A 288,358-nucleotide genomic window follows, 5' to 3' on the forward strand; every position below is an offset into this window, starting at 1 on the left:
AAGAAGTGAAGAGCAAAGAAGAATTTCACAGAAAAGGAGATTTGAAATCTAATGTCATCAATTCATAGCAGAGCTCTGCTTTGGTAGTATATAATTTAGCGTCATCACCTACTTTCCCAGTCCTGCAATAGTCTGAAGGTATATTACTAACATCCAGAAACATGTGCTAAATTAATTTTTACTCACCAGTTTCCTATATATTTCACAACATATTGCCCAACAGAAGCAGGTGGGTTATCATGAGCTGTTTTTATTTTGATATATGGGGACCATAATCTCAGTGTTTGGCAGCATAATGTAATTTGATATGAGGCACAGGGAATCATTGGCCTTTTGGATGTCTGTTATCACCTCATACACAATTTGCTATCCACCATCACACAGGCTTTGTATGGCATTGCCATCTTCTAGGTAACTCTTGCCCTTTCAATGTGTGCTCCAGATTATTTTCTCCTCAGATGTATTGTATACATCATTTCCCTAAGTAGAATCTCATTTTATTATTTTCAATGACTATTTCTGTGTTCTCTATTTTGTTGGCACCAGATATTTGAAATACACAATAGTCAGTAATTGAACTCTGTGTGCCTGGAAGTGAAGAATCAGGACAATTACTTTATACCTTTGGCTCTAATTTAAATTTCAGTACAGCCTACCCTTGAATGACATAGGTTTGAACTATGGCAGATCCACTTAAGTGCAGATTATTTTTTGATACAGTGCAGTACTGTAAATGTATTTTTTCTCATGATTTTCTTAAAAATTTCTTTTCTCTGGTTTAGGTTATTGTTGGGATATAGTATATAATACATATAACATGCAAAGTATGTGTAATTGACTATGTTATTGGCAAGACTTCTGGTCAATCTTAGGCTACTGGTAGCTAAATTTTGGGGCTGTCTAAAGTTACATGTAGATTTTTTTACTGAACCCCTAACTCCCAGGTTGCTCAAGGGTCAACTGTAATTGGCAATTGCAATTTGAAGTTAGAAATTAAGGATAAGACCCCTAAAAATAAATACATTGCTCAAATGTGTCCATTTCTTTATAAGTTACTCTATCTGGCTCATAGGAAGTAATCAATACATGTTTTAATTCATTTATTTCCTTTTACTAAACATGTATTGACTGGCCATCATGAGCCAGAAAGTGAGCTTAGTGTTCAGATTTAATAATAAGCTCTTTGTCAGCATTGGGAAAAGATATTATTGGTATTCATTTGGATAAATGTTACTGGGATAAGTTATACAAAGAGATATATGTGGTTCTATGAAAACATAAGGGGCAGGGGATTTAACCAATCATTTTTAAAAAAATTTTTTTAATGTTTATATATTTTTGAGACAGAGAGAGAGCATGAACGGGGGAGGGTCAGAGAGAGGGAGACAGAATCTGAAACAGGCTCCAGGCTCTGAGCTGTCAGCACAGAGCCTGACGCGGGGCTCGAACTCACGGACCCCGAGATCATGACCTGAGCCGAAGTGGGCCGCTTAACCGACTGAGCCACCCAGGCACCCCTAACTGATCATTTTTAAGACAGGGTTCCCTGAAACATGTAGTTATCTGAGATTTGAAACAAGAGTAGGAAATCCCTAGGGGCTGGGATGTGCTATGGCCGAATATGAGGTAACAGAGGACACAGTGGAATATGCAGAAGACAGAACGTGTTATAGGGAAGGGAGCGTAGAATATTTATGGAATTGAAGAAAAAGGGGGTGGATAATAGGACCTGGAATTGGATTGGGAAGGTGGTTATAGTCCAGATGAGTCAGACATATACAGACCATCGCACATCTGAGTCTTTTATCTCAAAGGATTAGAAAGTCATGAAAGTGTTTCAATTACGTTGGTGGTGTTTCGGGGAGGATATGAGATTTAACTTTAGAAACCATCATTTGTCTACAGAATATACAAAAGACTAGAAAGGGGTCAGAATTGATATAAGACAAGCAAGAGGAAGCAGTAGCTTTTGGGACCGTGGCTCCTCTGAAGCTAAAGGCAAAACCAGATTGGAGAGATGACTGGGAGGTAAAATTCACGGTATTTGACGTCGGTTTGGTTGTTTAAATACACAAAATATAGAAGCAATATAGTGCAAAAAATTATGAATATACCAAAACTGGTACTCCTGTACTGGATCACACAAAGTAAGGCTAATATTTATACAATACTTATTAATTTAGCTACATATATTAACTCACACACTCCTCATAAAAATGCTAAGAGAAAAACCTTATTGTGCCCATTTTATAGATGATTACAAAGGCACTGAAAGGTTAAGTGAGTCATCCAATGTCTGAGAGCTAATAAAGGGTAAAAGCCTAGCTGGTAATTGACAGAGCTCTGATTCAAATAAGGAAGCAAGTTTCCAGGTTGAATGGTTGTGGTCTGCATTGCATTCCCTTTATAGCTGTTTCACACCTTGGCTCTGCCTGCCTGCCTGTCTTTCTGCCTTCCTGTTTTCATAAATACTGAGAATATTTTCTATGTCAAGCAATTTACTCAGTCCTCTGGCTACGAGAACTAATATGTGTCATTCAGTATTCTAGTTGTTATCTGAATGAGCCAAAGATGGCTTCTGTATATTGGCCCTATGTTTACTCTTCATAGCAGGCTGGGACCTGCTCATTCAAAAGCCTGCTGGTGCCAAACTCAAATTTTTATATATCCAATTATTTTAAAAATAGCCCAAAGAAGCGGGTTTTTAGCTTTCAGAGCCTGCCAGCTTTGCATACCCTGAGAAACCTCAGCCCACATCTGCTGGCCATTGATAAGGTAGAAACTTGTAGTTATAAGACACGAAACTGCTGCTGCCGTTCGGGGTTCTCTGACCCAAAGGCTCCCTACCAAGCTACTGAGTGACATCAGCTGGACACAAAAGCCCCTTTCCAATCCTTTTCTCCCTTGCCGTCCTCTCCTTCTTGGTGGTGGTCTCCAGAACTGTAGCCTCTGTGGGGTCTCATGGAGGACTCCTTCCACCTAGCCCCGAACCATGCAAACCTGTCAAAGTGTCACCCAAATCAAGTTCATTGTGTGCTGTTGTTGATGGTGGGCATATCTTTTCCCTTGAACAGCCCCCATACAATGGGCAAACAATCCTGAATGGCCTTGCATTGTTGGGGCTCAGAATTTGGAACACCCCACTGTTGCTTTGGAGTGGCATCTTGTTGCACGGCACTCCGTGCTTTTGTGATCTCCTGGTGTGCCTCATTAGCCAGGTCGAGGGAGCACACACCAGCGTTTGAGTGAACCTATGCCATTAGAAGTTGTCTTTGGGATCAGAAGTGCCAGCTGCCCAGGGAAGGCGGTGAGCATGCATGCTTGGGTGACCGTTAGGAGATACTGGACGTTTTAAGGCTTGTGGGCCTGAAAAGAAAAGGAAGAAAAGAGCAGACCTCTATACTGAGGGTGGGCTGCCCATCCACCAGAATGGCTATAGCAGGTGAGGTTCTCTGTGGCTAGCTGATGATTTGGGATACTCTGGGCCAAGAGGACATCTTCCTCTCTGGGGACCCTTTATCAGAAAAATGAGTCGATAAGGCAGAGGTATCAGGCCAAGGCTGGTCTCCTAAGCCCAGCTTGCAGGGAGACACCTTGGTAAAGAGCTGGTTTGCCTCTGCAGCGCTCACACTGGGATTGGTTGTTGTGGATGGTGTCATTCTGTCCCATTCCTGGAGTGATATCCAGAACCCAATCCTTGGGCTGTACCGTTAAGGCATTAATTGAAGTGGCTAAAGGCAAGGAGGTTTATATTCCTGCACCTCTCAGGACTCGTAAGGTGGTGGATGTCATACTCAACAGGTGCTTCAGAGGAGCTGCACAATGGGTCCTGCTTGCAGCTGCTTCTCACCAGGTGAACCCTGGGGCAGACCCAGGTGCTTAGACTGGGAGGGATAAAGGTGGAGAGACCCGAGTGGAGGACCCTCGGGAAGAGAACTGGTGCCCTCTAGTGGGCAAGTCGCACAATACTACCATGATAATCGTGAGGACAACTAACTCCTCTTTGCTAGTAACCACCTACAAATAAAAACAGAAAACGCAAAAGGGAAGGGTCAGAAAGAAAAGACCAATTTTCATTTGGAGCAGAAAAAGTATCCCCTCTTTCACTCTGAGGCCTAGCTTCTTTTTTAAGGACTGAACCCAGGAAACAAATATAAAAGGGTCTGCCTGCCTATGTAGAGTGTATCTGACAGGAAGCAAACTTTACATACCAGGGGCTGAAATTAAACTATTAGCTGTCTTAGTGAAGATCAAAAAAATGGTGAACCTACTGAAGGATCTCCATAATTAGTGTGAAAGATGGGAATGAACACCCAAACACCAAAGGAGGCTTTGGACCTCAGTACACATGTACCTTGTTAATGTGGGCTTTTTATGCCTTGGAGGGCTCCCGACCCTGCATTAGGCCTCATGAAGGCCCAGGCCAACTGTCAGTGGAGAGCATTAGACAAGGCCAGAGATCCCCTCCGTCAGCTATTGGAGTTGAGCTTATCAGGCAACAGACAGTGTGTTCGGCATGATGATTTACCAGTCTGGAGGAAGCTGAATTGAGTCCTGGTCCATCCAGTTGTTTCTCAGGGGAGCTCCTGACAAATGTAAGTCCTTTTTTTCCTGGCAGTTATGGCTAATGCTAAAGCCATTCAAAGGCCACAGCTGCCCTGGTTTAATGGAAACTCATGAAAGACAAACTCCAAATGAAGTGTTGCCTGTTAATGACAAACAGGACCTCATCTGGCCTAAATCAACAGGGAGAACATGCTCCCATCACAGGCCAAACAAACCACCTCAAACCATTTATGCATGAACTCTAAAATAACAAGAGCGGTTATATTAGACCCTAAGGTCATGGGGGGTCCCAAATTGAATGATCTCTGGTAAATCGGTGGAACGATTACCATTCTTAATGTGGTTGGATTATAGTCGGTGTCAGAGGTCTGCTTGGGAGGCAACCCTCCTCCCATTGTTGCCACCCTCATTAGCCAGTGGCAGGAACCAGCCTCCAAAGAGGGATCCAGCTGGCTCTTCCTTGCAGACAATCTCTTTTTTACCACACTAACTGTAGTTTGTACCCCCAAAATAAGTGACACTGGCTGGTTATATTGGACACTGGTGCCCAGATATTGCCAATCCCAGAAAGCCTTTATGCTTTAATGGGATCCAGCTCCTCCCTGCCCCCACCCCAGATCCAAGAGGTGCTGGCTTCTTGAGAAGACTAAAAGGATAATTACTCATTTGATTATTAAAATTGGACCAAGTTTGCTAAAGGGATGCTTCTGTCCTTGTTGTTCCCCACTGCCTCCCTCTGCCCCAGACTGTCCATTTTCTCATTATTGGAATGGACCTCCTCAGTCCTCAGGTAACTGATGAAATAAGCCTAAAGCTTTCATACTGCTGGTGAGTACTGGTTGGTAGGAACCTGTAAGCTTTCCCTTGCTGGTGTGGGTGACAGACATGCCATGGTATCACTGAGGCAAAGCACTGAAGGCTTACGATGTCTTAGCTCAGTTATAGAAGAGGTACTGAGGGGGTGCCTGGGTGGCTCAGTCAATCATCCGACTTCGGCTCAGGTCATGATCTCGCCATTCCCGAGTTCGAGCCTTGTGTCGGACTCTGTGCTGACAGCTCAGAGCCTGGATCCCGCCTCGGATTCTATGTCTCCCTCTCTCTCTCCATCCCTCCCCCACTCATGCTCTGTCTCACTCTGTCTCAAAAATAAATACATAGTTAAAAAATAATAAAGAGGCCTCTTCCCCCAGTCACTTGATCCTACCACCCCTCCAAAATAAAAAGAAGGGCTACTGATTCCTACCAGTTCATCTTTCAGTTCTCTCGTCTGGCCTGTGCTTAATGCCAACTACTAATGAGTGGAGGCTAAGAATACGTCATAAGGAATTAAACAAGGCTGTTCCCTCTCCCAAGTATAGTTACTTCAATGGATGATGGATGACATTCAAAATAACATGAATAAATGGTTAGGCATTGTATACTTGGCTAATGTGTTCTGAGATTAACTTTGAGGAGCTGTGACTGTTTACTTTGGGTAGCCAGAGTAGCAATTATTGTAGAGCCTGCTGCCATTGACTGTTAGGTAACACTTGCCTTTTTTTTTTTTTTTTTTTTTGATATACATACCATGTTGTATACATTGCCTTCCTTGTATAGAGTAATTGGCAGCCAGGGAGGAGATACATGGTAAAGTTCCCTTGGACACTTGGCTAGTGCAATTTCTTTCCACTTCAATAAATGGGGCTTCCACTGGAGAGGGAGAGAGATTATTACAATTAATAGAAAAAAAGGCCAATAGTTTTAAGGGTGTACATTGTTGGTAGGGGTTACATTTATCATCATCTCAGGGGTTAGTAAGAGCTATAATTTTATCTCTGTAATGCTGTAGACTCTGCTGGTATTGGTTCTGAATTATAGCATCTTTGATTTGATTGCACCAATCAAGAGCATCACGCTATTAGCTGAATGCAATCTCTGAGTGTTCTCTCAATGAGACTTGATAGGTAGTAGCCCATCACTCTGTTTATTTTATGGCACCAGTTAATAACAGGGTGTTTTCTTTTGCTAATTTGAAGTTAAACTTGGCCCATAGAGGCATCTTAGAGGGCATCTCTGAGTCACAAGAGATATTTAAAGCCTGGCTTAGCTGGAATCAGTGTTGTTAGTAGAAGTAGAATAGAAGAAGGAGTCCTAACCTAGGTGTTAATGTCTGTGGTCATGTTAGTATGTTTGATTGACTTGAATTGTCAACAGCATGGTTCCCATTGTTCTCAATCAGATTCGTGTTCCCTGTGATGTGCACGTGGCACATTGCTTCCAGACATATCTTGTCAGCGCAGAGGTAAATTGCCAAGGTTAGACAATATACCAAGGGGTGTGTAGGTGACACTGGCAAAGGTAGGAACTTCTCAGGAAAGGAAGGGGCACAGCAACACTGTAGAAGTTAAAGTTGGAGGTCATCTGCAGTCAGCAGTAGGGGATATGATCTTACTTTGAGTATAGCCCAGATGGTGTTCCCCAGTCTGAGAGCGATTAGTTCTACCTCTTGGTATTGGCAGCAGGTCCAAATTTGTCCCACAGTGCCTAGAGTGGAACAAAATAAGTGGGGGACAGGTGAGGAGTGTTTATTTCTTCAGATAGTGGTGGGTGGTTTACTTAACTTATGCTGCATCATGAGAGGACACAGGTTGAGGATGGTCCCAGAGTTAGTGTCCACAGTAAGGTCCTTTGCAGGATCAAATGTAAAGGTAGCTAGGCTCTAAATTTTCTAAGAGGGATGAGGAAAAAGTAAAAGTATGAGGTGGATCTACTTTGTTTGAAGTCAGCAATGTCAGGGCTTCTGGGAAAACTGGTTTGCATTTACCTGTGTAAACTGTTAATTGTGGTTGTGTTTGATATGGATATATATATATGTGTGTGTATATATATATATATGTATATATATGTATATATATGTGTATATATATATACACACACATATATATGTGTGTATATATATGTATGTGTATATATATATATATATATATACATATACACATACATATATATATTCTCTAAGTTCTCTCAACAGCTTTTGTTAGAAGTCCATATGTCTTTCTATCATATCTACTGCTATAGGATGATATGATAGGTAAAAAACTCAATGTTCATTTGTAAGAAACAATGTTCAAACTACCTAGAGAACCTGAGAAGTTTATCCCACATCCATGGCCCATGGAAACACATTGATGGCATTTATTATTCACCCAGAGACTCTGCTGTGTTGCTATGTGACAGCACTTGGACATGTATATCTCCTCTCTAGTCCCCTCCCTGGGAGTTTCCTTTCCCTCTGCCCCCTGTGTCATAGTCCCATAGTGTCAGGTAATGTGGTGTCATAGGCATAGTGTGTTTGGCATTATTGCTAATATCATCAAATTTTGGCCTATTTAAGACACATATATCTAATGTTTCTGAGCCATTCATATTAATAAATAATAGATAAAGATACCTTCTCCTCAGGATAGTTATTTGAACATGAGCGATGGAGTCTGTAATATGGATCAGGAACTGTCTGGCACACATTAGGTGCTCAATAAATGTTGGCGTTCTCAACTTTTTGTAAATGCTTGAGGATAGAGTCTGTGCTTGTTTCATATTTTTATCCATCATAGCTAAAATGTCATTTGGCAGTAATTCAGTAAATGTCACCTGAATTACACTTTCAATCAAAATAATCAGGATTGGGAACAATTGCAGAAAAAAACAATCCCAAAAAGTATAGGAAAAACAATACCCAGAATAGGTAAGAGTAGCAACAAGTAATGTCAAGTGTATTTTAGAGCAAAGACCATTTACAAAAGCTACTTTTACTCTTTTAGTTTGGCTAATTAGGATACTAGAAATTAGATTTTCATTGAAATCATGCTTTTCGTTATAATGTATTATTTGTTTGTTTGTTAGAAGTTTAATAAAGCTCTACTATTAAAAAGAGTATGTGAGAAAGAAAAATTGTGCTGCTAGAATTGAAAAACTGAAAGTTCATTCTTCAATTTCAAGTAATAAATTAAGAAGAGTTAAAAGGAAACAATCAGAGTAAATTCAACATTAGGGGATTATATAGTCCTACACTATTTATCTTTATTTTTTTATGTTTATTTATTTTTAAGAGACAGAGTGTGCACAGGCAGAGGAAGGGCAGAGAGACAGGGGGAGACACAGAATCCAAAGCAGGCTCTAGGCTCCAAGCTGTCAGCACAGAGCCCGACACGGGGCTCGAACTCATGAACCATGAGATCATGACCTGAGCTGAAATTGGATGCTTAACTGACTGAGCCACCCAGGTGCTCCTACACTATTTATCTTTAAATAAATTACTTCTTAAGAAATTATCCAATGCCATCACTTTTTTTTTTGAGAGAATAGAAAATATCATAGCAACAGATAATAAGATTAAAATTTTTTTTTCTTGTTTTGAGAGACAGAGAGAGAGAAAGAGAGAGAACGAGCAAGGGAGGGGCAGAGAGAGAGAGCAAGAGAGAGACTCTCAAGAAGGCTCCCCTCTGTCACATAGAACCCAACACGGGGGTCTATCTCACAAACATGAGCTGAAATCAAGAGTCCGCCGCTTAACTGAATGAGCCACTCAGGCATCCCAAGATAATAAGATTTTTAATTTCCTTATTTCTATGTGTTTCTGCTACAGATGATGAATCAATTTAACATCAGGTTTAAGGCTGACTTTTGACTTTCTGTCTGCAGGACACTAGCGATTTGTTATGTGATATAAAGAAAATATAGTAAAAACCATCTCTTCAGGGAAAGGGATTCTAACATAGTACCCAGAACAGAGCCTACTTCTAAATGACATTCATAATATTTTTGAAATTGAACTGTTCATTTGCAATCTTAGCTGTGCAGTTTTGATTAACAAAATAGAAAAACACTGAGAAAATTCTCAGCTAAATAAAATGTCTGAATTGAATAATTGTACTAATTGAGAGAAAAAGAAATGACCCATATTATGCTTTTGCTATAATAGCACACAAGTGCACAAAAAAGCAACTATTCAATTTGGTTAACAAAGATTTTATGTTGTTTATTTGGCTATGAATAAAGTTGAAACCTTGTATGTCATTATCTATGCAAAAGATAATATGGAACAAACCTTAATTTTTTAAAGGAAATATAAAATTAATGATGCATTTTGACATGGGGATATGTATTATTACAGTTATCTCTATTCCCCAAATCCTGTCTACTAAAGGCCCTTTTTAAAGATACTAAAATATATGCAATTACATTAATGTGAATATAATGTTTGGAACTTATGGGAAATTGATATTTGCTAGTGAGAACATCATGTTGATATAAAATCCATCAGAATATATACTAATTTCATTTCTGTTATAACTATGGTACATATTATGTACTTGAAACATCTAGGTTTGGATATGAATTTGGGTTTATATATCAATATAGATGTAGATACAAAGACTGATTTATTTACTCACAGATTATATTGATGTTTCTGACTTTTTAACCCAACAATAAAAGTCTCACCATTAAGTTGAGATGCAGAGTGACTGAAGGCAGGAGTAATGGAAGGATACATTGTAATGTCAACTAAAGGATAATTATCTGTGACTATTATTTGATTAATAATAATGACATTATCTACATAATACTTTTAAAAATAATTATACTTGTAGGGGAGCAAAATTTGCTACCCCAAATTGTGTTTCTTTGTTATGTGGATTATTTTTGGCTGATTGTTTTTAAGAAACAGAAGACTCAAGACATTTTTCTTTTTTACTTCCTTGTAAGTGTTCAAAAACTTTTAGATAGAGGACCTGTTTTGGGAAGGGAACTGTCACTCTAGATAACTGCAGTACAATATAATCCAGGTGTGGTAGACTGGAAGGAAACTAGCAAAGACTGTTGAAATTCTTCTCTGTGTCCCATTGTTTCTGTATGGCCCAGCAAACCTTTGTTTACCAAACGTCTACTCTTTCCTTTCTTCCTGCGAATAGCCTTCCTTCTCTTTTAAGCTCAATACCCCTACCCACTTCTCATCCAGAATGACACATATACCTCATTTTGCCTGTCTTTGGTATACTTCATGTTTATGTGGATTCCCCATTCATATGTAATTATAATTTTTTAACATTTATTTATTTTTGAGAGACAGAGAGACAGAGAGACAGAGAGACAGAGAGACAGAGAGACAGAGTGTGAGCGGGGGAAGGGCAGAGAGAGAAGGAGACAGAATCCTAAGCAGGCTCCAGGTTCCAGGTTCCAGGCTCCAGGCTCCAGGCTCGGAGTTGTTAGCACATAACCAGACGCAGGGCTCGAACTCAGAAACTGTGAGATCATGATCTGAGCCAAAGTCGGATGCTTAACCAACTGAGTCACCCAGGCCCCCCTTCCCAACATGGTATAGTATAGTATACCATAGTTTACGTGGTAGAGAAGTTAATCCATTAACAATTTTTCTCTTCCCTGATTTTCTTCCCTCATGACTTCCTTAGGAACTGAAACCATATTTAGAGTGAAATTTGACTGGTAGCTAATACTTCTAGGTAAGGAATTGAAACAAGAAGTCATTATTGAAACTATGGTAAAGAAACGATGAGGGCATCAATCTAGAACTATAACTATGATTTCAGAATCCCTTTCCCTACCAAAAGGGAAAAAACAAAAAGAATTTTTCATATATATAATCATAAGAAATGTGTGGTTAAAAAATAAATATCTCCTTATGATTTATATATAGTATTGTTAGAACATTACTTAGAACCTCAATCTGGGGACCCTGGGTGGCTCAGTTGGTTAAGCATCTGACTTTGGCTCAGATCATGATCTCATGGTTTGTGAGTTCCAGCCCCGTGTTGGGCTCTGTGCTGACAGCTCAGAGCCTGGAGCCTGCTTCACATTCTGTGTCTCCCTCTCTCTCTGCCCCTTCCCTGCTCACACTCTGTCTCACTCTCTCTCATAAATAAATAAACATTTCTTCCCTGCTCACACTCTGTCTCACTCTCTCTCATAAATAAATAAACATTAAAAAAAAAAAGAACATCAATCTGGTTATACTACAAACTGAGTAATAGTTTAGGTATAAAGTATTGAAAATAATATAGTTAAGTATGACTTCCAAAAGAGTCAAAATCATAAAATTAAAAATGACTTCTAATGCTAGAATCATAAACTTATTATTGCCTTTTCTCTAAAAGAAATACAATGTATGATTTATTATGTAGAATGAGGTACAGATACAGAGAAGTTAACTATTAGTACTTCTAAAGTCAGGTATAGGCAATAAATATGTATTATACATGTATATGTATGCAAAGTGTATATAATCTTTGTGTGTATGTATACATACATGTATCAAGCACATATAAACTCATATGTATTCATGCATATGTACACGTGTGTATGTCTCTCTATCTTTACCTAAATACCTGTTATACAGAATTTGCATGTCTCCTCAATCACAGTTTTTAGTGGTCATACTGATATGTTTATTACATTTATTTAAAATTATGTTTAGAATTATTGTTATTCAATTTCTCTCTCATGTGTTTGAAATACTAGTTCCTTCAGAGATTTTGACTAAAGGGTCTGAGGATGCAAAAGAAATGCAATGGGGCCACAACAATTGCCTCTCAGGTTTGGGAAGACATCCTTTCTAGAATGTAATGTGATGAGGATGTGATGATGTCACAATAATGGGGGATTCAATCTCTTCAGGAAAATTTGTCTTATTTGTAAAATGAGAATAATTAATAATTACTATCGTTCACAAAATTTTTAAATTAATATAAAAATAAATTGACATATTTAAGCCTTAGTAAAATAAATTTTTTAAAGTTTTTTTTAATGTTTATTTAGTTTTGAGAGAGAGAGGGAGAGAGACAGGGAGTGAGCAGGGGGGAAGAGAGAGATGGTGACAGATTCCGAAGTAGGCTCCAGGCTCTGAGCTGTCAGCACAGAGCCTGAGGTGGGGCTTGAACCCACAAACCATGAGATCATGACCTGAGTCAAAGTCAGATGGTTAACCGACTGAACCAACCAGGTGCACCAAAAATAAATTATTAAGAGCATATTTAACCTATATCCCCAGTGGCGTTTCACTGGTGCTTATAATTCTAATGGTAGAGATTTAGTTCCTACAAGCAAGTTAAGAAAAGGAAACAACAGTGCCGGGCATTGTATTAGTTTCTAGAGCTCTAAGAATAAAGACTTGGTTTCCTGCTCCCAATGAGCCAATATCTAATGAGGGGAGATGGACAAGTGACACAATAATAACAACAGTATGTGATACATGCTGTGATAGAATTTTGCAAATAATGTTACATTGTCACAGCTTGGGGACATTTTCTTGAGATCATGGAAAAAATACCTCTTAGCAAGGGCTACAAATCTGGAGACACATATTGTTAGCCAGGGGAAAAATAGAATATGCTTCATTTTTTAGAAAATCAATTTATTCCAAATACTTAGAACTTATCCTAAAGGTATAGATATAGTAGAAGAAGAATTTGGGGAAGTAAGTGCTGTATTTTTATCCAGAACATGAAGGATATTTTGTAATATAGAGGAATTTGAATTTTTGTTCTGAAGATCGTGGGAATTAGTAAAGGATTTTGAAGGAGAGCACTACAGATTCAGAATTGTACTTTTGAAAATTTGTGATACATTGTGAAAAATGGAGACTTCTCTATTATAAATTATTATTATTAAATGATAAACTACTAACCCAATGCAGTAGTAGCATGGGTGGCAAGGAAAGGAAAATAAATTATATCTTGTATATTCATTATACATAAGCAAGAAAGAAGAGCTACTTGGTATACCTCCCAGGCTTCTAGCTTAAGAAACTAGGTAATTATTGATGCCTTTTAAGGGCAGAGAACAGAGGACAAGTTTATTATGGGGAAAAGTAAGGCTATTTTTATCCATGATGCATATGGGACACTCAAGTATAAATAGAAGTTGAATATATGAGACAAATAAAACAAATAAAGGACTGAGCAGAGGATATTGATTGATTTGAAATAAATTAGCAGATGTCTGTGTCTTGTACGTGGAATAAATTTCCCAGAGAAAGGGGTTAGAGTAAGGAAAAATGACTGAGGACAAGATTCTGGGTTTCACTTGCCTTTAAGTACCAGACAAATGAAAGAACAAAACAGTTGTCACAAAGTTTAGAAAAATCCCTGAAGAAGATGGTTTTTCTTGGCTATGAAGGGGAAACTGAGAGTTATGTATTTAACATATGTTTATTGAGTATCAAACATATGCATCAATTCCAACAGATACTCAGTTAGATACCAGAGATAACATATAGAACAAGAATGCCAGTGTCTGTCCTCAAAGATCTTAAGCCTGGGGGGAAATGAAGTTAATTGTAAAAGGAATTAAAATATAAGTTATAAAATGAGAGATACACTTCTGTAGGGGGAACACTGGAGAAGGTACTAGTCTACATTTGGGGAGTCATAAAAAGCTTCCAAGAGGAAGCAGTATATAAATTGAAGTCAGGTATGAGGAATGATAGGATGCTGTGAAGAGAAAGGCAGAAGGAAAGACATCTCTGAAAGCTTGGAGGTCCAGGAGTGCACCAGATAATGAAAGCCAACTAAAGCAATTTAAATATAAAAAGAAAACAGAGTGTGGTAGAATAGGGTCATTAGTAGAGGTAAGGAAAAAGGCTGGAAAATTAAGAAACAAAACTATTGACCACATCATTTTCTTCAAACGCTCTTCTGTTTGCCTCCCCCGTGGCTAATTATGGTGGCAGTACCTGTGGTGGCCTTGGATTAAATTTGGTCCCAAGGAGAACATGTATTTTCTCTCAACCTAAGTAAAAATAAGGAGGACATCTCCAACCAGGTTCTCTGCTATTTACTATCTACATAATAATGGAAATACCACCTAACTTCTTTGAACTTCATTTTCATTATAAAAAAAAATGATGGCAATTTTAGTTCCGTGTATTTTAGGATAGAATTCTTACGGGAAAATGTTAATTTAAAAAACTGCATATGCAAAGGTGAGATTGATGCTAGAAATTTCCGCCAAGAGAGAGACTAATTTGTGTATTCCATATTAAGAAAATAATAATGGCTGAACTTTTCCAATAAAGAAAACATTTACTTGTATTCTCTTGTCTTATTCCCTTTACTTCTGTTCCACCAGAAAAGATGACAGTACTTTTGATTTACCACATTTTTAATTGGTCTCCTTGGTGACATGTTCCATATGTTTATTATTCATTTAGTGAAACTACTCTCTGAATTTAATACAATATTTGAATGCTAATTTTTCTACATCTTAGTCTTTAATATGAGTCTTCTTTCCAAACGCAAGCTACTATCACGAATCTCCTTTTATCATTTCAGAAACTCCTATCTCTATTTTTCATACTTGTTTGCAGAACAGTTTAGAAAGATTTCTCAAATAACAAATAAATGTGAGATCAACACCCTTAACCTGGGAAGAAGTAAATCATTCAGTTGTTCTTACACATTTGAAACCATTGTAGGAAGGTCTAAACAAATCCCTGAATCTACACTTGCTTAGTTTTGTGTCAAACTTAGTTTTGTGTCAAAAACTAGTACAACCTAGCATTGAATATCAATTTAACTTAGTTTTGTGGCAAGTATTAATTCATTTATTTTATTTTTATTGTATTGCAGTCTTTTTGAGTAAAATTATATAAAACATGTCCTTAGAAATATTGTACCTTTACAGTAGTGCTCATTTTTAATGTCTTCTTTTTTTAAAATGTTTATTTATTTTGAGAGGGAGAGAGAGAAAGAGAGAGAGAGAGCAAGGGAGAGGCAGAAAGAGAGAGAGGGAGAGTGAGAATCCCAAGCAGACTCCATGCTGTCAGCGCAGAGCCCAAGGTGGGGCTCAGATCCACTAAGAGTAAGATCATGACCTGACCCGAAATCACGAGTCGGACGCTCAACTGATGGAGCCACCAGGAGCCCCTCATTGTTTAATGTCTTCTGATTTTCTGGACATACTACGGACTACAGACAAAGCAGTAATTTGTATTACGTACAGTTAAAAATACTAAGTTATTAGACAACACAAACATAAACAAAGAACCTGTACTGATTCCAGGATGATATATTAGATAAATATCTCAGCCTCTGTCACTTAGAGGTAATTTTTTGTTTTTTTAGTTTTTTTTTTCAATTTTTTATTTAAGGTTTATACACTTAGTTTAAATTCAGATACTTCAGGATGGTAGTTGATGTCTTGGTTAGAGGGTAGAGGATGGTGTATATATGAAAATGTTTCAAATTAAAACTGTGCTGGGGCTCCTGGGGGCTCAGTTGGTTAAACATCGGACTTTTGATTTTGGCTCAGGTCATAATCTCACGGTTCATGAGTTTGAGCCTCTATGCTGTAAGCATGGAGTCCAGTTAGGATCCTTTCTCTTTCTCTTTCCTTGATCTCTCTGCTCCCGCCTCCCTCAAGATAAATAAATAAACTTAAAAGAAAAATTGTATTTGTACCATCCCAAATATCTTCCAACCAAGACATCAAGTGCTATCCTTAACTGCTACAGACATTGTGGTGATTTTTGCAGTCCTCTGTAAAACTCAAACACAGTAATTTCCTCAGCTAATGATACTTGGGATCATTATGGTTACACAGGTATTACCCCGGTGCTGGAGATTGTTACACTTTTGATTTCAAACACTAAGCAGGATTGGATTTACCTTCCAAAAGGGCTTTGATATCGATATTCCTCACACTCTAATCTCACTTCTATCTTCACAGCATCTAAAGCTCAGGTAGATGGACAGCCCTACACATTCACAGTCAGCATCTAGCCAGATACACTGAAAGAAAGCAATGTTATTTCTTTATTTTAACGGGGGAGAGTGAATCCCAAGCAGGCTCCATGCTCAGCGTGAGATCCTGAGCCGAAATCAAGAGTTGAACACTTAACGAACTGAGCCACCCAGGCGCCCTGCAAGGTTATTTCTGAAAGGCACAATGCTTATTGTAAAAGATTACACTTTAAACAAGGGCAAAAGCAATAGGCTAGCACACTTGGTTTAAAAAAAAGCAAATGTATTTGTAGGTCATGTTGAATAGGGCATAACCTATAGAGGGCACATCATGCAGGATCCGGATTAGACTGGAGTTATTTCAGGCACATGGGTGAAGAGTTTCATCCTATCCTTAGTGAGGAGGAAAAAGAGATTTGTAATTCACTGTGTGTTCATGTTCTCATTTCAGAGTATGAGTTCAGTTATTAAGAAAGTATTTTATTATCTTTGTAAAATTTTAAATAAAAGAATCTATGTAGATATTCTTACACGGCTATTTGCTGTCAAATCATCTGGAATACAAAACACGCACAGGTATGGTTACAGGGAAGATGCTCCTGTTCAGAGTGTAGATGAGGTCAGCTACCTTAGATCTGCACTTTGCTCATGCTCTATATGAAAACATGAACAAATATCAGGTGGAACTTTCAAATTTTAAAGCTGTCCATCAATAAAATGAACTCCTTAATAAAGTAGTGCATTCCCCACTGCTAGAATTGTTTAAGCAAAGACTATTAACCATGTTTCTGGGATATTACACAGGGACTTTCTGCATTAAGGCAAAAAACTTTTTTTCCATTCTAAGAATCTAGGTTTCTGTTACCTAAATTTCTTCTACATAAATTGATTGGCTTTTATGTTGTTATATTGTGGATTTTCTTTTTCTTAAAGATTTTCTTTTATTACTTAACATGAATATGTATAAAGTGTTTGACTAATAAAAGGGGGAAAGGAGATACAATTTACCTCCAAGTGAAAATCCTTATCAATGAGAAAATTAACAGAGTCATTTGACTTCTGGTATAACATTGAGACTATACAGAGAACTATAGGTAGATGATCCAAGATGCTATAATAAATTTGTGAAATGGAAGATAAATTGAACGATAAAAAGGAAGGTATGAATAGAAGAAAATTTGTCCATAACGGGACCAAGGATGTTTTTGAAGCTTATGGAAACAGATTGAGGAATTAATTGTACCTGAAATAGAGTGACAAAATGATGACTATAATTTGTGGAGGATCAGAAATATGACATAGATTATGATTCTGACAGATTAATTTTTTTAAATTAATGTTATGTTTTAGTATTTTGTTGGTGAATTCCATGTTTTGCTATGAAAAAAAATGTGTGTGCTACATCTCTTATTAGGAAGGCCCTCTCTTACTTGCTAAATTTGGAAGATGATATGAGTTGCATGAAGATTAATATTTATAATTATTTAGGTTGTCACTATGTGACTTCCACTGGTCCAACGAATGATTTTAATCGCTTTATTAAGAGATAGAAAATAGCTTTCTCATGTGTTCTGAACTCCTTAGTATGCCCTACAAACTGCCTCGTTTAATATGACAAGGTGTTTATTAAAAAAAAAAAATTATGTGCCATATATACAGACATCCTTCACTCCATAGGAAAGATGACTTTCTTGATATGTACCAGGCATTGGTGAAGCAAATTAAAAATGAATGATTCTCTGGATTTATGGTTAACTCTCATATTTTATGACCTTTTTAAAAACTAATTTTAGTGTAAATTATCCCAGAAATACTGCAGAGAAAATGTTTAGAAGCATAACAACTACATATAGTAAAACCCTAATAATAAATTATTAAACTATTTAAGCATTGGATGTTAGTACTAGGCCCAACTCTAAAATTATGGTTCCTCAAAATTTTCTATCTTCTAAAACAAACTCCAAGATGTAATACAGTCTTCTACTTCATATCAAAAGTATATAAACATAATAAGTGATCCTGAATAATATGCATCTAACAAAAGAAATATCCATTATTGTGGATATTTATTCTGTATTTATAATAATATTATATAGTATTTATTATACAGTGTTCTGATAAATTAATGTGACATATTGTTTCAAATTCAGACAAATGTTAAAATATCACGTAGCAAGCAACAAATGTGAAATACCGAACGGTCAACTGAGTGGCGGCTTTTGTTACTTTGTTCAACCACTTTCATCCACTAATAAAAATTTCAAAATTACATATCATATGCACAAATTACTCCATCTTTCAAGCTTATGATAATCTTTGGGTCCTCTCACATAAATAAACAAATACTTAAAATATGTTGATTTTTTCCCCCATATATCCCTGTACTCTGGTTTTAGTGCCCACTAAAATACAAAGTAAATTAGAATAACTTATTGATACTTGCACATAACAAAAGTACTGTGTACGTAAGAAACAATCATACAATTATATTTTAATACTTTCCATTACTCTTTTATATCATATCATATAGCTAAATAAATATATTATAGTATATATTTAATGTTTATAAATATATACCATATATATTTAAATATGATATTTACTTAACACTTATCAGATGTTTAATATCATAGGCCAGAAAATAGACACATAGCAGTGATACAGATGGACAAGTTACCTGACCTCAGAGAACTTTAGACTCCATCAAGACCTTTGTCACCAAGTGAGCTGGGCATAAGTTCAGGTTGCATTGTCTAAATTTGAGTTAAGCTGCCCTGTATTAGTGTCAACCGCCATGCAATACAGTTCACTGACATATGGACAGAATCATATAACTCATGGTCCCTTCATGTATTCAAAACAGCATATTTATGTGGATTTTAAATGAATTCTCTAACGAATGAATGCAAGTAGTAAATTGAATTAAGTGAAACATGCTATTTTTCCACCCAATTATAGTTCTTAAAGATCTAAAAGAGAAACATCTGTTTGAGCCAGTTATAGAGCGGGTTGCTGACTGAGAACGGCAGGAGGGCGTGCAGTTAATCATCTGTACTCCTACAAGGAGCCCGCTCACCAGTGTGAATTACTAAGGAGGGCTTCCTGAAGGATAAGACACTGCGCAGTCTCCGCGTAAAAAGCAGTAAAAGTCACAGCGGGGAGAAAAGGGAATTGGCACTTTAACAAAAGGAGGAGGAGTTTTTAACAGTTACATCGGTAGCTCAGAGGTTTGCATCAGCCCTTCTTTCCAAAACATGGAATAAAACCTGCTGTACAATAAGGTATTAGTCTTAAATATAGCAAATAAATTAGCAGATTTACTGTATCTTAACAAGGTGTTAACTTGAATAAACAGCATGTTGGATCAACCTTCTGTTTAATTTGTGTACATGCAGCAGAGAAGGAAGCCAAATTATCCAAGTTGGAAACAGATGTAGGCAAACAAGAAGGGGAGCAGAGCACATATATTTTATTCTCTATAGTAGAAATCACCTGTTTACTCAAAATTCAGTCTTTACCTTACTATGCAATATTAGTGATAACTGTAAACATTTATGATTTCTGAATTATACACATGAATTCTGAAAATAAAACCTCGAAACATCTTTATTGCCATTTTTGTTATGTATGGTATACTTCCAGTGCTGAGAATCTAGGCTTTTTCTTCTTCCTTTGTTCCTTTTCTTACTCATTAATTTATTTCTTCCTCCCTCCCTTCCTGCCTTCCTGCTTTCCTGACTTCTTTTTTTTTCCTTCTTTTAAATCCAGTGGAAAGGGAGTTTTTACATCCTTTTCAAAGCTTAGTCTTTTTTGTTTGTTTGTTTGTTTGTTTTCTTCCTTCTGGGCTAAATCAACATTTCTTTAGATTTTCTCCATCATCTAGATTTCCCAAACTGGCACTACATTTTATGGATTTTCATTTTCAGCTTTTTGTGTTCCATCTTGATATTTCACCTCTAGAAATCAGCATGAATTAATTTTACTGAAACTAATGAATTAGTAATATCAATATTTTCCATAATTTTTAACCAAAGAAATGATCACATAAATAGAATCATAGGCATATGTTACCACATGAACCACCAATGGAAGCATTGAAACGATTCAATCTTCAAAGAGTGGCGAATAGACATTTTAAATTCCCTGATAATGTATCTTTATAAATGTCTCCAAATCTGGTTTGAACTTCTGTTTGTTATTTAGGAATCAGAGTATACTTATACAACAGTAATTTGTCTTCAGGAAATCATTTCAACTACTCCAAAGATTGTAGGAATTAATGGAATTTGTGTGTCCCATTTATGAAGTAAACCAGTTTTGAGTCAGGCCCCAAATAAAAGAAGGCTCTGCAACAGGTCCGGTCTACTGTGTATTAATGTGCTTTGATCACAGACCATGTGGCCCAGCTCATCTAATGGTGCTTAAAGTGTTGGTGGCTGATAGTGATGCTGATAGGAACCTTGCACAGACCAATACAGGTCAATTATTATATAGACCATTAGAATTTTGGAGTGAGCCATGTGAATAACTAGTCTTTTGAGAAGCAGCTCTTGGCCTGCTGCTGGGCTTTAGTAGAGACTGAAAAGTGGACCATAAACCACCAGATTACCATGCAATATGAACTGCCCATCATGAATTGGGTATTGTCTGACCCACCAAGCCATGAAATTGGGTACACACAGTAGCATTTCATCATCAAACGGAAGTGGTCTGTATGACATGAGGCTTAACAGGCCCTGAAGGCACAAGGAAGATGCATAAGGAAATGACCCAAGCACCCATGGTTCCTCCTCCTGCTGTATTAATTTCTCTTTCTAGTGCACAGCTAGCATCTCACAGGAAGTTCCCTTCAGTCAATTGAATGAGAAAACAAAAAACTCAGGTTTGGTTAATCCATGATCCTGCATATATTTGGGGCACTTCTCAAAAGAGGACAGTGCAACACTATATCCCCACTTTGGGATAGCACTACAGGATAGGGAAGGGAAATATTCCCAGTGGCCAGAACTTGAAAAGTGCGCCTGGTATTCATTTTGCTTGGAAAGAGAAATAGCCAGAGGTACAGGTCTATATTGACATATGGGCTATGGACAATTGTTTGGTTGGATGATCAAGGTCTTGGAATGAGACTGAAAAACTGGTGACAAGATTCATGTGGAGATACCTCTCCAAATAGACACACAGTCTGAACATTTTTGTGTCCCAGGCAAAGGCTCACCAAGGGTAACTGCAATAAAAGAGGATTTTAATACTCGCCTAGATAGGATGACATGTGCTGTGGACCAGTGAACCATTTTCCCTAGCTACCCCTGTCAGTGGAAAATTGGTCATGATGATGGAGATGTAGGTTTGCATGGGCTTAGCTGTATGAACTTCCAGTCACCAAGGCACTGCTGATTACCCAATCTTCCCACAAGAATGCCTTCTGTGTAGTACAGATTGCCTTATCTATCATCATGCAGTTCTCCACAGCATCCTTATTAACCAAGACATTTATTTCACAGGAAACGAAAGGTGGCAGTGGGTCCAATCTTGAGGAGTTAACTGGTTTAACCATGATTTTCCTTATAGAACAGCTGATAGAATGGTGGAATGGCCTTATGAAGCCTTAGTTATGGTGCCAGCTAGATGGCAAGACCTTCCAGGGTTGCAGTAATATCTCCAGGATGCTCTATATGTTCAGCACACTACATGTGTAGTGTGATTTGTCCCACAGTCAGAGTTCATGGCCAAGGAAATCAAGGTAGGGAAATGGAGGAGGCTGCTCCATTGTTACTGCAAGTAAATCACTAACAAAATGTATGCTTCTTATCTCCCTGACCTTAAGTCTGGGGAGTCTTGAGATCTTAGTTCCAAAGAGAGTAATGCTTCTGACAAGGAACATGACAATGATAGCATTGAACTGGAAGTGGAGACTTTGACGAGCCTGATTAGGCTCCTGAATTAACAGAAAAAAAAATAGGGTTTCTGTACTCGTTGGAGTGATTTTTTGATCAGGGTAACATTGGGCTGACTCAACAATGCGGATTAAGGAGGGTATGCACAGAATGCAGATCCTCCAGGGTGCCCCTTAATATTCTTAGGCCCTGTCATTCAAGCCAGTGGAGACTCTCCTAACCCAGTTCAGGCTGGACTTCTAATGGCCCAGATCCTTCAGGAATGAAGGTTTGGGTAACTTCACCAGAAGAAACAGTGACCAACAGAAGTGCCTGCTTCTGGAATGTTAGTGGAAGAAGCTTGTTATACATACCAGTTATGATCATGTGACCTGTTGGAGACACACGGACTGTAACAGTTATGAGTATTTCTTCCTTATTTTGATGTGAATATGTTTTTGTGTATACATACTAACATCACACAACTTTTTGTCGTTTTTCTTTCCTTTCTCATCCTCTAATCATATAAAATAAGATTAAGGTTAATAGTGGTTAACTTTACATCTCTGTATTTAAGCTACAGGATATCAATGAGAGAGTATGAGTCAACAGGTAGAAAAATGATATCACCCAGAGACAAAAAAGAGACTCTGTATTCTTTTTGTGGAAAGCGTTAGTCAGCTTGCAGGTGCATCAGAGATAGTTGTGCCATGTTGAGTGGAAGCATGATTTTGTCGGTTTCCATATTTGGAGATTAGCATAGTTTAAGAGATATGTGTGGGTGCTGAGTTGACAAGCGGTAAACTGTGGTGGCTTTGTGATGTGTCTACGTGGCTAGGCTTAACTACATTTTCCAGAATTTCCTGTATAGTTCTGGTTAGGGTGAAGCACAACAGAATGTTTTATGGGAGATTGGAGGTAGGAAAGGAAGCAGCAGCCATTCTGTAGCTCACGCATATCGTCATTCATCTACTGGCTCCTCCCATTGGTGAGAGGCAGTGGCAAGCACTCTAATTCCTCCAGCTTCCACTGGATCTTCCTTCTGCTTCTACTCTTAGACTAATGTAGGTATGGAGTTCCATGATGAAAGGCCTTCACTTCTGCAGGACAACCACACAACTAAGGTCAGAGGCCCTAGGAATTAACATTGGTTTAGACTCTTCTTGTGGCCTCCAGCTTTTGTTTATGGCTCCTTGATTGTTCTTGCTGTATTTCATACATATCTTCTCTCTATCACTGCCTACTTTGTAACCTTCAAGCTCCAGCTTCAGACACAAATCATAGGGATTTGACTTTATGGGATTGTCTCGTTAAGACTATTGCTTTATGTCTAATATTGGAGTTTAGAGTCCATAGACAGGCAATCAGGGAGGGAAGATGGTATATAATCTCTTAGGGGTTCTGCCTCTTTGGTTGAACTTACACTGAAATATTTTCTTTGTATTCTGGAAATGAATACATTCTCTCTTAGAAATATAGAAGAAACAAATATGGTGTCACTAATTTATCCTTGATTTTCCTCAAGATCCATAATTACATCATGCTTTTTTCTCTGAAAGTCAGGAGTTGCATACTATCCTAAATATTGCTTATCTTTCTCCACTAGCAATAATTAATAGGAGAAAAAAGAGAAAATTTAGGAGTCAGGAGAAAAACAGGTCAGAAAATCCACAAGACAATTGTTAGCTCTTGAAAAAATCAGTTTTTCTCTTTAAAATTGTAATAACTTCCCACCACAGAGAGGTGCTCTCACACTTGGTTCTCCAATATTTGCAAACCACTATAGTTCTAAAAGGTTGTACAAAAGATTTTCAAACACAGTATTAAACATAGGGCATTTTTATTTAAAAATTATTATAATCCATGACATGAAAAAAATAATTCTGTAGTCTTTAAAAAACAACAGTTTGCCTGTGATCAAGTCATCCTTCCCCTACCTTTGAGCCATCGTGTCAAAGGAACAACAGCCTCTAATATGTTAAGTTCTTGATGTATTATGTTTTAAAATAATACTTTATGTGCTCACCATAACTGAGGTTTTTGCATTATCTTGGTATATTTTACGTGTGCAAAAACTATGTACACCTGTCTTTTTATATCTCTTCCTAAGCTACATAAAACATTGTAATTTTTACTTATTTATGTTAAATAATATCACCTTTTGTAAGCAACTGGTGATTTTGCCTGAAAAGCTGGCTGTTGATAGAAAACATTTTTCTTCTTTTATTTGGCTGAGTGTTTTGTAACAGAGGGAATATGGATCTGTGGTCAGGCATTGGGCTGCAGAGATAACTATGTATTTTAACAGAGTTAATGCTCTGCTCCTTGCCTGTCTTGCAACCAAGCACATGCCTCAACATCTCTGTGCCTTATTTCTTCCCACTGGTAAAATCGAGGTATAACAAAATGTCTACTTCCAATATTTTTTGTGCAACCTAAATAAGAAAATTCATGTAAAGTTCTTCAAATACTGCCTGGCATATGATAAATGCTCATTAAATGTTACCCATTATAATATTGTCTTCTGGCCTGCTAATAAACTACAAAAAAAACCCCATATGGATCTAAAGCACAAGATTTATAATTAACAAAAGGAAAAAAAAAGGAAAGATTTTAGTCAATAAAAGTAAAATAGTGTATCTTTTAAGTATAGGCCTCTCCAATATCTCCACAGAGATATTGATAAAATAATAAAAGTCAGACCAATAGAGGCACATAACCGTTTTATATCTAGCAGTTGGGTGCTTAACTCTACAGAACTTGGAAATGGAATCGTGAAATAGGACACATTTCCCTTTGCAGTTTCTCTAGATTCCCTGTGAATTTGTACAGGGCCAGTAGACATATCCAAGCACTGTTTGATAAAACACTACTTTTCAAAAAGTGGGAACAGCACATAATTACCTCTGCATGGTATTTCTTTGGTAATTGCAGATAAATTGATAAAAATATCTCTACTACTAGGCAAGCAGAGTATTGATTGCAATTTACTAGGCTATAAGAAAAAGTGATTTTTCTCTCAAGTTTTAATATAAGTACTTACTTGTTTTACTTTATGGCAAATACAAACCTCATATCAGCAGCTGAAAGTCTTCATGGAAAAATCTCGTGACTGCTAATCCTCAAGATTGACTCTATATTTTTTGCTAGTATTTACCTGCTTGTTATTTTCCTGTTGAGCAATTTCTAAAAATTACATTTCCTATAGCTGGGAGTTTTATTAGTTCTTTCTATCAATATATTTCTTAAATGCAGAACCTTCAGAACATCCTAACCATAATTCTTTTAGAAAGAAAAGCAGGGAGGTCTCAGATCTTTCTTTCTGCTTCAACATATCTTAACTACTCATGCATTCACACACACACATTTACTTTACATCTTACAGATTCATGGAAGAGCTCATTCCATTCTGTTTTCAAGTCTTGTTTATTTTTGCTTTTGTTGACATGCAGTCTCTTTCAAGGAAACCTAATTAACCCTTTATTCTGAAGGAAAGCTATGCACCGTATAGCTTTATACAGCTTTATACACTGTATAATTTTAATTGGGGTGTAATGTTTGGCCACCATATTGACTTTTGTCTAATTATTTACATGTTTTCATTTCTTCCCTGAATTGATCTCAAAGGAAATGTGTGTGCATTTATAGTTCATTTATCACTGATAGTTATCCCAAGTATAACAACATGCAGTCCACTTAGCTCTAATTATAACTTGTTTCACCCAACCCAAAATATGCTTTTGTACTGATTGTAGAGTTCTGGATTCATCATAGATTAAGAACCCATATCAAAGTGAGAAACTACAGTGGGACTTCGATTAATTTATAGAGAGGAGTGGGGGTCTTGTACGGAAATGATGTCAGTGATGACATTGGTTTATGACAATAAACATTGGTTTATGTCAGCTTGGCATTGGACACTCTGACATGTTACCCGTGATACACAATTCTTCAGCTCTTGGGAAGTAGTGTGAACACCTGGTTCAGCTGGTCAGCTGTGATTCCTCAGAACCACCCATTCCGCCTCTAAAATGCAGTGATGGTTCTTAGTTCCATGGCAGAATTAGGTCACCCTGGTTAGTTTTATGTATGTGAACAAAAGTATCACTGAGGACAGCAAAAACAAATTTTAATTTATCAAGGATCATTCATCTAGTGCAATATTTTATAAATAACTTATTTTATAATAAAATTAGTTGACAAAAATTTCTATAAATTAATTGGCACATTTGATAATTTCTTGGAGAAATATACAAGAACCTACTAATGCTAAGTAGTGAAAGTTTAGAGCTGTTGCAAGCAGAAAAGGTAATTAATAATATATATAAATAATAATAGTCAAACTTCTGCCTAATCTGCAATCCTTTCTTCAGTTACATTTTTTCTAAAATATGTTCTTTTAGGCCAAAGTCACTTAGAGACTGTTACAGAAGAACTCTAACCCAGAGAAAACCTACATGTAATAGATAGCTAGTGGAAGGCATATTGACTGACATTATTTAGCCAATCAGCTGATACATCATTTAAACTCTGAAATTCTGAACAACTGCAGGTAAAGTGTCCCGAAACATATGGAGCAGCTGGGTGTCTTCAGTTTCCCTAACTTACTTTATCTTTCTTTCTTTTTCTTGCTCTTACTGGAAAAGAACTTAACTCAGTAGTTATGCTGTGAAAGGTGAAGTACTAAAGTAAATGTTTGTTTTGAAGATGCTCCATTCTGAATAATCTGAATGAAGCATTTATTCCTATGGAGGTTTTGAATGTGCTTTCTATTCTATTCTGCCCAGAATCGAGCCAGGGATTAAGTTCTCCACGGCTCTACCCTGGCAGCATACTGCTAAAACCAAGTCATGCTCTTGGCGACATGGCAGGAGGGAGTAAAGATGACTAAAGAAAAAACAGGAGCCCAAGATATCCATGTGCAGCTGACTCTTTATGGACTGAAGGGCAAATCAAATATGTGACCTACATGACTAAGGTCCATAATGATGTGGGATCCTTTCAACTGAGGGAGACGCTAGGACGGTCATTACCTTTCCTCATGAGGAACTCTACCTGGGAGGAAACTCCCTCCAAAACTTCTGGTAACAACTGGGATGTAAATACAATTACTATTTTCTAGCATGACCAATAAGACCACTCTTAGGTCTAGGCAGTGCTTTCTCATCACAGCTTGTTTCCCACCAGAGGCAGGTCGCCGCTGCCACCGCCCTTTGCCTCCTGGGTGCAGGGCACCAGCTCTGCTCTTGCCAGAGCTCTGCCCAGGATAACTTGTATTTAAGGCAATCCTTTCTCCTGAGCCCTTCATGTGATAGGATGGGATCACAAGGTATCTGAAACTTCTCTGTTAATTGTGGCCCATATGAATTTTTTCACGGTCCAATTAAAAGGCTCGAGGATGCTGAAAGGGAAGCTACAAGGGACTTTTTATGGTAGCGTCATGTGGAGCTTGAGCATTTAACTAGGTTCCTGAGGTACTCGTGCTATTTGTCTGTGAGAAATTTGGAACAGGAATCATATTGAAAGAATGGGACTAATTGAGTACAAATATAAAGGAACCTTATTTTTATCCTCCTGTCCATCTCCAACCACCCCCACCCCTTGCCATGAGATTCATTTTGCCTTTGCTTCCCTTGGGCAAAAGTAGGGCATACCCCATGCCTGCCATGCTCACTTTTAGATAACAAAAATCCTCCAGTAACTTCCAATTTCCACACAGTCTCCATTCAGTAATTATTTTGTTCAATCCAGTGTATTAATTTAAACATTAGGAACTTCATTTTAAGTTGAAATACCCCTCCCTATCAGGAGAGAAGTTTGTGATCCACTCTGGGTGTTGCAGTGTGGAATGAAAGTTGGTACTTGGTTAATAATGTTGTGTGTGCCTGGTAGATATTTAAAGCTAACACTTTCACTCACGGTGTGTGAGTTTATCAGAGCCCACAGGGACTTTCTCACCCGGAGTTGCCTTAAGGAGAACCAAGAGCAACTCTATTCTGGCTGGTTACTTTGGGCCATTGCTTACATCTTGTCTTATGCAAATAGCCTGCCCATTCTGTTGCCAGGAATACCTATAGACCTTTGGTTTATATTGTGAGTTATTTATTTAAAAATAATTCAGTATCACAGGTGTGATTTTTATGTAATTTGTATTTGTAGGTACTTGGTAAACACTTGAAATACTTTAATCTGGAATACTCTAGGGGTAGTGTGTTAGCTTTTGAAAATTAAGAGCTTTTTCTATTTCTACTGAGAGAAATAAGGAATCCATAGAATTTTAAGTCAGAGGTTGATTTCAGTTAACCGTTGAACTATCATCATCTCGGTCTGTATTAGAGGATTTGTAAGTCAGCATTAAGGTATTTATATATGTATATTTGTTGAATGGGTAGTGATTGAGATATGTTTATTTACTAGTAAACTTGTGAGCTCTAGGGAGCTCTAACTAGCTAACTAGCTAACTAACTAACTAACTAACCAACATCTTCCCAGTGGGAGTTTTGGTCTATGCCTGTATTCAGTCCAATGTACTGCCATGTTATGAGGGAATCTGCTGTCTTACAAAATGATAACATACTAGATGTAGAACAGAATACTGCTACAATAATAGGTGACATGACTCTCTGGGGTCTGTTTGTAAATGACTTTTTCTATGAGTGTGGTAGAATTTGGTATAAGCCTGGCTTTCATTGCAACATATCACCTGGTTGGGAGACTTTCAGAGAGAACACTTATAGTGTTCATGTATGTCTATTTGAAGCCTCTGGTCTTACAAGTGGCAATGTGAAGAAATTAGGTATTATCAGTACTCAACAGGTGGCCAACTTCGGCTAAGACCTCTCTATCCTTGCTTTGCTCTGATAACAGTTAGTGATCCTAGCTTTTGTTCTTCAGGAGGAGATGGGTCAGAAAACAATATACTGTACTTCTCAAGCTCAAGGTGAGCCATATTAGGCTATCTGAGTGGTCTTTATAAACCCTCTATCTTTTCACATTATACGAAAAAGGAAGTACCTCCCACTTTTCCCTTTGGGATTCTGGTGGGAATCACAGCACATAAAGAACTCTCTCTAAAAGTCTTTTTTCTAATCTCTAAATTTTGACACTTTTATTGTCTTTATGTAGTCTTGTAGTCAAGAAACTTAAGAAGATTAAACAACAACAACAACAAAAGATCTTGCTTTCTATTCCATTTAGTTAATTAATTAATTAATTAATTAAACAAATAAATAAATAAAGGGCTCAATCTTATAAATTGTCAGATCATGACCTGAGTCCGAATCAAGAACTGGACGCTTAACCCACTGAGCCACCTAGCCGCCCCTCTATTCCATTTTAGATAGCAGACTAATAACTCAATTTGGAATATGGAAACAGTTTGCATCCATTGTGTTTGAGCCTCAGCCTAAACTGGGATGGAAAGTGAGAACTGAGATAGGTCAATTTTGATACCATACTATGCATGATAAAATATGACTGCTAAAGAATAATATATTCAGGTAAGCTATTTTATATTTTATCACATAATCTGGTTGTTTTCAGGCTACCACTGGACCATTTACAGTAAAACAGTGATTTAATCTAGTAAACCAATTGATTATGCCAAACTATAACTGGAAAAAAAATGTGTTACTCATATAAACATAAAATGAATGTATCTAAAAAATTATTTCATTACTGAGGGGACTAGAGAGATACTAAAACTAGTTCAAAGGAAATCTGAAGAACAGTTACAGGCATTTAAAAATAGTAAAATAAGAAATACAAAAAATACCAGGCTGTATATGACACTGGTTAATGTCCTATGGGTCAATGAAACCATGAAATTTGAGGTTACCTTTTTTCACTGATGAGAAATCTATAAGCTAAGATGTGACATTACAGTGTCCAGGTGCTAATCAAATAGTAAAGAGCAAAGTCTAACTCAGGTATATTCTCCTTGAGAATTAAGTAATTTATCCATGATTGTTTTAAACAATTTCCCTGCATAACACTGAAAGGACATACCACATCTTCTTTGCCTTCTCTACAAATGTTGGGAAATTTTCCCTAATAAATGACAACATATTTTTCATTTGAGTATATAAAGCAGTTTAACTATTTTAGATAATTAAATGAGAAAATAATGATGGATACTAAGCATACCATAGTATAAAAGATACACATTTCATATCCCTCAAATTCTTTGGGCCTCCATTTTACATACTAATAACAATAAATTTGGCATAGCTGCTTTCTGGGGTGCTATCTGATGCCATGAACAGTTAATTTATTTTTCTAACTGCTCAAACTATTAACAACTTTCAATTCTGTGCATCTCTTTTCATTTTTTCCTTTGTTTCTCTGTCAGCTCTCTGTTCTACTTTCCATTATAAGTATCTGGTTACATTTATCTTATTACTCTTCTTTGTACTATTTATAGTCTTTTTCTCATATTTTTCTTTGTCAGGGATTTAATTCTTTGCTAAATACTTACATCTTTTCTCCAGCTGTGAAATGTCAGAGCAATTAAGACCTGGTCCTAGACCACATTTTATTCACTCTACATTCTCTCTCCTGGTGATCTGATCCATGACTATTACTTTAAATGCCATCTGTAGAAAATAGTTTCTGAATCCATAGCACTAGTGAGACTCAGACATCAATACCAATTACTTAATCAGTATCTACGTATGAATAAATGAAAATCAGCTCAAAGTCAGCCAGTCCTAAACCAAACTCATCATCTCTCTTTCAATTTTTCTCCTTCACTGTTCCCATTTTAATGAATGACCCCATGGTGGAATCTGACTGTATAAGACAGATGTCCTAAATGCTTCCGCCCTCTCCCTCCCATATACAATACATAATTGAGATTTTACAAGTTCACTTCCTAAATATCCCTCAAATTCATCAATATTTTTCTACATCAATAACACTATGACTCTAAGCTAAACAACACCATCTCTTATCTGTATGAAAAAAGGTCCCTCCTACTTAGTCTCACTAATATGTACTTTCTGTTCTCCAATCAATTTCCCACACTATAAAGAAGATCGTCATTTTAGAAATCACATCTATTCCATTTGCCCTTTAAAACCCTTCAGTGGATTCTTATTTGTCTTAGGAGAAAGAGAAAATCGGTTTGAGCATGGCTGGCATAGTTATAAACAAGAGCTGTGGGGACACACTACCTGGGTTCAAATCTAACCTCTTTCACACTTCACCTGTAGGAGCTAGGAACTGAGTGCCTCAGTTCTCAGATAAGTCATTAGTAGTACCTACTTGATATCATTGTTTTCAAAATAGGGGCACCTGAGTGGCTCAGTTGGTTAAGCATCTGACTTCGACTCAGGTCATCATCTTGTGGTTCGTGAGTTCAAGCGCCAGGTCGGGCTCTGTGCTGACAGCTCAGAGCCTGGAGCCTGCTTCACATTCTGTGTCTCCCTGTCTCTTTGCCCCTCCCCCACTCGTGCTCTGTCTCTATCTGTCTCTCAAAAATGAATAAACATTAAAAAAATTAAAAATTGAATAAGCAAATACATATAAAGTTCTTTCAGCAGTGTCTTTCATTCAGACATCAATTTACCACAGTATTAGTATTACATTTTATTATCGTTTCATGATTATCTCCCTCTCAGTATCTGTAATTTAGCCATATATTGTTTCTTTTAGTTGTTCAAAAACTCATGCTTAGCCCCGCTCCTGCATTTACACATGCTACTTCCTTTACCTGGAATGGTCTCTTCCTCACCTTCACTTTTGGGGGGTCTCAACATTTATTGTGATATCCCTTAACTTTGGCTCCACTTCTTCAAGTTGTACCTTTATTAAATTATCTCCATTTGAACCAAGTGAGTTGAGTTCTATGTTCTGCTGGGAGCCTGACTGATACAGAAGCTCTGCCCATGGTAGACATGAGGAAGCCTAGGCTAATGGAGATTGATCTCAACACATGCTTCTGTGAGCCTCATGGAAGAAAAAGAGGGTGTAGTGATTAATTCACTAGCTCTTTACAGCTCCCTCCTGGAATGGACATATTTCTGCTCAAGTTTAACTGGACAAGATAAGTCATATGTCCACATCACTCTTCAAAGAAAGAAGAAAAGTATAGTTACCATTTTCTTGGAAAAGGTGAAGTAGGACACTTATGACTCCATTGACCCTTACGACTACCAAACTAAACATAAGCAAAGGCATGAGAACATGAGAATGTACAGATGGTTGGAGATTAATGACTATCCAGTGTGAGGGGAGCTTCACATGTATTCTAGGATTAGACGGAAACATCTGTGGGGTGAGGTCAGTGAGGGCTATCATGTCATGCAAAATTTGTGTAATACTTTTTTTCTTAGAATTGAAAGGAAGGCATAGAAAAAAATCTGAAAATGAGACAGGATCATGTCTATATTTTAGAATACTAAGATTCAACCATCATATTCTGAGTATAGATTATTTAATGAAGGGAGATTATAAAAAACTGTTTACATACAAACTTGGAAATATAACACACTAGGCTTATTATCTCAGCATCTGGAATGTATATTTGACTAAGACAATAAATTATATGCTTTTCTATATTGGGCAGAGATTTCTATTACATGAATCAAGGCAATTAATTAGACCGATTAAATCGTTAGTTTACTCAATTATCACTGACATAATCACAGTCTCAGAGGAAAAAAAAAAGATTGTTTGCAGTAGAAATATTTTTTAAAATATCCTTTAATCAGAATAATTATGTGGAAATATTCTATCAGAAATATATATGTAGGTGGCTCAGTTGGTTGAGGTCCAACTTCAGCTCAGGTCATGATCTCATGGTTTGTGAGTTCCAGCCCCGAGTCAAGCTCTGTGCTGATAGCTCAGTGCCTGGAGCCTGCTTCGGATTGTGTCTCCCTCTCTCTCTGCCTCCCCCCACCCCCCCTCCCCTGGTCCCCGTGCTCATGCTCTGTCTCTCTCTCTCAAAAATAAAATAAACATCAAAAAATTAAAAAAAAAGAAATGTATATGTAAAGCAGAATCACATATCAGGTTTGAAATTTTCCAGATAATTAATAGCTCATAAAATTTTTATGTAAATCAATGGATATAAAATTAGAGTGGCCAAACACTGAAGAATTCTGAGATAAGAACAATAAATATATGATGCAGAAATAAAATAGCACAAAATTTCTCTATGTTTTCAATGTAATATAATTTAATTATTGACTCTCACATACATAACTAGAATATCATCAATCACCATATATTATATTTTTTCTAAGTCACCAAAACTAATTATAGTCAATAATCTTTACTCACTGAGACTAATCACTATACTACATTAAAAATCAATCTATTATGTGGTGTCTTGAAGGTCTGTTGGGTGTAGTGATTTTTATGAACCTCAAAATGTTATGTTGATTTCCTGAATACTTTACACAGATGTATCAAATTGTCCAGCTTCTCTCTTGTAAGCAGTAAAAACACTGGTGATTTGTATTTCATCTTTGTGCTAAGTAAACAGCTCTGTATTGAAAAAATGTTTCATGAAAATTGCCATTCAGATAATTTTTAAATTAGAATACTGATAAAAGGGGAATAAACTGAATTACAACAGGAAAATGCTGGATGAACGCAGGAGTAGAGGGAAAGTGACTCATCTTTATTTCAAGGGCTTCTTTACCCTTCCCTAAGACGTGTTTCTATTCAAAGATACGATGCTAAACACTTTAAGTTTCCCTTAGTTGATGCTTCTCCTAGAACTTGTAAGAATCAATTAAAATCTAATATTTCATGATTTTAGAGATAAAAATACTCCGCAGATGACCTAACCCATTACCAATACAGAAGCTGAAAAGGACATTAAACAGCAAAGTTACATCATTAGTAGCAGAGTAGGATCTATGTTTCCTGTTTGACAGAAATCTTTCCACCAAATCTCAAGTAAAATGCAAATAAATATTTAATGTTTACTATTATATTTATAGTTGAAACAAATTTTATCTACCTAAAATAATAGCATATTTTTTAACTAATGATACCAGAACAAACTGAGCATCATATGCAAAAAACGAGCAAAAGCAAACAAAAAAAACATGCATCTGCTCACAGACCTTACAGTCTTTACAAAACTAACCCAAGGTGCGTCATAGACCTAAGTATGAAAGGCGAAACTACAAAACTTCTAGAATATAACATAGGAGAAAACCTGGATCGCCTTGGACATAGCAGTGACTTTTTAGATACAACACCAAAGGCACAATCCATGAAAAAAAAAATAACTGATAAGCTGAACATCATTAAAATTAAAAATTTCTGCAAAATTTTAGTGCCTTATAAAGCTTATGAAACAAAATTTAGTGTCTTATTAAATAAACATACTCTTATGATCCAACAGTTGTGCTCTTTGGTATTTACCCAGAGTAGTTGAAGACACTTGGTTGCAACCAAGATGTCCATCACTAGGTGGATGGATACATAAACTGTGATCCATCTAGACAATGGGATATTATTCACTGCTAAAAAGAAATGAACTATAAAGCCATAAAAAGACATGAAGGAACATAAATTCATTATTATTGACTGAAAGAAGCTGATCTGAAAAGACTACGTACTATTAGAAGTCCAGCTATATGACATTCTGAAAAGGCAAATCTATGGAGATAGTAAAAAGATCAGTGGTTGCCAGAAGTTAGGGAGCGGGGAGGAATGAATAGGCAGAGCACAAAGGATTTTTAAGGCATTGAAAATACCTGTGTGATACTATAATGACGGATCCATGCCATTATACATAGAATGTGCAACACCGAGAGTGAGTGGTAATGTATACTATGGACTTGAAATGGTGTGATGTGTCAATGTGTGGGTTCACTGATTGAAACAAATGAACCACTCTGGTGGGGGTTGATAATGGAGGAGGTTGTGCATGTGTTGGGGGAAAATCATGGGCACATGGAAAATCTCCACTCTTTCTGTTTAATTTTGCTGTGAACTTATAAGTGCTCTAAAAAAATATGGTCTTTAAAAAAAAGAATCGGTTAATAAACACCCATATATTCCTCCTTCAACTAGAATCACTAATTGTTGCCATTTGCCATATTTGCCTTTTTCTCTCTCTTTTATCTTTTCTCTCTCTTACTCCCTTTCCATCTCTCCTTTTCTCTCTCTCTCTCTTTTACACACACACCCCCGATTCCTTTACCGAACCATTTCAACCCAGCTGTTGCATCATGCATCTCCAAAGAACAAGGGTATTCACCTGCATGACTAGTTTACTTGTATCAGGCTCAAGAAATCTAAATTTTCTATCATAATATCATCTAACATACAGTCTATATTTCTATTTCTTCTATTGGCCCAATGATGTCTTCACTCTTTTAAATCCAGGAGCCAGTCAAAAATCACACATATGTTTATCAAGTCTCTTTAGCCTCATTGATTCACTTTATAGGTTTTAAAAAACTTTTCTTTATATTAAGAGGCCTGGATAGTTTGGTTTGTATAATTATCTTTGTCTTAATTTGTCTGATTGTTTCCTCCTAATTAGAATAATTTTCCTCAAGAACATTGCATAGATGATATTGTGTCCTTCTTAGTACAAACTCATTTTGTTTCATAATTGGTAATGCTAATATGTGATAACATTTTTAAGGGTGGTATGGTCCAGATTTCTCCATTGTAGAGGTTCTTTTTTCTTTTTGCAGTTATTAAGTAATTAGTACAGTGAGTATCTTGTTTCCTATATCTTTATATATAAACATATTACATATGTTTATATAATTATATAATATATTAAATATATGTGTTATATTTTGCAGTGTAATTTATCATTGACTGTATTATTTAATTTTAATAAACATCTCATAAATATTTATGTTTAGATCAATCTTAGAGATTTAAAGAACATTTTGTGTAAATGCACACAGTTAATAAACAATGAAATTGATGCTAGAATTTAGCTCTAGTTTTTCTTGTATTGTTCCCATTTTGGGATACACGGTCATGTTTGGACAGTGTCTAACAATGTATAGGCCAACCAAGATTTCAGAGTTTCTTAAAAACCAACAGTGACCATCTGAAATGAAGAGATCTAAGCATCTTATTCCATTTCCTTTGGCACTGGGCCCTTGGTGCATTTTGCTTAATGTGTTCGTTCTTCATTAACTTCCTTTTTATTCAGAGCTCGTTACAGTAAAAAACTCATCATATGGCATGGTGAGAAAGGTAGACTGGAGCTTCTTTGTGTGATATCACTGAAGAACACATTTTCCTTAAAGTGTAGAGAAAACAAAATAGCACAAATGACAATAACAAATTAGTGGTTTCTTCTTAGCGTAGAGCCAATGTAAAGTTTTCAATCTATGAGTCATTGTTTGGGTAGAATCCTTTCTAAATGAATTGCATCTAAAAATCTTGATTCTTTTGTGAGAGATGGTAGAAAGAGCTTGTCAGTCACCTGAATTTCAAATTCTGGTTCTTTCCAATATTGCCCATATGAACTTGGTCAAGTTAATGTCCTATTTTGTGGCCCCCGAATTGTACTTTCCAAAGCTATTGTGAGATTAAAATATTTAATAATTGTAAGGGTTTTTAAAAGGTGTCATGCACACAGTAAACATAAAAGGTGGATGAGAGACAGAATAGTGATCAAGAGTCAGGGCTCTGAAGCTAGAGAAAGTGGGATATGACTCATGGCCTCACCCTTACTACTGCAATGTAGATATTGAATTTTGAATATTAAAATACTGAGTTTTTAATGTTTATTTTTGAGAGAGAAAGAGAGACAGAGAGAGAGAGACAGATAGACAGACAGACAGAGCTCGAGAAGAAGAGAGGCAGAGAGAGAGGAAGACACAGAATCTGAAGCCAGCTCCAGGCTCTGAGCTGTCAGCACAGAGCCAGTTGCATGACTCAAACTCAGGAATGGTGAGATCATGACCTGAGTTGAAGTTGTACCACTTAACTGACTGAGCCACCCAGGTGCCCCTAAAATACTGATGTTTAATCACCCTGTTGTGTTTTTTGCAGCCTGCCTCATCAAAGTTTGAACCTGGACACTTTGTGACTCAAGGCAGTAAGAAGTCGGTTTTGGACTTTTTTGGGTAAGTAAATACATGGAAGTTGGGAGTCATGAAGAGAGAGGGGTTTTCTAAATGTATTTTGCCTCTCAGGAAGCAGGCATATCCTTGGTATTCTCAATCTACTGAAGCCTACTCTGGTGGTCTGGGTCACTCATACTCATTTCTACTGTAGGAACCCTGGGCAGAACGTAATTTGAACTGATGAGAAGTTGTATCTTTGTTTTTCACACTTATTTTTAATGTGTATATGTGTGTACAAACATACACGCACACAAGCACACAGAAATAATGTGTTTTGCTGGGAGTATTGCCTTAGATCCCATTGAAAGTATAATGAAATATACAGTATAAATACATGATTACCTTTCTAAAACCCCTGAAATCTGAATTCTGGAACACATCCGGCCCCATGCATTTTTTTTTTTTTTTTTGGGACAGAGAGAGACAGAGCATGAACGGGGGAGGGGCAGAGAGAGAGGGAGACACAGAATCGGAAACAGGCTCCAGGCTCCGAGCCATCAGCCCAGAGCCTGACGCGGGGCTCGAACTCGCGGACCGCGAGATCGTGACCTGGCTGAAGTTGGACGCTTAACCGACTGCGCCACCCAGGCGCTCCGGGCCCCATGCATTTTTAATGGAGGTGTGACTACAGGTGTTAAGGCTCCAGCATTTTCCATTTCCCCCTCGTGACAGTCTGGCGTATGGCTTGATAAACAGGCAAATATGAAGGAGACTTAAGGCAGATGTTTCCCATTTAAACTCTTTAAAGAGAAGACCTCATGAACTGACCTGGCTCTGTGACTCTTTCACCCAACACTGGTTAGCAGACAGAGATCTAGAATTTATCTACCAAGAGAGCTTCATGCTCTGGACTACAGACAGAAATCCATGTATTGTTTGAGGAGTGATTCAGTAGTGAGCCATAGATTCTGGCTGGTAAATGTGCCTGAGTGGGTCACTACAGAAAGAGGACAGATAGACCTGTAACATTCTGAGTCAGAGCCCTAATGAGGGTTATAGCCAAACTTCAAACCACAATGCCAGTTGAGTACTGCCAGAGCTCAAAGGGCAGATCTGTGCTCATTAATTGCAAATTCTATTATCAGATACCAGCAGAGCACTCAGGGACCAGGAGACCTAGGGACATAACCATGGAGATGGTAAAAACCAAAGGGCTCTATTTAGATATCTCAGCAACCCCTTCCTGTGACTGGGATGACTTTGAACATCAAGGGTATCTTAAACTCAGTGAACCACAAATTCTACTTTAAAGATATTTTAGCAAGATGGAATAGAAAAAACAACAACCTTGATTTCAAACAGTCATTTCATTTTTTTTTTTTTTTACTTTATATGGTTGTACTGTATAATCTGATAATACATTCATCCTATTATAGACATACATGTTAAAACACTTATAAATAAGCTCCCTTCCTATTTGGTTTTATATGTAAACTATTATAAGACAATTTTTAAAAATTAAATAACTTCTAGATATATGGAAACATACCTAAATAAAAATGTCTTTTATTTTCATAAAATAGTAATGAATTAAAATTTTAGTTTAAGATCATTTATAGTTTCAAAAGCCTTTACATTTTTCCAAAGAATTTAATATATTCCTACTGAACATTTCATTAAAAATGCCACAGACAGAATATGAGTTTTTCTAAGTATGACTTCTATCATTTTACTAAAATCAGTAAAAATAATTTTGTGCTTGGAAGGTTACTACATTTCATCTCCCTCTCTGTAGAAATAGAATGAGAAAAAAGCAATAATAAGAGATGATAGCTTCAAATGTTAAAAAATAAAAAGTCATTTCCAATTGCACACCCATTATCAGCCACAGAAAATGCGGGACTGAAGTAGGAGACATGGTGTGTAGCGCTCTGAAAGCACCATAATTTTAGAGATGGATCAATGAAAAAGAAAAAAAATACATCATTTGAAAATGCTGTAGCATTAAAAAGGCTTGGGGGAAAATGAGGTTGCAGTTTGAACAAAATTATACATTTACAAAAGAGGGAAGAAATTAGTTATTGTCTCAGCATCACCATAAAGAGTCCAGAAAAACTATACAAAACCCTTTTGTAACTAATAACTTGAAAATTAACGAGTCCTAGATCTTCAATTTACTTTTGATAAATAAACTTTATTTGAATTAAGAGAAGAAAGCATTTAAGTATAAGAAACAGAGAAACATTTTCAACAATTTTAGAACATACCTAGGTTATATTGTAAAGAAACAGCACCACCAACAAAATACTCCTAAAAGGATCTTTGGTAATAGTGTCTAGTTGGGAACCATTGTATCTTTACAGGAAATACCTGGGGCACTGGGTTGATTGGTGTGCCTACACACCATATTCATGTGCACTCAGCCTGTGAATGTGATCTTATATGGATATGGTTAGTTAAGTGACTATATAAGAGGAAAATTTGGGCAGAAAACACAGACACAGAGGGAAATAGGCAAGGTGACAACAGAGGCAGTGGTTGAAGGGATGCAGTGAGGGGTGTCAAGAATTGCCAGCAACTTCCAGAAGCTAGGAAGAGTCATAGGACAAATTTTCCTTAGAACCTTCAGAAGGAGCATGACCCTAAGAAATTAATATATTTATCCAAAACAACAACAATTTTTTATATAAATAATGAAATTGACACCTAACTAATGCATTTTCTGTCTTGCTCCCATCACTGATCCTTTATATATTTTTTTTATTTAAAAAAAATTTTTTTTTAACGTTTATTTATTTTTGAGACAGAGAGAGACAGAGCATGAACGGGGGAGGGTCACAGAGAGAGGGAGACACAGAATCTGAAACAGGCTCCAGGCTCTGAGCTGTCGGCACAGAGCCCGACGCGGGGCTCGAACTCACGGACCGCGAGATCGTGACCTGAGCCGAAGTCGGATGCTTAACCGACCAAGCCACCCAGGCGCCCCTATATATTTTTTAAGCTAACAGGTATTTGTTTGTTGTTTATACCTTCAAAAAAAATTTTTGATTTTGATGGCATGTTAGGTGAAATCTTTACTCATTTTTCTGGCACAGATTCATTTATTCATTACATCAAAATTCATTTACTGAGTATCTAATGTGTACTATATTCCAAACTCACTTTTGATTTCTCTGAAAGTCTGGACCTTCTCATTTGTGATAAAGCTTCAAAAATCACCTGGCTAAATCGATAGTGTATTAACTGTCCAAAGCATTTTCTTGAGTTCATTTTTTAAAAATTCTATTCCTCCATTTTAGAAGAGAACGACAAGGTTTTTCCAGGAACTTGTCATTTAATGCATAGAAAATATTCCAAATATTCTTCTGGATCACTTGCTGGCTTAGTTTCGTTGTACAGAGGTACCATATGATCACCATCTCGGATGACTAATATTGCCATTGTAAATGTCTGCTCCTGAGGTCCTATGGACCTGTGACTATTGTTCCAACTTATGGCCTAGATATGGGTATATTTGAAAAATAAACAACTGAGAACTTTTAGGAGTATCTAATGTTAGAACTGGGGTAGAAGTGCCTGTTTTGTCCTATAATAACATGTTACCCACTTTGTTCTCATATGCATTTGGACCCCTGCCTACAGCAATAATTGTGCCTGGATCCACTTATAAATGCTGAAATTAAAATGCTCTGCCACTTCCAACCATGTTTATTTGAAGCCAGTGTGACATTTGACTACAGACATGAAGAGGGAAACAAATTAAGATTTATTTTTTATCCATTAAATATTAGGGCTATATAGGCCATTTTGTGTTCCTTAATTTTTTCATAGCATATGTGAATTAGGTACTATTAGCTCTATTTCGCTGATGAGTTTGGGATTAAATTTGTATTCTAACATTAAAAATTACGTAGTGTTGTAGACTCTAAGTCTAAAGTTCTCTTTTGTCTAGCAAAGAGCGGATGCAGGATTAAAAAGAGAGATGGCTAATGTCTAGGAAAAAGACAAGAGCCCCGAATAAGGGTCCTTGCTCCGTATTTATTCAGATCAGAAGGCTTGCGAACGTGATGGGCATGTACAAAGAGACAAAGAAACTAGGAACATTAACTTGTGGATGTGAGACAGAAAGGGGATTTTGAAGATATACAGTGTTTGGGGTTTGGGTCAATATAAAACAAATTCCAGGTGCCGGGCAGGTGGGTGGATGGCAGACAGGAGATGCTGTGCCTGTTTATGTTTGCCAGCCTAGGGGATGAGACAGACAGGGCGAATAACCTCAGGGTTAACAAGACACCTTTTCTTTTGTTAACCATCTCTGCTTTGGGCTGCTTTGCCTACAGTGCAGCGTTCCAAAGTCCAATTCACCAATTTTTACCTGCCCTGGCCCTATTCTCCTATGAAAGCAGATTTCTGCTATAGTACTAAACTTGGGGTGCTTTCACCCTGAATATCTAATCTTGTTACTCCTATGTATTGGGCACCTTTGCACAAATTCTATTTCAGGCCTTTGCCTCTCTCTCTCTCTCTCTCTCTCTCTCTCTCTATTTTTTTGGGGTTCAGCACCCCCTCCTTATTTGGGGGTGCCTTTGCACCTCCCTATTCTTGGCACCTTTGTGCCTCCCAATTCTTGAAGTGCCAATCTGGTTACCCAAACTCGAGTGTGAGCATTTTATGACTTTGTGTTTCTTTGTGCCTTGTTAACCCATTGGTGTAGGCCCGGGCTTACACCTAAGCTTCCAAGATTCCCAAGCTTCTCTGCCACAAGGTAGCACTTCAGATTTGTATAAAACAGAATGCCTATTTCATGAGATCCTGGTTTCTCTAAATTAGTTCCCCAACCTGGTGAGGCATTGTTGTTCCATCTTTTTCAGTTTGCCATTTACACTATTTTTAATATTATTGCTAGCATCAATATAATAGACACTTCTTGAATACCTACTAAGTGTAATACATGGAAGAACAAGGATTCCTCACTACTGAGCCTTCATTCAAATCACAGTTTAAATGCCAAGCAACATAACAAACCAAACAATAAAGGCATATCAGTCCTTGTATTAGTTTTCTGTAGCTGCTGTAATTAAACCACCACAACCCTGGTTGTTTAAAGAACACATTATTTTCTTACAGTTCTGAAGATCAGGAGTCTGAAATTAGTTTCACTGGTCCAAGGCTTAGCATCGCACTGGAGGCTCTAGGGGAGAATCCATTCCCTTGCACTTTCTAGCATCTAGAGCTGCATTTGTTGACTTGTGGGACCCTTTCTTAACTTTTGAAGCCAGACTTTTAGCATCTTAGCATCTTGCCTTAGTCCACACACTGGATGCTTCTTTTGTGCCAAGTCTCCTCCAAATTCCTTTTATAAAAACACTTGTGATTTCACTTAGGGCCCATTAAGATAATCCAAGATAATCTCTTCATCTTCAGATCTTTATTTTAATCACGATTATGAAGTCTCTTTTGCCATATGAGGCAATATTCACAGTTTGGATGATTAGGATGTGGGTCTCTTCAGGGCCATTAATCAGTTTACCACAGTGCTGAAAGCCACAATCTAAATTTACCTGTTTAGTATTTTTCAGCTGCATGTGCTACTTTCCAGTACCATCTAGATGACCCAATCGGTCACTTTGAGTTCACATATTACTAAATATACTGGTACCAAATATTAGCAAATTAATATGCCACCTTTCCCAAGAAACATATCCATTTTATTAGTTGACTAGAGAACTTGATTCCTTACACCACTGATATGACTCTAAAAGCAAGAGTATCAGGAATCACATCCAGGTAATTGAGTCCTTGCTGTTATTTTCAAGCTGTGTTGTTCTTGGGCTATATGATTTTTAAAAAATAAACATATCTTCTTTTAGTGGAGAATGGCTAATGAAGTTATTTCCTAATATTCACTTAAATAGGCATAATCTTGAATCACTGAATGTTGCTGAGAATTCCAAGTTTGCAGTAGGGAAAATCATTGATAACTTGCTAAGATCTTTGATGACAGACAATAACAAAGTTTCAGGGTTTGCAAACCATCATACAAAGCATTATATCTGAGAAGATAAAACTATGGAACCTAAATATCCAGGAATAATGGAAATAAACAGATCATAAACAAGGAGAAAATGCTGAAAATTAAACATAAAATATGCTTTGTATATATTTAGAAATATTAGTAACTTTAATAAGATTGCCATTGAAACAGGGTGAAATTCAAACTAAATGGCTGATATAATCTCATGTTGAAGGACTTGGAATTTTAGCTTTTCCCTTTAGTTCTGACCAGTTCTTTTGATCACGTGTAAGCAGCATGTGCCCTAGGCTACTTCTGGAATTGTTTGAACTTGACCACCATGGATGCCACAGGGGCTGATGAGGAAGGGAAGCTCTTTAAAAATTTACAAGGTGACGTGAGTTGTAGCAGCTCTTTATTTAAGATGAATGGAAAATTTTAAATTTAATTGCTTTCTCAGGAAACTAACTTTTGAGATGGCAATTGCAGCAAATCAGAGGTTGGTGTTACTGGATGCCACTCAACCAGTGAAACTTCAATGTCGGTCCTCTTTTCACTGAAAGTTAAAAAACTGCTGGCAAATTTGTGTTTCAAGTATTTTGACAACTTTTTAAATGTTTGAAGTAACACAGGTGGCTTATGCAACAGAGGGATATCTGTGTTATTGTGGACATTCTTAATAAGCTTGAATATAAGAAGTTTATATTAGGTGATAGTTTCCTAAACTATCCTACATTTGGCCTGCATTTGTAAAAGCAACACCACCCTTCTTACAACATTATCATCTGAGAAATATTTTGGCTATCACAAATACTATCCTGAAAGTAATAATTCTACAAGCACTAACTGCTATGAAAATTTAGCAAGTAATCTGGAAATTATCATCCAATCACAAACTGCCACAATAAAAATATACTACGGGAAAAGTATAGAACAAAGTGAACAAAGTACTACCAAGGATTACCTTGTTGCAGGAGACAAAGGGGTGGTATTCATATATATATGTATATATATACACACATATATACATGTATATGTGAGTATATATATAATTTTATATATGTATATGCATATATATATATATAATTTTTAAAGAATTATTACAACTAGCATGTGGTTCTTTTGTCATTTAGAATATAGATTTAAGAAATTAGCAAAGTTCTCTTTTCAAAGAAAAGTTATTTTTTAAATCTAATTGTGAAAATTAGTAAAGGAAACCTCCTTAAAAATGGAGTTTGGAATTCAAGCCCCACGTTGGGCTCTGTGCTGACAGCTTGGAGCCTGGAGCCTCCTTCAGATTCTGTGTCTCCCTCTCTCTGCCCCTTCCCGCTCATGCTCTGTCTCTGTCTCTCAAATATGAAAAAATGTTAAAAAAAAAATTAAAAAAAAAATGGAGTTTGGAAGCCCTGAAGGGGGCACTCTCATGCACATACCATTGCTTGTAACCTAAATAACTAGCAGAAAGAAGACAAGAATTGTTTTGACAAGGAAGATCATTTTTTACACTGGAATTTTATCTCCTGCTTTTAAGAAAAAGAGGGAAGATCCCTCCCTACCCCAGCAACAACGCACTAACCACCACTTGCAGCCAGTGAGAAGCCCCCATCACTTCAATGAAGCCCCCACCACCTCCCCAATTTCCTCCTGAAGCCTAACAAAAGCTGACTTTTCCTCTGTATCTTTGGACTTGCCTGTGGTTTACCACAGTTTGCATGCCCCAAATTGTAATTCCTCTGCTATTCCAAAATAAACCCATTTTGCTGGTAAAATAACTGGCTGGTTTACTTTAAGGTCATCACTATGATTCCTTCTGTACTATCTCCTTTGATTTTTGATCCATGACAAGATTTTGAAACATTTAAGTAGGAAATTTAATAAACAGATTTTCAGGGGATAAACTTTCCTTATACTAACGGGGTTAAAATTCTTCAGTCACTTGGAAATGAAAGACTAATCACTTAGGACGTAGGTAAAGCTGGCTTTTCATTAATGGAGAGAGAAATAGTCTGAAATACAAAAACACCCACCATGAAGATCAAGAAATCATCTCTTAATAAAGAACTGTAAGGATAAAATAGAGTTTTTCTGAAGCAAAAACTGTTGACTTCATTATTTCTACTGCTGGTTACACAGTTTGAGAATAAAGTGTGTTCTTTTTGCCAATCAATATTAAAAAATAATAGCCTAGAAATGGTTATGCTACCAAAAGTAGAAACAGCAAGAAAAAATGTAGTGTTTTTCTCTGTGTCTTGCTTAGTTTTCATATCAGATGGGTAGATACACTAAGTCAAGTGGCGTGGCCAAGACCGGCAGCCATCAAAGGGCACTGCTAAGGCTTGAAACTTAGACCTGCCAGTATCTTATATTGCTTTTATAATAATCAAATATTCACATTTTATTTTAGGAATCCAACTTGGCAGTACAGTATAAATGAAACAATTCAATTCGCTATTTTCTTTAATAAATAAAAGGTGCCTCAGATTAATCCTCAAAGAATATGGCCAAAAAGGATTAAGGCTACTCCCTTCACAGTTATTATTGGTTGTATTTCTGTCTATGATAGAGAGAGCTCATAATCACATCTGCTACAACCCTAAGACTGTTCATTTTAAGGAATCTACAAACAAATTGCTCATATCTGTCACTTGGTAATTGGAAATGGATTCTTATAGAAGCTAATGCTTAAGTCACTGTATACAGATTATTACTGACATTAAATAGAGATTTTCATCTGCTTGTTCTCAGGGCTAAAAATGTCTAAGAAACATGTTCTTTCTATTTCTAAGGTGAAACTAGATAACCATATAGTATAACCATTATTAAATACAAATTCCAAAATGTGTAAGAACCTTTTTTTTTCTTTCGATATCACCTCTTCTTTTCTGGCAATTAACACCCAAATTAGACTGTTATCACATTTACCAAGTTACTGTCATGATAAAAGTTTATTTTTACCTGTTTTTATTTTTCTTCACTTTGTCTGCTTTTTAAAAACCTACCTTTGGCTAAAATATATTTGACATGATTTCAGAAGTCTGGACCAAGTACATATTGAAAATAAACATAAGAAAGAGAATAACCAGAAGTTTATAGTTATTAATTACAAATTACTAATATTTGCTTAACCACTTAAATTGGCCAAATTTAACAATGGCTATTACACAAATGGCTAAACTAGAAGGAAGAGAAGAGTAGCTACTTACTCATATTTACTGTTCCCCAAATATGTATCTGATACCTCACACATTGAGATATTATGGGGTGGTTAAGTATATAGATGCTAGATTTAAACTTCATGGGTCTTCTTTTCACCTCTGTCCTTTTCTATCTATGTGACTTTTGGCAAATTGCTCAAACTCTCTGTGTCTTGGTGTTCTTCGATAGAATCCATCTGTATTTTATCTGTAGATAAGCACATTATGTTCTTTATAGAGTTCTCATAAAGTTCATAAAGTATTTAGACCAGTGCTTGATATACAGTAAACACTCTTATCATTAGAGTATATTTGCTTCTCTAGTTTGAGCATTTGACACAGAGTTTCCAATAAAACACTTTGATATCACTCCTCTTTCTCATTCTATTCTTAGTTCCATAATAGCTTACATAGTCTTAAAAAGTTAATATATGTGTTATATATATCTATATCTATATACACATATATAGATATAGATATATATGCATATGTATTTTTAAATGAATCAAATAAACAGGAAAGAGAATAAGTAGCCTATCTGGTAGCCTTTGCCTGGTAGAATTACATGATCCGATGAATTTGTTATAGATTGATTCATTTAACAATTAATGTGGGCCTAGAATAACAACAGACTAGGTGGATGCATAGACAAATATGTTGGCTTTGCCCTTTAGAAAATTATAGTGGTGAGCTAGACATGAAGTTCATGATTTCTATGTGACAAGTGGTATTATAATTGTATCCCAAAGATGTTCCAGGAGGAGAAACTTCCCAATCCAGTTTTGCAGGCATGGGGGATGGAAGAAGAAAAGAAGATGATGTATGGGTTGAGCTCTGAAGGACGGTAGTCAGGTATTAAATAGTTCAAAATATACCAAGACTATGTGTGTAGCCCAGGAGATGAGAAAAAGATATGGCAAATTCAATATGACAGGAGTGTTGAGTGATTGGAGACAGAAGAGGCTGAGCATGTAAGGCAGCCACAGAGCACCTGGTATTAGGCTTACACTTTATCAGAAGGTGTTGGGGAGATTGATGTATTAGTCAGGATTCTGCAGAGAAACAGAAAATATAGATATGAATACTTATATCTATGTCTCTATACCTATTATCTCTATTATCTATCTATCTATCTATCTATCTATCTATAATGTATTATCTATGTACATATGTATGTATGTATGTATGTATGCATGCATGTATCTATTTATCCATCTATCTATCTAATCTATCAAAATAGAGATAAAGAGAAAGCTGAAAACTCATGCAGGCAAGGTCTCTATGTTTAAAGCTTGAAGAGAATTCCTTTTTCTTCGCAAAATCTTTCTTTTAAGGCCTTCAACCAACTGGATGAAGCCCACACACATTGCAGAAGGTAAAGTGCTTCACTCAAAATCTACTGATTTGAATGTTAATTACAACTTAAAAAATATTTTTACAGCAACATCTAGAGTATTATTTTATCAAACAACTGAGCACTGTAGCCAAGCCAAGTTGACCCATAAATTAACCATTATAGGCGACACTGAAGTTTTAGTCAGGAGAGAGAAGGTGAGTTTTTTGTTCCAGAAGTTAACTTTGAGGATGAACCCAGGGAAGAAAGAGCATATATGAAGATGGGAGGTATCTCCCTAGGAAGATGATGCATGAATACAGATGAGAGATGACACTGGATTGTTCCTGTTTTGATCAAGAGGACTATCTAGGAGTTTGAAGGATGTAAAGGAGGCAAGATTAACAAGAGTGGGTGAGGATTACATATTTGATGTAGAAGGTAACAAAAGGAAGGCATCAAGAATAACCACTATCCTTCCATAGTTAATTTGAGTTTAAAATGGAAGGCTTTCTATTCTTTCTTTGTCTTTAAAGCAAAGACAAACCACTGCTAATTTCCAATTATAATTATCCCCCCAGAAATCTTAATCTGCAATATTCATCCTCTTCTGAATAGCGTTCTTCTGAAGTCTCTTCATTTTAATTCATTTGTTTTTCTTGGTGAATTAAAAAATTTTTTTAATGTTTATTTATTTTTGAGAGAGAGAGAGACAGAGCATGAGCAGGGGAGGGGCAGAGAGAGGGAGACACAGAATGTGAAGCAGGCTCTAGGCTCTGAGCTGTCAGCATAGAGCCCAACATGGGGCTCGAACTCAGCAACCATGAGATCATGGCCTGAGCCCAAACCAGATGCTTAACTCACTGAGCCACTCAGGTGCCTCAAGGCACCTGATTCTTGATTTCAGGTCATGTCATGATCTCATGGTTCATGGTTCTGAGCCCTGTGTCAGGCTCTGTGCTCACAGTGCTGAGCACAGCTTGAGATTCTGTCTCTCTCGCTCTCTCTGTCTCTCCCCAGCTCATTCTCTCTCTCTCTCTCTCTCAAGATAAATAAAAAAACTTTAAAAAAGAGAGAGAGAGAGATAATTTTATCTTCTGTCAGGCAAAATATAATTTAACACCATAATGATACAACCTCCTCAGCGTCATTAGGCTACTTGATAGAGGATATGATTAATGCCTATGTAGACTCATTAATTACAGGACTCTACTCAAAACAGTAGGAACAAAATCCTGTTCACTAGTAAACAGAATTGTAGTAATGACCTATTAGTTTAAGAACAGTGAATAGATAGTTAGAAATGTGATTTCACTTGATCTAGAGTAATACGTGATAACTCACTGACAAATTCAGAATGCTATTAGGTCAGTTGATACTGTGGCTTGGAGTAGTCTCATAGGAACGATATATTTGTCAAAATATTCATTAAAATAACTATAATGAATGAAGCAAAAAACATATCTAAAGCTAACTTTTGGAATGTAACTAACTACAATAATGTTAAGCAAGTGTTTTCACAGTTTAATCATATTTGGAGACTAGAGAATTAGCATTTTCATTTTAAAACTGTAATCATGCTAAAATTCGAGGAGTGTAACATTTTACACCTTTTACTGATGTTTAATACTAAACAAAGAGAGGCAAAAATATCTCTTAAAGGTTAAAAATGAAGATTTAACCTATTCATAAAGACATACATGGAGATGAATAATTCATTTCAGATAGTCTGCTCTTTTCTTTTACTAATATTTAATAATACCAAGAATTGACATAAAGTCTCTTTAAAGATCTAAATAATTGAAATACGAATTTTTCATATTTGGGGTTCAGTATGGCCAAAACACTGTGACTTTAAAACTCTAGGGCATATGGATCCTGTGAGTTTAATCCTGAAAAATCAGTGTGCTTCTCCAACATTCGTTTCTAAATAAGAAAGTACAACTAAAGTATACTCTATACTCTAAATAAGAAATATAGAAATAAGAAATAGACTACAAATAAAAAAGTAAACCTTAGTGATTATTTTGAAAGTTTATTTATTTATTTTTGTTTATTTATTTTTAAGAGAGAGAATGAGCAGGGGAGCAGCAGAGAGAGGGAGAGAGAGAGAATCCCAAGCAGGCTCCAAACTGCTGATGCAGAGCCCAATGCGGGGCTTGAATTCATGAACCGTGAGATTATGACCTGAGCCGACACCACCAAGAGTAGGATGCTCAACCAACTGAGCCACCCAGGTGCCTCAGCCCTAGTGATTATTACCCAAGTGTTAAAATAAGCAACTGCTATCTATTTGAATAGGGAAAATCATTCAAGTGTCACAATGGCAAATAAGAGTCTCTGGTAGACTAATGTTGATTATTGTACAAAAACATTTGACATAGATATTTAATGTTTCTCACAGTAAACTTCTGGAATGGGATTTTAATTTTCATTTTACAGTGGAATAAAGCTTGAGTGGTAAGGCATCCTAACAGTGTCCCACCACTCAGTGTGAAGACAAAGAAAACCTTAGGATATTTTCTACCAAACTGCATTGACTTCATATTAAAGAGGAAATTTCAATAGAGTTGATTTTACACCCACAAAGAGCCAAGACATTTTTAGGCCAAATTTTAATTGTAGAAGAAGAGGTAGGGCACAGTGAGCCGCTCTAACAGGTGAGGCAGCAAGTTCAGTGAAAAAGAAAATGTAAGCATTGCCATTAATGGGAAAGAAAAGAAAGTTAAAAATACAAAAATTAGCTATGGAAATATTCCAATCATTTGTGCCTCTTCTTTCGAAATTAAAGACTTTAAGCCAGTAATTACAACCTCATTCAAATAATTCTAATCTTTGATAACCTACTCTTAAGTAAAATTTATGATGTTAAATGAATTCTCTTCTTTAAGAAGCATCTGAAATTACAGGAACTGATCTGCTAATAATGTTAGGATGTTTTAGTATAAACAAATGTTGAGAAAAACTTGTCCTGAGACAAAAGTCTAGATTTAGAAAAAAAGATTCTTCCCCACCTATTTACAATGAGTATTTTGAAAGAAGCTCCAGGAAAGAAAGAAATCTTTTCTTCGCATACTTCTCTTTTGTATTTTGAAGTTTCCTGCATGGGAATAGCTCAATTGTCAGGAATGGCTTAGGATAACACATGACATACTAGAGATAATCAAATCACCTTGAATTTTTTTCTTTAAATGTTTTTAACATTTATTCATTTCTGAGAGACAGAGCAAGCGGGGTGGGGCAGAGAGAGAGAGGGAGACACAGAATCTGAAGCAGGCTCCAGGCTTGGAGCTGTCAGCACAGAGCCCGATGCAGGGCCCGAACCCATGAACCTTGAGATCATGACCTGAACCAAAGTCGGACGCTTGACCAACTGAGACATCTAGGTGCCCCTTGAATTTAATATACTTTCTGTCTGTGTTCCTTGATCAAGTTATTGGTCACTCTGTACTACAGATTATTAATTTACAATATGGAGTTTGGGATACATACCCTGACAGGTTGTTCTGAGTACTAAAAATAGACGAAGGGTATAAAAAGTCTTGATATGAGATCTGACTCGTTCTAAGAGCTGAAAATGCAGAATGTGCTTTGGACTTGCCAAGAAAGTGGGAACATTAAAGTTGGCAGTCTGCCAGGACTGGGGTGGTCCTTTCAATTGCTGCTCTCCTTTTCAATGACTCTTACCCATTTTCTTCTTAGCAGATTCCTTATCTAAGAACCACATGCTTCAAAATCACCTGGACTGTCTCGGCCCCACCTCACATCTAAGTAATTAGACTCTCTGGATCAAGGAGAAAGAACACAAAACGTTAAAGCTGGATATCAGATTTTGGTACTCATTTATGTCACTTTCTCAGATTTTAGGAAAGTTAATTAAATATTCAGAATCACTCTCTCTACTCTTATATGTATTTTATCATTTCTAATGAGGGTTAACAAAGTATGTGATAGTGGTTGGTAAAGTATAAAATAATACAAAATTGAAATTCTCTTTATGGTTGAAAACTGCTATTATTGGTGTTAAACCAAAATGGAGGCTACTCTCAAGGGAACCACCTATAGTCACATAATCAAAAGTTAAACCATGCTGATTTCCCCTAAGGGCTAACTCTGAATTTAAACAAAATCTAAGCTTTCTTCATGTCCGTGGAATTTTGCAGCTTCCTCACCAATCAGCTACACATAAATAAGCTCAATCAGAGCTACTACCTTAATAGAAATGTAAGTATTTAGTAACCAATCACAATTGAAAACAATACACTTCCTCATTTGCTCTTTATAAACTGAGCTGTAACCTGCTGAGAGCCCAGCCTCTCATCACTTTCAGTTTTGAAGTCTCCCTATTCTTAGAAAGTTTGTTTCCCGCTCAATAAAATATTCTTTTCAGGTAAATCTCTCTCAATTTTCTTTTGACATTGGGAAATCGATGTCTTCTTGAGTTTGACATATTTTAGGTTTTACCATCTTGTCCTCTCTGCTTTCCAGAGTTTAAGAAAGTGAATTTTCTATTTTGAGTTTGGCTACCCCACATGGTACAGACTGTATCCGTCTTCATCTAGAAGCAATGAAAATGGGAAAGTTACTCAGAATCATCCCCTCTTCCATGTTTTTACTCCCTTCAAGTGTCTGGCAGCTCTCCACTGCCTTCAGGCAATTTTTTGAAAAGCTCTTCAAGAGCTTTTAATTGTTCTGTTTTGGAAACTGATATGCATGCAGTCTTAATAGTAGTGGAATGCTAGTAAAATCCTTATTCATTGAACTGGTTCCAGAGAAATTCTTTGATACTGGTTTTCTAAAACTGCCACAATTTAGGAAGGAAACTGGGGAGTCACTGCTGCATCTGCTTATCTGGAGACTAAATGTTGCTGCTAATACTGTATTGCCAAAGGGAAATGTCTAGTCTGTCTCTCTGCGTCATTAGTTTAAAAATTTGAGATATTTGGATACAATATCCAGGGCAGGGCATCTGGTAAACTGAGCCCAAGTTAGCGCTTACCAGGTGCTAAGAAATTAAGTGTCTGGAATGTTTGTCTCTCAATAAAACTTGTCTAGTGGGAAGTTTTCCTGCATCTAAACAGTAGCTTCCATGCTGGGCACCCACAGGATTTCCAAATTTCTTCTACTAAACAAGAATAATATGGCTTTATTCATTTAAATGACCAATTAAAAATTATACAAGGTAAGGCCAAATTCTATTCTAAAGCAAACATTTTTTAACTGGAAGAAAAAAAAATATGTTGATTATAGAAAACTTGAGAAATGCAGAAAATTATTTTAAAAAGCAGAAATATAAATTATCTGTTAATATAACCTAATCACATGAATCCTTTAAAAATAGAAAGTTTTTGGGGCATCTGGGTGGCTCAGTTGGTTAAGCATCTGACTTGGTTTTGGCTCAGGTCATGATCTCACAGTTTCATGAGTTCCAGCCCTGCATTGGGGTCTGCACTGGCAGCACGGAGCCTGCTTGGGATTCTCTCCCTCTCCCTCTATCTCTGCCCCTCCCTCACTGGTGCTGTCTCTGTCTCTCTCAAAATAAATAAATAAACATTAAAAAATAATAAATATAGAGAGTTTTCTTTGGCTGGTAACAGAAGGACACATTAAAGAGATTCAAAGTGTGAGAAAGATTTGGCATGAGAGGATATATCATTGCCGGCTTTTAAGAAGGTGGGGCTGAAACAGAAGGGACCCCAGAGCTATTCCTATGAGCTGAGGGTGACCCTTGGCCAACACCCCACAAGATAATGAGGATCTCACACTATAGGAAATAAATATCAAGGAAATTGATTCTGTTAAAACCTGAATGAATTTGGATTCAAATTCTTCCCTAAATCCTCCAGAGAAAATGCCAGTGCTGTCAACACTTTGATTTTGGCCTTTGAAACCCTAAGAAGAGAACATAGTTGTATTGTCAGGTGGGCTTGAGCGGTCTGAGGCTCTGGGACTTCAACCCAGCCCACCCAAAAGATGTCGCTGACAGCTCTTGGTCTCATCAGGAGAAAGAATTCAAGAGAAACACAGCACAGTGGATGAGCAGTACAAACAGAAAAGTTTATTAAAGGGAAAATAGCTCTTGAGAAGTGAGAACAGACGAGCTCAAGGGAGGACTGTGCACTGGGGTTTGGTCTTGATGGTTCATTGACAGTTGTTAACAAGGCAATGGAATATTCATTACCTGGAACAAACATTTCTTGAAAGCAGGTGGTCTCTTCTAGGAATGCGGGTTACCTGCCTTTCCTTCCTTTTTTGGTCAGGAACTTCCGGCCTACTTTGTCACCCATTTTGGACCTATCTGGTTTGGTCAACTTTCTTGTGGTTTCCTTTTGGAATGCTGCCAGGACAGGCCTCTGACTTTCTCATGGTTGGCCATGACTTCCTCCTTGCTGGTCTCCAGGCATCCTATTGGAACCTAACTAACCGCCCACTCCAACTGTTGAGCTTACTTCTGACCTACAGAACTGTGAGATAAGGAGCAGGTGTTTTAAACTGTTAAATCTGCGGTAATGTGTCACGGACAAATAGAAAACTAACACAGGAGACTTGCTTTACACAATGTTTTTCAAATTTTAACATTCATCAGAATCAACAATATCTTTATTTTATTCCAAAGCTCATATTATTTCCTCTTTTTCATTATACTGGTGAAGAATGGCATTTCAAAACAATGTAATTTATTGCGGTAGGTACAAATAAACTTCCTAGAAATACTCCACTAAGGCCAAGCTTTTTAAAAAAGGAACAATATTACATAACATGCTAACCATATGCTTTTTGAAAAATCCTATTTCAAATATAATTAATTTATTAATAATCTTGTATTTCTCATATCCTCCCTCTATAGATTCATAGATGAATAATTATTAAGAAAGATTTATCATCATGCATTATTTAATGTCATCTCATTCATATTATTTTATAATTCTGAAGAAATTAAAAATGTAGAACTAAAGCATAATGGAAAAGATAATAGAAATCCACTATTAATATCATGTAACCAAAGGTAGTGATATTTATTGTAACCCAACACTTCCTAGCTCCAAACCTATTTCAGATGTCCTGTGTCAAGTTTGATGAATTGGGAGATTAATATAATAGGATTCATATGGTCTATATCTGATCACCAAAACACCCTGGATACATTTTCCAGCTATATAACTACAGGCAAGTAATCTGTTTTATGCTTATTTCACTCAGTATGATGTGGAAAATAACATTTGCCCACATGGAAAGTTTATTGTGAAGATCAAATTTATGATTGAATAATATATCAACTGAATAATTAATGTAAAAATAAATTATTTGATGTCTACCACATGCTAGGTTTTGTGCTGGTCACGGGGGCTACCTTGGGAGATTCGGTAAAGCTTTCTGAAGTAATTTTTGAACTAAATTTTAATTACTGAATAAAACTTAGTGAGGCAAACATCCAGTGATAAATTATAGCAAGATATTTGTGGGAACATAAGCATTTCACTATTGCCATCCTAAAATGTGAGAAAGGAAGCAGTGTTTTGTGAGGTGCAAACAATAGGTTTAACTTTAAATTATTTTTACAATACCTTCCAAAGCTTTTAAAGTGACATACTTAACTCAATATATTTTCTTACACAAAATAAGGAAATAGTCAGAACTGTGGGAAAAGATAGGTACAAAGAATTTTAATATAACAAATATACTAAAATTTGGAAAGGTATACTCAGATATCTTAAACCATTGAGTACAGTACACTAATATGGGAACATTGAAATGTTTTCAAAAATATTTAGCAGGATTGGAAAGTGCTCACAATTATAATGTTAATATTAAGATGTAGACAACAGGGACACCTGGGTGGCTCATTTGGTTGAGCAACCAACTCTTGATTTTGGCTCAGGTCGTGATCTCACAGTTATAAGATCAAGCCCTACATCCGTGCCCATGTGTGGAGCCTGTTTGGGATTCTCTCTCTCTCTCTCTCTCTCTCTGTCTCTGTCTCTGTCTCTGTCTCTCTCTCCCTCTGCCCCTCCCTTGCTCATTCAAGTGTGCATGCTTTCCTCTAAGGAGGATAGTAATTAAAAAAAATGTTTATTTATGGATAGCAAAATTCTCATAAAGAGAAGCATCTAAATGCTCACTGTTTTGCCTGGCAGAATATTTTTTTTTATGAGCAAACATAATACTAACCATGTGTTTTATATCTAGTAAATGGGATTACAGATGTCTAGATTTTCTTCTCATTTCTTGCCTTGTTAAAACATCTGTCATTGTAAGAAAATTTTAGAAAAAAAATCAAGAATAAAAATATAATCAAAGAGAAATTAGACTAATGAATATAAAGTGCCTAAGACTGGTTAACATGAGCTATGAGCGCAAGGAAGAAAGAGCTAATTAGTTTTTGGTAACTTAATTCAAGTTTAATGATCTTAAAAGCTTCTAGATTATTGGATTAATATTATAGCAACATGAAAATGATGTCAACTGGGAGTGCATATCATGTACTATAATAATCCTTCAATGTAATTCTAAACATTTAAGCATTTCATGCAAAAATAGGAGATTATTATTCTAAAATTTGAACATACTAAAATATTACATTTAGGACAGGGATATAGGAGGTGAAATAAAATTCTTTTTAGTCCATTATTCAAAACACATTACCAAGACTGGTAAAATTACTCAAGACATGTTTATTCAGTTAATTGGTGAATGAATGAATGTATGCATCATTTGGGGGACAAACAAAACAAAACAAAAACAAACAAAATTAAAGAGAAAAAATAAAAAAAATAAAAATACAAGCTGAGATAAAAAATGCTAAATTAATGTAACATTATTTAACTGGTTGACTATATTTTAATACAGCAGGAAGAATCAATTATAAAACTCTACAAGGTAGAGAATCTAGCTAGAACTTAAAGTATAATGTTAGGCATTGGGTTTATGGATGAGTGGACTAAATAGAAAGTTATTTAGGAAGGACTAGGCTTAGGACTTCATTGAATTAGACAGATCTGGGATTTGCTACAATTTTCACACTGTATTATTCACTCCCATTACAGAAAAGCTATTTCCACATGGAAAAGAAGCAGATGCTCCAAAGGGAAAAGTGGTATCTACCACAGAAAATGTTTGATAAATAGTTGGCTCTTCTCACTTCTTCACTATCACCATGTCAACAAAATTTACAGTTAAAAATATAATTGCAGGCTATGGAAAGAAAACATAGGCTATAATGATCCACTAATCCTTGACACATACAACTTCCCAGGCTATCTTGAGGCTGTTTCCTCTCCAGTACCAAAAAGTCACAGTGAAAGAGTAAGACAACCATAAAGCTCATAGAAGGAAAGCCAACATGATATAAATCACTTTGGAAAACCCTAAGACCAATGATGACAGACTCTGGACAGCATTTTTTAAAAACAGAAGCTGATGATAATAAATTGGGACATGTTGCTAATGCAGTCAAGAGCAAAACAAAGAGAATAATAGAAGATTTTGAGGGTCAAAGGTTTTTTATTTCCCATTTCTAATCTAAAGTTGATAATAGTAAGTTTATTTGCAAAATGTGCAATGCCTACAAATTTAAAAAGACCTGTTTTGGCACATTTTCTATACCTAAAATAGTGTCATTATATTTGCTTATTATTGCACTCCTAGAAAAACAGGAAACATCAAGATTTGTTGTGTTCTGTCTTAAATTCTTAAAATAAATCTTAAGCAGTTTTGCTATTATACAATCCTATAGTTTATTTTCTTATTTTGCTATTCCTTCCACTGGCTGAATTTCTATAATCTCTGGTGTTTTTTTTTCTTCCTTTTAATAACTCAACTTGCTATCATTGATTATGTTTTCTTTATTTCTTTAAAGCTTACAAAAATGTGTGACACCTGGAGATCTGTGTTCACAATCCATAGGTATTACTTGGTTTTTATTGTTTGGAGTCTGAGGTTACTGGTCTATTTGAATGTTCACAATCTATCATAAAACTGTGGTTTCATAAAAATCTATGTAGAAACATCATGGTAGGTTTCCATAACTTACCTTAAATAAATGTTAATTTGAGGAGAATTATGATTTATTAAAGACCACATCACCAATATTGTACTAACACCTTCAGGGCTATAGAATGTTGAATCTGGGAATTGATATGTGTATTATTACATGATTTTAGATAGAGTTCAAAGAGTTTAATGTTATTTCTCCTTTTTCAGTACTCACTTCTGAAGAGACTGTGTTGATTTTAAACTTTAGTTGCAAACATAAGATGTTTTGGAAGCTCAAAGGATGAGGTATATAATTCTGTAGATGGCTGTAAAATGTCCAACATGATTCACCAAGGAAAAATTTTGAGCTTGTCTGGAGACACATCTTGGGAATAAGGAGGAATTCTGATGGACATTTATTCTTTCTACAGATATTATTATGTACTTGACATATAGTGAGTGTAGAACCCTTAAAAAAGCAAAGAATGATTTCTGCCTGTTTGTAACTTACAGTCTATAGTAAAGAAAGGAATTACCAGCCAAGGGAACAGCATAATTAAAGGCACAAGTTGTGAAACAAAATTATTAGGAGAAATGGAAATGATTTGTAATGGCTGGAATAGAGTATATGTGGGTGAGAGGAACAGAAGAAAAGATGAGAAACATATTCAGAACCATACAACTCGTACTGTGAAACCCTCTTTAAAAATTCTAAATTACTGAAGAATTTGAGTAACTAAGAATAGATATTTACTATATGAAGTTCTGCCATGTGGTATTTCTTGTACATTATCTTGCTTTAGTATTTATATTTCCTAATGGATACAAAACATTCAGAAAATATATTTTTTAAATGTTATTTATTTATTTACCAAGAGATGAACACTTAACTGAGCCATCCAGGTGCCCCCAGAAAATATTTGATAAAAGAGTAATACTTATGACTTTCTAAATTACTTCTTATAACATTCATGAGATCAACCAATACTAAATAGGATTTTACTAAATGTAAATGATTGCATAATTCTGAGTTTTCAAGAACTGAATAAGTTTACTGGTTAGTTTTTCTAAATAATGTACTGTGTTGAAAATAATTGGTAGCATTTATTGAGTCTTTCTGTGTGTCAACATTGAGCAAAGGACTTTACATGTGTTAACATGAATACCTACAACAATGTTACAAGGTATGTACTATCAGTCCTATTTTGGAGAGAAGAAAACTGTGCTCCAAAGAAATTAGGTAACATAAATAAGTACTAGAGCTGAAAATCAAACTCTGCATCAGGCTCGAATTTACACACACACACACACACACACACACACACACACACACAGGACCACACACGTTCTCTCTGTTTTATTCCACCATACTGCCTTTCACTCTGATTTACAGAACTTCTATTTCTTGAAATTTAGAAGATTTAGAATACCTTATTTTTCTTGCAATTGCTTTAGCAATTATAATGGTTTAGGCTTTGGCAAACTATGAGTGAGAATATGTCTTCATTGATGGTATATTATTTTTTTTCTCTCTGAATCTCTCTAGTTCAAGCTTCTGAACTATATTTGCACAGGAATTACATAACACATTCGTGCAATCCCTATAGTTCCTAATTAAGGTTAATTCATTTGGAATGACTCCGTACTTTGAATCTGAACTTTAAAAACAACAACAAACTTGCTTATTTTTGCAAATTCCCTATTGTGCATCAAAGTTCTTCTCTAGTATAAAATAAACACTGTTGGTTTATTGGTCAAAACATTATCTCTTGACTTTTTTGGTAACGCTTTTAGATGTTGGGGATTTCAGTTTTATTCAAATTGTATGCTCTAACTCTACAACCTGAAATGAAGTTATATGCCTCAAATATTAGAAAAAAATGTTCTGTAACACCTTTGTTATTTTTTTTTTTTTGTCTCTTATACCTTTTTCAAAACTACATCAATCACTATGTACATCAAAGGCATTCTGTACCGGGGAACTCCCAACACAATTCTAAATAATCCTTAAATTATCAGGGATAAAGGGAACTCTGTCTAAATCTTAACATGGCATATATACATTTTTTTCACAGATTCAGTAGTTAGGAGTGGGTGCTATGTGTAGATTAGATTTCAATTCACTCATCATGACATATTTGATATTTTTATTCTTTTGAATCTGTTCACTATTCAGTATCAATGAATCTTACTTACCTTTCTTTTTCATTAGAACACTTATGAATGTGAAATTATTATTTACCCTTTATCTGTGATATTTTCTTGAATAAGATTACATGAAAGCAAAGTAAATGAAATGAAAATGCAAAATGAAATGAAGATCTTTAGATATTATATTTTTGCTTCTCTTCTGAGTATGAAAGAAAAATGTGTGAATTTGTTTTAAGATTTTTTTAATGTTTATTTTTAAGAGAGAGAGACAGAGAGAGAGAGAGAGAGAGAGCGAGCAGCAGAGGGGCAGAGAGAGAAGGAGAAAAAGAATCCCAAGTAGGATCTGTGCTAACAGTTCAGATATGGGGCTTGAACTCATGAACCATGAGATCATGACCCGAGCTGCGATCTAGAGTCATAACTGACTGAGCCACTCAGGCGCCTGTGAAAAATGTGTGAAATTAATTAAAATAATGAAAATAATAATACATACTTTACAAAAATTTATATTTTGTTACACAAATCGATAGCAAGCTCTATCAATCTATCAATCTATCTTTATCAGTATCAATTGTAAATTAAATAGATATATACAGATATATATGTGTATTGGGGATATATTTTTATCTATATAAGGGTTGTTTAATATATTAGCACAGTATAATATTTAGCGTATTTTATTTATTTATCTACCATATAGTATAATAGCCCGCTGTTAATTATAGTTAAACTGCCAAACACCACTCTATTTGCATTCATGTACGAAACTAATATGCTATTGGGAAATTAGTATAAGCTTATCAGGGCAATTCAACTCTGTGATTTCCTACATGTTTAATGGCAGTGAAGTGTAAAGAATGAGATGAAACACGAATAAATATACTTGTAGTTCCAATCCCATAGCTGACAGAAGCTTATTAAATCTGTATTTATTTTAAATTTCAGTAAAACATTAAAGACACTCTTTCACTCCTAGTCATCCTGAAATGCAGCAACCCTTAAAATCAAAGTTTCAAAACACACCTACATTATAGTCAGTGGTAATCAGAGACACAAAACATGCTTGTTAGTGTTTTTGTGCTCTGTGTATAACCTTAGAGTGTAAAGAAGACAATTAGTAAGTCATTGCCATAGTGGAAAGAACACTGAATTAGAAGGATGAACATCACAATCTTCATTTCTTATAAATGTATTGACCTAAGTTTCATTGTATTTTAAATGGGATTATTAAAACATTTGCTTCTCATGTAACAAGGTACTTTTTAGATGACTTGAGCTTCAGCCTGTGAAAGCAATTTAAAAATACGTGAAGTTGAAGCAGATTTATCCCAAGACTAAGATCAGTTATCACAGTTCTACTTAAAAATGCAGGGGCGCCTGGGTGGCGCAGTCGGTTAAGCGTCCGACTTCAGCCAGGTCACGATCTCGCGGTCCGTGAGTTCGAGCCCCGCGTCAGGCTCTGGACTGATGGCTCGGAGCCTGGAGCCTGTTTCCGATTCTGTGTCTCCCTCTCTCTCTGCCCCTCCCCCGTTCATGCTCTGTCTCTCTCTGTCCCAAAAATAAGTAAAAAACGTTGAAAAAAAAAAAAATGCAGCAATCTCCATGGAGGAGTATTTCATAAACTAATCTCTAAAAGACATAGGATAAATTTTATCAAGGACAGTTGTATTCTCTTAAAACTGGTAGTAGCTGACGTTTAATGAACAAATTAATTGTCCAAGTGTTCTCTATTTCTAACTTCATGTTATATGCAATAGCTTATATATATTACATAACATATATATTCAGGAGGAAACAGTTTGACACTGACACTTGTGGGATCTGGTTCAAGAGAGCAAAACATTTGAAAAAATACATAAGTCAAAATGAAATAGTTTGTTTATGGATGTCCCATTGTCCACGTAAAAGGTATTTATAACCTTTTATAAATTCTAAATCTCAATATAGTCATTTATAAATACATGCTTTTATAAATAACCAAATATCAAGGTTTAGAAGAAAAATCTAGATACAAGTCGTGTATATTGGATGAGAAGCTGATGGCAAAAGTCTAATGTAGATGACATTTTTATTTTGTGGCCAGCAAAGAAATACATAAAATGACTACTCTTCCCATCTCTGGAACATACATATTGAGATAATTATTTTTTATTAACTGTTAATGATTTCTATCAGTTTATCCTTGGATTTCCACAGCATCCTATGATGACTATAAATTTGTGTTCACAGATCCTATGTAACTCCACATTTATCTCAAAAGGTTAGGTAAAATTGGATATCGCCACTCACATAACTACCAAAACAACAAAATCAAACTATGTCCACTTTGTGGTCTAAAGTTGTTTCTCATTTAAATTTGCAAGGGATTGAATATTTTTTAAAAAAATGTTTGTTTGTTTGTTTGTTTGTTTGTTTGTTTATAGAGTGAGTGGTGGGGGAGAGAGAGACAGAGAGAGAGAGAGAATTATCCCAAGCAGGCTCCATACTCAGTTTGGAGCCCAACATGGAGTTTGATCTCAACTATGAGATTCTGACTTGAACCAAAATGAAGAGCTGGACACTTAACCAATTGAGCCACCCAGGTACCCCAAGGGATTGAATATTTTTCTTTGCTTTTTAAAAAAAAATTTGTTTGTTTTTGTTTTTATGAATTGATTCTGCTCCTTTTTTCTTTTTGATCCTCTACTTCCTATTGATAAATACATGTGAGTTAGTAGGATGTTCTTTTTAATGTTTATTTATTTATTTTTGAGGCACAGAGAGATGGAGAGAGAGAGAGAGAGAGTGTGTGTCAGAGAGAGAGGAAGAGGGAGAGAAGCCCAAGCAGGGTCCCTGCTGTTAGCACAGAGCCTGGTCTGGGGCTCAGTCCCACAAACCGTGAGATCATAACTTGAGCCAAAATGAAGAGTCATACTTAACAGACTGAGCCATCCAGGCCCCCTTTGTAGGATGTTTTATTAAAGAAATGTAATGATTTTTTGTGCAGTGTGGTAGACACTAAGACTGAACACATCATTCATTCTTTCTTCTTTTCCTAACTCAGATGCATACATACTCTCTTCTCTTCCCAGGACACAAGAATGTTGCCTTTCTAAAAGACTTAGTTTATTTACCCACCAGTTTCTTGGATCTGTGGGCTTATAAGGTTCATCATTTTGATTATTTAGCCACTATTCCTTCACATCTTATTTAAATATTTTTATCCTCCCCTATTTTTTCTTGGACTCCAATACATATGTGGTAAACTGGTATTGCCCCACAAAGAATGTCTGTCCCTTTCCTTCCTTCCCAGCCTCTTTCCTGCTCCTTTCCCCCACCCTTCCTTCCTTCTTCCTCCCTCTGTTCCTTCCTCCCTCCCTCCCTTCCTTCCTTCCTTCCTTCCTTCCTTCCTTCCTTCCTTCCTTCCTCTCTCTTTCCCTCTCTCTTTCTCTTCTTATCATCTTTTCTTTCTTTCCATCTGTTTAATTTTTTTCCCTTGCTTCAACAGTCTGGAGTTAGGCATGCTATTTTTTCAAGTTTACTTAATTTTTCTTATTCATACTCTAATCTAGTATTGAGCCTGTCTGGTAAAATTTTACTTTAGATATTGAGTTTTACAGCTTTAGAAGTTATTTTTTTTCTGGCTAAATTTATGTTTTCTTTAAATACTTCTATTTAAGATGTTTTAACATCTTTGTCTTCTATTTCTGTGGTCTTCTAAATGTCTTCCATTGCTTTTTAGGTCTCATTCTACTGACTCATTTTTTTCTTGCTTGTGGGTCACGCTTTTCTGTTACTTTGCATCTAGTAACTCTTGAAAGAATATTGCCTACCATGAATGTTGTATTATGGATTTCTAGATAGAATGTTGATTAAAAAAAACTTTTTAATGTTTATTGATTTTGAGAGAGAGACAGAGAGACAGAGAGACATGGAGGCACAGCATCTGAAAGGCTCCAGGCTCTGAGCTGGCAGCACAGAGCCCGATGCAGCATTAGAACTCACAAACTGTGAGGTCATGACCGGAGCTGAAGTCAGATACTTAACTGATTCTGAACCACCCAGGCGCCCCTAGAATGTTGATTGTTTTTTCTTTTTCCTTCTTCCTTCTTTCTTTTTCTTTCTTTTTCTTTCTTTCTTTCTTTCTTTCTTTCTTTCTTTCTTTCTTTCTTTTCTTAATGGCAGGCAATTAAGTTACTTTCAGATCAGCTAGATCACTTCTAATCTGATTTTAAGCTTAAGGGCAGGTCTAGAATAGCTTTTAATCTATGAATATCTTAGTCCTTCTTCTCCTATTACTACTGATAGGTCTAATGCTAAATGAGACAACCCTCTGCTGTATGGTCAGTACTCAGACATCTTTTAAGTTCTGAGACTGTGTGGCTGACAACTGCTCTTTCCCTGGTCTCGTGGAGTTTCACCCCATGATTTATGGTTTAGTAATCAGCAAATTTCTTATGGAGTAGCCTATGCAGATTTTTAAAAATTTTCTCTGCATAACTCTGCCCTCTTTATTTATTCTGTTCTACATATTTCAGCTGCCTCAGACTCTCCCAAGACTTCCATCTCTATCTTCATAACTCAGTATGGCTGCCATCTCTGCCTGGGGTCATCCTGCTTGTGCTGCAGGATAAAAATGTCATTAGTCAAAGGTCTGGGGGAGATTAGCAATCTTGCTTCATGTGTCCTTTTCTCCAGAATTCTTGGTCATGCACTGGTTTTTCTGGCCAGTGTCAGAAAAAGTTAGCTTTATATAATTTGTTCTGTTTTCCTTGTGTTTATGATGAGAATGCAAACAAGGCATATTTATTCTGCATGGTCATAAGTGGAAGTTCTCAAAAATATTTTATTTTATTTTATTTTTTTAATGTTTATTTTGAGAGAGAGAGAGAGAGAGAGAGAGAGAGAACACATGAGTGGAGGAGTGGAGGTGGGGCAGAGAGAGAGGGAGACAGAGAATCCCAAGCAGGCTCTGTGCTGTCAGTACAGAGTCTGATGCAGAGCTTGATTCCACAAACAGTGAGATCATGACCTGAACTGAAATCAAGAGTCTGATGCCTAATCAACTGACCCACCCAGGCGCCTCTCAAGATTATTTTAAAAAGAATTACAAATTTTGTGATTTCGTATGTTAGTATATATTTACTTAATATATATAGTAGAAAATATAGAAATTAGAAATTACTGTCAATTCACTTCTCTAAAGAAGACATCCAGATGGCCAACAGGCACATGAAAAGATTCTCAACGTCACTACTCATCAGGGAAATACAAATCAAAACCACACTCAGATATCACCTCACATCAGTTAGAGTGGCTAAAATGAACAAAACAGGAGACTATAGATGCTGGAGAGGATATGGAGAAATGGGAACCCTCTTTCACTGTTGGTGGGAATGCAAACTGGTGCAGCTGCTCTGAAAAACAGTGTGGAGGTTCCTCAAAAAATTAAAAATAGACCTACCCTATGACCCAGCATTAGCACTGCTAGGAATTTACCCAAGGGATACAGTAGTACTGATGCATAGGGGCACTTGTACCCCAATGTTTATAGCAGCACCCTCAACAATAGCTAAATTATGGAAAGAGCCTAAATGTCTATCAACTGACGAATGGATAAAGAAATTGTGGTTTATATACACAATGGGATACTACATGGCAATGAGAAAGAATGAAATATGGCCTTTTGTAGCAATGTGAATGGAACTGGAGAGTGTTATGCTAAGTGAAATAAGTCATACAGAGAAGGCCAGATTCCATATGGTTTCACTCCTATGTGGATCCTGAGAAACTTAACAGAAGACCATGGGGGAGGGGAAGGAAAAAAAATGGTTAGAGAGGGAGGGAGCCAAAACATAAGAGACTCTTAAAAACTGAGAACAAACTGAGGGTTTATGGGGGGTGGCAGGGAGGGGTGGGTAGGTGATGGGTATTGAGGAGGGCACCTGCTGGGATGAGCACTGGGTGTTGTATGGAAACAAATTTGACAATAAATTTCATATTAAAAAAATAAATTTAAAAAATTACCATCAATTGAAACAAGCATCATTGATTTATTATAGTGTACATTGATTGCAATGGTGCATTTACGACTTCCCTAATTAACAAGATTAAAAACAACTTAAAAAACCACAAGATTCAATAATAGTTTAATTTGATTTATACCCCTCATCCCACACTTTGTGCTCTTATTGCCATATTTTACTTTTAAATATTATTATTTCATTAAACCGTTAATATTCTCTTATATTTGTTTTCATTTTAATCTTTTTCTGTGTTCTTGACTTCTAGCAATTTTGTGCTTTCATCTGATGTTACTTTTTCTCAGCCTGAAGAACTGTCTTTAATAATTTTTATAGTGCTTTTTTGTCCTCAAAATGTCATTATTTCACTTTCAGTTTTGAAGGATTTTTAAAATTGGTTATAGATTTCTAGATCAGTAGATTTTTTCTTTCACACAGAACTTTAAAAATGTAATTACATTGTCTTTGTCTTCCATTGTGTCTGTCGAAAACTGTGCAAAAAGTTTAATTGTTTCTGTCGAAAACTGCAAAACAAAATCTAATTAGTTTTTGAAGTAACGCATGTTTATTTTTTCTGGCTGCCTTTTTTTTCTAAGTATATATTTTTTGGAGGAATAATTTTAGGTTTATAGGGAAGTAGCAAAGGTAGTATGGTGATCCTATTCACATTTTACCCAATTTCCCTGAATGCTAATTTTTCTCATAACTATGGTACATTTGTCAAAACTAAAATATGGATATTGGCATATTACTATAACCCACACTCCACACTTCCTTTGAATTTCACCAGTTTATCCACCAATGCCCTTTTTCTGTTCTAGTATCAGATCTAAGAAACCACATTGCATTTAGTCATGATGTCTCCTTAGTCTCCTCAAGTCTGTGACAGTTTCTCAGTGTTTTTTTTTTTTTTAATGACTTGATACTTTTGATTGTCTTTTGTTTTTCCACATGAACTTTAGAATCGCAATATCTACAAACTAACTGGCTGGAATTTTGATTAAGATTTGATTAGGATTGCATTGGATCTATAGATCAAGAGAACTGATATCTTAGCAATATTGAGTCTTTTTATACATGTATATGGAATATTTCTCCATATACTTAAATGCACTTCGATTTCTTTCATTAGAGTTCTGTAGTTTTTCTCATACAGTCTTCTGTATATCATGTTAAATGTATACTTAATCATTTTCAGAGGATGCTAATATAAATGATATTGTAATTTTTAATTTCAAATTCCAAGTATTCAGTGTTGGTTTATAAGAAAGCAATTAACTTTTGTATATTAACCTTGTATCCTGGAAACTTGCTATAACAATTATTTGTTTTAGGAGGCTTTCTGTTGTTGTTATGGTGAGGGATGTTCCCCCCTAAGTTGCTGTCTTTTTTGGTGATAATAAGAAGCTCTGCTATAAGCATTCATGTAGAGAGTTTTGCATGAAATAAATTTTCGATTCACTAGGATTAAAAACTGGGAGTGAAATTTCCAGACCAAGTGATAAATGTATGTTTAGCTTTATAAGAAACTAACAAACTATCTTCCAATGTGACTGTACCATTTTTCATATCCACTAGCAATTAATGAGAGTTTCTGTTGCTCTGCATCTTTTTAACATCTTTGATATGGTCAGCAATTCTAATAAGTGTGTAGTAATATTTCATTATGATTTTAATTTCATGTTTCCTGATGAAAAATAATGTCCCAATGGAAAAAAAATATTACTTGTCATCCATCTTTTTAGGTGAAGTGCCTGATCAATTTTGCTTATTTATTTATCTTTTAAAGAAATGGGTTGTTCGGGTTGCCTGGGTGGCTCAGTCAGTTAAGTGTCCGACTTTGGCTCAGGTCATGATCTCGCAATCCATGAGTTCAAGCCCCACATCAGGCTCTGTGCTGACAGCTCAGAGCCTGGAGCCTGTTTCAGATTCTGTGTCTCCCTCTCTGCCCCTCCCCTGTGACAGACTCACACTCTGTCTCTCTCTCTCCCTCTCTCAAAAAATGAATAAAAGTTAAAAAAATTTTAAAAAATCAGTTGTTTTCTTATGGTTGAGTTTGAAAGTTCTTACTCTATTATGGATATGTTCTTTATCAGATATGTGATTTGCAAATATTTTTTGCTTATCTTTTTTTAACAGCGTCTTTTGTAAAGCAAAAGTTGTAAAATTTCATTGTCCCATTTATCATTAATTTCTTTCATGGATTATACTTTTCTTATTGTATCACCAAACCCAAGGTCATACATATTTTCTCCTGCTTTCTTTCATAATCTTTATAGCTTTACATTTTACATTTAGATATCTGATCCTCTTTGAATTATTTTTGTTTGAGTTGTGAGATAGATGCTGTTTAATTTTTTTTTTTTTTTGCATATATACATCCAATAGTTCCAACACCACTTGCTGAAGTGACTTTTCACTAATTCGTCTTTCCACGGATGTTGAAAATGAATTGACTATATTTTGTGTGTCTATTTCTAGGCTCTCTGTTCATTTTCTTTGATAAATGTGCCTTCTGCCAATACCACACCCTCTTGATTAATTAGTTTTATAATAAGCCTTAAGGTCATGCAATGTTAATTCTTCAAATTCATTCTTTTTATTCAGAATTTTTAGAAGCCTCATCTAGGTCCTTTGCCATTCTACATAAATTTTAAAATCAACAATTGATAGCTACAAAGATTTATGCTGCCATTTTGATAGGGGTTATCCTGATCTTAAAAATTGAAGCTGGGGGAATTACCTTCATTATAATCCTAAGTATTTTAATCTATGAGCACAATCTATCTTTCCATTTATTTAGATTTTCTGTAAATTATTTCATTAGTGTTTTTTAGTTTTCAACATCTTGATGCAGTACATATTTTTGATATAAAGTAATACATTTGATTTATGTATATTTACTATGCATCTTGCTACCATTCTGAACTTACTTTTTTGTCCCATTAGAATTTTTGGAAATTTCTCATAGAAAATGATGTTCTCTGTGAATAAAGAGTTTTCATTTTTCCTTTCCAATCTGTATAGTTTTGTTTTTGCTTTATAGAACTAGCTAGAATTTCAGTACAATGTTGAGTAGCTGAGAGATCCTAGGGGAAAAATATTCAGTCTTTTATTTTAAGTATGCGACCATAGGGGTTTGAAGGCACTGTATTTGGTTAAAGGAGTCCTCTTTTATTTCTAGTTTTCAGAGAGTTTAAATCATAAATAAATGTTGAACTGTTTGAATACTTTAATACTTTTTAATTTCTATTATTATGATCTTATGATTTTTTTTCTTATTTATTCAGTTAATAGGTTTAGTTAACAAGGTTGATTTTAATAATTGATTTTCAAATATTGAACCATACTTGAATACCTGGAATTAATCCTACTTAGTTCTCATGATTATCCTTTTTATGTATTTTTGGATTTGATATGCTACTATTTTGTTAAGCATTTTTTGCATCTATGTTCTTTTCTTATAGCATTTTTAAACTGAATTTGTTATAAGAACAATGCTGGCCTGCTAATATGGGTTGTTAAGTCATCCCTCCTCACCTATTTTCTGTATAATTGATGTTGTTCCTTAAATGTTACAGAATATTCCTCAATGAGTTTATCTGGGCTTGGAGTGATGAGTGTAGAGTGTTAATTTTAAGATTCATTTTGAATACGTTTTCTTGGAACTGCAAGCTTGTAATGAGATTAGAATTCCACATTTAAAAAGTAGTGTAACTGAAATTTAAATTCTATTATATTGATGACCCAACTATATGTGCATTAAATGCTAAAAAAAAAAAAAATCTGTTTAATCATCATTATTAATTAGGTATTTACTGCTTTCTGTTTTGGCCCATTTCGTTCCTTTTTAAGCTTATTTATTTATTTTGAGAGAGAGAGAGAGAATACATGAATGAGCAGTGGAGCGGCAGAGAGACAGGGAGAGAGAGAGAATCCCAAGGAAGCTTTGTGCTATCAGTGCAGAGCTCAACATGGGGCTCAAACTCATCAACCATCAGATCATAACCTGAGCTGAAAATGCTTAACGGACTGAACCACCCAAGTGCCCCTGTTCTGGCCCATTTCTAAAATCATGCATCTGATTTCATTGTCATTTTCCTGTCTTGATTTAAAGTGATTAAAACACACACAAAAAATGAGAATAATACAAATTCTTAGAAAGAAATATAGGAATATCTGAATATTAGAAGTTGAATGAAAAAGTGAAGATTAGCCCAAACATCTTGCTTCATATTTCTATTAGTGAAATAATATCATTCCTTTGTCGTCAAGCATATGAGCACGAAGTGTAACATTTTTTGCACTCAGTTTAAATCATGTCATGCTTTGTGTTGTTACTCTTGGTGGGGGCAAGTATGTTCCCTTCATTATGTGGAAATATACGTACCCACAAGGGCAGGCCAAAGATGTGTGCTTTCCTGGCAGTAGTATATTGTCTGAGAATTGGATGCCTCACTAAGGCCTGTATTTTCCAGGCCTGCTTTCCATTAAGATCTGACACTGTGGCAGATCTTACCAAGTGAATAAGAGTTGAAGTGATATATAGCATTTGAGGCCAGTATGATTAAGAAATAGATAGTTCCCCACATTTTTTTCCTCCATTTTCCCTACCTTATGCAAACTTGATGTAAATGGGGTTGGTGACTTTGACAGTTTATTGAATGTGGCAGAGATAAAAGGAAAATGGTCCCTATTTCTCTGTTTAGAGGAAACCCTACCCACTTTCAAGATAGTGATTTTAGAATCTGTTGAACAAGAAATAAGTTTCTACCTTAATGGATCTATTATGTATTTTTCAGCTTCTCTATTAAAAGATTTATTATTATTCTAATAAATACATAATAAGGCATTTTGTTTTCAGTCCATTTTACTGAAATTATAAAATTGCATATGTATAATGAGCATTTATTTTAGTAAATTTGTTGACTGAATATCCATTCCAACTTGGAAAAGTGGGATTCAACTGTTTTTGTTTGTGTTATTTTTTTTTGTTTTAAATATAAATCAGCAATATAGATCTCAAAGTGCTCTAGGTGAAGAAAGCATAGGATTATCCCTTTTATAATAATCATGTAACTTGGGAAACAAATTACTCTAAAACTTAGTGGTTTCAAACAACTATCTTTTAATATCTTACAGGCTTCATGGATCTGGCATCTAGGCATGGCTCACCTGGGCATCTTTGGCTCAAGGTCTCACACCATAATCACATTGCTTACCGGGACTCAAGTTATCTCAAGGCTTGCACGGGGAATTGATCTGCCTCCAAGCTCACCCAGGTGGCTGTTGGCAAGCGTCAAATACCCTCTGGCTGTTGGCTGAAAAACCCAGTTCCATATCAAGTGGTTGTTACATAATAAAAATGCCAAAAGTTGCCCTTACATATTGGCCTGATATTGTTTACTTCTTCACAGAAGGCTATGACCATTGGCTCAAAATCCATTGGCACAAAACTAAAATTCTTACACATCCAATTTCCTTAAATAGAACTCAAATCAGCCTGCTGGTTAGCAATTTAGAGACTTCCTCTTTGGCATATCTCATGAAATTGCACCCAATATCTGCTAGCCATATTTAAGACAGACCCTGTGATTGTAAAGTCCCTAAACCACTGCTGGCCTTTGGAGATTTCTGACCCCGTCTCCCTACTTTGCTGCTCAGTGGCCTCACCTAGATACCTAAGGACCCATTCTGATTTTCTAGAGTTCATCCTGAAGTTCTCTTGTCCTCCTCTCTTTCTGGGCTATGGCTCCGCTTCTGTCTCTGGAAGGTCACCTGTCCTGAGGGACATCCCCTCACCCTGCAACTCAGTCTAGGCACTGGCCCTAAAGACTCATTATGTAACACTGACGTCTTGCGGTCCAGTTTTCTCAGCTCCATCTTGATCTGTAATGAAATCTTCTGACTCCCCACAGCAGCCCACTCCACCAGGAAACCCACAGCTTGGCAGCTGCCGTCCTTCAGAGCAAGCAAGCAAGGGCAAGAGAGAGAGCACCTAAGATAGAAGCCATAGTCTTTTTGTAGTGATCTCAGAAGAGACATCTTATTATTTCTGTTGCTACGTTTTGTTCTTCAGAGACAAGTCAATATATATATATATCCTGTACTAAGGGGAAGGTATTACAAAAGGGCTCAAATGAATACCAGCAGACTAGGGGGCGCCTGGGTGGCTTGCTTAGTTGGTTAAATATCTGACTTTGGCTCAGGTCATGATCTCCAAGTTTCTGGGTTCATGTCCCATGTCAGGCTCTGTGCTGACAGCTCAGATTCTGCATCTTTCTCTTTCTGTTCCCCTCCCCACTTGGGCTTTGTCTCTCTCTCTCTCAAAAATAAAGTAAAACATTAAAAATTTTTTAAAAAATACCAGAAGACTGGGATCATTGGAGGGCATTTTAGGGGCTTCCTTCCACACAAATACGCGTGTCATCAAACACATTTAAAAAAAAACGTGATTACTGCCTAAATCAATATGCACTTAATATGCAAGAATGCGTGCAAGATCAAAGAGCCCACAAATTCCAGGACCTAATGTATAAGGGTAAATGTTTACTCTTAAGGGCCTCTTTAATCTAGGAAAATTAGAATATTATGTTATTAATACTATTAAACATTGTATTAGTGTTTAAATACAACATTGCAGTGAATCCTCCTGAGATATAAATTTTTATATTTACATTTTGTTTAAATTGTTCCTTTATTACTGCAACATAAACAAAAGCCTTGAAAGTTATGTTACCATACTTGATATATATCTTACTATGTTTATTTTGTATTACATTTTATTTAATTCATATTGCCAGTTTTGGGGAGTCTGATCTTTGCATGATGGTTGTAGTGAAATGAATTGTTCACGTTAAACATCTAGGTATTTTCAGATAATCTTGTGACTCCTAAATTTCTGACAAATTGTGTTGTCGTGCAATAGTAAAATCTTGAAGCAGACTCTTTTATTTATCATTATGACTGATCATCATCATAAATTGAAGCTTTTTTTATAATGTTTTAAAAAAAATTTAACATTTATTTATTATTGAAAGACAGAGAGACACAGAGCATGAGCAGAGGAGGGACAGAGAAAGGGGGAGACACAGAATCTGAAGCAGGCTCCAGGCTCTGAGCTGTCAGCACCGAGCCCAACGCGGGGCTTGAATCCACAAACTGGGAGATCATGACCCAAGCCGAAGTCGGTCACCCAACCAACTGAGCCACCCAGGCGCCCCTTTATAATGTTTTTTAAAGACACTTTCCACACACAGAAAACTCATTTGAGCTATACAACATTTTATGAAGTCATGTTATTATTTTTCACTGTTTTTCACATTTCATTTTGATCCAAGTGAACCAAGAGTTAACTCAAAAGCCAAAGGTTTTTCATCCCAAAGGGATAATTTGGTAAGCACATAATATGACAAAATTGCTTTCTACAAAAAAATTCTTTAGACACTGCACTTTTGCAACATATATGGCACCATGCTGAGAATAATGATCTCTTCCTGATACTGAAAATCTGACATTGTTGTATAAGGTCAAAAGCTATTTTCACTTTAGAATGTGTTTTTCTTAAGTTATTGTTACTTAGGTTACATTGAATTTTTAAAGCAATGCAGAATCTTCTTTTCTTCAATACGTACAAAACATAATCATCTCACTTGGAACATTTGCTTCCCAAAGAAAATTCAAGAACAGATAGTTACAAATATTCTTCTTTGGATAAACAGAAAATATACCCCACAACAGTGAATAATCCTGATATTATTACTTCTCTCTTTTGAGATATCAGGAGATTGTGAGACAATTAGTTCTGATATCCTTGTATTTTAAAGGGTTAGCTCTATATAAGTGGTGAGTTTTTTCCTCCAAAAAGTATGCCTGATGTGACAAAGAAATTTATGGAGATTATTGGTTAGATCTTTGTTCTTTTCACTGTCCTTTCCCCAATCACATTTCTATAAGAAATGAAAGAGAGAGCATTAGGTGTTATATGTAAGTGGCAAAACATTAAATTCTACTCCTGAAGCCAATATTGCACTATATCTTAACTAACTAGAATTTAAATATAAACTTTAAAAAAAGAACTGAAAGAAACAAAAAAATATTGTTAAGTACTTGCCAATAACTGGTTCTCACTTTTATTTATTCTGGATACAAAGTCACTCAACAAAATATCTTGGCTAAAATTTATGTAATGTTTTTGGAAAGGGAAAAGGCAGTACTTTATTTCCTGTACCAGACATTTTTAAGAGCAAAAAATATTTGTGATAGAGCAAATGTAATGAACTGAAAGTCATTGATTCTCCCTTTCTGGGTTCTAAGTAAGTTTTGAAATTCACTTGTTCATAAATATACCCATAAATTGCTTAAAATTTAAAGTCCTAGCATAGTCATATAAAGGAACACTTATGTTTTGAATTTCTATATTCATTATAGAACTAAACTGGGGAGTAGAGGTTGGAATGACAGGTGGAGATAGGAAGTGGGAAGAAAGGATTTTTTTTCTCTTTATATTATAACTAAATCTATTTAAACCAGAAATTGTATTACGTAACTTAATCACAATTTGAGTTATACTTGTTTGAATCTCATTTCTTTATATAAATTCCCAATTACACCAAAGATACATATTTTTTATAAGAAATTATTCATTTCTTGGTGTAAGTGCTTCCACAAAGTGGGTAGAAATCTGCCTGATTTATTGTTGACTAATGACTAAATTACTTACCTCAGGGGGGAACATGTTATTGATATTAGGTTTTCTTCTAAGTCTGATTCAAATGCACTGAAGCAATTTTCTTCATGCCCTAAGTGTCTGGGAGGCTACTTAAGAAACCAATCTTTTCCAACCAGAAATCTCCCACAGGGAATCTCTTCTCATTTAAAAAGCAATATTAAGGATGAAGTAGCATTTTTGTCTACTGTTTTTTTTTAAATACATTTATTTTCCATTGATAATAATATAAAAATTAGACCCTTTTGGAAATATTTCTAAATCATTTAATGCATGCCTCCTTGTTTTCTTAAATAAAATATACTAAACAGAGCTGACACTTTTTTGATAATAGGCTATCATTTGGATCTAAATTGTGTTACCATGGAAAAACTGTATTTATCCATTTCCGTCCTTGTGGTTGGTATTTCTCATTTTATAAAACACTCTATTTAAACTTTTGTGTGTTTTCTCCTTACAAGAAATCAGTTATTCATGGTGTATAAATAACAAGTAAATAAATTTTGAATAACCATCATAAGGAATCCTCCTGAGTCAAGCGTTTAGGTTTGCATGCTGAATTTTAAGCAATTTTAAAGCTCTTATTTCCTCACTGTGTTCTGTTATCTGCATTTTAAAATGATGGTGGAAGTTAGTGTAGTTTCTACAAAAAAGAAAACACTAGAAACTCTTTGAGAAGCATATGCTGTGCTGGAGAAGGACTGTGCTTGGTGGTGACCTCTGGACTTTTTCTGGCCAGCAGAAGTCAAATCCAGTTTGAGAAACTCCATTTTGTCATTATTGTTCATCTGCCAATTTTCCAGCAGAGGTGGAAAATATGAAAAAAGGTGACCATCCTTAAATAGGTCTTCTTGGTTTCATCTCTCCCCTGAATTGACATCTGCAATTATTTGTCAAACTTTGAGTGAACTTTATTACAAAAAGTAGAATTCTTGGAGTCTATGAATTGACATGTTAAAAGCAAGCTCTCAGTGGTGGTTGCCAAGGCTTTAATCAGGGAGAAGTGACTCAGTTTGAAGTAGTTTGGGTTCAAATAAAAGATGTGCTGGGATTTCAGATATGGTACTTTATTTGAAAGCCATTGCAGCAGATTTAATCTGAAAATAGGTTTAAATACATGTGAGCATTACCTATTGAGCTGTGTTAGGGATGGCTTTCGATTTGATGTTAAATATTGTGTCCTTCTGAGATTATAGATAGCATAAAATGTAGAGTTTACAGTTTCTAAAATAGTTGAATGATTTGTGTTCAACCTGACAATTTATAAGAAGAAATTAATGGAAATGCTAACATTCTATAATATTCATGCAGAGGGCTGTATCACAGTTTTCTACTTGTTCAAATGAAAGTTTATTATTCATCCATAGATTTTTTAAAAAGTCTTCCATTTGTGGGATTCTCTGCTTTTCAAGAGGTTTTCTGTTCCTCTTTTAAGAGGAAGAGATTGCCACATTTTACAAGCAGCTGCTTATTCTTCAGAAGCTGAACATGCATTGCAGAACAGTGCCTGAAATTTAATTACTGTTTATGCCAGTTTGGTTTTCTTCAATTTGTAGCAGAATGAAATGAACTGCTTTAGACTCTTTCACTGATTTCATATATGTCAGAAAAATTACTTTTTCTGTGTTATTTTTTGAATGACTATATATATTTATTTATATTTGCTTAAAATAAGGCAAAATACAAGTTGAGATCTTTAGGACTTTTAGAAGTTACTTTAACTACTATTCTTTGAAGCTAAGTTTTTATTCAGGGTATAGTTTAGAACAAATTGTTGGCAGAAATACATAACCATTAAGATATGCATTGTTAGTTATAGGATATATATCATGAAGTATAAGTAATATTGATTTAATATATAAGATGCATTATTTTGTCGTATTTTTATGGCATGATATATATTTAATGCAAACATTATAAACCATATTTTTACAAGAGTGTTGACCTAGGATTTTTTTCAAGCCTTTAGGAATCTTCAATTACCCATGCCCTAATGTTTTTTATATTAAAAATAATCATTGGTGAACTGTGGATTATTATGTGTCATAAACTGTGTAGGTAGTGGATACACTGCTGTTCAAGGCAAAATGTCCCGGCCTTCATGGAGCTTATTTCCGAGTCAGTGATTTTAACTCCAGGAATAAAATTGAAATTTAAATGAAAGGCATTAGATAAAACATAGAATATGTAGAAATTACTCAAATATTTAAAAAGATACTTTGTTGGGGGCACCTGGGTGGCTGAGTTGGTTGAGTTCTGACTTTGGCTCAGGTCATTGTCACGGGGGTTTGTGAGTTCAAGCTCCGCATCGAGCTTACTGCTATCAGTGCAGAGCCGGCTTTGGATCCTCTGTTCCCCTCTCTCCCTACCCCTCCCCTGCTCACACTCTCTCAAAAATAAATAAAACAAAAAAAAAGATGCTTTATTTTTGAAATGCTGAACGCTAATTAGTGTCATATGCGTTGTTTTGCAGGTGACATATGAAAAAATCACTTCCTCTAGTGCCTTGCTATCAGGAATGTTACTAAACCAATTCTAATCTCAGCTGTCCTGCCATGGTGCCTGTCTTACTTTAGTTAGTATCTATGATGGTTTTTGTCACAAATGGGATGTCTGAGCTGAGGAAATACATCGTCTAAAATAGTTCCTTGTTCATCTAAGTTGCTTCACTTCCCTTAAAGTGATTTAGAAAAGTAACCAGTTTAGCATGCCTTAATTATACTTGTGGATCCCTTTAACCATTACATTTCTCTTTCTATCTTTAAAATAAAGCACAATGTTATCTTAATCATAGTCAAATGGTTTAGGATTGCCAATATATATCAACAGCCAAAAACAGGACAAATCTAAACTTTAAAATAAGGTTAAATATTGTCCTTATCATTAATCAATAATAGTCTTATATATGATGAAACTATCAATTCAAATTATCCTACAAATTATGTTTATATCATTTTCTAATAAGTAGGTAGATAATCAAGCACTAATACATTAATAAAGATTTATTTAAAAAATTCTTTTTCTTTTTCTTTTGTTTCCTGTTGTTTTAACTACTGCTCTTGCTACATTAATTTTTGGTAGTTTTGGGCTGAGAATGTCAATGTTCACAATTATAGGTTAAATAGGTTTTTTATAGGTTCCTGAGGTTTCTTAGCATATGGAAAACCTACATGATGGAGATGATGTTACGGGCTGTTAGACAAAGAGGTTAGATAAAGGACTGTTCTTTTCCTCAAGGAGCCCATAGTTCACTAGGGTGGAGAATACATTGAAATTCAATGATGTAATTTTAACAATAGATGTACTGTGCTAGTGCTGGCCCAGTGTACATTATATTTTTATTTGTTTAAAAATTATTCTATTGTAGGGGCGTCTGGATGGCTCAGTCTATTAAGTGTCTGACTTTGGCCTGGGTCATGATCTCACAGCTCCGGAGTTCGAGCCCCATGTGGGATTCTCTGCTGTCAGCGCGAAGCCTGCTTCAGACCGTATCTCTCTCTCTCTCTCTCTCTCTCTCTCTCTCTCTCTGTCTGCCCCTCCCCCATTTGTGCATGCACTGTCTCTCTCTCAAAAATAAATAAACATTTAAAAAAGTATTCTATTGTGCAGAGACTTTTTTTGTTTGTTTGTTTTGAGAGAGAGAGAGCGCACCAGTCGGGTCGGCACAGAGGCAGAGGGAGACAGAATCTTAATCAGGCTTCACGCCCAGCACTGAGCCAAAAAGGGGATTCAGTCTCACATGAGATCATGACCCGAGCCAAAATCAAGAGCCAGGCGCCTAACCAACCGAGCCACCCAGTCACCTCTGTGCAAAGACATTTTAAAGCATGGGTTTTCTTAGTCTTCTAATAAAAAAAGTCTTGTGGTGAGATCTGTTTCTTTGCATGTATTTGAAAGGTCCACACAGAACTATGGAACTGGCTGTGCCACCCACCATCTTAGAAGGAAGTGGGGGAAGAGCTTGGTTAATGGACAGCCTCTATGGATACAACCAGCTGTTATTTTTCTACTTGAAATGAAACGCTCCCCCCGTACACTCAGGGCAGTGTATCAATTATAACTTGTCTCCTCTCATTGGGGATAGTAAGTGGAATCTCCTTGTATTCTCTGACATCATAAAATATCAAGCATGCTAAAAGCTTGCATAATATAGGGCAAGTGTGAAGACAGTGCTAACATATACTTTCCTTGTTGTCCTACGCAGATTCTCTCAGGAACTCCATGACTCACACTTTTCCGGTGTTGGCTTATTAAACTGAAGTACTCTCAGGTGAAGGATATTTTGTTATATGTTAAATGCTCACGGACACCTTCAGGATTTTTTAAGGCGGGTAAGACCAAGGAGTTCTTACTTTATAGTATATCTATCAAAGGTTACCTTAAGATGTCATGTCAAAAAATTCTAATAATTCTCATGACTGGGCAGGCATGAGATTGGCTACCGTACATAATGAGTAAAGTCCCCCCTACATAATGAGTAAAGTCCCCTTCTTCACAGGGAAGTCAGGGAAATTCTCTGAAGATATTTAAAGAAGCAGCCAGCTTATTAAAATCACATCTCCTGTACTAGAGTCTGGTTTAGAAAGAGGCCTCTTGTAACTACTACTCCTTTCTCTACAATGATATGGTTCTTTTTATTAACTTTCACAATTATTTTAACTTTTTATGTTATTATACTTATTCGTGTGCTTGCCTTATTTACCTTTCAAGAGCGTCGTGTCTTTAGACATAGTGTCTAGCACAGTATTTTTCTTTTAATAGTTAGGTTTGTTCCAAAGTCAAAAATCTCGAATTTAAATTCTAGAAATAGACTGGACTAAGATTCTAGTGTGGCAGGTTACATTCCAGGTTTTTGTTTTTAGTTTGTACAAAATGTATGCAAAATAAAATAGTAGTTGCTTCACACTAAGGTCACAAAATTATTGGACCAAACTTTCGTTTACGTGTGTCACTACTTTTACTTTATACGAAGAATTATTTATGAATATCTTGTGTTCCTGCCTTTTGTGGTTTACAACTACTGAGACTAGTGGAGCCAAATAATACGGGAAAGCATTTAACAAAGATGCTTCTTTGTAAATTTTTTAGATGTTCACCTTCCCATGATTTACAAAGGCAGTAGCAGTTGTCGCCTCAGGGGAAACAAATACAGCATGGACCAAAAAATGTCACAGATCATTTTTGAATTTCAAATTAAACTTCTTACAGGTCGGTAGTGAAAAGTTAGTCTTATGAGCTACCGTTTTATGCATAAGTCTGCCTTTTTGAAAAATAAAAATATTTGCTGAGCTCAAAGTTGAAGCCGGGAGGACTACGAACGATAGAGTGAACCTACAAGTGGTCATACAGTCTGTCCTGGATTTCAAGTGGCAGGTTTGGCACAATTTAGTGAGACTAGTGTATAGTCAAAGCTCGGTGCTGAAAAGCTATCTTTCTGTGCCTTGCCCTCTCCTGGGGTCAAAATTCTTCTCAGGGGGTCATTAAAACCCCTTAAATTTGTTTGGGATTTCCAGAGCAGTGGGACCTTTGCTGAATTTGTGCCAATGTCAGTGTGGAAGAAGTCTTGATCTCTCTGTGAAATGGCCAAGGTAGCATGGAAATAACACCTGGGGCATTAGGCAGAGGGGGATCTGAGAGACTCCTATCTGCCTGGTTTTCCCAGGCTCAGTCAGCGTCTACTCCATCTGCTAAGTTTTCCCTTTTCTTTCAGGAATAAGGCAACCACTGTGTCAGAATTATAATTGTTATAATATCAGTATGAAAATTTTGATATTGGGGGAATACTTATTTGACAAATTCATTTTCTGTATCTTCTTTCTAAAAATTCTAATAAATTAACCTTTAGTTTTATGTAAATGCCAATCAATGAATGCCTATGTCTAGTACAAGATATTTGCTTTGTTACAATTATAGCATTATTATAAATAAATATGAGCTATGACCCTGGCAAACATTCCACAAAATCTAAGTGATGACGTTTTTAATTTTTTTATTAAAGTTTTTAAGATGAAAACAAAATGAAAAAGAGAGCCAATTCACAAAGAAACACTTAAAAATATTTTCTTAAGTGAAAGAACACATGTAGATAACGTGCATTTGCACTGGTGATGCTTTCTAAGAGGGCCGCAGGAGTAACAATTACGAGAAGAACATGCCGTTTTCAGTCAGGTAAGGATTTGTACGTTATTGTTAGATTCTTCATAAGCACTAATTATTTAATTGAAAATATATCCAAAATAATATATTTCTTCCATGCTTATGGCTAAATATATCTAGAGTACTCAACAGACTAGGAAACTCTAAATAACTCACCCTCACAGCCCTTTGATTTGACATTTGACTCTGATTCCATAAGTAACTGAAGCAGGAATCAGCCTCTTAAACAAAAGGCCATCTTCGACTGGAATGAAGAGCATCCCTTGTTAAAAGCGAAGGCAAAAACCAAACAAGCAAATGCACCTGACAGGGATGATCTCGATTTGATAGTGACAAAACAGTCACATTCTCTCTGTTTGGGAGTTTTAAATGTCATACCCAGAGAGAAAGCGTAGAAACAGGGGCAGTAGAATCAGTACTGAGCGGAAGAGGAGAAATAAAGAGACAGACAGAGGGCAGAGCTGAGTGGTTAAGATGGAACTGTCACTAGAGCAGAAATGTCAACGTGATACCCGAACCCAGGTTATTAGTACAGCCTGCAGCTGTAATTCCTGGAAAATGTCCTTGCCTCCTATTTTTTTGGTGCATTCTCCCTGCAATGAACCATTATGAGAGAGAACTTGGGAATGATTATTGCTCCTATCTTGAACTGAACTATTTTATTTATACCTTCAGAAATATTATTAGAATTTAAGCCACAGGGTAAATGTTAAAATCAGAATAATTAAGAGATCTTTTCCACCAAAAAAAATAGTGTCGCAGATGAAGTAAAATATAGTCATTCCACAGTATGATACTGCCTAGTAGTTGTAGAGATCATATAAAATCTCATACAACTTAGTTTTCTATAGCAATTTTGTTCAAAATAAATATTAGTTATGTTTGAGAAGAGTCTTGTAGTGCTAACTAGGCAATATTTTTTTCTCCTTCATTGTGTGTGAAGCATTTTAATAATATGATAGATTACCCAAAAGCTGTAGAAATATTGACAACAAATTATAGTCTCTGCAAATAGGTCATATCTAAACTTTAATCTTAATTACAAAGTCATATTTTAAACCAAGTGTTAGAGCAAATGTTAACAACATTTGAATTAAGAAATCAAAATGTGGGGGCGCCTGGGTGGCTCAGTCTGTTAAGTGTCCGACTTCGGCTCAGGTCATGATCTCGCAGTCAGTAAGTTCGGGTCCCGCATTGGCCTCTGTGCTGACAGCTCAGAGCCTGGAGCCTGCTTCACATTCTGTGTCTCCTTCTCTCTCTGCTCCTCCCCCACTCACGCTCTCTCTCTCTCTCTCTCTGTCTCTCAAAGATGAATAAATGTTAACAAAAATTTTTTAATGAAAACAAAAAGAAATCAGAATGTAGTAGCAATTTTTTTCTTTTAATGAAGCTGTGTTTCCATGTTTTCTTTCTTATACTTTCATGATGATGTGACAGAGCACCTGGGAAGAGGCACTGTTTCTCCATAAAGACCAGATTGGTGCATAGCCCACACTTTCCTTACAGAATAATTCCTTGAACGGCTGTTTTTCTGGTTGTGCAAATGTAAAGCAAGTAAACACTCATTTCCGTAGAGAATAGAATTCTTGGATTGCCATGCTAAACACTAAACACTAAATTATGATCACCTTTGGAACATGGTCAAGGAGCCTCTAAGGAGGAAAGTAATTGAGATCAGGACCTCTTTCCCCCAATATTCTTGGGACATCTGTAATAGGGTGGGAAGCTTCTAAGTCATGTCTTCTGGAAAGAAAATTATCCAAATTCTTAACAGAATTCACTTTGAGGGAAGTGCAGGCCTTTGTTGGTGGCTATGTAAACTCGATGGTCTGACTATTTATGTAGTGGGTTGTCACAGTGTATAGCTGAAGTTATAAGCCACTGGGCACAACCAGTTTTGGTTGGCATTAGATTATTCTTTAGATACTATGCCTTAGCAGGTGAGGGTGAACTGAATGAGCTGTTACTTGGAACTCCAACCCAGTCTCAGAATATCTTCTTAAAGTACAATCGTTAAGTATCACTGGACTTATGAGGCTAGTTTTCATCATTTGTGAGGATAGGTTTATATGCATCTCTGACCTTACTATGATACTCTATAATATGTTGGTTTTTAAAAAGAACTTGTAATCAGATTTTTTAAAAACATAGAAGTTGATGTAAAAATATTGACGAATCAAAATAATTGCATGAATAAATTTAAAATTATAAGTGAGTGTATTTAAAATTTATTTAAAAAATCTTAATTGCTTTCAACACTATAGTAGAATGATAGTGTCATTAACTTCAATGTCTCTCACTTATTTGCTTAATTTTAAATAAATCATAAGAAGACATGAAAATAAATGCTGTTTCCCCCATCTAAATAAGTATTACTTTTTCCAGTTGAAGATTAAATATAATTTTGGTTGAACAATCATTTAAATCACCTTAATTCTCTTAGTAAAATCCCTTTGAGTTGTGTATACAATGCTTAGAGTGATGGTACACTGGAAAAAATACTATAAATGGCAAACATTATGTTACTTTATGGATACACAATTTTTTATTCCATTTATTCCATCTGCAAAAATGTATTGAGCCCCTACTACATGTCGGTGTAGTTCTAGGCCTTGTATATACAAGTGTGAACAAAACAAAGTCTTTGACCTCATAGAGCCTAAATCTAATTGGAAGGGAGGCAGCAAAATAATTAGATAACATCAGATGGTGCTAAGTATCTGAAAGAAAGATAAGAGAGTGAGGGCAGGGAATATGGAAATGATTGCTATTTTATATAAGCTGGTCAGGGAGGAGCTCTCTCAAAAAGTGACCCATTTTCACAGGCACCTGAAGAAAGTGAGAATGGCCCTGGGGCAGAAGTGTGTTTGATGTAGTCCAGGTACAGCAAGAAGGGCAATGTGGATATTTTGGAATAACACTGGGATGTTATTATAGAAAGCGAGACCCAAGAGTTAGTCCAAGGTCAGAGCATGGATTCCCATGTCCACAATGGTTTTTACTTTGGCTTTTACTCCTTGAGAGGAGGGAGGCCATTGGGAAGTTTTGGGCAGAGGAGGAACTTCTAGATTTAACAAGTAAAAACCACAGGCTACCCAGTTAAATTTCAAATTCAGATAAACAATGAATACATTTAAAAAATAAATAGGTCCCCAATATTATATGGGATGTACTTATGGTAAAACATTATTCATCATCTGAAATTCAAATGGACAATGTATCCTGTATTTTAAAGAAATTCTCTCATGGCTATGAGGTAAATAAACTTTTCTGGTAGGGCAGAAATACAAGTTGGTTGAAACTGTTTGAATAGATTCAAATACATTCACTCATCAGTAACCTAAATCTGCTCTATAAAAATAGTTTATAGCTTGGTGGAATAAGTACATGGGAAGATAGGTGACTTGTGTTCTTTCTGTAATTACCTGCTTTGCTCAACTTCCTTTGGAAATCAGTAAAGTATCTCTAAAGTAGATACAATTTATTTCATTAGAAAAATAAGATAATCTTCTATAAAAATAGATATTAAGTTTTAAAAAGTAGAAAATAGACCAAAAAAGTTAGGATTTAGAAGACTTGAACAATTATAATGAATCATTTTGACCTAATGGACAAATTAGACTACTATACCTAAGAACTCTAGATTATACATTATTTTTCAAACCTACAAAGTACATTTGCAAACACTGTAAATATGGCATACAAACATACTAGTCCAAAAAAGCAAATCACAAAAACCTTCAACAGTGAAATCAAAGTATATTTTTTGAATACAGTACAAATTATATTATAAATCAGTGGCAAACTATAAATAATATATCCTCCATATGTTTGGATATTACAAAGAACATGAATGTATTAAGAAAAACATTTTAGGGGCACCAGGGTGGCTCAGTTGGTTAAGTGTCCAACTTTTGATTTCTGCTCGGGTCATGATCTAACAGATAGAGCCAGTGTTGGGCTCTGCGCTGGGCATGGAGACTACTTAAGATTCTCTTTCCCTCTCTCTCTGTCCTTCCTCCACTCTCTCTCTTTCTCCTTCTCAAAAAAAAAAATTAAAAAATGTTTTAATGGATAACAAAATAATGCATACCAAATCTTATTTGAAATAACTAAAGCAGCATTTTGAGAAATTTATAATTTTAAATGTATAACTTAGAAATCAAGTATTACTTCAAAAGGTTGCAAAACAGATCCAACAAGTAGACAGAAGAAAAATTTAAGAAAAAAATAAACAGGGGCACCAGGGTGGTTCATTCGGCTAAGCATCTGACTCTTGATTTTGGCTCAGGTCATGATCTCAGGGTGTGTGAGACTGGGCCTTGTTGGGCTCAGCACTGAGCAGGGAACCTGCTTGGGATTCTCTCTCTCTTCTCCCTCTGCCCCTCCCCCAGCTCAGGTTCTCTCTTTCTCTCTCAAAATAAATAAATAAACATAAAAACGGAGAAAAATAAGTAGAAAACATACATGCAACAAAAAGTTCAACAAAGGCAAAAAAATGTTTCTTTGAAATGAATAGTACAATTGGCAAAACAGTGGCTACTTACGAAGAGACAAAAAAGAGAGAAAAGGTATAAATATTAGCAATGAAAAAGAGTGGCTGACTACAGGTGGAATACACAGAGTTTAAATAGATCATATAAAGAAATATTATAAACAATCTAATAGCAATACATTTGAAAATAGATATGAAATGAACAACTTGTCAGAACTGACTGTGGAATAAAAAAATTAAATGAGTATTCTATATTTTTTAAAATATTGAATGCCATCAATATTTTTCTACAAGTAAACCTCAAGGTCATGACAACTTAACTTTTTTATAACTGAACAGACAAGAAAGGAATATTTTTAATATTATAGAAGATCTTCTAGAAAATAGAACAAGAAAGCTCAACTCATTTCATGAGACTGGAAAACCTTGACAGTCAACTCTGATAAGGATAGTATAAGAAAGGAGAATTACTAGCCAATTTCATATAAAAACATAGGTGTAAAAATTCTCAAAAATAATTGCAAGCCAAAATCAGAAAATACATGAATAGGAAAATATACCTTGAACAAATTTGATATATCTCAGGGAATGCAAGTTTCATTGGACATTAAAAATCAAACAATGTAAGTCAATATCTCAACTGATTAAAAAATAAAACAATGTGTTCACCTTAGTAGAAGCAGAAATAATATTTACAAAAATTCAGCATTCATTCATTATAAAAAGAGTAACAACCTCATGATCTTTTAGCAAAGTAAATACAGAGGAGAACTTCTTTAATCTGGCAAAGGCTAACCAGAAAACAAAATTTAACAACAACAACAAAAAAAACCCCACAGCAGACCATTTTACTTTCGCTTTTTTTCTTCAAAAAATAGGATATATATATATATCCTATGTTAATGCTACATCTTTTCACCAAAGATGGATTCTCTGTGCTTTCATCTAATACACATGTTCCCACACTTATTGCCTACAAAGATGTGTCTTGAGAAATTCTTTTCACTATCTGATAAAAAATCATCTTGTTTTTACTGGATCAACAGAGTAACACAAACATTTTATCCCATGTTAAAAAAACAAAACAAAATATACAATGTCTGTAAGTCCAATTTGCCTTTTAACGGAAGCAACCATCTCTTTGCTGAATGATGGAGGCTGGGAGGATGGATGAAGCAAGGTTAAGTCATCCATTGATTCAAAGGTTTTTTGCTGCATCTGTTAGTTTTCCTCCTTAGGTGCAAGTCTTTCCTTATTTTTTGACATTTGTGAGGTTAGTGAGGTCCATGAAAGAGTGGCATAAACCGTAAGCTCATCAAGCTGTGCTTTTCTGATTGTTGCTTGATCTACCTCATTTATCCTACTCGATTTTGAACAATCTCTGCAATGAGTCTAAATTATACAATTTTAATTGTTGAAAAATAAAACCATTTTCAGCATTATAGAACCATTTTTTTTTAAGTTTATTTATTTTGAGATACAGAAAGAGCACAAGTAGGGGAGGGGGCAGAGAGAGAGGGAGAGACAGAATCCCAAGCAGCTCAGAGCCTGATGTGAGGCTTGAACCTGTGAGATCATGAGCTGTGAGATCATGACCCCAGGCAAAACCAAGAGTTGGCCATTTAACCTGCTGAGCCACCCAGACACCCCTGGAATAGAGCTTTTAAGACACTGTTTTATACTTCCCTCATGTCCATCTTAATATGTCATATGTCTACAATTGAGGGAACATTGGATAGGGCCTTTTAGCATTGCCACAGATATTTTAGGAAACATATTATTTTTACCTATATTTATATAATCAGAAGACTTGCGGGAGAAACAGAAAATTTAAAAGAGAAGCTTGGAACATCTCAGATATTTTATGGGTGTCATGACACAATTATTGGTGTCATATTTAGACATTGAAACTCAAAGGTATAAGGTGCAGTAACAATGCAGGTATTTGTAGAAAATGTTTATTAGAATAATATCCTATGTATTACTGAAATTTGAGGGCTGTTTTTAAATTTTATGTAAACTTATTAACAAGGAAAAAAGTCATAATTTGTAAAACATAAGTGACTCTTCCAGATTTTGTGGATGATTATTTATTATTCAGCCTTTTTACCCCAACCCTACTTTCATTCCTTTTCATTCTCAGTCTGTCTTTCCTCTGCTTTGAGCTTAGGCAGACTGGCTGCTATGACATTCACTGCCTCAGCTCTCTTGCTGGCTGAGTTGGGATTGGTTCAGCGAACGAGAGTGCCTGATATTGAATTACTTAAAAATAGACTTTGAGATGGTGAGTTATTTGGAGATCAATGGGGAATTCCTTTGAAAGATACACTTGCAAGGAAGTCAAGTAGGCAGTATTAGCAGAAGAAGATGCTGTCCTATTATGTGAGGACATCTGAAGCCTCAGTCATTGAGGGTGAGCTCTGGAGCTGCGATTGGCCCTTCAGATTTGTTCCAGTGGGTTCCATTTGTAGTCCCACCACAACTAATCATTATTGGGCATTGTTCTTCAGAGAGAAGTTTCCTTTGGTGAGGCAGTTCTCTGAGGCCAAGGCCCAGGATATTTATCAGAGAATTTTTCTGCAACTCTGACCCATCAACCATCTACCTACCATGATCTAGGTAGAACATCCTACAATCCAGTAATGAGAAGAATTGACACAAGATTAGAGGGTGGAAGCTGGTTCTTTGAAAGAATTAACAAAATTGATAAACCACTAGCCAGTTTGATAAAAAAGAAAAAGGGAAGGACCCAAATAAATAAAATCAAGAATGAAAGAGGAGAGATCATAACCAACACAGCAGAAATAAAAACAATAAGAGAATATTATGAGCAATTATATGCCAATAAAATGGGCAATCTGGAAGACATGGACAAATTCCTAGAAACATATCCTCTACCAAAATGGAAACAGGAAGAGACAGAAAATTTGAACAGAACCATAACCAGTAAGGAAATCGAATTAGTAATCAAAAATATGCCAAAAAAAACAAGAGTCCAGGGCCAGATGGCTTTCCAGGGGAATTCTACCAAACATTTAAGGAAGAGTTAACACCTATTCTCTTGAAACTGTTCCAAAAAATAGACATGGAAGAAAAACTTCCAAACTCTTTTTATGAAACCAGCATTACCTTGATTCCAAAACCAGACAGAGACCCCACTAAAAAGGAAAACTATAGACCAATTTCCCATGAACATGGAGGCAAAAATCCTCAACAAGATATTAGCCAACAGGATCCAACAATACATTTAAAAAAGTATTCACCACAACCAAGTGGGATTTATACCTGGGATGCAGGGCTGGTTCAATATCCGCAAGGCAATTAACGTGATTCATCACACCAATAAAAGAAAGGACAAGAACCATATGATCCTCTCAATAGATACAAAGAAAGTATTTGACAAAATACAGCATCCTTTCTTCATAAAAACCCTCAAGAATGCAGGGATAGAAGGAGCATACCTCGAGATTATAAAAGCCATATATGAACGACCCACTGCTAATATCATCTTTAATGGGGAAAAACTGACAGCTTTCCCCCTAAGTTCAGGAACAAGACAGGAATGTCCACTCTCGCCACTGTTATTCCACATGGTATTGGAAGTCTTAGCCTCTGCAATCAGACAACACAAAGAAATAAAAGGCATCCAAATCAGCCAGGAGGAGGTCAAACTTTCACTCTTTGCAGACGACATGATACTCTATATGGAAAATCCAAAAGATTCCACCAAAAAACTGCTAGAATTGATTCATGAATCCAGCAAAGTTGCAGGATATAAAATCAACACACAGAAATCGGTTGCATTCCTATCCACCAACAATGAAGCGATGGAAAGAGAAATCAAGGAATCGATCCCATTTACAGTTGCACAAAAAAACCATAAAATACCTAGGAATAAATCTAACCAAAGAGGTGAAAAATCTATATACTGAAAACTATGGAAATCTTGTGAAAGAAATTGAAGTAGACACAAAAATGGAAAAAGATTCCATTGTCCTGGATAGGAAGAACAAATATTGATAAAATGTCGATACTACCCAAAGCAATCTATATATTCAATGCAATCCCTATCAAAGTAATACCAGCATTCTTCACAGAGCTAGAACAAATAATCCTAAAATTTGTATGGAACCAGAAAAGACCCTGAATAGCCAAAGCGATCTTGAAAAAGAAAACCAAAGCAGGAGGTATCACAATCCCAGACTTCAAGCTATACTACAAAGCTGTAATCATCAAAACAGTATGGTACTGGCACAAGAACAGACACTCAGAACAATGGAACAGAATAGAGAACCCAGAAATGGACCCACAAACGAATGGCCAACTAATCTTTGACAAAGCAGGAAGGAATATCCAATGGAATAATGACAGTCTCTTCAGCAAGTGGTGCTGGGAAAACTGGACAGTGACATGCAGAACAATGAACCTGGACCACTTTCTTACACCAGACACAAAAATAAACTCAAAATGGATCAAAGACCTCAATGTAAGACAGGAAGCCATCAAAATCTTCGAGGAGAAAGCAGGCAAAAACCTCTTTGATCTTGGCCGCAGCAACTTCTTACTCAACACATCTCCAGAGGCAAGGGAAAGAAAAGCAAAAATGAACTATTGGGACCTCATCAAAATAAAAAGCTCTGCACAGCTAAGGAAACATTCAGCAAAACTAAAAGGCAACCGACAGAATGGGAGAAGATATTTGAAAATGACATATCAGATAAAGGGTTAGTATCCAAAATCTATAAAGAACTTATCAAACTCAACACTCAAAAAACAAATAATCCAGTGAGGAAATGGGCAAAAGACATGAATCGACACTTCTCCAAAGAATACATCCAGATGGCCAACCGACACATGAAAAAAATGCTCAACATCACTCATCATCAGGGAAATACAAATCAAAACCACCATGAGATACCACCTTACACCTGTCAGAATGGCTAACATTAACAACTCAGGCAATGACAGGTGTTAGCAAGGATGTGGAGAAAGAGAAACCCTTTTGCACTCCTGGTGGCAATGCAAGCTGGTGCAGCCACTCTGGAAAACAGTATGGAGGTTCCTCAAAAAACTAAAAATAGAACTACCCTATGACCCAGCAATTGCACTACTAGGCATTTATCCAAGGGGTACAGGTGTGCTATTTTGAAGGGACACATGCACCCCCATGTTTATAGCAACAATATCAACAGTAGGCAAAGTATGGAAAGAGCCCAAATGTCCATTGATGGATGAATGGATAAAGAAGATGTGGTATATACATACAATGGAGTATTACTCAGCAATCAAAAAGAATGAAATCTTGCCATTTGCAACTACGTAGATGGAACTGGAGGGTATTATGCTAAGTGAAATTTGTCAGAAAGACAAAAATCATATGACTCCACTCATTTGAGGACTTTAAGAGACAAAACAGATGAACGTAAGGGAAGGGAAAGAAAAATAACATAAAAACAGGGAGGGGGACGAAACAGAAGAGACTCATAAATACGGAGAACAAACTGAGGTTTACTGGAGGGGTGTGGGAGATGGGGGATGGGCTAAATGGGTAAGGGGCACTAAGGAATCTACTCCTGAAATCATTGTTGCACTATATGCTAAGTAGTTTGGATGTGAATACAAAAAAAGAAAAAATAAAACAAGTTAAAAAAGAAAGATTAGAGGGTGGAAGGTAAGACAGGTCTGGTTTTATGCTTGTTCATGGGTAGGGTCTGAGTCAGATCCCTGGCAGTGGCTGTTTTTCAGTGCAACTCTGGGCAGCTTTTCTTTCATGGCCTGATCTCTCACTAGGCTACTGGACCCCTTCAGTCCTAGGACAGGCAATAGCTTACTATTTTTACTATTCTCTGAGTTCATCAATCTTTTGTTTGTTTCATTATAATATTCCTACACTTTTGTAAATGTTGTCCTAATTCAAGTTCTTTGAAAAATTGAATTTGATTCTGTTTCTTGCTGAAACATTCACTAATAAAATGGCCAAGCCTTAAGACTGGTATCGTTTTAGTTTAGTTGGGTGTGAGATGACTTATATTTCTTTACCAAAGAGGATATTTTAGACAAGAAATTATATTTATTATGAGCAATAACTTTGACATTCATCTAATTGATTAAACCATTTGAAGGTGCAAATTAAATGTAAGCTGGGCTAAGTAAATCAACGATTCTTTTTACATATGCTAGAGGCTGACCAAGCATTCTTAATGTGATTTGGCAAGTCTGGTCTCTCTATTCTGACATGGTAATTCCCCAAAATTGTCAAATCACTAAGAATAAAAGCCAAAGTCTATGTTGTATACAGACCTACAAGGCTACATTTGGTCTCCTACTCACTGTGTGTTTGGCATTATTCCCTAACATCCTTTCCTTTTTCTTTCTAGTACAGTCCCTCTGGCCTCCCAGCTGTCTCTTAACTGACCAAACACTCCATCTTCAGGCTTCTTCCTGGACTGCACTTCTCCCAGATAACTTTGTGGTATGCTTCTTTTCTTTTCTTTTCTTTTCTTTTCTTTTCTTTTCTTTTCTTTTCTTTTCTTCTCTTCTCTTTTCTCTTTCTTTCTTTCTTTCTTTCTTTCTTTCTTTCTTTCTTTCTTTCTTTCTTTCTTTCTTCCTTTCATTTTGTTTTTTGTTAACAACTTTCCCTGACCACTTATCTAAAACACTACCTGAACTCCTTACTCCAGCAAAGTCCCAATCCCCATTAAACTGTTCATTTTCCCCCTCATAGGACTTCTAATTATTGAAATATTGTTTCCCTCCTTAGGATTTGTTTATGGCCCACTCCCTCCATGAGATAATCTCCATGAGAGTAGGTTCTGTGACCACTGTTAGGGCTTAGCCAACAATGTTTGTGATACTGCCTATCATACAGTAGCAACTCAACAAATGCTGGTTAACTGATTAACTGATTGAGTGAATGAATGAGTGGTGAGAAATTATGGTAGAAATAGAAATTAAAATATATTCTAAGGAAGAATATATTTTAGCTTAAGACTTCCCTTCTTATGGGTCTCCTTGCATCTGCTACAAATTTTAATAAAAGGGAGTCCTTTCAAAACGATTGGTAGCATGAGACTTGTTTTATTGTACCAGTTGCATAGGGGATGAAGACAAAAGAACCAATACAAAAAAGGAATAAATTTGAAAGAGGATGATATCTCGGAGGAGAAGCCAAGAGATTGCTTGTCTTAGTGTAAATCTGTTTATAATCCCCAACCTATCCCATTAGCACAGTGTACTAATTGTGTCCTTGAATCATGTTTAAGCTTTCCTTCCACATCGAGATAGGTGCCAGAGGTAGGGTGGTGGAGGGGAACAGGTGTGAAATGTGCCTGAGCGTGTCTGGTAGCAGAAGTTCTGAATCCCAGCTAGTTAATTAAAATGTAATGTCTAAGTCTCACCTCCAGGAATTCAGATTCTGAGAGTCAAGGTATAGCTGAATTATGCATATTTGCTGAAAAAAAAAGTGGTTCAGATAATGTAATCATTCATCTTCAATATCATTTATAATGTAATGTAACCATTCTTCTAAATAAGCCCAACAATCGGCTGTTATGATGCCAAAGAGCAAATGTAAAAATTATTTTAGGTCAAAATATGAGAAAAGAAGATATGTGTTAACTGAAAGTGTCAATGTGCTAGCTGGAAGTTCATTTTCTCATCCTCTAATTATGTTTGGTACATAAATTCTTACTTTGATTAACATAAGGTTAAAGGCTTAAGCAACCTCTCTAATTGTATTTTCAAAAATCTGCAGATGAAAGCAAACACAAGTGTTTAGAAAAAAAGCAAAGGTCAACTATACCTCATAGTAATATCAACTTAGATTGATATGCAAATTAGAATTAATTTCTACAGCAACATGAACCTTTTTAAAACGCCTGAATACTCATGCCTTTTTTCCTGATTTACTGACAATGCTTAGAAGAAAAAAAGTATGTCGGAGATGTTGTGACCAGAATTTTTCCATTTCGTGCTGTCATTAGCTGACTCATCTCTAATTATGAAATGTAATATTGCTTGGCGGACTGTGCCAATCCTGGGGCTCATCTTGCTTCCTTTTTCACTAGGATGGGAACTCCATGGGAAAGAGCTTCTTCACTGGGGAAAAGTGCCTGGCAAATAACTTCATGATGCTCATTTATTCCTTTCCTAAGCATTTACTGAACACACTTGATGCAATGGACAATTTTATTTATTTATTTATTTATTTATTTATTTATTTATTTATTTATAAATATCTTCCAGTTTCTTTTTTTTTTTTTTTTTATTGTTTTAAATGCTTATTTTTGAGAGAGAGACAGATCACGAGCAGGGCAGGGGCAGAGAGAGGAAGACACAGAATCTGAAGTAGGCTCCAGGCTTGAGCTGTCAGCACAGAGCCCAACGTGGGGCTCCAACCCTCAAACTATGAGATCATGACCTGAGCCGAAGACGGGTGCTCAACCGACTGAGCCACCCAGGTACCCCTACAATGGACAATATTATTATTACATAATAGCTAAAATCCTAAATTTTGAGAGTACATAGAAAAATAGTTCTTGGCTTCAAGGATACACTGTATCTATAAAGTTCTCTCAAATGGGCTTTAGAGGTGAATCATTTCTCTTCCGAGAATGGTTTCAATTGTTACATCTCTATCTCTGATATTTGATATTATCCTCTAATGTCTATACTTAAAGTACATGGTTAAAACCACTCATGTAACTTTTTCTCACTAGAAAGTTGTTTATAACAGCCTTTTGGACAATTAAAATTGAAAATATCTTCTAATCCTCATTTATCCTTGATCTACTTCATGGACAGTCTTATATTTTAATACGGTCATAGGATAATATTTGAAACGATCATATTTTTTAAAAGTTTGAAAAACTCTATTATGGACACTACCACTCTAATTTCAATATTATTATTTTTAAAGCTGGTGTAAAAAATATAGTTACATACTTATACAAATGTTTTAAACTGAAAAATCAACTCCAAACTTTCTTAATGGCTGAAGCATTTAAAATATTTCCCATCAGGGTAAAGCAATTTATTATTAGCCAAAACCAATAAATACAGCCTCTTCTATCTAGGTCTTTTGTGGTAAATGAAAAATGAATTTTAAATTATTTCATCTCAGTAGTTATTCAGAATAGCTTTTAGACAATAATTTTAACTTTCCAAAGCCAACTGCTTTTCTGACAATTACTGTAATTGGTAGCGGTCTCATCTAATTTTAATGAGCTTTTATCTAGCTACTGCATGTACCATATATTTAAATCAAAAGAATATTTTAAAAATCAAAAATAATTTCATGCTATGAAACATGGCTATTTCAGAAAAAAAAAAACCTCTCATGTTTGTTTGTTATTATTGCTCAGGATTAATAAAATTTCTTTCTAATATTTTTCTTGGCACAAAACTCTATTCCTTGGTGATGAGTTACTAGTCCCCCAAATTTAAGCAATTTTTCCATTTATATGTTCATCAGTCAATCTTTTTTAAGTGATAGGGTTTTCATTTTAACTTGGATTGCCTTATAATGAAATGCCAATTTGGCATCTCTACTATTGTAGGGGACAATATTATCTGAAACACTTGTACTTTTATTTTAGACAACCCTATATACCTTGATGGAACATTAAAAGCTTTCAGTTTTTGTTTGTTTGTACAGATTATCATTCAGAGTTCTGTCCACTTGTATATTACTGCATGTTAAATATTAGGTATAAATTCAGAGTTTTTATGAATATTTGAGATAGTCAAACCTGGAGATCAAAGGATTATTATTAATCAGATCAGAAAGTGTATTGAGGGGAAAAGAGATATGCATTTGCTGCCTCATTTTTCCTTCCCCAGGGTCCTCAAAATAAGCCTTATATACTAAATATTAGGTATCCTTTTTGTGGCAGGGCTAATATTTGAGTTCAGGCTGGCATTTTCTCTTGTCTAAAATTATTTACTAGTCTTAGTTTTCTTTGCCTTATGTGGTTTCTCTGCCTTCAGTTTTTCTTTTTTAATTCGTCCTATGCATTTCACCTCTAAACCCTTCAGCTTGCCATATAAGATCTTCTCAACATTGCTGCAAACCACCACTGAGTCTTTTCTATTATCCTGGTCATTCACCTTTTATTCTAACAGTGGTGTCTCTACTTTTCCTAAACGGCTATGCCTGTTAATGCTTCAGCATCTTTGCAGGTATTCTCCCTTCTGTATGAGTAAGCTTCTTCAAAATTAGAGAGAAATGAAAGTGGTCGAGACATTTTTATTAAAATGGTAATATAGTACCTACCTAATCTGCTTATGCAGGGATTCAAAATACTGGCCTTTTTTTTTTTTTTTCTGTCCTCTACCCTTCAAAATACTGTTCTTCATGAAAATACCGAATGGCTATTTTAACTCGGGGAAAAACAACACAAATGCTCCCTTTAGATACACGAACCATACACAAAGCTATTAAATAAATGTAATATGCTAAACAGTTAATGTAATAAGATGAACCCATTCATGCTCACCACATACCAATATCATCAATAAAACTACCACTGACATATATACCTACATATAAGTGGTTTTGATGCTTCTTCAATTTCTTTGCCCTAATGAGTGGTTGGGAATCTTGACCAGATCTTGCTCTCTCTTTAACATATCTGCTTTGTTTTCTTTCAAGGTGCCCGTTATCCATTATACTTCTACTGTCTGTATACTGTCCTAGCCTGCAATCCACTCCATTCTGTACCCACCAGTGTAGACCAGACAAGTTGATTTCCCTTTTTAGGGCACATGTATTACATGAAGAGAAAGCATCTCCACAGTGCCTGAGGCTCAGAGATAAAGAACATTTTCCATTTTGCTCGCATGCTTATCTATGCAAGTAGCTCAATCCAGTTCCCGGGTACTATTTACATTATGTCCTTTACTACTAGGTCTCAAAGTTGACTTTCCTCCACATGGTTCCTCCATTTCAGTGGAAGGAGCTCACATTAAAAACAACAACAAAAAAGCAAAAACAAAAGCAAAAGCAAAGCAAACCAAACCCAAACCAAAGCATCCACTAACCAGTGCTTTCTAACTTTTTAACCATCTTTTTTGCCTTCATGTATGTGATACATTTAGAATGTCTTTTTTCCATTCTTTATGTTCCTGTGAATTCTGTATAAGGTCCAGTGCCCACTCAAATATCACATTTGTGATGATTTATGACTCAACAATTTCTCTCTCATGGTCCCCTAGCAACTGGATCAAACTTCTAGTATTTATCCCTTCCAATGTCATGGATCATTTGTTAGTCAATCCCACTTAGCTATAAATAATAAAGAACACTGTATTAGTATTTGATATTGCTGTAATGAGTTATTACAAGCTTGTTGATGTAGAACAAGAGAAATATATTTTCTTACAGTCTGGGTCCAGAAGTTCAAAATCAAATTGTCAGCAGGGCCATATTCCCTCTGGAGGATCTAAGAGAGAATCTGTTTCATTCTTCTTCCAACATCTGACCGCTACCAGCTTTCTTTGACTTGCATCCATATTCCTCCAAGATCAGCCACCATGGACACATCATCTTCTCTGGGTGTCTCCTCTTCTCTCTGTGCTAACACTATCTCTGCTTCTCTCTTATAAGGACATGTGACTGCATTCAGGATCCACCTGCATAATCCCGGATAATGTCCTCATCTCAAAATTCTTAAAAATAATCACATATTTTTGTCATGTAAGGTGATGTTCATAGGTTCTGGGAATTAGGTCCTGATATCCTGGGGGGACATTTTTTAACCTACCATAGACATGGTCCATATTTGGATCATTCTCACATTGTAAGTGCCTAATATTTCTATCCTGTAGTGGTCCCACATACCTATATTTAAATTGAATTAACTCAGTTGTCTTTCAATGCTAAACATCACTTGGTCAGCACTGACTTAAGCACAAGTGCTTAACACTAAACACTTCAAAGCAAGTAATAGAAGATTAAGAAGAAAATAAAACATTATTAAGACAGTGATGTCATATACCCTATTAACTTATTCTCCACTATGACCTTTTGAGATAAATATTGTTATCACCATATAATACATGGGTAAAGAAGATCAAGAAGGTTAAGCGATTTTCCTAATATCTCTAATGTCAGGTTGAGGCTCAAATCCACATTTTTTTTTTTCTAACTGAAACCCTGTTCTTCTTCAGTAAAATCGTAGTGCCTTAAAAATAAATATTAAGGATAAAATAAAATACTCCACACATTGACTCATTTAATAGCATAAATTACAACATGAAGTGTTCTTGATCACTAAAATGTCACACTTGATATAAGATGAAAAAGCTAACAGTTTCCTTTCCTTGCATTTGCTAATGACAAATGTGAACTTTAAGCAGTGACTATCTAGCAATAAATTGTGATAAGCTCTCCATTTGTTTTGCTGATGCTCTATATAAATGAGTATTTAGGAGAAGAGTTTTGTTTATTCCTTTATTTATTATAGCTTAAATGTTGCAAAACATTACGAGCTGCACGATCCTACTGCCAACAAATAATGAATAATTATCTAGTACTGGGGTTCTAAATAAGACCCATACCAACAAACAGATGTCAGTAGGATTTTGGCTCCAGGTTTTTGCCTGCAGGAAGTCATTAAAAGATAAGTGGGAAGTCAAGTCTGTTCCCTTGGTAGCAGAATTTTTACCCTTTGGAGCCATACAGGGAGGCTTATTTTCGGACAGCAGCAATAGCTCCCACGTTGGATGGTAATCACTCCTGTATTTATAGACTCCTTGTAGATCAATCCCAGACAGGCAATGGAATGATCTTCTCTGTATTTACTTTTAGGCTATTTAAGAAAAGTAGTTCTGAACAAACTGAACATATTTTAAACAGTCCTACCCCTCAGTAAATTTCATAGTTCAGTCTTACAAAATCATATTGCGGTCTATTTGTGTACTCTTAATGACTTTCCACTGTCTGGAAAGTAGCATTGTATTCCAGCTGTGCAAGCACTGAAATTTGTATTCCAAAATGGTCGATGCTTAGGAAGAAAGTCGTGATTGAAACCAGGTGCAGATCATTATGCTTAATACTTAGTGCTTTTCCTTCTCTCTTTCTCACATCTTAGCATCCTAATGATTCTACAAGTTACTTTTCCAACTCACAAGTTCTCAGTGACCTAAATGTCTCAAAGAAGAAGTATTTGCTTAGTAATAAGAAAGCTTGTTTCTCAAATTAAATAAGAGTTAAACTTCAGATATTTTTCATGCGGGAACATTTTTTCACTCATACATATTTGAAGTAATGACAATGAGCCATTGCAAGCGTGTAGGGTAATGAATACTCAGTGGTTTTTGTGTATCAGCAAGTAACATACTATAATACAGAAAAATATATTTTGCTTTAGAAAAGATCAAGAAGTATGTGCTAATTCCATGTACAATTATTAACAGGGCATCAGGAATTTCTAAAACTATGCTGCCACAAACTAGCCAATAATAAAATAAAACAACATAGTGAGGTTTCACAATTTGTGTTCATATGTAATGAGTGAATTATTCATTGAAAGTAGTGAAACGTCAAGATTTGAAAAACATACTCTTGAATTACTCAAGTGTTTAAAGTAAAAATGTAGGAATCAAGTAGTAATGCTTCATTTTTATATTATTTCAACGTATGCCACTTAACACTCAGACCAAGTTGCAACGTAACATATAAATAATATTGGTAATATATATTAGAAGCCAGATGTGTAAATAATATGTACAGTGGGAGAGCATGTATAGATAATACTTTGCAATTTAAACAGAATAAAGTTTAGAATTACTTTGTTGGCATCAGAATGTGTATTCTTTTAGCTGTTACCTCCTGCCTTTTTAGATGTTACAAATAAACACATTTAAGGGAAAACCTACTTGAATTTCAGTGGTTTCCTACTTTCAGTTTTATGGAAAAACAGGTGGGAAATCCTAGCAGACTATGCCATAGAGTCAAATCACTGCAGCATGAATCCCAAATTATAGTTTAATGTCTCAGTGGCTTCAATATTTATGTCACCGAAAGGTGCCTGAGGCAGTAGCACTGCTTTGCATCGGGTTGTTTTCTACAGTGCTGATGCTCACAGATACTCTTAAAAAAGGTCCTTTACTGTTAAGTTGTTTGGGTACAAAATTGTGACAGACATACAACATCTCACTTCAATTTTCTTTTCTTTTTATGGTAAGAGCAAAAGGTATCAGTATGATTGTGACTTGTTTTGTTGTGAATAATAAGGATTCCCGTAGATTAAAAAAAATCTACCAATACTTAAAATAGCAATTATTTAGGTAGTTAACAATAAAGTTCGATGAATGGCCCTGTGGCACACAGCTAAGTGGCTCGCCTGGGATATAAACTTAGGCAGTCTAGCCACAGAATCTACTCTTTTAACCATAACATCATAAGGTCTTCGTTAAAGTAACTGCCTTTTACCTGCTGGTTGGTATCAATTAATAACTTCTCCTGTGTTACAAATGACCTTGTGGCAGATAGACTTGAAGGTGTTTGCGACCTTGTATAATCGCCTCCCCCGAGTGTAGGCAGGATCTGTGACTTGTTTCTAAGCAACAGACTATGACAAGCATGATGTCATGTCACTTCCTGAGTATGTTACCTATGTAAATAAAATTCTGTCACGCTAGCAGATTTGCTCTGGAGACTCTTCTTGCTGGCTTAGTGAAGTAAGCGGCCACACTGACAAAGCCCATACTGCAAGGAGCTTAGTGAAGGTGGCCTCCAGCAGAAAGCTAGAAAAAAGCCGATCCCTCTCTCCTACAACCATGAGGAAATAAATTCTGCCAATGGCCTCAGTGTATTTTTTTGCTTTTTTTTAACTTTATTTATTTTGAGAGAGAGAGAGACAGCACTAGTGGGGGAGGGGCAGAGAGAAAGAGACGGAGAGAGAAAGAATCCCAAGCAGGCTCTGCACTGTCAGCACAGAGCCATTGTGGGGCTTGAACTCACAAACTTTAAGATCATGACCCCAGCCGAAATCAAGTCAGAAGCTTAACCAACTAAGCCATGTGGTCTCCTAAACAACCTGAGTATATTTGAAAGTTCATTCTTCTCCAGTCAAGCTTTAAGGTGAAAACAGGTCTATTAATACTTAATTACAACCTTGAGAGACCCCCCAGCAGAGGACACAGCAAAGTGATGCCTTGACTCCTGAACCAAGAAACTATGAGATAATAAATGTATGTTAAGTTACTGAGTTTGTTGTGCTTTGTTACACAGCAAAAGGTAACTACTACAAACCTTAAATAATTGTGGCTTAACACAACAACTATTCATTTAGCTCTCAGCTCTGCAGGTTGGATAGATCTTCTGGTCTATACTGATTGGCTCTATACTGATTGGTCTACACATGATTGGCTTATGTGTCTGCCAGCTGGTAGGTCAGCACCTAAGGATGCTTCATAAAGGCTTTGGCTGGGATGGCAATTAACCTGGCCCTCTCTACACATGCAAGGGGTATTCTGGAATTGTTCCCCAAAATGGCAGGAGAGTTCTAAGTTCTATAAGAGAGCAAACTCAAATGTGCAAATACCTTTCAAGTGTCTCTGGTTACATTTGCTAATGTTCCATTGGCCAGCACAAGTCACATGGCCAACCCAGACTTAAGAACTGGGAAATTAGATTTCACTTCTTGAGGGAAGGAACTGCAAGGTGTGGCTACATTTTGCAATCTATCAGACTGGTGTTCTCTACCTCTAAGTGATACCCAATTATCAAGTCTGAAATTTAAATGACATCTTTGTTTCCCCTTATTCTCTCAACTCTCCATTCCTCTGTCTTTGCAACCTAAACATAATTGGTTCATTTCTTTCTAATGGGATGCATCCAATATAATGTACCAACACCCCCTGCCTGGACCCCTTCAAAATCCCCATAACTATTCCTCATGCTTTCATTTTGCCCTTCCTCTATCCTCTATTCACTACATGGAGGCCGGATGATCTTTTAGAAATAGCCATACTATTACATAACTGGGTATACTTTGGGAATCCAGTATCACATGTAAAATAAACCTGGTCACATTTAAAGTTTTTTTATTAATGGGAAAGAGTAGTGGCAAACAGTTGAAAGTCAAAAATATAATGATCAGGTGGCTCTATAGATCTTCAAGAGTCTAATATTCTTACAAATCTGTTAAGTGCCCACACTGACTGGAGCCTTTTGAAAATAGCAAAGGAAGCTCTACAGTTCCAGCTGTTGGACTTTTGGGACTTATGCTCAAATAATGCATGTTTAAAGTGTGTTTGGAACAAGTGAAAAGGTAGGTTTTGCTGTGTATATTCATTGTGAGCTATTGTAAGAAGTGCAGAGGAATAGGACTGTTCAAAACCTCCTTTAACAGAAGCAAGAGTATATACCAACAAGGTTTCCTTTTGGAGAAAAGGCATATGATAGTAGAAAGACCTGGGGCCATCAGGGTGATTGCTGTTCCCAGTCACTCCAGGTTGACACTTTTTCTTAAACATTGATTGAGAATAAAAGAATAAACAGTACATATATTTTTCCAGATGTGTTTGCATCCAGTGACGAAAATGCTAGGAGACTGCTATGACAATTATTCGACCAAGTAATAGCACATCTAAAGCTTCAGGCCTCATAAATTGAACCCTGCATACTTTACTATTTGGAATGCGCCAAATAATAAGAAATACACAAAAAATAAAAATACTACAACAACAAAAATGATGACAAACCCATTCTAAGTTTCTAATGAGAAGGATGCACATTTAAATATAGAATATCTTGTAAGATTTTTTCCCCTAGGAATCTGAGAATTATTGTATCTTAGTAGAAATGCAAATCACTGGGTTGTACATCATAGTAAAAATGGGTACTATAAACAGGAATAAAACAAAATGCTTGCAACTTAAGAAATGTTATGGCTATTTGGACAATCATTATATATAAATAAAATATGGCATTAGTGTATGTTCCTAAAATAACTAAAAAGTCAGAGTTTCTTAGCGGCCACTTGAAAAATGTGATGTACTAGTCAGATTCTCTGTCATCCAGAGATTCTCTGGATGGCAGGGAAGAGTTCTATAGAATAACCATTCAACTTTTATACATAAGCTAAATCCAATTGACTCTATCTTAAACAGGGGTCAAAAACTATGGTCTGCAGATCAAATCTGGACCACTGCCTGATTTTGTAAGGCTAATGATTTAAGAAATGTTTTTTCTATTTTTTTAATAGTGAAAAAATCAAAAGAATAATATTTCATGTTTTATTAGAACGGAGCCACACATTTTGCTCAAGAGTTGGCCAAAGCTGGTTTCAACAGCAAAGCTGAGTGTTTGCAACAGACAATGCATGGAATATTTATTATCTGGCCCCTTTTAGAGACAGTTAATATGAGGTACCTAAAATAGTCAAATTCATAAAGACAGAAGATAGAATAGCGGTTTCCAGCGGCTGAGGGGAGGGAAGAATGAAGAGTCAGTGTTGAAGGGGTACAGAGTTTCAGTTGGAGAAGATGAAAAGTTCTGCAACTGAATGGCAATAATGGTGATCAGAATGTACCCCATGTCACAGAACTGTACATTTAAAAATGGTGAAAATGATAAATTTTTTACTATGTATATTTACCACAGTGAAAATCATGTGAATTACATTTTTTATCTGAATGTGATCCTTACTATGCTTTATTCAGAGAGTAATTGCCAGTTAATACTATACTTTCTGTTCCAGTGTTGAAGAAAATAAGTAAAATTATGAATACAACCAAATTGCTGTCACTGAATATTTTTTTTGGTATGCTGCAGACAAAATAAAAGCTGACAAGGGACAAACAGCCACTTTTTTCCCCCACAGTATATTCAATAGTATATTTACCATTGAAGGACAGGTTGTCTATCAAAGCTTTGAATGGTAAATGGAGAAATGTTTTCATAGTATGTTTCTCATTGAAGGATGAGTTGCCAAATAAGGTTTTACGTGATAAATGAAAAAATCTATCATCACAACACTTATAAACTGGTAAAGTTTATCTATGGTTTACAGTGGCTTGCTTAACTGAGCCAACTGATTCTATGAACACATAGACACCACTCTCTTCCCCTGGGGCTATTATAAGTGTTAACTGTATATAATTATGAAACTCATTGAAATTATGCTGGTTGTGCTAGAAACTGCTAGCTCCTAACCAAATATCCCTTCTTGCCTTTTTCCCTCAAATCTATGGAGCCCCAGTTTTTTGCTGTGTACATTTGCCTAGCTAAATACTAAATTTCCCAGCTTCCCTTGCAGCTAGTGATGGTCATTGACTGAGCCTTGGCCAGTGAGGTATAAGTGACAGAGCTAATGTGGGTCCTGGTAAGTGTCTTAAATGAAGAGGAAACACATATTTCTTCCTCTCTTTCTTTCTGCTGTATTTGTGAAGTAGACATCACTTCGGAGCGAGAGTAGGCATGATGGAATTGTGAACAATAACTATATGCCAAGATTGCTGGCAGAGAAAGCTAGAAGCAGCCTGCTTCCCCTCCTCTCAACATTTCGACTCCCAGCTGTCAAACTTTTCTCATGTGGAGAGAAATAAGATTCTATCTTTAAAAAAACTCACTATTATTTTGTTTCTGTTTTTCTTAGCTGGGTCAAATCCTAAGAATTCCCTTTTTAAGAAGGCCAGGGAAGCCACACTGCTGTCATTTTCTAGATCACCTCCAATTTCTGTCAAAAAAAGATAAAATTTCTTTTGACATCACTTAGGTGAACAGGAACGCATTCTTAGTCAACTTTTAAACCTATGCACTCTTAGGCACTAATTGTTGAGAGGCTGTGCAGGCAAGATCATGCACTATGAATTCAAATCTCTTTGTGCTAATATCTGCTTAGATACCACCACACCACCATGTAAATCTTCTAAGTCATAATATTTATACCAATCTATTTTCACAATTTTGACAGGAATTAATGTATAAATATTCATGTGTTGCTACATTTATTTGGCCCCAGGGGCCTAATCCTTGTTTAGAAATAGAATATTCTCCAGCTTGGAGAAATTAATTTTTCATACACATCACTGGGTAAAAGCAAAAACAAATACAAAAATGAATCCCCTTTTTTCCATATCTGCTTTTTAAAATTCTTTTTGAAAACCTAAGAATTCCCACAACAGTGTTATGTGAATAGAAAAAGCTATTGTATGGATCTTGCTGCAAGAGTTGACCCTACTCTTTTGAATAATCTTATAGAAAAGAACCGTTGGTGTTAGAAAGGCCACCAAGACCCATGTGTTGTGGTTTGAGGACTACAGTTATGGTTTGTGGTTTGAAGACTAGTTAATTATTTACTTATGATTTCAACAATAGAAATAACAAAAGCAGATCTTTATTTGCAGAGAAGCATAGGTTATTCGTCAAGTGGATTATTTCTGAATTCCTGGGATTTGATGCCTAATAATGACCATATATATGTTGGAAGAACTTCACTAGTTTCTACAATCACATGCTTTCCAGAGTGTTCCAGGAAGAACCAGCTAGGTGATGAAATATCTTGTGACAGCACATCTGGAGTAGGAGGTTTCTAGGTATATTTCCAGTTTAAAAAAAATAAATTATTTTAGAACCAGTTGCATAAAAAGCATAATAATAACCTTTCCCTTTGTTGTGGTAATAAGCTTATATAACCTGGGGAGCTAGAGCAGTAACTTTATTTGTTACTATATGTCAAATAAGGTGTTTTTCAATTGTGTTTAATTTTTTTTTTCAGAAAAGAAATATGGAGGCAATTCTTAAATTTTCTTAAATTCCTAATCACATTGACAAAGATATAGATTATTATTTATTCACTAGAAGAAGATACAAGTTCTTATGTGTTTATTTATTTGTATTTTTGAATAATGATAATCTTGCTATTTTTCTTTCATGTTTAGGACATGAATTTAAAGATTCTGTGGGTTTTTTTTAAATTTTAATTTGACTTTATTTTTTTTATGGAACTATATCATAACACCCAGAATGGTTACTTTCCTTCTTCCTGAAGTGAATCAGTAAAGTTATTTTTGTTGGAAAATGTGGCTGTCCTTTCCGTTCTGCATAGTGTATGCTAGGAAAAAGTAAAGGGTTCACTTGCCATCATGTCCTCTTCAGCCTATATGAAATGATACCATGGGGAATGATGTTTTGTTCAGTATTAACCTGGATATTTGCAGTTATCCTTATTGTTTTTTCCAAGGGGATTTTGTGTCTGTATTTTGTGTAATTTTGACTATTTTAAGATGAGAATTCTATGATTTATTTTCTTAAAAAGACCTTTTTTATTTTAAGAAAAACATTTCTCTATAAACTTTATAGTCATGTCCTCTCTTTACGTCAAAAGATATTGAATTTCTTTTAAAAGCAGTTGGTTTAGCAGGAATCTTAGTCAACTTTCATGCTTTACTCACTTTAGGGTCTTGAGTACTAAAAGCATATATGTTGATTCATGTGCTACGGTTTCCATTTCAAATCTCTGCTACCTGTACTTGTCAGATATATTCCTACCTATGAAATTTTAGAGACATGATGTTTTTCAAAATATTATTTGCATGATTTTTATAAGAAGTGTTGAGTATACCTATTTTATAGAAGCACAGACTAAACTTACCACATTAAGAACAAAATATTATTAAAAAAATTTTTTTAATGTTTGTTTTTAAGAGGGAGAGAAAGGGTAAGAGACAGAGAGACAGAGCATGAGCAGGAGAGGAAGAGAGAGAGGGACACACAGAATCTGAAGCAGGTTCCAGGCTCCAAGCTGTCAGCACAGAGCCAGACACGGGGCTTGAACTCACGAACCGTGAGATCATGACCTGAGCCAGAGTCGCATGCTTAACCACCTGAGCCACCTAGGTGCCCCAGAGCAAAATATTATTTTTAAAGTTGAGGAAAAAAATATGAGGGTTTCCCTTGACTGATACCAATGGTTTGATTATATGGCCATTTTCATAGCTGTTGAAATTGTTTTTCCCTCATCATGTAAATTAATACAGAATTATGAAGTGTAAAACACACATATAATGATCCAACAGAACATAATGCATTCTTTTTCAGGATAGATAAAAATCACTTGCTGCAAATCTTAAGCTGAGATCTGGTGGGCATTGACATTCAAATGAAAGTAAACTTCAATAAGAAATCTCTCCAAATTTCTTAGTCTAGGATTAATTCACATATTCAAAATTATCTGTAATATTCACCATTTTGTTGATATGTAACTATTATTATTATTATGACATATATTTTATTTTATCATAAAATGGTAGAGAATCATTTCTTATTTATCCTAACACTTGTGGTCTTCATGTGTTCTGCTTTAAAACTGCTCTAAAACTTTGTGGCATAAAGCAACAACTATTTTATTATATCTCATGATTTTGTGGGTCAGAAATTCAGACAAGGATCAGCTAGGCCATTCTTCTATTTTACCTAATATTGGCATGGGTCACCCAACATTATTCAGCTGGCAGCTAGGTGGTCTGGAGTTTCCAATATGGTCATTTCTGACACCTTGAAAAGGATGTCTGTGGGGGAGGCTGGACTCTTACTCTTCAGGCAGTCTTGGGCCTCTCCATGTGGCCTGTTCAGCAGGACAGTCAATCTTTTACATAGCAACTCAGAGTTCCAAGAATGAGTCTTCTAAGCGGTCCTGGTGAAAGCTATCAGGTGTCTTATGACCTAGCCTTGCTAGTTCCATAATGTCACTTCTACTACATTCAATTGAGTCATACAGTCCATAAAACCAGTTCAGATTCAGTGGGAAGGGAATTCAAATCTACCACTCAATGGGAAGGATACAAAAACTTTGTGGCCATCTTTATTTTTCCACAGAGATTTTCTTGAATATAATTTTTTAAAGTTTATTTATTTTAGGAGAGAACACAAGTGGGAGAGGAGCAAAGAGAGAAAGAGGGAGAGGGTAAGAGAGAGAATCCCAAGCAGGCTCCTCACTGTCAGCACAGAGCCCAATACAGGGCTCGAACTCACAAACCGTGACATCATGACCTGAGCCGAAGTCAGACACTTAACCAACTGAACCACCCAGGTGCCTTTTGTTGAATATAATTTAATTGAATCATAAATTCTGAGAAGTTACATACCTTTGGCTTAGAAATTATGAATATGGTGTCTGGCAGTAAAAGTAGTCAGTGTAAAAATCCCAGTGCTCGGCATTTTTTAGCTCTACAATAGAGGAAGACATTCTTCCATTCTTTACTCTCATCATGGGGCACATATGCCTACCTTAAATATTTTATTTTTATTAAATATGATACTGCTTATCCTTCACCTAATCTTTTGCCACGTACAAGTGGCAGAGAGAATTCTACATTTAACCATATTATTATGCTATTTGATATTATTTTGATTTATCAGGTTTTGGACAAAGACAGAAAATTACAAAACCAGTTATACTTCAACATTTGGATTCTACAAATAGTTGCATATTTTATCTCATCACTGACATAATTTAGTGGAATTTAATTTTTGTCCAGTGATATTAAGTAAGAATTATATTTTAATAACATATTGTGCTTTGAAATTCACTAAGTGATTTTTATACACATAATATCATCAACCCTTACAAAGTTTAAAACAAAGAAAATGGTGACTATTTCTTTTTTTTTTTTTTTTTTAACAGATAAAGGTATTACAAATTAAGAGAGATTGATTTACTATTTGAAGCTCATATATCCAGGGCAGATTCAGGCTTCAAACTTAAGTTGTAAGTTTGAGTCCCAAGCAAGAGCAGAATATTTTTGACATGTTGTTTACTAACAAACTTAAACACGTAAGTTGTTTGAGGGACAAGAAGGGATCCTAATGTGTTATTAAACATCTGACTAACATAAATAATGAAAACTGTTACACTTATAAAAAATTAATACATTCATCACATGAAGGAATACAAATTAGCCAATTATGACTAATCTTTAGGTTACATTCAATTCATTTACAGTTGTTTAAGCACCTTCCATGTGTCTATTTCTGCACTTATAGAATCTAAAAAGGAATCCGGAAAACACTGTACCATAAGAAAAAAATAATTTGGAAATTCAGGAGTGATTTGCTTCTCATTATTCTGCTGGTATAGAGTGCTAATAATAGCACTGAGAAACATTACTTTTACATTAGCATAATTTTCTTCTTGATGCCACCATTATGGTTTACTTAAGTTGACAAATGACTGCTGCCCAATGCCACACCTGCTACCTTTTCCATAATAGCAAACGATATTATGCTATTGAGTTCCTAGAAAGGTTAATTTCTATTTTCTGCAATTACGAATGACATGGTTAGAGGAGGTTATAGATATCTGAATTACTGTGATTACAGTTGCTGGAAATTATGCAAATGTGTATAAAAGTGAAGTTTGTGGAAAATGAAATTAAGCTAAACTTGATTTAGCCTACTATTATTAATGTTATAACTCAAAGTGTAAATAAAACACCAATGTAATAAAATCCAAATCTAAATGTAAATATTATTTTAGTACGAAGCACAAATAGGATATTTGTTAACATAACATTTTTGCTTTACTAGCGTTGTGCTTGGTATCATTGTTGAGGTTTCCTAAAACACACTACGATCCAATCTTGTATAATGTATAATTTGAGTATGATGCTATTCTATTTTTTCCCCTAAGTTCACTGCATACAAGTTTGTTAGACTCATCTTAGATGCCAAATATTTTATTTGTAGTTACAATTTAAAAAAGAATCCCTTGGTTCCATTAAGCATAGGTTTTTGTAATTTAATTTATATTTTAGTAATATCAACAATATTTCAATTACTCACAGTATTTTAATATTTAAATATTTCTTTGGAGCCCAGGTTTTCTAATTTACTAAATTTCATCAGTAAGTTACAGTTCCCCTGATTCTTACCTTTGGCGCTTTCTTTAGTTCTTTCTTAGTATGACAATAAGGTAATGGACCCATAGTACTTTGAAGAAAAATTGGGAAGCATTGTCTGTGTTATCTAACCTTAAACAACTAAATTCACACTAATGGTTAAAATTTTGTAAAACATGTGGCTAGATGTGAATATATGATCATTAGCTTATTGATTGATATCATATAAAAATAAAATTAGAATTTCAAAATTATATTTTATGATAAATTAAACTAGTTTTTAAAATTTATTTCCAACAATTACAAGACTGGCTAAAAATGATCAGGAATGCATATGAAATATTCATATTGAACACTGCTATATTCAAATATATGGTACATCCAAGAATATACCAAATATATGTTTTATATCCTCACATCTGAGAAAACAAATGTTTACATGTATGAAAGAGGCAATAATTCTATGTGAGTTTTTAAAACTATGCTACTATGAAGAAAAATTTAAGCATTGTTATATAAGAAAAACAATTCATAAGTATATACAAGTATATAATTTATAAATATGTTGACATTACTTCAAATATTTTTTATTTTTTATTTTTTATTTTATTTTTTTGATTTTTTTTAACGTTTTTATTTATTTTTTAGACAGAGAGAGACAGAGCATGAACAGGGGAGGGTCAGAGAGAGGGAGACACAGAATCTGAAACAGGCTCCAGGCTCTGAGCTGTCAGCACAGAGCTCGACGCGGGGCTCGAACTCACGGACCGCGAGATCATGACCTGAGCCGAAGTCGGCCGCTTAACCAACTGAGCCACCCAGCGCCCCCAAATATTTTTTAAATGTTTGTTTATTTTGAGAAAGAGAGATGGGCACCTGGGTGGCTCAGTCAGTTAACGTCAGACTTTGGCTCAGGTCCTGGTCTCATTGTTGGTGAGTTAGAGCCTCACGTTGGGCTCCATGCTGACAGCTCAGATCCTGGAGCCTGCTTCAGATTCTGTGTCTCCTTCCCTGTCTTCCCCTCCCCCCCTCATGCTCTATCTCTTTCTCTCTCTCAAAAATAAATAAACATTAAAAACATTTTAAAAAAAAGAGAGAGAGAGGTGCAGAAAGAGAGGGATGGAGAGAATCCCAAGTAGGCTCCACACTGTCAGCGCAGAGCCCAAAAAGGGGCTTGATCCCACAAACAGTGAGATCATGACTTGAGTCAAAATCACGAGTTGGACACTTACCCAACTGAGCCACCCAGGTGCCCCATATTGCTTCAAATATTATACAGAATTTTATGGAAGAATGGAAACATTATTTTAACACTATTAATTTCATGCTTATGGGATGCTGTTTTTAAAAATAAAGAAAATGCAAAAATTTTCCAGTCATGTATTTGTAAATTTAGTTGTTAGAATATTAACATTCAAACTCAACTATAAAATCATTGGTGGCTATGACAAAGGTTAGCAAGCTATACAACTTCTGCTCTTCTTGGACATAACAATTAAAGCACATAGCCCAGCCTAATTTACAATAAGACATAGCCACATGACTAAGTGCAATCCATTGGTATGTAAAGGGAAGAATGTTTGCCATCCAGGCTTGTTGCATAAAGACCTTCCACATGTGATCATCCATGCTATTTCCCTTTTGTCAGCATGTCACTGAAAGGCACAGTGACCCTAAAAGCCAAGTGTTATGTATGTTGAAGACTGAGGTATTGGATGACCAACTAAGAGAGATATGACTACTAATAAGAAATAAGACTTTTAATTTTATAAGCAAATGAAGTAAATGCTCATCATATTTTGAAACATTATATATTTTAGGAATGTGTGTGTGTGTGTGTGTGTGTGTGTGTGTGTGTGCATGTGTGTATGCTGTGAGAGTAGGTGTCTATGAGAGTAGGTAGCATGATCTTATACATAGACTTAGAAGACATATGGACTAAAAAACCTGATTAAATTTAAGAAGGGATTAAAAAAATGGGACTTTTGTTCTAGTTGTTCTTTCCATTTTTTTTTTTGTTGTTGTTCAAAAACATTTTTTTCCTTCTTTGGTTATACTGTCCATTACTACAAGTGTTCAATAGATCATCTCAATAGTTGCAGAAAATGTATTTGGCGAAATTCAATACCACTTCATAATAAATACTCACAACATACTAGAGATGGAAGGAAACTTCCTTAACTTGATAAAGTGAGTATTTTCAGTTGACACAATTATTTATATAAAAATACACAACAGTCAACAGGAAAACTTCTCGAATTAGTGAATTAGTAAATTTGCAAGTTATAAAATCCAAATATCTATTCATTTCTATACACTGGCAGTGAACATTTGTAATTTGACATTAAAGAAACAGTATTATTTATTATAGCAAAAGAAGTAAATGCATATAAACTGAGTTAAATATAAATAGGATTTTTACACTGAAAACCATAAAACATTAATGAAAATTTAAAAACTATTTAATGAATAAATGTGCTGTATTTATGCATTGGAAGATTATATTAATATGAAGTCAATTTTTCCTTTCATTTTAAAAAATTTATTACTGTATTTTGAGAGAGAGAGAGATAGAGAAAGAAAGAAAGAGAGAGAGAGAGATGGCATGAACATGCACAGGGGAGAGGCAGAGAGTGAAGAGGGGAGTGGCAGAGAGAGAATCCCAAGCAGGCTTGATGCTGGCAGCATGGAGCCCAATGCCACGCACACACCATGAACTGTGAGATCATGACCTGAGCTGAGATCAAGAGTTTGATGCTTAACCAAATGAGTCACCCAGGCACCCCAAGATGTCAATTTTTCTTAAACAAATGTACAGATTCAATGCAATTCTAATAAAATATAACAGATTTTTCTGTAACAAGCTAATTCTAAAATTTAGAGGGAAAGGCAAAGGAACAAGAATACTCAAGATAATTTTTTTCAAAAAATATAAGTTGCAGGATTCACACTACCTGATTTAAGACCTACTATAAATATGCAGTAATCGAAACACTCAATACAGTGAGGGATTGTCAAAGGACACACATATATATCAAAACCACAGAGTAGAGAGTCCAGAAACAGACCCACAGAAATATAGTCAGCTGATTTTTGATCAAGGTCTAAAGACAAATAAATTTTTTAAAACAAAAATAGTGCTGTAAAAATGGAATGTCTACTAAAAATAAGCCTTACATTTATTTAAAAAATTAACTAAAAATGGATCAGACACCTAAATATAAAACTTTTAATAGAGGTTTGTATAAACCTTTGTGACTTTTGGATAGGCAAAGAAGCCTTAGATACATTAATGAAAACACTTTATGAAAAGAAAACTTTAATAAATTTGGCTTTATAAAAATAAAAACTCTGGTTCTACTGACATATGCTTTAAAGAAAATGGAAAAAAAAGCAATAGACAAGTAGAAAATATTTATAAATTACATATCTGAGAAAGGACTTGTATCCAGAATACTTAAATAACTCTAAAACTCAACAATAAGAAAACAAACAGCACAATAAAAAAGTGGGCAAAAGATTGGAATAGAAACTCCACTAAAGAAGGTATATGAATGGCAAATAAGGATAGGAAAATATGCCCCATTGGTCCGTAAAGATATGCACATTATAACTGCAGTGACATACCACTATACATGTGTTCCAATGGCTAAAAATTGACAAAAATGACAATACCACATTTGTCAAAACAAACAGTTGTACACCACAGAGTGAATTTTACTGTACATAAATTTAAAATTGAATTTAAGCATATTTTCCAATCGGAAAGTGCCACTTTATAATAATGCACATTTCCTCTCTCTACAGCCTTGCATGTTGGATGATTTTCATTGATATGAAAACTATCTGCCTGAAATGTTGCCCATTGATTCATTTCTGCTTAAAACAGTTACAAAAATGACATTCAGTCTTAGGTAACATGTCAGTGATCCCTCAAGTCTGAGGTAGTCTTTTGTATTGAGGGTGCATGTTTAAGTATTATTTCTTACCTCAATACGATGTAAAGAAGTTGACACTTCTTGCTGAATTATATATTTGTGAATTCATTTGAAAATGTCAAGAAACATTATTCAAATAAACATTTAGACTGAATATTAAAAACAATTAAACCAGAAAATTTGGCAGAGCTACTTTATTCCCATCATCTTTTTTGTCTCAATGCTCACAAACTCACAAACTATCAAGAAGACACATCCATACCCAAATTGCCCTCAGTTGGGCCCATGTAATTCCATCATCATTCTGGATGTGGCCTCAGGCAGCTAGGAACTTTCATACACTATCCCAAAAATCAACAGCAATTTTCTAATTAAAAAAAAAAAAACTAATTAATCCCTAAGTAATTTTGGAAAATTTAACTTCTCAGATAAAACCCAAATGAACTCACTAAGCCATTTCAGAGAGGCGGGAGGTTGTTGACAGTGTATCAACCACACTAATTAAAAAACAAATAATCAAACAGAAAAGTTGGCTCCATTCAGTGATTGCATGGAGAGTAACACATCCTTAGCATATGATGCATTCAAGCTTCCATGAGAATTTATTCTCGGGACCAATTTTGTTCAAGTAATATAAGCAAGAAAGGAAAGATAAACTACTGGACTATTTCAAACATTATTGCAGGTATTCATTTTTAAAAACAAGGGATCTATTTTTTAATTAGAAAATAAAATATACATGCTAAATCTCTGTGGAAGAAAATACGTAGACCAATATGACATATAACTACCCTAATCCAAAGAGTCAGATACAGGTTTTATTTTCAATCATTCAGGAAATACATGTTCCAAGAAATTACAAAAGGATTACAAAGATAAATAAGACAATGTCTGGTCTTATTTCTATAAAGGAAGGGAATTAAGGACATTCCAGGAATGATAATTGTGCTGCCTAAAGCATAGAAACTTTTTTATTTTATTTTAAAGTTTATTTATTTACTCTGAGAAAGAGAGAAAAAGAGAGAGAAAGCACACAAGCATGAGTTGGGGGAAGGGCAGAGAGAGAAGAGAGAGAATCCCAAGCAGGTTCCAAGCCCAGTGCAGAGCTCGATCACACAATGACCATGACCTGAGCTGAAATCAAGAGTTGGGCACTTAACTGACTGAGCCACCCCAAGCATAGAAACTTTAAATACCATTGTGTTATTACTAAAAAGCAATTTGTCATTGGGTCATGATTATATCCTTGTAATATTTTGTCAAAGCAAAATCAATGAATCAAGGAGATATAAACATTTTAAGCACTGTCAGTTTCCCAACAAATTCAATTTTTTTTGTACTGGGGTGCATTTTGGGAGCATGAATTATCTGTACTGTCCAAGATAGTGCATGGGAGTTACTTCAGGTCAGAGTCTTTAAAATTTTTATACCCCATTTACCATGTACCTAGAGAACATACATGAGTAATTTTTATTACACAGCTCCTATGGCTTATAAATCCAGAAATTTCCAGTTTATAAGTAAACTGGAATATATTTTTATAAATAAACTGGAATAATATAAATAAATATTAGAAATCTAGATATGTGAAGCATATCCTGCTAAAACTCTTCTTAGATAAGAACTTTATACATGGCAACCCCTAAGGCCTCTGGGTTATCTTCTAGCTAGGTGAATTTCAGCAATATGTTTAAAAGGACATCTAGTCAACACTCAAACTGCCTCAGGCATGGAAGACAGAGGAATATCATTCATCTTTTCATTCACAACACTCAAGGTTAGAGGGAAGAAAAACAACAGTTTCAGGCCTCAAATTTTAGTAAACATAGCTGTATCTTTGAAGACTCAGGTAATGCCTTAAAAATTCACATGAATTTTGAATCTCAATCCATCAGACAAATATGCTTCTTGAATAAACTTCAAAAGCAGTGATTCTTCTCTAAAATTGCAGTAACTATACAATTTCCATTAGGTTGTTCCATGTTTATCATCCTGTGACATTGAATATGTATTTGTACACCACAGGTATTTGTTTCCTATTGCTGCATAGCAATACATTAATAATAAATTAAATTCAGTGGCTTGAAGCAATACCCATTTCTTATCTTACAGTCTCCAAAGGTCAGAGATCTGGGCACAGCTCAACTGGATTCTCTGCACAAGTTGTAGTGTCATCTGTGTCTCAGGATCCTTTTCTTTCTTTTTCTTTTTTTAAAAAAAATTTTTTTTAACGTTTATTTATTTTTGAGACAGAGAGAGATAGAGCATGAACAGGGGAGGATCAGAGAGAGAGGGAGACACAGGATCTGAAACAGGCTCCAGGCCCTGAGTGGTCAGCACAGAGCCCGACGCGGGGCTCGAACTCACTGACCGTGAGATCATGACCTGAGCCGAAGTCGGACACTCAACCGACTGAGCCACCCAGGCGCCCCTCAGGATCCTTTTCTAAGGTCATGTTGTTGTTGGCAGAATGTATTTCCTTGAAGTTATAGAATTCATGGTGGCTTAATTCTCTAGAAGGAAACAGGGGGCTATTAAGAGGATTTCATTAGGAGATAGAAATAATCAAAAATTTTTTCCCTCCAATCGTTATAACAATCTGAAGGGTGGGTTTAAAAAGTGAAGTTAGAAGGGACACCCAGAGGGAGGCCTTCTTGGTGAAGTGTGAAGTATATGGAAGACCGAAATCAAGAGAGTGACAGTAGGACTGACGAGGGGAAGAGAATTGGAGATATATTTAGAAGGTAGAATTACCTGATCCTAAAGATTAGTTTAATGTGAGGATATAAGAAAATGAGAAGTCCTGTGCGTGTCCTTGATTACTAGTATTAGAAACTATGTAGATTATGGCATAAATAAAAGTCTAGAAGTGAAATAATGATTCTGCAAATCAAAGCACTTTTTCTGGCAGAATCTTCTGAAATGATTAAGTAAATGAATAGTTACAATTCATTGTGACCTATTTGGAGTTTGATAGAGGTGTGAGATTGTCAGGGGAACATATATGGTAAAATGTTGGATATATATGGTTTGCTTATCAAGGGAGATGTATGAAAAACTATATTGATTTGGAACTTATTCACAAACAAGTGATATTTGACACCATATTGTTAGGATAAAATTAAGAGGAAGTCAGTAAACGTTGAGTGAGAGGAATAAAGACAAGACTGTGGGAAATAGCAAGACTTAAGTGGCTAAGAGGAAGATATTCCTGGGTATAAGGCAGAAATAATGGTAATAAATATTGGATGAGATTAAGAAAAGTGCCAAAAGGCTAAAGGAGAAAAATTTCAAGAAGAGTCAAAGTTTTGAAATGCAGGTAGGTCACACAGGAAGAAAACTAAATATTCAAGACATTGATTGCATTCCCCCAAAATGTTTTATCAAGTGCTGGGAACAGAAGCCAAACAATAAATTGAACAGTGAATGAGCAGGGGGAAATGGAGAGAATGATTATAAACACTTCTTAATGTGATTGGGGTGAGAGTACATATGCTTGGAAGTGATTTCAAAGTCAACTAACTGTGTGTATGTGTTTATTGTGTATAATACTGAATTCAAGATACCATTGACTGAATCTAAATCACCATTATCTTATGTACTAATAAGAAATTAAAAAAATCTTTTGCCAATTAAAAGTACAATACAATGCAGTCTTATAACATAGCCTTTTATTAAATATATATATCACTTTGATGTATTGCAAAGAGGAAAATTCAAGTCCAGTACCAGGCAATGACAACTACGTTACTATTCCTGCCCACCAAACAGCAATTGACTCCCCTGATTATAAAAGCATTATGATATCAGAAAGGTGATAATGTGGAAAATTGTGCATTTTAGAGTCAATAAAAGTGATATAATACATATACAAATGAGAGAATGTGTGTGCATATAGGATACACATTCTCAAAGCCAGAAAAGGGATCTAAAAATTAACAGCTAATGTATTCCTCTATGTGTAAACAAAGTATATCTTATTTATTAACTGATTGCCTTTATTGTACACAACAATCAGTATTTTGTGCTAATACACAGTTGCTATACCTCTATTTTTAGTTAGGCTTTAGACACGGAACAATGGAGAAGCAGAAAAAAAAGCTGAGTTTTTAGTATGACTTTGGATGCATGAAGTACATTTTGAAAAAAAGGGGTAGCTTTATAAGTATACTTTTAAAGGCAATAGCATATTTCACGGACTTTGGAATTTCTATCATCTTCGATGAGAGATTAATGAGAGCTCTAATATTAGCTTTTTTGTAAACTCAGATTGCACCAGGTTTTCAAATTAGCTGGGAAGAATTGAGTTTTTTTAAATAAGAAATGCTTTAAGTTACCCTTTTTGCATCAAAAAAGAACATCCATTATGGTTAGAAACTTATTGTCCTGTATCATTTCTCAGTTTTCAAAGCTGGCATTGTGAAGGAGTACCAGAAAAATATTCAAATTTTAGTTACTTGGTATGAATCCCCCAAAATTTAGCAGTTTGACTCCTGTTAATGAGTTAAATAATTACACCTCTCAGGGAATGAAAAATGACTTCTTTAAACTTTTCTTCCTCAACCAGAGGTAATGTACCAAAATATTGAATAACTCATGGAATTGATAATGAGTTCTTTTATTTTTTCCTCCATTGTTGAGTTCAAAGCTATGCTTTGATTTAGAAGGGAGGTTTCCATATTGAGTCTAGAGCATTTTTTAATCACATAATTATTGATTTTGATTGAAATTACTGAGCATACACATACTGAGAAAAGTTTTCATGTGATATTAACCACTAAAGGTGATGTAAAGTGAACCAAACTGTATGGCATCTTAAACACAAGGGGGAGTATGCTCTCTATATATCATTTTTATTTAATATTGTTACAGAAGAGACACATGTTAATGTGCTTATAGATAAGTATACTTGTGGAAAATGAGGGTAGAGGGAATGAAGTAATTTAAACAAGATTATTGCAGCAGAAAAACTGGAATCATGATTTAAATTCTAAATCTATGCTGTACCAAAATGAAATAGCTGTAACAGAAGCAAACATAGCTGTAGAGTTATTCTGTTACATATAGAGTATGTATGTATATGCATATATAGTAGAGTTATATATATAGCATATATATGGATATGGATATATGTATATTAGGGGTATGATATATAGATATAACATGTATGCATATTATATATGTATGTATATATATTAGAGTTCCTATAATTTTACTGTTTTGAAACTGGGGACCCAAAAGATTAATTAGAATTTATAAAAAATAAACCAAACTAAATAAAATTAGGATTTAATTTTAGTAAATAAATAAATAAAACCAAATCCCAGGTTATGAAAGAGAATAGAACTTATTTAGGACCAAAAAATTCCATTTCACTAAAGAAATAATGACCCTGGTGACTAATTACAGTGAGCATCTTTTCCTGTGCTTATTGGCCAATCACATATGTTTTTTTAGAAATGTCTATACTGATCCTCCACCCATTTTTAAATTAGGTTGTCTTTTTATTATTGAGCTGTAAGTGTTCTCTTTATGTTCTAGATAGAAGTACCTTCTGAGAGATATAACTTTCAAATATTTTTGTTCATTCTGTTGTCTGTCTTTTCATTTTGCTTAATATTTCCCTTGGAAAAATAAATGCTTTCATTTTGATGAAGTCCAGTTTTTAATTTTTTTCTTTTGTTACTATTGCTTCTGATGTTATTTCTAAGAATCCATTGACAAATCTAAGTTCACAGAGATTTGTCCCTATGATTTCTTCTAAAAAGTTTATAGCTTTAGTTTTTACATTTAGATCTTGAATCCATTTTCAGATGAATTTTGTATCTACAAAATGGTGAAAGGTAAGAATCTAATTTCGTTATTTTGCATATGGCTATCCAGTTGTCCCAGCATCATTTGTTGAAAAGACTATTATTTCTCAATTGAATGGTGTTGGCTCATTAATTGAAAATCAATTGACCATAGATACATAGTTTTATTTTTGGATTCTTGATTCTTATAAATTGGTCTATGTGTCTATCCTTGTGCCAATACCATGCTGTCTTGATTATTATGCTTTGTAATAAGACTTGAAATTTGGAACTCTGAGTCTTGCAACTTTGTTTTTACTTTTAAAGACTGTTTAGGCTTTCTATGTCTCCTGCCATTCTACATGAGTTTGAGAATGTGCTTGTTAATTTCTGCAGCGGTGTCAACTGGGATTCTGGTTGGTATTGTGTTGAATCTTTAGACAAATTTGGTGAGTATTGCAGTCTTACCTATACTAATTCTTGAGGTCTGAGAACATGACATGAATTTTCTAATTTTTATAAATTTCTTTCAACACTGTTTTGTAGTTTTCAAAGTTTATGTTTTGCATATTTTTTGGTTAAATTTATTCTTAATTTCTTTGATGCTATTATAAATGGAATTCCTTTCTTAATTCCATTTTTGGATTTTTCATTGCAAATATATAGAAATACAATTGATTTGTACATTGGTCTTGCATCTGCAGCCTTGTTCAAATTTATTGACGTATTCCTTAAGATTATCTATATCCAAGATCATGTCATGTATGAATGGAGATAATTTTAATTCTTCCTTTCCAATCTAGATGGTTTATTTATTTATTTATTTACTTACTTACTTACTTATTTACGGAGTTGCTCTGGACAGAATCTCTAATCCAATATTGAATAGGCATGACAATCGTGGACATCCTTACCTTTTTTCTGATCTTGAGAAAAAGTATCCAATCTTTCATCATCAAGTATGTTGTTAATCGAGGGGTTTTCATAGATTCCTTTATTAGGCGAAGGAAATACCTTTCTATTCGTAGTGTGTTGAGTGTTTTTATCATGAAAGGGTGCTGGAGTTTGTCAAATGATTTCTTTGCATCTATTGAGAAGGTAATATAGTTATATTTACTTAGTTGATTAATTTGTTATTAAATCAGTGACTCATATTAATAGATTTTTCAATTTTGAACCCAGCCTTGCTTTCCTTAGAATAGAACCCCTTCCTCCAGAATACCTTGGGATCTGTCTCTTTGCCTAAAGAGGAAGAGGAAGAAGGTGAGAATACAAACTCCTGAGATTCTCTTCTTCTTCAGCTGGGTACTATTTGGGCTCCTTCAGGTTTGACTTACCCTACCAATGAAAAACATTCTAGACTTCTCTCACAGAGGATATGGTGGCTTTGAAAGTTACCCTGGTTGTCTCTTGGATCTACAATCAGAGAGTGGGAATCATAGCTGATGAAACTACCAATCAGACTCAGATTTCTATATTTATGTAGCTCTTGCTGGTTATCAAGCCTAATTAAAGCTCTTCATGAGGGCACTTTAATCTGTCTATGACACAATCCAGACCTTAACTGACAAACCCAGGAATGGAAAAGTCAGCTATTGCCGAAACAGCAAATGTTGACCAACAAAAAGGAGGTAAAACAGTAATTAGGCACCCTACCCTGGACAATCCGGGCATGGAGCTTCACAAAGAGATCTATGGATCTGGTTACTCAAACACAAAGGCACAATGGAGGAGATTAAGAATACCATTAAGGAATTCAAGGCCAAGTACCAGACATACAGAGTGCTGCAGGTGACCCTGCAAGGACCGTTGTGATGATAGCCCCTATAACTAATATCAGCACTATCCCCAATGACCTTTCTGATAAATCTGAAGATGAATCAGAGGGCCCTGGCAACTTTTACCCAGATCTCTTGCCTTTCAAAAATAAACAATACTAGAGGTTGGCAGAGTGAGGCAGTGAAGGTGGGGGTGCCCATCAATTTCTAGGAAAATATGAAGATTTACACCAAGGTTAGAGTTCAATGGGGAGGTAGGGAAGAATTTCAGCTTTTCAGTCTTTTAGGTACTAGTGCACTGGAGACTGTCGTCCCTAAAACCCCTGGAACCAAGATGAGTGGAAAATAATGTTCTCTGATTTGAGGGCTGAGGCCACCACCACCAGGAGCACTGACAAAGCCTGACTATACGTGGATCCCTTAGGGTCTACAACCCATTATTGTTATGCCTCCCCCCTCCTCCCAACCCCCCCCCCTTCTGACTCTATGGATCTATTATATATGTGTACTCTTGCTTATGTTTACCTCCAAGCCCTGTCAGGAAATGCTGCAGTTGAGGCCATCTTGGTGGGGCAAGTGGAATGCTACAAACCTTAGTATCTGCACCTAAAGCTGTTGTTTGTTTGTTTGTTTGTTTTATTAGTAGTTGTCAGTGGGAAAAAAATAAATAACTGCCCTCACTGCTGAGCTAAAGGAAGCCAAAGCCTTTCATGAGACTATTTCTCTGTTTGGTAGTCTTATCTTGCCTGTGTGGAAAGCGTCAGGTGCCTGGAGCCTCACCATTGATAATAGATAGCTCAACACTGTAGTTCAGCCATTGGTGCCTGCAGTACTTACATGACATTGTGACAGTTACAAGTTATTGCTCAGGCTGAGGGAACTTGGTCACTGACATCACAAAGGTCCCTTTAAGCCATCCTTCTCCACCGGGATGATAAAAATCAGTTTGCTTTTATGTGGAATGGGTTACAATACACTTTTAATTCCTGCCACAAGGTTATCCTGCATGGGTCTTGCATCCTCTTTGACCCGTTTCTGAAGAGTCTGAGAGATGGAAGTTTAGAATGGCTGTTAAACAACAAGATATGGAAGATAGTAACCTCCTTCTTTTAACCCCCAGATGCACAGCATAGATTTTTGTCTACAAGGGCTTCTAAGATGATGACCATCAATTTGAAGTCTCTAGTTCAACATTTTCCTTTGAAAATGTTTTTCAAAATGCTTTTGAAAGTGCTTTGCTCCAAGTAGCCACATGTGATGGATATAGAATAAAAACTTTTGTTAGGCCACAAGGAGATAGAAACCAAAAACTTTGGGTTCATCATTCTGTGGATTGGATAAAGAGGTGCTACTCTTGTTCATGGTAAGGGACAAACTGCCCACGTTACAGTTGATTAAGAAAAGTTCCCATCACTATAGAACTTGAGTACCTTCCAACCTTTCAGCCCAGGCATGGGAAAGACGAAGAGAGGTAATCCAACCTCTCTTGTCTCAGTCCCACAGAGTGGCCTGTGTGACTTCCACCTTACCAAATTCATTGGTATGCCTACACCAGGTAGTTGCCATCACATGGAATTTGCCTAGCTGCTGGGTATATTAACTGACAAGTGACTCTGCAGATACACATCTGACTGCTAGGCTACAGCAATTTCTCTACACATGGACATTTCCTGGTATCTTGGGTACTACAACCTTGTTACTTTGAATGCAATGGATTGCTGCAATGGAACTCCAGCACTCCAGCACCACAGATCTCTTTGTGTTTCATCCACTTGGAGTTCATCAAGATTCCCAAATGTGAAGATTCATATTTTTTGTTGAATTTGGGAAGTTTGAAGCCATTGGTTCTTTGACTTTTATTTTCTGCTACTTTCTCTCCCTTCCTACTGGTACTCTCACTACACAAATATTGGAGAGCACATATCTCTGAGTTTCTGTTCACGTTTTCTTCATTCTTTTCCTCTCTATTCTTTGTCTATCTATACGTCTTCAAATTTACCAAATCTTTCTTCTGCAAGAGTAGATCTACTGTCAGGCCCAACTAGTGAGTTTCTTCTTTCAATTATTGTACTTTTCAATTCCAGAATTTACATTTTGTTCTTTAAAAAAATAATGTCTCTCTTTAGTGTTATTTTTATTTGATGTGACATTATCATCACAATTTCATTTATTTTTTTTAAATCATTGTTTCCATTAGTTCTTTGAACATATTATAATGGCCAATTTAAAGTCCTTGTTTAACTTGCCATCTCTTTGCTTTCACAGGGAGTTTAGTTGCTGCCTTTTTCCTTATGTATGTGTCATAATTCACTTTTTTTACATGCCTCAAGTTTTATTGGGAATTGGGAATTTTAGATATATATTACAGTAAGTCTGAGTACTAATAACCACCAGGACTTGGATACTGCAGGAGAAAAATGTCTACCATAGATTTCAAATGGTTTTTGAAAAGTGTTTTTACCAATTTCCACGGTGAGTGGATCCATGGAGTTTCTCAGGCTGTCATGCTGGAATTATAACCCTCTTATCATTTCCTTCTGATCCAAATCCCAATCAGTCCTACTCTTCCATCACCCTCTAAAATGTGTTCTGATGAAGATCAATAATGATATTGATTGCTAAATCAAATTGTCAATCAATTTTTGATTCTCATTTTATTTTACCTCTCAGTAGCATTTATAGAATTGAGTTACTCTCGGGGCGCCTGAGTGGCTTAGTCGGTTAAGCGTCCAACTTTGGCTCAGGTCATGATCTCTGGGTTTGTGAGTTCGAGCCCCGCGTCGGGCTCTGTGCTGACAGCTCGGAGCCTGGAGCCTGCTTGGATTCTGTGTCTCCTTCTCTCTCTGCACCCTGTCCCCCTCTGCCCCCACTGCTCTGTCTCTCTCTATCAAAAATAAATAAATGTAAAAACAAATTTTTTTAATAAAGAATTGAGTTACTCTCTTTTGTGGAAATATAAAAACAAACAATAAATTAAAAAAACACTTTTTAATTGCCTTAGGGATACCTTTTTACCCTTTCTAACTCACTTGTCTTTATCGTTGTTGTGGTTGATTTTCTTCTTCTTCTTCTTTCTTCTTCTTCTTCTTCTTCTTCTTCTTCTTCTTCTTCTTCTTCTTCTCCATCTTCTTCTTCTCCTTCTTCTCCTTCTCCTTCTCCTCCTTCTCCTTCTCCTTCTCTTTCTCCTTCTCCTTCTCCTTCTCCTTCTCCTTCTCCTTCTCCTTCTCCTTCTCCTTCTCCTTCTTCTTCTTTCTCCTTCCTTCTGCCTCTTCCTCCTTCTCTTTTTCCATTTTCAAACTTGTAAATGTTGGAAGGCCTAATTATTCCTTGGTTCTCTCTTTTTTTTTTTTTTATGTTTCAAGTTTCTCTTTTGTCTAAGTTCACTTCCTTGGCAAACCACAATATTGCTAAATCCAAAGGTATCATTCCAGGCAATAATTTTGCCCTGAACAGACTTTGTTATCAAATTGCCTAATAAGAAATCTCTACTTAGATATCTATCACCAAAATTAGTATGTCTTATGCTGGACTCCTGATTTTCCCATACTCATGACCTCATCTAACACTTATTACCTTCCGAAAGTCCCGTCTCTAAATATCATCATATTGGGGATTAGGGCTTCAAGATATGGATTGGGGGGGGGGGACATATTTCTACCATGATCTTCTATTCATCATCTTGATTAGTCCTCTGCACCTTAATAATCTTGCCGTTCGTTCATTGAACACACTTCTGCCTCATAACATTCTTGTTCTTTGCCTGGGAATCTATTCATCCATAGTTCATTCCTTCAAGTCCTTCAATATTTGGCTCATCCCAGGATATAATTCCTTAAGTCTACCATTGAATTAAAACACCATTATTTTCCTACTCAATTTATTTTCTTTCATAGCACTAATCCCCTAGTAACATTCTACACATTTATAATTTTTTTAATTTTATTTTTTATTTTGAAAATATACATCCAAATTAGTTAGCATATAGTGCAACAATGATTTCAGGAGTAGATTCCTTAGTGCCTCTTACCCATTTATCTCATCCACCCCCCCCCCACAACCCCTCCAGTAACCCTCAGTTTGTCCTCCATATTTATGATTCTCTTCTGTTTTGTCCCCCTCCCTGTTTTTATATGATTTTTGCTTCCATTCCTTATGTTCACCTGTTTTCTCTCTTAAAGTCATCATATGAGTGAAGTCATATGATTTTTATCTTTCTCTGACTAATTTCACTCAGCATAATATCCTCCAGTTCCATCCATGTAGTTGCAAATGGCAAGATTTCATTCTTTTTGATTGCTGAGTAATACTCCATTGTATGTATATACCACATCTTCTTTATCCATTCATCCATCGATGGACATTTGGGCTCTTTCCATACTTTGGCTATAGTTGATAACACTGCTATGAACATGGGGATACATGTGTCCTTTTAAACAGCACACCTGTATCCCTTGGATAAATGCCTAGTAGTGCAATTGCTGGGTCATAGGGTAGTTCTATTTTTAGTTTTTTGAGGAACCTCCATACTGTTTTCCAGAGTGGCTGCACAAGCTTGCATTGCCACCAACAATGCAAAAGAGATCCTCTTTCTCTGTATCCTCGCCAACATCTGTTGTTGCCTGAGTTGTTAATGTTAGCCATTCTGACAGGTGTGAGGTGGTATCTCATGGTGGTTTTGATTTGTATTTCCCTGATGATGAGTGATGTTGAGGATTTTTTCATGTTTCGGTTGGCCATCTGGATGTCTTCTTTGGGGAAGTGTCGATTCATGTCTTTTGCCCATTTCTTCACTGGATTATTTGTTTTTTGAGTGTTGAGTTTGATAAGTTCTTTATAGATTTTGGATACTAACCCTTTATCTGATATGTCATTTGCAAATATCATCTCCCATTCTGTCGGTTGCCTTTTAGTTTTGCTGATTGTTTTCCTTCGCTGTGCAGAAGCTTTCCATTTTGATGAGTTCCCAGTAGTTCATTTTTGCTTTTGTTTCCCTTGCCTCCAGAGGCGTGATGAGTAAGAAGTTGCTGCGGCCAAAATCCAAGAAGTTTTTGCCTGCTTTCTCCTCAAGGATTTTGATGGCCTCCTGTCTTACATTGAGGTCTTTCATCCATTTTGAGTTTATTTTTGTGTCTGGTGTAAGAAAATGGTCCAGGTTCATTGTTCTGCATGTCACTGCCAGTTTTCCCAGCACCACTTGCTGAAGAGACTGTCATTATTCCATTGGATATTCTTTCCTGCTTTGTCAAATATTAGTTGGCCATAAGTTTGTGGGTCCGTTTCTGGGTTCTCTATTCAGTTCCATTGTTCTGAGTGTCTGTTCTTGTGCCAGTACCATACTGTCATGATGATTACAGCTTTATAGTATAGCTTGAAGTCTGGGATTGTGATACCTCCTGCTTTGGTTTTCTTTTTCAAGATTGCTTTGGCTATTTGGAGTCTTTTCTGCTTCCATACAAATTTTAGGATTGTTTGTTCTAGCTCTGTGAAGAATGCTGGTGTTACTTTGATAGGGATTGCATTGAATATGTAGATTGCTTTGGGTAGTATCGACATTTTAACAATATTTGTTCTTCCTATCCAGGAGCATGGAATCTTTTCCCATTTTTTTGTGTCTTCTTCAATTTCTTTCACAAGCATTGTATAGTTTTCAGTGTACAGATTTTTCACCTCTTTGGTTAGATTTATTCCTAGGTATTTTATGGTTTTTTGTGCAACTGTAAATGGGACCGATTCCTTGATTTCTCTTTCTGTCGTTTCACTGTTGATGTATAGGAACGCAACTGACTTCTGTGCATTGATTTTATATCCTGCAACTTTGCTGGATTCATGAATCAATTCTAGCAGTTTTTTGGTGGAATCTTTTGGGTTTTCCATATAGAGTATCATGTCATCTGCAAAGAGTGAAAGTTTGATCATCTCCTGGCCGATTTGGATGCCTTTTCTTTCTTTGTGTTGTCTGATTGCAGAGGCTAAGACTTTCAATACTATGTTGAATAACAGTGGTGAGAGTGGACATCCCTGTCTTGTTCCTGACCTTTGGGGGAAAGCTCTCAGTTTTTCCCCTTTGAGTATGATATTAGGGTTGGGTCATTCATATATGGCTTTTATGATGTCGAGGTATGCTCCTTCTATTCCTACTTTCTGGAGGGTTTTTATCAAGAAAGTATGCTGTCTTTTGTTAAATGCTTTCTCTGCATCTATTGAGAAGATCATATGGTTCTTGTCCTTTCTTTTATTGGTGTGATGAATCACATTAATTATCTTGCGGATATTGAACCAGCCCTGCATCCCAGGTATAAATCCCACTTGGTTGTGGTGAATACTTTTTTAAATGTATTGTTGGATCCTGTTGGCTAATATCTTGTTGAGGATTTTTGCCTCCATGTTCATCAGGGAAATTGGTCTATCGTTCTCCTTTTTAGTATGGTCTCTGTCTGGTTTTGGAATCAAGGTAATGCTGGCTTCATAGGAAGAGTTTGGAAGTCCCTTCCATGTCTATTTTTTGGAACAGTTTCAAGAGAATAGGTGTTAACTCTTCCTTAAATGCTTGGTAGAATTCCCCTGGAAAGCCATGTGGCCCTGGACTCTTGTTTTTTGGCAGATTTTTGATTACTAATTCGATTTCTTTACTGGTTATGGTTCTGTTCAAATTTTCTATTTCTTCCTGTTTCAGTTTTGGTAGTGTATGTTTCTAGGAATTTGTCCATTTCTCCCAGATTGCCCATTTTATTGGCATATAATTGTTCATAATATTCTCTTATTGTTGTTTTTATTTCTGCTGTGTTGGTTGTGATCTCTCCTCTTTCATTCTTGATTTTATTTGGGTCCTTCCCTTTTTCTTTTTGATCAAACTGGCTAGTGGTTTATCAATTTTGTTAATTCTTTCAGAGAACTAGCTCCTGGTTTCATTAATCTGTTCTGGTTTTTGTTTTTGGTTTTTTTTTTTTTTTTTTTTTTTTTTTTTTTGGTTTCGATAGCATTAATTTCTGCTGTAATCTTTATTATTTCCTGTCTTCTGCTGTTTTTGGGTTTTATTTGCTCTTCTTTTTCAAGCTCGTTAAGGCGTAAGATTAGGTTGTGTATCTGAGATCTTTCTTCCTTCTTTAGGAAGGGCTGGATTGCTATAGACTTCCCTCTTATGGCCACCTTTGCTGTGTCCACAGGTTTGGGGCTGTGGTATTACCATTTTTATTGGCCTCTATGTACTTTTTAGTTTCCTCTTTTTCTTGGTTATCCCATTCATTCTTTAATAGGATGGTCTTTAGTCTCCATGTATTTGTTATCTTTCCAAATGTTTTCTTGTGGTTGATTTCGAGTTTCATAGCGTTGTGGTCTCAAAATATGCACGGTATGATCTCGATCTTTTTGTACTTACTTAGTGCTGATTTGTGTCCCAGTAGATGGTCTATTCTGGAGAACGTTGGATGTGCGCTGGAGAAGAATGTGTATTCTGCTGCTTTAGGATGAAATGTTCTGAATATATCAGTTAAGTCCATCTGGTGCAGTGTGTCACTCAAAGTCATTGTTTCCTTATTGATTTTTTGATTGGATGTTCTGTCCACTCCTGTGAGTGGGGTGTTGAAGTCTCCTATTATGGTATTACTATTGATGAGTTTCTTTATGTTTGCGATTAATTGATTTATACATTTGGGTTCATTCCACATTTGGCGCATAAATGTTTATAATTGTTAGGTCTTGGTGGATAAAAAAAATTAAAATAAAAAATATTAAAAATAAAGATTAAACACACACACACACACACACATAATTCGAATAGACGATGCTAAATCCTAGGTGTATTTTGGTCTGGATGTTGAAAGTGCTTTGACAGATTAGAGAAAGAAAAGCGGGGGGGAAGAAATAAAGAAGAAATCGTTTGAGAATTTGAAAAAATGAATACACTGAAGTAGATTAAAATGAGATGATGGGGGTAAAATAGAATTTGAAAAAATATATACAAAAGTAAAGAATATAGTAGAAAAAATTAAAGAAAAATATTTTTAATAAATATTAAAAATAAATATGAATTTTTTCTTTTTCTGTAATTAAGAAAAAAGAAACAAAAAAGAGAAAAAAGAAAAAGAAAGAAAATTGTTTGAAAATTTGAAAAGGTGAATACACTGAAATAGACTGAAATAGACTGAATACACTGAAATAGATTAAAATAAAATGATGGAAGTAAAATAGAATTTGAAAAAATTTACACAAAGTATAAAATATAGTAATAAAAATTAAAGAAAAATATTTTTAATAAAATTGAAAATAAAAGTGAATTTTTTTCTTTCTGTAGTCAAGAAAAAGAAAGGAAGCATAAAAGGGAAAAAAAAAAAGAAAATTGAAAGATGAACCTGCTAACAGATTGAAGTAGGACTGAAATTACTTCGTTTTCCCCTAGAAGTCAGTGTATGTAGCGCTTTATAGTCTATAAGCTGGCAGCGAGGCTTGGGTTCTTGAAGAGAGAGGTTGGCCCAGTTGGGCGGGGCTCAGTGTAACAGCTCTGCTCTCCACTAGATGGCGCTGCTAGCCTACCAGGGTGGATTGTTGCGGTGCTCGTAGGTGCCTATGCGCATGCGCGGTAGTGGTGGACCTGGTGTCACCCAGCTACCCAGTCTGTTCTCCTGGATCAGCAATTGCACACCTGTCCTGTCTTTAGCTCTCATCCACTCCCTGCTTTTTCAGTCTCTGTGACTAGGCCCCAGGCAGTACCGCTGTCTCGAGTTTTATCTAAGATGCGGCTGTTTTCCCCGGCCCCTTACTTCTGAAGGACTGGAGCGGCTTTGACCTGTTCCGCCCCTCTGCGGGAGGGTCTCACCCAGCAATGGTCTAATGGCTGCACCCAGGAACGCTTGCTGGACCCTGCTGCTGTCGATGTCCAGAGATTGCGGCCAGGTGCCAGCCAGAAAAAGTTCGTGAGATAGTGTAGCAGCAGCTTTTCAGGGATTATGGAAAATCACAACACACATCTGGCACCAGGCTTCACCCTTAATGACCTTGTTCCAGCACGAGCCAATGTGGCTGCTTTCTAGGGTCTGCTGGGACCAGGTGCTTCAACAGTCTCTACCAAATGCCCTTCCAGCAGTGGACCCGCTTTTCCCCGTGTGGCCTGAGAACCTCCTGGACCCCACTCTGTTCCTGGGGATTCGCCCTTCCCACCAGAACACCACCAGGTATGAGCTGCAGAGTTGCAGCTTTTGCGCTCCCCTTGTTTACAGTCTTAATGGAATCTAAACCCTCTCCTTTCTCCTTTCTCCCTTTTTAGTTTAGTCCCTGCGGCTGTTTCCAATTGTCTACTTTCTCTCCAGCTGCTTTTGGGGAGGGGTGTTTTTTCAGTATTCTCCCCACCCCCCAGTCTCCGTCCTCTCTCTGCCTGCAAAAGTGGCTCCCTGCATGCCGCCGGCTTTTCCCTCCCCAAATTCACCTCTCTGCACCGTGTACCTGCTGAATTCTGTGGTTCAGGTTGTGCAGATTGTTGTGTTAATCCTCCAATCAGTTTTATAGGTGTGTAGGATGGTTTAGTGTTGGTCTGGCTGTATTTCATGGACGCGAGACACACAAAAAACTTCCATGCTGTTCCACCATCTTGGCTCCTCCCCCACATTTATAAATTTTTAATGTTGTTTGTCTCTCATGAGAATTTAAATTCTATTAAAGCACAGATTTAATTTTTTTAAACTTACTGCTATATCTCAAAACTTCTACAGTCATGTATGACACACAGTTAAAAATATGTACTTCTAAATAAAATCAAATTACAATGCACTAATTTGGGTCACCTTGGGAAATACATAATTGAAATTATTAAAATTATAATTAAATATCAGTAACATAATCTGTTATTTAATATCTGTTTTTCCATTATTAGATTGTGAACTCTACAGAGTAATGATTTTTCTGAATTATTTAGTACTGAATTTTTTAGCAGTCTGAACAATGCTTAGAGCTAATCATTGGAACTCAGTGAATGCTGTTTAATGTTTGTCTATCTATCTATCATTTATCTATCTCATCTATCTTACATAAGGATAGCTTGTTGCCAATAGGACTCCTATTTGTAGATTTTCCAGTTTGTACGGTAGGACTCTTATCTAAATTACTATGCATTATTTTGTATTATCTATGTGGTATCTCTATGTTAAAGCAATAGAAAATCTTAGAAACTAAATTATGGTAGGAAGAACTCTCTCTTTTAAACTTAAAAGATAGCATTTTAGAGCAATTCTAAATTCTTTTACAGAGGAAATCTCCTTTTTAAAAAACTCAACCACCTTAATAAAACTAGTTTGTCAAAATAAATGCCACCTGCAGCATTATATGTTGCATTCATTGAAATGATTCATTTGTGGGCAAATCAGTTGCTGTGTAATGTTTTACATAAAGTCTAGCACAGCTGGTTTTTAATTTGTCTATAAAGCAAAAATTCCCTTTGGAGTAAGTGTTTTCATTTGGATACGTAGATTTACCATGTTTACAAACAGTATTTTCCTTACTTTATGGGCAAAGAAAAGTATAATAAGAGAGTCAATGTGCACACATACAAATACACATTAAGTAACTTCTAATTAGCTTGCTTCTTATTCTAAGTAAATAGATAATGTTCAAAAATAAACTAATGGCCAGAGCACTCCTAATAAAAAGAAGCATGTACTTATTTGATTTAACCTATATTTATATTGTGAGCATGGCCACACCAAAAAACACATTTGCATGGCACTTTAGAAGAAGACACTTCTACCTACTTAATATAAACGTGGTCAGATCATTATGACAAGAAATATTATTGTTATTTTATAAATGAATCGGAAGAAAACCAACAATATTAAACGATGTTTCCATTAATGCCAGTGTCATGAGTAAGGCCTTAGTTCTTTTTGTTGTAGTTCAACACTTTTTCTATTCCCTATATTGGTCTATCCTATTTTTATTTTATTTTATTTTTTTAATATGAAATTTATTGTCAAATTGGTTTCCATACAACACCCAGTGCTCATCCCAACAGGTGCCCTCCTCAATACCCATCACCCACCCCCCCTCCCTCCCACCCCCCATCAACCCTCAGTTTGTTCTCAGTTTTTAAGAGTCTCTTATGTTTTGTCTCCCTCCCTCCCTAACCTTTTTTTTTTTTTCTTCCCCTCCCCCATGGTCTTCTGTTAAGTTTGTCAGGATCCACATTTTTAGTATGTCATATACTTGACTTTGTTTTCATTGAGATGAATAGATGTTTATACTTGGTCTCTCAGACTTCCTTAGAGTCCAGACTGGTTTAAAACCCAATAAAGGCGAGCAAGGAATGAAGTGAATATAATTACAATCAAATATTAAGAAAGCCAAGATTCTGTTTTCATTGTCATATCTCATGAAATTTACTTATACTAAGAAGCTCACAATTTTATACTTGAACAATTGAGGTAAAGAGAAGACATGTTACTTTGAGGGTAGAATGCATTTCGGTTACAGAACACAGCCCTGTTTTATCAAAGACTAACTTAAATATAGCATCTTTAGTGACACAACTGTATTTTAAGGCTTAGCTTTTTGACTTTTTTTATATGTCATTTCTTATGCATAAATACATTTTAATAATTAAGATAAAATAATGTCACAAGGCAATCTCTATATTCTACAATGCTATTTTCGTATCTGTTGTTTCATCATGGGTGTTGAAATCTGTTTAACAGCAATCTATGTTTTTAAGAAGCCCGATAAGTGATGCTACTACAAGCTAAGTTATGAGAAGTGCTGATTTATGGTGTAGGGTAAAAATTTAGAACAAAGCACTCCCATAATTCAGTTGCTCAAAGATAACAGATATTTGCTTTTCCTTCAAATAGGAGTCCGGATGTAAGAGAATAGTACATATCAGTCCATGTATCATAGTTATAGGTGACTCTGCCCTAGGGCCCCAGTTGCTGTCTTTCTAAGGGTGTTGGAGGCTGGCTCACTAACAGGCGCATATATTTCAGCCCAAGGAAGTGGGAAAGGGAGGCCATGGAACTGTTAGTGAAAGTAATGCTTATAGCTCCAAAGATAAACCCCAAGATCTCAGTGAATTTGCCATTCTGACTTTATTTCTTATTTACATGAAGTCCTAAACAGGTGTTCCTGCCCCATCGGTGGATCTCTTCTAGGAAGTTCTTCAAGGATCTGAGCCCCCTTTTTTGTGATTTCCTTATTGTCAACAAGTGAATTCCAGGTTTATCATGCTGGTCTTCCAGCTGATTGAGGGGGAAAGACCATGAAGTAGCAATTTGGGAGCTATTGGAGCAATGAGAGTGGCACAGATCATTTACAGAACATTCTATTCTCTAAAATGTAGCACATGGCAACACCTGACCTAAAGGGAGGGTCAGGAAATACAATCTAGCTGTATGCTATATGCTGGAAGGAAAGGAAATGTGTTCATTGAACAGCTACAAAGTTTATGCCAACTGGAACATAGTTGTCTTTTAAAGGTTGTAATGGGGAAGTTTCATTTTTAATTCCCTCTCATTTTTTACTGAGCTAAAATAATGTTAACCACATACTAACTTGAGCTGTAGGATCCAGGAATAGAAATGTCTTCTATGTGCTAGTTGCTGAGATTAAATTTGGCAGGCATTATTTTAAAGGACGGAAGAAAATAATTAATACTGGTGAAAATGTAGCGGTTTCTGCCACAACATTTCACACATAAAGTCTTCAAATATATTTGTTTAATTAAACTTAAATATTGATTATGGGTACAGAATTAACATATCGTTAATTTTCATTTAGCAAAATTTTCTGAAAAAATGAAGTGGTAATGGAAGTGTGTTTGTTTTTCTCTTCCATCTAGAGTTTGGTGTTTTATCTCTCAATCTTAACACCACGCTAAAGGACCTGATGGAGTCTTACTCTGTATTCAACAGTTATTATTAATTTAGTAAGAGGCTTATGATTCAATGGTTTAGAATTTTAAAGAAAGCATTTACTAAAACAGCACATAAGTTTAATTAAGTGCTTAGCCTTTATTGGGAATATGGCAGGTGTCCGTCTAAATAAATTTCTGTATAATTAATTAGCAGCTGTCTCTGTGTAATATTTAAGAATTAGCATAGCACTTGCTTAAGAATTCAGTCTTCATTAGGTGAATAGTTTGTTCTCAAAGGACATTACATCTCTAAAAAAGAAAAAAAAACTCTAACACTTAACTGGAATTAAACTATTGTTTGTCAGGAACACTGTGAAATATTTTCACATACAGTAGCTAATTTAATGATGTAATTGGAAGTAATGCCATTTCTGCAAGAAATGATTGAATAAAGGGGAATATAAAGAGGAGGCAGGATAAGATGAGAAACTAAGGAAGACGCAGGGGGATAAAACACAGAGGATGCAAGCCCAGAAAGACAGGCTTCTAAGTTGACTTCATTGAAAATGAGAATTGTTGGCATAAATCACAGAGCTGAGAATAATATTATATTGAATTCACACCAACCTCAAACTGACCCTCCACAACACCCAGTAGTTTTGTTTTTTTCTGATTAGCTCTTTGAAGCTTGTTTCCTCATTTTCAACAAAGGTTATTACACACATCTCCTAATGTGCCGGGATTTCTAATTCCACCTTGCTCCCTTTACTCCTCCTTCCAACTCATATCCTCAGCTCATGCTTTATGTCTGTAAGATTATATAGAGAAGAACTTTTTCATCTCCCCAAGGTGTGCCTGAAACCATCTTCTGCCATGGATAAAGTAGGTCTTCCAGCAAATGCTAATTCCTCTTTGATCCCTTTTCTCACACATCATTGTTCTCCTTAATCTCTCGAGCATACAGTTAATCCAAAAAATTGTTTCAAAGGAAAATTCTCCCTTAATTTCACAAAAGCTTTCAGCATCTACATCACTGTCACACGCTAGCCTCACATGAGCCTGGGACTTGCTCCCTGCCCCCTTCACTCTTCACCTCATTCCAACATGGCTTTCTCCTGCTCCATTCCACTGAGATTATCATTTCCATTGTTACAGATGAGTCTTTTGCTGTCCCATCCAAAGGTACATACCCTTTTATGTCTTCACTTTATTCAATTTTCAGAGAGATTAAATCCGGTGACTGCTTCTCCCTTTGTCAAATGAACTACTGTTGTTTTGATTCCTTGATAAGATTTACCCTTGGGTTTCTTCTTGTTTCTTTTTCTCTAGACTATTTTTTTCCCTAGACTTATTCTTTCCACATAATTCCTACATGTGGTAATTTGAATAACCTCCTTCTTCCTCATTGGATTCCAAATGAATTGAAAAATTAAAGAAGTGAGTTAAGTAATTGGGAGCAAAATATAGCATTTATGAATGATGAAATGGTCATTTAAAATTCTGACTTATGTCTGTGGGCTAGTGGTCTTCCTAATAACAGACCTCTAATATAAACAGAGCCACTCAGTCAATAACAGTGCAGAACCATTCTTTATCTTCCCTTATGGGGATTGGTTCTTCACCACATTGCTGAGAATAATAGAGTACATGCTCATTTTAGAAGTTGGCTCCCAAGGAAAAGGGGAGACAAATGGATAGAGCTAGGCTTGAGTTGGATCATGATCCTAAACTGAATTTATGCAAGAATGAGAGGATGAATGAGGAATGAAGAGATACCAGAAGTCTTGTTTCCTCTTAATGTAGGGAAACCATTGTAAATGGGTATGAATGGCTACAGCCATTTCCAGTAATATTTAGGAACTCTAGAGTTTATATAAAGAAATACAAGTCATACATACTATGTGACAAGTATGTGACAATTCCACAAAACAGATGAGTTAGGCATCTGATCAGAAAGGCCTTCCTAGGCTACCCCATATAAAATAGCTTCCTTATTCTTTTACACATTACTTGTTTTCCTCTTATCCTCTTTACCAGCTGACACAGTTACTCTTTTATAGTTTGCCTAAAGTACAAAGAAAAGTCCTTGAGTATAGGGTCTTTGCTTAGTTCAAGCTGCATCCCGGGTATCTACAATAGTAACCAGAATGTGGTAGGCATTATTGAATGAATAAATAAATGATACAAAAGCAAGATAAATACACAAAAGTGTCATATCAGTAGTATATGTAAAAATAAGTGAGGGTGATTAAGAGTCCTATAGTTGCTCATTGATGGAAGAGATTACTGCTCTCCAGGTTGATCAGAGAAGGCTTCAAGGAGATAAAATTGTGCTAAATAGGATGAGTGAAGAGAATAGCATGACCAAAAACAAAGTTTCAGAAAAAAAAATCACAGGACCTATTTTGGGTCTATGAAATTTATTAGGGTTGACATTAAGTGAACTTTCTCTATTCAGTACCATAATATAAAGAAACATCATGAACTATGTGGAAGATATAAAATGAGACATTTTATTTTTCAATTTATTTTTCTACTGAAATTCTGAAGGCACTGACTTTAATATTTAACTCTGTAACTTCCATGTTCTAGAGAAGAATATGTGGTGTGCGTGTCTACACATGCATGTGTGTGTATGCATGTTCATGTATAAAAATACACCTCCAAATAAACAGTATTTTAAGACTGTACACACTTATTCAAAACACACAAACCATATTTTTAAGCATGTTTTTTTTCCCTTAACTTACTTACTTCCAAAAATTACAAATGACTTTCTGCCTAATTTATTTTTTTTACTTTTATTTTTTAACATTTATTCATTTTTTTTGAGAGACAGAGAGAGACAGAGTGTGAGCAGGGGAAGGCCAGAGAGAGAGGGAGACACAGAATCTGAAGCAGGCTCCAGGCTCTAAGCTGTCAGCACAAAGCCCGACGTGGGGCTTGAACCCACAAACAGTGAGATCATGACATAAGAGGAAGTCGGAGGCTCAACCCACTGAGCCATCCAGGCGCCCCTCTGCTTACCTTATATATTCTATTTTTCTTACTTTATTTATTTCTTAAAAGTTTGTTTATTTATCCCGAGAGAAACAGAGACAGCACAAGTGGGGGAAGGGCAGAGAGAGAGGGAGACAAAGGATCCAAAGCAGGCTGCATGCTGCCAGCTTGGACAGCGATGAGATCATGACTTGAGCCGAAACCAAGCGTCAAGACACTTAACTGATTGAGCCACTCAGGTGCCCCTATTTTTCTTACTTTAAGGTTCTCACCTTACTTTTAGCATAGTAAGTTCTTAACTTACTTTTAGCATAGTAAGTTTTGTTTTTTTGTTTTTTTTTTTAAATTTTTTTTTGTGAAGCATCCTATGAGTAAAAGTGAGAGTAATCATATGCTATTTTATTTTCCACGATTCTGTTAATGGCAGTATAAAATAATGTATCCTGAAAAATAATATATAAAAATGGTCTATGCTTATTAGCTCTAAAATGGTTTGCAAAAAAATTAATGTGAGATTGGAAAAGTATTCTTTTCCTGCAAGAACAAAATTTCAAGAAAATAGAACAATCAAGAATAGCTTAGATAAGATTCCTGCTGTTTCTCTCTAGGAGATTCAATAATCTTCTGATTCTTTTCCTATAATATTGCACAAAATTGCTCATGTTAGGCAACTAGCAGGTATCAAAAGACTACAATTATGACAGAGATGGCTTTCTCTGGTCTATAGACTATGTATGATTTTTAATTTTGCATTTTATCCATATTGATTGGAACATGCGAATATTACCTATTTCGATAGCGCAGCTCATGAATGAAAATTACAATTGTTTTGAGTTAACCTACACATTTTCAAGCTTTTAGCGATAAATTTAAGACCTGAACTGTATTTTTCTAAAATACAGAACCTATCCAAAAGTCCCAGAAAGGTCAAATTCATTGGTCTTACCGATGACAGATATTTTAGTCAAACTAAAGAATGGAGTGCAGTTATAACCATTATATTTCAGCTGAGAATACTTTTGTAAAATCCACACCATTTGTGGCTCTCTGAAGATTTTGTCTGCACCAGAAAAGTAGCAAGGTCTAACCTAGAGGCCACTAGAGCAAGCATATTTTATCATTGCACACTGTGAAACCCTAGGCAAGCAGAAAGTTTTATAATTCTGATCTTTAAGAAATTATGTCTGTATTTCTACTGGTCCTGAGGCAGGCATGATGATTTAGAGAATATTGTTTATGGAGATTTTCTATAATAAAGGGAGCATATACTTTTTTTTACTATACTTAGAATTAATAAGCGTACTTTTTTTTTAGGTGAAGATGAAAATCTCTTCTGTAAATAATATTTTCAGTCAGCAATTGAGGAAAGAATAGCTGCAAAAGTCGATACACATTCAGAAGTGACAATAATATATCTGATCTGAAATTTATTTTTGCACATTTCATATGATTCCAATTTGATATTTTTTACTCTGTATTAAAAAATTCAGTATGGGGCACCTGGGTGGCTCAGTTGGTTAAGCGTCCGACTTCGGCTCAGGTCATGATCTCACAGTTCGTGAGTTTGAGCCCCGCGTTGGGCTCTGTGCTGACAGCTCAGGGCCGGGAGCCTGCATCAGATTCTGTGTCTCTCTCCCCTCAGCTCCTCCCCTGCTCACACTCTGTCTCTCTCTCAAAATAAATAAAGATTAAAAAATTTTTTTAATTCAATATAATTTCATAATAATTATTAGTAGTAGTTTATTTATTTATTGAGAGAGGGAGAGAGAGATAGAGCGCAGGGAAGGGGCAGAGAAAGAGAGAGACAGAGAATCCCAAGCAGGCTCCACAGTCAGTGCAAAGTTCAATGTGGGGCTGGAACTCACAAACTGCAAGATCATGACCGAAGCCAAAATCAACAAACACTCAACGGAGCCACTCGGGCATCCCCATAATAATTATTTTGATATCATCATTTGACTCATTGATTTTGCTCTGCAAATATTTTTTGTTGTTTGCATTTAAAAAAAAAAAAATTTATTTTGAGAGAGACCACATGAGCAGGGGAGGGGCAGAGAGAAGGAGAGAGAGAGAATCCCAAGCAGGCTCTGCACTGTCAGCACGGAGCCCAATGTGGGGCTTGAACTCACAAACTGTGAGACCATGAACTGAGCTGAAATGGAGAGTTGGGTGCTTAACCAACTAAGCCACCCAGATGCCTCTGCTGCTTGCATTTTCTAAAATTATGAATAATCGTGCAATTAAAAATTTTATATTTAAATTTCCTTTGAGAATCTTTAGAATCTCTACTATCTCCTGGGTGTGTATACATGACAGAGAATAAAAAGAGCAAATTGAGCAAATAAAAGACCAAGAAAGAAAATGTTAAGCAAACATTAATATGAATCTTCCTTTTCCTATTCCTGTTTTTGTTCTGTACATTCTGTAATTAGTTTTATTTTTTCTTCTGTAAAATATTTGTCTACATGCTTACCTTCTTAGAAGTATTAACTAATATTAACTAAGCATATAAATAAATAATTAATTGTTTAAATCTCATAATAATTTTCTATTTCTTTAAATATTTAGTTTTCTTCATTCATTGAAGAGATCTATTTATTAATACAACAAATATTTACTGAGGACTCAGTAGGAGCCAAATTTAGTTCCTATTTTCAAATAGCTTAAATTATATTAGGGATCTTTATCCAGTAGATGATAGTATATTTCAATGTTCAAGAAAACAATGATATGACACTAATTTCTATCAGATTAACCCCTCTTGTGTTTTCTTTGTTGTCTTACAAATATTTATTGAGTATCTACTATAAGAAGGGCATTCTCCCAAGCAGTAGAGATACATGAGGCCAACTCAGATCACCCAACAGAAATACCCTGCTGATTCAGAGCCTAGAGAGTTGTTGGCTTAAGCCCCTAAGATTTCGAGTGGTTTGTCAGATAACAATAAATAACTGATATAGGTCAGGACACAATGAGCATAATATACAAATGAATAAGAATACATCAGGAGAGTTATTCTCAAATATTTTGGAGCCAGAATTTCTGCACACTCATAAATAATTACAGATCACAAAAAATTTTGTCTGTTAATGATATCTATTGATATATACCATATTGGATATTTGAACAGACTTTTAAACTATGTGTATTTATTAAAAGTAGCAATAAACAACACAGGACAGGCTAACAATATATTTTCATGGAAAAAAACTGTATTTTCCAAATTCAAAATATAAAAATAATGAAAAAAGTGGCATTTTCTACAATTTTTGCAAATCTGACTACTGTTTTGCATATCTGACTGATTAGATAATAACTGGATTTATCTATCTGGCCCTTCACTCAACCTATTGTGATATGTCATTTTCCTTAAAGAAAATGACTGTGGATATATTCCTCTGATAATGCCAACACTCCATAACTATTAGTTTCTTAAAGCTTGCTTGCAGTGAGGTATCTGAAACCATATCAACAAATTCTCTATTTCTCTTACATTAAAATCCACTGGTGGTTCTTGTACTTTGAACAGATCTTTGAAACAAGCATGATTTTGTAACTTCATGTCCTGCCCATTAAGTATATACAGATTATTTCCTATATCGATACATTTCATTATACAATATAAAAAATCAGTACCAATTTCAACAGAAAAGCCATTAAATACTAAGACACTGATATAAGTTTTCAAGAATTCTAATTTTTGTTTAAAATTTGAATTGCATTATTGGCAATCTACTGTTAATGTCTAGCATTAGGCTTTTTGATTATAAGTGTATGACTTATACAATGCATCTGTTTCAAAGACATTAATTTCAAATAAACATATTTCTAGCTGTATGACCGGCTATTAACAAAACAACTGATTAGGAAACATGGTGCTCCATCATGAAGTTCCCCTTTTATAAAGTCTTGGGTAACTGGATAACTGAATGCCTGAATGACCCCACTTTTCCCTTCTCACACCCTCATTCTAATTCTTATGGTTTAAATTTGTCAATAAGGAGGGAACCTGTGAATTTCCAGGTATCTCACCCTTAATCCCTAATAAAGGCAGAGTCCAGGTCTGTTTTCCTTCCCACTCTCTACCTGAAACTTTGCTGTGTGGCTCTCAGGTGTGTCACGTATCCTCCAGCACTTGTGAGTAATAAATCTTGCTCTTCAAAATTCACTCATGATTTTGCTAAGTTGTGTCCTGCAGTCACAAGGGTTGGTCGACCACATGGGCCCTGGTGGTGGTGGTGGTGGGGAGTATTTGTGGAGCTCGCTATGCATGAATGCAGGCCCAGGTAAGTGCCTTGGGCATCCCTAGCTAAGAACATCACTGTCAATAGGCTGAGATTCCATACAGCAGGCAAGAAATTCAGTCAGGTGTTTTCCTTTAAGTAACAGACTCACACACATCATTTTAAAGAAATATCTGGAAATACCCAAGTCTGAATAACCATAGTTTTTCCTTCACTTGCTCTTTCCAGTAAAATAAATATTCATTAAAATGTAACTGGTTCAGGGGCACTTGGGTAGCTCACTCAGTCTATTAAGTGTCCAACTCCTGATTTTGGCTCTGGCCAAGATCTCATGGTTTGTGAATTCAAACCCACATTGGGCTCAGCACTGGCAGTTTGAAGCCTGCTTGGTTCTCTTTCTCTCCCCCTCTCCGCCCCTCCTCTGCTCACAGTCTCTCTCCCTCTCTCTAAATAAGTAAGTAAGTAAATAAATAAAAATAAAGTAGCTAGTTCAATTGCATCACAAATAATTGCTCAATTGATTTTGGTTGAGATAAACTTTACACAGTAGAAGCGCTTTAAATACATTTTCTATTTCATCCTATAGAATATTCAAATAATGTGTGCTTTAGGATTCAGATACAGTAAAATTAATAATTGCTATCAGTTTATGAAGAATATTCTTAATTGAAACTAGCTTTAAAAAATTATATGTGCGTGGTGGTGAACAATACAATGACTTCTTGTTCATGTTGCCTGCTAGTCTGCTAGTACTGGGTAGTGTCATCCCTTGATTTGTGCCAAGATGCCAGCGGTTTTACCCATTATTGCTCTGACATCATTAATGCAAATGATGACACAGTGGAAAAGGCAAATAATATCATCATATTACTATGAAAGCAGTTTGGTGTTACAGATGACCTGTGAAGTTCTCAAGGACTCCCTGAGTGTTGCAGACCCTATTTAAAAATTTTTTTATAAAATAAATACATGAAAGTAAATAAGTGTGATGGGGACATTAGGAGTATTGGAAATGGGGATGATTTGTGATTTTGAATAGAGTTCCTTGTTTTGAGAATACTGAGAAGGTAATCTTTGAGTCATAAGAATGTCTGAGGGAAGAATTCACAAGGCAAAAAGCGTAACTAATGCTAATGCCCTAGGCATGTTTCAAGGTCAGTCAAAAGGCAAGTCTGAGGAGATAGAGTTGAGTGAATAATGGTTAATTAGAGAGGTAACAAGGGAGGAAGATTATATAAAGCTTTGCAGGCCATAATAAGGATTTTTTTTTATCTTTTTACAAAACAGAAACATACAAGGTTTTTAGGAGAGGAGTTACATAACTTGGTTTAGATTTTAAAGGAATCAGTCTAGCTGTAGAACAAAGACAGTAAGAGTGCATGGGTGAAAATGCATCAATGTTCTACAGTGAGACTATTGTAGTAATCCGGATGACATATCATGATGGTTTGGACCATAATGGTAGCAGTTGGGGTAGGCAGAATAAAGTAGTTGAGTTATGGGTATGTTTGAAAGATAAGGCTATCAGGAATTTCTAATAGATTGCATGGATGGTGCAAGAAAAAGATTAGTCAAAAAAGATTGTAAAATTCTTGGCTGGAGCATATGAAATGACAATATTGCCATTACTCATTATAGTTACAACTGCAAATGTGTAAGTTTGAGGAAGACTAGTTTAGTTTTTAGATGCTACACGTGAAGTATCTTTTAGAGATATAACGTAAGATACTAGGTATTATGATTGTGTATGTGAGGCTGGATTGAAGGGTGAGTTCATGCTAGAGATAAAAATAAAGTAGGTTCTTTGTCATCAGACTGGGCGAGATCACCAAGGCAGTCAGTGTAGATTGAAAGAGATGAGAAATCAATACCTAACTCAGGACTCTACCAACATTAAGAAGTTGAATAGAAGAGGTATAAGTGAGGAGACTAGAAGAAGCAGGCAGTGAAGTAGGGGTTAATTCAAGAGTAAAAAAATGTTCTTAAGGTCAAGTGAAAAATAGTAGAGCTGATTTCCTATGTCAAATTCTATTGACAGTAAGATGAGAACTGAAAAATGATGGTTGAATTTAATAATATGGAAACTAACGGTGACCTTGGTAAAGAGTTCTCTTGGGGTAGTGCAGATAAAATTCTGATTAAATTGGGTCCAAGAGAGAATAAGATCTTTAACATTAAGCTGAAAGGCTTAGTACAGAGAGAACAGAACACTTTGAAGCAAAACACAGTAGAGCCCTTTAAAAAAAATCTATACTTCAACATCATATTGAGTTTTGTTATATAAATCAAGGCAAATAGTATTCAATCAGACCAGTAGTAACTTTAGAATTACATGTCTGTTTAAAGTTTTAAAAATAGGAAAATAGGAAGCTCAGTAAGAAAATTATTATAGTTTTTATATACTATAAAATTTATAGTATGTTTAAAAAGGCACTCAACTCTCACAACATTATGGAAGCTATAGTTTATCAAGATATTTAAAGACATGAAAGAAATAAAACTATACTGTCATTGCCAAAAGGATATAATTTTTCATCATTTTTAACTTTTCTTTTGCCAGGGGAAAATCTTTTGTAATAGGTAAAAGAAGCACAGAGAACAAATTAAATCAATTTTCTTCAGATGGTTTTGTTTTTTTCTTAGTCTCTATGATAAATATAGAGAAGACAGTAGAGTAACATTAAGGGTATTTCAATGTGCAGAAGACAGTAGAGTAACATTAAGGGTATTTCAATGTGCAATTATCACATTAAATATACTTCAAAGAAATTAAGCAGTCCAAACAGGGATATTATTATTGATATGTAATTTTTTCCTTCATACTTAGAGATTGTCTAACTTGTCCCACCATTCTTTAGTATTTTTAAACCTCTTAATTTATTTATGAATCCGTTTTTTTTTTTTTTTAAACTCTTACTCTCTGAGGCGCCAGGTTGCCTCAGTCAGTGAAGCAACAGGCTCTTGATTTCAGCTCAGGTCATGATCTCACAGTTCATGAGATTGAGCCCTGTGTGGGTATGCATACTGACAGCCAGAGCCTGCTTGGGATTCTCTATCTCTGTCTCTCTCTGCCCCTCCCCTGCTCGCTTGCTCTCTCTTTCTCAAAATAAATAAAAAAAACATAAGAAAGAAAGAAAGAAAGAAAGAAAGAAAGAAAGAAAGAAAGAAAGCAAGCTCTTACCACTCTTACCCTCTACCAGGCACTTTTCCAGGAACTAGAAGAAAAGCAGGAAACAAAATTGCTGAAAGTGTATGCTTGCTGTGTATGTTGGTTTGCGATTTTAAACAAACAGGAGTAAAACCACATGGAAAAACACAATAACTTGACTGTGAAAACTTGAATGTGAAATAAAACACATTTTCCTCCAAGGTTTTAAAATAACCTACATTTTGGTAAATTCTTATCTGTGCTGCATCCCAGGTACATGACTTATCACATGTATTATTTCAAAACAGCAAACTCTTCTTGAATAAAGCATGTCTAGGGGCACCTGGGTGGCTCAGTCGGTTGAGTGTGCGACTTCGGCTCAGATCATGATCTTGCGGTTGGTGAGTTCGAACCCTGCGTCGGGCTCTGTGCTGACAGCTTGGAGCCTGGAGCCTGCTTCAGATTCTGTGTCTCACTCTCCCTCTGCCCCTCCCCCGCTCATGCTCTGTCTCACTCTCAAAAATGAATAAATGTTAAAAAAATTTTTTTTAAATAAAGCATGTCTAATCCTCTTTAATTACAGTTGTAACATCTTTGGTCCCCATGTCTACTCCTGATGTGCTGTGACCGTTACAGAATTATAAAACTAAACTTGTACTTTAACCATATTTTGGCAACACAGCCAAAGAAAGATGGAATGGGATCTTGGAACAGATAAGAAATGGAGAACCAGGCTTGCAAATGGCTGGACACCACACATCTCTAAAAGATTAAGAAAAAGGAAGTGCAGAAACTATTTTGAGCTACAAGAGAAATTTGAGAAAATTATATTGATACAGCAAGGACAGTATTTAAAGACAAAAATTGTGAAGATTGTAATAAATTATGATCATAAAAACATCTCAGTGGATAGGATGGGTATTAGGATGATCATAATATTCATGGATCTTCATGCAAGTACACAGATATGTAATATAGCAAAAAAAAAACTACAACAAAAATGAAGGAATTGAACATGATTCTTTTAGAAAAAAAATAGATTGAGTAAACAACAGCAACAAAAGAATAGAATGAAGAGTATTTGACGCAATCAAAAATCTTGACCTAATAGATGTGTATGGAACCATATACCCACAAGCCCAGCATTTGCATTATTTTTAAACATTTACAGAAATATTAATGAACAGCTTCCATGTATTAAGTCTTAAAAGAAGTCTCAGATAATTTAAAAAGAAAAAGCCTACCTCTACTAGATACTTTTCAAAGTGTGAAATATTAGCCAAAAATTTATTTCACCATTAAAACAAAATACACTTTCTAAATAATTCTTAGACAAGAAGAAAATAATAATTCATGTTATTTAATTATGTAAATATTACATATGTGGTATGATTAATTCAAGAAAATGTGTCAATTAGAAACAAAGAAAATGTATGAGGTTAGCATTTGGCTAATGCTAACAAAAGATTTATTTTAGGAGAACCTATTCTATAGAACAAACTCAAGGGAAAAGAAAATAATTCTAAATAGAAAGAAAATTGTAGTTATTGTTTAGTAAAACCCAATGCTAATCTTTTGGGCTACTGGCAAGTTTGATTGCTGATACATACACAACCTTAGAAAACAAAAATAGGTTGGGGCACCTGGGTGGCTCAAAGTCGAACCTGACTTCGGCTCAGGTCATAATCTCCTGGTTCATGAGTTTGAGCCCCACATCAGGCTCTGTGCTGACAGCTCTGAGCCTGGAGCCTGCTTCAGATTCTCTGTCTCCTGCTCTCTCTGCCCCTCCCCCACTCGCACTCTGTCTCTGTCTCTCTCAAAAATAAATAAACATTAAAAAAAATTAAAAAAAAAGAAAACAAAAACAGGAAAATAAATTCAGATAGGGAGTAAATAGATAAAATTCTGAGAGTCTTTTGTACATAAATTTAGGCTAATCAACTAAAATGTTTAGATGAAATGAATTGTTTTCTAAAAACAAAAATACTCTACAGAGCAAGCCTTATAAGTAATTGACAAGGCAGACAAAAATCCTTTTCCTAAATAGATACAAGTCTTCGAAGATCTTATTGGCGAGTGTAACATTTCTGGAAAAGAATATAGAGAATATTGAACTCTCTCTAAACTATATAGCTGGAATGGGACAACAATTAACACAAAAATAAAAATTGCAATTAAAAAAAAATTTCTTTCTGAGGGTGTAATCAACTGAGTCACCTTAAACAAAAACATGTAGGCTCTAATAAGCAGTGGTTCTAACGTGGTAAGGGTCTGATCCCAGAGCTTTTAGCAGTAGGCACTTCAGATTCATGGAAGGAAGTCGGCATCTGTAATTTTTACATGCTTCTAAAGCAGTTCTGTATGTCTCCACAGTGCCCTAATTTGAATATTATGCTAATACAAGCAAATGGGAATTCCAGTGTTTTATTCACCACTAGCTACCCTAGCCAGTCATGACCTGGAATTAGGAATGTGATTGATTATAATCTGAGTCTAATTCTCAAACAAGGTGTTGTTTCCACTGTGTTGTTTGGAATAGTTTGTAAAAGTATGGAAAATACTTACATTAATGTTTTTCTTTACCTTTTTAGGTAAATTATTTTTATAAACACTTAAAATTGTTTTAAATAGTAAATAATAATTAATTTCATCTATTAAACTGGTCTAACTTGATGAGTGGATAGTTCTCTTGAGGGCTGTCCTTCTTCAGGAAAAAGAAGAAGGACACTGGGGAGAGCGTATAATCCTCCGAGATGGGACGTCATAAAATCGTAGTCTGTACCTCACTCATGGATTGTTAGACTAAGAGCTGGTTCTTTCTCATGAATGCTGAGACCACCCTGGGGAAACCTAGGATATTTTTTTTTCTTAATGTCAGTGCTAGAGTGACCTGGATATGTACTGGAAACTGCAAAGCTACATAGGCTGCCAACATAAGGGAGAAGACTAATTTTGTGTAGGCAGTAACTATAACCCAAGGTTTAGGTTAGGGAGATAATGAAGATGAGGTAGGGTTTCTAAACTAAAAAACTCCTTTGTTTTAATGTTTATTTATTTTTGAGAGAGAGAAAGCGAGAGCACATGGGCGGGGAGGGGCAGAGAGAGAGGGGACAGAGGATCTGAAGCAGACTCTGTGCTGACAGCAGAGAGTCCAGTGAGATGGGGCTCATACTCATGAGCCTGGAAGATCATGACCTGAGTGGAAGGCAGACGCTTAACCGACTGAGCCACCCAGGCGCCTCAACTAAAAAGCCCTTTGAAAAATGTTCCCTCCATCTCTTCATGTCAGGCCAAAATTGTCTTTCTAAGAAAGCCTATACACAGCGGTATGAAAAGAGCAATTCAGAGATATTTACAGATATTATGTTGAATGGGTTTTTTTGTAGACCTGCTTTACACATAACAATCCAAGTAGCCTTTATGTCCTGCCGTAAATTTTTCCAGTATTCCTCTTTAACTTAGCTTTGGTATTTTTTACATGATGATTCTTATTTTCTTGATGCAGCTATGTAATTACTTTTCAGAAGCAAGAACACCAGGCCTGTTTTCTTATTTCTGTTGGGTTAGTGTTCATTTTGGCAGTTACTATAATTGCATATTACTGAATTCAGGAACACTGGCCAGAAAAATAAAATGGGAACTGGTGCAGCACTATTTTGATTCACATACTAGTTTCCCTATAAACGATTTCATGAGCAAAACACTCTGTCCAAAGGCTTCCAAAACCCCACAAAAGCAATGTGATCAAAAACATTTTTTTAACTCAAGACAAAACAAGTGGAAGAAAACTAAAACATAAAAGGAATAAAGCACTCTCCATAATTATACTTTCAAAAATGTTTCATTTCCCCCTAAATAGCACATATGTTTTCAATAGTACTTATTTTGAACGTTTAATGTTATTCATAGTTACTGAAGTATACTATTGTTAAGAATTAAATCCTATTACAGTAAGAAGAGCTCTCTTCTGTTAAACTAGTATGAATAAATCACAAATCAAACTTCTTGAATACATTAGTTATTATGATTGCGATTTTTACATATGCAAATTTCAAGAACAGTTTTTCTGAGACAGAGGATCTTCATCTCAAAAGTGACAGGGGAGTGATTTATGAAAGCAAAGATTCTAGAAATGTAAATAGTTAATCTGTATTAACAAAGGAAAAGTAATATACCCAAATAGTTACAAAATTACCATTAGGATTTGAATAATAGCTCAGACCATTTGATTCTTCTTATTAAAGGAATAACAAGACTTAATTTGTTAAAAAGTATTTATTATGCTGTTGCTTTGTATTAAGTTAATGTGAAAAGCTCAAACATAACATGGAATATTATTAATAATGCAACCACAAAATTATAAGATATATGATATGAGTGAGCAGAGTCTGATTTTTCTGTATGATCTTGTTGACATTTATTAGTTCAGGTGTCCATTCATCCTCTGTGATAGTAATTTATTGTCAAAATGTAGACTACACCCTTAAGCACTCAGTTTGCTAATTTCCCTGCTATAGTTATTCTTATATGGCTATTTTGTCATTACAAAAAATGCAGACAATGCTTATCAAATAAAAATTACTTAGATATACTGAATACATATGTAAAGTACATTAACATAAGTGGAGGAAAAGCAACATTTTCCTGTTGTTTCTTTTTTTACCTCATTTACCTGAATTTAAATAGATTTATTTCTTCATTTATACTTAATAAATAAAGAACAATCAGCAACATGTAATTCCACAGAAAAATCTCTATTAAGTCAAAGGAATGTTGGTACTTACCATGTTTTCCAATCTTATATTTCATTGGTGGAAAATTTGTAATCCTGAATCATTTTAGAGTTGACGGTCAGCACTTAATATTGTTAGAACTATTCTCTAAATTGACTTGTTTAGATTAAGCATTAGCATTTATGATACAAATTAAAAAGAAATAATAAAATACACAATTTTATTGAAAACTGACTTGGGAAAATGTTTGGTTTATTTATGACAGTGGCTTATGTTTTTAATCAACTTTTTCTCAGGCTAATACTAAAATTATTTCATAATTCATCAGAAAATTTCTTGACAAAAAATAATTAAAGGATTGTTAGCAGAGGTTCAAATTGCTAGAGTAGAGAGGAAATCTTCATAGAATTAAAATGTTGCCAAACTTATCCACGAAGTAGACCAACTAGGACTATTAGGTCATTGTCACTTAGACCCAGGGGAGGCCTATAATACAGGTATTGTTGCACTTTGTGACAGAGAGTACAATTATGAAGAAGAAAAAACCCTCAATGCTTATAATTTAGGAATCAACTTGAAACCTAGTACTCGATCGAATTTATTACATAGCTTGAATAATCTCTATAATTACATGGTCAGTATTTGTCTCTGAATTTGTTCTAAGGTAATAGAGGCGTAACTACAGTGAAAAGTAAGAAGTCAGTCATACAAAGAGACTGAGGGAAAACAGACTAAGATGGCAAGTATTTTATCACACTAGCAGGGAAGAATTTCACTCTTTTGTAATATCTCACAGCCTTGCAAAACAAAAAGGAATAAGGCAAAATTAGGTATTCATTGTAACAATTATTAATCACCCTTTATAGGTCAGATGTTGTTTTAGTTTGGAATATATAAATGATGGGTTTCAAAGCAGGTGACCCCAAAAGGTGCTACTCTGGCAGATTGATTATTTTGAGCTAAAGTTACATAAGAAATAGTCCATGCAAGGACACTCTAACCCTCCTTTCTCCATGAATGTAGGAAATGAATCTCCCATGTGAAAGGGTGTCCTCCCAGCATAAAAAGGAAAGGAGACATCCTTACAACCAGAGAGAGAGAATTTGGAGCTAAGAAGGCTATATAAACAAGCCTTGTTTGTTACTTATTACTTCCTCTCTAATTTCCTACCCTAAGCTCAAACTTCTTTGTCTTATCAATTCTTCACAAATTTATTGTTTCCTTGTCAAAAGGGTATAAAAGCTGTCTACTTTGGTCATTTCTTTGGGTCTTATATCTTTTAGACTTCCTTATGTATGAAATAAGATTAAATTTGTTTTTCTCCTGTTAATCACCCTTTTATTACAGGGGATATCTCTGCCAAGAACCTAGAAATGTAGAGGGAAATTTATTTTTCCTCCTCTGCATGAGTAAGCTTGTGATATTTTCCCAGCTGAAGTGTGCGTTTTGTCCAAGGGAACAGTCACTGAAGTGAATTACTGTAATAAAAGTCAACAGACTTCCAAGTAAAGATACAAACAAACAACTATGGAGCACATGCTGGGGGGAATTAAATTTTGACATTCATTTCCTAAGGAAAATTGATATTGGGGTAAAAATTTGAAAGATAAGATGGCATGCTGGGGAGTTATAAAAGTAGTATAGAGAAAGGCCTGAGAGGCAATATGTACAAAGGCAAGGTGGGAAGGCACTTTCCAATGGAACAAAATCTTCTATGTAGATTGGCTATAGAGTGTTCGTGGTTAGAAGGAGAGAACCTGACACCCATTCAATCGTGTGATACACACACAAGAAGGCAAATATTCATCCTTTTACTATACACTGTTATGTGTTGTCAATTATACATAAGGGTGACACATTTATTTATATATGTGCAGCTTGGGCTAGTTTCTGGTAGAAGCTTTAAATATCAAGGATCAATAATTGATATGCATTGCTTTCACTTTTTTTTTGCATTTGCTATCTGTGGAGCTCATATCTTTTTTTCTTTTTCAAGTTTTTATTTAAATTCTAGTTAACATACAGTGTAATATTAATTTCAGGTGTAGAATTTAGTGATTCGTCACTTACAAACAATACCCAGTGCTCATCATGAGTGCCCTGCAAAGCTCATTTTAATTCTTTTAGTTCAACTAATACTTTAGTTTTGTTTGGTTTCATTTACATTTATCCCTATATACACAATGACAAAAATCTATAATCATTTATAAAATATCACTAAAGAGGTGATGTTTGATCATTTATTTAATCAATAGAATTGTTAACTTGGGGTTAGTGGGATTAAAATGTGTTGTCTTCCTTTTATTTACTGTCCTTACAATATGGCAGAGAACGATAAATCAGTACCTTTCAGTATAGTTAAAGATATTACTGCTTCTGGGTAACTATATGTTGATGCAGATGTTAAATCTAATCTAATCTAAATTATATGTGGATATTAGTAATTAAGACATTAACACACTAACTGTTACTTGGGATTGTGTTAATTATTTTTTATATTGGAAAAAATCATTTTTCATTAACTACAGAGTTAAATTTTATTTTTCTCAAAATAGGAAAAATAGACATAATCTGAGAGTAAATTTTGTGTTTATAGGTTCTAAGGGGATACAGTTTAGAACAGAGTAACTCAACTAGAATCTTCAATTATCTCAACACACTGAGACACTTTCTGCAAAAATGTACTAAATTTTGGGGCACCTGGGTGGCTCAGTCGGTTAAGCGTCTGACTTTGGCTCAGGTTATGATCTCACAGTTTGTGAGTTCGAGCCCCGCATTGGGCTCTGTGCTGACAGGTTGGAGCCTAGAGCCTGCTTAAGATTCTGTGTCTTCCTCTCTCTCTCTGCCCTTCCCCCGCCTAAACTCTGTCTCTCTCTTTCCCCAAAATAAATAGACATTTAAAAAATGTGCCAAAATTCATTGACTCTGCTGCATATGCTACAGTGTCCTACTCATATACGTGGCACTTTTCTGTGTACTCCATTGATTTTAAAGTGCTAGGAGCAGCATCTCTGTGTCTTACTTCCCAATGCTACTTCTAGAACCTTCTATTCTTCCTCAAATCATACAACTTTGAATCTGATGTCATCAGAATAAACCCATCCAGATGTTTTTAGACACCCAAGTTGGCCTTCTCATTCTAGGAGGATAAAAACCTTGATTAAAGTTCCAATTCCCAAATTTTGTGCTTTGATAATTCTTGATTATTTCAATATCCATGCAGATGAAAATTTCAAAACTCAGATCTCTCAACTCCTTTTTCATTCTGCCCTAGCCACTCATTCCCATGACTATACCTTAACTATCATACTATCAGTAACAAATTGCACTTTCTCCATAATCAAAATTTAAGAACCCCACTCTTCAATTAGCACCTCCATTATTTCCAGTTTCCTTTTCTAATATCTTGATCTCAATAGTCCTTTGACTCTCCAAAAACCTAAAATCATTAACACTACTGAATTTACATTGTTTATCACTGGGTACTTCTTTAATACCATCAAACACAATCTGATATGCTGTGTTTTCACTTTCATTCAGTGCAAATAGTTATTCACTATTTGTTTTATTCTCTGATATATGTCCTTTTTTAGGATTGTGCCATTTAGTTTTACAACATTTGAAGGTTTTTCTATATATTTTTCTGCTATTGATTTCTACTTAAATTATGTTGTAGTCAGAGCTCATATGTCACATGACCTAAATATTTTTATATTTAGTAAGAGTTGTTTTATACTTTAGAAAATAGTATATCTTGGTAAATGTTTTGGGTACATTTGAAAATGATGTGTAGTCTACTCTTGTTTGTTGGAGGCAATGTTTTACAAATATAAATTAGATAAAGCTGTTTGGTAGTGGATTTTAGATTTTTTTATATCCTTGCTGATTTTATGCCTACTTATTCTATTAATTATTGAGAGAAGGGTATTAACATATCTGATTATAGCTATGAATTGTTTACAGTTGTCAATTTGTTTCTCCTTGAAGAACTTTTGCTTCATGGATTTTGAAACTCTGTTATTAGGTTCATGCATGTTCAGGATTGTTAAGTCTCTTGAAGAGCCAATCCATTTGTCATTATGAAATGATCTATTATTTATCGCTGGCAATATTCTTTGTTCTGAAATTGACTTTGACATTTTTTATATAAAGTCCAGCCTTCTTTGACCACTACTATCACAGTATATATTTTCCCATAACTTAAATCTTAACCTATGGATATCTGTATATGTGAAATGTTTTTTTCAACAAGCAGCATATAGTTGGATATTGCTTTTTTATCCAATGTGACATTCTCTTCCTTTTAGTTGCTGGGTCTCAGTCATCCTATTTTATATGATTATTAATATTATGCTTAATGTATCATCTTACTATTTTTCCCAACTGATCTTTGTTTCCATATTCCACTTTTTTACCTATTAGTATTATACTGACTACTAGCAGAGGCCATGTGTAGTTATCTAAAATATTCCCCAGTTCGGCTTTCTCCATATCCTCAAGGTAAGAAATATGCTGATTTCTGCCCTGTTTCATCCTTTCTGTCCTGCAGCCTACAAATTCTCTCAAGATAATAAGCTGGGATAATTGTAGGGCTCACCTCATTTGTTTTCCAGTTTTTTAAATTGTTTCCCAATTTTATAATTTAACATAACCCTTACTTGTTCCTCTCCACCCTTTCAACCCATGTCCAGGCACTGTTTTATTTTTCCCCTCCCAAATTAGTTTTGGAAATACTATCTATATCTATATCTATATCTATATCTATATCTATATCTATGTGTATATATGTATATATGTATATATATATATCTATATCTATCTATATCTATCTATATCTATCTATCTATATATAGATATATATATAGTATTACATACTGCTCAGCTAAAATTAAAATAAGACAATGGGAGTGCCTGAGTGGTTCAGTTGTCTAAGCTTCCAAGTCTTGGTTTTGGCTCAGGTCATGATCTTAGGGTTTGTGAGTTTGAGACCCATATTGGGCTCTGTGCTGACAGCTGCTTGGGATCTTTCTCTCCCTCTCTCTCTGCCCCTCCCTGTCTCACTCTCTATGTCTCTCTCAAAATAAGTAAATAAACTTAAAACACTTTTAAAAATAAAATAATGATTTAGTTTACTAATTTGTTTTCAAACACTCATTTGCTCTCCATTCTACACTTTCAGCCTTTTACCCTAATATCAACAGGTGTCTGTAGCCTTACATCTGCCTTAGATCTGCTCAGTACTTTAAGTTTGATTTTATTTTTGATAAGAATAAGCATATCTGTTGTCTAATGTTAAGATCCTGACTTTAGAATTTGAATACTGGCTTGAGACCTTGGGTAAGGCATTTAATCTTTCTACCCTCTCTTTCCTCCATAGTAAAACAGTGATCTAAATTGCACCTACTTGAGGTTGTTGTGAAATTAGATAAGTAAAAAACAACATGGAATATAGAAAAAATTAGTGTTACTCTTATTAAATAACTAAAAATTATTTTGATGATACTTAGAGAAAATGTATTCTTAATAATGGGCCAGATATGTTTATTTTATTAAACTGTATAAGAATAAACCACAGAACAAATTATCTATTCAGTCTAAAGTCCCATCTATCCTAGTGGTACCCAGAATTCATTTTTGAAAGAGCCATCCATAATAATTGCTCTGTATGAAGTAATGACCTTCATGACAGCCGACCTCAGTTCACTACCTCAAAAGAGAGTTTTTGGCCAATTTTCCTCAGTTCCAGTGACTGTAGGGAGATGATCACAGCAGGTTTGCAAATAAAAAACAAGATTTCTCTCTTCTTGGTCCATTACTTATAAAATTGAGATGTTAAAATGCTTTTGGAATCACTTGGACTAGCCCAGATGATGATGGCTTGAAGTTTTCTTGGAGTTTTTCATACATCATCTGCTCCAAAATGAAATAATGATTCCTAATGTAGTCCTCACTCAAGGCACAAACAAATATGTTACTAATGAGCATTTTCTTTAATGGAGTGGGTCTTATTATAGAGAAAAAAGAAAAAAAAAGCTCATTATTCCTTGGCAAATCTACCTTAATACATGCTTTTGTGGATTCATAAGAATAATAATGATTTGTGCTCTGCAGAAACATATGCAATTAGATTTCTCAACACAAAGAGAACAAAACAACAAAAACTCAGCGTATCAGTGGATCTTCAACTGTGAATTGATAGTCAATTGATGTGTATAATTACACAAATTTTTTAAATAAAAATAACGTGGAACACGACTTGAGGTTGATAGTGGTGACTAAAGTTTTATTTTTGCATTTTAGTGAAGATCAATTGGAAATCTTTGATTATCAAGTCAAAATAGTAAGCAATAAATATCATAAGGAGTTGAGAAATCTAAATCTGTTGCAAACACATTATCAACAATTTTTCTTCTGAGGGAAACTTTCAAAATGTACCTAAAACATGCAAAAAGACACAGAGGGAGAGGGAGAGAGGGATATGAAGTATGGATTCTATCTAATGTTTATGTTATGTGTGTGTGTGTAGATAGCTGATGAATAAATGATGATGAAGGAAGGAAGGAAGGAAAGAAGGAAGGAATCAAGGAAAGGAAGGAAGGCAGGGATGGAGGGAGGGAGGAAGGAAGGAAAACAGGTTGGTGTTTATGCAAGTATGTGTGTGTGTGTGTGTGTGTGTGTGTGTGTGCGCATTTTAAATTAATAGTTTCATATTTTCAACATTTTCCAAACAGAAGCAAAGTTAAAGGTATCTTTAATGATTCCCTTCCTTCTTATTATTTGGCACTAATTAAGAAAGAATGATGGTTTCAGGTGTTCTAGTCATATTGGAGTAATTTTACGATTGAAAAAAGACGCTGAAAAAGAACAAACACAGGAAAGAATTCCATGTGGAATATGCATCTGCTTATTTGTCTTAAATCCTGGATTTTAAGGTATCTTAGAACGTGTTAAAATTTTAGAACTTATCAAAATGAAGATCATTTTGTAACGAGGAAAGGAAGGAAATCGTTTGTTTAAATAGTTCTTTAGTTATTAATTGTTGCTATTTTATCAGTGCTTTATATCAGAAAAGGATCACCTTTGACAAAAAAATCCTTATATTTCAAGAGAAAGATTTAAATGGCATTTATATATCATATAATTTCAATCAGTTTTAAGAACTAGGGTTAACTATATTCGTGCCAGTTATGGCACGAATCAGTCTTAAATACCAATAACACACTATAACAGGTATGTGGGGCCAGTCCAGTGACCAGATTGTCCCCAGATTCATATTCCATCCCTTCAATGGAAGGCAAATTTTGGTGGCATGAACATTCATGATATATGAATTTTGTAAAATCTTATTGAATGAATAAAATTAATATCTCTAGGTCTCAGGATTTTACATTAGAATATAACATACCTGTCTTACTTTTGTACTGAAAATCAAATGAAAGCCAAATATCAAGAATGAAATATTCAAAATTCTCATTTTATCAGCCATATCTTGTTTCTCTTTTTGTCATGAAAACCTTATTCAACCCCAATCCAAGGAAATCTGCCTGACATGGGCAGCTGGAGACAGGGTCTCTTCATGGTATGGGAAATAACTGATGCTTGATATAACTATCTATTTTGAGTAAAATTAGGAAAAACAAAATTTGGCCTGTAAATTTTTTAATATGTAACCTGCTAATTCATCAATCCTGTTTTCATGGTCAAGATTCCATTTTTCAGGTTATCAGACTCAAGAGAGTAGGAGAGAGGGCTCTGTATAGCTGGGCCCACCAGTAAGAATAAAACCATATTGACCAAGTATTACACAGAGTTAAATCTCTTAAATTTTAAGAGACTCTCTATTCTAGCATCTATAGAGCTTTGAACCTTTTGATAAACTACCACTAGATCCGAGAATACAGATATACTGTCTGGTGATCAGACTATACAGAGCAGGTGTTTGATGCCCGCCCTCCCTTCAAATAAGTTAGGAAATAAGATTTCAGTGTTTCAACTTTTGCCTCTAATAAAAGGGTTAATATTTTCATCCTCATATGTTGTTCTACCAAGATAACGTTTGATGTTTTTGGCATCTGAAAGTAAATATCTTAAGAGCATGGTATTTGCCATAGTATATCGAACATACGTTACTTCCAGCCTAAAAGTCCCGCATAAACCTATCTGTGGCTCCACTTGGGCGTTCAGCAAGATGTTCTACATCCCTTGTTTGCACAACAAGCGTCTATAAAAATCGCCTGCCAGGAACATGGACAAAATAGGTACATAGTACTTATGAGCATTCTACAGGCATCAGGCAAATGATTTAAATCTCTGTACTTAGCCTTTGTAACAACCTGCATGGAATGCTGGAGCCAAGATCTCATAGCTACTGTTCCCAAATGAAAACAAGGCAAAACACTAAAAACTAAAAGTTTGGTTTTATTATAAATGTTTGTAAATTCATTTAGTAGGAAATCATGCTTTGAACTGCTACGTTAGTCTTCTTTTATCCAACCAAATGAAAATATCCACGTGCTCCCCTGCAGAAATATTAATAGGTTTGTTTATGAGGTGTAATATAGCCTGAAGTCTATGTTTTGTATTACTTATCAAATTAAAAAAATACATTAAAATACACATTTGGTCCCTTGGCTAGGGGTCATGGAATTGGGAGAATATACCTGTATTGCTCCTATGTCATTATCATTACAGTACATTAGTGAGAGAGTATGATTATAGACCAACCTATTAGTGGCTTATTCTACCTAGAAGATGTTGTAGAAACAGTAATTAATTATCAGCAGCAGCAGCAGTAGCAACAGTAACAGAGGCAAATTCTCACTTTAATGGAAATAAATGAGTTGTCTCTTGATGAACCAGAGAGTAATTCACCTCTTCTTAATTGTATATTTATGACAATAAGTTTTTAAAGAAAACTAGTTATATGTTCCTCTTCTGCTTCATCTTCTTTTCTGCTGAATAGAAATAAATTTGCTCACACATGTTAAGGAGTCTGAGGCAGGACAGTAAAGTCTAGCAGGTGTTCAAGTCAGTTTTAGTGGGCTTTTCCTGGAACACCTGGTTTACTTTCTCTAGCAGATACTCTAAATTATAGAACCAATCTTATTATTATTTTTTTTAATTAGAGAAACTTGGTATTGAAGATACCTAGAGTAAAATTTCTGTCCAAATATAGCATCTTTTGGAAGATTTTTGGGAATAAATTCCAATTGGTTTTCATTTTGTTTTCCCTAAAAATATTCCCCTTTTATTTTATTTATTATTTATTTTTTTAAAACATAATTTATTGTCAGGTTAGCTAACATACAGTGTATGCATGTGCTTTTGGCTTCGGGAGTAGATTCCCATGATTCATCGCTTACATACAGCACTCAGTGCTCATCCCAACAAGTGCCTTCTTCAGTGCCCATCACCCATTTTCCCCTCCCCTCGGCCCCCCATCAACCCTCAGTTTGTTCTCTGTATTTAAGAGTCTCTTATGGTTTTCTGCCCTCTCAGTTTGAAACAATTTTTTCTCCTTTCCTTCCCCCATTGTCTTTCTGTCAAGTTTCTCAAATTCCATATTTAAGTGAAAACATATGATATCTATCTTTCTTACTGACTTGTTTCACTTAGCATAATACCCTCCAGATCTATCCACGTTGTTGCAAGTGGCAAGATTTCATTCTTACTCATTGCCAAGTAGTATTCCATTGTATATGTAAACCACATCTTCTTTGTCCATTCATCAGGTGATGGAAATTTGGACTCTTTCCATAATTTGGCTATTGTTGATACCACTGCTATAAACATTGGGGTACATGTGCCCCTATGAATCAGCACTCCTATATCCACTGGATAAATTCCTAGTAGTGCTATTGTTGGGTCATAGGGTAATTCTATTTTTAATTTTCTGAGGAACCTCTACACTGTTTTCCAGAGCAACTTCACCAGTTTGCATTCCCACCAACAGTGCAAGAGGGTTCCTGTCTCTCCACATCCTTTGCAACATCTATTGTTTCCTGAGTTGTTAATTTTAGTCACTCTGACTGGTATGAGGTGGTATCTCAATATGGTTTTGATTTGTATTTCCCTGATGATGAGTGAGGTTGAGCATCTTTTCAGGTGTCTGTTGGCTATCTGTGTGTCTTCTTTCGAAAAGTGTCTATTCATGTCTTCTGCCCATTTCTTCACTGGATTATTTGTTTTTTGGGTGTTGAGTTTGGTATGTTCTTTATAGATTTTGGATACTAACCCTTTATCTGATATGTGATTTCAAAATATCACCTCCCATTCTGTTGGTTGCCTTTTCATTTTGTTGATTGCTTTCTTTGCTGTGCAGAAACTTTTTATCTTGATGAGGTCCAAATAGTTCATTTTTGCTTTTATTTCCCTTGCTATTGAGTAAGAAGTTGCTGTGGCTAAGGTCAAAGAGGTTGTTGCCTGTTTTCCCTTCTAGGGTTTTGATGGCTTCCCATCTGACATTTAAGTCTTTCATCCATTTTGAGTTTATTTTTGTGTATGTTGTAAGAAAGTTGTCCAGTTTCATTCTTCTGCATGTTGCTGTCTGGTTCTCCCCAGCACCGTTTGCTAAAGAGACTCTTTTTTCCCATCGGATATTCTTTCCTGCTTTGTCAAAGATTAGTTATCCATACATTTGTGGGTACAATTCTGGGTTCTCTATTCCATTGGTCTATATGCCTGTTTTTATGTGAATACCATACTGCTTTGATAATTACAGATTTGTAGTACAAGCGAAAGTGTGAGGCCTCCCACTTTGGTTTTCTTTTTCAACATTACTTTGGCTATTCAGGGTATTTTGTGGATCCATACACATTTTAGGATTATGTGTTCCAGCTCTGAGAGGAATGCTGGTGCAATTTTGGTTGGAATTGCATAGAATGTGTAGATTGCTTTGGGGAGTATTGACATTTTAACAATATTTGTTCTTCCAATTCATGAGCATGGAGTGTTTTTCCATTTCTTTGTCTCTTCTTCAATTTCTTTCATAAGTTCTCTATAGTCTTCAACATACAGATATTTTACATCATTGGTTAGGTTTATTCCTAGGTATTTTATGATTCTCGTTGCAATTGTAAATGGGATTGATTTCTCTTTCTGTAGCTTCATTATTGGTGTTTAGAAATGCAATGATTTCTGGACATTGATTTTGTATCCTGGGACTTTGCTGAGTTCATGTATCAGTTCCAACAGCTTTTCAGTGGAGTGTTTTGGGTTTTCCATGTAGAGTATCATGTCCTCTGCGAAAAGCGAATGTTTGACTTCTTCTTTGCCAATTTAGATGCCTTTTATTTCATTTTGTTGTCTGATTGCTGAGGCTAGGACTTCCAACACTATGTTAAACAACAGTGATGAGAGTGGACATCACTGTCGTGTTCCTGATCTCAGGGAAAAAGCCTCAGTTTTTCCCCATTGAGGATGAAGAAGGGCATTATATCATAATTAAGGGGTCTATTCATCAAGAAGAGCTAACAATTGTAAATGTTTCTGCCCCTAGCTTGAGAGCACCCAAATATATAAATCAATCAATCACAAATATGAGCAATCTTATTGATAATAATATGGTAATTTCAGGTGACTTTAATACTCCACTTACAACAATGGACAGATCTTCTAGGCAGAAAATCAATTAAAAAAGCAATGGCTTTGAATGATACACTGGACCAGATGGACTTGACAGATATAGAATTTTTCATCCAAAGGCAACAGAATACACATTTTTCTTAAGTGCACATGGGGCATTCTCCAAAATATGTACATACTGGGTCACAAAATAGCCCTCAACAAATATAAAAGAATTGAGATCATACCATACATATTTTCAGGTCACGATGCTATGAAACTTGAAATCAACCACAAGAAAAAATTTGGAAAGCCTCTAAATGCATGGAGGTTAAAGAACATCCTACTGAAGAATGAATGGATTAACCAGGCATTTAAAGAAGATATTTAAAAATATAAATGGGAGCAAATGAAAATGAAAACATGACAGTCCAAACCCTTTGTCATATAGCAAAGGCAGTCCTAATAGGAAAATACATTACAGTTCAGGCCTATCTCAAGAAGCCAGAAAGATCCCAAATGCACAACTTAACCTCACACCTAAAGGAACTAGAAACAGCCAAGAAACCCCAAAGCCAGCCAAAGAAGAGAAATAATAAAGATTAGAGTGGAAATATACAATATAGAATAAAAAAAAATAGAACAGATCAATGAATCTAAGAGTTGTTTTTTTTTTAAAATAAACAAAATTGATAATCTCCTAGCCAGACTTCTCAAAAAGAAAAGAGAACCCAAATAGATAAAATCATGAAAGAGGACAGATTACAACCGACACCACAGAAATCCAAACAATTATTAGAGAATACTATGAAAAAGTTATATGCCATCAAACTGGATAACCTGGAAGAAATGGACAAATTTCTAGACACCCACACACCGCCAAAACTCAAATGGGAAGAAATAGAAAATCTGAACAGACCCATAACCAGTGAAGAAATTGAAGCAGTTATCAAAAAACTCCCAACAAATAAGAGTCCTGGGCCAGATGGCTTCCTAGGGGAATTCTACTAGACACTTAAAGCAGACTTAATACCTATTCTTCTCAAGCTCTTCCAAAAATTAGAAATGGAAGGAAAGCTTCCAGACTCATTCTATGATGCCAGCATTACCTTGATTCCCAAACCAGACAGAGACCCAACTAAAAAGAATTACTGGCCAATATCTCTGATGAACATGGATGCAACAATTCTCAACAAGATACTAGCAGACCAAATTCAACAGGAAACAAAAAGAATTATTCACCATGATCAAGTGGGATTCCTTCCTGGGCTGCAGGGCTGGTTCAATATTCACAAATCAATCAGTGTGATTCATCACATTAATAGAAGAGAGGATAAGAACCACATGATCCTGTCAATAGATGCAGAAGAAGTGTTTGACAAAATACAGCATCCTTTCAGGGCACCTGGGTGGCTCAGTCCGTTGAGAGTCCGACTTTGGCTCAGGTCATGATCTCGTGGTCTGTGAGTTCGAGCCCCACGTTGGGCTCTGTGGTGACAGCTCAGAGCCTGGACCCTGCTTCTGATTCTGTGTCCCCCTCTCTCTCTGCCCCTCCCCTGCTCATGCTCTGTCTCTCTCTCTGTCAAAAATAAATAAACATTAAAGAAAATACAGCATCCTTTCTTAATAAAAACCCTCAATAAAGTCGAGATAGAAGGAATATACCTTAACATCATAATTTTCCCCTTTTAAATCATTTCCCAAAGTTTATGTGTTTTTGTCATGTTGAATAGTATGGGATTTTTCAAGCTATCTTAAAATTTTGGGGGGACAAAGTAAGATGTGCTAAAAAGTAGTTCATATGTAATTTGTGTATGTTTTTCATTTAGTATCATAACAAAAATCTTGTGTGGTATTGAAAAGGTACATAAACATAGTCTTAGTTCAATGACTTTACAAGTTTACATTTCTCCATAATTCACTTTATCATTTACTATTTTAGTCCTTTGAGCTTATTTCCAATTCACTGTTATTAAAGATAATTATGTGATTAACACCATTGTGTGCAAAGTGTAGAATACGTTTTGTAGTACGTGTATTGATTTAGGAAAATAGAGTAGAGGATGTTGAAAGAGGGAAAGAAGGGAGTTTAATAAAAGGCAGTGTGTAAATTTTTCAAAATGATGTATGCTCAGAAGACATTAGACATTAGATTAAAATATATAAAATCTCTGGGGGCACATGCCTGTCTAGATATGGAGACAGATAAAGTAGGGAAAAAGGAGTGGTCCCAACATGCTCAGGCATGAAGCCTGACCAGCCAGAAACAAAATCATACTGTTTCTTTCACTGAGAGAAATGTTGAATTAAACCATGTTTGTAATTGTTTTTAATGACTTGTAAACATCTGACTTTAAACGTAGTTGTGTTAGACAAATTCAATCTATGTCTTCATACCTATGGTCACGAAATAAATCCATTCCAAAATTTTAGATCAGTCATTATTTTATATGCTAAAGTATTTATTTGATTTCTAAGAATTCCATAAATCATTAATGTTTGTAAAATATTTCAAATGCTGGAGAAGTATAAAATAATCAAGTAAATAAATCATACTACTATCTTTTAATACTACATTTCCCCGAGAAATTTATGTTCCTACTTAATGAAATTAGTTCCTATCTTCTTTCCTCCCTCTTAGACTTTAAATAATTCAATCTTCTGCTCCTACCCTGAGATTTGCCTCATAATTTGCTAAGAAAATTATACAAACAAGACTCCTAAAATGCTTCATATTTGCAATACCACATTACCTGCTCCTTTACTCATATTTCCTGCCTTCAATTCTCTTATAAGGAAAACTGTACTTCCTGCTCGCATGAAAGCCTTGTCCAAACCCTCAACTTTTTCTCTAATTCCCATGTTCCCTAGGCTTCTTAAAGAATTAATTCCTGAAATAATCTTTACCCAGAATCTTAAATTTCTCCTACTGTACTAGATCATTTCTGTTAACATTAAAACAAGTCTAGGAGCACCTGGGTGGCTCAGTGGGTTAAGGATCCTACTTTGGCTCAGGTCATGATCTCATGGTCCATGAGTTTGAGCCCGGCGACAGACTCTGGCCTGTCAGCACAGACCCTGCTTTGGATTTTGTGTCTCCCTCTCTCTCTACTCTTCCCCTGCTTGTGCTCTGTTTCTCCCTGTCACTCAAAAATAAATAAACATTTAAAAACAACAACAACAAAAGGAATATCTGTTCTTAAATGAAAACAAACAAAAGTAGAAAAAAATATTTAATTCCGCAGCTGTTCAAATTTATCACCCCATTTTTCTTTCCCTTTCACAGTGAACATTTTAGAAATTATATTCTGTTATATTCTATATAAACGGACTCTAACTTTCTTACCTCCAGTTCTGTAGTCAGTTCCTATTGGACTTCTGCTCCTATGTTCCACTAGAACTGCTCTGGCTTAGCCAAAGCAGAGGTCACATGAAATGTTTCCTGATCTCAGTATTTAACATAGTTCCCTTCCTGATACACAAACTTCTCTTTGTCCCAAGGACAAAATACTTTTTTTTTTTTTTAACATTTATTTATTTTTGAGAGACAGAGAGAGGCAGAGCATGAGCAGGGGAGGTGGAGAGAGAGACACACACAGAATCTGAAGCAGGCTCCAGGCTCTGAGCTGTTTGTTAGCACAGAGCCTGATGCCGGACTCGAACTCACGAACAAGACCATGACCTGAGCTGAAGTCAGATGCTCAACTGACTGAGCCACCCAGGAGCCCCAAAATACTTTTTTTTAAAATTTTCCATCAGGGTCACCCTATTGGCTCCTTCTTCTCTCCCTTACTTCTCATGTAGTAATTCACGGAGCTTAATTCTGCCCCCCACGACTTTGTTCTTAATATGTTATTGTTTGGTGATCTCCTCTAGCTCCATAAACATTAAATAGCATCCATGTGATAAAAACTCCTAAATTCATTTGTACAGGACACCCGGTATCCCAGGTTACAGGCACATGTATATGACATAGGTCTCTTAAATTTAATATGCCCTCTAGAAATATTATTATAAACTTAATAAGTCTTGGGGTGCCTGGGTGGCTCAGTCAGTTAAGCGTCTGACTTTGGATCAGGTCATGATCTCCTGGTTCGTGAGTTCAAGCCCCACATCAGGCTCTGTACTGACAGCTCAGGGCCTGGAATCTGCTTTTGACTCTGTGTCTCTCTGTCTCTCTACCCACCCCCATCTCTCTCTCGCAAAAATAAATAAACATTAAAAAAAATTTAAAAAAACGTCAAATTAATGAGTCTTGTATTCTTCTTGTAACCTGTTTCCCATCAAGGTGTTCCTTCAATCAACTCCATTTTACTGAATGTTACTATCCTCTACTGATACTAAATCCCCAAACCTCAGAAGCACCCTTAATTATTTTCATTTCCTTAACACCCACATCTATTACATTAGGAAGTCCTATCACTTTCTCTCCAAAATAAAACTGGATTTTGCCAAATTCTATCCATTTCCAGGGGCAATATTCTAGTCCAAGTAATAATTGCCTCTACTTTCTTAGCTTGATTCCATGCTTTCCCATGTGTCCCTATGGCAGATTTTCCCTTTTAAATAGTCAATGTGATAATCCAAAATTATCCAAACTCAAATTAGATCATAAAATTTTCTTGCTTAAAAACCCTCATTGACTTCTCATTGCGCTTGAAAAATAGACACACTTTTACATAGTCATCAAGACACCACCTATATTTAGCCTCCTACTCAAATATATGCTTAGATTATTTTGTTCTCTTTCCCCAGATCTTAACACCTCTGTATTGCTGTTCTCATTTAGGACTCAACTCAAAGTTCACCTGGGCATGGCCGGGACTGTCAGAGAAAGTTTTCGTAAAGCTAACGGTGAACAAGAAACAAAGTTGGATGTCCATAACTATGGCTGGGTATACACTTTTTTCTTGGTCTTCAGAGGAATCTTTGATTTGTTCTAAAACAACACTCAAAGACAGGAAAGTTCACAGGCATAAGCACTTCTGAGTTGGCAGAATTTTTCCTCACTTGGCTCCTGCAGCACTGAATTTCCAATCTGTCTCTGTTAGCCATGTACACCCATATCATCATTTTTCTTGCAGCCGAATTGATTTGCATACATTCTTAATACTTGAATATTAAATATAAGCAAAAGTAAACTCAACTGAATTAAAAATCATTGTTCCTTCTAACCCCTAAATCAACATTAGTGTAAGAGACCTAGCCTACCCCACCCTATCTTACATGGAATAAGGTCTCTGAGACAGGAGGAAAGGGCCTAACTGTCCGAACGCCCCTGCTTAATTCTCTGCCCACCAATTTTCTCCATCTTTTACATCAGTGTCATTTTCTGGTGACACTTACCAGTATCTGAACATGGATTATGTATACACTTACTTACATATTTATCATCTCTCTCTCGTGCACACAAAAGTTAAGTTCTGTTAAAGCAGAGATTCCTATCTTATTCCTTTTATATTCCTGGTTTGATAGACTATGGTAACTCATAATAAGTAGATGTTCACTATGTTTTACTGAAGGAATAAATATAGCTAAATTCATAATACCTTCCAGAGGCTCTCACTTGTTATTCTTGGTTAACATATAAAAAAGATAAAGTATTTAATGCTGTATAATGTGATAATTACTTATGCATCTTCCTTCCATTTTCTCTAGCATGTTTACAATTTTATTCACCTGCATTCATTATACTGATTAATGTACTTGTAGTAAAATAGGTCTCTATGGATGAATAAATTTCATGCTGGTTATCATAATTGAGAACTATAATTGGATCATAAAAATTATCATTTATGTGGAGAGATATATTTGGACAACATACCCTTAAACCAAAGTAATAATAATAAGATCAGAGAAGTAAATAAATGAAATAAATGTGTCATTTGCATATAACATTTATTATTTGCATAGAACAATGCCTTGTCATTGGTGTAATTAAAAATAAAAAAACATTTGATTATAACTCAGGAATTAGGCACATATCCAGATTTTAATCTATTAATCAATGAAAATGGGGAAACATTTTTAAAATATTTATTAGGGAACTTTAATCAAAGCCACAGACATTTTTATCTGTTTGTGGCAGTGCACAGAGAAAGAGAGTAACAGTATAAAACATGCTAATTAAACACCTTGGAGGTAAATATTATTTCACTTTTATATATTTTTTAATTGGAAGGCTAACTGATCTCAAGACAACACATCTGGTAAGTGACAGAGTCAGAATATGACCTCAGGCTCATCTTTTTTCTTTCCTGATGCTTCCCACACATGGCCTATGGCATTATAGTAAATGACCAGGGCATTTTCACCTACATTTCAACATTGCATCCAGAGTTATAAGACAAAAACTGCTTTGAGTTAGAATTTAACTAGAACTTATAAATATTTTACTAATGTTAAATCTGATCTCTCTTTTGAAATATGTCCTCTTTAAAAGAATGGCATTTAGAATTTATTTCAGATCTTTAGATGTTTTATAAAATAGCTCGTGAAGACAGAGCATGCTGTATCAGCAGGCATGATAGCATAGAAAGTATTTTTAAAATTGTAAATAGATTTCTATTACATCCTGATCAGTTACTCACCAGTAGTTTTGGCATTCTAGTAACATACAGTTGTATAGGAATAATAACTTACCACTTAATGTGACATTCAGTACCACATTCTGGAATCGATTAATGGTTACAGTCAGTCAGGTATTCACTGGGAATCATTTCTGTTGTCTATCTGAGCTCTTCTGTATCCTTCCCAATATATACAATATGATTATATCGTATGAGATGCAGATAGGGCTAGCCACTTAGTGGTGTTTCACAAATTAAATGTTGTTGTACACTTCCTCTTCACTCAAACTGATTGTAGAAATTCCTAATGAACTATTGGGCAAATGTAAACCTGTGATAATTCTTATTTTTGCGGATACAAAACAATTTAAAAAGCTAGAAGAAAAGTAAGTTTTTTTCCCTTTTTTAAAAGATGTTTATTTTTTTAATGTTTATTTATTTTGAGGGAAAGAGAGAGGGAGTGCGAGTGGGAGAGGGGCAGAGAGAGAAAGGGGGAGAGAGAATCCCAAACAGGCTCCACACTGTTGGTGTCCCACTGTTGAACCACTAAACGCGAGATCATGACCTCAGCCCAAATCAAGATTTAGTAACTCAACTAGCTTAGCCACCCAGGTGTCCCAAGTTTTTTTTTTTTAATTTGAACTTCATACAATTTTTGGAAGTATTATTTCTTAAAACTGTCTACTTAAGACTGCATTCATTCAAAAACAAATGTTTCATTGAAATTTAATGTACAGGAAAGAACAAGAATCATGAATGTACAAATAAATAAATACTTACCCAATAAACATAGCCATGTAGCCACCACCAGGTCAAGAAATAGAATCTTCCCAGAACCTCAGAGCCAGCTTTCAGGCCCTCTTCAAATCATGAGCTTCTCACTTATTCCCAAAAGTAAACATTGCTCTGAATTTTAACCCACTATGCTGTCCCTGTTTTTGAAATTTACATAAATCAAATATTAAAATATGTATTCTTTTGTGCCTATTTTGCTCCAAACTATGTGTTTGAAATTTATCTTGTTCTTGTGCATAATTATAGTATTTTGTTTTATTCATTTATTTACACTAGTGTTGATAGATATTTGAGTTGTGTGCTGCTTTGGGCTATTAAAAATAATGTGATATAATATTAAAAACAATATGAATATAATATACATTACATATAATACATGTAATCTGTTGCTCATATGTACATTTCTCTTTTGCATAAATCTAGGAGTGGATTGCTGGATCATAGAAGATGTATATGTTTAAATTCATTAGATACTTTCATAGTTTTCTAAAGTGGTTGCATAAATTTACACCCTGACTAGCAACAGTAAGGGTTCTGGTTCCACATTTCAGGAATATTTTGTAGTGTTCTTTTAAATTTAGTCCTCCTGGTGAATTTATGGTAGCATCTCACTAGGTGCTAATTTGCATTTCCCTAATGACTGACTAATAAAGTTCAGCATTTTCATATGTTTAGCGAGCATTTGGATACTTTGATTTAGAAATCTGTATTTGATTTTCATATTCATTCTGTTTTGTCAAGGCATCTGTCTTTTTCTTATTATTTTAAAGAAAGTAGTTCTTTCTATTGTCCAAATGAAAGTCTTTTCTCAGCTAAATTTGCTGCTAGTATCTTCTTCCATTTTATGGCTTGCATTTTCACTCTTTAACATTTTGCTTGATAAATACAATTCTTAATTTTAAAACCATAATCAATCAATAATTTAACAATTTTAGTAATCAAAATTAATTTATTGATAATTTGATTGTATCCTTTTAAAGAAATCATTCCCTTCTCCAAGGTCATGAAAATATTACCTTACATTGTCTTATGGAAAGTTTCTTATCAAACCTCTACAGCTTGATCTATATTCCTCTGGAAATGGCGTTTGTATATGGTGTGAGATAGAGGTTATATGTGTACTTTTCCATATGTGTACCCAAAATGTTAACCTCAGTGTTAATCCAGAATTGCAAATTAAATAATTCTTTGCCTGATTAGTAACATAAAATGCACATAAAATGTGCATGCTGATCATGCACAAATTGGTGTAAACCATATTTCTTGGCTGGGCAATAAATTTATGCATTATTTGAATGAGAAATTTTACCGAAAGTTTTTAAAAATGCTCTGACCCTTTGACTCAATTTTATATTAAGAAAATACTTTAAAATTTTGTTCTTGTTACAATTTAAGAGTTTGATATGTAGCAGCTCTTTGTGGAGTGTGGAATTATAGATGATCATGAATTGCTGTATTTGCTGAACAGCCATACTTGCAAATATTTTTATTATGCGAATTAAATCTAAACTAGTAAAACAAAAAAATGTTGAAACATCAAAGATTTAATTCAAGAATATTCTAAATCAGGACTGTCCTAGGAAATGACTCTTAGAAAAATGAAAAGTAATTACAGTTTACAATGTTTATTAAGACTAAAAAGGGATGATTAAGTATCATTCTTGTGACTCAAGGTTTTTTTTGAGCCCTATTTTGTTAGTTTACTATACTACTTTTATGTTCACTTTAGTGTTTATATGTATTTAGTGTACACAAAATATTTTGTTCTCATAGAATATGTTTCAACTATTTAATTTATAATATAGCTAAGTACTTCCCATGGGATTTCTTTTCATAAATCAAATTTGATTTTCAGATTTTGTTTTTATGTTTCCCACAAGTAAACTTTCTGTGTAACCCAAACCCAATTGTGAATAATGTCTGTTGAGTGCAGAAAAGAACAAACTATATATATTTATCTCACTTTAGAGGAATTCTAATGGTTTATTTATTAATACATAGAAATAAAAACTTCAATAAAAATTTTGCTTACTGAAGAATTTCTCAGAGTATTTTCACTTTGACAAATATTTCTCTTTAGGTCATAGAAATATCTAAGTGTGGGTACACATCTGAAAAACATTGCGCTTGACCAATGGTAGAAATTGGACACATTCTAATTTTTGTTATGCTTTGTATTCAAAAGGTCTTGTTTAATATTCATAAATATTCACTGTAGGTGCTCTTGAAAATACTGATTTTGAATGCTTGCTACTCTGTTCCTGAATATCTAGAGTAAATTATATGGTGATTATCACCTATTGTCTTGAAACAGATTTAAGTGTGATTTAAATGAATTTTGGTTAAGTGTTATTAAAGATAAAAAAATATATAAAAAGAAAATACTACATCTGAATGCCTTTTTAAATAAATGTTTTATTTTAGAATAGTGTTAGATTTACATACAAATTGTGAAGATTTCAGAAAGTTCCCATATAGTCCACACCCAGTTTCCCCATTGATATCCTACGTTAGTATGGTACATTCATCACATTTAATGAGCCAATATTGATACAGTATTATTATTAAAGTCTGCACTTATTTCAGATTTCCTTAGTTTTTATCTAGTGTCACTTTTCTGTTCCAGGATCCCATCTAGGTACAACAGTGTATTTAATAGTCTTTTATTCTTAGGCTTCTCTTATCTGTGACAGTTCTCAGACTTCTCTTGTTTTTTTGAGATCTTGACAGTTTGAAGAGTACATCAAGTATTTTGCAGGATGTTTTCAATTAGAAATTGTTGTTTTTATCATGACTAGATGGGGGTTGCATATCTTGTTCTAAATCATGAGTTCAGAGCAAATCCACCAGTGCCATTTCCCACCTGTGCCTGACTGGGGAAATAGCGTGATGGATAGAGTGCTGCAAGGGCAGCTCAAGGTTAGCCTCTCCCTTGGGTTGTAAAACCTTGGATTGTGAGTAACTTGTTCTGTGAGTGTTCTGTAAGAGGAGCGAACATTTCTAGTAAATTTTAACTTGACAAACGAGTGATGTCTTGCAATACTAGTAGTATGGTGAATGATCGTCGTACTACACGATCACAACTGAGCCAGTGGTTCTTCTCTCTCTCTCTTTCTCTCTCTCTCTCTCTCACACACACACACACACACACACACACACACACACACACACTGCGGGATTGTGGGTGGTTGTCTCCCATGCTTGGATGCTTGGTCTCAGGCCATGATATTTGGCAGGTATCAGTGATTTTTCAGAACGTTGGAAGGTGCTCACAACTGGCACTGGTTTACTTTTTGTCACTTTAGGGCACCTGTGGACAGTCCTTTGCTTTTTCATACAAGAGAAAGCTTAGGAATGCCTTGCTTCTTTCTAGGTCAAGCTGCCTACAGATATAGACCCTTTCCCCTGGTGCCTTATTTCCAGTGTACATTAAATGTAGTATATGAGAAGACTTTATTAATACTGTACTGTAGTCAATATCCAACAGTGATAATGAAAGTCGTCCTACACAATAACCCTCCTCTCTCTTGTCTCCCTCACACCAATCACAAAGGTTTTCAAAAGTAAGTGCAGGTTAATTTGTTTATTTTTCTTTATATTTTGTATTTTCTTTATTATTTTGTATTATAGTATTGTAATCATTTTATATGAATATTTTTGGGTTGTAGAACGAATCATCTGAGTTTCCATTTTTTCTTATGGGGAAATTCACTTTGACAAACAAATGCTTTGGATGACAAACGTGTTTCCAAAACAAATTGTGTTCACAAACCAAGGTTTTATTATCTTTGGGTCAAGCTAAGAACTTCCACGTGAAGGTTATTGAAAGGAAAAACAATGTCAATGTTGGAAGAAGTTTTACACATTAGCTGAGGTACATTGTTTAAAAGACATTAACGTTTCAGGGCTTTAAAGGAGACTAAAACACTAGGTCCCCGACTGATATTTCAAGATATGCCAAAACGCAAATATTGCAGAGTATGTTCTGCAGACTGTACGTAATATACCTGTGTAAGCAAAGGGTATAGTATAGTGAAAGAAAGTGAGTGCAAGTGTAAGCAGTACAAGGGACATTCTGTACTGTGACCTCCTCAGTGTTCTTTTTTGTGCCAGTCTCTGGCTTGAACTTTTGATATTTGTGCAAGGGATCTTGGCTTTGGGGGGATCTCCCTGGAAAAAACTTTCAGTAGCCCTTTCAATGATCAAGCCAAGCATTTCAAACTGTTAGCAAACCATTAGTAAAAAAACCAAAAACCAAAAAACAAAAAAGCCCTGGTGGTAACTATTGTATATTACACACCTAAAGCAGCACATGCATTCCACTGCCCTTATTTTGTCCAAGACTTAAAAACCAGACATTCTGATGTCTCCAGAGACAAAGAGCATTTCCATTCCAACTGCAAATCAATTGTATCTCCAAATATCAAATTACAATATTGCTGAACTGTTTTTCACAATTTAAATGCGCATTAATATAAAAGGGACAGTTCATGTCAAATAGGCAGGTAGTGAAATTCCTCGGTACTTCACACAATTTGGAAAGCCCAGGAGTAAAAGTTCTTGAAAAAAGAACAGTGTTCCTTTGGGGCGCCTGGGCGCCTCAGTCAGTTGAGCGTCAGAATTCAGCTCAGGTCAGGATCTCATGGTTTGTGGGTTCAAGTCCTGCGTCAGGCTCTAAGCTGTCAGTTCAGAGCCTGCTTTGCATCTTCTGTACCCCTTTATTTCTGCCCCTCTTTGGCCCATGCTCTGTCTCTCAAGAATAAATAAACATTAAAGGAGAGAGAGAGAGAGAGCAAGAGAGAGAACAATATTCCTTTTACACAATGGCATGTGAGTTTAGAGTTACTCTCCTTGACCTCTTCCAATTTGCTCAATGCATGTTCCTCCACCAGAATCTTGTTAGCTGTCCTATATGCTCCATTCTCTTATTTACAAAATATAGGCTAGGATTCCCCGGCAGAAAAACTTACTATAGTTACATTGGAACTTTTAGACCATTCTTACAATATTTTATTTTAGATCTGCTTAAAGATAGAATGGGTTTCAAGAGAAAGGTAATATGAAAAGTTGCCTAGAAAGCGTCAACCAACACAGGAGAAAATGTCGCCTGAAAATAATATTTTAAATATTAGAAATATTTTGGAACCATATATTTTATAATATATTCATGAGCATGTCCTTTCTTGTATTCCACTCCTGCTGACTTGTTGATTAAGCTTACTGTTCATAAACCAGTTGAATGAAAATGAAGAGTGAAGCTGGTTATCTCTCTCTCTCTCTGCTGCTAGAACTAACAGAATAGTATTTCTCTATGCTTTGTATTTGATGTTGGGTAATTTTGAAAAATTATTAAAGTTTTATGTGTGTTTGGATACATGAGTGTACGCGTGTGTGTATATTGATAAATATATGAATATATATATCTCTTCATTATGAGCTTAAGACTTTCAAAAGACCCAGAGAGCTACCCAAGAATACTCATGAAAAATTACTTTGTTCTATATTTTTATTAAAATTGATATAAATAATATATTACTTTCACAACATACATATATATATATAAAATATATTTATGTTCTGTATCACAAATTATAATTGCTATCTTTTCAAAAGAACATTGCATACCTAAAAAAATACAGATACTATTTTGAAAAAACTAACTCTATCAATAAATACTCGTAGCTAAGCCAGCACATGCTGGAAATAGAGTCTCTATAAACATCTCAGGGCAGAAACCAATGGCAGCTATTATACAGAAATTTTTACTTAGGATATAGGAGTCAAAATATACTTTCCAGTAAAAAAATAAGTACTGTATGCTTTAGTTTTACATAATAACATTCACTGATATATCAGCAATAATTTCAGAAGAGTTAACAATAACATGCTCACAAAACATGGCCATAAAATATATTAACACAGTCATAAACATGCAAGGAGAAAAATTGTGAAAAAGTGGATAATCTCTACAAAATGCCAATGGAAAATATAGCCTAAGAAATATATTTCTTTAATAAAGCCCTTAGGTCCAAATCCTATTTTGTACTACTTCCATGAAGCCTTTAAATTTTTTTTATTTTACTTTTTTATTATGCTCATAACATCTAAATTTTTATGATATTGCATAGCATGCTATATCTGAGCAATGATTTGCCAGACATCATAGCTCTTTTCTGTAATGACCTAGTTCCCACACTAATGGTGTTCTCTTTTCCTTTGAGTTCCTGTAACTTACTCAAGAGCAATTCATACTGAGAAAAGATGAATGAAATATGAAGGAAATAACAGGTGAAACATGGGAATTGAAAATGATCTTTGTTATGCCTTATCTATGCAAGTGTTCAGTCTGAATTAAGGTAGTGTGCTTGATGTTATACTAAGGCTTTCACTGAAATACACCTGAACAGAATAAATCTCCTATGAAGAACCTTGCAGGAGTTCAAAAACCAAAAATCCCTTGGATTGGGTGTTATGAAAGAGTAATGTCATGGTAATTTTCAAAATTAGATGCATTCAGATTAGCCTTGATTAGGACTTTAAAGTTAAAAACTCTTAGATAAAATAACTCAAATACCAACTGAATTACCATATAGCAGGTTAAAAATTACTACCAGATAATGTCCAGATATTTTTAGATGGTGTCAGAGCCATGACCTTGCAAAACATAAATGTGCATATTGCAAAAAATCCCTAGTTTATTCTTAATCTCCTGAGATGAACAAGTTTCTAATAGAACCAATGTATACAATGTAATAAGTAAATGATAGTTGCAATGAGTTTGGAAATTTTTTTATTTATTGTTTCCCAATTTTAATTAGAACTGTACGGTTTTTGAATTCCTAATTATAAAACAAAACTAAATGTGATTTGACTTTCAGTTGTAAGCCTTTTGAGGCCCTTTAAATCATCTTTATCTAAGAAAAGAAAGTCCTGAGCAACAGTAATATAAAACAAGCCCTCAATGTTATCAGTGGTGCAAGAGTCACGGAGTTAATCAAAAGCAATTAGCTTTCCTCTCAGAAGTGTGGTGTTAAGATACACTTAAATTGAAGCATTATGTTCTGGTAATATGAAACTCTTTAGTCTCATTTAGTAATGATTTTCCTTGCATTTAAATCATGGTAACACTGTTTATACTGACCTTATCAGGCATAAAATGAGATGACCTCCTTGAGGTAATAAAGGGTCTGGTTTGGCTAAACTCTCATACTACCAAGGGCTTTTTACCTGTATGATCATAACATGTAATGGTTTTGGTTGAGATGGCCCTCTATTTTAAGTGACCCATGAGCTTACAGATTAGGAACTTGATTTTAAATACAACTATGTCTGTTGATGACTTCTGATGGGGTCATTGGACTGACAGATTAAGGAAAGTTAAAAGTAGGGCTGGTATTTTAATTTTAGCAGGACTTTTGACCACAGTTTCCTATTAATTAAAATGGTGAACTGTGGATTAGATAATACTTTGAAAAACTTTTGGTTAGATAATACTTTGAAAACTTTACATATATATATACATATATATGTATATATATGTATATATATATATGTAAAGAATGCTCATTAAAGAATAAATATCATTGTATTGGTTAAGCTTTTTTTATTGTTGTTGTTGCCAACCGCAGGGACCGAATTCAGCTAATTGAAGGATTCTTTGTATCCAATGTGGACATCAGTGGCTAGGAAGCAATGGATAAACTCTCTAGCTCCATCTCTGATCATACATCATTAACAATTATTGAAAAGAAATTACAATGAAATAAGCTTCTCTCAGCATAAGAGAATTTCCAAAGAAATCAAATTACAATAGTTTAGTAGGAGTGAGATAAAATCGTATGCCCCATGCCATGTATGAAGAGTTGGATAGAAGTTCATTGTCAGAGATACAGCTAAATCAACTTTATTTACTTTATACTGGTTGGGTTTTCTCCATTGCTCAATGATATATTTTAGATATTCAATTAAAAATTCCAGATATTAGAGCACCCGAGTGGCTCAGTCGGTTAAGCCTCTGACTCTTGATTTCGGCTCAGGTCATGATCTCACGGTGGTGGGATCAAGTCCCATATTAGGCTCTGTGCTGACAGTGAGGAGCCTGCTTGGGATAATCTCTCTCCCTCTCTCTGCCCCTCCCCTGCTTATGTTCTCTCTCTCCCTCTAAAAATAAACTATATAAACGTTAAAAATAATCTACAGATATTAATAAAATTGCTCTCATTGTATTTCAGTGACCCCAAATAATAAAGATGGCAAATACTTCTCTCTCTCTCTCCCTATATATATATATATATATATATATTTACATATTATTTATGTAATATAATACATATTATATATGCATATTTACATATCATACATACATGTAATACATGCATGTAATATAATACATATTATGTATGTATATTTACATATTTACATATCATACATACATACATGTGATACATACATGTAATATAATACATATTATATATGTACATTTATGTATATAAATATATGTCATCTTTTAAAAAAACCTAAGCGATAGTAATTATGATGATCTTTATTTTACAGATAGGTAAATGGAAGCTCATGGAATATGAGTAAACTGACCAAGGTCACACCACTAATGAGAGGAAGAATCAAGATTCTGTTATAATTAGGCTGGCTCCACATTCCATTTCCTTTACCATTATGTTATACTGCCTCTCAGAATAAATTAAGAACTGATACTGCTTCTTAAGAAATAATTAGAATTTGGAGTGAAAAGCAAAATAAATATATTGTATAAATCTGATATTTCATATCAAAATGTTAATATTTCCTGTAAAAAAAAAAAGAGTAGTTGTTAGGAAGACAAAATTATAACCACTGCAAATCACTGTAATCTACAGATATGTACATGACGATCTAGGTGAGCAAATCTGACTAAAGACGACTAAGGCTGTTACTGTTTAAGGGGTGTATTCAGGACACACAAAGCAGAATTTGAAAAGAAATGCAGTTATAGGTCCAATTTAAAATACAACAGCGAATGATTTACAATTATTCTAGATGAAACACTATTCTATTTTATTTTATTTTTTTACATTTATTTATTTTTGAGAAACAGAGTAAGACAAAGTGTGAGCAGGGGAGGGGCAGAGAGAGAAGGAGACACAGAATCTGAAGCAGGCTCCAGGCACTGAGCAAGTGGTCAGCACAGAGCCTGATGCAGGGCTTGAAGCCAGGAACTGTGAGATCATGACCTGAGCCAAAGTCGGGCGCTCAACAGACTGAGTTACCCAGGCGCCCCCACACTATTTTATTTTATACTGAGCAGTCGCATGAACTCATATGGGAAAGATTTGGAGGACATTACGTTCTACCGGGTGCACAGGGATAAGATGGAAGCAAAATCTGGAATCGGCAGAGCAATTCGGTTGAGGTCACAGTAGTAGATTGTGACAAGCTAGCATCTAGTCTTAAACTAGCTGAAGTCATGAGTCATAAACAGCCTGGACAGTGCAATTCTCAGCAATAGGTTAGGGATATATAGGATAAAATGTCAGACAGGACTTGATAAGCAATATTCCAGAATGTCTAAAGACTGCAGCAGACTCTTTCCATATAATCCAGTTTTCAAGCTAATTGTGTGCCAGCTTTGCTGAAGGTAATGAAATGTCCTTGTCCATATAGAGTCTTAATCACCTGGGCTTAAAGGTAGAGCACAGTGTCTGGAAAAATGCTTGGTATATAATAACAAGTTAAGACTAAATGACAAAGCAAGTACTTCCAACAGGCTCTGCTGAGTTGGTCTTTAGCAATCCTGTTCTATTAAAAAAATAATCACACCATAATATAAAGATGTAAACTATACAGTCCAATTCTTGGTAGTATATCAGTTTGTCAGTCACTCAACTGTATTTTACATATACTTTAAATCAAGCCCTGGAGACATAATAGTGACCAAGAAAGACAGACCCCAACATTCACAAGATTATCCATCAGTGGGTTGGTGTGGGAACAATATTATTGCTGACTTATGGTGGTTAATGTCATAGTAACTAAAAACTGGCTCAACATTGTAAGATTTTATATGAGGAAATCCATCAGCAAATGTATGTATGTATGTATGTATGTATGTATGTATGTATGTTATAGGTATGTATGTAAGCTACATATTATATAAACAAGTAATTGCAGATTTCTGGTTAAACATGGTGAATTGACTACATGTGTGTATCTCCATACTTTCCTGAATTCTCAGAAAAATGAGAGTAAAGATATGAAAATTTAATCTTAAGGAGGCAAAGGAATGGAGAGGAGGCAACAGAGGAAGAGAAATACCAAAAAAAAAATTGGCAAGATGAACAGTTATTATAATAACTGTTATTATAATAACAGTTATAACAATAGTGAAAGCTAAAACATAAGTCCTTGAATGGGTAAATCAACAAAAAGCAAGTTAATTCATATTGTAGAAAACTGGAAAGGTCAGGAATACCAAAAGTTAGGAGTGAGACTGAGAACTTGCTGAAACACGTTTGCTTAAAGACATTTAGATTCAGGGGAGCCTGGGTGGCTCAGTTGGTTAAGCATCCAACTTCTGCTCAGGTCAAGATTGCACAGTTTATGGTTTCGAGTCCCACATGGGGCTCTGCGCTGACAGCTCGAAGGAGCCTGTTTGGGATTCTGTCTCTCCCTCTCTCTCTCTCTCTGCCTTTTCCTTATGTGTGTGTGCTCTCTCTCAAAAATAAATAAACACTAAAAAAAATCATTTAGATTCAGTTAGACCCTGCACTTCCAACACCCTGCTCCCCACCCCCACCCCCTGGCCCCCCCCCCCCCCCCAGAATGTGCCACTCATCTCAGTAGGGAGACAGAAGAAAACTCCTGGGCAAAAATTGACAAAGGCACTCACTCCAGAATGTTGAACATACCTGAGAACAGGATTTAGGTGTTCTACTGAACAGGGAAGTGTTACAGCCTCTGTCCTCTGCACCAATTGCAGGACTGTGAAAGCTAGGCTTCTCTGCCTTGTATACTACAATCTTTTGATGCCCACATAGGTGAGTGAGGCAGCATTTAGAACAGGTGTTAACACTACAGGTTTGACCCTTGCTGGATCACTTTATCCTCAAGGCCCACAATCTGTATTTCCTATCCAAAAATACAGAGTATCTAACCATCTTTTCACTGATCTAAAATTTCTAATGAGAGCCAGAAATCACCATGTTTTTTAAGCAAAGTCTTAACATGAAAGAGAGTACTAAACTAAAGGGAAAGAACAGCAATTTAGAGGAAACAAATAAGGAAAGGAGCAGGAGAATCACTAATGAACTAAAATTAGTATCCTTCAGAGACAAGAGAAAACATTACCTCCATAAATAGGGACATGATGTTACAAAAGGAAACAATCCAAGAATATGAGATTTCAGAAGTTTTTCAGAGTGAAAAAGCTGGTCACAAACTAGTGATTAGAAATCAGAATGACATTGGACTTCTCAGCAGCTACATTAGATTACAGAAGACAAAGAGAACTAACTTTACAATCTGGAAGAAAAAAAAAACCTTGACAATTTTGAATTATATACTCAGTCTCTCAATGTGGATGTAGAATACAGACATTACTCTTAAGTTGCCAATACTCTTAAATTTTATCCGTCATTTCATTTTTATTATTTTTTTTAAGTTTACTTATCTTTTAGAGATAGAGTGAGTACAAGCAGGGGAAGGGCAGAGAGAAAGAGAGAGAGGGAGACACAGAATCCAAAGCAGACTCCAGGCTCTGAGCTGTCAGGGCAGAGCCCAATGTGGGGCTCTAACTCACAAAGCATGAGATTATAACCTGAGGCTGAAGTTGACCACTTAACCGACTGAACCACTCAGATTCCCGTTCTCCATCATTTTTTCTTTTCTTTTCTTTTCTTTTCTTTTCTTTTCTTTTCTTTTCTTTTCTTTTCTTTTCTTTTCCTTTTCTTCTTTCTTTCTTTCTTTCTTTCTTTCTTTCTTTCTTTCTTTCTTTCTTTCTTTCTTTCAGGTTTATTCATTTCTGAGAGAGACAGAGCATGAGCAGGGGAGGGACAGAGAGAGGAGGAGGCACAGAATCTGGAGTAGGCTCCAGGCTCTGAGCTGTCAGCAAAGAGCCCGTCACAGGGATGGAACCCACAAACCCCAAAATCATGACTTGAGCCAAAGTCGGCCACTTAACTGACTGAGCCACCCAGGTGCCCCACTTCCCCATCCTTTTTAAGAAGCTTCTCTACAGTGAGATCTGAGGAAGAGAGTAAATCAAGAGCTGTTCAACCCAGGAGCTGGAGGAATGTCTAGGATGATGACAGAGCAGAAAGTACAAAAAGCAGAAGTCCTGGGGCATGGGTCTCTATAAGCCATATCTTCAAAATAAAAATGTACAAATGAAAAACTGATAGATTACCTGAAGTATGTGTTAACATTGAGGGAGGTTCTATATAATTTTTGGCTTGAGGAGAAATCATAATGGATATATTAACAAATATTCAAATATAAATAAGCAATTATTAATTCTGGGTAACAAATAATAACACAATAATACAATGTTAGTGTGGAATTTATTTCTGGCATTGTAATATAAATAGTGACAAACTTGTGATGTAATAACTACAGGAAGAAAAGAAAGAAAGAAAATGCTTTTGTGAACAGGTATGATTGTGTGTGAGAGTGCGTTCTGTCTATATTGTAAATCTCCTTGGTGAAGAGAATACTGTAAGAATGTTTAAATTTAATCTTCCATAGAGGAAAGGCAATAGTGCCTCAAATTGAAAAATCAAGACAGAGCAGAATATGAGTAATATTGAATATTTATAGGTAGGTAAAAGGTGGCTAAAATAATTAAGGTGATTGCTTCTGGTAGTGTTGTTTGGATATGGGATGGAGTTTTCATTATAAATTTGGCAATACTATATTCTTTTAAAAATCATGTGGGGGGTGACTGGGTGGCTCAACCGGTTGAGCATCCGACTTTGGCTCAGGTTGTATCTCACGGTTTGTGAGTTCTAGCCCCACATCAGACTCTGTGCTGATAGCTCAGAGCCTGGAGCCTGCTTCTAATTCTGTGTCTCCCTCTCTCCCTGCTCCTCCCCTGTCTCTCTCTCAAAAAATAGATAAAGATTAAAAAAATTTTTAAAAATCATGAGAATATGTTATTTTGATAAAAGCAATTTTTAAAAATAGCATAAAATACGTTGAAATTTGTTGAAAGAAAAAACACTGAGTCAAGTGATCACCCAATGCTTATTAAGACTCTATATGACACAGATTCATTTTCACAAATGTGATCATACATCAGAAAGTTAAACAGCTACTGGCTCCTTCAGGGAAGAATTAAGGGTAAGAAGTAGGATTTTGGCATAAATATTATTTTCTCTAGGAAAACTCTCCTGAACCCATAAATGTTGGTTCAGTGGTTGTCGTATATGCTCTCATAACATACTTCCCATTCCCGTCATAGTCCATACACAGACTAGTATGACTAGTCTGTTGTCTGCCTGCCACCAGACTGAATCTCAGCAAGGGTAGGAACTGTGTCATGTTAGTCCTGATATCCCCACCACTTGAGAAGCAGCTGTTAGAGCACTGGCCCTCTATATATTTGTTGAATTAATGTTGAATGAATAAGATGTCCCTCTTTAATAGAAATGTTTTGTCTGGTTGAAGAGATCGAAACTATAAATTCAGTCATTAGATCTGTTGCCCCAAATGGCACCACTTAAGGATTCAAGTCAGTAAACCAAGACTTGATAACTAACCTAACTGCAGTCATCCTCTCAGAAATGTAGCCTTTAACCAGTCAACAGGGGAATTTCCTGGTCAGCATTAGGGAATTTACTGATGGACCCCTTCTGTTCCCCCTGGGAGGGCAAACTTGCCTAAACCTTATAACCTGCTTATAACTTTCTTTTTTCTTCTCCCTCTCTAACTTTAGAAACCTTCCTTCTCTGTAGCCCTTGGGATCCTCTATAGCCTGATGGGATGCTTCCCAATTTATGAATTGATTAATAGAGCCAATGAGATCTTTAAAATTTACTATATTCAATTTTTGTAATGGAACAGGTTTTGGAGTCATGGACTTTTGCTCATTTTTTAGTCTTCTGGATTGGAAGCTACTTGATAATCTAAAATTATTTTGAAAGGTATTCTCATCACTGTCTCCTGGCACATTTTAGGCACATTTACAAATCGGTGGCCATTTTTGAATTTGCATCATAGTCCTAATTTCATTAATTTTTATTAGGAAGCATGGACTCAAGAACAAAATGTAATAATATTGGTTTAAAAAGGGCAAAAAACCCATTCATTACTCTTTGATTAAATTTCTAATCAGGATTCATGTCCAGTTTCTTCCAAGTTACACTAGAACATAGCAAATAAAAAACAAATCACTAAGCCTGGCAATATTTAAAGCATGAATGTCACTTTCCAAATTCATTATTTTCTTTTCCTCAAGGCAACAGACAGCTTAGCTTTCATGGCAAGAAAAATAGTTCCTCTGTGGTCATTTCTATGCATTAAAAGATTTTAAATTTTCTAAGACATTATTCCAGCTTGATCTAACAAATGCTGATGGCAAAGACAGACTATTTACAGTATACTTTTTCTCCAACTGGATGGCTTTTACTATATTATTCTAATACCTGTCAGTACATCTGATAATAGGAGAGTCTTTCTGCCTTTAAATGTTGTTTATTTCACTAATGTAATATATGACATGGACCTTCGTTTTTGAAAACTGCATCAATATCTTCCCTTGAAGGAAGGTGAACAGAAAAGAAAGAAGCAATGTTTATTCCCTTCCATTGCCTGAGATCCCTGTTAGAATCATACTGCTAGGTGCATCCCATAAATGAATCCAAAGACAGTTTAATGTTGCAATTTTCTGCAATACTATTAAATATTATGATAGTGTCCTATTCACTTAATCTAATAAAACTGATCTCTAACATTATATTTTTAATTTAAAGGAGTATGTCACATTTTATGACTAGAATAGAAAAAGAAGCATTTATCTGAATCCTTTATACTTATTTAACTGAATATGAATAGACAAATCCTCAAATTGCTAGTGATTTTTCCCTAGCAATTTTTTTTAAGTTGATTTGTTTGAAAGAGAGAGAGAGAGTGTGCCTGAGTGGGGGAAGAGCAGAGAGAGAGAGAATCCCAAGAAGGCTCCTCACTGTCAGAGAGGAGCCCTACCTGGGACTCTAACTCACGAATCATGAGATCATGACCTGAGCTGGAATCAAGAGTCAGACGCTTCACTGACTGAGCCACCCAGGACCCCCAATCTAGCATTTTGAATACAGACATTTTTTTAAAGTTTTTAAAGTTTTATTATTCAGTCTTAATTCTGTAATGTTTACCTCAAACTTCTTATACAATTTTCTGGGTTATAAATATATAATTGTTCTCCCTAGTTTTGGACTTCAAAGAATAGTTGAAATATTTCCACAGAGTTGCGACAAGACTAATAAAATAGGTCTGACTTCCAACAAATGAATCGTCTAGCATTTAAATATGTAACATCTCTCAGGGGTGCCTGGGTGGCTCAGTTGGTTAAGTATCTGACTTCAGCTCAGATCTTGATCTCAAGGTTTGTGAGTTAGAGCCTCACATCAGGTTGTCTGCTGTTAGCACAGGGCTGGCTTGGGATCCTGTCTCTCTCTCTGCCCTACTCACTCTCTCTCTCTTTCTCAAAAATTACAATTGGACATTAAAAAAATAAATAAGTATGTAACATCTCTCAACTTTAAACAGATTCACTCAAACAACTCTCACAATTAGTGTATGCCATAGATGTATTTTATTATTTTCCCCATTTTGCTGAATTTTTTAAAGGCTCAGGAATTTCTCCAAGGCCTTGCAGCTAAGTATGAAGTTAAGATTCTAGTCGAATAAGTTTAACTCTAGCATGCAGGTACTTAACCTTTATGCTATTTGGTGTAAAATGTTACATCTGTATAATGTTCATCCGTAAAGTGTATAGTAATTATTTCTTATGAGCTTTAGAATGTCTTTGCTTCCAAAAAAGTACAAAAGAAAGTGGGCTGGTAAAATTTTATCTCTTTTTAATTTAGTGACTAATGTATTCCCCACACATGTATATTCAGATTATCTGGAAGATTAGGTTACTATTAGGGAACACTTCTAACCCAGTGCCTGTGCTCAAGTTGGCATTTGATTTACAATGGAATAATTACGTGATCCTGCAAAACTACTTCAGTGTCGGGCTAATTTTAGCAATGTTCTTCCAAGGAGCACATGCTGATCCCTGAGCACATCTAGATACATTCCAGGGAATCACCAACCCCTGTGAAAAATCTAGCTGCAAGTGAATAAAACAACAGCCCCAAACTAAGTTCTTTATTTTGCTTTGAGACATTTCCAATCTGATTGAGAAAACAAGACATGCATTCATTAATCTAAGAGACAACCTAAGTTGTAACCTAACTAAAGTGGAAACTCTTTGGTGAGTTACAAATAAAGACTAGACCTGGTGGGGTGGTCACACAAAGGAAACGTTATTTGCAGCAAATCAGGAGATCACCGGGAATGACTTCCAAAGCCTTGACTCCCAGAGCAAGGGTGTGGTCCTTTTATTTAGGGTTAGGATGATATTCTGAAAGGGGACCTTTGTCCTTGTAAAAGTGGCAAGAGATGGCACAGGTGTGCTTAGAATTTATACTGGCATCCTCTATTAATATGTCAATGATGCTTGTGCTCCTCTCAGGGTGGAGACTTTAACATTATAATGAAGCAGAGGTCACTGTACTTCCAGAGGAAGGGCTCTGCGCTGCTCCCAGAGCCAATATAAATCAAATGGGGTCTTGGGCTCCTCATCTTGGTGAGGAATGAAAGCCTTTGCTTACTTTGGAAACAGCACAAGGACTTTCTACCACTGATTTATTTTCTCTGATGCATTGGGGTACAGACTGTTACTTTTTGCATTACCTTTGTTCCCCTAAAATCCTTAACTACTGAGGTTTTTGCATTTCTTTGCAATTCTGACACCTCCTTCCAAGTACAGGAAGTGTACTTGGTCTAGTAGGGCAGAGATCATGAAAATAGCTAGGGGCCTAAAATAACTTCTCTTGAGTCAGGAAAGCTATTTATCTCATGTTTTTTTCTGGGGACCCCTAACTCTTCCTGCTTACAAATCAAGACACACTGGAGTCATAAAAATTGAGAGAAGGAAAAAGGTATTTCTGAGTTGAATAGTGTTTAGTAATATACATGATGCCATATATATATTTACATATGAAGGCACTGACAAAAAATAATTGTTGGATGACATTGTGAATGCACTAAATGCCCTTGAATTGTAAATTTTAAAGTGGTTAATTTTATGTATGTCAATTTTATCTCAATAAATATTTAAGTTCCATATATTATTTATTACATGTTGAACGAATAGAAAGTCAGTCATTTTCAGATAGGTCTTAGGATATAGAAAAATTATTTCCATTGAATTCAACTACAATACAACATATGTTCAACATAATAAAAAATGTTAATGCATTAAGAATAAAAAATAAAAATCACTCATTCTCATGACTGATGAAGAATTAATTTAGCAACTGAGAGTATTTTCCTCTAAACTTTCTTTTCTATGCACTGAAACTTTTTACATGGTTAGAAATATGTTGTTTATGGGTTTCTGACTTCATTTATTCCTTTAGTATTACATCCCTGTCAGTTTCCCAAGCCCATACTACTATATTATAATAATAATTTTTTTAATGTTTATTTTTGGGAGAGAGAGAGGGAGAGGGGGAGGGGCAGAGAGAGGGGGACAGAGAATCTGAAGCTGGTTCTGCGCTGACAGAAGAGAGCTCTATGCCAGGCTCTAAGTCACAAGCCATGAGATCCTGACCTGAGCCAAAGTCTGACCCTCAGGCACCTCAATATATTATAATTATTTTAATCGTGTTTATATTTATTTAGCCTCAAACCTATAGACTACAAAAGTTTATTATGCTAACATCATAGTTTGAATAAGATTCTTGAAAATATTAAACTTCTTATATACCTTTAATTACTTTTAACTTTTTTCCAGAAGGAAAATTATCAACTTAAAGAATATGACTTTTTCTGGATACAACTAAGGTCTTTGAGAACTAATTTGTACTTCCATGAGCAGTGTTTTTTTTTCCCCTCTCAACAAAGCTAACAAAATGTGAATATTACCAGATTTTAAAATTGTTAATTTGATTCTCATGGATTTTGTTTTTATTTTTATCTACTTATTTTCAAATAAAATTTACATTTTTAATGAATGTGGGCTTTTGTTTCCATTCTAATTTTTTGTTTCTATTCTTTGCCACTTTTCCTATTTGGTTTATGATATTTTTAATGACCTGTAAGTACGTTTCAATTAAGGGTGGTAATTTTATAATTTCTTTATTTTCACCTATACCTGGATAAAATAATGTGCATGCGAGTTATTCTATTCCATTAAATACCTTCCTAGGCTTTTTAAACTTTCAATATCACACACATTTTCTATTTTTTCTATATTGGTTCTCTTCTTCCATATATGCGTGTATGTGTTGTCTTTCTCAACTTTACCTTATTGTCTCAAGATGGAGACTCTGGTATCCTTATCTTTTGAAACTTCTCTTTTGTTTGCTGTAATTTTATCCCATGATTGTACTTAATGCACACTTATTGTTGAAACAACAAATAATGGTTACGTGTTTCTATTCCTAACTTTTAATATTACTGGTAAGGATTTCATACGTGTGTGTGTGTGTGTTGTGTTGTGTAAGAATAAATGGAATTCTATGTGTTTTAAACATATAGATGCTTTGTCCAAAAGGTGGAGAATATGTTAATATAAAATACAAACTATTGCCTTTCTAAACAATTGATTTCTATTGAGTCAATAGGATTTTGTTTTATGTCTCATAAAAAAGATATGTTGTTTTCCTTTATAAGAAGAATGACCATTTAGGCTATCATCAAAACTGGGACACTTTTAAAAGCAGAAGGAGGCACTGTTAATACTTTCACTTGAAAACAATAAACTGAGACTGTCCCAGGAAAACTAGATGACAAGACATGACTTCACTGCCATATTCTGACACTTAATGTCTGCCATGGTGCTATTTTTCTCAACCTTGTGGAGAGTTAACCAATAGTGGTTAATTAGACAATTTGCAATCTCTGTAGCCATATATGATCAAAGCCAGTACCTCAGTGACAAGTTGCTCAATACAGCAAACTAGACTGTTATTTTTTATGGACAAATACACTAAAGGTACAAATGCATAAGTGGATGTTATACAGACGGAAAGTTAAATAAATAACAATATTTTAAGAATCATGTATTTAAACACCATTTACCTAATATACTCAGGGTCATCTGTAAATCAGCAAGCCAGATTTATTATCCTATTTTTCATACCTGTAAGTCATTTGCAAGACAAACAGAACTAATCACATTTAAAAGGTATTCAGAGTTTGTATCAAAAAATTAGATTGCCTAGGTGGCGCAGTCGGTTAAGCGTCCGACTTCAGCCAGGTCACGATCTCGCGGTCCGTGATGAGTTCAAGCCCCGCGTCAGGCTCTGGGCTGATGGCTCGGAGCCTGGAGCCTGTTTCCGATTCTGTGTCTCCCTCTCTCTCTGCCCCTCCCTCGTTCATGCTCTGTCTCTCTCTGTCCCAAAAATAAATAAAAAAACGTTGAAAAAAAATTAGATTGTAAACTAAACATTAAAAACTGATTTTACAAATAAAAGTCTAAATGAAAAAAAATTAGCTACCATCTCAGTAAGATGGGCTGATGCAAGCTTAGTCTCAAAAAAGTGAGTATCTATTTCAACATTGTTATTAAGTTCTTTGTTATTGTTAATCTGTTTACCTAACCTGTGGGAGCAGGCATTTATAATTTAACCAAAGTCAGTTTTTTTTCAGCATATTTATATAAAGCTAATCTTTTCAACCGGTTCAACTGCACTTTGGAAACACAAAAATATAAAATATTTGTGAAATAATAATTTAACATCATTAAAATCTAGGAGATTGGCTGGGTAGTTTCAAATGCTGAATCATTTGAGGTGAATTGATTTTCCAACAGAGACAATGATTTCTTAGATATACAACATTCAGAGATATAAGACAGATATTTTGAAGTATTGAGTTTCAAACTAGGAACTTTTAATGCTTTCCCTGAAATATAATTTAATGTGAAATAAAAGTTTTAAAATGAAAATGAAAAATCTTAAAAATCATTAAGAGTTATATTTTTCCCCATTCCCTCTGTTCTCAAAAAGACACTCCAATTATTTTTAGCTCTGTGATTGATGAAAAAAACACTGGAAAAGTAAGGTGAAAACTTTATATATTCTTCAAAGAGAGTCATTATTCAACCATGAGGAATATTAAACCTTGATAAAGAGATCAATTACAAATAGCTCTGTATGTTCACTCAAATTTGTATGTTCCCAGTAATGAGCTGCATATCACCATTAGAAAGGTTGGACATAAATCACTGAGATTTGCTACAGTGAAATCTGAGGAACAGATTATTATTATTATTATTTGCCTTAGGTGTGCAATATAATGATTTCGATTTGTTTCAAGATACATAGAGAACATAAATCATAAGTTTATAGGAAGTTACTTTTTTGCTCATTTTTATTTGTACTTTTAAACTTTGAGGCTTTTCTAGAAGAAGCAGACAACACAGTCCAATACAAATGGTATTCTTTTCTCTGACCAATGAATCTTAATGTCTATAAAAGTTTATTTTCATTAGAATGAAAACACCAACCCTCCTCAAAGCAGTAATCTAATATTTTTATCTAATTGTCCCATTTCATTCAATTATATGAGGATAAAATACTGTGTGCTTAAAAATATATTCATGCTGACAACACTTCTGAAGTTGAATTTTTCCCACCGAAATAACTGAGTTGCCTCCCAGGGACTTTCAATAATCTATATATAGATAATGCCTTGCAGAAATCTTCTGAAGGCACATGCTTTGGGCTCATACAGTAATGTCAAATCTCGAGAACATCATGATTGGAGCCTTAGAGAAAACTGTTTCCCTTCAAAAATTCAGCAACCTAGCTTTTCATTTTTCTTTTACTTTGTTTTTGTTTTTGACTTCAAAGCAAAATTTAATATCTTTTTATAAGAACGTTAGAATATTTTTCAGAAGTGACAGGATTGTATGCTACAATAGCTTGGCATGAGAAAGTAACTTAGAAAATAAATTTAGGAGTGTGATTTTTTTTTCCAATTACATAAATTGGGGAATTGATGTGGCAGGGTAGTGAGTAGATATCTGTATAGATTGTTTATAATACTATCAGTTAGATGTACTATGTAAAGTCAAGCACTGCCCTGTTTAAATACATTTATAATGTGGTTACACATTTATTTTTAATCCTACTGGATTTGGATTTAACCACTGCATAAATATTGGACAATGTGAGCCATCGTTTATTCAGGTTGTTTATTAGAAAAGAAAATGATTTGAAGAAAGGGGAAGGGATGAAAATCGTACATGTTCTAACAATGATCCACAAAGCTTCTTTAATTTCTTAAATATTTAAAGTAGTCCATTGTAAGAATCTGTACTGATGATTTTTCTTAGATATATATGCTTAAATCTTGTAAATCAAGATATATTACTTATGCTGATATATAAAATCCATCCCGCTTTCAAATTAGTGTATAATAATGAATCAAAGTATGCTTCTTATAGAACAGTGGTCTCCTTAGTGATTCTTTATACAGATTTTTGATATGACCTGTTTATTTTCTTAAATGAGGAAAAGAGAAGCAAAGCCAATAATTGATTCTCACCCATTACAAATTCATTTTTAGAAAGCACCATCATTCTCAATTTTTTTGTTTTCCATTTGCGAATTATTGAAAGTAATAACAAAAGCTTTCTGTATACATGTTTACTATCTGGTACATTTATTACTAAATGTATACATGTATACATTTGGGGGGAAGGCTCACTGAATTACTCTATGTACGTATGCAACGTCAATGTTAGTTCTGTTTCCCAAGAAAAGTCCCTAAACAATATCTGTTTTTCAACCTTATGGAACTAATTTGGTCTCACCTAGAGAACTTACATTTCTTGTTTTCATGCCCTCCTTTAGTCCAGCTATCTAGGTACCAAGCATTTTTCACCTCCCCGGAACTTGGAAGTCATTCCCAAATTCATAGCAGACCTATGATTTCACATTTATTTTCTTTCTAATTTGTTAAGGACTATTTTTAGTAGGTTCTTAAAAATATTCATTGGATGAAGTTTTGAATATTGAGTAACTTAAGAACTCTTTATGAGACATATATTTACTTATACCAACATTTTAAGATTTATACAAAGAGTGAAATTTATACAAAATGATAGAAATGAATTAGATGACTTAAAGTGACTTACATTAACGAAATTCTAGAAAACGTTAAATATAATTCGATCTTCATTTCTGGGCTCACCCTATTAATGAATATGGGAACAAGGACAGAAGTAAAGCTATCATTTGGAGAAACTATGACTTACAATGTAAAGGCTTATTTAATATATTTTGCAAATATTTATAGACTTCTCTTGGTTTGAAATAATTTCTCTTATTCCTTTTGTTAGAATGCTAATTTTTATTTCTACTTCTTACACATTTTATTAGTTGGGGTCAAAAATATGTATGGGGAAAATTGGCTTATTTAATTAATGGATGATTCATTTGACTAATTCTCATTTTGCTACTGCCAATCTCATTTCAGAGATAACATTACTTTTCTCATCATTTACTCCTGACTGGTTTCTATTATGTATAACAATCTCTCCCCTAACATTATCAATCTTTATTCTGCTCTATAGTGACATAATTTGAAAATTAACTATGATGCCTAAAATTATGTCAGAAAAAGATGAAAATATCATATATAGGGAAAATATTAAAAAAATATTTTAAAAATCCAATATACCGAGAAACTGTATGTGTATCTAAAGTGATATGTATAGTCAAGGTTATCCCTTAATTAAACTGAAGTATGACATTTGTTCTTGGTGCTTTTCTTTATTTTCTGTACTTTCTTCTACACTGTATTACAAAAGATTTTACTTTCTCAGTTATGAGGCCGTTCCTCTTTTTTCTCTTCCTCCCTCCTTTTCTGCCTCCTTTCCTTTCTTCTCTCTTTTTTTCTTTCTCTCTAGGGTTATATCTTTTCTTATAGCCCATCAGGCTCTAGAAAACTTTTGAGGTAACTAATGATAAGATCACATGACTAAAACCCCTCTTTTTTGAAAACTACATTATATAAAAATTTATGATGGATACAAATTTATTTGGAGGATTAAGTATGAGAGCAGACTTATGTAAAACTAAAGGAATTTTTTTTTATGCTCACCCAATATAACAACAAAATCACATACTAAATAGGGGGATAATTAATTAGTAGTGTTTTATGGCTCATTAATTAGAATTGTTGGAAGTATACTGTTAGCTTTATTTATCATAGTCACATTTGACTAGTTTTTAGAAACTTTATTTCATACAGCTTTAATGTGATCAACTAAACTACTTTTGTTTGCTTTTCTAGAGGTTTGGTTTTTTTTTTTTTTTTAACATTTTCAATGTTAGATTTTTTATTTTAACTTTTACTTCATAATCATTCAGAATGGTTCAGAATGGCTAGCAAACAATAGGATCTTGATCAAAAATCTTCTCATATAAGATTCCCACATCTTCTGTGGGAAGTTATACGTAGGCAAATCCATGTATATCACAATTTTTCCTAAGGGAAATTTGTGATTGAGGAAGGATTCTTCTGTTACACAGCTTCTCAGTGCTGTAAACTGAAGTGTTCTTAGTATATTCCCTTTAAGCAACACAACATGCTCAGAATCTTTCTCACAGATTTCTTTACAGATTTATGACTTAACTTGATAAACTAATCCCATGTGAATTCCATCTCCATTACATAACACTCAGCCATAGGCCATCGTTTTTTCTTAGCACCCAGGATGAAACTTACATAGTTTTCAGGTTTGATTAGTAGAAGAAATTCTCTGATAGACATATTTGGGCAAAATAATTTGAGTGTGATCTTTGTTGACTTTCAAATCACATTACCAAATTGTATTCTTTATTTTTTCATTAGGGCCGTCTATCCACTATTGTTCCCAAAGATACAATGATACCACTGACTTCAAATTGAAAGTGATTGATCTCAGCCTGATAATGTCCTAACTTAATTTCAATTTTCATAAAAGGCCTAAATATTGTTGAAATAAGTAAAACTTATCTCCTAAATAGCATTGTGAAAATTAATGTTTTTTTAAAAAGGGTAATTTAAATTCCATTAGAGGGATATCATTCATTCAGAAAGCATTTATTCCCTATCAGGTGAATTGCCACTTCTGCCTCTTTAGACAGCAACTAATTTCTTATAGATTTCAATTTATTATAGTTTTATGTGCCTGAGATATGGAAATTAAAATAATCAGGATGAAAACATTCTGTCCTCTCTAGGTAAAAAAAAAAAAAACAAAAAAAACCACATCCAAATATAAATTAGGTATATATCCTTTTTTTAAAAAGTTTATTTATTTATTTTGAGAGAGAGAGTGATAGAGAGAGAATCTGAATTGCAGTGTAGAGCTTGATGCAGGGCTCAATCCCGCCAACCGTGAGATCATGACCTGAACCGAAATCAAGTGTCAGACGCTTAAGTGACTGAGTCACCCAGGTGCCTCTAAATTAGATATACATCCTATATAAAGCATGTTTGTATGAAAAAAATCATATGCCAGCAACAGGTATGTGACTAAATATTTTATTGCTAGTTCCAATATGTCCTATATAAACCTTACATAGACTCTCAAACACACATACACACACACAAGAAAGAAATTTGTTCTACATGGGCCAATCTAGATTTAAATTGTAGTTGAATTTTACAATATAAGGGCAGTAGAATTTTGGATTGGCAGAAACATTTAACTATGTATTGTACTAATCCTTACTGATGAAATCCATTTGTATGCAGCCCTAAAGAACACTGAATGCAAATCTCATATTTAATCCTCTAAAAGAGCTCAAGGGTAATTGTACTGAAAAGAATACTTACTCTGAAGTGTGACTCATTACTTGATTTTATTTTCTTCATTGTCTTGGGTACAAATTATATGTTGATTTCATATTCTTTCTCTTGTCATATATTTCACATGCTTTCTTTGCAGATGATGCTTTAAGAAAATTGAGCTTTAAAGTACTTGGATATGATTTGTATTTAAAAATATGACTGATATTAAAGCTGTGCCTCTTAAAGCCAAATTGTCATGTGCAAAATGATCTTTTAAAACATGAAATTGTCTTTGTGCCTTATGTGTATACCTAGATTTCTAATTGTGAACATAATTTTTCAGTTGTATATTATTTTTTGAGCATAACTGTAGTAGAATATCATAATTAGTTTTTCTATTTCTTAGAGTCACTTGAGGATTTTTTCAGAATTCTGAAATATTGGAAATGCAATTTGTCTACCAAATGAGTTACTAAGAACATAGAATTATTTTATATCTTTCCCAAACATGAAATTCCATAGCAGTGAGGGCTACTTGACTTGGTGTATCAGCAAAGGTGATCTTGCAAAGAGTAGCACATGGTTACGAGTCATATGTCATATATCTGTGTGTTTGTCAAGTGGTTTCAAAGCATCTTAACAAAAGAAGCATCTATTCAAAAATAAAGCAGTGATTCAGTTTTATTCATTATTTCCCCTACCTACAGAGTAGAGATCCATTTTATTATCTAGTATTCGAATAACAACCATTTAGCTGCTGATACTGAAATATGGGGACTACATAGTTCATGCTTGAGATAACATCTTGGTTCAATGGGAGCAACAGTGAGTCCAAGGGGGAAATGGTGGGCTGGATGAACTTGTAAGCCACTCTATTTGGGTAACTGAGAAGAAAGCCTATCAACAAATGCTGGTCACCTTTTATTACATGTTTTCGAGTTGTGCATTCCTAGAATTTTCTAGTCCTGGAAATAAAGACAATATAATAGTTTCATTTCTTAACCCTTGTTTTGCCCACTTTTTCTCAAAATATGGTCCACAGATAATATTTATCAGAATCACCTGGAATTTTTTGTCCATAATGATGTTTCCTGGAGCTTCACTGTACTGAATTATAGTACTCCAAATGTACTGAATTAGTAACTCTGAAGAAAGGAGCCAGGACTCTGAATTTTGAATTAACACCTCTGGTGATACCTATGCATAATGAAATTTTCAAACAACTGCTCCAATATATCAGTCCAGACACCTCCTGACTATCAAAATATACAGACTAATTTTAGACCTAGTGTGTGGGGATGAATTCCAAGAATTCCATGACTAATATCCATTTTTCTTTATCATTAGGAAAAGTCTTTTGACAATCTTTGACCCAGGTCGGAATATTCTACACTATTCCTATGACCAGGTCTACATCTTATATTTAAATTCTGTCAGGAGGTCCTTGATTTACCCCTCAATTACCAAGTCCCTGGCTTATTCTTTTTATTCCTTTTGGGGAGCAGTGACAATCCTTAATCTTATGAATGTAGATCAATATGATTGATTATTTTTTCTACCTAATGCCTTATTATAGCATATTTTATTAGCTGACTCTGAACGCTTATATATTTAATATTTCAAGAGTATTCATTATTGTATTTCCCATGTCTGATAGGATGCATAGTTGTAAATCCTTACTGAATCTCCATTTTATTGACCACATATTGCATGGTGGACAACCTATTAACACTTACTCCTTTACTCTGGGGATATTGTACTCCACATTTCTAACTGGTCTTTCACTGACTGCAGCTCTCTCAGTGGACATATTGTACCCTATAGGATGCAGGTTTTTCTTTAATGTTCAACCCTTCTCCCCTATTCCAATCATACAAATCCTCTAGCACACAAAGACACTACTTGCAGCCAAAAGAGACCTACCCAGACATACGCCATTATCTTGTAGGTTGGGTGATCATTTAACACTTCTATTAGATGTATTGCTTCCATGTATTAATACACACCTACTGTATAAGTTTGTGTTCTCATCAGCTCCTTCCTGGATTAGGGCAATATCTGCTTCTTGTGTGCACCCTATCTCCACAGTGGCTTCTCTAGCTTACCTACCTTTGCATAGGTTGATTGTTATCCTGGAATGATCCCTTTTAACAGAACACTCATCCTTATCGGCTAGTACTTTTAAAAAGAAAGGAAGTTGAAAAAAAAAAGAAAAACTTGAGAAATAGAATTAACTATGACTATAAAAAAGGGTTGAGACAAAACCAGTGTGCCAACATACTTTTCTTAATCGGAATTTTATTCTGATGTTAGTTATTTATGTACCTTTGTCCTATGAAACTCTGAGCAGCTGAGGACAAGGATTGTTTCTTACCTGCTTTTACATTTGCAAGTCCTCACTCAATGACTAAATCCTGAATGAATGCATTTTAGCATATAATATTCAGTAAAACCATTATTATTTATTAGTTTATAAGAACAAATACATAAAATCAATCAGATTTATTAACATTTTCTCTGCATCATTAATTTTCTTTCATCCCCAAATCCAACACTGTATCAATGATCTGATACTTGTGCTTTGCAAAATGAATATTCTGTTTAACCATACTTGGTTCAGATAGACATTCCCCCCATGATCATGGCATCTTGCCATTTTTCTAATCTTCACTGTTACATGATTATTTGGATATCACACTATTGTAGACTCTCCAAGTACTTTTTTTTCTGGTTGGTTATTTCAATTTTTTAGATTTAGTTGTAACTAAAGACTTCTCATATTTTAAGTCTTATTTTTAAATACCAGTGTTCTCTGACTTCTTATAGAACCTGGGGTTCTATAATCCATAACTTTTTCTGAGAGAATCTTCTCTAACCATTAAATTCTAAATATGTAAATTAAAACACACCTTGTTGAATTAGAGTAAGGTGATACATTTATCACTTCTTCCTAAAATAATATTCAAAACCTGTTAACATAATGTTAATTTCCAACGTGAATAATTACATCATCCTTTAAAAAAAAAAAGCCAAGCACGAATTCCGTTTAATTGGAACTGTTTATTATTGAAATGAGTTTCCAGAGAACAAAAGGGGAAAAAATAAGCCACAGATAAGTAAACCAAGGCAGTTTATTAAATCTAAAAGTTAGTTTTCAACAACCTTGGAAAGTACGATCAAGGAAGTATGGATATTACCTAAAAGGGTATTGAAAGTTGCATGTATGTGTCTGTCCTCAGTATTCATGTGACTAGGACCTAATGTCAGTGGACCTTTTGTTTCTCTGGCATGTTCCCTGTGGCGCTCATGTACCACTTGACAGTCACTGAGGTTCTGCGTCTTCAGCATCCTGTGTTGATTCCAGTTCTCCTGAGGCTCATTTGTGCTACCACCACCCTGCTTCATTTTAGAGTATCATCCTTCACGTGGCCCTTCCTGAACTTCTTTTGCAGAATACAGCTTTAGAATTTCATAACATAGTGCAAATCATATTCTAACTATCAAAAGTGATTCACTCTTTCAGTATTTCAGCCCCTTTCCATAAAGAAATGGGGACTTCCTCTTGATTTCTCTTGTTAATAGACCAGTAAAGATTTTAACTAAGTGGTCTGCTAATGAAATTTGCCTCTCTACATGTTATCCAGTCTGTCTGGAAAATGCTATAATTTTTCCTTTATATCCATTCTATATGAGTTTCTGACTAGTTAGGGAAGTACTTGGCAAGTTTGGCATAGTCTTTAAGATCTGACCTTGTTGTAGAAACCAGTCCCTGGCATTTTTGACTTTGCCCAGGGGACAGTGTTTTGTGGAGAGTCATTGAGAACTTATGTAAATATAAAGCTCTCAGCCTGCCTGATAATCAGGATATAGCAATAGCATATCTATAAGTTATTGCCCATTTTGTGGCCTTATTAATGAAGTCTGAGCCTTTAGGGGGCACAGAACAGATACTTAAAATAAAAATAAAGGAAGACTTGACAACGTGTCACCTTGAACTAAAAGTTGAACTTTGCTTTGGTATGATTTAGGATATCAGCATCTCTCACTTTTTGCAGTAGACTTTTAAATGTTTTTCTTCAATTATTCATTCGAGAAAAGATTACTGAATGCCAATTATATGCTAGATATTGTTCTATGCATTGGGAATACATTAGTGAACAAAAGAGATAAAATCATTTACTCATGAAGCTTACATAACTAGAGGGAGTAGAATGATGATATAAAATAAACATAACAATTAAGTAAATTATACAACATTTTAGAGATCGAAATGAGATTAAAATAATAAAAGAGAACAGGGTACAATTCCTCCATTATGCTGGCTGGGAAAGAAAGCTGCAATGTTGAATAGAGTAGTTGGAATAGACCCTGAGAGAAGGTAAAATTGATCTAAGACTTGAAGAGGGAAAGAGTTTATACTTATGATGTCTGAGAAAAAAACAGTCCAATCAAAGGAAACAGCCGGTGAACAGGCCTGAAATACTGTATATTAAGGGATCCAGTATGGCTGGAGCACAGTAAGCAGGGAGGAGAGCAGTATGATTTGGGGAAAAAAGAGATAAAAGAATTAGAGACATTTTTGCAGAAGTTTACCACGGTGCTAATGATAACCAAAGGTGTTTAAATGATATCCATTATTAGAAAGAAACCCCTGGATGTTAGAGAGTATACCAGTTTTCTACGATGGTTGCAACAAATTACTACAGAATCAGTGGCTTTAAACAACAGATATTTATTTTTTCAGTGTTCTGTTGGCCACAGTCTGAATTCAGTGTCATGGGGCCTAAATCAAGGTGTCATCCTCTTTCCGTTTCTGTAGCTGCTGCCACTCCTTGGTTTGTGGCCACATCACTCCAGTCTTCAGAGCCAGCCTCTGTCAAATTCCCTTATCTGTCTTCACATACGTGGCTTCTCCTTTGTGTATGTCCGTCCTTCCCTCTTGTAAGGACACTTATGATGGCCTTCAGAGCCTACCCAGATAATCCAGAACAATCTTCCCATCTCAAACTCGTTAATTTAATCACATGTGGGAGATCTTTTTTCCACCTAAGATAACATTTACAAGTTCCATAGATTAGGGGTTATTCTTTTTAGTGGCCATTATTTAGCCTACTGTAAGGAGTTATGGAATCAAGCTATGCCTGAAATATTAAAAAGAAGAAAATTACCCTAAATTTCACCTATAAATGTATTGAGACTGCTTTGTCGTAACTAACCTGAAATCCTACTTGCCTTAAGGTAAATATTATCAGCCTTAGAACCCCTAGTAATTTTATGTTTGATTGATCACATGGCATTGCTGCCTAATAAAGGGGATTAAACAACATTTAGCAGAAGACAAGCTTTGCTTTATAGAATCCCAAATTACCATGACTTCTAACCAGTTTGTCAGTGGTTCCTCCCCTGCTCATCAAAAAAAAAAAAAAAAAAAAAAAAAAAAAAATGCATGTGAAGTATAAGTTTATATTGGGAACACTTTTCAATAGATACAGTGAGGGAATTATGTATTTAACCTTTCCTGTTCTTGTAAACTCCTACAATTTAATCTTCCTTATCCAAGCATATGCATTGAAGAATTTAAGATTTTGCTAATTTTGTAGGCCTTGGGTTTAAAAGGCTTACATCCTAGGGCTTAGACCATATATACTACATATCCTTCCTCATGGACCCTACATCTGGAAGCATATGCTGTGATTTCATTTATTTTTAAGCAGAAATTATTCTAACTCAAATAAATACAGCATTATACAGATGAATGTGTTATGCAAACCATCCTGCTTTGAAGTACTTCTGAAATGAATGAACAAAGGAACAAACTTAGAAGGTACTGCTGATTCTATTTTTATATTGGACTTTCACAAGATTCCTCTCTTCTCAAGAAATCCTAGCAATGTTCCAAGAAAAGCTTGATTATTCATGGAGACAGTCCAGAATTTAGAGCTACTACCAGAAGAAATTAGTGTTTTCTACTTTGGTAGGAACTTCAGTCTTCTGTCTTGACGTGGTACCTCCATGGCACCTATGCCCATATGCAGGATATATAAGGTGTAGGCTAGTGTGTTCACCAAGCCCCACCTGGAACCCTGAGGCCATCAATGACTTTGAAAGGTGTCTCCTGGAGGTTAAGCTCTCTGGCCCCATGTCCTTGGCTCTGGAGCCATTAGTTCTCTATACTTTGCAAGCATGCACTCTGAGCACAGGCCTGTCCTTTCTGCTCGGCTTTCCAGAAACTTCACAGTGTAGCTAGTGGGCCACAGGAAGAAATTTTTCTCTGAACTTTAAAATTTTAAATGTAATATGTCATACTATTTAAATGTAGTATATCGTATTATTCAATAACTGCGTTATTTTGATTGTAAAACTCTTGAAATGTTACTTCCTTCTGTAAGACTATATCTAAATTAAAAGGTGGTGGGAGCTAACTCTGATCCTCCTTACTATACTTATTATGAAATATGTTTCATTTTCTCCTTTATTAGTAAGTTACATCAATGCTTGCCTTTCTTTAATCATTTCAGCAGGTTTTTTAGGGGTAATGGGGGTTTAATTCTACATTTCTGCAATCTTGACAATTCTTACTGAGTTGTGTGTGTGTGACAAGAATATAGATATATTTCTTTTACATCATGCAGTTTCTAGCACAAAGGGACACTTAAAAAAATTGCTTCCTGATAACAGTGATTTTGCAAAGAAGCAGCCATTTGATTGAAGTACATGTAAATTCCACTTCAGTTATCAGAACTAGAGATTTAAATGTAATCATTTTAAATGAATACAAATTCTTGGAAAATTCAAAATAGCAAATGAATGACTAGTACTATCACATTGGAAAATTATGTGGTATAAAATTGATGTTTATGGCAGCTTTCAGAATATAATTGCAAAGTCAGTAGATGGCACTATTTGTTTTATTAATAACCACTGACCACTCCCTTTACTTTCATAAAAGGTATCAATGATACTTTAGGTTTAACTATTTTAACAGAATTCCAAAGTTGTTTTTATCTATCTAACCAAATGAATCATTTTGATTACCTATTATGATGGCTTTTTTTTTTTTTGCTTTAATTGTAGCATAGAACAGTTTTGAATAAGGGTGTGAACATTTTTCCCCCAGTGCTACCACTTTTAACCTGAAATGAATTTTCAATCAGACAGAAACCAAGAAAAGGTTATTACAAACATATTTCTTTTATTAAAGAAACATATTTCTTCTATAAAAAATATTTTATTTTTTTTGCTATCTATAAGAGATGGTAAACTGAGAATCTGAGATAGATTATCTAACATGTTCTGATTTGACAGAATTCATTTCAACCTCAGAATCTGGACATTCACACAAAATCTGTATTGATTAAACAACAAAACAAAATACAACCCAAAATTTGGGCAAGTGCAATGATGGTGCACTTCATAAAAGACAACTCTGTAGAGGAATCAGAACAAATTGCTTTTATAAAGAGTAGAAGAGTGTGAGAAACCAGAGGACCCATCACATAATAAGCAAAATGCTGTTATTTTATATGAATGTAACAGTAACTGATGTAAATCTAACATATGATGGTTAATTTTATGTGTTAACTTGGTGAGGCTTTGGTCCTAGTTGTTTGGTCAAAAACTAGTCTAAATGCTGCTGTAAACATATTTTGTAGATGGGGTTAACATTTATAATCTGTTGACTTTAAGAAAATTCCCATCAGTAATAAGGACGGGCCTTATCCAACCACCTGAAGGCATTTAGAGCCAAAACTGAGGTTTCCCAGAGAAAAAGGAATTCTGACTTAAAACTGTAACATAGAAATGCTGCCTGAGTTCCCAGCTACCACACTCCCATATAGATTTCATACTTGCCTGTCCCCACAGCTGTGTGAAAAATTCCTTAAAATCAATCTCTCTATGTCTTTCTTTAATTATCTATTTTTATTGTTTCTGTTTCTCTGAAGAACCTGATGGATACATAACATAAACAGAAATTTGTGTTAATTCAATTATAAAACTGAAGAAGACATTGTATCTACGAAATGAGAGCTGGTAATAGTAATGGGAAAAACTACCTGCTGGCCAAAAAAACAAAAAACAAAAAACAAAAAACAAAAAAACAAATTGCTAAATTTGAAACAATAACAAAGGAAGAAAGCCACTCAATTATTAATAACACAAAAAGTCAAATCAGGGGGAAGAACAGGCATTAAAGTTTTCCTTAAAACTCATTAGAAATGGAAATGGAGGTTATAAAATTATTAAAAAAGGTGAGACACAGAGAGATCTAGGAGTTCCAGTGTGTGAGTGATAAGATTGTCAAAATGAAACAACTCATTGACTATCAAGAAAAAATTATGTTAGTGAAACCAGATCAAAAGATGGCCTAGAGTCAATGAGGAACAGAACATTATTTACCTGCAGTGGAACCAACAGCAAACAATCTCAGACCTCTCAACAATACTGAGTGCCCAAGGATAAGAAGAAAAACTGCAGAATATTAATGTGTAAAAGATAGTGGGGCCAAGAATTCTATAACCGAACAAAGTATCATTCATGTTCAAGAGCAAAGTAAAGATAGTCTCACCTATGTAAGGCACAGAAGAAGACCCTCAATTGATTCTTTTGTCACACCTGTTCTTTTGGGTATCCTTGCACTCTTGCTTGGTTTCTCCAAATGAACCAGTGTTTCTCATCTGTTTCTTGAATTTGTGCTTATTGCTTCCTCTGTCTGGAACACTCTTCTTTCTTCTTCCACTTTGTATAGCCTTGCTATTTTCAGATCCCACGTTCAAAAAGAAAAAAAAAAAGAGTTTTGATTCCTGTTCACAGAAGCCTACTTCCTCTGAGCCTCTAAAACCAAATGAGCTATTCCTCTTCTGTGCTCCTCTCTATTTTTTCCCTTTTCATTTTTTTTTTACTGAGGTATAATTTATATACAGTAAAATGGGCCCATTTGTGTAAGTTTTGAGAAATCGATATATTCAAGTGAATGTCATAACTATCAAAATACAGAACATTTCCATCACATCCCAAAATTTCCTTATGCCTGTACTCAGGCAATCCCTCACCCTCATTTCAGGCAATCACTGGTTTACTTTCCTTCACATAGATTAGCTTTATCTTTTCTAGACTTTCATGTAAATGGAAACACACAGCATGTATTCTTTTGTATCTGGCTTTTTTTGGCTCAGCTATGTTGTCTTATCAGTGGTACATTTCTTTTATTGCTGAGTAGTATTCCACTGAATGAATGTACCACGATATGTTTACACATTTACAAATGTTTATCCATTTACAAATCCATTTTGTTTGTCACGAATAAAGATCAGAAACATTTGCGTTTGTGTAGTCTTTTTTATGGACATGTACTCTCATTTCTTGTGAGTAGATAGTTAGGAGTGGAACTGTTGGTCTTATGGTTAAGTGTAGTTTTTCTTCTCTTTACTTACAGCTACCCTATGCCATTCTGTTTTAGATGTGTCTTGTAAATACTGTTGAGCAATATGGTTTTTAAAATATCAAATCTGAGGGGCGCCTAGGTGGCTCAGTCAGTCAAGTGGCCAACTCTTCGGTTTTAGCTCAGGTCATAATCTCACAGTTTGTGAGTTCGAGCCCTGCCTCAGACTCTGCTGGCAGTGCAGAGCCTGCTTGGGATTCTCTCTCTCTCTCTCTCTCTCTCTCTCTCTCTCTCTCTCTCTCTCTCTCATTCTCTCTCTGCCCCTCCCCAACTCACACTGTCTCTGCCTCTCTCAAAATAAATAAATAAACTTAAAAAATCTTTTAAAATATCACATCTGAGCACTTGTCATTTAACAAGAGAATTTAACTTAGTCATAGTCATTGAGACTGCTGTGTTTAAGTTTATTCCTACCATCTTATGTTCCTGTTTACCATCATTTTCTCTTCCCTCCCCCTTTCTGCATTTCTTTTCCTTTAAATTGTTTTTAAATTTACATACAGTGAAATATACAGATCTCCAAGGTCTCTGGTAGCGCAGTTTAATATGTTTTGACAAACTCTGCTTTAAAAAAAAATTAGATTTCTCTTTTCCACTTCTCCCTGTTGGTTAAGGAGACATACATCCTATATTAGTAAGGATTAGGTTTGACTGAACAATGAAAGCAAAATCCATGTAGACTTTTCCAACGTGGTGGCAAATGTGGTTACTCAATTTTAAAGCTCATTTTACCTTAGTTCTCTCACAGGAGAATACATCAACTGCCCAGTAAAATCTCTGGTTAAGACTAATTGTCTTGACTTCCAACCACCCAGGTGAAAACTAACGACCATGGCAAAGGGAATAAGAATGTCCTGATTGGTCCAGCCAGGAGCATGTGTCCATCCATATTATGGATTGGGGAGGAGTGAGCGATAATCCAGTCCGATGACACTTATTTTCCCTAGAAGGAATTCTGTTACTAGAAAAAGAAAGGCATCGTTTTCAAACCTTCTATCCATTAATATATGAATATTCTTAAACAATTATATGCTTTTGTGGTTTAAAACAGACTTCGTACTATACCTGTTTTTACAACTTTTCTTTCTCCTGGCAATATCTCCTAGAGTTATTCTCATGGAAATAATCCGGCTGTATCTCATTCTTTTTAACTGCTTATGACATGCCACAGACATAGTTCAAACCTTTTTGATGAATATATAGGTTGTTTTGATTTTGATTTTTTTTTTTTTGTATCACAAATAGCAGCACAATGAACACTCTTCCATATGCTTCCTTGGGTATAGGTGTGACTGCTTCTTTACACATTTCCATCACACTCTTCATGCTGAAGTATTTTAAAGTAAGTTACCTTAGGATGACTATACATAACCAAGAAATAGAAATGAGTTCGCAGAACATCTGTCATTTTTATTTTAATGAATCTTGCCAAACTGTGGTCTAAAATAGTTCTATCTATTTGTACTCCTGTGAGTATCACATGGATACCTATTTCCCCAAATCTTTGCCACTTCTTGTTATATATACTGGAGAATCTTGTGCTCAGTCATTTGTCTTAATTTGGGTGGGCACTTTGCACAGAAATCCATTAATTGTAGTATTTTCAAATTTACAAATCTTTTATGTTTTTGCATTCTGCTTCTTTTTTAAGGAAGCTTTCTCTATCTAAAAGTCATAAATAGTTGTTCTATATTTTTTCCAAATACGTTCATATTTTTTTAAAAAGTTGAAGTTATTGATCCATTTGAAATATATTCTCATGAATGGTGAAAATTATGAATCTAAATATTTTTTAGATAAATAGCCAGCTTGTCATTATAATAGTATAGTAATCACCAATATTTACTGAACACCACTTGTGCTGTTCGCTTTTCAATTTAAACCCATCTTATTGGCCTTGTTTTTGCCCAATTCATATAGATATTAATTGGCAGATTCAGAATTCTATCCCTCATAGAATTACTATATACTATTTGACTTTCTCATCCAGTTTCCTCTTCCCACATATTTAAAGCACTATCTTTGTAATTTATCAATTCACCATAAATACATAGATTTGTTTATAGAATTTCTATTCTCTTTCAGCAATCTATTTGTCTACTCTCCTACGTGTTTAAAAATTCTAATCTGATCATGTTATACACTCTGCTTACAATTTTAACAACTCCCTATGGGTCTCAAGATCAAGTAAATATCCTTTGCCATCCCTCCCTCCTCCTGCCTCTGGAATCTAAGATATGGGTATAGACTGCTTTTCTGTCTTCTAGTCATAAAAACCTTCTGGTGGCTATCTGAACAGAACAAGCACATTTATTCAATGAAACACTCATGTCTCCATGCCTTTGTTCAGGCAGCTTCTTATCCTTCATCTTTTATGCCTCATTTACTGTCCAAGCACCTATTAATTTTTAAACATTAATTCAAACATCGTTACCTCTAGCCTTTCTTCACTCTACATCCCAATCAAGTAGAAATATACCATTCTTTCCTCCTATGTATCCTCCACCTTCTCCTGAGTACTGTATTTATTCATTTACATACTTCTCTTCCCAACATAATGAGTGTCTTGAAGACAGGACTATATCTTACTGAGTACATAATAAGGACTGGATAAATATTGTTGAGTAGGTTAATATAAAACAAAGATCATCAAATTCTGTGAGCAATCATCAGAGCATCTGATTTGTAAAATGACACAGCAAATTTTCAAATGAAGCAAAATATCCTTTCAAACAGCATCAAGAAGTGAGTGAACTTAACCATACTCAATTAGCTCATGACAAAGCGAATGGGTGACTGGAATGATAATTCACACTGCAGCTTGTTTAATGAACTAGTAAAAAGAAAGTCAGTCAAAGGAACCAGACAACTTTATCTTGGAAGAATTGGAACCAAGGGGCTCTATTATCATCTGGCATTCACTTGATGCTGTTCCTATGTTTAGAAATGTACATGAAGGGACTCCAGAGATATTCCAGATTCTTCACTTAAGGTCCTGGTCCTGAGGTGACAATGTGACCCTTGTTCTGAGTCACCCTCTGTGTCAAGCATTCAACCTCATTGGTTCCTTTGTCCATGCACGATAATGATTTAGACCTTGGATCCATGGCAGCCCATAAAGGCATTGATATTTCTTCCCTCTTCTCCTCAAGATCAGGCATTGTACAATCATATAAATGATGTAAGTATACAAGTCATAAGGATACAAGTGATATGCTTAGCATATAGACAATCCATTATTGACTGCACTAGTCCTGTTTGGCTTTGATGGAACAGTTGTGAAAGTTGATGTGAACTAGGACTAATATGATGTGAACTAATATTGGAAGAAAAAGCAGGAAGATTGTTGGGGGACTTTACTTTCACAGAGATCTTTATATCTCCCCATTTTAGGTTTTATTCTTAAGTATTTGCCTCATGGTCGTATACTTTCTTGCTACCTTTTTTTCCCACCTGTTTATGCCACACTCCTGTGTTTCTTCCAGACCTATAACATTTAAAATTATCCTACATTTTAGCAGTTAGCATGTTACATAGTAATTGACTTTTTTCCCTATTTCTTCAAGCCAGGGTAACCTTCTATTGTTGTATGCCTGGAAACTAGTGAAATAACTGTCACTCAACAGGTGTCTATCTGAATTAATTTACCTTATGAAAAACTGAATGTATGGAAGGTGATATAATCTTACTGGTTAATATTAGAATACAAAGAAAACCTTCACAAATGCAGATGCAATGTTACTAAAAACTTGGTAAGAAGAAGAGAATATAGGTATAGGCAAATTGCCATTAATATTATTAATAGGTTCATATCTATTTTTGTAGGGGTCAGAGTAAGAGACTGGATGTGAAGGTCTAGATGTGTTGTGTACACACTTAAGGCTGAACGCAGCCAACTTTGTGTTTTGTTCCAACATCTATAGTTTTCTATAAAGATTTTAAAAATCTATGTAGTCTCAGTTAGCCTCCTAGAAGAGTCCAGATCTTGTTACCATTACATGGTTTGTGATTCACCTATTCACTTCTGGAAGCCAAGGACAAGGTTGGACACAAGCAGTTGTCGCGTATAGTGTATGACTTTGTTGTCTTTCAGATCACTCAACTATAGAAGCCTCAAAAGGAAACAAACAAACAAACAAACAAAAAACTAAATTGGTCAAGTATAGAGAAAAAAGGGCCATGTTTTTTTCTTTGTAAAGGGTTAAAAGCTAGATCCTAAAACCCTGTCTCTAGAGCTAAGAGCAAAGACAACATAGCATACTTTAAGAAGAGTAATTACAACAATTCGATAACTTTGGTCTTCCCATGTACTAGGTATGAGGAACTGTTTGATTTGTAATCACAGTAAGTCTGTAAGTACTGATAATATTCTCAGTTAACACATGAGAAAACACAGTCATCAAGTAAGTTAAACTCAGAGCATGTGACCATCACAAGTGGGGGCTAATGCTCATATTCAGGCACTTTCACCCCAAGACCACAAGATCAATAACCATGCATTATTGCTCTCCAAAAGTAAAAGTATATCATGGAAAATCCATGCTAACAAATAGAGAAGTGTACAGAATTACATTATTAATTCATGTGATGAATTACCAAAATTCATGATTTTTAGAATATGTCTAGACTATAGAAATAGAACTTAAATATAAAATCTACAATAGAATTGTCTAATTGTCTTTAAAAAGGTAGAAAAACAGTATGACAAGACTAGAAGATAAAATAAAAAGGCTGTTTTATATTTTAAAACTCTCTAAGCAGTTATAGTTTTAACAGAAGTTTCTTCAAAATATTCAGGGTTTTAACATTCAAGGTACAATTAATTTACTTGTTGTTGAAATTCTATCAGAGCAAATAAGACAAGTGAGAACTTCTAACTGAATTTCATAAAGTCAGCAAATGTGGCAATGATAGAGCATTAAAAAAACAACAACAACATTTCCTATGGGAGAGAAGTGGAAGAGGCTTTAAGAAATATTTTTTAAAAAAGTAAAAAATTAATCTAGTTTGCTATCTCTCCTTTACTTCTTAAACACTTACCTTTTGCTCCTTGTACCTCGTTCCAACACTACTCCCCACTTAATTGGAGGGTTTCAATATCTGTGCTAAATTGTCTGTTGGGGTATAAGACAGCCCCCTTCTATCCTTTTATCACAAGGACTAAAAAGCCTGCTAACTGCATATCTGCCACTGACATGTAAGGTTGGAAAGGGAAAAGAAGCAGGAGCCAGTATGACTCCATTGGCAACAATGACTAGATTCCTGGCCTTTCAAAAATGGTAGACATAAACTTTTGCTTTTAGGACTGGATTATCTGCTTCAGGGCTGCAGCCACTGAGGTTTTTGGTGAAAATTTCCTGTGATTCTAGCACTTCTGGGCTTCTGAAATGGTCAAGCTCTTCCAACAGTTTTGTATGCTCCTAATTCTGTTTTAAATCAGTTCTAGCCTAAAATATCTAGAATGATTTTTTTTTTATTGTTGTTGCTATACTCATGACTGTTATTTGCCCATGAAGTGGTCTTTGCTAAAAGATCTTAAAATATATTTTGAGAAGGTATATGATCTATTAATATTTGAAGGTAATAATGGTCTCATCATTAGTCAGGAGTAAATATTGATAATCCATGACATGTTATATAAAAATAGCTCATTCAATTATTGGCTATATTTACCTGGAATAAAGTGTCAATTAAAGGCAAGGATTTTGAAGATAAATGCAATATTATTGGGGAAAAGACTACAAGAACTTGTGCATTGGCTGAAATTTCTCATTATACAAGAGACCTTACAGGAAATAAATAACATTCCTGGATCATACCCTGTATAATAAACTGTTAAGTGTAAGTAAAGAGTGTTTCTGGATTTTGTGATCCTTTCTAGCAAATTATCAGACTGGAGGAAGGCATCATGGGAATCTCAACTTATAGACAGTCAAAAATACAGGAGGTTCAAGAGTACTGAATGGTGTCTGAAGTGGGAGACAGTCTTTGGAAACTGAGACTTTTACCTGTAGGGTCTGCACTAACTCTGGGTAGTTAATGCCAGAATTAAATGGAATTTGTTGGACACCCAGTTGGTGTCTGGACAACTGGAGAATTGGTTGATGTGAGCAAAACAAAAAAGGCAACGACACAACCATTTGCTGTAAGAATTGTTGTGAGCAAAAACAGACTGAATTATATCTTATAAGATGTGTTCTATTCTCTGACCTGACTCTTAGAGGATGTTGCTTCTCCCATAGCTATGGACCTAGATAGAATAGCAGTAGCTCCCTCACAATTACACTAATATGTCACAAAATTTTGTGTTCCAATTTTGCAGTTTTGCTTTCTACTAGTTTATCATCCTTGAGTGACAAGGGAAAGATAATTCCCTTTGGGGACATAATGGTTCCATTTGAGGGCAAGTTAAGCTTTTGTATGGATGTTTTATGCTTCTCATTCCTCTGAACAAATAGACCAAAAAGAAGATTAGGTTACTGAACAGGCTGAGATGACTATTCAGATAGTCCCTTATACCATATGGGTATACAGGGTTTTCAACCAAGAGTATTACTTCATAGCAAGTGTTCATTATTAATCACAGTCTATAGCAACCCAACACATCCAGGAATGTGTCAGAAGTTTCATGAACGTGTGGTATGATTTAAAAACATAATGAACTGTGGTGTCCATGGCAAAAGAACGATTGAATGAATGGTGGAAGTTATCAAATTCAACAGTAGTCTAGTGGCCAGTTGCAGAAACAAATACTGTAGTAGTTATGTATGTTTACCTGTGTTATTTCATTTGTAAATAACAAACTGACTTGTACACAATTGACTATTTTCCTCTTCTCCTACTATAACTGTTTCCTATCAAAGATGTTGCTTGTGAACAATCATACAATTAAGTCTTAAATTATACAATATTAAAAAATTGTGCCTAAAGAATGGTCATAACTCAGGTGGATATAATTACAAATGGAAGTGCTTTTCTTCCTTTTGTTCTATGTGAAGGGACTTGTTGTAACAAACATAGTTGTATCACACTATGTGGAAGTGTGATGCTGTAGTTTGGATTTAGTTTAGTATCATAGAGTGTAGTATTCTGGATATTTATTAGGAAAGATTTTTTGGATCAACATCTATGGAAGAGAAAGGGAAGAAACAAGATGGGTCAGAGGGAAAAGTTGAGCTGCAATGGTCAGAGGTCAGCTCCCAATGGGAATTCTGGATCTGAATGGCCTATCAGGATCAATACAGGTTGGCTCACGATTGCCTGGACTTTCTATCTCTGTGACAAATCCCTGGGTGTGCACCATCCCTGGATGGACAAGATATTGAGTGAGGCAACTCTCTGCCACAGAGGCAATCCCTTGAAGGCCTTGCAACACTCCCAGCATCCCAGGGCAACAAAGTTTGCCTTTGAGGTGAAGGAGATCTGAGTAACATATCTCCACTCCACGTGCACCACGTAGGCTGTTGCTGGTGTGGTTGTTTAAATTTAAATATGGGTTCAAGGGTATGATGTAAACATTGCCAAAGGGGTAAACTGTACCTATTTTTCTATCGGCAACTTAGCACCATTTATTCTTCATGCTTTCTTATCTGTTGCTGGATCTGGAAGCTTAAGAACTACATTCTGCCAAGTTGGGAAAATTGTGTGAGAATTTGAATGTGGAAGAGAAGCAGAAGCAATCATAGCTTCTATGTCTGCAGCAGACAGATGGGTGGATTTTGTAGGATGTAAGGTTTTGCCAGTGGCTCCCAGCTATTTTCCTGAAAAATACCCACTTTTGTACAGCAGATGACTGAGAATATTGGTGAGAATTGCCTGTGATTCCTGACTTTTTTTGATTTCTTGATGCTTCCTTCCCCAATCCATCCCATAATGCTGCAAGTTCCTATTTCTCTGTATCTTCAAGTTTGCTTAAACTAGACCAGGTTTGCTTCCACCTGAGTGACTCATGTTTTGTCATCAACTGCAAACTTTCCACAGTATTAATACAAAGCAGCTCATTTTCTGACAACAAATTCCTCAATTTCCAGCTGTGTTCTTCTAGTTACAGTGCAGTGACTCCAACTAATCATTGAAGTAAACAGAATCTACAATCTCTGGTTTTACCACAACTCACTTATATCCTTACATTTTACTTAATTAGTTAAGAACACAGTCCATTGTTAGAAGTCTTCACTTGCTTTTGCCTTCAGCTCTCTTACGCCTCTCTTACTTAAAAATCCCAAACCTGATTGAATCTACTTCTTCTGGAGGAAATCCACATTAAATCAGATCAAATCCATGACCAATAGCCTCAAATATATTCTTACCATTTCTGGTAAATCCTACTGCATTTCCCAATTTACTCTCTCAATCTTCTGTGCTATTATTTTATAATTTCTGTTCTTCCTTAGAATCTGACATCGTTTTTCATCTGTCCTCATTCTTCACAGAAAATGTAGGCAGTTTAAAGAGAATTTTTCCACCTGCTTCCAACATCCCCCAGACACTGTGATCTGGGTCCCTAAATACTTCCTATCCTCTGGTTACTATGGATGAACTGTTTATTTTATTTTTTTTTTTAATTTTTTTTCAACGTTTTTAATTTATTTTTGGGACAGAGAGAGACAGAGCATGAACGGGGGAGGGGCAGAGAGAGAGGGAGACACAGAATCTGAAACAGGCTTCAGGTTCCGAGCCATCAGCCCAGAGCCTGACGCGGGGCTCGAACTCACGGACCGCGAGATCGTGACCTGGCTGAAGTCGGATGCTTAACCGACTGCGCCACCAGGCGCCCCGAACAGTTTATTTTTTGATCAAAGGCAGGACATTTCATTTGTGCTCCAGATTCCATCTCTCCCACTTACTCATGACCATTGCTTCATAAAATTCACTGTCTCTGTTCTGTGTCATTGTTTTTCTCTTTATGAGAATGATACTCACAAGGATCATGCACAACAGCATGACAAATGGCTTTAATTTTTCCCATCATAAAAACACTAATACTCTTTACCTCTCTACAGTCTTCCTGGTCCCACTCCATTGTTCTGCTTTTATTGACAAAAACCCTCTTGTGTCTAATTCCTTTCCTCCTTTCAGCAAGGGAAGGGGGGGGGATGGTTGGGAGTTGAATGAGAGAGAAAGAGGTGGGGGTGAGAGAGAGAGAGAGAGAGAGAGAGAGAGAGAGACAGAGAGAATGGTCACAAACAACTTCCATGTTGTTAAATCCAATGATCATTTCTCAGTCCTATTTATATTTGTCTTATCTGCTACAATTGCAACAATCAATTTATCCCTGTTCAGTGAAACACTGTCTGTACTTGCCTTCTAGGAAACACTCTTCTCCCTACAGGAGGCTTTTTTTTTTTTTTTTTTTTTTTAATAAAGGCAGACTGCCACATGTAGCACCTCATTTGATTGTCTCCGGAGTCTTAGAAACTTGACTATCCTACCTTTTCCTACAAATGGACCTTCAGAGCTTGTTTGGACTTTCGAGCAGGGCAACACAGCTTCTTGTATATCTTTGATCAAACCACAGTCCTCCTCTTCCATTGAGTGTGCAACTTTGGGAGAGAAGCATGTGGAGTGGTGAGGGAGGAAGGGGACACCCGCCTAGCCAAACAGATCAGCCAAATCAAACCTGGCAATCCATTAGGTGGCAGATGTCACAGCCAGATTGGCCTTACATGCTATGAGATTCTTTAAACTTTCATAACTCCTGTATACCTACACTGTTACTGTGATGATGTCTTCAGATTTGAACACTGTCTATATGGAAATGACTCTCACATTTAAATCTCCTGCTCAGACCTCTTCCTTGAGCTGTGTCTAGATGACCACAATCCATCTCCATTTGGATGAGAAGCTTCTCAAACTTATTTGTCCACAACTGAACTGATCCCCACCTGTGACAAACTTGCTTTTTCACCCTCCTTTCTTCCATTAGAGTAACTGTCAACTGTATCCTATCTAGTTGCTCATGCCAAAAACTTAGTTTTCTTTGACTTCCTCTTTTTTTTTCTTTCTTTCATGCAGCACCAAGTACAATCTCTTGGCAAATTCTGTCAGTTTTATTTACAGAATGTATTTCTATCCTAACACTTCTCAACATCTCTACCTCCACCATCTCTGCCAAGACTTCGTCTCTTACTTGGATTATTGCAATGGCTTTGCCTTTGCTTCCCTTTCATCTCTTTCCAGCAATCTTTTAAAAATATAATGCAAATAAGGCCCTCGTTTAATCAAATTCCTATCAATGATTTTGAATCTATACAGCTTGTTCTTTATTTTAAATTTTTTTAATGTTTATTTATTTTTTAAGAGAGAGAGAGAGACAGAATGCAAGCAGGGGAGGTGCAGAAAAAGAAGGAGGCACAGAATCAGAAGCAGGCTCCAGGCTCTGAGCGGTCAGCACAGAGCCTGGTACAAGGCTCAACTCACAGAGGACGTGATCATGACCTGAGCTGAAGTCAGACGCTTAATCGACTGCGCCACCCAGGTGCCCCCGAATCTATACAGCTTCTTAATGGGCTGTACTTGATAATCTACCCCCCCCACCGCCCCATTTTAAATTACTTCTTTTGACTTCATCTTTCACTCCCCTATTCTAACTCAGGGGCCTCTTTACTGTTCTCAGAATGAACCAGTACACATTGTTTCCTTTTGTGCTTTCTCTGCTTGAGAGACATCTTTCCCAGTTCTTGTATGGCTCATTCTATCACCTCTACATGCAAATATTTCCTTCTCAGTCATATTCTCTCTGTACATTCCGTTTAAAACAAGGAAGCACATGCCACTTCTGGTAATTTCCATTTCTTTCCGCTCTTTTCTTCTTCTGCACAGCATTTAGTACCAGATGATCAACTATCATTTGACTTACTTATTGGTAGTATCGCTCCCCTAGAATATAAGCAACATGAGGGCAGGGATTTTTCATCTTTTTTCCCCACTGTTATATTCTTATCACACATATATTATTGCCTTTAACCATAATGAGTTCACAACAAATATTTACTAAATGAATGACTTTGTAAAATAAATATATCAAAGGATAAAACTACTAGATTATATTAATTTATTACCAAAAAACTCATTTGATGGCATTCAAAATATATTTTAATTTTGAAAAAAAATCCCAAGCAAACTGAATAATAATAATCAATTCTAAGATACTGATAATACCTATCTCAAACTGATATGGAATGTAAAAAAGAAATAGACAATGTAAGTCAGTAGTTTATCACTTCTACTAACTTTGCTCCAAAAAATTCTCCCCAATTCAAAAGGAGAAAAATTAACTGAACTAAATACAAATAATGAAATGACAAAATAATCCCTGAATAATAAAGGAATAATCCTATTAACTTTGTAACAATTTACCTAGAAAAAGTGAGACTAGGAACCAAATTATTAATAAATAACACGCAAACAAAATATACAAATAGAATTTAAATCCAGGCATTTTTATTCTAAAGCCCAAACTTGTATTCACTACACAATATTCCTTTGCCCTTAGAACTTTTGAAAGGAACCTTGATACCTGGTGATAAGACCTCATTAAATGAGGTATTTAACTGTATTTATAAATAATATGATAAAAATAATCCTTTTAAAGAATAGGATATATAAGAAAATAAAAAGTGAAAATGGATTAGAAAAACATAGTGTCAGTATGACCAAATTTGTTATAAAATAGTTGTTTAAGACTCGAAGAAAGTATATGAGATATTAATAGCACTGTCCTCTGGTTGGTGAAGTTACTGTTAATTTTTGTATTTAATTTTTAAAATTAGGATTTTAAAATTTTCTAATATGAATAGTCATTATTTTTAACTTCAGAAATATAAATAGTACATTGTATTAGCCAAAATTTAAAGTTACTTTCTAAGCTCCCAGAAAACTTAGAGAAATATCAGTTCCCAGATAATTCAGTAATCTGTTCATCTCTCTGTAGATAGTTTTGTTTCTGTGTGGCAATAAATATAAAATTTTACAATATGCATTCAGATGTAAGTTGCTTTAGATTCTGTTAAGTGTGGTTAGGGAAAGATAAAATATAGACCATACTAATAGATATAACACTCTTCTTGGCCCTGCAATCATATCAACAGATTCATGTACCACCAATTGTGTGTTAAGCACATAAAAATTGTCGGCTCTGTGTCTTATCTATTGAAAGGGCTATTGCTAACCATACCACATATTTCCTGGACATGTTTCTTATCATCTAGATAGTGTGTACACAGAGAATGCAAACTAATTTTAATGTGCACTGAAGCAAAATATTACCCAGGAAGGTGAAGCTACTAAAATATATAGCATATAAATTGTTTGCAGGCATTCATGACTTTATGATTATCAGGCATTCTGGATGTTCCACGCTACTGCACCTTCCCATTAGTATAGATAACTGAGAGATGAGCATTATGTTGGTACAAAATAAAAAAGAACTGACTTTTACTTCCATCTCATCGAAGCAATAGTTATGCTTACTTCAAGGTATTCAGAAGGAAGAAAGTCCACTTTTTTTTAACGGATTCTACCACACACCTAGTGTATTTGACCATGACTATGCCTAAAATTGCATAAGTGCTCCCAAAGCACCCAGGAATTTCCCTATCATTTTTTTAAATATATATCTTCTCCCATGAGATTATAGGTTTATCTGCTTTGTATCTGAGGTCTCTGAGAAAATGCCACAGTGTTTGGAACAAAGAGTGCACAATAAATACATGTTGAAATATACCTCTCCACACTCATGTGCACACGTGCACACACACTCTCCAAGATCATCATGTGTTTTACAGAATTATTCAAGAAGTTTATGTGCTTTTATTTTTTGAAACAAAAAAAAAACTGAACCACTTGTTTTTCTCTTTCTTTCTTTCTTTCTTTCTTTCTTTCTTCCTTTCATTCTTTATTGTTTTTTTTTTTTTTCTCAGAGGGAGAGAGAATCCCAAGTGGGCCCAACAAGGGGCTTGATCCCATGACCTTTGGATCATGATTTCAGCCAAAATCAAAGTTGGATGCTCAACCGATTGAGTCACCAGGTGCCACATTGAGCTACTTCTTTAGATATTTTAAATGTTTATTTATTTTTGAGAGAGAGAGAGAGACAGAGTGGGCACAGGGGGAGAGGCAGAGAGAAAGGGAAACACAGAACTCAAAGCAGGCTCCAGACTCTTGAGCTGTCAGCACAGTGGGGTTTAAACTCACAAACCTGAGATCATGACCTGAGTCAAAGTGGGTGGCTTAACCAACTGAGCCACCCAAGTACCCCTTCTTTAGTTTTTTTTAAATTAATTAATTTTGAGAGAGAGAGGGAGCATGAGTGGGGGAGGGGCAGAGACAGAGGGAGAGAGAGAATCCCAGTCAGGCTTTGCACTATCAGTGAGGAGTCTGACGTGGGGCTTGAACTCACCAACTCACGTGAGACTATGGCCTGAGCTGAAATCAAGGGTCAGTCGACTAAGGGACTGAGCCACCCAGACATCCTTAAACTACTTCTTAAAAATTGCTACCCTTGCTAAAATGTAGAACATAATAAAATGGTTTATATTAATATCATTGTTCTCTGAGGAGAGAATATTTTCCTTACCTCTTTAAAAACAATAATGTGGGATTCATGGAATGATTTTGTAATGCAAATAATCTGTATCTTAAACCAACCACTGATACCCTCAATAGCATTTCTAAAATAGAGCTAAATATCTTTTCCTTCAAAAGTAGTTCATGAATTAATGTTTCATTTGCTTAGCACTGAGTCCTGTATACAACCTTCCTTGGATTAAAGTAATTTTAAACCCTGGCCTGGGGACCATTGGATCAGGCAAAATGAAAACAATATTTGAGGTGGGAAGGATATACACAGCAGTTGTAATGTGCATTCTTCCAAACCCTAACTTCCACTTTCCAATTTTAGAAGTTTACTAGCCAGTTTTCTGCCTTAGTTACTCTTGTATTCGGTTATAGTGTACTTGTTTAGCCTTAAAACCTTTTAACACTTACTTTGAGTAACAATTTTCTTGTTTGCCTACTTCAATTTGAAATGAGACCATTGCTCTGAGGGTGATAAGGACTATGGCATCAGTAGGTAATGCTTTTTTTCCTCGCCAGTTTCTGTGCATTGTGGCAGTGAAATGCATATTTTGAGGTAGGCCTAAGGCTAGAGAATGCCAAAACTTTAAGTATAGATTATTTCTGTTACTGAGTAAGTGACCCTATAGTAGGATAAGACTCAAATCATGTTTATGGTTCCAAGACTGTAGGAGGTCAAATTAATTCACCTACCAGGTCGACGCCAGCATTTGTCCCTAGAGAATTTTTCCCCACCACCACTTTCATAGCATTTATTTCTTGCTGTCACTGGGTGCAGTTCCTTGTCACATTTGTCATTTCATCAGTGCAAGAGGAATATGCTCCTTCATAGCTCTTTGATGCATGACCTGAACACTTATATGCCTGCTTATTTTTATGAACTCAGGAAACTGATTATAGACAGAAATGTCTACCATAAGATGTCAGTCCCTATCTAAGCTGACACCTGGAGGCCTGACTTCTCTCCTTCTTTCCTTCTCCTTCCTTCTCTTTCTCCTGCCTGTTTTTCCCTTTTCATGGGCATCTACATAATAAACATTAATTATTTCTCTAAATTCCCCCCAATATTTCCATAACTGAATGTTCCATACTGTGTTGGGTTTGTTTTTGGTCCTTGCTTTTTCACCATAACTGGGTGTTTTTACCATAGCAGAATGATCAATTCAAGGGCATTTTTGTTTTTAATGTCCAAGACTATAGAATCAATTTATTTGACTACATAACAAAGCTATGGGCTACAGATCAAGAATGTGAGTATTCAAATATCTCACAGAGGGTGAGAGCTCCAATCCCACTGTTATATATGCAGCTTTCATCTCCTGCCTTGCCTATTTCCATCAAGAATTAACTATAGTAAGAGCATATTCTTGCTGGTTTCCAAATAACAATGCAACCTTCAATACAGGGAATCCCATCAATAGACCAGATTGCCTGCTTTAGTGTGGCTGGGAGAGATCAGTGATTTAGGCCACACAGCTATCAGTGCAGGGAGATCTTGTAAGACCTCTCTATTCTTGACACTATGGACAAATAATACAAATGCTTTGTGAACCTCTCTAAATAGTGTTCCTGAATATATGACTTCCATTTCATGATTCAACCTTTTGATCCATTGTTATGAGGCCCTCTTCCTGTTTGAAATTCTCTCTGATACCACTTAAGGCAGGATTAGAATTCTTAGCCTAAAAATCATCTGATGTCCATCAGGGATGGTTTGGATCAAAGTACAGTAGTAATAAGCAAGAAATTGTCTTTTAAGTAGACTATAATAAACATCCAGATTTCCAGTTCAAAACACAGAAACATTTTCACCTAGAAGACCTACTGATTTCTACCAAAGATCCCAGTTTGTATAAGTTCTGATATTTCTAATATCAACAAGAATTTAGATAATAAGGACCTCATATAATAGACTTTTCCACTGTCCTCTCTACAAATGTTAATCAAATCTATAAAGCTATTCCAGGTCACTTTGGCTTGTGGCCCATCCTGTAAGTCTTTAGCATATAGGTGCAACTGAAACAAATGGAGAAACCAACTTATTTAGTCCTGGGTAGTCAATGTTAAGTTCCAGGAATGATCGCCTTACACACTGGCTGGTCTCAACCATTTCTTTAATCAGAGCAAGGATCTCTTGTTTCTTGTTGCCCTCCTGGAATTCTGAATTGCTTTAATATTTACTAACAAAGAGAGATTAAGCAGTTTTAACTTTCACATTTAGCATGGTAAATTGAAAGTGAGTGAAAAAGAGTTTTGGTTAACATGCTTAATAAAAAGAGTAAAGGAAACATACTCCATTCATACATAATATCTGTATTATTTACTTAGTTAAAGGCAGTGGCATCATTGGAAATATTCCAATTCCTAACTTAATTCCCACCTTGGTTTCTTCCATCCCTGCATCTCCACACTGACCTGGTTTCATATTAAGACCTTTTAAGTTACCCCTCCTATCTCACATAGGAGCTGAGCTCCCAGTTTTAAAAATCCTAAGAAATTTTTCCTTGTAGGTTCAGGCCAATCTATCCTTGTACATAGCCTGAAAACTCCCTTCCCCCATGGTTGTTGAGCAATCTCATGTCAACCTCAAACTTGTTTTGTTGTTGCTTGCTTCTTTATTCAGTTTTCTTAAAAATGTGGTTTCTCTAGATCAGGATCCTTGTCATTGGATTTGAATTCCTCCAGACTAAAGTAAATAGAACAAATTTACCATGGCACTTTAAGAGCTAAGAGTGGGGCTCAGAAACTATGTACTTCATAGTGAAAATCCCATCATTTCCATTTTTGTCCCTGTTATTCAGAAACCAACTAAATAATCATCTAAGCCAACTTCACCAGATGGGCTGGTTATAATTTTGTTCTCTGTCATTTTATTGCTCCCTTTCCTGACTTCTTTCTTTTGTATGGCATCAATCTTTCTTTCCATCATGCAGCCCTATGCACATAAATAAAGGAGCAGTAAAGTCACTTCCTCTTGCATATTTTCTTGGCTTCATAAGCACAGTCTTTCCATAAGGCATACACATTTAATGAGGCCCCAGTCTGCCACCTCACTGCCCTGTTATCATTTTTGACAATGGTATTGAAGTGGGTGGGTACTTTTGCTTCTCATGAAAGCCATCAAGGGTCTGTAGCACATGTAACAACTTTGCACTTTGTAAGAGAGTGTTATGTGTATGGTGTAGGGATGGGGATGAAACAATTACCCCTTCAGAGATGGTTTTCGAACCCCACTTAATTCATTGCAGTTGAGCCACTGTCATACTATCTCAATGAGTCTGCTCACAAAAGGTTGTTGCCACATCTTGATTGGTAATCTACCCAAATAGTCTCTTTCATTTAGTAGTATCCGGAATTAGTAATGTGCCATCTTGATTGCCAATTCTAAACATCCGCACTAATAATGACTCACTAGGCTACTGTGGGTCTTTCTTTCTTATGTCCCAACTCTATAACAAAATACCATTATTATTCAGTAGTTCTTCTTTGTCTCTAACTACCTGTATAGCTTTTATTATAACCAGTGGCTTTGATAGGGTTATTTTGAAAGTGAACACAATATTTTTCCAGGTACAACAGAAGCACATAAAGCTCTTCCAGTGACAAGAAAAACCAGTGTTATGGTCACCATCTCCTCTTTAGTTAATGTGATGGTTTTCATCAGGACTGCTAGCACAGTAGAGAACAGAATTGTTCACTGTCTTCCCTTTTGCTTGCACTGCCTGGTCTAAGCAGTTTCTCCAGGTCAGTCTAAAAATAATTCTTCCATATTCTATTGATTAAATTTATGCCTGTAATCTACCTCAACATTTTTTATTTTCATATCAAGGATGATTGGCAATCATGCTGGCATCTTGGCATCATGCTTTTATATTTTATTCTTTTTCTTGAGAGAAAGGACAAAATTTTTATGATTTGTGGGTTGAAAGCCAATCTAGGTCACAAAATTAATAAAGAACTAAATTATCAAATCAGACTTACATGAAATAGATGCTCCTTAGTATCAGGTTTTATTTATAATATCAAAGATATAACCAATCAAGAAACACAGACAAAGCTGTGATTTCCTTTTAGTAGACTTGAACAACATAGTTAACACATGTAAGTAACTGACATATGCAATCCTTTCCTGACATCTAAGAGAACTCATTATTTTTGAATACACACAGAACTTTTACAAGACTTGACTGCATACTGGACCAAGAATCCAGTTTTGCCAGATTGTAAAGAATCTGTATCATGCACACTTCAATCTTTGACTACAGTACAGTTAAGTTTTAAAAAAGCAATAGAAGGGAAAATATAAGTCCAATATTTAGAAAATTTAAAACATAATTCTAAATAACTCGTAACTAAACAAATAAATTTTTTTAAAAATTAAAACAGTAATTAACATAGAGAAAAATGTAGTTTAAATGTTTGTGCAGAAGGAAGGAGTTAATGATATAGATGAGAACTACGCAAGAAAGAGTATCAACAAAAGTGAGAGTGGCTTTTTGAAAATAGGTAAACCTGTGGTGTAATTGACTAAGAAAAATTAAGATACCAATGAATAATTAAAAGGATTAAAAAAGGGATATAGCTAAATCAATGCTAGAGATTAAAACAATAAAAATTCACACTAATAATTTTGTTGTTGATAAATTTCAACCTCCGTGTTTCCCTGAAGATGGCAAAGGAAAAAGAAAGACTCTTAAATATATATTACTAACACAATTAAGTATGTGTATTGAAAAATTAAATTAAATTCCTCCATCAGATCACACACAAATACTGAGTTCCCATTGATTAAAATCTTAATTGTAGGAAGCAAATTAATAAATCATTTAGAATAAAATCTAGAAAATACAGTTAAGGCATATATTGGCATATAAAAATCATTCATCCCAAAACTTCTAGCTTAGAATTATAAGACATTAAACATGCAGAGAACCAAGCCTTTGTACAGTTGAATATCCACTCTGGGACTTCTCACTGCCCTTCATTTTTTGAATGTTTCAGCTTCTATCTTGACGTCAACTTTCATGTTTAATGGGTTATTTTAGTTAATTTAGTTTAGTTTGAAGTTTTTATTTATTTATTTTGAGTGGGGGGAGGACAAGAGAGGGGAAGAGAGAAATATCAAGCAGACTCCATGCCACCAGCACAGAGCCCAATTTGGGGCTTGAACTTATGATCCATGAGATCATGACCTAAGCGAAACCAGGAATTGGATGCTTAACCGACTGAGCCACCCAGGTGTTCCTAATGGATGATTTTTAACCATTCAAATTATGTGTTTTTATTACCTAAGTCTTATTTTCTCATTTCCCTAACTTTTCTCCATCAACAATCTTGACCTGAATGCTCCTTAGCCTGTCACTTCCATCGTCATATCCTGGACTATTATTTTATGACTAGTAGCTACAATTTCAGACACACCACTCTGGCCTCTAACTCTGTATCCAGCAATTAACTCCACTTGGCAGGAACCTAAAATCCATTCATCCCTCTACCTTTCCACATCCTTTTGTACCATCACGATTTCACTCCCCTTTTGAAACCAAGTTTTATAGACAACAATGATTGTCTTTCACATGCTTATATTTTCATCCATGGACACTCTCTCACTCTCTTACTCTTTAGCAATGATACTTCCCTAATTAAATTCAAAAGTAGCTTCCTTTACTCTGGCAATTGTGCAGCAAGTGTAACTCAAAAAAAAAAATAAGTCATCTGAAATTCATGATTATCCTCAAGTGGGTCCTTTATTTTATTCATCCAACATGGCACATCACTCCAGTACATCACTCTTCTCTTCTAGATGACTTTCAATCCTTCTCTCCCTTCAAACATCCAATACCTCAGGGCGCCTGGGTGGCTCAGTCAGTTGAGCATTGGACTTCGGCTCAGGTCATGATCTCACAGCTTGTGAGTTCGAGCCCCGCATCGGGTTCTGTGCTAACAGCACAGAGCACAGAGCCTGGAGCCTGCTTCAGATTGTGTCTCCCTCTCTCTCTGCCCCATCCCTACTCATGCTGTGTCCCTCTCTGTCTTAAAAATAAAATAAAAACATTAAAAATTAAAAAAAAAGCATCTAATACCTCTTCCACATTTTCAGTCGGTTTAGAACATTGGTTCCTATCCACTGAAGAAAAACCCCTGTAAAAAATGATAGTCTACAAGTTACCACCTGCATCCATAGCCTTATAACCTGCCTTCTGTCTTTTTAATATTACTCAGATAACAAAGCTCATGGCAAAAGCCCAATCTTCCACATTTTGATCAGGTCATATAATTTTAACCTATTCAAATATTTTGCTCTACAATTTTCCCTTCTCTTCTTTGGGACATCATTTTCCCCTTTCTGGACTTTTCGTATCAGCTGTTTATCTTCTTATATGAAAAGAATCTTTTCTTGAGCACACATTTTCTTCCATTTGCCACTTAATTTTCTATTCCTCTTTTTTAAATATTTGTTTATTTCTGAGAGAGAGAGAGAGAGAGAGAGAGAGAGAGAGAGAGAGAGAGAGGAAGACACAGAATCTGAAGCAAACTCCAGCCTCTGAACTGTCAGCACAGAGTCAGATGAGGGTCTCGAACTCATGGATCATGAGATCATGACCTGAGCCTAACTGGGACTCTTAACTGACTGAGCCACCCAAACACCTCTTTCCACTCCTCTTTATAGCAAAACTGCCTGGTAGAGTTTTCCCTAATTTCTATCATCAAATTCTGTTTCTCCTCATTTCTCAAAACCCACCATAACCAGGGCTTAGTCATCACCGATACATCACTGGCCTAACCTGCAAGTAATATCTCCAAACTAGCCACTTCTCATCTGCCATATAATGATGAGTCTGGATTGTCTCTGGAGTGTTGCAACATTTTTCTAACTGGTCATTTACCTCTGCACTCCTTCCATGCATCCTCCAAATGACAACCAGAGTTAAAATGTAAGTCTGCTAAAAACCCATCAACGGCTTCCATGTCTCTTGGAGAAGAGTTAACACGCTTATAAAGATCTATGAAACCCAGTATGCCTCATACACAGATATATAGGAATCATACACAAGGATGTTCTAAATCAGTATTATCTGTAATCTTAGATACTGGGAAAATGGGATGGTCTTTAGAAATCTACATTATTACTCCCTGTTGCTTCAGAAAAAGAAATCATTGTGTTTAGTAAATCGGAAAGGTATTTGTCATATTTAATCCAACCCAATATTGGAGGTGAAATAATAAGAGAGTAGAATCTCTAAGCTGTTGCATCCAGTGTTAATAATTCAAGAAGAAACGTGGTGGAATGAAGGTCAAACCTCTTTTTATCTCTGGTTGAGTCTGGCTTACTATTCCTATAGTAACAAAAAATGTATTATATAATCATGTTCACCATAATTAGAGTAGACATGACACTGGAGGAGAACAAATTATACTAAAAGAAACAGAATCAAGAGTATCCAGTTTTGTGTGCACTGTCATATTAAATTTGTATCTTCTTCCCTTCCTTTCAGTCTATCCCAATATGATATTTTAAATACAGTAAGTATTCAAGGCATTTTTAAAAGAAAATAAATTCTCTGGGTCTCCTCATACATCAGTTGCCAGCATTGAATATTTCTAAGCTCTACATCATGCAGCTTACTTTGTTAGAACTAGAAGTATAATGTTTAGAGTCAATAGACATAGACCTGAATCTTTGTTCTGAAATGTGCTAGTCATGTTATCTGCTTTCTTTGGACCTCTATGACTTCACTTGTAAACTCATCTACATTACAGTAACTGAGGGACGCCTGAGTGGCTCAGTTAGTTAGGCGACCAACTTTGGCTGGGGTCATGATCTCCCGGTTCCTGGGTTTGGGCCCCACGTCGGGCTTTGTGTTGACAGCTTGGAGCCTGGAGCCTGCTTCGGATTCTGTGTCTCCCTCTCTCTGCTCATGCTCTGTCTCTCTCTCAAAAATAAATAAACATTAAAATTAAAGAAAATAAATAAAAAGAGAGTATTTAAAAAAATACATTACATTGTTGGACATTGAAAGATTGGTGGACAGTATATGACTGGCAAACAGTAAGTACCCCCAAATTGTAGTTTCTACAGCCATTTATAAATATGAAAAAAAAAAGTCTCTTTCACACAGAAGAAGCCATGCTTTCCTTTCCCCACCTTTAGCTTGTACTTTTTACAGACCCACCAGATACTATTTTAAATTTTTAATATGAAAAAACAAATTTAACATGACCTTCTGTGTTAGTGCATTGCATTTTGAGCACTATATACAATATCATTTCTATTCCTTTTTTCCCACCATTACATTGCCCTATGATGTTAGCGTTTTTTGGTTTTGTTTTAGTGGTCATGGTATAATAAAGTAAAAAATGCATTAAACGTTGATATATGTAAGTACTAAATTACTGATAGCTACTATTATTATATCCATAGGATTCATTTGTAAGACATGATATCAAGATAGTCAACCAAACACTAAACTTGAAATTACAAAGTATACAAGGAATAGAGTATTCTATTAGAGTATTCATAGAATAAATAGAGAATTCATTTGTCTCTGTTACATAACAAAATCAAAGCACATTTTTATTTCCCAGGGTTATATTTACATAAGTTATTGACATATTTTGTTTTTAAGATAAATCTTAGGTGCATGACACTTCAAAAGCATGGAACAGCAATGTTACTGGAAAAAAAGTTCATAGTTACCATCAGGGATTTCACATAAGAATTTGTTCTAATCATTAAATAACAGTTATTTGACATACTTTAGGTTTACTTACAATATCTTTAAAAATTTTATCCTTTATATGTCTCAAAAATAAACACAAACATGCGAGGTAATATTATAGATTGTATTATGCATGTTTTTTTAAACCATATATATCAATTGTATATACATTTATATGTATATATGTAATATAGTACATTTATATAGTATTTATGTAATATATGGAAAGTGTACATATACAGTTATATATAAATTTTAAATGCCTAAGTATCAAATTATTCACATTTTTATGAGTTTTATAAAGTATCTTGGCACATATTATACGGTCAAATATAGTTCTTATGTTAGATGTGGTGAAATAATAATTTGGGGAAATAAATTCCATGCTTATATACATAATACTTATATATGCATTCATGCTTATGTATTTAAAATTAATTAGAAAACAAGGTTACACATTCTTTTCTCAGTTAGTCCAGTTAAACCACTGCTACTATTTGAGAGAAAAAGTTCTTTTTTTTTAGTTTATGGAAAAGTGTATCATAGCATAAAAATACATGTTGTTTATATGGCTTTAGAATAAACGATGGTGACTTTCATACACCATTTAGAAATGGTTCCAACCACTTGCATCCTGAGTTTATTCATGAAACACATACAGTTCCTGCACTATATTTTCTCCTTCTTCCTTCTCCATAGGGGCAAAAGGACTATAAATTTACCATCTGCTCTAAGACTTTTTGGCCGTAAAGACTGCAGTTAAAACCATGCTAATAGCTCAGTTCAGACAAGAATGATTCCTTAATTTTCATTTCTTATAGAGTAAGTTAATTAAATCCATTAAAACCATTTTTATCACTCCATAAGGCTACTCAGGTTTTTGTTTGCTTCCATTTAAAATTCTAAACGAAATTCTATATATCCGTTATCTTCATAATTTCATCCCTACAAAACCTATTTTTTGTGACATTCTGGCTTATTTAACAGTTAATATAAGTTTTAAATGGTTTATTTTAGAGAGGTAGGTTGTTACTAAGGTTAAAGTTTTATTGATATTGAATCCAAAAACATATCATTGAGGAAAATAACTCACCTAGGGGTCTGTTTCTTTCGTCCAGTACCAAGGTGAAGGCCTGTATATAATGGAGTATACAGAGGACCCCAGAGATGAAAAATAAAATTCTGGAGCTGCTTAATCTTTATTGTGACGAAATCCATAAAATGCACAAAAATACACTATAACAAGTATACTATAGGGCACACTTATAAATCCCTTCAGGGAAAATACCATCAGGCTTGTGTCCTCAGTTTCCGGTTTAGTGTTAAGCACAGAGTAACATGCTTATGCTTTCAGTTTTGAGCAAAGTGCTTTGGGGAGATAGAAGAGGGACAAAATATGTTTGGGAGCATTGGGAAAGGTTTATTGGAGGAGTCCTTAGTGATTAATAAAATTTGTCAGGTTGAAAAATAAAGAAATGCAGATATGTCAAAAAACCCAGCAGGTTATTCATGTAGTGATTCCCTAAACCCATGAGTGACTCAAAAGTTAATGAATAATTCTGTAGAATATTCTAACATTTCAAACCAAAACTTCCTTCATTTATTTAGCTGACAGGTATTTATTGATTGCTGAATATGTGCCTGGTGGTATTTAACTTGTATTGAGTCTATCATGTAGTGAGAAAGAATAAAAGGGAGGTAGAGTGCGATATAGGCAAGGATAAGGTGACATAAGAACACATAAAGGAGAATCCATTGAAGTCCTGACATTTAGGACAATCTCTCAGTAAAAACAGATATTTAAATTAAATACCTTTTAAAATTATTAAATGCAAAATAATACACAAGGTTTGATTCCACTTGTATAAAGTTCAAAAAAGATGAAGGAAACTTTTTTTTTTTTTAGGGAGGCATATTTGTGTAGTAAAACTGTAAAACAAAGCAAGGAAGGAAATGATTACCACGAAACTCAGGATACAAGTTTTCTGTAGCCTTGAGGGAGAGGTCTGTGATTGAACAGGAAACATGGAACCAGGGGGTGAGCATGGGGGCTTTTAGACTGTTGGCAATATTCTATTTCTTGACTTAGGTAATGTTGCACATGTTTTCATTAATAGTGATTGATTATATTTCATGTTTATGCTGTATGTGTTTTATGTATTTTTTTAAATCTTTCCAAAAAATTTAAAGATAGAACATATAGAAGGCAGAAATCGAAACAAATCCAAGTCCAGTTATATTAGTAATCCCAAAGTAATGGTACTAAAATTTCTACATTAAAAAAATTCAGCCATATATTTTTTTTCAAGAGATACTCCAATACATGTAAACATGAAAAGTTGAAGTTATAATGTTGGGAACATACAAAGATTGCAAGTTATAATAAAAAAGGAGTGGGAATAGATATACCATATAAAATAGATTTTCAAAAACAATGCCTCCTTAATGACAAAGTTACTACTATACATTTTATAAAATATTTTACTCACCAGAAAGATATAACTACCCCAGGATGATGTGACCATAAAAGAAAAATCACAAATAAAAGAAATATAAATAGACCTACCATCAAAAAAGAAATGGAAAATTACAATAGGGTAAGAGGTTCCTATTAATTTCTGTCAATCATTGATGATATAAGAGCAAATACAGGTAAAAACAAGAGACTTATTCCTCCTGTTGAAAATAAGGGAGGAGACTTCCCCTTCTTTTCTCTTAGAATATTTATTTTTTTTTAAATTATAGTTGTGTAAATAAAGTCTTTTGAAAAGTTAAATAAACCTCTTTTCAGCATTTCTCAAGGACCCAGGAACTATCTGTTTGAGATGTTAATTATCAGGGAAGAAAGTGAATCTACCTCCCAGTGTCTGTGGGAAGGTAGGAGTCAAACTTAGACCTCATTCCAAACCACCTCCTGTCATAAAGATATCCACCTCTGGATAAAGTCAATTAGCGAACACAGGTGGTCTTCTTAGTTACCAGGTAAACCAGGATGAGTCACACGGTGACAAACGGTGATGGAAAATCCTCTTACTTGAGGACTAGTAAGTTATTTATTTTGAGAACCCATATGTAATGAGTTGTGTCTGCTTGGCATAAAGAAGTCACCTTGCTTTCTGTCTTTGTAATCTCTCTCATTTTTTAAAATTTTTAGTGTTAATTTACTTTTGAGAGAGAGAGAGAGAGAGAGAGAGACAGACAGAGTGCGAGTAGGGGAGGGAAGGAGAGAGAGAGGAGGGAGACACAGAATCCAAAGCAGGTTCCAGGCTCTGAGCTGTCAGCACAGACCCCAACATAGGACTCAAACCCATGAACTGTGAGATCATGAACTGAGCCAAAGTCGGATGCTTAACTGACTGAGCCACCCAAGCACTCCTGTTTTTACAATCTCTTAATGAACTTCTATGATGAACATCATGATTGCTTTAATGCTGATTCAATAATTACACTGACATTTTTTTCTCTTCCATCTTGGTAAAAAGATTTCCTGGGATGGGAGGAAATTTTGCTTTTAATTATATTTCTCCAGATACTTGTAAGAAGCCTTAAATAGCAATAGATATCAAAACCAAAGGGATTAAAAACACCCGTAAATTTGGGAATTTAAGATAAACACAAATAACTCCAGTATCAAAGAAGAAATCATAACAAAAATAATAAAGTTAGAGTTGAATTTTAATGAAAACACTTCTTATCAAAATGTGAGGTTCAATGCAAGTGATTTTGAAAGGGAAATATGTAGTTTGTAGAAATAAATGGAGACCAACTAAATGAGAACAAGCAAAGGTTATTTATTCAGAGCTTGCTGTAGCAAGGAAGTCAGCTACCATCACTTACATCTTGGCAGGGACTCAAATGCAGGAGAAGAATGGGAAAGCTTTAGAGTGATCCTGTAATTTTTGCCTTCTGGAAAAGTAGAGCCAAGAAAAAAAAAAAGTAATATATCACAGCAACATTATGTTTATGACAGGAATGCAAGTCAGTTAACAATTAGCATATATATACATATATATATGTGTATATATATATGTGTATATATATATATGTGTATATATATACATATGTGTATATATGTATATATATGTATATATATATATAAAACTAGAGGTTTTTTATATGTGTATATATATACATATATATGTATATATATGTATATATATATATGTGTATATATATATATATATATATGTGTATATATATATATATATATATATATAAAACTAGAGGTAAAAACAATATAATCAACTCAAGTGATGCAGAGAGAGCAATTTAAGAAAAAGCACACCTTGTAATGATAGAAGCTATTTAACAACTAGGGAGAGTAGGGAATTTTCTTATCTACTATAATCCTCCAATCAACGTTCTGCTTGTAATATTGAATCATTAGTAGCTTTCCTTTACACACCCATATGTACTATATAATATTGTACGGGAAATATAACGATTGAAAAATAAAAACCAAAACATACATAAAAGGGATACAAAAACCAACAGAAAACACATGAGGATGTTTAGAAAAAGTAAAAGGGTTTAGTTAGGTATATTTCTGTTAAGAGCAATATATAAAAATGAAATGTTTATACTGTGACCACAAATACTTAAAAACATGACTTTTTAAAGAGACATCACTTATTGTTGATACAATTACAATGCAAATACAGTAAAATAACTTGCCTAAGGATGAATGTAACAATAGATACGCGAGACTTTTACAGAGAAGTTTATAAAACTTCACTGAACAGCATTAAGAAAACAACAAATCAGAGACAAACTATAGTCAGGAAAACTCATTTATAAAAATGATACTAGGGGTGCCTGGGTGGCTCTGTCGGTTAAGCAGCCGACTTCGGCTCAGGTCATGATCTCGCCATCAGTGAGTTCAAGCCCCGCGTCGGGCTCTGTGCTGACAGCTCAGAGCCTGGAGCCTGTTTCTGATTCTGTGTCTCCCTCTCTCTCTCTGACCCTCCCCCATTCATGCTCTGTCTCTCTCTGTCTCAAAAATAAATAAACTTAAAAAAAAAAAAACAACCCTCAAGGGGTAGGTGTTTTTAAAAAAAAAAAAAAATGATACTAGTCTTCCTGAAATTGATCTGTAGATTCAGATCTTATTTTTTCTGTATCTTGAAACATTTAGCTCTTTCATTGACCTAGGAATTTCATTACTCATCATTATTCCCAACTTACACAATAAATGACTTTATAAACAGCAAATGGAAGAATGATGGAAACACAGAAACAGATAGTATAGAAGTGAAACTAATTATTGCTATTATATCAACTTTTAGTTTTCTTATTGTGTTGTTCACAGTATTGCACCATCTTGACAGAAAAATTGAGAGTTTATGTTTGTAGTCTTTTTTAGTTATTTATTTTATTTTAGCTTTCATTGGACACTGTTGAGAATTTTTATTTATGTATTTTTTGTTTTCATCCCACATGGACAATAAGAAGAAAATTAATGGAGGAAGAATTTTTAAAAATTATGAAATGAATCAGAAAATGAATGGAAAGAGACGAATAGTAGCAAACTAGATGCTAATGATGATGGTGAACTTGACTTTGTAAACAAAATCTGAGTCTTCAGTTAATAATAACCTAAGTGGATTTTATTCAAATAAACAAGCATTAATCAGTAAACAACTATTTATAAAAACAAAGGGAAAGAAGGCATCTCACACAGTCAGTCATTGAACAGCAAGGACTATATCGGTTAACTTTTGGGACAAGAACTTAGATCATTCCATTTTGCTAAAGATGTAAAATACTTTCACTTTCTATGATGTCTATGTACCAAAATTGATGTGGTGCAGTTTGTAAGTAGACAAATGTTGCAGGCAGGAGTGTACAAAAAGGTTATTGAAAGGAGATAGATGATGTAGAAATTAAAAATATATATATTGGGCTAATCATTCATAGCAATTATTTGCAGTCATACGAAGTTGGCCTTCAAAACCAGTAAAACATGGATCAAAAATTTGGTTGTGCTTTGTTTAAATTTCTATTAAAAATTCTAATACAGTTGCTTGTTACTGTTGGAAAAATACTTGTAAAATCTTTAAAAAAATTTTTTAAAGATAATTTAAAATGTTAACTGGATCCAATTAGTTAACAGTGTTAACTATTTTCCCAGTTAAGCTGAGGATGAATAACCAAGGATCTGTAAATTAACACCAGTATGTGGTAGCATTTTGCACTGATTTAGACCATACCAAGTTTTGGGAGGTTGTGGAGTTACATAAGTACACACAAGGCTTGTGGAATATAAATCAGATGACTGTCTTGCAAAAACAATTTGCAATTATATTTAAAGCTTCAGATACACCACGAGTTAGCAGTTCCTCACCTAAATGTGTATCTTAAAGAAACTCTTGCCTGTATTTAGCAGACAACATATGCAAGAGAGCTTATAGCAGCTATTTTCATAAAAGCCAATGATTTTGTTAATTAATTAATTTTAGAAGAGTCACACAGCAGGATATTCTGCAAGAGTGAAACTGTATTGAACTGCATCATCAGTGACAACGTGGGACAGAGCTGAGAAAGGTAATGCAAGGGAGAAAACATTCATATAAAGATGATTACATTTTAGGATATCCCTTCAGAGCTCAAAAACAATCAGGACGAAATTAATTTTATTCAGATGTGTGTGCATGTGTAGAGAACTAGCCCAACAAAACATAAAGCTGATAAACACATTACTGTTCAGGTATGTGACAGTTTTTTCTTTTTTTTTTTAAGTTTTCTTTTTTCTTTAAGTTTTTTAATTTTGAAAGAGAGAGAGAGTGAGGTAGTGGGACAGAGAGAAGGAGAGAGAGACTCCCAAGCAGGTTCCTTGCTGACAGTGCAGAGCCTGATGTGGGGCCCGAACTCATGAACCATGCGATCATGACCTAAGCCAAAATCAAGATCAGATGCTTAACTGACTGAGCCACCCAGTCACCCCAGGTATGTGGCAGTTTTGAGGTGTTTCAGGAAGATGGGTCGGGAAGAAGCACATAGGTAAATCAATCATGATCTACTACTTAAACTGTGGGTGAATTTATGTGTATTTGTTTTATTATCCTTTATTAATTACTTAAATTATAGACATGTGAAAAAGATTACATGTAATTATTAAATACTAAGAATGTTTTTGTTTGCTTTAAATTCCTCTGTCCCAACCCATCTATCCAAATACTTATTTTATGCTTTGTAGAAAATTAGCTATAAATTCTTGTCACCCATCTTTCTGTAAGCAGCTTCATTGCTTATAATGGGTTGTTGTTGTTCTTTTTCTTATTGACATTGACATCCTAAATTTTTAATGCATAAGCAATCTAAGAAACAGTAGGTATTTTTACAGGGGGATATATGCCCCAATAATATTTTCAAAAACTTTAGCGATCTCTAATTTTTTGGTGACAATTTTCAAAATTTGAAAGTGATAATATATTTCAAGTAACTATAGAAAACGTCTTTTGTTTTTAATATCAATTATTTTACTTCGGTTTCTATTCTGTCATGTTTACATTATAATTCATTTTTGAGGTATACTTGGTTTAGATACATAATATAGGCTTTTAATTTCCCATCTAAATATTATATGCTTTTTAGTTGGCCTAAACAATTGCTGTCTTTATTCCTTATCCAGAGTGGCAAAAATTTAGAATTTATAATAATTATAAAAGGAAGAAGATAACAGGGCAATTCTCTCTCCTGTAATTCCTGTTCAAATATAGATTCCCAAGAAATAATCACTTGAATATATTAGGATATTTAGAATTTAAAACAAAAAAGTCTTGTATTTAAATTGTCCTTTATGAAAACATGATTATGTGTTGACAAAAATTATGAAATAAAGCCAATGAAACAAAATGACAAACCTAACAGTGCTTATAGAAAAATGCAGCACAATAAAACAATTTTTTATTCTGCAAAATTATAGGCAAATTATATATTTGATTATTTGAAATCTAATTTTTCCTTTATAATCAGGTGTGATAAAAGAAAAATTAAATTGATAACGCAGAAGATATGTAAATCATAACTTTATTGAGTCACACTTTTTTTAAAGTTTATTTATTTATTTTGAGAGAGAGAGAGAGAACATTCCAAGAGAATCCCAAACCGTGAGATCATGATGAGTCAGATGCTTAACTGACTTGAGCCACTGAGGCGCCCTGAGTCTCACATTTTTAAATTAACACAAATCTATATGAGAGACTAGACAATTAATGTAGTAAAATTTACACCTCCAGTACTTAAGATTTTTTCTATTTGGAATTTAGTACTTATTTGCTTATTTGTTAGAAGTTATGTTTCTTCTGTGTCCTGACCATTTAGACACATGAGCTATCATCCTACCAAAAAATCCTTATCTTTCTGTAGTCAAATTAAAACTAGAATGTTAACAGGTCATATTTTACAGATTTTAAAAAATTTACCATTTTAGTCTTCTGAGTTTGAACACTAATTTCAGAATATTTTGACACGCTTTTTAAAGTAAAAAACTTTTGAACACTTTGATTATTAAGTACAAAGCAGCCTTTATAGTTCCTTTAAGTACAATCACTCTCCACATTTCAGTAATATATAAGGATATATATATAGTAATAGTACAGTATATTTATATATGTTTATGTATAGTATATATAGTAATAGTATAGTAATAGTATATAGTAATAGTAATATACTAACAGTATATACTAATAGTATAGTATAGTTACATATGTTTATGTATAGTGTATAGAGTAATAGTAATATACTAAGGTACAGTATAGTTCTATGTGTCTATATGCACTAGAAGACCTCAGCTACAGGTGATTTTATTGTAGGATTCTTTAGTTCAACACTAGGGGTTCGTTGTCTCGTTGCTTCAAAGAATGAAGAGATGGATATAGAATAAAATGAGCAGCAGGCAAAAGTTTATTAGAGTATAAGATTAGATAGTAAGATTAGTATGAAAGCTCCCTTTGCAGAGAGAAGGCATTTCAAGGCGAATACTCCCAACCAGAGGCAAGGGTCTTTGTTTTAGAAGGTTCTGGTCAGCCCCCTCCCCCCTTCCGCTTTGTTTTTTCTCAGGTCCTACCCTTATTAGCTTGATAACTCTAGGTGCTGGGTTGCATATTCCTGATTGACTTGACTTCATTGTGTGAGAAGTCAGACTATGGTCATATTGTCCCTCATATAACATAAGTTTTATGGTTTACTTATTTTAGTTAGGTATTTTGATTGTCAAATTCCTGAGGGGAACCTGAGGGGGATTGGTGGTATCTGTTACATCTTTAAGGGAACCTTACTCCCAAGGGGGTTTGCTGTGGTCAGATGCTCCCAGCATTGTTCCAAAATATGTGTTTTTTCCTATGCAGGCATCTCAAGTTCTAACCTTTCCCTCTCTGCTTATTTTATCCTATCTTTTCCCTATCATAATCTGAATTACAATTTACTTTTGATAAAATGGCAATCCAGATAAACCTGAAGATTTTGATTTATTATTTTCTCTTGGCATGAAAAAATCATTTCCCCAGTGATAAGTTGGATGTTTTGTGGGGTGTGTACAGCATGTGTATTTGCGTGTGGGGGTAACATTTTGTCGGAGACAAAATATAGTTTTATGCTGTTGTGTGTGATTCTAAAACAAAATAACGACCTAAACACCATCAATTCGGACATGTAATTTTGTACCTGAAACAGTACTGAGCCTTTAATCAGCAATGGCGTCTTCTGGTTCTCTCTGCTAAAATCAAGAGACCAAGTAATGCACCATGCGCTCAAGATCACCTCAATACTTGTTAAAGTGTGAGATTTCAGATGTTCTGAGAACTGAACAACATTAGGGCAATTTAATTGCCAAAATAACAAGTTTAATGGTTTTCGGTAGAAAAATCTATAATAGAAGTAAATGATTGTGATTAAAATTAAAACCTCAGATGTTATTCAGCTTCAGTATTTGTCTCTATAATAATAAAGGCTACTATTTCTTTAATATTAACCAACACTTGGAACACGTTGTATATTCTTTGGAGTACTTTGTGTCTGCTTCAGAGTGTTTTATACTATAAATTTATCTTCCCAAGTAGATTACAAGTAACCATAAGAAAGGGACACAAAGAAACAGCACATAGAGGGATTATCTCAGGGGATTTATATTTGCATAGGTGGGTTGATTTATTTTGGGGACAATTTTGAATTCTGTTATTCTAAATAATTAATCTAGCTACTGGCTATTTCAATAATGTGCCCTTACTAAAATTTAGGCCTGGAATCAAAATCGAAACTGCTGAACATTTATTCTCATGTGCTTTTATGTTGTTAATCCATTGCATGCTTCGCTACATTTTGTGTCACCGAAACCCACGAAATAACATCAAAATAATGAGAAACAGGCACGTTTTAAATAATAAATGGAACTAATAGATATTGTATTAATTTCTATTATACATTGGCAGTTTCTTAATATAGGTATTTTTTGACCAAAGGAACAGGTATCAAGGTATTGCAATCTATTGGTTTGGTAAAAAGATCACATTCCTTTAACATTAACAACTACTGTATAATTGGATTCAGTATATTCTGGTAGTTGTTAAGGCCATCTGTGGAACTGAAATAGAACCTTAAAAACTGGATTAGTGGTCAAAATTTGTTTTTAAGTAGTTGTTAAAGTCGTTAAAAAAAAGAAAAAAACACAGAAAAAAAAAACAAACAAAAAACTGCCTAGACCTCAACTTTTGTTTAGAAACGCTTTTGAGTGAAGTTTGGCTTCAAGATTTATAGATCTCTAATGCTATTTGAGGTTAAAAACCACAAATGATAGTAATGATAACACTGTTCTTAAAATAATCATTACTTTATATGATTTTTTTTCTACACAACTTAGCTTGCAACCTGAAGTATAGAAAGTAAGAGCAATGTCACAAACCTAAAACTGTAACCACTCCTGTATGTTAAATTTCACATTCTTTTTCTTAAAGTATAATAGCCAGGAGTGTGTCTGTTTCACTGCCAGTAAATTGGTCTTACCTTGTTTTCCTTGTGCTATTTACAAAATCGGAAGATTTTAAACTTGCGATTTTATCTTGTCACCAAAGTTTCATTTGTTCAGATTTTTCAAATACTTTTATTGAGGTATAATTGATATACAAACAAAACAAAACAAAACACTGCACATGGTTAATGAATATAGTTTGATGAATTTGGACATATGTGTATATCCATGAAATCATCATCATAATCAAGATAATATAGCTTTCACCTCTATTTATTTATCTCTAAACGTTTCCTTATGTCCCTTATGTGTATGTGTTTGAGATACAGAGCATTTAACATGAGATCTAACCTCTTACATTTTTAGCACACAATACCATGTTGTTAGCTAAAGGCACATGTATAGCAGATCTCTAGAACTTATTTAAACTGCATAACTGAAACTTTATACCCATGAACACAACTCTCCATTTCCCCTTGTCCCAATCACTGGCAACCACCGTTCTATTCTCTAATTCTATGAATGTGGCCATATTAGGTAGCTCGTAAAAGTGAAATCATGCAGTATTTGTCCTAATACAGGCTTGTTTCACTTAGCATAATGTCCTCCAAATTCACCCATGTTTCTGAAATGAAAGAATTTTCCTATTTTTAAGGCTAAATAATATTGCACTGTATGTATATATCACATTTTTTTTTAATCTGCTCGTCTGTGTTGTTTCCACATCTTGGTTGCTGTGAACAATGCTGTAGTGAATAAGGAAGTGCAGCTACCACCTTGAGATCCTGATTTCAATTCTTTTGGATAAATACCTAGGAGTGGGATTGTTGGATCATATGGCAGTTCTATCTTTCATTTTCTGAGGAAACTCCACGCTATTTTCCATAATGGCTGCACCATGTTACTTTCTCACCAATGACGTACAAGTATTCAAATTTCTGAACAACTTGACTAACATTTATTATCTTTCATTTTTTGATAATAGCCATCTAATAGGTGTGTGATGCTATTTCATTGTAGCTTTGATTTGCATTTTCCTGAGTGAGGTTGAGTGTCTTTTCATACACTTGTCAGCCATTTGTGTGTCTTTTTTTTAGAAATATCTATCATGTCCGCGGCCCATTTTATAATTAGGATTTTGGATTTTCTTTTTTTGTTATTGCATTGTAGGTGCTTCTATATATTATAAGTATTAAGCCCTTATCAGATAAGTGGTTTGCAAACATTTTCTCCCGTTGTGTGGGTTGCCTTTTCATTCTGTTGCTTGTTCCATTTATCGTGCAAAAGTTTTTAGTTTGAAGTAGTCTCACTTGTCTATTTTTACTATTATTGCCTGTGCTTCTGATGTCATATCCAAGAAATCATTGCCAAGGCCAGTGTCAAGAAACTTTCCTGGTGATTTCTTCTAGAAGTTTTAGAGCTTCAAGTCTTACATTTAAATCTTTTTTGAGCAGATTTTTGTGTATAATGTAAGTCAAGGGTCCAACTTCATTCTTTTGCATCCTTGAATCCTTCACCATTTGTTGAAGAAATTGTCCTTTCCCCACTATGTGTTCTTGACATGCTTATCAAAGATGAATTGATCATATATTTTTAAATTATTGTAGTGTTGTGATATGTTCTGAAATCAGGAAATCGAACGCCTCTAGTTTTGTTCTTCTTTCTTAAGATTGTTTTGGCTATTCCGGGTCTTTTGGGATTCCATATAAATTTTAGGAGTTTTTTCTATATTATTCAAGAGTAAAAAATAAGCCATTGGGATTTTGATGTATAGAGCATTGAATCTGTAATTTCATTTGAACAGTATGGGCATTTTAACAATAGTAAGTATTCCAATCCATGAACATGGGGTATATTTGAATATATTTGTGCATTTGTTTTTTTAAGACTTATTTTGAAGTGTTTGGTGTACAAATATCTTTAGTTAAGTTTATTCCTACGTATCTTATTCTTTTAAAACCTACCAAGACTGAATCATGAAGAAATACATCTCAATAATGAATGAGAAGATTAAATCAATAATCAAAAACCTCCATCTAAACTGCTGGTTAGTATTACAGAAAGTGGGGGGAAAATTCAATGTTTTTTTAAGGAGTAGGTATTTTACGTTAGTATAAGTAACTGACATTGGTCTTTAAACAAGCGTGATTTATTATAGGTGTTATTTATAACATTGAAGTAAAACAGGATACCTAACTACTAAGGCCAGGCGCTTGTTTACCTATTTTGATATTAAAAAATGGACCCAACATTTGTTGACTACCAAAAAACATGGGTGTCCTTATAAATGTCTCATATTTTAAATTTGTTTTTTGTTTAACAATATTGTAAAGTGAGCATTTTTCCACTAAGTCAAAGTGAGAAAGTTAGAGCTTAAAATGCTTATAATTGCTAAAATTTGTGATTTATAAAGTGGCACATTTGGGATTCATTACAGAGCCTCCTGATTGCCAATCTAGTGCTCTTGTCCCTAACGTACACACAGCCTTCCTACGTGGATTCTAACCACTCTCATCACCTTCCTGCTGCAACTGTCCCCAACAGATTGATGAAGTACATTGTGTAAAACTCTAAAACTGCAACTGCTCGAAGTCCTCTTACGTGTCTGCTTTTAAAAACTTTCCCAGTTCTAAGCCATCTAGATCAGATTAGGAAAATAACAAGTTGTGAATCAACAGGGGAATCTGGAAACTAAAGGCCACTTAATGCTCCACACTTTTATCCCTATCATGGCAGCCATAAACATAAACATAAACACACACACACACACACACACACACACACACACACACACACACGTGTATGTTATTTTGTACTGTATTAATTTTTAAAACCCTATATTGTGATAACCAATGTGCTACATTTAAATTTGGAATATAGATAATATTAACCATAGGCTATTTATTTTATCACACTGTAGTGATTAGAGCATTAGTATTATTACTGATATTTAGAGTGTACAATGTGCCAGGCACTATCCTAAATATTGCACATACATTATCCTCCCTCAATTCTCATACATATGCTATAAAGCCATTAAAACAAATATGATAAAGGGTTATACCCCAAATATATAAAGAACTTATACAACCCAACACCCCAAAACCAAATAATCCAATTAAAACATGGGCAGAAGACATGAACAGACATTTCTCCAAAGAAGATAGGTTGTCACCAGACATATGACAAGATGCTCAACATCACTCATCATCAGTAAAATGCAAATCAAAACCACAGTGAAATGTTGCCTCACATCTATCAAAAAGGCTAAAATCAGGGGCACGTTGGTGCCTCAGTCAGTTCAGCATCTGACTTTGGATCAAGTCATGATTTATGGTTTGTGAGTTTGAGCCCCGCATCGGGTTCTGTGCTGACAGCTCAGAGCCTGGAACCTGCTTTGGATTCTGTGTGTCCCTCTCTCTCTGCCCCTTCCCTGCTTGTGTTCTCTCTCTCTCTCTCAAAAAATAAGTAAACATTGTTTTTTTTTAAGACAGTCTAAAATCAGAAACACAAGAAACAACAAATGTGAGTGAGTATGTGGAGAAAAAGAAACACTGGTGCACCATTAGTGGGAACACAAACTGGTACAGCCACTGTGGAAAACAGTATGGAGGTTCCTCAAAAAATTAAGATTGGAATTACCATGTGATCCAGTAATTCCACTACTGAGTATTTACCCAAAGGTTATGAAAACATGTTTATTGCAGCATTATTTACAATAGCCAAATAATAGAAGCAATCCAAGTGTCCATTGATAGATGATGAATAAATGAAGAAGAGTGGTGTGTATGTATATATATATGTATATGTATATGTATATATATCTATCTATACCTATCTATATATATCTATCTATATCTATCTCTATCTCTATCTCTATCTCTATATCTATATCTATATCTATATATAATGGATTATTACTCAGTCATCAAAAAGAGTGAAATCTTGCCATTTGTAACAACATGGATCAATCTACAGGGTATAATGCCAAGTGAAATAAGTTAGAGAAAGACAAATACCATATTATTTCACTCATATGTGGAATTTAAGAAACAAAATAAACAAAGAAAAAAATGATAAACCAAAAAACAGGGTCTTAACTATAGAGAACAAATTGATGGTTACCCGAGGGGAGGTGGCAGGTAGAGGAGGTTCAGTGAAACAGGTGAAGGGGATTAAGAGTACACTTACCATGTTGAGCACTGAGTACTGTAAGAAATTGTTGGATCACTCTATTGTACACCTGAAACTAATATAGCACTGTATGTTAACGTTATAGGAATTTAAATTCAAAAAAAGAAAAAGATGCCAAGAATAGAGCTAACAGTAGGGGCAGAGGTACATGGTTTGCCTTCTGCTGCTGCAGATCCCAAGTAATCATAACTAATTATGCAAAGAGTACAAGAGCATCTGCAAATACAGAAACCAGGCAGGCTCTAGGGGCCAGGTTTACCCCCAATAGTGAGTCTCCCATATGCCAAATAGGACATTCAGCAGTTAATATCAATGTCATGGCATACCTTTTGAGAGCGCTGATCAGAAGAAAACATTATATTGATATATGAACATAATTCTTGAAATTGACTCAACTGTTTATGTATGAATTGTCCCTTTGGGACAGCCTATAGCACATATTCTGTCCCCAGTTTCCTCAGTCTATTAATTTTCTGAATAAATCATTTGCATTGGCTAACTCTGGAATTAATTATATTTCAAAATATAATTACAATAGTAGTACACAAAACAGGATTCCCCCCCCTCCAGATACTATGCTTGAGTATAAATGAGTAACTAAAAAAAATCGTAAGAAGTATCTGTGGAAACAATAACTTTAAAGATTCTAAACAGCCCTAAGAAGAAAATACTTTGAAGGAAACTACCACAGGAAACATGACTTTGCATATACTTACTTTTTGCTCTCAAGAAATGATGGCATTTATAGAATACGAGATAAAAGATTGTAAAGTAAAACTTTCAGGTGAAACACTCACTAAGATAGCTATAATCAAAAGAATGGAAAATAACAGGTGTCGGCAAGTAGGCAGGAAAATAGGAACGCTTGTGTACTGCTGGTGGAAATGTAAAATGGTTCTGCTGCTATCAAAAATAGTTGGTGATTCCTCAAAAAGCTAAATGTAGAATTACCATATGATTCCAGCAAATCGACTTGTGGCAATACAGCCCAAAGCATTGAAATGCTTTGTACGTCTAAGAAATGCTTGTACGTTGATGCTCACGGCACCACTATTCACAAGCCAAAATGTCAGCATGGAAACAATGCACATGTCAATGAATGGATGGACATAGAATGGAATATTGTTCATTCAGAGAAGAAATTAAGTACTGTTTAACATTGTGCTAAGTGAAAGAGACAAGACACAAAAAGTTCCATATTGCATGATTCCATTCATTTGAAACATCCAGAATATGTAAATACATAGAGACAGAAAGCAGTTTGGTGGGGTCAGGAAGTAGGGGGAGGGATAAATAAAGAACAACTATTTAATGGGTATGAGGATTTATTTTGGCATGATGATAATGTTTTGGAACTATTTAGATGCTGTAGGTGCACAGCATTGTGGATGAACTATGTGTGTTTGTGTGTTTGTGTGTGTGTGTGTGTGTGTGTGTGTGAGCGTTTTGCTAATTGAGATATAAATGACATATAGGATTGTGCAAATTTAAGGTATAAACTTGTTGATTTAATACATGTATATATTGCTATGTGATTACCAGCATAGCATGATTGGCTAACACCTCTATCATGTCATGTAACGATCATGTCTTTTTTTGTGGTAAGAACATGTGCTAGTTTCTTAGCAACTTTGAAGATAATAGGTTAGTTTTAATTCGGCCTTATTCAACCTGTAAACCTAAACTTTGGTGCAGAAGGGTATGATGACTTAATAAAATGAATTCTAATGATATAGATAAAACTTAGTGTCCCTAAATTTAGATTTCTTAAAAGCTCATTTCCAATTCTTCCTTCAATATAACAAGAAGGGATTCAAGTGTTTAATTCCATAATCAACTGACAAACAACAATCTACATGACACATTTAAGGAGGGGATGAATCTTAGCATAGTACAAAAATGCTAACATTAGCTTATTTGTGAGTAATTGTTTAGCATCTTGTAAATACAAATACAATTACTAATTTTGCTTGACCTTTCTGATTATGGGCTTTGAATAAGGATATCCAATCTTCTATTAGAGAAAAAACATTCTTCATATTGGATTACGGGTGACATTTTAAAATTATGTTAGAATCTTTATACTAATGATAAATGATTATTTTGAAGGTAAAAACAAACCCATATGATAGACAAAAATGTGAAGAATAGAGTATCACTTTATTTTTTTAATGTTTACTTTGAGAGAGTGACATAGCGTGAGCAGGGGAGGGGAAGAGAGAAAGGGACACACGGAATCTGAGGCAGGCTCCAGGCTCTGAGCTGTCAGCAGAGAGCCCAGTGTGGGGCTCAAACTCGAGAACTGCAAGATCATAACCTGAGCTGAAGTGGGACACTTAACCAATTAGGCAACCCAGTCACCCCAAGAATAAAGTATCATTTTAAATGTTGCTATCAAGAATGTTAGCTTTGGGGAAACATGATTTCAGACACTATGGTATGAGAGTTACAAAGAGTAAGTATCATGGATTAATAAGAATTACACAACTAACTAATTTTAGTCTCAGAATCATCCAAAACTGGTTTCTTGGAAGACCTTAGAGCATATACATACCCATTTGCATTTCTGATATGACAAAATTGGTATTTTTAATTCATTATGTTCATTATTTTTAATTCATATGTATTAATAAATGAACTTGTACTTGATTTCTGAAGTCTAACAACTTTAGTGATACTCTGGCAAACAATCTAGTCTCCTCTCATATAGATTCAGAGTTTGGCAATTATTTCTCTATTATTTCATTCCAGGTATGAATTGGGTATTTTAGGGATACATGATGTCCTGAAAGTAGTGCTTTTGTTGCTATTTGGGTCAAGATTACACAGAATACTTGGAGTAGTATGCAACCTCAAAATCTCAGTGGTTTCATTTCTTCCTTACACTACTTAAATATATTTGTAATATATACTTATACTATTTACACATCAAGGGTGACCCTAAAATTCTGCCTAACATTGTCATTATCCTTTCTCTGGTACCCAGGATAACAGAGAAGTCACTATCTGATGTGTTGCAGTTAGCCATGGCAGAGGGGGAAAAAATACTCTGGAGAGCCACACGCTGGCAATTAAGTGCTCATTCTACACATGGACCATATCATTTTCACTCACAACTTATTGGCCAGAAGTAGTTACATAGCCCCATCTGGGCACAAGTAGTGAGGAAGTACGATCTTACTCTAAGTCTAAAGGGAGAATTGGAACACTCAGGAGTCCAGCAATATTGATAACCACATGTGCCTCTCTCTACTCACTGGTCTCAGCTATGCTGTACTTCACCTTGCTTGATTCCCTAACATTTATTGCTTTTTCTGGTCATCTGAGGCTGCCCACAGATATACCTGCCTAGACATAGTTGTCATCCATCATGGCCTTACTCCCTACATGCCATATTGAACTCAAGTTTCTTTTGAGATGGATAGTTTCTATGCTACACTGTAGGAAGTCCAGAAACTATTCTTTCCACTCTGGAATTCTTTAGAACTCTGTGTAATGTTTATTTTCCATTTTCCCCTTAGAATTCCAATCCACAATGAATGTATAGTGTTGGATAGTTTTCAGAGATCCTTTTAACTGTCACTTTATTACACCGGTTAAGACTTCAGTAAGAATACTGAATGAGGGTGATGGGGTGAATATACTTGACTTCTTATTGGTATCAGGGGAAAACATTCAGTCTTCCACCATAAGGTGTGTTGTTCCTAAGGTTCTTTTAGTGTGTCTTCATTGGGCTGAGTGATCTTAGCTTTTGAGTGGGCTCTAGAAAAGTATGGCTTTTACAGATTGTGTGTGTGTGTGTTTTTTTCTTGGTGATTAGTAGGAGTGATGCCCTTTTTAGCTCTCTATGTACTTAACAGAAACGAGAACTCTAAGGGTATCTTCTTGAGTCCAGCATGTTGTTGCCTTTCCTCTCAAATATATTGAATATTTGTAGACTGTACTGCAATTTATTTTAAAACATATCTTATAAATTTTTAAACTGTTAAAGTTGTAGAAGTTACTATTAAATCTTCTTCAGATTTCAAACTAGAACTTATCTTGAATTTACAGGGCAAAAATAAATTTTAGAGACTTTATTTCTGAAGAAGTAGAATCAATTCCAAACTATTTTTCCTTAATAGGAAGCTATCATTTGGACACAATATAAAACGGAAGTCTTAAAAAATAACTTACCTTCAGTAGTGTATTTGCCACAGACTTTATGATAGTGCAAAACAAAAACAAAAACGCAAAATCACCCAAACCAAACACATCTTTGGAGTCCTGAATTAGGAGCAGATGAAACATTATTAGTTTCTTAAAACTCTTTCCACTTCCTTTTTTGCTGCATGAAAATTACTTCTGTTTGGTAATGTCAGTTAACATTTTATGCTAACCTGCTATTTTTTTTTAGTTTAAGTTTTAAGCCTTCTCTTAATTTGCAGATTAATTTTTTTTCAAACTTTCCTCTAATAGTGACTTTACATTTCAGTAAACAACTTTCTTGTATGTTCCTTATTTTGGTATATATGAACTTGAAAATGAGTTTTGTTTATTATTTCTCTGGATAAATCAGTGGCTAACTGAACAAAAAGGCTTGAATACCATATATCAGACTTATTTATATAAACTCAAGCAGTTCAGCTTCAGAGACTATTGTCTTTATTTTTGTTTTTTGAAAATATTTTTAATTTTATTCATTTTGACAGAGAGAGAGAGAAAGAGAGAGAGCACAAGCAGGGGAGGGGCAGAGAGATAGAGGGAGAGAGAGAATCCCAAGCAGGCTGTGCAGAGACCAATGTTGGACTCGATCCCATGAACTATGAAATCATGATCTGAGCCAAAATCAAGAGTCAGACACTTAACAGATAGAACCACCCAGAGTCTACAGTCTTGATCATCATGCTATCAGACCTCCCTTAGGGTCTGTCACATCAGACAGGTTAATGGTATTCACTCACTTTTAAATTTTTTTTTAAAATTTTGATTTGTTGTCTCTAGCCATGATGTATTTTTCAAATAAAAACCTAGAAATTTAAAATAAATGTATATAGATAAAAACATGTGTAGCTCTTGTATTTGAAGTAGGGCAAGGGCCCTGGTATCTGGGGACACGTGTTTCTCTTGCCCCCATCCTCCCTTGGCATTGTACAGCTTGTTAAAAGGATAAGTGAAATGCCTCTTTGGGTCATATTTTTGAAAACCCTAATCCAGGTGAAAACTATTTTTTGAAAACATTGAAATAAAATCTAGAGATATAAACATTGCTTTATTCATATATATATTGCTATTTAAATATATAGAAAAATACGTAGTTCCATATTTGTTGGTTGTTGGTTCCCTCCCCTCCCCCTCCCCCCAAATATTAGGTCTTACGAATATATGAACATTGGCACGTCCACCAGGTAGTCTCTATTTCCAGTAGTCAATTCTTAGTACAATGATGACTGGTTATAAAAGAGCAAAGTACACCCTTTCCAACATCAGATGTTTAGACTCCATCTTTGAAACCTTGCCCAGATTTCTGCTGGGTGCAAGTTTCCAATCACCCCTAAGAAGCTCTTCTGGTTAACTTGTGCAGTAAACTCCTCAAGACTGGTGAGAGAATAAACATGATTAATATTTAAGGAAAACACAATGAAACTAAATAGAACAATGACATCTTCAGGACACACAGCCATGTCTTCCTTCTAACACTGCTGGGCCTGTGTCCATTCTGCTCCCATCTTGTTGGAACATCGCTAAAAGATAATAAAACTGTACTGCTTGGAAATGTTCTCAAATGACCACATACCCCTCCCTCTATACACAACATCGAGTTAAGAATAAACACAGTAAATGCCACATTTTGCCAAAACTGTTTTGGCAAATGTAGTTTCCTTGACCAACTAACTCTCAGATTTGTGATCAAGGTTAGTTTTAGGTAGTGTGTAATAATGAGTACTCTTCCCCGAGTTGATATTGGACTAGCCAGCACACGTGAAATCAGCCTTGGTCTTGTGTCTGTGGCCAATACCACACAAGTAGAATTAAGCTATTGTACTTCTGTGTGTAAGTTCCTGCAGCCTGCATGGCCACCCACATGCTCTCCTTCCCTCTTCAACGTCTCTAGTGACGTCCAGAGAGCAGATGAGTCCTGAGGAAGGACAAAAATAATGCAGGGAAATTGTGAAGAACGTGAACAGGAGTGGGAAACAAGCTCTCTGCTGACGTATCAGTGAGATTTGAGAGTTGTTTTTACTAAAGTGTAAACAAGCTCACCCAAATGGTATAGGAACATAATCTTATTTTATAAACAAAGAAACACTGGCTTTAAATTCTAGCCAAGTAAGATTCTATCAGTGACCACTAGAGGATACTGCTTCTCTTCAATCCAGAAGTTTCCAATCTTGATTTACAAAAGTCCAGAGTTCTCTAGAGGCTAAATGAGGTGGAGATAGGGCAGGATAGCTTGTGACGTGGAGAAAAAGTGGACCTCAAGACCATTGCAATCATTTTGGTGCTGCTTGGGTCAGCCACTTAATACATTGAGATTCTGTGTAAGATTTTTTTTAAAATATTTTTAAATGTTTATTTATTTTGAGAGAAAAAGAGAGCACAAGTGGGGTAGTTGCAGAAAGAGAGAGAACCCCAAACAGGCTCCATGCTTTCAGCACAGGATGCAGGGCTCAAAGCCACAAACCATGAGATCATAACCTGAGCCAAAATCCAGAGTCAGATACTTAACCTATTGAGCCACCCAGCGGCCCCAAGATTTTAAATAACCAAATTTGGCTTCTCTAAATTTATTATAATATGCCCTGTCTAAAAGAAGACTGTGTAAACAGAAAGGGAATAGTAAGCAGAGGATCTTTAGAAAGGTAAAACTCAAAGACTAAAAGTGTTTAATTGTGTCTGCAGTCTTGTCCATTAGGAGAGCTCCATTCAGCCGACACAGACACCTCTGGTCACAAGTGTTAATTGCTGCCATTTACTCAACTGTAAGTTCTTTGTGCTTTCCAGGAAGATTTTTCTCATGGGAGCATCTGTCCTGATTAAGGGAAATGGATGTTACATTCTCCTTGAGCATTACATTTCTCTTTACACATTACTGATTTGTCATTTTACATTTCTCTTTACACATTAATGGTTTGTCATTTGGTCAGCATGTCAGTCTCCTGTGAATTTGGCTAATGTGAGCCATTTCCACCAGGGTCCCACTCTTTCAAGTACGTGCAAACACTACAAATAGATCCTGGAATGTAACTAACAATCTCTCAGTTGGCTACCCTGAGGCCCTGTTTGGGCAGGGAGCCAGATTACTGATATGACAGGCATCATCTCAGCCTCACTGATCTGTACCTTTAACATAAGGCTGTTTTGTTTATTCTTTCGTGGGCATTTTCTCTACTTTTAGCACAGTGAAAAGAATTGAGAAGCTTACTAGTACTGCTCTCACCAGAATATAAATTTCATCAGGAGAGTAAGTGTTGGACTTTGAGAATATATGCTTTTTTTTCAGAGTACTAAGCCACACTTTAGGAGAGATTTATGGTATCTTTGTGCCCTGAACAACTACTGGCACTTTTAAATGTTCCTAACCTTTCAGGAAGGCAAATTTAGCATCAGGAACACTGGCTGCCTCCTTTGGAAATTTCAACTGTGCTGAGACTTTTTTATTAAAATTAATATTTTAAGTACTAAAAGTGATGTTATTATTTCCTACAGTGCTACACCTAAATAAACCATAATTGTAACACTTAATGATTCAGAAAACAAGCCATAAAAGAAGATACATCAATACCAGCACACATTATGAGATGGGACTTTTTCACGGCAGAAATCCAGCCATGGAGCTGTTATGTAAAAAATACAATAATTATGTGCTACTGTTTCTGTCTCCTTCAGGTGGGTTTTCTAAAGACTACTTGAAATTGGAAACTCAAATATCACTCAGCTAAAAACTGCAACCAAATCCTAAATTCAGCTGCTTATGAATTAAAATTTAAGAAATCACTTGAAGACTTTGGAGGCCGTAACCACTTGAGGAAACAAATTAACACGAAAGCATAAATATCCTAACTTTTTTCAATAATCCTTTATCATAACTCATTTAAACTGAATTTAAGCCAAAGAAATTTGTCACTGCAATGTCTGGGGAGGAAAAACACCCAGATAAATCAGTATTCATAGACTTTGGTTTTTGTGTCTTAAGTCTCCAATAAAATTGCTTTCTCTTTTTCTCAAAAGTTCCCAATTTGGGACACCTTTGCGATGATATTGTTTTAAATATTTCTCCAGCAGGGCATATTTCATTAGTGACAGTCATGGTCTTAACTGACAGCTGAGCAGCACTGTATTTTATTTAAAAAATCATGACAGCAAGCAATAATAAAATCACTTGTCCTGGACATATAATGTTCTCTCATTTTGTCTCCTCTTTTTTTCCGATTCTCTGCTATACAATGAAAAGGGTTTTAGTTGGTCCATGTCATCAATTGGAATGCTTTGGTCAAATTCTCCAAGTTTGTTTCTTTTTTAAAACATTTTGGTTGTTTCCTTTCATTTTGACCACAATCTTTTATTAATAGATCTATTTCATTTTTAAGATATGGCATGGTCAAAGAAGTTGAAATATATGCCACAAAATTAGGACACACAGGCTCAGATGCATTCCCAGCTTAACATATCCTGTCGAGGAGGTAGCCCTCTGAGGAATATATATAATCATAATATGTTTAAGTCTTTCTTTAAAACCTAGAAATAAATCTAGTTTCTTTCTCCATTGTTTTAAACTCATGTGTATCTCTGTGCTAGGTCATTTGATTCTTCATACTTTGAATCTTGGATTCAGATTTTTTTCTTTTTCTGATATTGACTCTTGGATTGACTTTAATTCTATTACTTATACCTCAGCTAGAAAGACAGTTTATTTTTTTCTGGTTGAAAGATAGGCTTAACCTTGCATATGAAATATGGTATTTTTCAATAGGAGCCTTCAATAGTAGATATGAATTAGACACAGAACCAGCTCTTCACACCCTGCTTGATGAGAATTGCAGTCTGTAATACAATGCACTGTATTGCTCTACATCCAAAAAAGAGCATAAATGATTGCATTTGCAAGTCAATGAAGAGAGTGACATGTGAAATTCTTTGTTATTAATGTTCTGCTGGATGGTCATTTACCTTAAAGAAGCAAAGTTTTAGAAAATTGAAACAGTAAAAATGCAATTCAGAAGAATGACTATTCATCCAAAAGTTGCTCAGGAATATATTTATTAGAAGAGCCTAGGGATGCATTAAAAAAGGTCCACTCCTCCTGATACAGAGAAAAATCAAATACTTTAAACCATGTGCAAAGAAACATTTTTCCTTGTACATAAAATGATCTTTTAGTTTCATCATGCTGTATTTAGCAGCTTTAATGTTTGGACTTTATTACCCACATGTAACAAGCATAAATTAAACAGGAACTGGCCACAGAAAGTCGCTCAGTTGTTTCACAAGCATTGATGCAACAACTGATTACAGAATCTCTTGTTCAGAAGGATTATAGAGGTGGATAAATGTCCTGTAGTTGGTGGCAGCAGAGAAAGGAGATAGAGCTAAGGAGAAGGGTGTAGGCTTACAGGTCTTCAAAGGAGAGGAAGACAATTCACAGGAAGATGGGACGAGTAAATGTTTGGTAAACAAATGTTTGCCAGGTCATGCAGATAAGTCTTTCTGATGTAAAAAGTTATCTCTGGCAATAGCTCCTTCCTGGTACAGGCCCTTGTAGTGGGCAAGATGGAGTCACTCATGTTAAGCAGTGATATAAACAAGCTAAAGGCATTGCAGCTAGACTGGCTACTGCCAAAACCAGCACAAACTGACAACATCCAGAACTGGTAACCAGGAGATCCTTTAAAAAGGAAAGACTTTTGGGATGCCTGGATGCCTCAGTGGGTTAAGTGTCCAACTCTTGATTTAGACTCAGGACATGATCTCGCGGTTCGTGGGCTCCAGCTGTACGTCATGCTCTGTGCTGACAACATGGAACCTGCTTGGGATTCTCTCTCTTCCTCTCTCTCTGCCCCTCCCCAACTCAAGTGTGCTGTCTCTCTCTCTCTCTCTCTCTCTCTCTCAAGATAAGTAAACATTCTTTTTTAAAAGGGAGGACTTTTGCAACAAACTGTCAGAATCCCCAGATGCTGACCCTCTCCAGATGCTGATCACATCAAAAAGGCAACTACTACTGAATTCTCTGCCCCACTACTCTCTGGTTGCTGCAGTGCGATTCTCCACTGCTTGAACATAATAAACAACACTCGTCAAGAGCTGACCAGGACTGGACTGAGGCCTCATCTCATCTGCGCACTCATGGGCTAACTTCTTGTTTAGTTCGTTAATTTCTTACTCTTTATTGTATCTTGTTTGTTGTGTAATTTTGTGTTGTTCTTTGCTTTGTATGACATGAATGAAGCCAAGTTAGATGCATAATGAAATGGCATTCATTTTGAAATCCTGAACCTGCCTTGTGATTATGGTAACCTTGCTTTATGACTGCATAAAGCTGACATTTGTGGAAGGATACAACTCATGTGTGTGCCTTTGTAGCATGCTCGCAACAGCCCCCTGTCTAAATTCTTTCAGGTTGTTAAGGGGGAGGTAAAAAGCTCTTCTTGAGTCTGTACGGCCTTGATTGTCTTCAACTCAAAATGCCTTGTCCAAGTGGCGTATTCTGGGTGGCCTGCCCTGAACCCGGTCATAAAGATAAATTGATATAACTGAAGTAAAAAAAAAAAAAAAAAAAAAAAAAATATATATATATATATATATATGTGTGTGTGTGTGTGTGTGTGTGTAATAAAAGAAACAAGCAAATATTAAAATCTTCAATATAGAAATTTAGGATATGTGTTCATTCCTACGCCTTCCTTTTGTCTGCATAACAATATAATTTTATACATATAACCCTGCAATGTTGAGTTTTTTCCTAGATATTGTATATTTTTATTGCTATTATGAATAGGATTTATGTCCATTATACTTCTAACTTGGTCAAATATGCTATATATAGAAAATAACTTATTCTATCTTTAAGTATTTTTTAATCAAATGTACAATGAATTATTTTATTAATTCTAAGGGTTCTCATGTAATTCTTCTGGATTTTATAGGTAAGTAAGCATCTCTTCTGTAGAAAAGTTAATTTGCATTGTTATTTTCAATATTTATAAGATTATTATTTTATAACTGGATTGTTTTTGAAATATCAAAGCAATTTTGAAAAAGCCATTACCATTTTGTCACGGTTTCATTTTCAACATTTATATGGTATTTGATTTTCTTTACAACTGAATTGTTGGGACATAAAAGCTAATTTAAACAAAAATGGTGACTCTTGCCATCAATGTCTTGTTTTTAACTGTCAGTTTTGTGTATGATTTCAGCTTTAGTTGTGAGACAAATAGTCTTTGTCATATTCTAAAATTTTCCTTTATTCGTAGTTTATATGCTTTTTCTTTGACATTTGTATGGTTTCCCTGACAGCAGTCTGATGTGATTAACCAAAAACAACTCTAAAATAGAAATTATACATTTTTAATGAAAAGATTGTAAAAATTATGGAGATTATTTCATAAAGTGGACGATTATACTACATGCTCCCAACCATGTGTAGGATTTACGAGTTTCCCTAAGTTGACTAAGGGAATAGAGAGTAGATTAGTTTCTTACTTCTGTCTACAAATTACTAAAAGCTTATCTTACAGCAAGATACATTTATTATCTTACCTTTTCTGTAGGTCATGGGTCCAAGCATGGAACTGGATCTGCTCAGGGTGTTAGTTATATGAAGACCATGAGACTCAAGTCTTCTAAGCTCAATACTTGTTGGAAGAATTGATTTCCATGTAGTGATAGAATTGAGGCTCCCATTTCTCTGTTGTTCAGACACCATTCTCAGTAATAAGAGGCTGCCTGTGGATGGCTTGTGGCTCCCATAGACAGTTCCAATAGGAATGTTTACTTTATTCTCGACTAGACAAAATATGCTTCTCTGATTTACTCTTCTGTAACTGGTTGTAGAAAACTTTCCACTTTTAAAGGAATCATGTGATTAGGTCTGGCCTATCTGGATAATCTCCCTATTTTAATGTCAACTAATTGTGAACCTTAATTACATGTGCAAAATCCCTTTATAGCAATACTTAGATAAATGTTTGATTGAATACCTAGAAGAAGGTGTGTGAACACAAAAAGCTGGAGATTTTAGGGTATCACCTTAGAACTCTGCCTATCTCAAAATACACTGTAGGATGTCATATCCACTGAATGAGGATCCTGTCATGGGTGAGATGCTCCCTTTACCATTCTTATGAGAGTTTTATGTATTCTTTGCCTTGTAAGAAGTCACTCAATAGAGTACTTTTCAAAATTAACATATCTAGCATTTTCTCACATTTGGTCTGTAAGATATACTCACCTATGTTTCCTACTATTTATTGTTAGTGATATTAATATGTGTCACTTGTTTAGGATTTTTTTTTTTTTTGCCAGATTTCTCTTTAAATGTACTCCCCCCCCCCCTTTTTTTTTTATCATATTGTCTTTTTTTTTTAAATTGAGTCACTAAATTCAACCCACACTCAAGAGGAGGTGAATTAAACTCTACCTGGGGATGGGTTGGAAAAATGTATCTACATATATTATTTGTAATTTTTCTGTGTAGATGATTTGTCCTCTGTTCCTATTTAGTTATTTAAATCAACATGGACTCATAAGTGTTTATTTCATTCTTTGTGTTATAATCCATTATTTTAATATTTATTTTGTTGCTCACGTTGTTCTAATTTTGGCAGTTGGGAACTCATTCAGGTTGGCTTCTGGGCAGAACTGGCCTCTTGGGCATAAGAACACTGTAGTTGCACCTGACCACACATTTGGAAGGCCTTCTTTAAGTTAAATTATTCAGTTCTTCTTAAGTCTTAAGTTAAATTATTAAGAATTTTATGTTTTGGAGTTGAAGGCCGATGGGACAATGAGGCATGTGCTAGGGGTTTTGAGACTCAACTCAAGTACATTCCCTCTTTCTTCCTTCTCTTTCTTGGGATATACTCTCCATGCCCTATTTTCACATTCTTTGAACTGTGGACATGATCTGTCTTCCTCCATCATCTGGGGGTTATCACTCCCAGGGTGCTAACCTGGGTCCTACTTGGCATGAGAAAGCTCTCTGCCCAGCCGGGGCCTACATCCTAAGAAAGGGGGAGTTGAAATTGTGTGTCTGTGCCCTGCAGTGTGTCAGTGGGACATAGCAATAGCTAACCCCATCTGAGCTGGTAGCACCGCATGTCTGACAGGCAGACAGCCTGAGACTGTGTCCTGGGTACAAATGTACCCTTAGAAATGTCAGTGTCTCTAACAAAAGGGTAACTTCTACTTAGTTTTCAGAGCTTCCCTTGTGTCTGCAGTTTCTTCAAAGCAATCAGCATAAAATAATCAGTACGCTAAAGACGTACACACATCTTGGTGTGGCAAAATATGCTCCCCTTCTCTTCTCATAACTGACCTCCTTCTCCCACTCCTGATATCTTTTTTTAGCTAGAGAGGATTTTTTTTTAAATTTTAATGTTTATTTATTTGGGAGAGAGAGAGATAGAGATAGAGATAGATAGAGAGAGAGAGAGAGAGAGAGAGATCATGAGTAGGGGAGGGAGACACAGAATCCAAAGCAGGCTCAAGGTTTTGAGCTGTCAGCACAGAGCCGGACGTGGGGCTCAAACCCAGAAGCCATGAGATCATGACCGAAGCTGAAGCTGGACGCCTAACCAACTGAGCCACCCGGGTGCCCCAATTTAGCTGGAGAGGATTTTAAGATGGTGGCTCAAGCCACTTCAGGGAGTTCATCTCCAATGAATACAGGAGGTCTACATGTTATTAAACTTTTGTTTTTCTCCTATTCATCCGTCATATATTAATATAATTATTGGACCAGCTGAAGAACTAAAGAGGTTGTTTTTACAATATAACTTCTACTTGTTTTTGAGAACTTCTCTCATGCTGCTGTTTTTTAAAAGATAATTGGCTCAAAAAAATCCTTATGCCAAAAAGGTGTATTTTAGGGTGACAAATTCTGCTCCCCTTCAACAGGATTCTGTTTTTAGTTTAAAATTAATGAACTGGCATATCATTTGGTAGTCAATTGGCTGTATGTAATAGAACGTCTCTTTAGAAGTGCTTAAATAATAGAAGCTTCATTTCTTATCCCACACACAATTTCCAGATTAGTAGGTCTAGGAGGTATTCAGGAGTTTCAAGATGTCCAGGCTGAGTCGGCTTTTCTAGGATTCCTTTGATCTCTTCATCTCTGTCTCCAGCATCCAGTCATTCTTAATATGCAAACCATGTGAAGACGGGGAAGAACTTGTGAGATTTCTCTCATTTTATTAGGAGATTTCTCCTCGTGCCACATGCCAGGATTCTGCCTGTATTTTAGCTGAATGGAGGCAGAGAAAATACTTAGTATTTTCAGCCTCTGTTGTGAGAGGTAAACACTGAGAAGTAAACAAGGAAAACTGTTGGGGAGTATGGGAAAGATGAGTATGCAATGGACAGCACATACTGGCTTGTGTAACAGACCCAGTGATAGCTCAGAGTATCTGAGCATCCAGGGATTCCGGAGCTGGAACCAAGAGGTACTACCTAGTAAACTGTCTTTTACATTCTCTCTTTCAATCCATCTTTTGTATCTTATCGTGCATTTTTGATTTTTATTCTCAGAGAAGAGAATCCTTTGTATGATTGTTAATGCAACAATAAGATTTTTGCTTGCCAAATGCTGTTGAAGTTTTTTTTTTTCCCCCCAAGGCTTCCAAATGAGAATTCCATAAAAGACGTTTAATGGTCCCTGATGGGATGATGTTTGCATAACTCCTAGCATTCATTTGTGCCAGAACAGAGTATTGTGATTGACTAGGCCTGTTACATGCTCACCACTGTGGGTTAACAGGGAGGGGAAGCCCGGATAGAGAAGTAAGGGAATAAAATTCACAACTTTATCAGATATATTGACAAGGTTGAGGATGTTTTCTCAAAAGGATTTTTTCCTAATACACTTATTGATTCTATTTTGTGGATTTCAGTTGTTAGATTTTTTTAACGTTAGATCTTTAGGTTCATTACATCCCTTTTGTCTCAATCAGCATGCTCTTTTTTGTTTAATTTCTCTTCTGGTTCATTTCATCTGTTTCAATTGTCTTTCATATCAGCATATTTATTTCACAGAGCACATAGAAAAGAGAATTTTATGGGAACACAATGAAGAAGTGTAATAAAATTGTATTCAGCTATCTCTCTAGTTTATAATCCACATCCTTCTCATTATGTCTTGAGTAAAAAGTTCTCTGTTACTTCATGTTTCAAACTGCTTTCACGGATCCTGTCATGGTGTTTTTGATTTGCATTTCCTCTTTTAAATGAGGAGAGTTCTGACCCTAACAGATTTGGTGACTATTCTCATCTCTGCATAATAGCATTTAAAATCTACTTCAGATTGAAATCATTAGCGAGAAGGCAAGCAGAATAGTATCCATGTGGGGAGAGTCGGTGAGTAAAGTTGGTGGGAAGACCAGAGCAGGTGTTGGAGATCCAACAAGCCCAGGAAGCCTTGATAAAAGGGCTTATGGATGCAGGTGAGGTGGGATACCATGGAAGGAGGCAGTCTTGCAGGAGTGTCAGAACTCAAGCAGGTAAGCAAGAGGTGGAGCTTGGGGGTGGAGGACAGGCAGTTGGTGCTGAGTGTGGTGAAGAGGGTAACTGTGTGTGCGTAAGGGATTGGTTATACACGGAGGGATTGATTTTAGGAAAAGTAACTATATTAACAGCAATGGGAGTTAAGTTTCTCACTTTCAGAAAAGGGAGCTCAAATATGGAAATGAAGCTAGCTAGATGAACCCCGTGATGTTTTCAATGTAAAGGTAAAAGATATGTATTTATAGACCTGATATCACTCAAATGTATCTCTTTAAAAATTCAACTAACCAGTTAATTTTCTCTTGACCACTCTTTCTAAAATAACAGTACCTCCTTTTTATCTTTCTTATAAAATTTCATTTTTCTTTATGATGTCGTTGGAGGAAGAGGTTTTAAGGAAGAGAGAACACCAGTAACAAAAATCTTGAGTAGGAAACATGCTTGCCCTGTTTGGGTAAAGCCAAGAGGCAAAAGGTCTAGACAAACTGAGAAGGGAAAGAAGAAGGGGAGGGGGAGAGGGAGAGGGGAGAGAGGATAAGGTCAGAAATCTGATGACAGGCTCATCATGGAGGTCCTCATAGACCATGGACAAGTCTTTTGAGTTTTATGGGAAATAAACCATAGCTTTGACCATAATTGTGGTCATTATGGTCTATATCTATATCTAAGATACTTATATTTTAAAGTATCATTCCTGTTGCTATGTACAAAGTAACTCTCTATGGCAAGAAAGGAAACAAAGCCAATTTAAGGTAAGTGATAATAGTGGTTTGGTCTGGAGTTTATAGTTGTGAAATTCTTGAGAGGGCAGCCAGTATTTCTTGGCTGCCTTTTTGTGGAGACTGTGAGAAAGAAACCAATTAGGGATAATACCAAGTTTTAGGAATTGTGGTATCACTCGCAGGAGCTCTGATAGAAAAGCAGATTTGGAGGCCAAAATCTAGGTCTTTTTGGTATACTTGTTTCTAAATGCCTATTAGAAATCCAAATGAAGAGGACAAATAAGGATTCTGGAATTTATGGGAAAGTAGGGGTATAAAAGTAGGAGTGACCTGTTTCAAGAAGGTATTAAAGCTTGTGTCAGATTACCTATGGGATAACAATAAATATAGAAGAAGAGTGGTTCTCAGACTGAGTCTTGAGTTACCCCAACATTTAGAGGTCTAAGAAATGGGAAGGAACAAAGGACGTTTAGAAGGCGTTGATGTGAAGAAGCAGGGTTTTTTTGTTTGTTTGTTTGTTTGTTTGTTTGTTTTTGTTTTAAAGGGAGGGGGTGAATAGTGCTGGGGAAATGAGAGGTCCCATTTTATGAGTGTGCCCCTCATGTCTGTCTATGTTTTGTATGAGTTTAAAATGAAAAAAAAATCTGTGTATATTTTTTTCTTGACCTTTACTGATGCTTAAAAGGCTGTTATTTGCTGAGAGAAATTATCAAGGGAGGGGAGGTTGAGGCCGTCACCAAAGGTCAACGATTTAATCAATCATGCCTACATCATGAAGTCTCCATTAGAAACCCAAAAGGACTGGGTTTGGAGAGCTTCTGGTTTGGTGGACATCTGGAGATTTGCTGGGAGTGGTACACCAGGTGAGAGTGTGGGAACTCTGTGCCCTTTCCCCCATATCTTGTCCTCTGCCTCTCTTCCTTCTGGCTGTTCCCGAATTATGTCATTTCATAATCTGGTAATCTGCAAATAAAATGTTACTGTGAGCCCCTTTAGCAAATTAATCATACCCAAGGAGGGGTCAATGGAATGTCTAATTTTGTAGTCAGTCATCAGAAGCATGGGTCACAAGCTGCACTTGTACCCAACATCTAAAGTGTATGGAGCAGGGAATCAGCCTTGTGAGACTGAATCCTTAACCTGTGAGATTTGATGCTGTATCTAGTTAGATAGTGTCAGATGGGGTCGAATTGTAGGCTACCCAGCTGGTGTCTGAGAACTGTTTGGAAATTGGGTACCAGAGTCATTTTCAAACTTCAAATTTTATTCAAAATAATCACCCCCTAGTTTTACTGATAGCTTCTCACTGAAGATTGTTTTAATTTTCTTCAACATGTTTACCCCCATGATTCAACCTATAGTATCCTCTCTTTTCTTAATCTAAATTACAATAGCTTAACTATTCATGACTATGCTTGAATCTTTTAATCCCATTTGTTTTCAGGAAATGTAAATGTTATTAATGGATGGATTATGACATTAGGAATTTACAAAATTTAACTCAGTCATTTAAACTAGCCTACCAGGGTTATTAATGTTTGCAAAACACAAGGCTTTATTTTTCTTGTATGAACATATTTTTTTTTAATCTCTGAAAACTATTTTGAAGTAAATGTATGCTAAAATAGTTTGAGTAAAATTGCTATTTTTACTAATCTGGGGAAAACCCATATTTATAATAAATATTCTAATTCTAAAAAGAGTCTAGTTATGTTATGTTTGGAAGTGTTATTTGATAATACCATACCTAATAAGCACCTACTATCAGCACTTTCAAAAGCATTTAAGTGCACAATATTATTTAATAGTCATAAAAGCTCAAAAGAGTTTCATTTAGAGGATTTCATTTTGTTAAAAAGACATGTACTGAGACCCTAATATGGGCTGGACTCTAGGTTCTTGGGATATACTAGTGAGCAAAGCAAACTTTCCTGCCCATCTACAGCTTGCATTTTAGAAGGATGGTGAGTAAATCAAGGTTTCTGGTAATCAGAACTTTTCTTGGCATCACACAAGAGATAGAGGCAGAATTGAAGAAATTCTAATCCAATGAAACTAGTCAGATAGGGTTCAAAGAATGTGTTCCCCTTGTATTATCTGTTTCTAGGACAAACAATGAATCACAGACTTGAAGAATTTGTTTTCATGGTTGTAATAACTAAGAGTCCTGGGTCTGTCACAATGTAACATTTTCTGATCTGTCCCAAATATAAAATGTTAAATTATGCATGCTATTAACTACTCCATATTAATTTTTCCTTTTGTAAAATGATAAAACAGTGTAAGCATTGAGGCGAATATATATGGTTTCTACCAAAGGTAGCAATCACTGTGACTGCCTTTTGAAGATGAATAATATTCAAAGCAGTGTCATTGTAAGTCCCATTCAGTTGATAATTCCAGAAAAATTTCATTATGCTATATTAATATGAATATAAAAGCATCTTTCAAATCCTAATAATTAACATGCATAATTTTACTGAAATCACAAGACAGCAAATATTTTCTATTCGTAAATTTTGCTTTTTGTCATGAGTTTGACGCTTCTCCAGCTAACAGGAAAAAATAGGTATATATATTTTAAAATAGTATTATGTTACGTATAAAATATATTGCATCAGAAACCAAAAATTTAATAAGTTAACTTTAAAACTAAAGAACTTTAATTTAAATTTAAACACAAAGAACTTTATGATTTCTGATCATTGAAATGTAAGGTTTTTTTTAATTACTTGCTCTGTAAACATAAAAGTTCATTCCTCCTTAAGATTCATTGCAGAGAGTGGTCTCTTACAGGGATGCTATCCCCATTCTTTACATAGTGAATAGTGTTAAAGAAAAAATATATATTCCATAGCATTATTAAGGCACAATAGGACAGCCTTTATTCAAAGGGAGAACTATCATGATAGACATAAAGACTGCAGCAGTGGAATTTTGCAGTGGGAAGGAGAGATTGTGTTTAACTCTGGATACAGGATGGCAAGTAGGAATGAATGGCCAAGGAGCAGGGCTGGGTTCAGTGGATGGAGAATTACTCAGTGGAATTACAGAGGAAAAAAGGCGTAAGGAAGGATTCTAGCTAAACTGGCCTAGGTGTTCTTCTAGAAGGCATGCCAGGTGATGAGACATTATACAGAAGATGGTGAAAAATGGAGAAACTGATCAGATATTGAAAGTGAGAGCTTCTAGTCAAAGTGGCTTATCAAGAGTCTGGCTAAAATTGGACAATGCAAAGAGGAACATGAAAGTAGACCTTGTTGACAAGTTCAGAAAAGCCTGACTGTAGTGTTTGGTCAAGGGGAGAATGTATGTCAATCCCTACTCATCTTTCTGGACTCAAATGCCATTTTCTTAATGAGACCCCCTCAGAGCCTTCAGATCGTACAATCAAATTTATCTCCTCCCCTCAAATATTATTCTTTCTTATCGTATCTGGTCATTTTCCTTCATTTACCTTAACTTTAATTATATCTTTATGTGTATATTTATTTAATGCTTGGCTTATTGCTTTAAACTTATTAGCATCATATGTCTACTGTATGTGTTTTATTCATCAGGGTATAGTTAACACCTAGTTAACTCAGGGATGGCATTTGGTAAATTACAAACTTTTGGATCAAGTTAAAGAAAGATGGAGAATGAATTTTAAAAAAAATATGCATTTATCTCAAATTTAACTAATTCTCTTATATTAATTTGATTATATTATAAGTTGCTTTAGCAAGGTCTAGCATTATTCACCTGTATACATGCAGTTTGATTATGTACAATGTAGTTCACAATTTTTGAAGAAAAAGATGTAGAGTTGATTATTCAAGCAGGCATTATTGCCTAACAAATGTTCATTTCCTTTTTCTTTTTAGTAATATAATCCTCTTGTTAATAATTCATTCATCCTTTCATCATGTGTCTGGGGGAAAGATGACTCCTACTTTTTGTTCAGATGTAAAGCCTGGTTGATTCTAAGGCAAGGATGTTCCGATTCCCTTTGTCAGTGATTGCTTTCGGGGTTAGCATATGATCCACTTCTGGCAAATGAGCTATACATAGAAGTCTGCCAGTATTTCTGGTAAGATTTTCCTCTCTTGTTTAAAGAGAGACCTAGGAAGGGGCGCCTGGGTGGCTCAGTAGGTTGAGCATCTGACTTCAGCTCAGGTCTTGATCTCACCATTGGTGGGATCGAGTGCAGCATCAGGCTCTGCACTGAGAGCTCAGAGCCTGGAGCCTGCTTTGGATTCTGTGTCTCCTTCTATCTCTGCCCCTCCCCCACTCGCACTCTGTCTCTGTCTCTTGGAAATAAATAAATATTAAAAAAATAATTAAAAAAAATTTTTTTTTAAAAAGGAGAGATCTGGGAAAAATAGTTCCTATTCTGCCTCGGGTATTTATTATGTCTTGATGTAATCTCAGTAATTTTTGTGACTGTGAAAGAAGCCAGACTGAGGGCAAAGCTGTCACCTGATGATAAAACAGAAGGCTAAATAATCTGGGTCCTTGAGGTCCTTATGGTACTTCTGAATTAACCAGCTCTAAACATACCTTAGCTGTGAATCTGTTTAGTAAAAGTCAGTTTGTAAAGGATTTTTGTTATATCTTCAGTCCAAAGTTTTGGAACACATTTTCAAAATAAGTATGTATAACATTCAGGATGTATGACTGAATACTATTTCAATAAAATATTTAATCTGCATAATTATCAATGTCACTTTGGTCAGCAAAGTGATTATCTGATTGGGCATTAGTGCGGAATGAAAGAGATGAGTTTAGTTGGATTGGGTAAAAAAAACATGCAATTATCCACTGTTTTCCCATTAAAAACCTTCTTTTATTACTTTATGCCAAACAACTTAATAGCTATGCCACAGCTGGAGCTGAAAACCATCATCTGACACTGTGGGAGTCAAAATGTGTTATGGGATCAAACTTATGAATTTCTTTCCTTTCACAGTAACTTAGCTAAAATATTGAAGCTTTAATGAGTAATGTTGATAATAATTAGCATGCACATGCCATAGGATGTCTGTTTGATTTTCACGGCACATGACATTAAGGAAATTGTGTGCAGGGCACCTGGGTGGTCGCCCAGACAGGTAAGCATCCAACTTTTGATTTTGGCTTGGGTCATGATCTCACTCTTCTTGAGGTCGAGCCCTGCGTTGGGCTCTTTTTGCTGACAGTGTGGAGCCTGTTTGGGATTCTCTGTCTCTCAAAATAAATAAACATTTAAAGTAAATTATTTTCATGTGCTCTTTCCTAGCTTGTTTGCTAGATTTGTGAGACTCTTAGTGACATCATTAACTATACTATATAAACCATTATAATAACCCTAGTTTATTAATATAAAGTTGTATATAAATGTGATACTGTTCTAAGGGCTCTACGTATATGAATTTATTTTATCTAACAATTTTATGAAATTTAAGCACCTGTATTATCTTCCTAGAAATTAACAAATTGAAGCACAGATATTCTTAGTTGTGCTGGGTCTCTCAGCTACTAGGCAGTGGAGGTGGACAGCTTTCCACTCTTAACCACTGTGTTGGCTCCTTATTAGACAGAAAGCATACAAATGATAATTAGAGAATGAATATTTTAAATCTCTCAATTAACTATACATGGGGTTTGTTTGGTATTTGAAAGAATAGTTTACTTATAAAGAATAAACTACTCTTTTATACCACTAGGGCACAAATTTGTTTTATTAAATTGAATGCATACTGTGTTTAAAGAGGTGTCCTATAATTTAGACTTAAGAAATTTCTAAACTTGGAAGTTAATCTTAGGCTACATATGGAAAATTTGTTTTAAGAAACAGTCATAGATATTGGTAACTAACTGCTATTTCTAAAATTAGGACAATTGCCTGTCTGGTCCATCTGCAAAAATGAATTTTGGATTAAATTGTCAATGCAATTCATTGAGTTTCCTTTGCATGTGTTTCAGTACTTTATTTAAAATCTATTTAAAGGATATACTTTTAAACAAGTTACCTATCCAAATGATAGAACATTACAAATAACACTCCCAAAATTTCAATTAACACTACCAAAGTTTCAAATTAAGTTTTGTTTTCCTTCCTAAAGGAAGTTTTCATCCAAGCTTGAAAGATTAAGAATTACAACAAGAAACATAGGAAATGATAGTGAAGCAATTAATTATGTAAGAGAATCAAAATAATAAGTCATAAGGGAAATTTGATTAATGGCTAAGTATTAGAATTAAATAACTATGATCTTTAGTGTATTGTGATATCTGGGAGTTACATATATTAAGGAATTAATGTTTTCCATTTACATATCTTCCCATTTACCTTAGACCTGTATACATCCTACATTTATGTATCAAAAAATTCCTAAAAATCTACCTTCCTCACATTATATGTAATATACATTATTATAAATACTATATTATTTTTATTAAATACATATACATATATATTATATTTTATATTACTTTTACTAATTATACACACAGGTATGTATTCTAGATGGTACTTTCTTATGAAAAGCCATTAAATATAAAGAAATATATTTTATAAATTTCAGAAGCTCATGACAATTGAGCCTATTGTAAACAGTATTATTTATACATTGATAAATATTACACACATCATCATAATTGACTGAAGAAGCATTTAAGTGCTTAGTATGAAGTGAGATGAAGACACATATATAAAACAAAAGATGTTTTATACCCTTAGGGAACTACCCTTAGGGAACTCACACTTTGATGGAAGAAGCTTATATTATGCAACTGGCACAAAGTCAGATGGTCATGAAAACAATGCAATTGAAACCTCACAGTATGATTATGTGTCAATTATTTTTATTTTCTAAGTAAGCTAAATTTCAAGAAGTTAGGTAACTTGTTCAAGGTCACACACTGTCATTGCAATTATAAAAATTCCCCTCAGGTCCTCCAACTATTTAGACATCTCCTAACCTCACTTGCCATTTCTATTTTCCACACTGCAGTCATAGTGATATTCCTAAAATTAAAAAGAAAATCATGCAACTCTGTCCTGTTTAAAAACACAGCAAATGTTGCCAGTTGCTTTTAGAATTATATCATTTCCTCAACTTGTATAACAAGAATGTGGTTTATCCCTGTGCCACTTTAGGGAATGATCTCCATCTATTGCCAATCAATTTGACCGAAATACTGGTTTGGGAAGTAGGGATGCTAGTAGGGATTTCCTTCCCATATCCCAGATTTTGGAAGACTTAAATATTGTTTGAGTCTTAGAGGCACTATTCTAAGTGTAATAGTAGATGTCTAGGAGTCCATTCCCTTTCTAGAGGGACTTATGAATGTCCTTGGTAGTGGAAAAACTGTTTGGTACATGGAAGAGGTGTAAAGGGACTCAGATCATGGGGCATGATTGAGTGTCTTAAACTTTCAGCAGTTGACGGATGATCAGCTGTGGACCTGAAGCCAGCTATCTGGTAAGACCATCCAGGGGGCTTCTCAGAATCAGGCTCTGTAAGTGTTACCATGAAGAAGTCTCTGTGGGAACTGTCAAGGCTTGTGGGTAAAGTGATGGACTCCCAGAGGAAACAACTGGGGTATCTCATGACAGTCCATTTCTGTCCACAGAGGCCCTGAGGGTCTTATCCCACTCTCCTAAGCCTACAGCCTCCTTCCTTTATTACTTCCACTCAGTATGGCTCTCTTTCTGGCCTGGAGTAAACATAGTGTGTGTGTGTGGGGGGGGGGGGGGGGGGGGAGGGGGATGGGCATTGGTGGGGGAAAGGCTTCTTGTTGCAAATATTATGTTTTGTTGTTTTTCAAATCAGATATCTGGGCTAATAAGAGTGTTCAATCTCTAAACTATGGGTTTCAAGAATCCCATTTCTCTCTCCCTTTCTCCTTCTTCCCTTTTCACTCCCCTTCCTCATCCCTTTCTTTCTGTGGCTATCTTTAGACATATATTCTACCAAGAGAAATAAATACAGGGTACAGAATGCCTAGAAGGAAAATATATGGGTAAATTGGTAAGATATATACTGTCAATACTTAGGTTAAAGTGACATTAGTTTGACATATTGATCCCTGACATTTTCTTCTTTAAATTCCCATTAAAATATTATTGAAAACATAACAAAAGGGGAAATACGTGACTACATGGGAAAATAAGTCTAACATCCATTCTTCAGAATTTAGAACTTGAGTCTGCTGTTTTAGTATTATTATCATGGGACTACAAATTGCATTAATGTTAATGTACTCTTCAGCTTACAAATCTCAGTCTGACTACCCACAGAGTTCACAGGAGATTATAGCTATTTCTAACTCCTAGCGTTGAGCTACAAGGGCCTTATTAAACAACATTGTAGGTGATTTTTTTCCTTTCTCCAGATTCCCACACATTGGTATTTGGTTTCTGGAAATGAGAAGAGAATACTTCGGTTGCCTCCCTGCCTCACGAATAGGCACCTTTCTTTTTGTAAGTCAGTTTCTGATGTACTTTATGGATGAACATTAAGATTTTAAAGAGTAGAAGAGTATATATAGTGGTATGTAACAGAGATTGGAGTAGTCCACACAGGGCTGTAGTTTTCTTGTAATGAATCTAGCCAAAGAAAATTAAGCAGCTTAAGTTGCCCTGGGATTGGAATTTTCAAAAATATTGTTACTTTGAGACTTTTAGAATCACCAAAAGAATACTTGCAATTTTTCAAAACAAAACAGAAGTCCATATTTGTATTTGGACACCTCTTATTTCTCTCAGGCATAAACGTCTCTGTGAGCCAAGATTAGCCTATGGGCCGTTAATTATGATATCTATAAAAACAGGCTGCTGCTTATGTATAAATTATAGAACAAAAAGAAAAAATGTATTTGTTTCTACAAACATTTTGAAATAACCTATAACTTATCTCTTTCTTTCCTGGATCAAAATCCATACCCCACTCTTCATTTCTATTACAGCAGTTTTCTTCATCCTTGCTAGCTGGAAAGAAGTATTCTTTCTCCTTTCAAAGACCTACCTCTGTACTCATGAGCTAAATTCCATCGGTTTGGCTATCTGCATATATAGAGAAATATCTTAATATGCTCCCTCCATAAAATTTTAAATACTGTCAATGTGATGTGACATCTTCCCACGTCAATGTATATTCTCAAATAGCTACATGGTGGTTATTAAGTCAGAAAAGAAAACAAGCTACATGATAGTGAAGTAGAAGCCAGAAAAATATCTGGAAGGATGACAAGATAATTGCAACTAAGAAAAAATCAATAAATTAGAAACAGAGAAAATAGTAAATTCAGATAAAAAAGCATTTTTAAAAGCTTTTTAGGGAAACTTTCAAAAATAATGGATTTAAAAAGACAAAAATGCAGATATTAGGTAATTATAAGCGAGAAATTAAGGCATTCTTAACCATAAATTAAGACTGAAACAAACAAAATCTAAAGGAAAATCATATCGAATATTTAAGAATATATTTGCTTTCCTGTAATTGCCATTAAAGTATGAAAATAAAACAAATGCTTTATTAAAAAGTAACCCTAAGGGGTGCCTGGATGGCTCCATTAGTTGAGTGTCCGACTTTTGATTTCAGCTCAAGTCATGATCTGCACAGAGCCTGCTTGGGATTCTCTCTCTCCCTGTCTCTCTACCTCTTCCCCATTTGTGCACATGCTTTCTCTCTCTCTCCCCCTCAAAATAAATATTACAAAAATAATCCTGATATTCATGTAATAGATATTTAAATAACTTTTACTTTCCACATGCTGTTCTAGATTCCCAAATTTTTTTCATATATTAGAGGAATATGCACTTAATATCAACTTGTCACTCAACCTTTTCTCTGTTTATCCTCAATAGGCTGCATGATATTTGGGACGATGGATTAAGGGGTATACCTCGTGTGACTGTGCTCTAATCTGCTGTTAGTATCATTCATTCTCATTGCCATAAGCCTACTCTCTACAAAGCAACATCATGGCATTTTAATTCCTTAATAAGTGTTCATGAATTCTCTCATGTCATAATCAAGCCCTCACATTGAACATTAAATTACATAATACTAATAATCAGAGTACAGAATGAAGTGGACAATAGAATTTCAGAGCATGGACTCTGGACAAATGGTTTGGATTCATATCCTAGCTCTTCTTACACTGAGCAAGTTTTCTAATCAGTCAGGCAGGAATGATAATAATAGAATTTATCACATATGGTTCTTGTGAAGATTGCATGAATTGGTATATGTAAAACATTTAGAAAAGTGACTGGAACACAGAAATACTTTAAGTACTAGCTGTTGCTATCACTAGAACTTAAATGATATAAGAGCAGCGATTTTTTTCTTGCCCACTATGTTTTCATCTCTTAGAAAAGATACTAACACACGTGGTAGATGCTCAATAAATTTTGTTGAATAATGAACATTTATTAAACATTTCCAGTTGCCAGGCATGGAGATAAGTATTTTATCTGCATTACTTCATTAATCTTGCTAATAAATTATTAAATTTAATATACTTACTATCTTTTTTTTCTTGGAATAGACATGAAAACATAGGTTAAATTAGCTGTCAGATGTCAGCTGATTAGGAAGCTTATCAATTTCCTATTGCTACTGTAAAAATTACCACAAACTTAGCAGTTTCAGTAATATATACTTATCATTTTACATCTCTGGATGTCAAAAATCTGACATGGATCTTACTGGGGTAAAATCAAGGTATTAAAGCTCTTTGTTCTTCTTAGAGGCTGTGGGGAGAATCTTTTCTTGCCTTTTCTAGTTTCTTGAGGCCTTCTGATTTCCTTAGCTCATGGCTTTTTCCCTCCATCTTCAAAACTGCCATGTATGAAAAAGAACAGAACACCAAGAACACTCTGAGATGACCCAATGTTTTTGTTAAAATAAGACTTTAAAGCGGCTCTTTTAAATAGAGACTCATTAGTGAAGATAGGTAGTTCAATAAGTAGGAAAATAAAAAAAGTTTAAATGGAATTAAGTGTAGATTATACAACTAAAACACCATATATATGAAATCTGAAATAAAAAATATAAAATCTGTAATTAAAAATCACTGGATTGCCACGATATCAAATTGGACCATGTGGAAAAAATGATGCAGTGAACTTGAAGTTGGATACTTAGAAATCAGAGAATTGAAAGAACAGTGAAAAAAATTAAAAACAAAAGCTAGCTCTATATGGAAAAACCATTATACACTGTCACATGTGTCCCAGGAAGACACTAGAAAAGAAGTCAGTATCTCATTTTATTTTTTAACGACATTTTGCTAATGATGAATGATGATCATCTTTTTATGTACTTGTTAAAATCCTATATATCTTCTTTAGACAAATGTCTACTAAGTACTTTGCCGTTTTTTGTGTTGTCTTTGTTTTTGTGTTGTGAGAGTTATATATAAGAGTTACATGTAAGAATATCATATATTCTGGACACTAGACTCATATCAGATATAGACTTTGGAATATTTTTATGCATTCTGTAAGTTGCCTTTTCCTAATAATACCTTTGCATAAAACTTTAAAATTATGATGAAATCCAAAATCTATTTTTTCTTTTATTCATACATTTTGTGTCGTATATGAAAATCCATTGCAATATCCAAGGTCATCAAGATTTACCTCTGTTTTGTCCTAAGAGTTCTGTTGTTTTAGTTCTTATATTTATATTGCTGTTTACATTTTTAGATAATTTTGTATGTAGTATAAGTTTGGGGTCCAACTTTATTCTTCTGCATGCAGATAAGTGTTATCCCAGTGCCAATTGTTGAAGAAAATATTCTTGCCCCATTGAATGGTGATGGCACCCTTATTGAAAGTGAAGTGGCCATAAATACGACTTTATTTTTGAAGTCTTAATTCTATTCCATTGATCCATATGTCTATCCTTCTGCCAGTACCACAGAGTCTTGATAAATGTACATTTGTCATAAGTTTAGAAATAGAAGTGTGAGTGCTCCAATTTTGTTCTTTTCAAGATTGTTTTGTAGGATTGGCTTTTCCATTTCTGCCGAAAAAAAGCCCATTGAAATAGGGATTCAGTAAATCTTATAGAGATCACATTGATACTATAGATCACCATAGATCACCCTGAGTAGTAGTTCCAACTTGACAATAGTCTTCCAATCTATAGACATGGATGTCTTCCATTTATGTAGATTTTTTTAAATGTCTTTCAGCAATATTTTATGGTTTTCATTGTATGTCTTTAACCTTCTTTGTTAAATTTGTTCTTAGGTATTTTATTTTATTTTTTTTTGAATATTATTGTAGACTGAATTGGTTTTTTTAACTTCCTTTTCCAGTTTTTCATTGTGGTATGTAGAACACAATTGATTTGTTTGTATAGGTCTTGTACCCACAACTTTGCTGAATTTGTTTATTGGCAATAATAGTGTGCATGTGTGGGTTCCTTATGATTTTCTGTATACAGGATCATGCCATTTGCAATTAGAGATAGTTTTAACTCTACTTTATAATTTAGATGGGTTTTATTTCTTTTATTGGCTAATTGCTCTAGCTAGAACTTTCAGTACAATGCAAACTGCCGTGGCAAAAGCAGGCATCTTTATCTTGTTCCTGATCTTAAGAACAAAGCTTTCTTTTACCATTGAGCATGATATTAGGTATGGGTTTTTCATTTAAAAAAAATCCCTTTCTATTCTTAGTTTTCTGAGTGTCTTTATTATGAAAGAAAGTTTGATTTTGTCCAATGCCTTCTCTGCTTCAACTGAGACGATCATGTGCTTCCATTGTCTTCATTCTATTAATGTTGTATATTATATTGTTTAGCTTTATTATGTTGAACCACCCTTGATTCCTGGGATAAATCCCATTTGGTCATGATATATAATTATTTGAATATGTTGTTGGATTTAGTTTGCTAATATTTTGCTGGCAATTTTCCATTTATATTCATAAATTTATAGTTGGTCTGTAGTTTATAATGTCTCTGTCTGGCTTTTGTGTCAGGGTAATGCTGGTCTTACAGAATCAGTTGAGGAATGTTATCTCTTCTGTTTTGGAAAGGAACTTGAAAAGAATGATGTCACTTATCTCTTGCTGCTTTTGAGATTCTATGTATCTTTGGCTTTCCACAGTTTTATTATGATATGTCTTAGTGTGGATATCTTTGTTTATCCTACTCAGAGTTTATTGAGATTCTTAGATATCTAGATTGTTATATTTCAAGAAATTTGAGAAATTTTTAGCCATTATTTCTTCAAATATACCCTCTGCCTCTTTTTTTCTCTTTCTTCTCCTTCTGGAACTCCCATAATTCATGTCAATGTAATTGATAATGTCTCTAACATCCTTAGGCTCTATTCATTTTTCTTTATTTTTTATTTCTTCTCCTGAGACTGGTTAAATTATCTTTAAGTTTACCCAGTCAGTCTTCTGTCTTCTCAAAAATGCTATTGAACTCTAGTGAAATTTCCTTTCAGTTACTGTACTTTTCAGCTCCAGAATCTCTATGGTCCTTTATACACTTTATCTCTTTATTGATATTCTCTTCTTCATTGCTTTACTACATTGCTCCCATTTTCTCTAGCTCTTTGTCAGAAGTTTCCTTAAGCTATCTGAACACATTTAAGAGAGTTGATTTAAACGCCAACATCTGCACTTCTCCATTGACAATATTAATTTCTTTTCCTGTAAATGGATAATGTCTTTGTTTCTTTGCATTTTTTGTAAATTTTAGTTAAAAAATGGATATTTTGAATATTACATGCAAAAAAAAGATTGAGAGGGAAAAAGGAAGAAAGAAACTCATGTAGGAAGAACGAGAGAAAGGAAAAAAGGATGGAAGAAAGAAGAAAGGGAAAGAAGGCAGAGTAAGGGAAATAAAATTAAAGGGAATAAGGAAAAGAAAAAGCAAAGCAAAGTAAAATACTATTTTTCAAGACTTTGCAAATTGACTCTTGGGGCATTCCTTCAGTGTCTAGCCAGGCCAATTATCACTCTACTAGCTTATATTTGCTACTTGTTCTGAGACTAAAGACAAGCCACAGTTGGAAACTTATTGTCTTCTCAGGTTTTTTTTTTTTTTTTTTTTTTTTTTTTTTTTTTTGTGAGCAGGTTAACTGGCCTGAACATTCATCTGCCCTAGTTTCCTCCATAGGATGTAAAAGTCCCTATTCCCTGAAAATACTCACTGTTTGACTTTTCTCTCAGAATTTTGGTATGTTTATTATTTACTCCCCACCCCCTTTTTTTAATAACCACCCACCCTCCCCAAACAGAAGCATCTTTTTCCTTTGTCTTAACCAACTGAACCAACCAGGTGCCCCTAAAGTATTTATATTTTTAAAGCACATTTTGAATATATTTAGCCATTACTTTTTCAAATATTTTACTACTCTTTTGCTCTTCTTCTGGAACCCAATTATGAATATTCTAAACCAGTTGATATTTTTCCTGTAACTCACTGATACCCTGTTCAGTTTTCAGCATTGCTCTATGTTTAATAGTTTTATTGCTACATCTTCCTTTAATTCACTTCATTTTTCTTTTCTATTCCTAACCTGTTAATCAAGACTGGTGAATATTTTATTTCAGATTTTATATTTTTATCTCTTGCTGCTTTTATGTAGCTTCTATTTCTTTTCAGATGCTTATTACTTTTTTGTAATTCTTGGGCATGTTGTAGTAATTGTTTTAAAGACATTGTCTACTAGTTCCATTAACTTTGTAATTTCTGGGTCTATTTGCTTTTGACTTATTTTTCTCTTGACTGTGGGTAACACTGTTCTACTTTGCATACTTAGTATGTTTGAATCATTGCATGACAGTATGAATATTGTGTGCCTGGGTTTTATTATTTATTTATTTTATTTTAAGGAAAAAGAAGGATAAACAGGTCAGTGCAATGGGGAAAATATGCCAGAGCATGTGCATATGCATATGCAGTTTGCAGTAGTAATATAGTTGTCAGTAAAGAATGCCCATCTTTATAATTATTTAATTATAAATGTTGTTGTTTCAATTTGAAACAATGATCTAGTCCTTAAAGCAAGAACTAAGCATTGTGTAGCTTATGAGAAATTAGAATGAACCTATTTATTTTTAAAAATGTTGTTAATGTTCATTATTTTTGAGGGAGAAAGAGAGAGAGACAGAGAGCGAGCGAGCAAGGAAGGGGCAGAGAGACAGGGAGACACAGGATCGGAAGCAGGCTCCAGGCTCTGAGCTCTCAGCACAGAGTCCGACCACAGACCGTGAGATCATGACCCGAGCTGAAGTCGGCCACCCAACCGACTGAGACACTCAGGTGCCCCGAACCTAATTTTTTAAAGTGGAAGAATTTTTTAAAAATTATGGTGCCAGGCTGTCTATGAAAAGTTTAAAAACTGTCAAGTACATAAATATAGTGATACCAGCAAAGGTCCAAGACAACTTAAGTGAAAAATGGCAGTTGCAGAAAAGTACGTATTAAGAGATGCAATTGACTCAAGCACACGCACGCACACGCACACACACACATACACCACAACTACATATTTCTATAGGTAAAAATAATTGTATAAATATATTCATTCTTGAAAATCTCCTATCTGATAATGGTGATTAAAAGTAAGAAACAGAAAAGAATCAGATGGCTGTGAGCATACATTAGATAGCACTCAAAGCAGGGATTTTTAGATTTAATTTATGTATATAATTTGCCTATTTTGTATGGAATCTCATATGCTTAATATAAAAATACACTTTGGCTAGTTAAGAGTTAAATGATCTAAGTGAATAACCACCAAGGAATTAAGGACCCACTCTGGAGGAGAGTAATGTTGAGAGTAGATGAGAATCATTCATGCTTTAGCTTTTATGCTTCAGTATCATTTGTATATTTAACAAAGATAATGTAAAGGTAAATTACTTTTGTGTTTTGCAAATAATATACATATAATTCTGTTATACAGGGCCAGCAGACATTTTTTGGCAAACATCAGCAAATAAATGATTTAGGCTTTGAGGGACTTATGGTCTCTGTCACAATGACTTCATTCTGCCATTGTAATAAGAAAGCATATATTGAGGCATCTGGGTGGCTCAGTTGGTTAAGTGTCTAACTCTTGATTTCAGCTTAGGTCATAATCTCAGGTTCTTGAACTTGAGCCCACATCGGGCTCTGCACTAACAGTGGGGACCCAGCTTGGGATTCTCTCTCTTCCTCTTTCTCTCTTTTTCGCCCCTCCCCAACTTGTGCGCTCGTGCACGCTCACACACACACACACACACACACACACTCCCTCTCTCTCTCTCCCTCTCAAAAAAAAGAAATAAACCTTTTTTAAAAAGAATGAAAACATATATTGACAATTCATAAAGGAATCAATTCGGCTGTGTTTCAGTAAAACTTTATTCACAAAAACAGGTAGGGGCCAGGTTTGACTTTCAAGCTGTTGTTGGTATAGTCCTGATAAAAAGAGTACTTCTAATAAATATTTGTGTAGGGGGAAAAAAAGGAAACTATATATATTTGATTATCTGCTTTATTATAATGACATCGAATACATTTTTAGGTGAATTATATAATAATACATTATGTTAATTTAAGAATGCTGTTAAAGTTCTACTTCAGTGATAAAATTAAAATGTATTCACCTTAAAAATTGTTTTAATGTATTTACCTTTACCAATTCAAAAGATAATAGTAATATTTGTATCAAAAGGTACTTGCTGCTGATTTAAACAAAATAAATGTGAGGGAAGTAAACCATTAGAGACTCTTAACTATAGACAATAAACAGGGTTGATGGAGGGGTGGTGGGTGTGGTGACAGGCTCAGTGGATGATGGGCATTAAGGAGGGCTCTCGTGATGAGCACTGGGTGTTGTATATAAGTGATGTATCACTAATTTCACTCCTGAAATCAATATTACCCTGTATGTTAACAAATTTGAATTTAAATAAAAATTTGAAACAAACATAAAAAAGAAACACCACTCAAAATATATAAAATCTCTATAAAAGCATAAAATGTGAAACAAAAATTAGGAAGAAAATACATGCATATTGGAAAACTAGTTTCATATAGAAAATAGAATGGGAACAATTTTAAGACATAGTTAGAATTGTGTTTCTAGAGAACGTCATACCATCTTCAGTTTTTACAATCAGTTGTAAGCCCACCATAATAGAATTTGATACAGATGAGTTAGCATGTCTCACAGAATACCCAAACAACCAACATGTTGTAATATTTTGCTGAACTAAAGTCATGTGTTTGAACTAAAACACAAACCAACATGTTAATAACTAAAAAGGTCTCTTGAGTTATTTATTTTTAAAAAGTGATTTATGATGCTGTAAAAAAATGAATGGAGCAGTTCTATCTGGAAAAAAAATCTATCTTGTAATTTTCTAAGACAAGTCAGACTTCTTCTGTCTAATAGCTTTAAAACAGAAGGGGGAAAATGGAGCTGAAAAACTAATTGACTCAGAATATGAAAATTATCATTCCAATTTAATGAATACCTAGTGTGTGCTATTAAATTTACATATACTATCTAACTTAATTTGTAGAATAAAGCTCTCTGGCAACTAATAATATTCCTATTTTACTGACATGGAAAAGGCTCAGATAAATTAAGTCCTTATTATGATTATAGTATTAATAAATGGCGGAAATGAAATTCTTTTGGCATGCATGGTTCCATCTTCTAAGGAGTTATTCTTCCCACTGTACTTCGGGAGTTATTCTCAAAGGAGACTATATTCTTCAACTCTAATCTGAATTGAAAAATTCAGAAAAAAGTGCAAATATATGGGGAAAAATATCAATATCATTTACTCCTAAAATCTTCACACCTATAGTAGAGTGAGGAACTGTCATCTTTTGGTAATTATTTTTAAAAATTTATTTACTTAGTTTGAGAGAGAGAGAAAGAGAGAAATGGTGGGGAGAGAGGGAGAATCCCAAGCAGGGTCCACCCTGTCAGCACAGAGCCTGAGGCTGGGTTCAAACTCATGAACCATGAGATCATGACTTGAGCCCAAATCGAGTCACATGCTTAACAGCCTGAGCCACCCAGGTGCCCCTGGTAATTATTTTCATAAAATAGTAATATACATTTTAACAAGGCTTTTAGCTTTGTTACCTTGGGCAAATTTACTTAACCACTATGAATCTCTTATAAGTAACACAACAACAATAAGAAAAGTAATTCATAGCTCTCAGAAGTTTTAAAAATTAAGCAAGAAGGAAGGGGAAACATATATTAAAATTCAGTGTAAAAGAATGCATGATCAAAATTATCTAAAATTTATTAAATAATCCTCTATGTTTGATGCTGTGCTCTATGACACACCCTGTGTGGGATGAGTTCGCTATGATATCTAGTCTATAAACAATAACTTTTTCATAAAGAAAACTTTATTCTTTCCAAAGTATTTAGATGTGAGCATATTGTCAGGAGACAATTCTCTACAAGTCTCACATTTCTTCACATCTTGTATCAGATTCTGCTTTATACCATCTTTTCAAGGATATTAAAAACCAGCCTAGGAAGTTAGAAATAGTGTCTCCTCCTTGCGAGTGGAGTTCAGAATTTTTTCTTCAGCAGAATGATTAAGATAATATAATATTTTGGGGGCATAGTTGGTCAGGTTTGTTACACTATTGAAAATTTCTAACATTGGGCTGTGTCAGCTGTGACACAAACCTACTGAGTGTGCAACATCTCTATGGCACTGGAAGAGGGGAGACAAAAGGAAATAGTACAAACCTAAGTTCCTGCTGCCTGCTTATCCATGAATGTAAAATCCTTTGTCTCTTACCCAGGAGTTTTGTGTCTTGCATGCAACTGTAGTGGGATAGCTTGTCGGGTTTGAAGTAGGAAATTACCTGAAATTCTACACAATTCCTCACCAAGGTGAGGCTCATATTTTGTGCAGAGATGAGTTTAGATTTTATGCCTCATCCTATGATTTCCAAATATTTACAATGCATCTGATTTCCAGACAATTGTCTCTGGCTAAAAAATATTAAAAAAAATTTTTTTGAGTACAGTTGGCACACAATGTTATGTTAGTGTCAGGTGTATAACATAGTGATTTGACTGTTCTATATGTTCTGCTGTGCTCACCACAAATGTGGACCATCTGTCACTGTACAACATTTATTTCAATGTCACTGAACGTATTCCCTATGCTATGCTCTTTATTCTTGTGACTTATTCATCCCATAACTGGAATTCTGTACTCCGTCTCCCCTACATGCATTTTGCTCATCCCCATCCCCTTTGGCAAACATCAGTTTGTTCTCTGTATTTATAGGTCTGATTCTGCTTTTTGTTTGTTCATTCGTTTTGTTTTTTTAAATTCCATATATGAGTGAAGTCATATGGTATTTGTTATTTCACTTAGTGTAGTACCCTCATAAAAAAGGATGAGGTATTACCATTTGTGAAAACATGGATGGATCTAGAGAGCCTAAACTAGATGTTTTTTGCTACTTGGTGTAGTTTGTGGCTTATAAATTGAACTTGGGCAAGTCATTGTTTCCCCAGGGAGAACAAGGATGTATTCGATAATCAACTTCTAGAGTATAATAAGCAAGGAAGGGTAATCTTGATATTTTTCCAAAAGCAATTTGGAAAAGAGAAATTAGTTGGAGATGCTATTTGGATGAAACCTTCCGGAAAAATTGTCAGTCCTTTTAAATTTAATTTCATCTTTTTTTCTCACATGTATGTGACCATATTTAGATACCACATTGTAATCTGACATATGGTTTCTCAAAAAAATTGATCAAACTTTTTCTCTCCTATTTTGAAACAAAGTCTTTTTCACTTTTTTTCACTTAAGCTCCAGATAAAGTGATTGAAACTATCTTGCATAACACATATACTCAGTAACTTTGAAAGTGAATTTCATACTCCACGAGGCTAGATTCTCTTACTATGAGAAGTGCTCAAGAACTGAGGCTGCTGACGGACATGGCTGCCCTTCTTTGTGGTACACACCTTGTGGGTTGATCAGTAGGTACAATGACCACATTATGATTTTTAATCATTGTCTTAGACTCTGGGTCTAGAGTTCTTTCTTGTCCAGCAAGAAAGCGGGGTGCAGGAATAAAATGCGAGAGATGGCTAATGTCCAGAAGACAAGAGCCCCGAGTAAGTGTTCTTGCTCCGTATTTATTAAGATCAGAAGGCTTACAAGCGTGATGGACGTGCACAAACAGTCTGTGTACATTAACTCATGGGCCTGAGGAAAAGGGGATTTTGAAGATATATGGTGTTAGGGGTTTAGGTCAATATAAAACAAAATCCTGGCCCCAGACAGATGGTTGTTAATGGCAGACTGGAGGCACCTTGCCTGTTTATCTTAGCTAGCCTAGGGGATAAGACAGATAGAGCTTGCTACCTCACTGTCCATAAGACACCTTTCTTTTGCTAATTAGCTCTGCTCTAGGCAACGTCTCCTGCAGTGGTCTATAGCCCTGTTTACCTGTTTACCTGATTTGGTCCTTCCCTCCTGTGAAAGCAGCTTTCTGCTATTGTACCAATGGGGGGGGGGGCATTTCAGCCCTGAATACTTAATCCTGTTTACCTCATATACCTATACTTTGGCCTTTGCCCACCCTCTCTATACTGGGGCCTTTGCTTTGCTCTCCTTATACCTATTTACATAATCTTGTTTACCCAAACTTGGGTGTGAGCACCCTGTGGCTTTCTAATTCTTTCTGCCTTGTTAACCCATGGGTGTAAACCCAGGGAAATTCCTAAGCTTATTCCCCACAAATCCTCTCTCAGGTTCTTTTTTTTTTTTTTTTTTTTCCCCTTTGTCTTTCTTCTCTTTCTTTCTCCTCTACTTTCTTTCTCTGCTTAGCAACTGTTGTTTAATTATGTTTTATATGTAGATGATAAAACTCCATTGCTATTAGTTTCAAGAAATTTATTATTCATTTTCTTGTCATTGAACTGGTAAGATATAGGAAAATCACATTTCTGGGAATCCCTTAAGTCAGTGTCCACCACTGCCAACATTTCTATTTATTTCCACAAGAGTAGTGATGATATAGTCCCTGAAAATATTTCAAACTAAATGTCCAGGAAGTTACCTGTTTGAGTTTCTTGGTATGATGCACATGCAAATATTGAAAGGTGGCTACACCTAGAATATTAAGTGCATCTTTCTCAAGCTCAACATTGTAATAATATGATAAATTCATATAAAACAGAATCTCAGACATATTAATAGATACCCAATTATTTGGTTCAACGAATCAAAGAGCCTGGACTTGAAAGATGACTGCATCATTTTTTTCAGTATATAACATTGAAAAAGGTAGTTAACCTTTAGTTTTCTCATCTCTAAAATGGAGATAATTATAGCACGTTTTTACAGTGCTCTCAAGTATTAAATGAGATAACATATATACAACCTATAGAATAATACTTGGCATATATATTGATCTCAATATTGTTAAGTACTATTATTACAAATAAACCTGCAGGCTTACCAAAGGTCACAGATTTGGAATAAAATCACAGATACTTTTACTGTAAGTGACCAATGTCTAGCCCCATAAATTTTTAAAATATTCTCTGCATCCTTGCTAGTTGATTTATTGTAAGTGCTATTTTTGTTATTGTTAAATATATCTTATGGTATTAGAATTAGTTTTAAACAAGGGTGCCTGGGTGGCTCAGTCAATTAGGAGTCAGACTTCAGCTCAGGCCGTGATCTCATGGTTTGTGAGTTTGAGCCCTGACAGTTCAGAGCCTGGAGCCTGCTTTGGATTCTGTGTCTCCTCTCTCTCTGCCCCTCCTCTGCTCATGCTCTGTGTTTCTCTCTGAAAAATAAATAACCTTTTAAAAAAAAGAATTATTTTTAAACTTAACAGTTGTTTAAAAATAACAATTGTTGGGGTGCCAGGATGGCTTAGATGGTTAAATGTCTGACTCTTGATTTCAGCTCAGGTCATGATCTCACCAGTGGTGACATAAAACCCCTCTTAGGGCATAGACTCTGCTTGAAATTCTTTTCTCCCGATGCCCCTTCCGCACTCCTGCACATATGCACTCTTTCTTTCTCTCTCTCTCTGTCTCAAAAACCAAAAACAAACAATTGTTATATGGAACATACATTAATTAACAGACCATAAATTTTTAAATTTGCAAATTGCTAATGAAAAGTTGCCATCTTTCATTCTGGGTCATTTTAAAGATTAAAGTAATTAAAGTTTATATTTTAAAGTAATAACCAAGTTATTAGTTTAATGAAAGTACCAATTTTATTTTAGCCTAATTATTAAAACTCATTATTTTAAAGGTTGTAGGATTTGTATAATATTTATTATCTATTAGCCTTATTTTAAGAATAGTCAGAAGGTAACTGTATCTGGAAGTATAAGATAGCAATAACATAAAACCCAACAAGAGCAAGTAGTCTAAAATTAAAATCCACTGTGCAGTGAAATGTAATACAGGTACATAAAAGAAACTATGGAAACCTGGGGAATCTGAACAAGGTAAGCATGAATAAATATGGCAACCCAGGGCTGGTGATGTTATGATACCACATTTAAATTCAAATGGCAGGGAAGCAGTATTTTAGCAGGATTTTGGGTCGGACCTGCTGCTTCATTTCTAACACTTCTATATTAGTCTATTGTCAAAAGATTTCAATATTTGTTTTCAGAGTCTGTCTGCATTCCATCAACACTTCTAGACTGTTCTCCTTATGCTGGCTCTCTGGCTATTATTCACATATCTTTCTTTTACCAATTTGATGTCTACCATTTATGAAATGCATTTCTTTCCCCACTATGTCAAAGGTGAATAGTTAATACTATTTCACTTCACCAGGAAAACTTTCCTGTTATTTATTTGTTTAGAAATGTTTCCAACTTTATGGAGATACTGACATATAACATGTATAAGTTTTAAGGTGTACACGTGATAATTGTTACATGTATATATTACAAAATGATTACCACAATAAAGTTAACATCCTCATCTCCTTACATTATTACTGTACTTTTTGGTGGTAAATAACTTTTAAGATGTACTCTTTTAACAACTTTCAAGTATATGGTACAGTGTTGCCAATTATACTCATTAGATCCCCAGAACTTGGTCATCTTAGAGCTGGATATTTATACTCTCTGACTAATATCTCCCTATTTTCCCCACCTGCAGCCCTTGGTAATCACCATTATACTCTCTATTTTTTTTGAGTTCACCTTTCCTAGATTCTACATATGAGTGAGAACCTAGAATATTTGTCTTTCTCTGATTTATTTGACTTAGCATGATGCCCTCAAAGTCCGTTTATATTTATGTTGTGGCAAAGGGCATTTCCAACATAATTTAACACTCTCTAGATTTACATGCATACAATAATAGAAGTGATGTTTCATAAAGGAGTTAATAAATGAGTATTTTATCAGTTTTTTTTCTTTAGCTCTTGCTCTTTATTTAACACGATGAGATTATTTGTGTTATACCTCTAAACTCTAAACTATTACTCTGTGTTAAATGTTAATTCTTCCCACCTTGAATAGCATGATTAATGAAACAATTCTATTAATATTCTAAAATAGAAGGCAAATCCTAAACTCTTGACATGAGAATAAGATGAGGATTATGTTGGATTCCAAGTGAGGGATATTTGGATACATCATCAGTATGCATTCACTAAATAATTATTACAACTTAAAGTTCTTTGATAGAGGTGTTTTTTTTTTTCTTTCAGATTAATTTGGTTTTTATCAGATCAACTTTTGCTTTGAGATCAAATCTTTTGGTACCTCGCAGAGCTCTTCAATATCCTTTTTTTTAACAATAATAATAGCAACAATTTGCGATACATCAAAAGTCATCCACAGACTCTATCTTCAGAATGAAGATAAAAAGTAAAAAATTAATTTGAACTATACTCAAAAACAGAAAGTAGAGACTAATGAAAAATGAGCAATCAAGTTTATTTGATTCACAAGTTTAATTTTTCAAATCTTGAAGTTTTGGAATAGTTTTTCTTTCAACACATACAGGTTATTTTTTATGTTTGTATTTTGTTGATCAGGATAGCCAGATAAATATAGGCGGCATAATTTAATTTAAATTTCAGATAAAAAGAAGATATTGCATGGGGCATACTTATACTAAAACCTTTTTATTTGTTTATCTGAAATTAAAATTTTACTGGGTGTCTTATATTTTTATTAACCTGTCAACCCTAGTAATTGTGATAAACTGAAAGTTACTCAGGTAAACAATATTGATATGGTGAAAATGTCATTTGACAAATTCATCAGGCTTTTATCTCAATTTATCACAAATTAGAATTGTCATGAATTTTAGGAATATGTAATTCAACAGTGCTGAGTATAGTAATTCCCTCTAAAATATTATTGTCCAGATAAGTATTTTATAGGAATTAATTCTTCATATTTTATGCCTATGAGTTTCATTTAGGTATATTTCTATATTATTTCAAAATTTTTTTAAACTTTTACACAGATTCAAAAGTAGAATAAGATTGCAGCAATCAGAGGAGAAAGTTGAAGTGGCAAGAGAAAAGCCTCTTATTAAATACTACTTTCTTTTATAGGATTGCTAGTGTGTAACGATAACCCCTATATTTTCACCATTCCTGGTTTATCACTTCTAGTTGTTTTAACTGTTCCTCATCCAGCATAAATGCATTCTACTTCTTATTCTAGTCATTCTCTTCTTGACACATTCTGTTTTACCAATGCCTTCTGCTCTCATCTGGCCAGCTCAGAGATTTGCTAAATGAGCACACTCCGTGTTCTGAAAATTGTACTTGTATAAAGACTGTTTAATGTCTTAAACATTAAGCATCTTGGCTTTTTAAACAGGTATGTTATGTGATTGAATCAATTCATATCGTTTTTGAATTTAGCTAAAAGCCCTAACTCCTCTCTCTATATTTCTTTTGTGTCTCTGTTTTCTTCTCCCTTTAGTGGTTGGTTTGGGTTTTTAAAAACTTCAGGAACCTGGGGAGCCTGGGTGGTTCAGCCAGTTAAGTGTCTGACTTCAGCTCAGGTCATGATCTCATGGTTTGGGGGTTTGAGCCCCGAGGCAGGCTGTTTGCTAACAGCACAGAGCCTGGAGCCTACTTCCTTTTCTGTGTCTCCCTCTCTCTCTGCCCCTCCCCCCTCGTGTTCTGTGTGTGTGTGTGTGTGTGTGTGTGTGTGTGTGTGTGTGTGTGTGTGTGTGTCTCAAAAATAAATAATAAAACATTTAAACAATTAAAAAAATAAAAAATAAAAACTGCAAGAATTGAAATTATCTCTGAGAATAGCTAATATTCTGCCAATCGAAGTCATTCACTTTGTCAGTGGTCAAATTTGTTTCTTTTACCTCTCATTTTTCTCAAATTTCTAACGTCACTAGTAAAAAAAAAAAAAAAAATACCGCGGAAGATAACTGCAGTAGGCAGAACAGTGACTCCCACAACTATTCACACTCTAATCCCTAGCATCTGTGAATATGTTACTTTATTGAGCAGGAGGGACTTTGTAGATGTGATTGAATTAAGGCCTTGAGATGGGGAGATTATCCTGGTTGATCAAATAGGGCCAAATCTAATTATATGCGTCTGGAAAATTAAAATTTTCCTGGCTAGAGTCACCAGGAGATATGAATATTAAAGACCAGTTGGAGATGCAGTGTTACTCACTTTGTAGATGGAGGGAGTAAGGAATGTAAACAACCCCTATACATTGGAAAAGAATGAAACACATGTTCCCTTAGAAGTAGAAAAGAGATCTTGATGTTAGCCCAGGGAAACCCAGGTCAGACTTCTAACCTATAGAACCATAAAATAAATATTTGCATGAAAAAGAGTGTGGTTTAGCAATTTCATTCATTTCTGAATTTATTATCCCATTCAGTGTCACTAGGAAATTTCTTAGTTTCTATTTTATATATAGACTGCTGTCTATAGGGTACTTTAGTTTCCTATTGCTGCTTTAACATATTGCCACAATCTTGTAGCTGAAAATAACATAAATTTATTATCATCATCGTCAACGTTGTCATCAATCGTTCTCGTCCTAGTCCTCATCGTCATCGTCAACTTACAGTTCTGGAGATCAGAAGACTGAAATGGGTCCCATTGGGCTAAAATCAAGGTGCCCACAGGATTGCATTCCTTTCTGGTGGCTTTAAAGGAGAATCAATTTTTTGCTAGCATCCAGAGGTCCCCTGCATTCCTTGGCTGGAGCCATATACTCCCATCTTCAATGCACATCATTTCAGTCTCTGATTCCATTGTCATGTCTCTTTGACTCTGGACCTCTGACTCCTCCTTATAAAGACTCTTGTGATTACACTGGGCCTACTGAGACAATCCAGGGTAATGTTCCTTTCCAAGGTTCTTCATCATATCTGCAAAGTTCCCATTACCACTTGTGGCAGCATATTCACAGGTTCAGAGATTAGGAGGTGAGCATCTTTGGGAGACCATTGTTCTGCCTGCCAAATAAGGTAACCCCTACTTTTAGTTTAATGAACCTCAACAATTGTATATTAGAGTTAGCAACTGAAGGAATAATATATAGTTTTTCATAGACATTAAGAGTTTGGCAAAGGTTTATTTCTACATAGTGTGAGAGCCACCACCAACTGAAAGGAACACTGTTTGTGTGTCAGCTAAATACATTTCAAAAGCACTGGAGAATAAAATCCTAAGATGAGAACTAGAAGTCATACCAAAAAAAAAAAAAAAAAAAAAAAAGAAAGAAAAAAAAAGAAAAATAAAAGGATATAATTGAAGAATGGGTTATTTTTGAATTAACTCTAGCTACCTGCAATTCACTCACAAGGCATCATCAATCTCATAGGAAGGCACCAACAAGCAGTCTTAGGTTTTAGTGGTAGCATGTGTAAATCAAGACAGATCCACACATGCCTCATGTTTGTCTGGCAGGAAGGTATTATACTTTTGACTGGATTTTAGAGATGGCAAAAATAAACATTTAGTCATTTCCTTATTTGACCGTGGAGAAGGGCAATCTTAGTTTGGTCAGTTGTTAGATTCTCCAGTACCCCAAATGGGAATTTGTTTTTCTCTGTTCATCCAAAAATTCTACACTCTCACTCAACCTAATACAATACCTTCTTGGCCTCAACTTCAAGAGATTATCTTTTGAATTCTAAACACTTATTAAACCCAGGTCTCAAATGCTACAAATCATCGAGCACATTGGATGTTACATAAATTTTAGATGGTAATAAATCAATTGTAGCCTAGTATAATTATCATATGTGGCAGTAGGTTTGCATGCCCAAGAAAAGTGTTAGCATTCATTAACATTTTCCATAAGCAATTAGCTAATAGGTGCGTTTACACATCCATATGTACAAAGGCAGAATATGTGATAAGAATACAAACATTATCTTCTTTTTGACTTAATTATATTCAGTGTTACAATGTCAGTGCATTATTGCATAAATTGAAAGTACAAATTAATATTTAAAATACAAGTGCTAAAACTACTAAACCAAAGGAAATTTTCTATTCAGAAGTTTCCTTTCTCTGTAGAGACAATATAGACTTGCTTTGCTACTCTTTAGAAAAGTACTAAAATGACAATGAAGATTTGTTAATGTGTTTACCTTAAAAAAGGATTTCCCTTTTCTACAAGTGTTTTTTAATAATGTCTTTGCTGTCAAATATCAGCCCTTTGATAGTACTGAGAACATAGTAAAAATAATAGAAAAACAATGTGTTGAGGTTATCTTCCTTGCCCTGGTATCTTCAAGTAAAGAAAGTTAACTGCTGAGCACAGCAGTGCTCAAAGAATCCATGCAGTGAGCAGCTGCCTACTTTGGGAAAACATGTGTTTAAAAATACCTTCTGCTCCAGGTAATTTTGCTTTTACAGTCCAATAAGTTTCAGCTGTTCTCAAGGACAAAACTCAGGAAATCAAGATGTTTCAATAGAAACTGCTCTAAATGTTTAATGGACGAAATTAGTGTTTGGCTGTGTCCGCATAAAGCTAGTAGATCAATAACTTTGATTATATATTCAATTCTGTCAAGTAATGATTTAGACTTAACTTCCATGTTCAGGATTAAAGTTTTATTTGATTGCCCAATCTTAGTGACGCATGTACAGAGAGATGTCAAAATTTTTAATTCTCCTAAGTTCTGAATTCTGAATTAAAAATCAAATGGAGATTTCAGTTTTGGAATTTATCATTTTAAATTCATGAGATTAAAGAGGACTCCTGTAAGTAGAATACAGAGAACACTGTAGCTATTTTTATAATCAGTTCTGTTTCTTGATAGCAATGGATTTTGATAGCATGTTCAACACTGGAGTAGGCAGTCACAGATACAAAATAAGAGGTTGAGGTAAAACTAATTTTAAGAGTTAAAGTTAGTAACCCTATATGATTACTCTTAGCTATTTTCATTTTTGAGAAAATAATGTATTTTTAACTTAAGATTTCTATCATCTATCAAAATTAAGTTTGTATTTAAATTTTATGCCAAATAAAAATTATAGTGCATTATATGATCATGACCAAAGATTTTTTTATTTATTCAAAAAGAGAAAAATTAATATTTTGCTCATAAGATATCAAATAGTTTAATGTTTGCAAACATTCATATAATTGGTCCATATGTTCACATTCAATTAATCTATTTGCCATTTAGGATACGGAAGTTTTGCTTGCTCCTTCTTTTAGGACCATATTTTTCAGAGTTAATAGAGTACTTAATTTGGGCAATACTAACTTATAACTATAGTGTTATAATAGGAGTAAAATAAAAAATAGTCCATTCAGTAGAAATAAACAGTATAAATAACTGAGCACATATTTTACTTTTTGTCGCTAATTTTTGACATTGCATAGTCAAATCTTGAGATGTGCATTATTTATGCCTTTGAATTTTGAAAACATAATTTCAGAATGCAAAGCAATCTGATTAAAACTGTCTTGATTCCCTCCATTTTTATCAATCATATCTCAATTGATTTCAAGAGATTGATAGGTACTAATATGTGCATTTCCAAAGGAATATCTCCATCTGTCTAGTTGACCTGATAAGCAGAGTATCTAACAAATTATGAGTCAGTTTCACCATATTTTATTGCACGTCAGTCTGGCAAATTTCAATTATATAAACAATTCAATTTAGTGAATATTTGAGTATCTACAGTTCCATGCTGTTAACATAAACATATTTAATCCAAACCAACCTTCAAATTAATCTAATTGGTCTCCATTCACTTATTTATTCTACAATGCATGTGCTGAATGCTTACTACATAAACAGATCTGTGAACAGAGTGGCATAAAGTTGATCAAGTCAAGGTTATGATAAGCTTGACAAAGCTTAGGGGGACGTTTTGATAGACTGCAGTGAAGAACTGGAGGGGCAAAAGTATTAAAAAAAAAAAAAAGCACTGTGGATGAAAAGCACAATGCTTTTCAGTGAATGCAAAGTTATTTCAGATGAAAGGATATGAGCACTATGTATTTATGTATTAGTGACCTTATTGATTATAAAACTAGAAAATAGACTGGGACAATTTTGAAGACTTGAAAAAAATTTATAATTTTAAACTAGTAATTGCATGGGAGAAGAGAAAATTTTTGAGAAACCAATTTTGATAAGTATACATATAAGAAGAAAAGGGCAATTAATTTTTATTTTTATAAGGTATAGATACTGATATATGTATAGAAATAAATAATAGTGAGGGTAGGAGAAAGAAAGAAAAATGATAAAAATCAAAGATAGTGTAATGTTATAAAAGGCACTGGATAGCAAGGAAGAGGCTAACCCCATTCTCTGGGAAGTATTGTTAAAGAAGTGATATTCCTTTGGGAAACTTAGACTTTGATTCTGGTGAGTACATAAAGAGAAATATTGTTGAAAATATTTAAATATATCTGTACTTCAATCAAAGTAAAGCAAAGAAAAGCATAGAATGGGATGGAAAGAGACTTGTGAAAGACTGGAATAAAAATAATGGTTGAAAAGTGGGTTGCATTGGGTGATGCTTTGTGCTTACACTTGCTCTAATTTCATAAAGTACAGGTAGCAAGAAAGAATATAAGCTGTAGGAGGTGACACATGACAGAATCAAGATTAGACTGGCATTTTGGTTTTGGTAGGACTTTTAACCAATGTTAATTATAAAATTGATCTATTCTCTTTAACAGGGAGTGTTCAATAGTTTCAATTCTCTCGTGATTTTCCCTAGTGTGACTATAGGTTGAGCTTAGTACGCCCTCTGACTAGTCACCATTAGCTATCCCTACACACATTTTGGCTCCCATGACTATGCAAGCTCAGATGAAGATGTTAAAGCCCCTATGTGTTTGGCTCCCATGCAAGGATTATAAGAATAAGTAGTAGGAGTAAATACTCTTGGTCAAGCCCTAATCCACATTTAAATATTTTTTATGGGAATGTCATTCATATTGTTTATTATTTTGTGTCCTATCAAACAAAAAAGGCTAGTTATATTGAGTGATAAACACTCCTCAAATCTTAGTAGTTTATAACAACAAAGGTTTATTCTTTCTCACTCTGCATGTCAAATGGCTGGAATGTGGGGCTATACTTCATCACTGTATCATTCCAGGACACATACTGACATAGTAACTGCCATTTTGGACCTCAAAGGTCATTGTGGCAAAGGAGGATCTCAAAAGGATCTCTTAAGGAAATAAAATATTCCAGCCTGGAAAAAACACACCTCAATTTGATCAGATTGGTTAAAACTATCTCTGTGGTCAGACCCAACAACAAGAGATTTAGAAAATATAATCCTAAATTCTTGGAGGACAGACAGCTAGAAATGTTTGGCAAATAATGGTGATGATTATCAAATATGTCAAAGAACACACACTATGTAGTCAGATATATGTATGTCAAAATCACCTATTTAGAGTTTCAAATTCAATATTGGCAAAATGAGGATAATATCACTATTCAGTGTTATTAGTATAATGACACTTGATGCATTAAGGTGACACTTATATAATAAATTACATTTCAATGAAGTTATTAAAATCTTTGTGTAAATGTATAAAATATTAACAATATTTCTGAATACCCTATTATAAGGAATTGATACTACAGCACTTTCTATTTGGCAACATACATCACCAAAAATATGTCTAGGAGAACTTAGCTTCTTTAAAAAGGATATGATGAAACTGTCTACTATGTAATTAATGGATTCTCTAATTATATTCAATGGGAAATATATTTTCCTATATTGAACTTTAAACATTTTTTTTAATGTTTGTTTATTCTCAAGAAAGAGAGAAAGAATGAGAGCAGGGGAGGAGCAGAGAGACAGACACAGAATCCGAAGCAGGCTCCAAGCTCGTAGTTGTCAGCACAGAGCCCCATGCAGGGCTCGAACCCATGAACCGGGAGATCATGACCTGAGCCAAAGTCGGACACTTAACCAACTGAATCACTCAGGAGCCCCCTGTATTGGACTTTCTGGGTGGAACTGGGTGGAGTTCACATGTTTTAAACTGTTGTGTGCTACTTTGCGCCAATGGTTGATATTTTTATTTTGTTTATTTATTCTTTTGGTAGCAGGAATACTTTAGTGCTGCTCAACTTGACCTGAAATGCCACAGTAAAATATTCTCCCTGAAGAGCGTGTCATAGAGCATCTAGTCTTAAACAGTCTAACACACGTTCATTTAACTCTGCTCTTTTAAAACCAGGCTTAAGCTCATACATTTATCTGTACATTTTCTACTGAATTACTCTGCATATTCCTAAGTTTTAATGATATAAAACCGACTTCACTGTACCACTGAATTATAAAAACCTAATGCTGAAAATTAATCCTACATTTATCAAATCAGGAGTAGTTCAACTTGACATTAATTTTTCATTGTCATTATGAAATTAATTTATTCCTCAAATTAATTTCTTTCCATATTATATTAATAAAGATATTAAGCTCTTAACATTAGAATCCCTTTAAAAATTAACCTTACACCTTCCACAAGTGAAACAAGTCTCCTATTCATGTTGCAAAGCCCTGCTCTATCAGATGATATAAACCTACCTCATTCTTTTGATTCCCCTGGATCAGAGGAGAGTTGCAGGTGAGAGGAGAAAGTTTGAGAAGAGATGCTGCCTCCTTTGATGGACAGCTTGGCCTAAGGAAATCAGAGTTAGCAGTTCTACTCAATGATCTGGAAATGAGAACCATTTAAGTAGCATGAAGGCCAATGAACTAGAACTGCTGTAGTTACACTATTTATATAATTAAATTATTTAAAGGGATATTGGAAATAACCATTTCAGCAAAATAGCATGTACTATTGTTGAAATAGCTGACAAACACAATTTGTGTGTGGGAGAGAGGTGTAAATAATATTCCCTTTGATGTGATATTGCATTTATTTTCAAAATGTAACAGAAAACAGGTTTGAATTCAAAATTCAGGGGAAGACGGACTGGGAATATGCTTCCTAGTTTAGTAAGTGGCAGTGATCTCACCTGTAGATGATAATTAAAATTTCAAGGAGGGAATTAAGATCCATTTCTTTAGGAGGTTCGTAAGAT

At 35.1% G+C, this 288,358-nt stretch overlaps 1 long non-coding RNA gene across 3 annotated transcripts; it reads left to right on the forward strand.

Moving 5' to 3' along the window:
- Positions 1-3,195: 3,195 nt before the first annotated feature.
- On the forward strand, positions 3,196-165,610 carry LOC122235847. Of its 3 annotated transcripts, none has more exons than XR_006213923.1 (4): positions 3,196-3,442; positions 37,169-37,242; positions 78,780-78,906; positions 164,884-165,610. It is a non-coding gene; the product is annotated as an uncharacterized LOC122235847 (long non-coding RNA). The 3 variants fall into 3 exon arrangements; XR_006213925.1 differs by lacking the exons at positions 78,780-78,906; positions 164,884-165,610 and adding exons at positions 51,425-51,557; positions 70,990-71,231; XR_006213924.1 differs by lacking the exons at positions 78,780-78,906; positions 164,884-165,610 and adding exons at positions 51,428-51,557; positions 70,990-71,231.
- The last annotated feature ends 122,748 nt before the right edge of the window (positions 165,611-288,358 follow it).

The sequence above is a fragment of the Panthera tigris genome, chromosome F3 (genome assembly GCF_018350195.1).
Source record: "Panthera tigris isolate Pti1 chromosome F3, P.tigris_Pti1_mat1.1, whole genome shotgun sequence".
NCBI lineage: Eukaryota > Metazoa > Chordata > Mammalia > Carnivora > Felidae > Panthera > Panthera tigris.